At 43.4% G+C, this 288,358-nt stretch overlaps 3 protein-coding genes and 1 pseudogene across 3 annotated transcripts in view; 2 read left to right on the top strand and 2 right to left on the bottom strand.

Annotated features, from left to right (window-relative positions):
* Positions 1-86,830, top strand: part of LOC140455091 (butyrophilin subfamily 1 member A1-like) — a 92,053-nt gene extending 5,223 nt beyond the window's left edge. Inside the window, exons 4-11 of the mRNA XM_072549753.1 lie at positions 7,910-8,257; positions 19,868-20,149; positions 30,560-30,679; positions 32,144-32,204; positions 34,866-34,960; positions 58,815-58,841; positions 61,721-61,747; positions 86,159-86,830. Of these exons, the coding sequence (XP_072405854.1) occupies positions 7,910-8,257; positions 19,868-20,149; positions 30,560-30,679; positions 32,144-32,204; positions 34,866-34,960; positions 58,815-58,841; positions 61,721-61,747; positions 86,159-86,691 (1,493 nt within the window). The 3' untranslated portion in view covers positions 86,692-86,830. The remainder of the gene's footprint in view (positions 1-7,909; positions 8,258-19,867; positions 20,150-30,559; positions 30,680-32,143; positions 32,205-34,865; positions 34,961-58,814; positions 58,842-61,720; positions 61,748-86,158) is intronic.
* A 28,404-nt stretch (positions 86,831-115,234) lies between these two features.
* LOC140455197 (zinc-binding protein A33-like) lies at positions 115,235-124,444 on the bottom strand. Its single transcript, XM_072549912.1, has 6 exons — positions 123,890-124,444; positions 123,527-123,613; positions 123,201-123,434; positions 122,313-122,335; positions 122,106-122,221; positions 115,235-116,039 (listed from the first exon to the last, which is right to left on the bottom strand). The coding sequence occupies exons 1-6, from the start codon at positions 124,301-124,303 to the stop codon at positions 115,495-115,497; spliced, it is 1,419 nt and encodes a 472-aa protein (XP_072406013.1). The 5' UTR covers positions 124,304-124,444; the 3' UTR covers positions 115,235-115,494.
* An 18,607-nt stretch (positions 124,445-143,051) lies between these two features.
* Positions 143,052-258,196, top strand: LOC140455090 (uncharacterized). Its single transcript, XM_072549752.1, has 19 exons — positions 143,052-143,460; positions 151,452-151,547; positions 152,141-152,374; positions 154,213-154,235; positions 154,329-154,444; positions 158,849-159,424; positions 180,390-180,464; positions 183,249-183,319; positions 183,394-183,482; positions 199,333-199,365; positions 200,300-200,465; positions 201,771-201,887; positions 206,620-206,704; positions 222,836-223,183; positions 232,175-232,456; positions 239,162-239,281; positions 242,297-242,329; positions 250,010-250,036; positions 257,537-258,196. Exons 1-19 carry the CDS (start codon positions 143,086-143,088, stop codon positions 258,049-258,051), a joined length of 3,381 nt encoding a protein of 1,126 aa, XP_072405853.1. The 5' UTR covers positions 143,052-143,085; the 3' UTR covers positions 258,052-258,196.
* A 16,967-nt stretch (positions 258,197-275,163) lies between these two features.
* Positions 275,164-287,987, bottom strand: LOC140455196 (nuclear factor 7, ovary-like; annotated as a pseudogene).
* Positions 287,988-288,358: the final 371 nt, after the last annotated feature.

Raw genomic sequence — 288,358 nt, 5'->3', positions numbered from 1 at the left:
TTTATTGGTGCTTTGAGAAATTCATTCTTCAACTTTAGCCATTATCCTGTACAAATTATAAGTGACTTCCTGTTATATATTTTAAAAATATTGTTTCCAGATCTCATTCTGTGTTAAATCAGAAACCTGCTCTAACTTTTGTGTAATCCACATGAAACTAGGTAAGATTTGGTGACAAACCGTTCCCACTGACCTTGACATTCCTTGGTAGGTCTTTTAAGGAGCACAATCTCAATCCATAGTGACTTGGTAATTCCCTGTGCCAAAGGCCCTTTGTTACAGTTTCAGGAGCATTAATAAAAGAAAGTACACCAAACACACTGTGTTTCTATGTCAACACTTCTGTCTCAGGGTTGCTGCAGTGCTGAAGAAAAGTTCAACATAAGCAGGAGTAATACCACCTCATCTTCCGTCCAGCCCTCAGGACTCAACACTGAGTTTAACAATGTCAGATCATGATCACTCTCCTCCATGTTCATTATCTCCTAACCCTCAACTCCGTCTCTGTCTATCTGGTGAAAATTATGGACAAGCTTTCAGTGGGAACAAGAAGGACCCAGTTGTTGTAATCCACATGGGAAAACAAGGAAAGAAGTTCTGTTCAGGGAACATGAACAACAAGGGAATATATTAAAGGATAGAACCGCAAGTATCATAATTTCTGGATTATTGCTAAACCTTGAGCAAATTGGAATGGGATATAGAGATTCAGAAAATTTAATGCATGATGCACATCAATGTGTGAGAAATGAGTTTTGATTCATTTGGCACTGGTACCAGTACTAGAGAAAGAGCTATCATTGGAATTATCTTTACTTGAACCAGGCCTGGACCAGTGACATATGTAAGGTAGAACTCTGGCAAAAAATTGAGCTTTAAGCTAATAGTGAATGGGTGTGATAGTTCACGTGAAGGGTACTTCAAAGGTTAAAGAGAAAACATAAGTCAATAGTGCAGAGTGGCAAGATGGCTAATGATATGAAAGTGTACAAGAATATGAATGCTCCAGCAAACTAAGTTGAGGTAGGGAATGTAGTGATTGGGTCTGTTAACCTGGTCCAATCAGGGAGTCCTGTACTGACAGATATAAATGGGAGTGTCAGGGTTCTGTTCACTCTGAGAGCTGGCTCTGAGGATGCCGGCCAGCGTCAAGTACTATGAACATGTAAAGAAAGGTGACAGACTTGGTGACAGGATACTGACCTCTGTGAAGTTATTTCAGGGAAGTTGGTTTAAAAGCACCTTTTAAGAGTTCTGAATGTACACAGTATTTGTAATGAGATGGATAAATGGATGGTTCAAATCAAAATAAATATGATATGATAGCCAATACAGAAATGCGGTTGCAAGGTGGCCAAGGCTGAGGCCTAACTATTTAAGAATATGTGATATTTTCAAAGGGTAGGAACAAAGGAAAATGAGGTGGAATGGCTGAGTTAAGAAATGCAGAATATTGTACAGTTGTGAGAAATTACTTTGGTTCCAAAGATCAAAATGTAGAATCAGTTTAGCTGGAGGGAAAAAAAACAGACAATAAATTATGAGATGGAGTGGTTTATAGCTGCATTAACAGTAGTTACACCAGAGGACAGATTTTAAATTGAGAAATGATGGGGGCTTGCAAAAAAAAAGGTGCTGCAATAATCTTGAGCAATTTTATTCTTATGTAAATTGGAAGAATAAAATTGATAAATGTATCTGGTAGTTAAACAGGACAGGTGTTCAGGACAATTTCTTTGACCAGTATGTTCTGAAACCAATCACGGAACTGTCATATTTGACCTGGTAATGTATGAATTATTTCATAAATGTCAGTAAGAATGAGGAGCCTTTGAGAAGGAGACACCATCAATGACTAATTATGTATGTGGGTTAAAATTGTTAGAGAGCACAGCTAAAAAGATGAATGGCAGGTAGAGGTTTAGAAGCATGTTAGAAATCAGTAAAATATCACTAAATATTGAGGAGAAATTAAATTGAGAAAAAAAATGGAAGGAATATAAGAACAGAAAAAAATTCTGCAAGTGTAGAAAAGTAGAGGTAAGTAACTAAAATGGATGTTGGTCTATTGAGTGTTGAGGTGAGAGAATTAGTAATGGCAACAAAGGAAATTATACAGACTTTGAACAAGTGTTTTACATCTGTCTTTGAATTGAAAACAAAAACAAAATCCTTCCCAAGAATGCTTTAAAAAATAGAAGAATGGAGAAACTTCAAACTATTATGATGACTAGAGAAAAATGTATTGAGAAAACTAATGGAACTAAAGAACATCAACTTACCAGGATTTGATAGCCCACATCCCAGGATCTTAAAGGAAGCAATTGGAGATGTAGTGAAAACATTTCCTAGGTTTTGGAAAGGCTCTAGTAATTTTAAAAACTAAAGATGCAATAGCATTGTTTCAGAAAGGAGACGGAAGCCAATAATGATTAAACAGCTTGACTATCACCTGCCATTTGGAAAATGGTACAATCCTTAATTAAGAAGGCAGTAGGAGTGCATTTTGAACATTCTAATGCAATCAGACAGAGTCAATATGGTAAAATAAAACAAAGAACTATGCATGCTAGAAATCTGAGATAAAAACTGAAATTGCTGGAGGAACTAAGCAGGTCTGGCAGCATCTGTGGAGAGAAAGCAGAGTTAATGATTCAGATCCAGTGACCCTTCTTCAGAACTGCTTCTGACTTGGAGACTTCAGTGAATCAAGAACAGAGCTGAACCTGACAGAGTGGAAGCAAAGATGCATGGTGACATATTATAATGGGCTACCTTCAACGGGATAGAGGTAAAAACAATGACTGCAGATGCTGGAAAGCAAATACTGGATTAGTGGTGCTGGAAGAGCACAGCAGTTCAGGCAGCATCCAACGAGCAGCGAAATCGACGTTTCGGGCAAAAGCCCTTCATCAGGAATAAAGGCAGTGAGCCTGAAGCATGGAGAGATAAGTTAGAGGAGGGTGGGGGTGGGGAGAGAGTAGCATAGAGTACAATGGGTGAGTGGGGAAGGAGATGAAGGTGATAGGTCAAGGAGAAGAGGGTGGAGTGGATAGGTGGAAAAGGAGATAGGCAGGCCGGACAAGTCAAGGAGACAGTGCTGAGCTGGAAGTTTGAAACTAGGATGAGGTGGGGGAAGGGGAAATGAGGAAGCTGTTGAAGTCCACATTGATGCCCTGGGGTTGAAGTGTTCCGAGGCAGAAGATGAGACGTTCTTCCTCCAGGCGTCTGGTGGTGAGGGAGTGGCGGTGAAGGAGGCCCAGGACCTCCATGTCCTCGGCAGAGTGGGAGGGGGAGTTGAAATGTTGGGCCACGGGGCGGTTTGGTTGATTGGTGCGGGTGTCTCAGAGATGTTCCCTAAAGCGCTCTGCTAGGAGGCACCCAGTCTCCCCAATGTAGAGGAGACCACATCGGGAGCAACGGATACAATAAATGATATTAGTGGATGTGCAGGTAAAACTTTGATGGATGTGGAAGGCTCCTTTAGGGCCTTGGATAGAGGTGAGGGAGGAGGTGTGGGCACAGGTTTTACAGTTCCTGCGGTGGCAGGGGAAAGTGCCAGAATGGGAGGGTGGGTTGTAGAGGGGTGTGGACCTGACCAGGTAGTCGCGGAGGGAACAGTCTTTGCGGAAGGCGGAAAGGGGTGGGGAGGGAAATATATCCCTGGTGGTGGGGTCGTTTTGGAGGTGGCGGAAATGTCGGCGGATGATTTGGTTTATGCGAAGGTTTGTAGGGTGGAAGGTGAGCACCAGGGGCGTCCTGTCCTTGTTACGGTTGGAGGGGTGGGGTTTGAGGGCAGAGGTGCGGAATGTGGACGAGATGCGTTGGAGGGCATCTTTAACCACGTGGGAAGGGAAATTGCGGTCTCTAAAGAAGGAGGCCATCTGGTGTGTTCTATGGTGGAACTGGTCCTCCTGGGAGCAGATACGGCGGAGGCGGAGAAATTGGGAATACGGGATGGCATTTTTGCAAGAGATAGGGTGGGAAGAAGTGTAATCCAGGTAGCTGTGGGAGTCGGTGGGTTTGTAAAAAATGTCAGTGTCAAGTCGGTCGTCACTAATGGAGATGGAGAGGTCCAGGAAGGGGAGCGAGGTGTCAGAGATGGTCCAGGTAAATTTAAGGTCAGGGTGGAATGTGTTGGTGAAGTTGATGAATTGCTCAACCTCCTTGCGGGAGCACGAGGTGGCGCCAATGAAATTCAATGCAGAGAAGTGCAAATTATGCACTTTGATGCAAAGAATACGAAGTAACAGTATAAAATAAAGCTGTTTTTAAAAAGGGTATGCAGAAGCAGAGACATGAATGTTTATGTACATACATCATGAAAGGTGGCAGGACTGAGAGAGCTGTTAATAAAGCATGGTATACTCAGCTTTATTAATGCTTTATTAATAAGACAAAGAGCAAAAGAACAAGTTGGTCATGATGAACTTGTTTTGAACACTTACTTGACCTCTACTGGAAAATATGGCACAGTTCTGAGCACCACATTACAGGAAGCATGTGAATACATTGGAGAGTGTGCAGAAGAGGTTTATGAAAATTAATCCAGGGATGAGGCATTTTGCTTATGAGGACAGAATGGGAATGGCGAGGCTGTTTGCTTGGAGAGAGAAAGGCTAAAAGGGGATTTGAAAGAAGTTTTCAAAATCCTGAGGTGCCTGAACAGAGGACATAAGGAGAAACTACTCCCAGTCATAAATGGATCAAAAACCAGAGGGAACAGTTTAAAATCTGAGTCAAATCTCTTTCACATAGTTAGGTTATGGAATGCACTGCCTGGAACTGTGGTTGAGACAGTTTCAATTGAGGCATTGAAGAGGTATTGATTATTTAAATAGAAACTGTATAGGGTTACAAGAAAATGAAAGAGATTGGAACTGAATTAAAATGCTCAGAAAGGTGGTGCAGATGCGATGTGCCAAATGCATGTCTCCTGCATCATAACAATCTTGTGATTCTGTGAATTGCACAGGCATTGGTCAGACCGCAAGTGAAATTCTTTGCAGTTTTGGACTCCACAATGAAGGAAGATGTGGCTGCATTAAAAGTAGATCGTGGAAGATTCACTAGGCGGATCCATGGGATGAAGGGTTTGTGGATGTAGGTTTGCTCGCTGAGCTTGGAGGTTCATTTCCAGACATTTTGTCACCCTACTAGGTAACATATTCAGTGGACCTCAGGTGAAGCACTGCTGAAAATTCCTGCTTTCTATTTACATGTTTGGATTTCTTTGGATTGGTGATGTCATTTCCTGTGGTGATATGTCCAGAAACCGTAGCCACTCTCTCCTACATCAAAGACATCTCGGAAATGACTGCCAGACTACTCAGACCCCTTGGCATCATGGTAGCCTAGTAGGATGACAAAATGTCTGGAAATGAACCTTCAAGCTCAGTGAGCAAACCTACATCCAAAACCTCAACCTGAGCTACAAAAGAGACCTTGGAGTGCAGGTTCATAGCTCCTTGAAAGTGGAGTCGCAGGTGATAGGATAGCGTAGAAGGCGTTTGGTATGCTTTCCTTTATTGGTCAGAGTATTGAGTACAGAAGTTGGGAGGTCACATTGCAGCTGTACAGGACCCATAGGGTTAGGCCACTGTTGGAATATTGCGTGCAATTCTGGTCTCCTTCCTATTGGAAATATGTTGTGAAACTTGAAAGGGTTCAGAAAAGAATTACAAGGATGTTGCCAGGGTTGGAGGATTTGAGCTGTAGGGAGAGGCTGAACAAGCTGGGGCTGTTTTCCCTGGAGCATCGGAGGCTGAAGGGTGACCTCATAGAGGTTTACAAAATTGAGGGGCATGGATAGGATAAATAGGGAAAGTCTTTTCCCTGGGGTGGGGAAGTCCAGAACTAGAGGACATAGGTTTAGGGCGAGAGGGGAAAAATATAAAAGACACCTAAGGGGCAACTTTTTCACGCAGAGGGTGGTACGTGTATGGAATGAGCTGCCAGAGGATGTGGTTGAGGCTGGTACAATTGCAACATTTAAGAGGCAATTGGATGGGTATATGAATAGGAGGGGTTTGGAGGGATATGGGCCGGGTGCTGGCAGGTGGGACTAGATTGGGTTGGGATATCTGGTCGGCATGGACGGGTTGGACTGAAGGGTCTGTTTCCATGCTGTACACCTCTATGACTCATTGTGAAGGGGTTGTCTTATTCTCAAAGCATGTTGTGCAAACACTCACTCATGTTTAGTGTAACAGGTGATCTTTTGAAATATACAAGTCTTTGGGGTAAATTGACAAAGTAGATGCTGAGAAGATGTTTCCCCTCCTTGGGGAATCCAGAACAGGAGCACAGTTTAAAACTAAGGGGTCACCCATTGAAGACAGGCATGAAGTATTTGTTCCCTCAGTGGATCATTAATGTTTGGAAATCTCATGTTCTGAGGTCAGTGGAAGCCGGGTCAGTGAATATATTCCAGGCTGGGTTATGCCAATTTCTGATCCACCAGAGCATCACAGGTTATGGGAGTGGTGGGTGCCTTAGTTGAGTTAAGTTTACAAACAGATAAGACCATAAGATGAGCAGCAGAAATAGGCCATTCAACCCACTGAGTTTGCGCCAACATGCACTGCATTCATAGCTGATCTGATCATTCTCAGCCCTACTTTCTTTATTTTTACTGAACTTTATTCCCTCACAGATTTAAATACCTGTGTGCCCCAACCTTGAATGTACTTAATGGCACAGTCTCCACAGCTTTCTATGGTAAAGAATGGAACAGATTCCACTTCCCACTGAGAGAAAAAAATCTCTCCTCATCTCTGTCTGAAATGGGTGACTTCCTATTCTGACATTATGGTACAGTCCTCAACACTTCTGCAAGGAGAAATGGCTTTTCGGTATCTGCCCTGTCAAGCTCCCTGAGAAAGTTCTGTGTTTCCAGAAACACATTTTCAGCTCTGATCTCCAGCATCTGCAGTCCTCACTTTCTCCCTCTTCTACTCAATGGCCTATGCCTTCTTTACCACTCTATCTGCTCATGTGGCCACTGTCAGGAACTATGGACTTGGACCCTAAGATCCCTCTGTACATCAATGCTCTAAGGGGTCCTGCCATTAACTGACTACTCTTGTGGAGTGAAATCACATTTTCATATTGCAGATACACTCCATTCTGTATTCTAACACTGCCAGCATCATATATGGATATTCTTCAAAACAAATTAAAACTGAACATCCATAAAGTACCGTGGGCCATCAGCAGAATTGTATTCAACCACAGTCTGTAAACTTATGGTCCAGCATATCCTCACACTGCAGTTCCTATATATTTGGAAGGTAGCTAATGTAAAACTGTTATTTAAAGAAGGGGGTAGAGAGGAAACAGGGAATTATGAACCAGTTAGCCAGCTATTGGCCATGGAGAAAACACTAGAGCCCATTATAAAAGATTTAATGGCAAAGTACTTGTAAAACAGTGATAGGGTCAGACAAATTCAGTGTGAATTTATGAAAGGAACGTTTTGTTTGACAAATCTACCAGAGTATTTCAAGGATGTAGCTGGTAGATTTGATAAGAGGGAGCCAGTAGATGTGGATTACTTAGACTTTCAGAAGACTTTTGTTGAGGTCCCATATAAGCGACTAGCCTGAGTATGAAGTAACATATGAGCCAGACCAGGTAAGAATGGCAGATTTCCTTCCATGAAGGACAATTATTCCTTTAGTCTGGTGGAAATGATGATAATAGGCTGAGAACATTACCATCTTTAAACAGATTGTCTCTGATCGTTGGTCCTATGTCCCTTCAGTGGATCTTCTTATCCAAAAATTCGAGGGCAGCTTTGAGAGTTAATCCCACAGCTTCCAGTTGAGTGATTGGCTAACTTATGTGTATTTTTTGCTCTGTAGTTACATGAATAATCAATGAGATTTGAAATATTATTGGTCACTAGGTGAATTCATCGTAGTTGGACCTGATCACACTCTTGAAGCCATTGCAGGTGAAGATGCTGTGTTGGAATGCCAGCTTGTGCCAGATATATTTCTCAGCAGCATGGTGGTGCAGTGGTTTAAATCGGGTCTCAGTTCACCAGTACACGTGTACAGAAATGGAGAAGATGACATTACTGTTCAACACAAGGATTATCAAGGAAGGACGGAACTGTTTAAAGATGAACTGGCTAAAGGAAATATTTCTTTGAAAATACACAACATAAAACGATCTGATCGAGGAGAATATATATGCTCAATTGATGACAAAACTGATTCCAAAACATTTTCAGTTAGAGTGGAAGTTGTCGGTAAGTCAATCTCTAATTTCATATCAATACATTTGGGGAAGTACTGTCAAAGAAAATCAAAGAACCATTGATACAGAAACTCAGAAACATAAGTTGTTGGGAAAACCCAGCAGTTCTGGCAGGATCTTTGGAGAGAAAAGAGTTAACATTTCTGGTCCAGTGACCCTCCTTCAGAAGTATTTTGTTTGACTCTCTCCCTGATTTTAATTACATATAATTCATAACATAGATTTATTTAACAGTTGGTATAATATTTGTTATATTTGTTAATTTTATATGCCCATAATCCAAATAGAACAATCCCTGTTGATCGGAAGGGAGTAAATATTAGTCCATTATTTAACAACGGAGAAAGAGAGAAAACCAGGAATGACAGACTTATTCGCCTCACATCAGTGATAAGGAAAATATCAGCATGTATTATGAAGGATGTGCCAAATAGGTATTGCTGGAGAAACTCAGCTAGTCTGGCAACATCTATGGACAAAAGGCAGAGTTAACAGTTAGTGTCCAGTGAACTCTGGAAAAGAGTTATTGGACTCAAAACAGATATTGCCAGACTTGCTGAGTTTCTCCAGCAGTTTCTGTTTATGTTTCGGATTTTCAGTATCCGCAGTTCTTGGTTTTATATTATTGTGATGAACAGATAATGATCTGGATGGGTTTAAACTGCTGGTTTTCCAAATGAGAGCCTGTTTGAAATTGTTGGAGTTTACTTAAATATGTAACTACCAAAATTGCCGAAGAGGAATTGATGCTCATCGTATAATATCTACAGGGAGTTGGTGCAGTGGTAATGTTGCTGGATGAATAATCCAGAATCTTTGATGAATGCTCTCAGTGCACTGGTTTCAAACCCTGATCATGGTGAAATTTGAATTCAATAGAAACTGATTAAAATGCTTGTGGTGACCACGTAGCTACTTCTGATTTATTTAAAAACCTGTTTGATTCATTAATGTTCTTCAGGGAAGGAAGCCTGCCATTCTTACTTGGTCTGGCCTGTATGTGACTCCATACCCACAGCAATGTGGCTGATTTTTAACTGCCCCCTGGGAATTTGTGACCGACATTAAATACTGCTCAGCTAATGATACCCATATTGTATAAATGGATTTTTAAAAAGTTAGATTTTTAGAAGTATTCTGATGATGTATCCAACAGAAGGCTGTTGAGAAAAAAATAAAGCACATTGGAAAGGAGGTAATGTAATGGTATGGATTAATGATTGGTGAACCGATAGAAAACAAAGAATCGGAATCTGGGTCACTCTCGCTTTGGCAGGCTTTGACTCATGTGGCACCATAAGGATCAGTCTGTGGGCCCCAGCTGTTTATCAAATATAATACTTCCACAGTTGTAACTGATACAGGGCTAAATGGGAATGTGTGTTGTGAGAAAAGTGTAAAGCAACTTCAGGAGGATTTGGGCAGGTCCATTAAATGGATTAAAACATGGAGGATGAAATATAATGTTGAAAATATGAGGTTATCTATTTTGCAAGTAGATTTTCCTCATTTTGTTTTGAGTGGATTTCTGAAGTCCTTGTGTGGTAGCAACTTCTGGAACTGGAAGTCACTGCAGCGATCTGCATAGTCATGCCAGTTGCTGTATATAGACATGTGCAACTTGGAGTGAACATTGGAGCAGAGTGTTCCCTGAATGGTAAGAGATTGGAAAGTGCAGATGTACAAAGGGACCTGGGTCACTGAAGGCTAACATGCCCAGATGCAGCAAGCTATTAGAAAGGCTAATGGAATGCTAGTCTTTATTGCAAGAAGATTTGAGTACACGATTAGTGAAGTTTTGCTTCAGTTGTGCAGGAGCTTGGTTAGACCACCCTGGAGTACTGTGTGCAGTTTTGTTCTCCTTATCTCAGCAAAGATAATATTGACTTTGAGAAAGTGCACTGAAGGTTTGTGAGACTTATTCAAAAGGATGATGGGTCTGGCCTTCAAAGAGAGAGTGAGCAAATTGGACCTGCAATCGCTACAGCTGCAAAGAATGAGAGGTGATCTCATTCGAACTTAGAACACTTTAAAGCGGTCAACAGGATAGATAAATCATACATTTCCACTGTTTTGGAGTCTAGAACCAGGGGCACAATTTAAAAATATGGGGTATGCCCCTTAGGTTTGAGATTAGAAGAATTTGTTTTGTTCAGAAGTTTGTGAATTTTTAAAAAATATCATTACATCTGATTCCAACTTCTCCCTCTCAAACTGCAAAGTGAATTCTATTGTATTACGGTCACTGCTTCCTTGGGGTTCCTTCACTTAAGCTCCCTACTCAAGTCTGCCTTATTACGTATATCACCAAATCCAGAATTTCATGTTCTCTAGTGGGCTTTATCACAAGCTGTTCCAAAAAGCCACTTTGTAGACACTCCACAAATTCCTTTTCTTGGGATCTGCTATCAATCTGATCTCTCTGGACCATGTTGAAGTCATCCATGATTATTATAATAGTCTGTTCCAAGACTGAGTGGGGAATTGTTTACATTTGTGTAAACATTCCCAAAATTTGATAAGAGGTGCTGAGGCAGTTTTATTCCTTCTGAAAAGACAGGTATGCAGATGAGCTGACCTAACTAAAACTGGATGCTACACATGATACAGTTTGTCAGACAAAAGTCATGAGCTTTTGCTTTGCTTTCTGAGGAGGATTCTATACATTGAGGTGGCAATAAAAGAATGTTCTCAGTGTATATGTATTCATAGATTTATGCAGTGCAGAAAATGCCCTTTGGCCCATCAAGTCTGCACTGGCATAACTACCACTGAAAGTGCAACCAGAACTGTACACTGTACTCCAGGTGTGACCTGACCAATGCTCTGTACAATTCCAACATTAATTCCTTGTACTTGTACTCTGCGCCATGACTGATGAAAGCAAATGCTCCATGTACCTTCTTAACTATCATATTCATATGTTCTGCTGACTTCAGGACTCTGTGAATAATTACCCCAAGATCCCTCTTTTTCTCTAAGACTACCCAGTGTCCTGCCATTCATTAAATACTCCCACATTTTGTTTCTTCTTCCAAAGTGCATTATCTCACACTTATCAAGGTTAAATACTATTGCCATTGGTCTGCCCATCTGACCAACCCACCTATCTTCTTAACCTTCAACTGTTTTCTTCACTATTAACCACTCTACAAAATTTGTTGTCACTTGCAAATTGCTTAACGTTCCTCCCACATTTTCATCTGCATCACTTATCTATATAACAAGAAATAAGGGTCCTAGTACTGACCCTTGTGGTACACTGCTGGGCACCAACCTCCAGTGATTCAAACAGTCTTCAACCACTGCCATTACTAAGCCAGATTTTAATCCATCTTGCCAAGTTTTCCTCAGTTTCATGTTCTTTCAACTTCTGAATCCGTCTCCCATGTGGGACCTTGTCATAAGCTTTGCTAAATCCCATATAAACTAAATTAATTTTCTTCACTCGTCAACACACTTGATCACATTTTCAAAAAGGTCTAACAAATTTGTTCAGCATGACTTCCCTCTGATGAGGCCATATTGACTATTCCTAATTAACCCATGCCTTTCCAGGTGGGTATTAATTTGCTCCTTCAGAATTTTCTTCAATAGTTTCCCGACCGCTGATGTGGGACTCACCAGTCTGTAATTTCCATATTCATCTCCACCACCTTTCTTAAAAAGTGGAACTGTATCTGCCCTCCTCCATTCCTCTGGCACCTCCCTGTGGCCAGAGAGGAATTAAACATTTGTGTCAGAGCCCCTCTAATTTCCTGCCTTCCCTCCCACAGCAGCCTGGGATGCAATTAATCTGGGCCTGGGGATTTGATTGTTTTTTAAGCTCTCCAGAACCTCCAATATCTTCCATTTCCCATGTAACACTGCAAATTGTTTCAGAAAATTTGAAATATCTAGAACTAGGTTGAGTAGTCTTGTATAGTATTCGAGAAGGTAAAGCAAAGAAAATTTGAGCATTTGATGTGAGCATTAAAGGTAGTAACAATGAATGAGGCCTTTAGGTGAGCAATTCTATGCAAAGACTTTTTAAAAATCCTCCTTTCATTGTTATGAACTTGTATAGGAAGTCAGAAATATGGAACAACAGAGCAAGTAGCTGAGATGGCTGGTGATTACGAGCTGGTCCACAAATACAATCACTTTTTCTGTTAGCCCCACAAACCGTGGAAGGATAAAAGGTGAGAGAACAAAAGAAAGTCAAGGAGTATGAGATAAGAATGGACAGCTGAAAATCTTCATGATCCTCAGACTAAAAAGGAAGGTGCTGAAGGTAGAAGTGATATCTAAATATATCCTAAGTATTTCCATACACACACGGTTGGACAGTTTCATGCAGATCACTCAAAGTTACATAGTAAGGTAAATGGGCTCAATGCAGAGATTGGAGCCCTGACTGAGAGTACAAGAGATCATGTTGTAGCCAGCAAATACCCTCATTTTGCTTTTCTTCGACATGGAGCTCCAAGGTCCATGTACAGTAGCAACTCCCAGAACCAGAAGTCAATGCTGCGATCAGCATCAGCATGCTGATTGCCATGTGCAGAATGTCAGAATGTGCAGCTTATTGGTTAGATTGGTTGTAGCTCTGACTGCAGCTGTGAGACCAAAGATAATATTGCTAACGCTGCAGAAAAAGAGAACAAGATACACAACAGTTACAAGGAGCTCTAATCAAAAGAGAAAGTGGCTCTTTGTTCCTCAAATGAGACACATAAACATATTCTTGGCAATACAGAAGACACTCAAATTCCTCTGCTAGGAAAAGCATGATCTTTTCACCAGAACGTTATATTACTGACAAACATTTAGTGAATAGTATCATCAGGGGTATAACGTCCTTATACGTATATTGAGTCCACCTTGAGAGTGACCTAATATCTGGGATTGAACTGTAGGGGTAGTCCATAGTTTATTTGCAAATGGAGTTGACCGAGATAAATATTTAGCAGGAACAAAAATTGTAACTTCTCCAGTTGTCATGGAATGGCCAAGTGAGATCAATAAAACAGAGCAGGGAAAGATTCAGGAAACGTAGATCCAATCAATGGCTAAAGAAAGTCTAGCATCAGAGATTAAGTTAGGATCACAGACAGATATTTGGTATCTGAAAGTTTACAGATTTGTAGAATCTAAAGGAAGTAATCAATAAGTATTTTCTCATCGAGGCTCTGCTCAGTAAAGTCGCCCAATTGGCTCAAACTGAAGTTGAAACTGAGGGAGATCTGGAATGCTATTAAAAGTGCAAATGTGTCCAGAAGTGATGATCTTCTTAGAGACATGTTGATGAAGACTGGATGGAAATTCATTCAAGTGTCGCCAAGTAACAGGGAAGACAAATGAAATGTTAAACATAGAAACATAGGAGCAGGAGTAGGTCATTTCTTATGATAATCAAGCTTAATACCCTGGACCTGCTCTATCCCCTTATCTCTTGATCCCTTCAGCCACAAGAACAACAACTAACTCCTTCCTGAAAGCATTTAATGTTTTGGGCATCAACAACATTCTGTGGTAGTGAATTCCATAGGCTCGTGACTCTCTGGGTGAAGAAATTCCACGTCAACTCAGACCAAAAAGGAATTTACCCCTTTATGTAATACCCTTGATGCTGGACTCTCCACTATCGGGAACATCTTTACTGCATCTAACCTGCCTAGTCCTGTAGAGGATTGTAAGTTTGTATGGGATTCCCAGCTTCCCCACCCACCCCCGCCACCATTCTCCTAAACGCCAATGAATGTTGTCCTAACTGATTCAAATTCTCCTCAAATGTCAGTCCTGCCACCCCAAGAATCAATTTGCAAATGTTTCCTACACATTCTCTGCAGCAAGGACATCATTCATCAGGGAAGGAGACCAATACTACACACAATATTCCAGGTGTGGTCTTACCAGTGTCCTCATAATTGCAGCTGTGGGCCTTTATTTCAAAGGGAATGGAGTATAAACATAGGGAGGATTTGGGAAGTGTATACATGGCACTAGTGGGACCACTCCTGGAATACGGTAAACAGTTTTTATTCCCATATCTAAGGGAAGACATTTTGACTTTGAAGGCAGGTTTATTTGCTTAATTCTGTATACAAAAGGGTTTTCTTGTGAAGAGAAGTTGAGTCAGTAGGCTTGTATTTATTGGAGTTCAGAACAGTGAGACTAAAGTATATAAGATTATTAAGGGCTTGTTGATGTGATTGCAGTTTGTTATTTCCTACAGTGGGAGAGTTGTGGACTGAACATCATAATGTCCGAGCGAGGAATTGCCAATTTAATAAAAGAAGGAATTTCATCTCTGAGGGTAGTGCCTCTGTAGAATTCTTTACCTCAAGGGATGTAATGGCTGGGTCATTAAGTGTATTCAAGGCTGAGATTGACAGTTTTTCTTTTCAGTAATGGGATCAAATGTTACATAAATAAGGTAAATTGAGTTGCATTTTACTGGATCAATGATAATCTCATTGAAAAGCAGGGTAGATTTTATTGGGCTGAATATTCAAAAACTGCTCCTATGTGTCACGATCTGATACAAGAACCACTGGAAGGTTCATATGATAAGTATCAGAAAGAAAGGTTCAATCCTTTTACTCCAGCCATGACCTCTACAGACACAAAGTTTCATCCTTTTCTCCTTTTGAAACTTCCTTGTTTATATAAAGAGTCACCAGACTTGAAATGTTAACTCTACTATTTTTCCATGCATGCTGTTTCTCCAGCAACTTCAGTTTTTGTTCCAAATCGCCAGCATCTGCAACTCTTTTTTTTCACAACTGTAATTGGTTTCATTTCAGCAAATTTCTGCAGTCACCTAACTTTGATTTGTTTCCTGAAATCACTGAACAAGCTGCTAATACAGGTTATATATTACTGGACAAGTGTTCTTTACACTCATGTCTTTAACAGTATTGTAAGATGTCTTTCTTCTGTGACACCTACACAGCTTTCTGCTTCTGAAGTTTTCTTCTAAGGAACAGAGAACTTTTTTTTTCCAAACTCTTACTATTAAGACTACTGATAACAGCGGCTACTTCAATTGAATCAGTTTCTATCTGAATGAATCTGTTGTAGGGCCCTTTCTGTCTCTCGCAGTGTAAACCTCAAGTCACTAAAGACTTTAGCAATTATAAAGTGATCATCTATAGCAATTCAAGCATGTATAAATGTCATGTTGATGTGTGGTTGCTTATGAATTAATGGACACACACATACTTTGAGAAGGGGAGAGGGGTGTGCCTCTAAACTCTGATTAAATGTAACATCAACTTTACTCTCAGCCAGTTACCTCTGAGCCGGGAGGCCCAGATTTAAATCTTCCCCACTTCTGAGGTGGAGAATAAGAGTTGATTGCTCTTAGCAGACCTTGGAACCAGGAAATCTATGTTCAATCCACACTTGCTCCTGATATTATCTTTGTGTGATATTATCTTTGAGCAGGTTTATTAAGAAATAAGGCCAGAAGACCATTAGACATAGGAGCAGAAATTATGCCATTCAGCCCATTGAGTCTGCTCCACCATTCAATTATGGCTGATAATTTTCTCAACCCCATTCTCATACTTTTTCCTTGTAACCCTTGATCCCTTTGACAAGCAAGAACTAATCTACCTCAGTCTTAAATATACTCAATGACCTAGCTTCCACAGCCTTCAGTGGCAGTGTATTCTGTAGATTCACCACACTCGGGCTGAATAACTGTCTCCTTATTTCTGTTCTAAAAGGTCTTCCCTTTAATCTAAGTCTGTGCCCTCCGGTCCTAGCGTCTCATACCAATGGAAACATCTTCCCAACATTTAATCTGTCCAAGCCATTCAGTGTTCTGTAAGGTTTAATTCAATCCCTCCTCATCCTTCTAAATCCAGAGTCCTCAAATGTTCCTCATATGTTAAGCTTTTCATTCTTGTGAACCTGCTCTGAACATGCTCCAGTGACAGTACATCCTTCCTGTGATATGGGGCCCAAAGCTACACACAATATTCCAAATGTGGTCTGACCAGAGTCTCAGAAGTACATCCCTGCTTTTATATTCAAGTTCTCTTAAAATAATTGCCATCATTGCATTTGCCTTCCTAACTACTGACTCAACCTTCAAGTTGACTTTGAGAGAATCCTTGACTAGAACTAACAAGTCCCTTTGCACTTCAGACTTCTGAATTTTCATCCTAGTCCATGCCTCTATTCTTCCTACCAGGTGCATGACCTCACACTTTCCCAAAATACAAACATGTACTCACAATGAGAATCCAAAACAAATCAATTTAACATCCTTGTTGAATGCTTCATGAAATCAAATTATGCCACTAACAGCAGCCGAACTTTCTACAGACATCTTAATTCATTTCTGCAGCATAGATGCAGCAACTTCTTGGGGCATGTGGGGAATTTGATACTGCGTTCCAGCTTTTGTGAGCCTGACGGTAGAGCAGCAAGAATCACGAAACAGTTTGTATCAATTTGCAACTGATGGAGTATCGCTTCCTGACCACAAATTTCTAGATTTTGATATCCCCAAATCACTCTTGTTTCAAAATCATTTTCAAAACCACTGTTTGTTGGCATTACTTCAGCTTTCAAACAAAAACAGAAATTGCTGGAAAATCTCATCAGGTCTGGCAGCATCTGTGGAGAGAAATCAATTAATCTTTCTGGTCCAGTGACCCTTCCTTTGAACTGTTCTGAGGAAATTTTGAGAGTTCTGAAGAAGGGTCACTGGACCTGAAATGGTAACTTTGATTTCTCTCCACAGATGCTGCCAGACGTGCTGAGATTTTCCCGCAGTTTCTGTTTTGTTTCTGATTTCCAGCATCCACAGTTCTTTTGGTTTTTATTTAAGCTGTGTTGGAGTTAGAAACTCCTCCAAGCTAACATAACGTTCAACTGTTCCATTTAAACCTGGCCATTGGAACATTAAATATTGCTGCCTACAAAAACAACAGCATCAAGTGACGGATTTGACTTTTTCACTTTTTCTTAGAAGGTGTCAGATATTCACAGAACTGAAAATTAGAATTTATTTTTCCCTAAAACTTAGAAACTGAGCTCTCCAAAAATAATAATGCATAATGAACCTTCATTACACAGGTGAAAAGAACAGTCTCATTAAATGTCTTAATTGGTTTTCTAATTTATTGTAGTCAACATTTCATTTCTTTGCAAGGGGTGGAAAGATGTTATGAAGATGTTTAGTATTTAATTATTCTGTCTACTTGAGTTTGAATTGATATAAAGATACCTATTTTTTTTTAAAACCGACAATGAAAAGACACATTTGATGATTTTATTTAAAGCAAAGTATTTCTAAGAAATGGTATTGCTCCAGATAATTGCTGGTCTTTGTAGCTTGAACTCACTTTCAGAGGAAAAAGAAACCTGACTACTTTAGAGCTGGGTTTTATGGCTGTTCCATCTGAAACATATTCACAGGCTTGGATATATCCATTCAAGAAAGCTTGCTGTAGAGAAAAAAAGCTGTTTAGGTCATGTCTTCTGTTTCTGAAGTACTTTTTGTGGTGAATTCAGTGTGAAGCATAAATGATTGTTCATATGGAAGAGTGATTGAAAGAATTTCTCAATATTGTATTTCTTGAGCAAGCTGTCTGTCAGGACTGCAGAGAGAGCTGTGGCTATCTTGACTTGTAAAGAATACAAAATTGACAGAATTTGGAACATTCTATGCCTTGAGCTTTTGTCTTTATAAAAATCAGCAATAGCCAGGAAGTGTTTGTATCTTTTTCATTTTTCAACTGAATTTGTGCAGAGAAATACTTTTATCCCCCTTTCCTTGAATGTGTGGGTTACCAGAAACTGAGACGTTCTAGTCATTCTAGTCATTTAAGTACTATGTTTACAACAACAGGTCAGAGGCTGTGGGCAATTCATCATCTAACTCCCAAACCCTGTCCACCATTTACAAGATGTGAGGCAAGAACATTCCCCATTTGCCTGAATGAGTGCAGCTCCAATAGGACTCAAGTGGCAAATTGACTGAAGTAGTTCATGGAGGCATTTTTGCATAGGTATCAAGGGATGGCACTAAATGCTGGGCCAGCCAGCAATTCCCACATTCCTTAAATGAAAAAGACAAAATTGCTCATGTTGGTGAAAAATCAGAACATTGACAGAATCCTAGGAGAAAGTGAGGACTGCAAATGCTGGAGATCAGAGCTTAAAAATGTGTTGCTGGAAAAATGCAGCAGGTCAGGCAGCATCCAAGGAGCAGGAGAATGACGTTTCGGGCATAAGCCCTTCTTCAGGAAACAGCATTCTGTCAACATCACCTAATTAGGACATACCCAATGATCTCCCGTGAGGTCTGTTAATTGGCTAGTGCCTGAACTTAGTATACAAATAACACCAACTATAGAGCTTGAAATTGGGTAATGACAGGGAGAACATGACATGCCGAAGTTTTGAAATCCATTGACATTACTAAAACTATCACTATAGACCCTGGAATGTTTACCTGTCCTTACATGTATGTGTAATTGGTCAGTAAAATATGCTTTTTTTTCGTTTTACCAATTTACGTTTTGTTCCCTTTTTTGCACATGCTTATATCTGACTGGGGACAATTCCATGAGTATCAGGAATCCTAACCTTCTCCTGCATGAAGCCAGTAAATGTTTTCTTTATCCTTCACTCCTCACTGGCTGTGTTTGAATCTGCTGATAGCACCACTTCAGGATCCTCTCTGTGAGCTTCAAACCACAATGGGTCCAAACTATGATTAAACCTCTCCCAGCAAAAATCCAGATAACTGAAACCAGAGAATTCTCTTAAATTCTCCATGAAGGCATAACCAGCTCTGTATAGTTCAAAGCCTGACCTTCTTAAGGCTTGTTGAATGCTTTAAACTAATTTAATTACTAAAACATACAAATGTTGAATATAACAATTCTCTGCAACATAACTACTTGGGGAGTAGGTAATGGCCTAGTGCTATTATCAGTGGGCTGTTAATCCAGAAGCCAAGGTAATGTTCTGGGGACACAGGTTCAAATCCCACCATGGCAGAGGATGGAGTTTCAATTCAATAAATGTCTGGCATTAAGAATTTATTACCATTTGCTAGAAAAATCCTGGTTCAGTTATATCCTTTAGGGAAGGAAGTCTGCTGTCTGTACCTGGCCTACATGTGACATCAGATCCACAATGAAGTGGTTGACTCTTAACTGCCCTCTGGGCAATTTGGGATGGGCAATAAGTGCTGCCTATCCAGCAACACCCTCATCTTGTTAAAGGAAAAAAAACATTGCAGACAGCAACTTGAGAAGAGTACTTTCTGTTTTTATACCTCATCCTTTTAGCAGTTAACCTTTAAATAAACATGACTTCAATCTTTTAAGTGGAATAGGCTTCCATTTTCTTTACTTGTATTTATCCAGTTTTCAGTAGTTAAAATGTAATATCTAAAACTGAAAGTTCACGACTAAAACAAAAACCATTAAGTAGATATTTGCAGCAATATCAATAATGTTAAACAAAGATCTCCCATGGGCTGCAGAGAGTGTTCTCAGGACCTTTTACAATGTCATTTTTCTCATATCAATAAAGATTGTCGTTGCTCCTAACAACTTTCATTTCTGAATCTATTCTCTGTTGATTACAGGTATTGGGTGTGAGCCCTGGATTCAGATGAAGGCAAATCATATAAATGAAATCCAGCTTGTATGTAAATCCACAGGATGGTTCCCTGAACCAAAGATATACTGGGTTAGAGAGGATGAAAGTAATTTAATACAAGCTGAAACAAGATCACGCCTGGACTCTACAGGTCTTGTTGACATCCAAAGCAACATTGTAATAACAAGACAATTGTCAAACAGGTTCACGTGTCATATACAAAATGTACATCTGAAAACAAAACAACAAGTAACAATCAGGATATCAGGTTTGTAAATTAAAACATTTGATCAATAAAGGCAAAAGTGATTTAAACTCTGTCATAAATTAAATCATAAACTTAACTGTCTCCAGTATGCCATGTTATGATAGGTCAAGAGAAGAAAATATAATCCTACCATCCTTATCTCAAATCTGTTCCTGAAGAGATCCCTCTTCAAGATAAATTTAAACAAGAAATCTAACATTTTATGCAGATACTGACAAACTCTGGCCACTTGGAGATAATTTTTTCATGTCACTAGCAATATTAAATTTTTCTGAGTTACTGTTTGTATATCTTACCAGAACCACAAACTTCTTCCCTATTTTGATTGTTGCGTGAAATTTGCAGAAGTTAAAATTGACAACATTTCAATAGTCCCCATGTGTTAACATGAGATGCATTGTTGTTTATACCAATAATAATTAATGTATTATTGATGAAAGCAATATGATTCTCGAATATTGTCTGAAGGGTGATGTGTTGAATTTTCAGGCCAGTGGTGTGATCCAGATCAATCATGCTTCATAAGAAAACTTTTTGGCATAATTTGTTAAGTAAATAACATGTTACAATACTTGAACCCATTGCTTCTATCTCGTTTTACCACCTTGCGCCTGAGGGCATTGTTGCTCAGTTAACAGATGACACAGAGGTAGAGGGACAGGTAGTATTGAAGAAGCTGGGAGGCTGCAGAAAGACTTGCACAGGCTAGGAGAGTGGGCAAAGAAGTGACAGATGGTATACAATGTGGGAAAGTGTGAGGTTATGCACTTTTGTAGGAAGAATAGAGGCATAAACTACTTTTTAAATGGAGAAAGGCTTTGAAAATATGAAGCACAGAAGGACTGAGAAGTTCAAGTTTGTGATTCTCTTAAGGTAACATTTCAGGTTCAGTTGGCAGTGAGAAAGCCACATGCAGTATCAATTCTGAAGTAGGATTACACGACCTGAAATGTTAACTCTGCTTTCTTTCCACAGTTGCTGGCAGACCTGCTAAGCTTTTCCAGAAATTTCTGTTTTTGTTTCTGATTTCCAGCATCTGCAGTTCTTTTTTTTTCTGCAATGTTAGCATTCATTTTAAGATGGCTAGCAGAGACTGTATAAATCAGACCACATATGGAATACTGTGAGCAGTCTCAGGCCCTGTATCTAAAGAAGGATATGCTGGTCTTGGAGAGGGTCAAGAGGAGGTTCCAAAGAATGATCCAGCTAATAAAGGGCTGGATAGACTGGAGAAGATGTTTCCATTAGTAGGAGAGACTAGGATCTGAGGACGCAGTCTCAGGGTGAAGAGGTGACTCTTTAGAACTGAGATGAGGGGGAGATTCTTCAGCAAGAAGGTGATGAATCTGTGGAATTCATTGCAGCAGAGGGTTGTGAAGGCCAAGTTACTCAATGTATCGAAGACTGATAGGTTCTTGATCAGAAAGGAGACCAAAGGCTTTAAGGGAAGGCAAGAGAATGAGTTTGGGAAACATACTGGCCATGATTGAATGATGGAGCAGATGGGAGGGGCCAAATGGCCTAAAGACATTATTGCGAGTCTATTAATCCAGAGACCCCAGGAGTGAACTGGACACTCTGGTTTGAATCCTATCATGGCAGATGGTGGAACTTGGATTCAATTAAAAATCTGGAATGAAATAAGTAATGATGAGTATGAAACCTATGTTGATTGTAAGGAAAAACCCATGTAGCTCAGTAATGTCCTGGAGGGAAGCAAACTGCTATCCTTAGCTGGTCTAGCTTCCATGTGACTGAAGACCCAGACTAATGCGGTTAACTCTTAATTTTCCTCTGGGCAATTAGGTATGGACAATAAATGCTGGTCTAGCCAGCAATGCCCACACCCTGTGAATATATAATTAAAAAAAAAACAATTGTTTTGGAGATTGGGGTGGGTGAGAGCCAAAGGTATGATGGAAGGAATATAGTGAGAGTTTAGTCCATGAGTCTTGGTTGGGCTCATGTGCAGTGACAGAATTAGAGTGGTGTCTCTAAGTGTGAAATAGCAAACCAGAGATCGTGTCACTTAACCTTGTGGAGTGCAGAAGATCATTATCCTTCATCCTGCACTGCTGTTCATTGCATTTCATTCAGGACACTGCACTGAACTGGGCTGTGAATGTTGTGTCAGCGGGCAGACTCTGATAGCATGGTTAGATACAGCATTGTCTTCTCCACCACCTCACCCACCAGTGTCTCCATGCCCCTGTTAGTGACTGAAGAACTAATTTGCCTTCCTGGGCCAATTCAATGGGGAATGTGTTACGAGACTACTGTGTGCATGGTAGCTCTGTCCTGCAGCGTCTGAAGTAATGTGGAAGAAGGGTTTAAATGTGATGCCAATTAAGTGAACGTTGCAACGAGTATCTCTGCCTCTCCTGCTGCACAATTCTGAGAGATGGGTATTGGAGAGGCCAGTTGTATAACCAATGAGCAGAAGAATACTCAAACAAAGTCGACACAAGCCAGAGCGGCAAACCAGTCATGAATCTCATGACTGTTTTAAAGGGATCTCACTTTTTGGTTGGCGATCAGAAGAAGCCTTTTCTCTCAGAGCATTGTGCAAATTTGGAGCCCCCTACATCAGAATGTATTGGGGATGGGAGTCTTCAAATGTATTTAAGATGGACATTGATGTAGTGTGTAAGTTGAATAAAGAGCTGAAATTGGCCTGTCGCAACAGTTGTTGTGGGATTTCAACATGCAGGTAGACTGGGAGAATCAGGATGGTACTGGACCCCAAGAAAGGGAGTTTATGGAGTGCCTCCGAGATGGATTCTTAGAACAGCTTGTATTGGAGCCTACCAGGGAGAAAGCAATTCTGGATCTGGTGTTGTGCAATAAACCGGATTTGATCAGGGACCTCGAAGTAAAGGAGTCATTAGGAGGTAGTGATCACAATACAATGAGCTTTAATCTGCAGTTTGAAAGGGAGAGGGTAGAATTGGAAGTGACAATATTTCAGTGAATAAAGGGAACTATGGAGCTATGAGGAAGGAGCTGGCCAAAGTTCAATGTTACAATACCTTAGCAGGGATGACAGTGGAGGAACAATGGCAGATATTTCTGTGTATAATGCAGAAGATGCAGGATCAGTTCATTCCAAAAAGGAAGAAAGATCCTAAGGGGAGGCAGGGGTTGGCCGTGGCTGACAAGGGAAGTTAAGGACCATATAAAGACAAAAGGGAAAAAGTATAACATAGCAAAGATGAGTGGGAAATCAGAGGACTGGGAAGCTTTTAAAGAACAACAGAGGATAAAAAGGAAATACACAAAGAAAAAATAAGATACGAAGGTAAACTGGCCAAAAATATAAAGGAGGATAGTAAAGGCTTTTTTGTTAGGTATGTGAAAAGAAAAAAAATTGGGCCTTTGAAGACAGAAACAGCTGATTTTATTATGGGGAACAAAGAAATGGCAGAAGAGTTGAATTGGTACTTTAGATCTGTCTTCACTGGGGAAGACATGAGCAATCTCCAAGATGTAATAGTGGCTGAAGGACCTGAACTGAAGGGAATTTATATTAAGCAGGAAATAGTGTTGGAGAGACGGTTAGGTCTGAAGGCTGATAAGACCCCGGGACCTGATGGTCTGCATCCCAGTGTACTGAAGGAGGTGGCTCTAGAAATCGTGGATGCATTGGTGATTATTTTCCAATGTTCTATAGATTCAGGATCAGTTCCTGCAGATTGGAGGGTGGCTAATGTTGTCCCACTTTTTAAGAAAGGAGGGAGAGAGAAAACAGAGAATTATAGACCAATTAGTCTGACCTCAGTGGTGGGAAAAATGCTGGAGTCAATTACAAAGGATGAATTTACGACACATCTGGATAGCAGTAACAGGATAAGTCAGAGTCAGCATGGATTTATGAAGGGGAAATCATGCTTGACGAATCTTCGGAAATTTTTTGAGGATGTAACTCTGAAGATGGACAAGGGAGATCCAGTGGATGTAGTATACCTGTAGAAAGCCTTTGATAAAGTCCCACATAGGAGGTTAGTGAGCAAATTTCGGGCGCATGGTATTGGGGGCAAAGTACTGACATTGATTGAAAATTGTTTGGCTGACAGGAAACAAAGAGTAGTGATAAATGGCTCTCTTTCGGAATGGCAGGCGGTGACCAATGATGTGCTGCAGGGAGCAGTGCTGGGACCGCAGCCTTTTACAATGTACATTAATGAGATAGATGAAGGTATTAAAAGTAATATTAGCAAATTTGCTGATGACACAAAGCTGGGTGGCAGGGTGAAATGTGAGGAGGATGTTAGGAGAATACAGGGTGACCTGGACAGGCTAGGTGAACAGACAGATGCATTGCAGATGCAGTTTAATGTGGATAAATGTGTGGTTATCCACTTTGGTGGCAAGAAGGAAGGCAGATTACTACCTAAATGGAGTCAAGTTAGGTAAAGGGGCAGTACAATGAGATCTAGGTGTTTTTGTACATCAGTCAATGAAAGCAAGCATGCATGAACAGCAGGCAGTGAAGAAGGCTAATAGCATGCTGGCCTTCATAACAAGAGGAATTGAGTATAGAAGCAAAGAGGTCCTTCTACAGCTGTACAGGGTCCTGGTGAGACTGCACCTGGAATATTGTGCGCAGTTTTGGTCTCCAAATTTGAGGAAAGACTTTCTGGCTATTGAGGGAGTGCAGCGTAGGTTCACAAGGTCAATTCCTGGAATGGTGGGACTATTTTACGCTGAAAGATTGGATCAACTAGGCTTGTATACGCTTGAGTTTAGAAGGCTGAAAGGGGATCTGATTGAGATGTATAAGATTATTAAAGGATTGGACACTCTTGAGGCAGGAAGCATGTTTCCGCTGATGGGTGAGTCCTGAATCAGAGGACACAGTTTAAAAATAAGGGGTAGGCCATTTAGAACAGAGTTGAGGAGTAACTTCTTCACCCAGAGAGTGGTGGGTGTGTGGAATGCTCTGCCCCAGAGGGCTGTGGAGGCCAAGTCTCTGGATACTTTCAAGAAAGAGTTGGATAGAGCTCTTAAAGATAGTGGAATCAAGGGTTATGGGGATAAGGCAGGAACAGGATACTGATTAAGGATGATCAGCCATGATCATAATGAATGGTGTACTGGCTCGAAGGGCAGAATGGCCTACTCCTGCACCTATTGTCTATTGTCTATTGATAAATTCTGGTCAGACAGGGGACCAAATGGTTATTGGCCACAGATGGGAATGTGGAATTTGAAACACAAACAGATCAGACAGGATCATAGGGAATGGTGGAACAATCTCAAGGGGCCAAATGGCTGCTTTGTGTTCCTAATTCATGTTTATAATCCCTGTACCAACCATTCTTTTTCCTTTTGTCTTTCTGCTCTCATGCCATTATTCCATGTTTGAGAAATCTAGCCCGCAATTGCATTCCGAAGTGTTCTCAGATAAACTCATGAAGGTCACTGCTTCCTTCCCAGGTACAACCCAACTGCTCACATTCCCCTCTCTTCTCCTCATCAGGACTGAACCATATCTTCCTAGCCTGTTCAATCTGCCCCATTTCTGCCAGTTTACCAACTCCAACTGACTTCAAATCTCACTGTGACAGCTATGAAATTTAAATTGTATCAGTGAAATAAATCTGGAATTAAAGGCTGGTATCACTAATTGTGATGATGTTGGACACAAATTGTCATAAAAACCCACCTGGTTTACTAATATTTCTACTGTCCTTACTGGGTCTGGTTTCTACATGACTCTTGACAAACAGTAATATTCCTCCTTTTGTATCTCAGTTTGCTAGGGAGGGAAAGATTAAACTGGGACTTATACTCCCAGCTTTTAGAGCATACAACAGAGAACATGACAGTGTAGTACAGGCCCTTCAGCCCTTGATGTTGTGCCGACCTGTGAAACTGATCTGAAGCCCATCCTACCCACACTGTTCCATTATCATCCATATGTTTATCCAATGACCATTTAAATTCCCTTAAAGTTGGTGACTCTACTGTTATTGCAGGAAGGGCGTTCCATGCCCTTACTATTCTCTGAATAAAGAAACTACCTCAAACATCTGTTCTATATCTATTGCCTCTCAATTTAAAGCTGTATCCCCTCAAGCTTGCCATCACCGTCCGAGGAAAACATTTTCTGTGTCCACACTATCTAATCCTCTGATCATCTTGTATGTCTATATTAAGTCACCTTTCAACCTCTTTCTCTCTCATGTAAATAGCCTCATGTTCCTCAGCCCTTCCTCATAAGTCCTTCCCTCCATACCAGGCAACATCCTGGTAAGTCTCTTCTGCACCCTTTCCAATGTCTCCACATCTTTCCTATAATGCAGCCAACAGAATTGTATTCAATACTAATTATGGCCACACCAGAGTTTTGTACAGCTGAAACATAATCTCATAGCTCCGAAACTCAATCCCTCTACCAATAAAAGCTAACACACTATATGCCTTCTTAACAACCCGATTAACCTAGGTGGCAAATTGCAGGACCTGTGTACATGGACACTGAGTTGTCTCTGCTCATCCACACTACCAAGAATTTTACAATTAGCCCAGTACTCCGTATTCCTGTTACTCCTTCCAAAGTGAATCACCTCACACTTTTTCACATTAAACTTCATTTGCCACCTCTCAGCCCAGTTCTGTAGCTTATCTAAGTTGCTCTGTAACCTGCAACATCCTTTGGCACTGTCCACAATTCCACCGACCTTAGTGTCATCAGCAAATTTACTAACCCATCCTTCTACGTCTTCATCCAGGTCATTTATAAAAGTGACATATAGCACAGGCCCCAAAACAGACCCTTGTGGTACACCACTAGTAACTGAACTTCAGGAGGAACATTTCCCATCAACCACCACCCTCTGTCTTCTTTCAGCTAGCCAATTGCTGATCCAAACTGTTAAATCACCCTTCATCCCATGCCTCCATATTTTCTGCAATAGCCTACCGTGGTGAAGTTTTTCAACACTTTACTAAAATCTATATACACCTCATCAACCACTTTACCCTCATCTACCTGTTTGGTCACTTTCTCAAAGAAATCAATAAGATTGGTGAGGCACGAGCTACCTTTCACGTAACCATGTTGACTCTCCCTAATCAAATTATTCCTTTCTAGATGATTATAAACTCTGTCTCTTATAATGCTTTCCAACATTTTACTGACAACTGAAGTAAGGCTCACTGGTCTATAATTACCAGGGTTGTCACTATTCCTCTTCTTGAACAAAGGGACAATGTTTGCTGTCCTCCAGTCTTCTGGCACTATTCCAGTAGACAGTGATGACACAAAGATCTAAGCCAAAGGTTCTGAAATCTCCTCCCTAGCTTCCCAGAGAATTGTAGGATAAATCCCATCTGCCCCAGGTGACTTAGCTGTTTTGACACTTTCCATAATTGCTAACACCCATCATTGTGAACCACAATCCCATCCGGTCTAACAGCCTGAAGCTCAGTAGTCTCCTTGACAGCATTGTCATTTTCCAGTGTGAATACTGTTTAAAAATATTCATTTAACGCCTCTTTTATCTCCTCGGACTCCACACACAACTTCCCTCTACTGTCCTTGACTGACCCTTAATCGTACTCTCGTCATTCTTTTATTTCTGACATACCAATAGAAATCCTTAGTGTTTTCCTTGATCCAATCTGCCAAAGACTTCTCATATCCCCTCCTAACTCTTCTAAGCTCTCTCTTCATGTCCTTCCTGGCTAACTTGCAACTCTCAAGCACCCTAACTGAGCCTTGACATTTCATCTTTGTATAAGCCAACTTCTTCCTCTTGACAAGAGATTCAACTTCTTTTGTAAACCACGGTTCCCTCACTCAACCACTTCATCCCTGCCTGACAGGTATATACTGATCAAGCAAATGCAGTAGCTGTTCCTTGAACAAGCTCCACAATTCCATCCATCCTCCTGCAGTTTCTGTTCCCATCCTATGCATCCTAAATCTTGCCTAATCGCATCATAATTGCCTTTTCCCCAGGTATAGCTCTTGCTCTTTGGTATCTACCTATCCCTTTCCATCACTAAAGTAAATGTAACCAAGTTGTGATCACTATCACCAAAGTGTGATACCTTCAAATCTAACAGCTGGCCAGTACCAAATCCAATGTGGCCTCACCTCTTGTTGGCCTATCCACATACTGTGTCAGGAAACCTTCCAGCACACATTTGACAAAAACTGACCAATCTAAAGTACTTGAACTATAGTGTTTCCAGTCAATATTTGGAAAGTTAAAGTCCCTCATAACAACTACCCTGTTACTTTCATTTTTATCCAGAATTATCTTTGCAATCCTTTCCTCTACATCTCTGGAACCTTTTGGAGGCCTATAGAAAACTCCCAACAGGGTGACCTCTCCTTTCCTGTTTCTAACCTCAGCCCATACTACCTCAGTAGACGAGTTCTCATCAAACGTCCTTTCTGCCACCTTACTGTCCCTGACTAACAATGTCACATCTCCCTCTCTTTTACCCTCTTTCCTGTTCTCACTGAAACATCTAAACCCTGGAACCGGCAACAGCATTCCTATCCCTGCTCTATCCATGTATCTGAAATGGCCACAACATTGAAGGGACCAACTCATGCTGCAAGTTCACCCACCTTATCCCGGATGCTCCTGGCGTTGAAGTAGACACGCTTCAAATCACCTTTCTGCTTGCCAGTACACACTTGCAACCCTGAAACCTTATTTGTGATCTCACTACTCTCATCCCCCCGTACGCTGGAGCTACAATTTAGGTCCCCATTCCCCTGCTGAATTAGTTGAAATCCTCCCGAAGAGCATTAACAAATTTCCACCCAAGGATATTGGTACCCCTCTGGTTCAGGTGTAGATCATTCTGTTCGTATTCCAGAATGAGCCCCAATTATCCAGTTATCTGAATCCCTCCCTGCAGCACTATCCATGGAGCCATGTGTTTAACACCCCCTCCCTGTTGATGCCTTGCTACCATGTGGCATGGGTAATAAACCAGAGATAACAACTCTTTGTTCTAGCTCTAATCTTCTACCTAAACTCCCTGAATTTCTGCCTTCCATCCTCAACCCTTTTCCTAACTATGTTTTTGGTACTTATGTTGACCACAACTTTGGGTTGCTCTGCCACCTCCTTAAGGATCCCGAAAATATGACCCAAGACATCATGAACCCAGGCACGTGGCAGTCAATACACCAACAGAATCTCCTATCTGTCCCCCTAACTATGACGTCCCCATTACTAAGACCTCTGCTCCTCTTCCTCCCCCCCCCCCCCCGCCCCCCACTTCCCTTCTGAGCAACAGGGATGGACTCTATGTCAGAGACCTGTACCCCATGGCTTACCCTGGTAAGTCCACCCACCCCCCCTCCCAACAGTATCCAAAATGGTACACTTGTTATTGAAGGGAACGGCCATAGGAGATCCCTGCACTGTCTGCCAGTTCCCTTTCTGTCCCCTGACTGTAACCCATCTGCCTTTTCCCTCTACTACAGGTGTGACTACCTCCCTGTAGCTCCTCTCAATTACCCCCTCAACTTCTCAAATGATCCGAAGTTCACCCAGCTCCAGCTCCAATTCCTTAACGTGGTTTTCGAGGAGCTGGAGTTGGGTGCACTTACTGCAGATCCAGTCAGCAGGGACACTAGTGGTGATTCTCACCTCCCACATTCTACAGGAGGAGCATTCAGCTGCCCTAACCTCCATTCCCACTGTTTTAAAATCCCAAAGAGCCTATTGAAAAATAAAACTAGTAACCTTACTAATCCGATGCACAGAAACCTTTTGTTTGGTTAGAGGTGGAGGATTTGTGGGGGACACTACTTAGGTAGTGTTTTTGGTGAAGCAGCTGCCCAAATATATTCACTTACTCAGCAGTCCTGTGTCCACTCCTGCTCAGTATGCCCTCCACCTATGCACAAGGTGAGTCTTTAAACAATTAATTTACCTTCCTGGCAGCCCCTTGGTCCTCACTCCCACTTAGTTGCAAAACCCACTCAGACAGTGGCCTGAGGCTGTAATCAAACCCAGACTCCTGGTGCTGTGAGGCAACAGTGCTAACCACTGAGTCACTGCACCACCCTGTATGAAATGTCCTGTACTTGAAGATAAGGAATTTCCAGATTTTACATAGCTAACAGTTAAAGAATTAAAAAGATTTAATTATGTATGACACAATAAACAATATAGATTTTTAAGATTCTGTTTGTGGTTGTTGCACAGATTGAGCAGCGACAAGTGTTCTGTGATTAAAATTGTACACTATGTCTCACTGAAGCTTCCTTCCTCCCAGCCATCCTCTGTCTGGCAGCTCCTGTACACACACAATACTTACTCTGGAGTCACACATTCCAACATTAAAATGGGGGCACTCTGATAAGAGAGTTGGAAAATATTGGTATGTGTGGCAGATAATTTCATTGTATAATTCAATGTGTTTACTTCACAGGTGATATCTTCCCTTCTGCTCCTGTCTGGCCAGTGCCATTGCTTGTGACCATTTGTCTTCTACTTGCAGCCATTTCTGCTTTGATTTGTTGGAATGTGAAACAACATCAACGTGTAAAAGGTATGTTCTCAGTGTAACAGTGATGAGGAACAATGTAGTTACAGGCCTGGAATGCTCCTGAGGGTTCTTCTTATCTCCTGCTCTAATCTTGGGAAGTCTGGAGGAACCTTTGGAAAACAGGTTGAAACTTGTTTCAGTGGGGTATCTGCCAGTCTTTCAATAAAGTTTAGTTCCAGATAAGAAGAACCCTGTGGAATTTCAGGATGACAGGGCTATACTAGAAAAGAGATGAGTGTGTCGCAGGTAAGTAGGACAGTGAAGAAAGCATTTGGTATGCTTGCCTTTATTGGTCAGAGCATTGATTATCGAATTTGGGAAGCCATGTTGCAGCTGCACAGGATATTAGTTAGGCCACTACTGTGTGCAGTTCTGGTCTCCCTGTTATAAGAAAGATGTTGTGAAACTTGAAAGGGTTCAGAAACAATTTACAAAGATGTTGCCAGGGTTGAAGGGTTTGAACAAAGCAGAGAGGCTGAATAAACTGGGACTATAATTCCCTGGAGCATTGAAGGCTATGGGGTGACCTTATAGAGATTTATAAAATCATGAGGGGCATGGATAGGCTAAATAGACAAGATATTTTTCCCATGGAAAGGGAGTCAAAAACTAGAGGGCATCGGTTTAAGTGAGAGGGGGAAAATTTTAAAAGGTCTTAAGGGGCATTTCATTTCATGTAGAGGGTGGTGCCTGTATGGAATGAACCACCAGAGGAAGTGGTGGAGGTGGGTACAATTACAACATTTAAAAGAATTCTGGATCGGTATATGAATAGGAAGGGTTTGGAGGGATATGGGCCAAGTGCTGGCAAATGAGACGGGGTTTTTTCAGATATCTGGCTGGCGTGGACGAGTTGGACCAAAGGGTTTGTTTCCATGCTATGAGTGCAGGAGGGTATTTTGATGAGATTGGGAGGAATGGTCTTGTGGATAGATAGGAAAACGCTTGACAAAGAAGTTGTTGAGGTGATCATGGGGAGGGAGCCTCCAAGAGCAGATATCAGAAGAAGGAATTTCCACTTCTCCCCTCATTCATGCAAGCCATTCATCCAAGGTCTGCTGGATCCATAGCCCTGACCTCCAACTACTGATATCGATTAAGGTGAGGGTATTAGGCTGCCATTGCTCTTGTCCACATTTAGTGAAATTGAGGACAGGACAAAGGAAGGGCAACAGAAAGGCCAACTGGGTAATATTGCAACAAAACACCCTTTCCCAACAATACCTCCACCTGTAAACTTGCTGATACATTTCAATATTACTTATTTCGGCTGGTGTTGGAGTTGGGGTGGGCGAACCTCGAAGGAAAAACATAAAGGATTACTTGCAACTCCCAATTGTCTATGGAACAGAAAACTCTTCTAAATTTTCAGAATTTGTGATAAGTCATTCATGTTTCGAGCCCACTGACAAATTCTGAAGAAGGGTCAAAACGTGACTCAAAATTAACTGTGCTTTCACTCCACAGACGCTGCCAGACCTACTGAATATCACCAGCAGTTTGTGTTATGCGTGACTGCTATTTCACTGTTGGCCACTTAAATCTCTTCCAAAACTAGAATTGTAAATGAGATCAAATAAACAGTTGAAATGTACCAGTTTGCATTTTCATTTGACCTGTAGATACATTCAGTATCAATTCACATTATTGGTAGTTACATTTCAATTTAACACTTTGATAGCAGTAATTATGCCCAAATCTTTCACTTGTCAATCATGAAAGCTAAACTTGAGCACTAGTCCACAATAATACAACCTACTGTAAAGGAAAATTTATTAATTTTGCTGTTGCTTCATACTTATTCTGGTCTCCTTCCTATCGGAAGGATGTTGTGAAACTTGAAAGGTTTCAGAAAAGATTTACAAGGAGGTTGCCAGGGTTAGAGGATTTGAGCTACAGGGAGAGGCTGAATAGGCTGGGGCTGTTTTCCCTGGAGCATCAGAGGCTAGGGGTGACCTTATGGAGGTTTATAAAAGCATGAGTGGCATGGATAGGATAAATAGACAAAGTCTTTTCTTTGGGGTGGAGTAGTCCAGAACTAGATGGCATAGGTTTAGGGTGAGAGGGTAAAGATATGAAAGAGACCTAAGGCACAACTTTTTCACTCAAAGGGTGTTACGTGAATGGAATGAGCTGTCAGAAGAAGTGGTGGAGGCTAGTACAAAGGCAACATTTAAAATGCAGTTAGATGGGGATATGATTTGGGAAGGTTTGGAGCGATATGGGCCAAGTGCTGGCAAAAGACACTAGAGTCGGTTAGGATATCTGGTCAGCATGGATGGGTTGGACCAAAGGGTTTGTTTCCATGCTGTACATCTCTATGACTATATGACTCAGCAATTTTGTGATTCCCTCCCGGATATCTGTTATTCTATTTGTAAACACCCTCGATAAGATTCCAGTCTGTAACTCACTCTGGGGTATTTGTTATTCTGTATATAAACTGTCCTAAACTCATTGATTTGATTCCACTTCCTCTCATGTTAAGCTCATGTTCCCAAAAAAATCATGTTGCAATGTAATAATATCCAGTTAGAAACCTGCCCTCCCTCAGGGACAAAACCTCCCTGGGTCTGGAAGTGTGGACTGGGCAGAGAATGGGGATTTTCGTCTGTCACTGAGTTAGTTTGGAAATCTGGGCTGCACATGGACATTTTCCCACATTATATTTAGTTTCTATGTGTGGGTGTGTGTGATGGAGAGAGTTTAAACTGAGTATAACTCTGCATCTCTGATTAGGGATTCCCTGTCCTTCAGATATTCTATGACTTTCACTTTCTATGACTGCAACATCATAGAAAGTGTGAATATCTGCCTGTTTCTCTCCCATCTTTCAGAACACATGGAAACCTTCACGTACAGCAGTTGAATCCTGTCTGGCTCAGCTCATTGTTGAGTTGGTCCATGGTGGGTACTTTCTCCTCTGCTTTCTCTCCTCTCGTATCCCATTGGTCTGTCGATAAATCACCCAATCCCCTCAATTTGACTGCAGTCTGCAGCTCACTCCTGGGTATCTGTTATTCTACACATAATCATCCCGAATTCCCTTGATAAAATTCCAATCTGTAACTGACTTCCAATTTTAAGGAACTCTGTACATCAGCCACCTCAATCCTTTGATTAGATTCCAGTTTGTATCACACTCCTGGGTATCTATTAGTCTGTATATTAACCATCCAATCCAAACCCTGTTAAAATTGCCCAAAGTGTTCAGGGATGTGTAGGTGAGATACATTAGTCAGGGGTAAATGTGGTGAAATATTGGGTTATTCTTCTGAGAGTCAGTATGGTCTTGTTGGGCTGAAGAGCTTGTTCCCCCACTGTCAGGATTACATGAATCACCCGGAATCCCCTCGATTAGATTCCAATGTGTAACTCACTTTCATGTATGTGTGACTCGCATGTTTCAAAAACACCCAAAACCTTCAATTCTATTCCACTTGATGGAGTTTAATTTAGATAAACGCAAGGTGCTGCATTTTGGGAAAGCACATTTTAGCACGACATATACACTTAATGGTAAGGTCCGAGGGAGAGTTGCTGAACAAAGAGACTTGGAAGTGCAGGTTCATAGCTCCTTGAAAGTAGAATGGCAGGTGGATAAGATAATGAAGGCAGGGTTTGGTATGCTTTGCTTTATTGGTCAGAGTTTTAAGCATAGGCATTGAGAGGTCATGTTGCGGCTGGACAGGACATTGGTTAGGCCATTGTTGGAATATTGGATGTAACTCTGGTCTCCTTCCTAACGGAAGGATGTTGTGAAACTTGAAAGGGTTCAGAAAAGATTTACAAGGAGGTTGCCAGGGTTAGAGGATGGTGGAGGCTAGTACAATTGCAACATTTAAAATGCAGTTAGATGGGTATATGAATGGGAAGGTTTGGAGGGATATGGGCCAAGTGCTGGCAAAACACACTAGAATAGATTAGGATATCTGGTCGGCATGGACGGGTTGGACCAAAGCGTCTGTTTGCATGCTGTACATCCCTATGGCTGTCTCTAATATTAAAATCCATTGGATTTTGAAAGCTAATCTTGCGCTCCACACATAACTTGCTATCAGTAATGTGCTAGCATAAAGTACCCTGTACATAGTTTCTGAATAGAGTAAAGAATAGGGAAATAGAATGAACATTTCATAATTCTCACTTATTCATAATATTTAATTATTAATCCTTTCTATCTCTGAAGCTCCCAAAATTCCCAACAAATAGCTCATCATTTTGCTGCTTATTTCCTTATTGATTTCAATGTTGATCACACCTGCTCCATGGATCTGACTCTTTGTATGTGGAATTTGTCCACAGTCTTTCCCTATTGATATTGATCTGGATAATTTACATATCTCACCTACCATTTCCAAGTACTCTATAACATTTACTGAAATATCCTGGAAATGACTTGTCTGTTGTGTCCATCGGGGAGATAGTGACACAAAGGCAATGTCTCGGGCTGGTTACTTGAGAGGCCCAAGTCAATAGTCTTAGGCAATGGGTTCAAATGTCCCCATGGCAACTGGTAGAATTTAAATTTGTTTAAAAAATGGAATTTACTGAAAGTATGTCTCATTATTGAAGATCACAAACTATCACTACATGCTTTAAAAACCCATCTGGTTCATAAAAGAACAGAAAGAAAATGTTAGTGTCGGGGGGGTGGGGTGTGTTGAAGAAGAGAAAAACAAAATGTTCCACTTTAAGATGCTGAGAAATTATGAAACTTTATTGTCAAGAGGTTTCAGCTGATTTTGTACACAAATATCAGAAAGTTAACATGACATAGAACCAACAAGTAAGAGGACAAATGATACATTGCCAGTTATTGCAAGGAGATTGTCTTAAGAACCTGAGGAAGCCTTGCGGTGAATCCCTCTAGATCAGATATTACCTCTCACTGAAGATATTGAAACATAGTCACATGTCATTATATGGACACACTCATTCTGTTACATAAACACATGCACTTGCATTCATCCACTCAACCTTCGTACACCAATTTCAATCACACACACAAACAATAAATGTCACAAAGTTCTGACACACAAACACATTGTCACACCTACAAGCACACTCTGACATGCACTCACATATTCTCACACAAACATACACACAGCCACACAAATATGAGCTCACTTTAAAATATTCTTCTGTGAATCCATATTAGAGAAGAATCCCATCTCTCTTCTTACTCAAACACACACACACATAATTCCATACTCACCCACACACACTGATAGCCACACGCTCACACAAACACAAGCACTCCCTCTCACACACACTGACACATAAATCTATGGAATGCATCATTCCATTGAGGATTTTTTTTTATTGCTGATGCATTTTAAAAATAATTTCAACAGCACACGACTTGAAGTGTGGCATTGGCTAAATTCCTTTTATTGGGATAAAACAAGCCCAAATCCAAGTTAAAACTCTGAGACAATTTCTGAACAAGGCCTTACACTTGCAATAGCATTAGCTGACTGACATGTCACCTTTTGTGTATTTCTATCACTCTGCCTGTTTTAAGTTTGGCAAGTTAGATAGACCCCACTGGAAACATTTAATTATCTTGGCACAGGAACTTTAAACAGATTCCAGAATTTGCATCATAGTGAATTGACACTTGCATCTCCTTTCAAACAAATTCTCCATATTCTGGCTCTGCAAAGCAAACTAACTTTTCATTAATGCAGGAATATATGAATAAAAATGCCTTTTGACACATTTGCCCTTCTCCTGTGCTGATAGAATTCAAGAGTTAATCTGATGACTTCTCTGTCACATTTGTGGGTATGTTCACTGAGCTGGGAAGTTGATTTGCAGAGGTTTTGTCCCCTCGCTAGGTGACCCCTTCAGTGCTTTGGACCCTCCTGTGAAGCACTGCTGTACTGTGTCTTCTGGAATTTATTTGGTTCCATTCCTGCTGGTTCTGATTGCTGGTTCCGATTGTTCGTTGTAGTGGCAGGTATATTAGGTCAAGGTCTATGTTGATAGAGTCCGTGGATGAGTGCTTTACTTCGAGAAATTCTCTGGCTGTCCTCTGTTTAGCTTGTCCTCTGATTATTGTATTGTCCCAGTCAAATTTGTGGTCCTTGTCATCTGTGTGTATGGCTCCTAGGGACAGCTGGTCATGGCGTTCAGTGGCTAGTTGGTGTGCGTGAGTGCCGATTGCTAGTTGTCTGCCTGTTTGTCCCATGTGGATACTAATGGACAACACATGGCAGCACTCCTGATCTACAAAAGGAAGAAAAAGAACATCTCCACAGAGTCTTCGCTCATAACAGGTATCCCCGCAACTTCATCCGCATATACCTGACAAACAATATGACGAGGATATGCCATGGCCTAACTCACTAACCACACCACTTTATGTAAAAATGTCTCGAACTGACAGCCAGACTCCTCTGATTACTCGAATTCATATCATCCCATAAACCAACAGCCACACTCGGACAACAACTCACCAAAACAAAAGATCCTATACCCATAAAGGAGACAGAGATTTCACGGAGGCAGGAATGGTTTCTGGATGTTCCAGCTTTTAGATCTTTTAAAAAGAACATGACAGGGGAGTAGCATTGTTAATTACAGAGTGCATCACAGCTGCAGAAAAGGAGCTTATTGAGGAGGGTTTGCCGACTGAGTCAGTAACAGGAAAGAAGCAGTCTTGGTTGTTTTCAACAGACCCCCAATAGCAGCAGAGAGATGGAAAACCAGATTAGACAGCAGATCTTAGAAAGGTGCGGATGTAACAGAGTTGTTGTTGTGGGTGACTTCAATCTCCCCAATATTGATTGGAACCTCCTGAGTGCAGATAGTCTGGATGGAGCTATTTTTGTCTGGAGTGTCCAGGAAGGATTCCTGACTCAATATGTAGATAGGCCAAATAGGGGGAAAGTGATATTGGAATTGGTGCTAGGCAATAAGCCAGGCCAGGTGTCAGATCTCTTGGTGGGAAAGCATTTCAGTGACAGTGACCACAATTGCTTCACTTTTACCAAAGCCATGGAGAAGGATAGGAACAGATGGTATAGGAAGATATTTAACTGGGGGAGGGAAAATTATACTGCTATTAGACAGGAGCTAGGACTATAAAGTGGGAGCAATTGTTCTACAGGAGATACACAACAGAAATGTGGATACTGTTTAAGGAGCACTGGATGACTTTGTCCCACTGAGACAGGCAAGGAAGGGTAAGCTGAAGGAGCCTTAGATAACAAGAGAAGAGGAGCTTCTCGTCAAGAGGAAGAAGGAAGCTTAGTTAAGGTTGAGGAAGCAAGGATCTGCCACAGCTCTAGCAAATTACTAGGTAGCTAGGAAAGAACTCAACAATGGACTGAGGAGAGCTAGGAGGGGGCATGACAAAGTATTGGTGGGAAATATTAGGAAAAACCCAAAGACATTTACACCTATGTGAGGAATAAGAGAATGATCAGAGAGAGGGTAGGGCTGATCAGGGATAATGGAGGGAACTTGTGCCTGGAGTCTGAAGAGGCAATGGAGGCCCTAAATGAGTTTTTTGCTTCAGTATTCACTAAAGAGAGGGACTTTCTTGATAGTGAGGACACTGTAGACCAGGTTAATAGGCTTAAACAAATTGATATTAAGGAAGTGAATGTGCTGGAAATTCCAGGAAGCATCAAAATAGATAAGTCTCCAGCGCCTGGCCAGATATATCCAAGGTGACAATGGGAAGTGAGGAATGTGATTGCTGCAACTCTGACAATGATTTTTGCATCCTCACTCTATGGAGTAGTACCGGATGACTGGAGGGAAGTGAATGTTGTTCCTCTGTTCAAGAAAGAGAATAGGGAGATCCCTGGGAATAACAGACCAGTCAGTCTTATGCCTGTGGTACGTAAGGTACTGGAAAGGATTATGAGAGATATGACTATTTGGAAAAACATAATTTGCTTAATGATAGTCAGCATGGCTTTGTGATGGGCAGGTCATGCTTCACAAGCCTTATTGAGTTTTTTGAGAATGTGACAATACAAGTTGACAAAGGTCAAGCAGTGGATGTGATGTACAGTAGCGCCTCGACTTATGAACTTAATCTGTTCCGGGACCCGGTTCGCGAACCGAAAAGTTCGCGAACTGAATCAATTTTTCCCATTGTCAGAGAGCGTAAGAATGCTTGGACGTAGCAACGAACGCTGTTCACAGCGCACGCGTCAAAGAAGAACTGAATGAGATCACGCGGGGCCCGAGAGCTTTTGCGTTCAACAAGCGCGTAGCAAAGCAGAACAATGAAACCACGTGGTCACACATGGGCATTTTGCGTTCGTACCTTCATTCGTACCTTGAATTTCATACGTACGTTGAAGCAAAATTTTACGTACAATCCTGTTCGTAAACCGATTTGTTCATGAACAGGGTCGTTCGTATGTTGAGGCGCTACAGTATATGGATTTCAGTCAGGCATTTGATAAGATTCCCCATGCTAGATCATACAGAAAGTTCGGAATTATGGGATACAGGGAAATGTGACTGTCTGGATACAGAATTGGCTGGCCGAAAGAAGACAGCAAGTGGTAGTGGATGGAAAGTATTCTGCCCGGAGGTCAGTGACCAGTGGTGTCCCATAGAGATCTGGTTTTGGGCCTCTACTCTTAGTAGTTCTTTTTATACATGACTTGGATAGAGAAGTGGAATGGTGGGTTTAAAGTTTGCCATTGACACAAAGATATATAGTGTTGTAGGGCTGTTGCAGGCTACAACAAGACATTGACAGGATACAGAGCTGGGCTGAGAAGTGGCAGGTGGCATTCAAGCTGGATAAACATGAAGTGATTCATTTCGGAAATTCAAATTTGAATGTTGAATACAGAGTTAAGACAGAATTGTTGGCCATGTGAAGGAACAGCGGGATCTTGGGCTCCAAGTACATAGATCCCTCAAAGTTACCTCCCACGTTGATAAGTTTGTCATGAAGGGGGATTTCATTAACAGAGGATTGCGTTTAAGAGCTGCGAGATTTTGCTGCAGCTCTAATAAAACCCTGATTAGACCACACTTGGAATATTGTGTCCACTTCTGGTCACTTCATAAAAGAAAGGATGTAGATGCTTCAGAGAGGGTGCAGAAGAAATTTACCAGGATGCTGCTTGGATTGGAGGGCTTGTCTTATGAAGGGAGCTTGAGTAGGCTAGGGCATTTCACATTGGAGAGAAAAAGGAAGAGAGTTGACTTGATAGAGGTGTACAAGGTAATAAGAGGCATAGATAGATAGCCAGAGACTTTTCCCCAGGGCAGAAATGGCTGTCACAAGGGGTCATAATTTTAAGTTGAGTGGACGAAGGTATGGGGAGATGCCAGAGATAGATTCTTTCTGCAGAGAGTGATGGGTGCATGGAATGCACTGCCAGCGGTGGTAGTACTGTCAGAGACATGAGGGACATTTAAGTAACTGCTGGGCAAGGGTATGAGTGGCAGTAAATGGAGGGGTGTGCAGGTTAGGTTGATCTTAACGCTAAGCCCAACATTGTAGGCAAAAGGGCCTGTATTGTGCTGTACTGTTCTATGTTCTATTATATCCAAGACAAACCTAATTTACAAGATTCCATGCAAAGACTGCACGAAACACTATACAGTATTGGACAAATAGGCAGACATCTAGCAATCAGCATCCATGTACACCAACTAGCCACTGAACCCCACGACCAGCTGTCCCTAGTAGCCACACACACACACGACAAGAACTACAAATTTGACTGGGACAGTAAGAGAATTTCTAGACGCGTGGCATTAATCCATGGACTCCGTTAACAAACACAGCGACCTCTACCCAATATACCAGCCACTACAATGACCAACCGGAACTGGCAACTGGAAGCAGCAGGAACGGAACCAAAAAAATTCAAGAAGACACAGTACAACAGTGCTTTACAGGAGGCTCCAAAACACTGAAGATGTCACTTAGAGAGGGAATGAAACATCTGCAAATGAACTTCCCAGCTCAGCGAATGTACCCACAACTAACACAACCAACTCCCGAGCTATAAATCTTTATGCAAACCTTGGAGGCTTCTCTGTTCCTGCACCCAGTGTAGCATTGTATCTTGTTCCTCCTCAGTCTAATATCTGAAAAGCTTCAGTACACATCTGGCTGTATTTCATCTGCAGGAGGCTGAGAGTAGATAACGTACAAAGTGTGAGATGTGTTTTAGCTTGCAAAGTTGGAATGAAAGATTCAGAAGGTGTCAGTCATTCAGTCATTTTTGGTTTGTTCATGGCAACCATTTCTTGTTAGCACAGTACTAACACTGAATTTCTAAACAGACAAAGGCAAGAAAGAGTGGCAAACTGGGAGTCCATGTGTATTTGAGTGCAGTGTAGATTCGCCAGAGTGATGAAGGGAGTAAAATGACGCAAACTCAGGGTAGTATTCCTGAAATTTAGGAGAATCTGTAATGATGGAAGCTTTCAAGAGAATAATGGACATTGTTGAGATAAATACAGAGAAAGGCTTCTTGCTGCTTCTGGATCTACGACTAGGATCATTGCCTTAAAATCTGACAATAGTCTGAACCCTTTCAGAATTTTGATGATCTTGTTATTGTGTTTATATATATAAATTTATAATAATTATATAGAGATATAATTATAATATAGATATTAATATAACAGCTTTATAATAAATAATAAGTATAGTTACAAATCTCATGTATCAAATACTCCCAAGACAGAGAGATCTCTCAATGATATTACAGTCGTATATTTGAAGGACAGGGGTAATCTGAGCAGAGATACAGAATTGGACTCAGTCGAGATTGTCTCCAACACTCACCCACCACACACATGCATGTACGGACATACACACACAAATACACCATACACACACCCCCAACACACACACCCACCACATACACAGTTACTAACATACACATACAAAGACACAATCCTGAATTGTCGACTGTGTGGCACGTGACTCCAAAATTACTGATGTAGTTGACAGCAAAGCACGTTACTTCAGAGAGCTCTTTAATCAGATGGGAAAATGGACCGAGGAGTGGTAGATTGAGTTTAATCGAGATAAATGGGAGGTGCTACATTCTGGTAAGGCAAATCAGGGCAGGGCTTACACACTTAATAGTTGGTTTCAAGATGGCACTAACTCCGAGCAACTCCTTGCAGGCTCCCTATGGTAGATCTAACACTAACATTTCTTATAACCGTTCCACACTTTTAAACTTAAATTCTAAGTATCTTGTCTCGTTCATGTTCCATGCAGTGTAACCTGTATGCCTTACTCTGTCCCTGTTTTTTTAGACCCTATGATCTGGATATAGTTACTTACAATGATCTGCCTGTGCTACTAGCTTTTCACTGTACTTCGGTACATGTGACAATAAATCAAATCAAATCAAGCCAATCACAGCCCTGTTGCTAAAGAAAAATAGCTTGGGGTACAGATTCATAATTTCTTGAAAGTGATGGGGCAGGGAGACAAGCTAATGAAGAAGGCATTTTGTACGCTTACCATTATGGGTCAGTGAGTTGATTATAGGAGTTGGAAGGTCATGTTGTGGCTGTTCAGGTCTTTGGCCAGGCCACTTTTGGAATACTGAATTCAATTTGGGTCTCCTTGCTATAAGAAAGATGTTGTGGAGCTTGAAAGGATTCAGAAAACATTTACAAAGATGTTGCCAGCACTGGAGACTTTGAGCTGTAGGAACAGGCTGAACAGGCTGGGGCTATTTTCCCTGGAGTATTAGTGGCTGAGTGGGGGGGGGGGTGACCTTATAGAAGTTTATAAAATCATGAGGTATATGGATAGAGTAAATAGTCAAGGTCTTTTCCCCAGGCTAAGAGAGTCTAAAACTAGAGGGCATAGCTTTGAAATGAGAGGGGAAAGATTTAAAAAGGACCTTAGGGGCAACGTTTTCACAGAGGGTGGTGCGTGTATGGAACGATCTTCCTGAGGAAGTGGTGGCGTTGGTACAATTATTACATTTAAAAGGCATTGGATGGGTATATGAATAGAAAGGGTTTAGAAATGTATGGACAAAATGCTGGCAAATGGGACTAGATAAATTTAGGATTCCTGGTTGGCATGGATCAGTTGGATTGAAGGGTCTTTTTCTGTGCTGTACATCTCTACAAAAACTGGAAATCAGAAGCAAAAACAGAAATTGCTGGAAAAAGTCAGCAAGTCTGGTAGTTACTTTGGAGAGTAAGCAGCGTTAATTTCTCTGGTTCAGTAATCCTTCTTCAGAACTGATGGCAGCTATGAAAATGTTAGTATTTATACAGAGAATTGGGGTGGGGTGGGGGTGAGTGCAGAAGCAGAAGTAAACAATAGATGGAGATAGAACCAAAAGAGGGAGAAAAACAATTGGACAGACAAAGGTGTAGATAAAGGTGAGCCTGGAGAATGAATTGATACTAATGGGGACTATTACTAGCTAACAGTGGGTTGTGCATGATAGCAGTCCATGTGATGACAAGGCTTGGTGTGAGGGGAAAGCGTCGAGAAGGTGCTCAAGCCCTAAAATTATTGAAACGCTATATTGAGTGCAGAAGGCTGTAGCATTCCTGAGCAGGAAATGAGGTGCTGTTTTTTCCACCTTGCACTAAGCTTCACTGGGCACTGCATCAAACCTGAGACAGAGATGTTGGCCAATATCTTTTCAGGCATGAAATCTGCCCTGCTAACCTGGTCTGGCTTACACATGATCCCAACCCCACAGTAATGCGCTTGATTCAGACCAGTCCTCTCCATTCTGTTCAAGGGGCAATTTGAGATTCGCAGCAATTTCCCTTAGAGAGAGGTAAAGATATTTTCTAAATATCTTTCCTCATTTTATTCTCATCTGTTACTCTCACTTGTAGTTTGTTGTGCCTCCCTTGCCCCTTTACCTTTCTCATATTTCCTTAAAACTTGTTAACTGTCTCTTCGTCCATTTCTGATAAAATGGGATCGACCGTTTTCTCCCTCCACAGTTGCCATCTGACTCGCTGATGTTTCCAGCATCTTTTCCAGAATTATTTTTATTTCAGATATCCAGTATCTACAATATTTTGAGATTGATTAATGAAGTCATGGTTCCTAATACTCAAAGTTAATGTTTATCTTGTATTTTTACAGATCTAAGACTTTGGAAATTTATCATAGAAAATGGTAAGAGCTCAGCACGGAAATATTCACGAATTACAAAGTATATTTGTTTTGGAGTAATTACAAGTTTAATGAATTAAATTTGATTAGACACATTGGATTAAAGCACAGCTGTATGCACAAAGCCTGAATAAACTGATCTCATTAAAAATTTTAGAGTACATTTCTCTGTAAGAGGATAATGGTTAACATTTGACTTGAATATTTTGGCAAAATTTTCCAAGACCTTGTACTGCCTCAGGGGCCATAAGACTATAGGAATTTGGAACAAGTGTAGGCCATTCAGCCCCTTTAGTCTGCTCCACTTTTCAACAGGATCATGGCTAATCCCACATTCGTCACACTCACTTTCTGCCCTCTCATTGTACCCCTTGATTCCCCAACGATCTAATTCAACCTTAGATACATACAAGGCTTCTGAAACTGCAAATAGAAAATTGTGGGTGATTCCAGTTCAACTTCAAAAACCCACCTTGCTACAATTCTCACTCTTGTATTTCCCAGATAATTAGTTCACTCCGATCTCTCATAACAAAGAACAATTCAGCCCTTGAGCCTGCTCCACCATTGAATACAATCATGGCTGATCTCAGCTCCACTTTGCATAGCCCTTCAGCCTGTTACAAATTAAAAATCTATCTATCTCCTTAATTTTACTCAACATCGGGCAGTATGGTGGCTCAGTAGTTAGCATTGCTGCCTCACAGCACCAGGGTCACAGGTTCGATTCCAGTCTCGGGCAATTGTCTGTGTGGAGTTTGCACATTCTCCCCGTGTCTGCGTGGGTTTTCTCCGGGTGCTCCGGTTTCCTCCCACACTCCAAAGATGTGCAGGTTAGGTGAATTGGCCATGCTAAATTGCCCACAGTGTTAGGTGCATTAGTCAGAGGGAAATGGGTCTGAGTGGGTTACTCTTCGGAGGGTTGGTGTGGACTGGTTGGGCCGAAGGGCCTGTTTCCACACTGTAGGGAATCTAATCTAATCATGGCGTGCTCGTTCAGGTAGAAAATTCACAAAATACATTCCTCTGAGAGAACTACTTTCTCCTCATCTCTCTTTTAAACATTCTACCCCTTATCCTAAAACTATTACATCTCACTCCAGATTGTCCAAGAAGATGAAACATCCTCTCTCCATCAACTTTGTCAATCCCGTTTATATGCCTCAATTTGGTGTCTTCTCATTCTTCTAAATTGTTGAGGCTATAGGCCTGAACTGTTCATTGTCTCTTTGTAAGGCAAACTCCTAATCTCTAGATTCAACCTAGTGAACTCTGACTTCCACTGGTGATATAATTTGTGCCAAATGTGGAGACTTCATGTTCTCCACCCTCTGGGAACTGAAAGAAATTTGACCAAAATTATTTCAGTTGAAGCCATGATATCCAGCAGAGGATGGAGACTTGCATCCATTAATCTAGTTGGAGATCACATTCAGATTTAAAAGAGGAATAACCCACTGTACCACCACCTGTTAACAGGCATGCGGATCTTATAAGAGACTAGCATAGACTTTAATTATGATGTGTTTTGATTAAAACTTCCTTACAGCTATACTCTATAGCTGTCTCAAAATAATTTTTAATGACATCATGGAGTCATATAGCACAGAAACAGATCCTTCAGTCCAATTTGTCTATGCTGATCAAGTTTCCCAAATTAAACTAGTCCCACTTACCTGCTTTTTGCCCACATCCCTCTAAACGTTTCCTATTTGTGTGCCCATTCAAATGTCTTTTAAAAATTGTAACTCCCAGCATCTAGCACTTCCTCTGGCTGTTCATATCACATACAAACTGCCATCTGTGAGAAAAAACTTGCATCTCAGGTCCCTTTTTAAGTATTTCTCCTCTCATCTTAAAAATGTGCCCCCTAGTTTTGAATGGCCCCACCCGAAGGAAAAGACTTTTGCTCAATGTTTAGTGAGGTACAGATGCTGGTTATATTTATGCAGCCTCTTTATGCTGCACTTTCCAAAACATTTAGATTGTGAGAGGCAGTTTAAACATGTAAATATGCTCCAAAGAGTCATGAGACAAATGATCAGCTAATCTATTTTTAAGGGTAAAAACTAAAAGAACTACAGATGCTGTAAATCAAAAAAAAAATCAAAAATTGCTGGAAAAACTCAGCAGGTCCGGCAGCATCTGTGGAGAGAAATCAGAGTTAAAGTTTAAGGTCGAGTGACACTACCTCAGTTCTTGACTTGAAACGTTAACTCTGATTTCTCTTCAAACATGCAGCCAGACCTGTTGAGCTTATCCAGAAATCTCTGTTTCTAATTTTAATGGTTATTTGACAGATAAATAGTTTTTGGTCAGAATCAAGAAAACTTCCCTGCTGCACTTCAAATAATACCATACAATTCATCATGTTCACTTGAATAGCTTGATGGAACCTTGGCATAACATCTCATTTGAAAACTGGTGCATCATCCACTATAGAAATTATTTTATTTTGCAGACTCCTCTTTAGATTTTCTTGAGGGTTACTCTTTAATTTTCAGGGTATTTTTTCATTTTCCAAAGAACGTGTGGGTGTATTTCCACAGAATCGCTACAATGTGGAAACAGGCCCTTCGGCACAGTGGGTCCACACTGACCTTCTGAAGACTGTTCCACTTATGCTCACCTTTCTACCCTATCCCTATAATCCTGCATTTCCCATGGCTAATGCACCTAACCGATATATCCCTCAACACTGAGTAATTTAGCATGGCCAATCCACTTAACCAGCACATATTTTTAACTGTGGGAGGAAACCAGAGCACCTGGAAGAAATCCATGCAGCCATAGGGAGGACTTGCAAAATACACACAGACAGTCACCTGAGGTGGAATAAAACCCAGGTCCCTGATTTGATGAGGTAGCTGTGCTAACCACTGAGACACTGTGCCACCCATGAACTAATTCTCATACTAATCTTTTAGGTGACTCCCACAGAAGCAGTATTAGAAGAAATCCTATGTATCATCATTCAGACCCTAAGATATAAGAGCAGGATTAGGCCATTCAGAGTATCGAGTTGGATCTCCCATTCAACTATGGTTGCAATATTTCTCAATCCCGTTCTCCTTCATTCCCCTGTGACATTTGATCCCCTTACTAGTCAAGAAATTATCTATTACTGTCTTAAATACACTCAATTTCTTCTCAACTCAGTTCTGACCTGTTGTCCCTTTATGCTGAGGCTGTACCCTTGGGACCTTATCTCTCTTACTAGCGGAAACATCTTCTCCACATCCACTCTGCCCAGGTCTGTCAGTAATCTGTAAATTTCTATTAGATCCCCCATCATCATTCTAAACTCTTCAACCACTCCTCATATGACAAGTCCTTCATTCCCTGGATAATTATTGAAAACTTCCTCTGGATACCCCTCAACACCAGTACATCCTTCCTTGGGGGCTAGTCTTGGTCAAATGGCCAAGATGTGGGGCCCAAAGCTGCTCACAATCTTCCAAATGCAGTCTGACCAAACATTATACATCCACAGTTGTACATCCCTGGTCTTGCCTTCCAACTCCCTTGAAATGAATGCTAACATTGTGTTTGCCTTCCTAACTGTCAATTGAACCTGCATGTCACCCATAACAGAATCCTGAACAAGGAAGGCATTTGGCATGCTTGCCTTCATTGGTCAGAATATTGAATATAGCAGTTGGGACATCATGTTGTGACTGTACATTGGTGAGGCCACTTTTAAAATACAGTGTACAACTTTGGTTGCCCATCTACAGGAAGTATGTCATTAAACTTGAAAGGGTGTAAAAAAGATTTTCAGGGATGTTTCTAGGTTTGGAGAGTTTGAATTATAGGGAGAGGCTGAATAGGCTTTTTATTTTACCCCTGGAGCATCGAGGACTGTGGGATAACCTTACAGAGGTTTATTAAATCACGAGGGGCATGGATAGGGTACATAGCCAAGGCCTTTTTCCTTGGTTGGGGGAGTCCAAAATTAGAGGGCATAGGTTTAAGATTAGAGGGATTAGTTTAAGATTTAAAAGGGACCAAAGGGGCAACTTTTTCACGCAGAGGATGGTGCATGTATGGAACAAGCTGCCGAAGGAAGTGGAGGAGGCTGGTACAATTACAACATTAAAAAGGCATCTGGATGGATATCTGAATAGGCAGAGTTTAGAGGGAAATGGGCCAAGTGCTGGCAAACAGGACTTGGTCAGATTGGGATATCTGTTTGGTTTGGATGGGTTTGACTGAAGAGCCTGTGCAGTACAACTTTCCGACAAGTCTCAAGTCCATTTGTGTTTCAGATTTCCAAAGCTTTTCCCCATTTAGAAGGTAGTCTATGTGTTTATTCTTCCTACCAAAGTACATAACCTCACACTTTCCCACATTCCATCTGCCACTTCTTTGCCCACTCTTCTAGCCTGTCCAAGTCCTTCTGCAGCCTTCCCATTCCTCAACGTGACCTGTCCCTCCACTTGTCTTTGACTCATCTGCAAACTTTGCAACAATGCCCTCATTTCCCTCAGCCAGATCATTAATAGTTGTGATCCCAATACTGAACCCTGCAGAACTCCACTAGTCACCTGTTGCTATCTTGTAAAAGACCCCTTTATCCCCACTCTCTGCCACTTTCCAGTTAACTACAGGTTTCCCCGCAATCTGAGAGCAGAGTGTTTCTATGAAACCTTTTGTAAGCCGAAATGGCATAAAGTGAATAAGCAATTACCTTTTTTCTAAAAGCGAAAATCCTCTTTGAATTTGTTTCGGTTAGCGAAGACAGATACTAATGTAGGTCTTTCATAAAAGCAAAATGGCGTAAAGTGAACTTTTGAAAAGCAGAGAATGCCTGTAATCCTGTATTGATGCTAGTACCTCGTCTGTAACATCATGGGCTCTTAGTTTACTTAGCAGCATCCTGCTCAGCACTTTTTCAAAGGCCTTCTAGAAATAGATCACATCCACTGGATCTCCCTTTTATAACTTGCTTGTTACCTGCTTGAAGAATTCGATCCGATTTGTCAGGAGCGATCTCTCTTTGATGAAGCCATGCTGACTCATGCATATGACCATGCACTTCCAAGTGCAATCTCACTCTCAATTATGGACTGCAAAATCTTACCAATGACCAAGGTCAGGCTAACTTCTCTATAATTTCCCATCATCTTTGTGAGAAGATTTGTAGCTCGGGTGCTTGTTGTTGTGGTTCTGTTCGCTGAGTTGGGAATTTGTGTTGCAGACATTTCGTCCCCTGTCGAGGTAACATCCTCAGTGCTTGGGAGCCTCCTGTGAAGCGCTTCTGTGATCTTTCCTCCGGCATTTGTAGTGGCTTGAATCTGCTGCTTTGGGTTGTCAGTTCCAGCTGTCCGTTGCAGTGGTTGGTATATTGGGTCCAGATCGATGTGCTTATTGATTGAATCTGTGGATGAGTGCCATACGACCGACTTGACACTGACATTTTTTACAAACCCACCGACTCCCACAGCTACCTGGATTACACCTCTTCCCACCCTACCTCTTGCAAAAGTGCCATCCCATATTCCCAATTCCTCCGCCTCCGCCAGATCTGCTCCCAGGAGGACCAGTTCCACCACAGAACACACCAGATGGCCTCCTTCTTTAGAGACCGCAATTTCCCTTCCCATGTGGTTAAAGATGCCCTCCAACGCATCTCGTCCACATCCCGCACCTCCGCCCTCAGACCCCACCCCTCCAACCGTAACAAGGACAGAACGCCCCTGGTGCTCATCTTCCACCCTACCAACCTTCGCATAAACCAAATCATCCGCCGATATTTCCGCCACCTCCAAACAGACCCCACCACCAGGGTTATATTTCCCTCCCCACCCCTTTCTGCCTTCCGCAAAGACCGTTCCCTCCGTGACTACGTGGTCAGGTCCACGCCCCCAAACAACCCACCCTCCCATTCTGGCACTTTCCCCTGCCACCGCAGGAACTCTAAAACCTGCGCCCACACCTCCTCCCTCACCTCTATCCAAGGCCCTAAAGGAGCCTTCCACATCCATCAAAGTTTTACTTGCACATCCACTAATATCATTTATTGTATCCGTTGCTCCCGATGCGGTCTCCTCTACATTGGGGAGACTGGGCGCCTCCTAGCAGAGCGCTTTAGGGAACATCTCCGGGACACCCGCACCAATCAACCACACTGCCCTATGGCCCAACATTTCAACTTCCCCTCCCACTCTGCCGAGGACATGGAAGTCCTGGGCCTCCTTCACCACCGCTCCCTCACCACCAGACGCCTGGAGGAAGAACGCCTCATCTTCTGCCTCGGAACACTTCAACCCCAGGGCATCAATGTGGACTTCAACAGTTTCCTCATTTCCCCTTCCCCCACCTCACCCTAGTTCCAAACTTCCAGCTCAGCACTGTCCCCATGACTTGTCTGGACTTGTCCTACCTGCCTATCTCCTTTTCCACCTATCCACTTCACCCTCTCCTCCCAGACCTATCACCTTCATCTTCTCCCCCACTCACCCATTGTACTCTATGCTACTTTCTCCCCACCCCCACCCTCCTCTAGCTTATCTCTCCACACTTCAGGCTCACTGCCTTCATTCCTGATGAAGGGCTTTTGCCCAAAACGTCGATTTCGAAGCTCCTTGGATGCTGCCTGAACTCTGTGCTCTTCCAGCTCCACTAATCCAGAATCTGGTTTCCAGCATCTGCAGTCATTGTTTTTACCTCTAGGAATTCCCTGGCTGTTCTCTGTTTGGCTTGTCCTATAATAGTAGTGTTGTCCCAGTCAAATTCATGTTGCTTGTCATCTGCGTGTGTGGCTACTAAGGATAGCTGGTCGTGTCGTTTCGTGGCTAGTTGGTGTTCATGGATGCGGATCGTTAGCTGTCTTCCTGTTTGTCCTATGTAGTGTTTTGCACAGTCCTTGCATGGGATTTTGTACACTACATTGGTTTTGCTCATGCTGGGTATCAGGTCCTTCGTTCTGGTGAGTTGTTGTCTGAGAGTGGCTGTTGGTTTGTGTGCTGTTATGAGTCCTAGTGGTCGCAGTAGTCTGGCTGTCAGTTCAGAAATGCTCTTGATGTATGGTCGTGTGGCTAGTCCTTTAGGTTGTGGCATGTCCTCGTTCTGTTGTCTTTCCCTTAGGCATCTGTTGATGAAATTGCGGGGCTATCCGTTTTTGGCGAATACATTGTATATGTGTTCTTCCTCTTTATGTAGTTCTAGTGTACTGCAGTGTGTTGTGGCTCTTTTGAATAGTGTCTTGATACAACTTCTTTTGTGTGTGTTGGGGTGGTTGCTTTCGTAGTTTAGGACTTGGTCTGTGTGTGTGGCTTTCCTGTAAACCTTTGTGGTGAATTCTCCATTCGGTGTTCTCTGTACCATCACGTCCAGGAATGGGAGTTGGTTGTCCTTTTCTTCCTCTCTAGTGAATCAGATTCCTGTGAGTGTGGTGTTGATGATCCGGTGTGTTTTCTCTATTTCTGTGTTTTTAATGATTACAATGATTTCTCATCATCTCTCTGTCTCCCTTCTTTAACATGGGTGTTACGTTAGCCATTTCCAGTCTTCTGTGCCCTCGCTGACTCCAGTGAGTCCTGAAAGGTCACCACCAATGCTTCCACAGTCTTCTTATGTATCTCCCTCAGAACCCTGATTTATCCACCTTCAGACCTTTCAACTTCCATAGCACCTTCTCCTTAATGATGGTCATTAAACTCATCTCTGTCCCGACTCACTTGAAGTTCTTTTACGCTACTGTTGTCCTCTACTGTGAAGACTGATGCAAAGATTCTATTCAGTTCCTTCACCATTTCTTTGTCCCCATTGCTACTTCTCCAGCTTTATTTTCCAGTGGCCCAGTGTCCATTCTTGCCTCTCTCTTACCCTTTATATATCTAAAAAAAAACTTGCAATTTTCTTTTCCATTACAAGCTAGCTTACTCTCATATTTCATCCTCTCCCTCCTTATTGCACTTTTTTTTTGCTGTTTCTTAACGGTTTTCCAGCACTCTAACATCCCACTAACCTTCACCACATTGTATGTTTCTTTTTTATTTTGCAGTTATGGTGTCAATGACTTCCTTTGTCAGCCATGGTTGTCTCATCCTCCCCTGTCTGCTTATTAATTAGAATTTAGTCACTGTCTATTCAATTTAATGCACAAGACAAAAGGAAAGATTGATCTCCTTGATCACACAACATTTAAATTGAGTCAGAGTCGAGAGTGTGGTGCTGGAAAAGCACAGCGGGTTAGGCAGCATCCGAGGAGCAGGAGAATTTTGGGGCAGCAGGGTGGCTCAGTGGTTAGCACTGCTGCCTCACAGCACCAGAGTCCCAGGTTTGATTCCAGCCTTGGGCGACTGTCTGCGTGGAGTTTGCACATCCTCCCCGTGGGTTTCCTCCGGGTGCTCCGGTTTCCTCCCACAGTCCAAAGATGTGCAGGTCATGAATTGGCCATGTTAAATTGCCCAAAGTGTTAGGTGCGTTAGTCAGAGGGAAATGGCATTGGGTGGGTTACTCTTCAGAGGGTTGGTGTGGACTTGTTGGGTCGAATATCCTGTTTGCACACTGTAGGGGAATCTAATCTAATTAATGTTTCAGGCTTAAGCCCTTTATGACCACACTATTAACTCTCGTCTCCAGCATCTGCTGTCCTCACTCTCTCCTAGTTGATTTTAACCTTACTGCAAAGCCTCTTCCAAGGATGCCTACCCTGAAGAAGTTCTGGCCTCGTTTGTGATGAAGGGCTTAAGCCCAAAACATCAATTCTTCTGTTCTTCAGATGCTGCCTGACCTGCTGTGCTTTTCCAGCACCACAATCAAGACCACAGGCACATGTTTGTGATAAAGTCTTTGAAATAAAGGGAACCATTCTCCACACAAAAAGGCATCACCATAAACACATTTGCCACATTGGTGAAGATACAACTGAAACACTTTAATCAGATATTTATAAAGCAGAAATATTTTCACCGGTATATGTTAGCCTTTTATCTGTGTCTTGAGCCACAATGTCAGACTTAAGTTTAACAATTGATGCAATCTTCATTATAATACCATCTACTAAATTTTACCCACACCTTAGGTCATGAACAAATGCAGTTCTTAAAGTTGACATTTCGAATTTACATCCAAATAAATCATTCGGTTGTGATTTAAAATTTTCCTCACTCCCAGTTAGCTGAGTGTTGACAGGTGTAAAATGGTTCCCTGATTTTTGGAGCCTCTGTCTCCACCCTGGCACACAGCTTGTCTCTCTATCCCATGTACTGCACACACGTCCTCTTCCTCTGGCACTTGCAACCTCCCTGACTCTCTCTTTCACATGCTCCGCAAACTCTCTCTCTCTATCCCCCATTACTTGCGGAATCCAATTTCTTGGATTTTCAGCCCAGTGAAGTTTCAGCCCAGATTCTGTACTCAAGTTCAGGATTGGGGATTGTTGCAGAACCTTTTGATTTGGATCAGAACGATGCTCGACAGGCAATATTACGTTTGTCATAAAACCACAGAATTCCTAGAAAGAAGCTTGCACCAACTGGTCCTGCTGTAGCTGATGTGTAACAGTGTAAATTAGATGTTCCTAGAAAGTCCAGGTTTCAGGTTCATGACTAACAAGTAGAAAGATTGGCAGAGATGGGACAACACAATGTACTCATTCATTAATACTAAGGTCAGTTAACACCATGAATATTATCAAAATTATGAGGTAAATTTAGTGATGTTTTCAGAGTTTTTCCTGCAATTTCTATATTTTCATATGAGAAATAGTCAAACAATTTCTGACATTGTTATTAACATGGCATTTTCATCTTTACTGAAATTCAAACTCTTCTGACGCTTCATATTTAAAAAATGATGCACAGATTAATGTAATTATTATACAGTATTTACTCTCTTCACGTTTTTATATAACTGACCTTCATAAATTGATTACAGGTTCCCCCTGCTATCCAAAAGTAGAGCATTCCTATGAAACCTTTTGTAAGCCAAAATGGCATCAAGTGAAGAAGCAATTTCTTTTTCATAAAAGCGAAAATCCTCTTTGTGTTTCCTTCAGTTAGCAAAAACAGATACTAATGTAGGTATTTTGTGAAAGCGAAGTAGTGTAAAGCAAACCTTCAAAAAGTGGGGGATACCAATATTTACAAGTTTCTTAAATAGTTTGGGAAAATGATTTGTTATGATCTCAGTTATTGGTAGTCAGAGACAGAATGAGACTTGATAAACCATTTATTTTATGTTAACAATTTAATTACTGTGGTGGCCAGTCATTGAGTAAATTTGCATGAGGCTACCAATTTATTTGTAACAAAAGAATGGAAGTTCATTACACAAAAGAAGAGAAGCTATTACATGGCAGTTTGAAAAGATCTTGTCATAAAGGACAAAAACAAAGAATCAGGAATTTTCTTTCCTAGCCATCTTATTTACTTATATTCAATGTCAGTGAAGTATCACAGCCATCTTCACACCCATTTCTTATTCAACTGTTGAGGTGGCAACTGTTTCCTTTTGGTGACTTTCTGCACTTTGAGCAGCTGTGATTCTCTGAGTCTGTCTACAAAACACACATCAGGCAGGCTAACTCACTGACTTCACTAAACCCAAAGAAAAAAATTAGTATTTCTTAAAGCTCTGTCTACTTGACTTACAGCTTGAGACCACTTGCCAGCTCTGAAATCCTGAAGTCTTCCCAAAAAAAAGAGTTGCCCTTCTTCTGAATTGAATTTGCTTCTGGCCTTTGGCCCCTGACCTCTCATCCCATTGGTCACAAAAACTCAGTTTTGTAAGTACATATATCCACATGTAGTTTATTGAGTCCTTTGGAAGCAATTATCTTGCCACGTAGTTTATCTTGTCATTGAGTTGGAAGTTACACATTTCTTGAAAATATATTTTGAACTTATCATTCAAAATTTGTTTTTGTTTTTTTTTAAAACAGGTCACCTCATAGAACTAAAACCAAAAATTAATTTCCCTTACTGTAGAATTGAACTTCCCAAACAACAACATTCTACAAACCTATATCACTATTTCAAGCTGGAAGTATAAAGTCTTGGGTTTGTCTGTATTATTTTAAGGTTAAGTATATTGCAGGTTGTACTGAGTCTTTCTTGACTTATTCCCTTTAAAACATCGATACAAACCCAGGAGAACACACTAATTGGAATATATAAGATATAAATCTCAGAACTTCTTTCAAGTCACATTCCTGAGATAGCTTATAGTTTTATAAAAATAAGTGACATCTCAGGTGTGAGGTTAGAGTGACATTACAGTTTTTTAAAAAATTCATTTGTGGGATTTGAGCATCACTGGCTGGGCCAGCATTGATAGCCCATCCCTATTTGCCGTTGAGAAGGTGGTGGTGAGCTGCTTTCTTGAATCACTGCAGTCCCCTTATGGTGAGTTGACCCACAATGCCGGTAGGAGGGAGTGCCAGGATTTTGATCCAATGATTGTGAAGGAACGGCGATATATTTCCAAGTCAAGGTGGTGAGTGGCTTGGAGGGGAACAAGCAGGTGGTGGTGTTCCTAAGTATCTGCTGCCCTTACCTTCTAGAAGGAAATGGTTCTGGATGTTGCTGTTGAAGGATCTTTGGTGAATTTCTGCAGTTCATCTTGTAGATAGTACACACTGTTGCTACTGAGCACCAGTAGTGGAGAGATTGAAGGTTTGTAGATTTGGTGCCAATCAGGTGGGTTTCTTTGTACTGAATGGTGTCAAACTTCTTGAGTGTTGTTGGAATTGTACCCATCTGGGCAAATGGGGAGGATTCCATCACACCCCTGATTTATGCTTTGTAGATGGTGGAGTGACTTTGGGTGTCAGGAGGTGAGCTACTCGCTGCACTATCACTAGTGTCTGACCTGCTATTGTAGTCACTGTGTTTATGTGGTGAGTCCAGTTGAGTTTCTGGTCAATGGTAACTCCAAAGATGTTGACAGTGGGGGATTCAGTGATGGTAATACTATTGAAGGTCAAGGGACCGTGGTTAGAGTGTCTCTGATTCGTGATAGTCATTGTCTGGTGTTTGTGTGATGCGTAGGTGTGAGGTTAGAGTCTGTACATATTCCAATCCTGAGTCAGGCTTTCATTTCCAAAGTAGGAGTTTATGAAATGTTTTGAGAAGATTTGTAGCTCAGGTTGAGGTTCTGGATGTAGGTTTGCTCACTGAGCTGGGAAGTTCATTTCCAGATGTTTTGTCTGGTAATATCGTCAGTAGGCTTCAGGCAAAGCAGTGTACGTGATTCCTGCTTTCTATTTATATATTTGGATTTCTTTGGGTTGGTGATGTCATTTCCTCTGGTGATGTTATTTCCTGTGGTGATGTCATTTCCTGTTCTTTTTCTCAGGGGCTGGTAGATGAGGTCTAATTTGATGTGTTTGTTGATAGAGTTCCGGTTGGAATGCTGTCTAGGAATTCTCGTGTGTGTCTCTGTTTGGCTTGTCCTAAGATGGACATGTTGTCCCAGTTGAAGTGGTTATCAAATGTCACGTGAACTTTAAAAAATATAGTGTATCTGCGAATACAATTCTACAAATGCAAATTCAACCCCTAGACTTATGTGTGTGTGTACATGTGAGGGAGAGAGAGTGCATGTGTGGGAGAAAGGGAGAGAGTGTGAGCGCACATGTGTATGTGTGTGTGTAAATCTCACACCTTTAATTGTCTGAACTGAGATGTCATCTCTTTAAAATAAAATCTTAAGATATCTCAGAAATGTGATGAGAAGTTCTGGGATTTACATATTAATGAATCAAAACCTGCAACCCATTCTAAAAATGAAAGACTTAGCAGCAATCTAGGTTTGTTCAATATATCACATCAGTTGTATGACACTATGACCGTTAGCTGTAAATTCTGTGCCCTATGATCCTACTCCACTAGCCACCTGATGAAGGAGCAGTGCTCCAAAAGCTTGTACTTCCAAATAAACCTGTTACACTATAACCTGGTGTTGTGATTTTTAACTCAGTAAAATCATGGCTGATTTAATTGTGACGTCAAGTTCACTTACACACCCAATATTATTACTCTCTTGTTCATCAAGACGCTGCATCCACTACTCCAAAGATGCATGATCCTCTGAGAGAAAAACATTTCCCTTTATCTCTGTCTTAAATGGGGGACCCATTATTTTTTAACCATGACCCCGAGCTACTAGTGTATTTGACGAATGCAGCAGTTCAACTTATCACATCAGTGATCCTTATCAATTCAGAATCAAAATATCAAGGTGGTGATGATTTATTTGGAAGTTTCTGCAATGACTAAGGCCTGAATTTTCATTTCTGAGTCAGGAGTGCAAAGACAAGAAAGTTCCCAACCCTGCAAGTCAACTCAGGAGAAAATGCCTCAGATGGTCTAATTTTCATTCTTTGCGGGTAAGGGTGTTACCCATTGTCCCGACTTCCCCAGATTGAGTTCATAAGCAGTTGCAGGGGTTACAATGTGTGGAGGCAGATGAATGAAAGGTCAGGCTCACACTCCAGCACTTTGTCCCAAATGTTAAACACAAGAAATCAGCAAAGACCCTTCTGGTGTTCACCACTTCACCTCCTCACCCCTACACACCTTGTCCCTCCCTGCCATTTCATATTGCATCATGCTTCCGGTAGTGATTGGAATAAGGTCAGCCAGGTGGACCATATAGAATGTGAGTTCCCTGATTGGGGCTGTTAATCTTGTCCAAGGCTGGCTAAGTAGAGAGAAGTGATCAGATCTCCACCAGATCAACAGCTGTTTCTCTCCTCTCTGCAGTCAAAACCCATTTTAAACATGAAGTAAACCAGCTTCTCTTTCTTGCATTAGGCACCATAAGCTGTGATTTTTATTTGATAAGTTAGACAATTTTTATAAGCATACCAGGTATCCTTTGCCTCTTGCAAACTAATGAAAGTAGTCAGAAAGGAAATCTGAGAGAAAAGCTTCTGATCAGCAAGATCCAACTCAAGATATTTTGCGAGTAAAGACTACTGAACAGCTTTTCACAGTTTTCCTCCATCCATAATCTATTTTTCCATGTCTGCTGGTTTTTCTGTGTGCGTATAAGGGGGCGTTCATAAAGGAATTAAGGTTTTAGTTAATTGTATTGTATGATTCAGGTTTCTTTGAGCTAGAGTCTCAATATCTAATAAATTATAAGTTCCATTGCATGTAGAAAGTGGGCCTGTGCTCTCTATCAATTTGGCTTTGAAAGCCAGATAAATTGGGGTATTTTGTGTATTCAGTAAAATGTGGGGCTTGATTTCCAGTATAGTCCCCAGTGATTGATGGCAAATTTGAGAAGAAGTTGAGAATTTCTTCCCACTGATCTGGTTAATATTTGTTCCTCAAACAAGATCACTGAAATATATTATTCATTCCTATTTGTGAATTCTTGCTATGTAGAAATTGGTAGCAAAGAAAATAGAACAAATTGAAGAGCTGAAAACTGCTAACTATGACAGGTCATTTTTGAAATATTTTCATACCAGTTGGAGATAGATTAGATGCAATGCCTGGATTAGTTAAATATTTAGTCCTGCTCCTTAGGCAAGGTGAGAGAATTCCACAAATATTCTGACTCAATATTTATCCAAAGATCCTCAATGGATAATTATTATGTATAGACATTCGGTCACCACAGGATTGGCTGCATATTTCACATTCTGCGCCAGCATTCAACATCTAGACTCATGTGAAATAGCCACTTGAGTTAAATACTGGCTGCTCATAAAAATACACCCAGCAAAAATCAGCAACTTCAGGATGGGAGAGGAAAATGAGAGGAGAAGTTGGGAAGTGTGATGTTGAAAATAGACAGAGGGAGAATTTCCTTTTTGAACATTATTTATTATTTTCCTGGGCTTCTCAGGCACTTTACAATCAATGGATTAGTTCAGTCGGTATGCTTACACATCTTGTATAATTGCTCAGAGCTGATTGTAATTCTAATTGCTTTAAAGTTGTCTGAAGAGAACTTAATGTTCCAACATCTTAAATCTGAGGAATGTGACAATACTTGAATGTTTGATAATCAGGTGAATAAAATGTTTTTATTAAATACGTTTTTATTTTGCAGATCAGTGGAAGCGTCTTGTTGAAGCAGGTATGATATTCCTTTACAGAATCTGTTATTAATTAACAGATTTCCAAGAGATTTGCTTATTGTTATGCAAAACTGTTAAAGGAGCAAGGTGTTCAGTTGAATAATGCCAAATGCATTGATTTATTAGCATGCACAGTATAACTGCATTTTAAGGAGAAAGAATTAGGCAGCACTGGGATGCAGTCTCAGGTCACTGTAATTTAAAGAGGTTCCTGGGAGAGTTCTGAGGTCACAGTGACAGATCCTAGGATAGGGGATGTATCCATCTATCATTCAATCTATCTTAACCTATCTAATAATTTTGGAGAAAGCGAAGTAAGTCTTGCTGCATTCTTTGCTTGGAGACCAGGGATCTGTGAGCACGGGGTGGTAGGCCCAGTATCTGGGAGCTGTGGGAAGGGGAAAGAGAATTCACAGAAAGGGGACTGTGGCATCCAGCACAACTGAGGAGCAGGTTTCAGCATTAGGAGTCATTGTCTGGTAGTGTAAGAGACTCTAGGATCTGTCAATATCGTGGGAACCTGGGTCTGTCTTGTGTGGGATGTCTCAGAAGGATGACACCCACATTGTCTCTCCTATTGACCTATCCCAACCTATTCATAAAACTGATACAAAGAACAGCAGATGCCAAAAATCTGAAACATAAACAGAAATTACTGGAGAAACATGGCAGTACTGGCAAAATATGTGGAGAGAAAACAGAGTGAACGTTTCAAGTCCAGTGACCCTTCAGAACTGATGGTAGTTTGGAGCAGGTGATCGACATGCTGATGGCAGGGTTTGAGTTTGAAAAAGAGTTGAAATGCGGAGATGTGGACCACAGAGAGATAACAACAGGCCAAGAATGTAGATGGTCCTACAAAGAACAGTGCAGTACTGGACCTAACTCGGGTGAATGAAGGTGTTCAAGGTGGTAGTGGGGAGCATTTTAGTGATAGCAACCACAATGCCAAACTTTTTAAGTTTGATATGGAAAAGGAGAAAGATGATCTGCAGAAAGGGGTTTCAGATTGGGGTATGGCAGACTTTCTGAAAATATGGCAGGATCTAGCTAAAGTAGGCTGAAAACAGCTGCTTGAGGGTATATCTACAGTCTTCAAAAAGGAACTAGAGCCTGACCTATTCCCTTTAGGGTGAGGTGTAGGAGCAACAAGACCAGAGAACCCTGGATAGCTAGGAATATTTAGAACTGGATAAGAAGAAATGGGGAGATGAGTAACAAATACAAATGGAGTAGATCAATGGAGGACATAGAGGAATATAGAATCTGCAGAAGACAGCTTAAGAAAGCAATTAGAAAAGCAAAGAAGATTCATGAAAAAGACAGGCAGGTAAGATTAGGGACAATTTCAAATATTCTACAAGTATGTCAAGGGGAAGAGAATATCTAGGGAAAGAGTACGGTCCATGAGGGACCAAGAGGGAAATCTGTGTGCGAAACCATAGTAGATTGATAGGTTGTTAAACAAGTACTTGACTGTGTGACTATCCATGACTCTGTGGCTTTACCCGGGAGAAGGAGAATGCAGGTTGAGAATTTGACAGAATGGACTGTGAGATAATTGAGCAGATTGATATAAGAAGTAGGGAGTTATTGCAGGTTTTGGTGGGTGTAAAACTGGACAAATCCAGAGTACTTGTGTCCAGGCTGCAGTGGGAGATGAGAAAAGGCATCACAGAGGCCCTGACCTATATTTTTAATTCCTCTAAGGCCAGAGGGGAGGTGCCAGAAGACTGGATAATAGTTAATGTGGATCCACTTTTTCAGAAAAGGAGCTAGAGATAGACCATGGAACTATAGATCAGTGAGTCTGTCATCAGTATTTGGGAAACTATTGGAGATGATGTGGAAGAAAAACATGAATTTCCATTTAGAGAGGCAAAGTTTTATCAGCATGGCTTTCACAGAGGCACACTTTTCAGTTGAGGTTCAGGAGGTTTTGAGGGCACCTAAAACACCTAGAGTGTGGGAATCTGGAATTCACTGCCTGGGAGGGTCGTTGAGGCACAGAGAAACGTGACAGCTTTTAAGAATGCATGGATGAGCACTTGAAATGCCTTAATATTCAAGGCTTTCAGCCAAGCACAGAAAGTGGGAGATTTCATGTATGTTTGGCAGCATAGAATCGATAGGCCAAGGGCTTCTTCTGATCCTATGATGTCATTTACACATTAAATCATGGAGGAAGATTTAGAGAAAAGCAAACTTTATGGCATTTAGATAGGATAGTGAAGAAGTCATTTGGTATGCTTTCCTTTATTGGTCAGAGCATTGAGTATAGGAGTTGGGAGGTCATGTTGTAGCTGTACAGGACGTTGGTTAGGCCACTTTTGGAATATTGCATGCAATTCTGGTCTCCTTTCTATCAGAAGGATGTTGTGAACCTTGAAATTGTTCAGAAAGATTACAAGGATGTTGCCAGGGTTGGAGGATTTCAGCTACAGGGAGAGGCTGAATAGGTTAGGGCTATTTTCCCTGGCGCGTCAGAGGTTGAGGAGTCACCCTCAAACTCATAAGGGGTATGGATAGAATAAATAGAGAAGGTCATTTTCTTGGGGTGGAGGAGTCCAGAACTCGAAGGCATAGGTTTAGGGTGAGAGGGGAAACATTGTGTGTATGGAATGAGCTGCTAGAGGAAGTGGTGGAGGCTGGTACAATTACAACATTTTAAAAACATCTGGATTTGTATATGAAGAGGAAAGGTTAAAAGGGATATGGGTCAAGTGCTGGCAAATGGGATGAGATTAGGTTAGGATATCTGGTCGGCTTGGACAAGTTGGACCGAATGGTCTGTTTCTGTGCTGTACATCTCTATGATTCTTTAACTCTATGACACAAAAGAAAGTCATTCAATCTAATCTGTTCCTTCTGTTTTCAGAGTGGAAGCGCATTTGTGAACATAAAGGTATGACCCTAATTTAATGATACAGTGTAAAAAGTATTAATGAACTCCAAAGTTTAGGAAGAGCTTCAAAAGAACTTGCTAACTGACAGAAAAAATCCCACAACGGAAAAAAAAAACCTTTTATAAAAACACATCCCAAAGGATTCAGATTCAGTGCATCCAAACAAGTTAAATTCTGTTTAATTATATTGGCTTTTAAGAATTTTCAATTGTTGCTTTGAAATTTAATTCCATATTTTCGTTTGTATTAGTTCTCTTCCAAAAATAATTATTTTCAATGGGAAAGCAATAGGACTTATTCTGGCTTATGCAATTTCTCTGCTCAATATTATACTTTTTTAAAAAAACACTGAAGTGGATGAAAGTATTGTTTATTCCTGTACTTGATTTAGAAACTTTGAAAGAGAGAAGTGGCACACTGGTACAACATTTATTTTCAGATAGGGTCCAGGAGCCTGTGCCCTGAGGAATTTGTTTCTTTAACACCATTGGCTGCTTTTGCTAACATTTTGAAACATGTTGTGATTCTTCACTTGTCTTGGTTTTTATCAATAATTTTTCATTCTGTTTTCCTGCTGTTGGAAAGTATGTAAAATGGTGCAACGTGACCATTTTTCACACCTGTTTGCTCCAATGCTGCAATTCTTACAATTCAGGTGCAATACCTTGATACTTGAAAAAACCAAAAGGACAGTGGGTGCTGTAAATCTGAAAAATAAAACGGAAATTGCTGGAAAAACAGAGCAGGTCTGGCAGCATCTGTGAAGAGAAGTCAGAGTTAATGATTCAGGTCGAGTGACCCTTCTTCAGAACTGATGGTAGCCAAGAAAATGTTGGTTCTATGCAGAAGGTAGGGAATGGTCCTTTGTCTGCCCTATCGTTCTTTTCTTTCTCTCTATCTAACCTATGGTTTACACCTTACTCCCTACTCCCACCCTATCTTCTGAATATAAACCAATATTTTCCTAAATACCTTCAGATCTGAGGAGGGGTCACTTGACCTGAAGGATTAACTCTGCTTTCTCTCCACAGGAGCTGTCAGACTTGCTGAACTTTTCTAACAATTTCTATTTTTGTTTGCGCCCTTGATATTGAGCTGGTTAAGTTAGAAAGATGAAGACAAACCGAAGCAACGTAGGTCACATTTTCATGTCAGAAATGTCACCAAAGGCAAAGGCAGCTCACAGCTCTGATGAAGCTTGCTGCTGTCTTGTCAAATTCAGCAGGCAGCTCCTTAGAGGATCAGCTTTGTTAATGTGAAGGAAAACATTTTGACTATCGCCTCAAGTTGGTCAATGAAATGTCAGTTCTTGAGAAATAAAAATAAACATTCAGGTGTAAACACAATGGACATATTGGAGTCATACCTAGCATATTGTCGTTCAAGGTCAATCATCTCAGCTATAGGACATCAGTGCATAAGTTCTTCATGTCTCTGCATTAGTCCTAGGCCTAAAACCATCCCCATCTGTTTCCTCAATGAGCTTTCTTCCATCATTGATCAGAAGTGGGAATGTTTGCTGATGATTACAAAACCTTTAATATTATTCTTGACATGGTAGGTACTGAATTCAGCAAGATCTGGACAATATCCAGGCTTGGGCTGATAATAGCAATGGACATTTCACCACACAATTGTCTGGTAATGACCACATCCAACAAGCGAAAATGTAACTATTGTCCTTTGATGTTCAATGGCATTACCATCACTGAATCACCCCACTGCGAATATCTTGGAGAGTTGCCATTGACCAGAAACTGAACTGGACTAGCCATATAAATATTGCAGTTATGAGAGCACATCAGAGGCTCAGAATTCTGTAATAGTTAACTAACCTGCTGTCTCCCCAAAGCATGTCCAAATCATTCAAGGCACAAATCATGAGTGTGATGGAATATTCTCCATTTGCCTGGATTAGTGTACCTCTGACAACATTCAAGAAGCTGAATACTATCCAGGATAAAGTAGCCCCTTCATCTCAACGCTAAGTCCCTTCTCTAGCAACAGCTCTGCATGCCACCTGCAAGATGGACTACAGCGACTCACTCAGGCTATTAGATTAGATTCCCTACAATGTGGAAACAGGTTCTTCAGCCCAACATGTCCACATGGACCTCTGAAGAGTAATCCACCCAGACCCATTTCCTTCTGACTAATGTACCTAACATTATGGGCAATTCAGCATGGCCAATTCACCTAACCTGCACATCTTTGGACTGTGGGAGGAAACCGGAGCACCCAGAGGAAACCCACGCAGACACGGAGAATGTGCAAACTCCACACAGACAGTCACCCAAGGCTGGAATTGAACCTGGGACTCTGATGCTGTGAGGCAGCAGTGCTAACCATTGAGCCACTATGCCACCAGTTCATTCACATTTGCAATACTGTGTAAAGGTTCTATTCCCCACACTATTAGAAGGATGTGGATGCTTTGGAAAGGGTACAAAAATGATTTCCCAGTATATTGCCTGGTTTGCAGAGTAATAACTCCATGAAAGTCAGCATCCCATCGCCAAGTCACCCTTTGTTTACACATGCATATTACATAACACTAACCCTGCTGGCTCTGAGCTAGTTCCCAGAATGAACAGAACCTATGACAGTCCTGTGTATATCTGTCAGTTATGACTTCCTGATTAGACCAGACTAACAGCCCCACTTGGGGAACTCATATTGTATGAGGTCCACCTGGCTTCCCATACCCTCTGAGTCATAGAACATAGAACATAGAAGAATACAGCACAGTACAGGCCCTTCGGCCCTCGATGTTGCGCCGATCAATGCCCACCTAACCTACACTAACCCACTATCCTCCATATACCTATCCAATGCCCGCTTAAATATCCATAAAGAGGGAGAGTCCACCACTGCTACTGGTAGGGCATTCCATGAACTTACAACTTGCTGAGTAAAGAACCTACCCCTAACATCAGTCCTATATCTACCCCCCCTTAATTTAAAGCTATGCCCCCTTGTAATAGCTGACTCCATACGTGGAAAAAGGTTCGCACTGTCAACCCTATCTAACCCCCTAATCATCTTGTACACCTCTATCAAGTCACCCCTAAACCTTCTTTTCTCCAATGAAAACAACCCCAAGTGCCTCAGCCTTTCCTCATAGGATCTTCCTACCATACCAGGCAACATCCTGGTAAACTTCCTCTGCACCCGTTCCAGTGCCTCCACATCCTTCCTATAGTATGGCGACCAAAACTGCACACAATATTCCAGATGCGGCTGCAACAGAGTCCTATACAACTGCAGCATGACCTCAGGACTCCAGAACTCAATTCCTCTACCAATAAAAGCCAGTACGCCATATGCCTTCTTCACTGCACTATTTACCTGGGTGGCAACTTTCAGAGATCTGTGTACATGGACACCAAGATCCCTCTGCTCTTCCACACTACCAAGTATCCGACCATTAGCCCAGTACCCCATCTTTTTGTTACTCTTACCAAAGTGAATCACCTCACACTTAGCTACATTGAACTCCATTTTCCACCTTTCTGCCCAGCTCTGCAGCTTCTCTATATCCCGCTGTAACCTGCCACATCCTTCCTCACTGTCTACAACTCCTCCGACTTTCGTATCATCCGCAAACATGCTCACCCAACCTTCTAACCCTTCCTCCAGGTCATTTATATAAATGACAAACAGCAATGGTCCCAAAACAGATCCTTGCGGAACACCGCTAGTGACGGCACTCCAAGATGAACCTTTGCCATCAACTACTACCCTCTGTCTTCTTCCAGCCAGCCAATTCCTAATCCAAACCTCCAACTCACCCTCAATGCCATATCTCTGTATTTTCTGCAGTAGCCTACCATGGGGGACCTTATCAAACGCCTTACTAAAATCCATTTTTTACCACATCTACCGCTTTCCCCTCATCTACCTCCTTAGTCACCTTCTCAAAGAATTCAATAAGGTTTGTGAGGCACGACCTGCCCTTCACAAAACCATGCTGACTATCCTTGATCACATTATTCCTATCCAGATGTGCATAAATCCTATCCCTTACAATTCTCTCTAAGACTTTGCCCACAACAGAAGTGAGACTCACTGGCCTATAGTTACTAGGATTATCCCTACTCCCCTTCTTGAACAAGGGAACCACGTTTGCTAGCCTCCAGTCCGCTGGCACTACTCCTGTAGATAAAGAGGACACAAAAATCAAGGCCAATGGCTCTGCAATCTCCTCCCTTGCTTCCCAGAGAATCCTAGGATAAATGCCATCAGGCCCAGGGGACTTATCTATTTTCACCCTTGCCAGAATTTCCAACACCTCTTCTCTACATATCTCAAAGCCATTCATTCTACTTATTCGTGCCTCAGTATTCATATCGACAACAATGTCCTGTTCCTGAGTGAATACTGACGAAAAGTATTCATTCAGTGCCTCCCCAATCTCTTCAGCCTCCACACGCAACTTCCCATTACTATCCTTGATTGGACCTATTCCTACCCTAGTCATTCTTTTATTTTAGTCCTGGGACATAGGCTCTTTTTTTTCTCTCATAGATTCTCCTGGGGCATTTTTGCACCAGGTCTGGTTCCTTTGACTCTGCCTCATAAACAAGTGGTGTGTACCAGACCATAGCTTCCATTTTGTGCCTGAAACAGCACAGAAAAAAAGGCGGTAACGGTGTCAAGTCTTTTTCAGACTGGCAGCTGATGACAAATAGTGTCCCGCAGGGTTTACTGTTGGGGACACAGTTGTTCACTTTATATATAAATGATCTGGATGAAGAGACAGGGGCATTCTGGCAAAGTTTGCCTATGATATGAAGTTAGGTAGATTACAGGCAGGTAATTCTGAAGAGGTGGGAGGCTACAGAAAGAATTAGACAGTTTTGGAGAATAGTCCAAGAAATAGCTGATGAAATTCAATGTGAGCAAATGCGAGGTCTTGCATTTTGGAAAAAAGAACACAGGCATGCACTATTTTATAAACGGTCAGAAACTTCATAAAGCCAAAGTACAAAGGGATCTGGGAGTACTAGTCCAGGATTCTCTAAAGTTTACTTGCAAGTTGAATCCATGGTTAAGAAAACAAGTATAATGTTGTCATTTATCTCAAGCGGGTTGGAATGTAAAAGCAGTGATGTACTACTGAGACTTTATAAAGCTCTGGTTAGGCCCCATTTAGAATACTGTGTCCAGTTTTGGGCCCTACACCTCAGGAAGGACATACTGGCACTGGAGCATGTCCAGTGGAGGTTCACACGGAAGATCCCTGGTATGATAGGCCTAACATATGGTGAATGGCTGAGGATTCTGGGATTGTATTCATTAGAGTTTAGAAGGGTGGGGAGATCTAATAGAAACTTACAAGATAATGCATGGCTGAGAAAAGGTGGACGCTGGAAAATTGTTTCTGTCAGGACCGGTGAGCACGGCCTTAGAATTAGAGGGGGGTCAATTTAAAACGGAAATGAAGACATTTCTTCAGTCAGAGGATAGTGAGCCTGTGGAATTCATTACCACGAAGCACTGTGGAGGCTGGGATGTTAACTGTCTTCAAGGCAGAGATTGATAAATTCTTAATCTCTCAAGGAACTAAGGGATACTGGGAGAGTGTGAGTAAGTGGCGTTGACATGCCCATCAGCCATGATTGAATGGCAGAGTGAACTCAAGGGGCTGAATGGCCTTACTTCCACTCCACTTTCTTATGGTCTGCGACATCTGTCACGTCTATCTCGTCCTCAGAGGTTTCTTTGACGTGAGGCTTCAGGTAGAGCTCACAGGTTCTGACAGCGTTGCCAAATGTTCTGAGGGGCCAGGTATGTTTTGCTCCTGCCCCATTTGTGATGTTTCAGCTTTCATTTGGTTTGCGTTTGTTCAGTAATGTCTCTCCTACCATGGGACCTGATTTTGCGTTGACCATGCTGCTTATCCATGCAGCAACATCCCTGTGGTTTTGCCACCAAAGTTTATCCCCTGAAGTAAATTTTTGCTTTGAGGAGACTTGTCTGGCATTGGCGTTCCTGATGCTGTTTCACCTCACTCCCACCCAGGTCCAGGAAGATCAGGGCTAACCTGGTGGGAGTCTTCTCCCCATCAGCAACTTTACTGGAACTGTCCTTGTAGTTACGTGAGAGGTGGCCCTATAATCAAACAGGAACTGGGACAGTTTGGTATTAAGTGAAGCTGTAAGCTATTTCCTTAAGCTTGCCTTCAAAATTTGGACTGCTCTTTTAACCAGACCATTGGATAATAATGTCTTTACATGCTGATTGTTCTTAAATTCCATTCAACTTAAGGAATTCTCTCCTGATAAATGGTATCCCTTTTTTCTTCTTACCAACACCTCCAGGAATCTGTGTATTACAAATGATGCCAGTATCGAGCGGCAACCTTTGCCTGGGACAATCACTCTTGCTCCCCATAATAATATGCCGTCCTCTATGCTGCTGTAGGCTGGCCAGGTGCAGGAAGGTTTCAGTCCTAGTTGTGATGGCCCTTTTGTTTCCCCCATCACTGCCCGCTGTTTTAGTTTTGCCAGGACAGAATCTGTTTGTGTCCACAGTGTGATATGTCAACAGTGATGAAAAGGTGTCCAAAAAGTTTAAAACCAGGACAGTCTCTTTCAGTGACAGCCCAACCAATGGTGTATCAGCCAGTTGGAGGCAGCTCAAGGGATCCACATTTGCCTCTTGGCCTCTCAGAGAGTGTTCCACCTTATAATTGTATGCGTTCAGAAAAGGAGTCCACCATTGAATTTGACCTGAAGCTTTTTTTAATGCATTAATGGGATGAGGGTGTTCCTGACTAGGCTAGCATTTATCGCCCATCCCTTATTGCCCAGAGTTAACCACTTTGTTGTGGGTCTGGAGTCACATGTAGGCCAGACTAAGTAAGGATGGCAGACTTCTTTCCCTAAAAGAAAGTAGTCAACCAGATGTGTTTTTCCCAACAATCAGCAGTGGATTCATGGTCATTCGTTAGACTCTTTATTTCAGATCTTTATTGATTTCAAATTCCAATATCTGTTATTGTGGGATTTAAACCTGGGGATGTCTCTGGGTTAACAGTCCAGTGATAATGCCACTAGTTCATTGCTTCCCCTGTCCCTACTTGCTATGGGTGGTACAGTCCTGTCCTCTTTCAGTAGTCCTAGCAGGGGTTTGTGGCCCCTTATTAAACGTATTGGTGGAACTTCCTCACACCAAAGGTGACATCCAAACCTTCATTCTCTATCTGGGCATATTTTTATTCGGTATCAGCCAAAGTCCATGAAGCATACACTATCAGGCATTCCTTTCTTCTCAACCACCAGTGAGCCAACTCTACTCTGAGGCCAAATGGAGAGGCATTGCATGTCAGCATTGCATTTAGCTTAGGGTTGTACTGTGTCATCAACTTAGACAATATTAACTGCTTCTTCATTTCCCTGAAGGCTACATTTCGGCTGTGTGGCCATTTCCAAAGCTGAATCTTCATCAATAGCAGATGAAAGGGTGCCAGAATGGAACCAAGGTTATGGATGAATTTTCCACAATAATTCACCAACCCAAGGAAAGACTGGAATTCCTGTACAGACATAGAATCTGATGCACCTTTGATCATCCTCGCTTTATCTTCCAATGGTCTTATCAAGAGACTGGAACACACATTTTCCCTCCTAAGGTGTATAACTACCTTGGAAAAACATTTAAGCACTGGGTAGGAGTTCTCTATATGCACTTTATTGGTCTTCCAATGTCATCTAGTTAAATGGCAACTTGGGATAAACCTTGTAAAACGTTCCCCATCTCTGCTGGAAAATGGCACAGGCTGATGATATCTCAAATGGCAAATTTGTATACTGGCATAAATCTTAATGTTTATTAATTGTAGCTTTCTTCTGCGAATCCTTATCTAATCGGAATTGCAGGCACGCATGGCTCATGTCAAACTTTGTGAAGGACAGCCCCCACCCCCCAGCCCCGCCCCGCCAGTTTTATGGTTAAGTCCTATCATGCAAGGGATTGAGTATTTATCCAGCTGTGAAAAGTGGTTTGTTTGAAATCCCCTCCAAGGGGAACTGACCCATTAAGCTTCACAACTGGTATGACTAGTGCTGCCTATTCCATAAACTCTACAGGTTTAATGATTCTTTCACTTTCCAAGCTCCTGATTTCTCCCTCTACTTTTGCATAAGGCACATGGCACTCTGCGGACCTTGAAGAATCACAGAATTGCCTTCTAATCAACATGTAAGGGGGCCTTGGGCCCTTTAATAGTCCCTAAATCTACCTGAAAAACTTTTGGGTATTGAATTAGGACTTCACTCAGCCATAACTAAACAAAAAATGTTGAGCTTAACAATTTGAATATTTTTCAACCATTTTAGCCCATCCCGCTTGGGACAGAGCCTTTTACTATAGTCAGTGTGGTAACTGAACCAGCTGCTTCTCATAACCAACTGGGACCAAAGTTGTACTAATGATCTGTAAAGGATCCCTGGTTTAGATTCTCAGTCTGGCCTAGGTCTTATGCAAATTTAACGGGTGGAATGCAGATAAGACTTCAGTAAAGACAGTTTTTGCAATCATTGACACAGCGATGCTTGCAGCAACCTCCATTAGAACCAAGTGTTCATTTAACCAGACGTTTATTTTGATTGGTTCTGATTTGAATGTTGTTAAGCAATTTAACCGTTCCAAACCAGCTGGAGGTAGACTTTCCAGGGTGTGCATTCTCCTGGGTACTGGTACTGTTACTCAATTCAGGCCTAGTGGGACTCTTTTGTTGTCTTGAGTCTATATAACAGTGGCAACTACAATGGCCGGCCTGGAAACTCAAGAACATTTTAACCATTTGGCTGAGGCTTGGCTTTGTTTTGGGGTTTTGCTGCGGGCAGACCGAGAGTCCCTCTGCTCAGGGTGTGTCCTGAATGAGGCTATGCAATTGACTTTATTCAAGTTGTGTTCCCCAAGCTCAATTGGCCTGGCAAGGATGTTCACTTCTGTTAAAGTGCCCTGTAACTTATAAGCCCCACTTGTGCATTTTCAAATGACAAAGCCAGTTATAGTGCCTGTTTGAAGCCCAGTTGGCCTTCAGCTAGTTGACACTTTTGCATGGTCACATCATCAATCCCACTCTTGTCACCACTGAAATAACTCCTCCAAGGCTAGTATCCGGTCATCAAGTCATCGTTTATTTACACGAGCATAGTACATGTCATTGAACCTGCTAGCTCCAAGCCAGCTCCTCGTGTGACTAGAACCACTGACTCTCTTGTTTTCTTTTCCTATTTTCTTCTTCTTTTTGCCCCCACCACTACCACCTGACAGCGCTAGTGCTTATTTTTCTCCAGCACCCGTGTCATGTTTGTGTGGGTGTTGGACACAGTGAAAAACAACATCTTTATTCGATTTCCACCATCAGAAAAAAGGAAACACCTGAGTGCCCTTCTCAAAGGGCAATGCTGCGTGATCAAACAGTGATGGGGAGGGCAGAGATTAAATCAAAATAGAGTTGGAGGAGGAAATAATACACTCCACTCCCTGCGGTACCCACCTCTCCCTGAACAGCTCAAGAGTGTTGGTGGACACCCCGTGCTCCTTCTCCAGAGACACCCGGCCTCTGAAACTCCTGTTATTTTTTCTTTCGTCACCAAGTCGCCCTTTATTTGCACGTGGAGAGTCCTTGATAATGATGCAGAGCCAGCTCTGAGTGAACAGGATCTCTGATACTCCTGTTCTTTTGCTCCCCCCTTTTTTTTCCCACACTGCCAGCTAACTGCGGTAGTGCTTATTTTTTCCCCAGCACCCACGTTGTGTGTGTGCAGGTGTGAGACACAGTGAAAGACACAAGGTGCACGATTCTTTATTCAGTTTCCACCACCAGGAAGAAAGGAAACACCCAAGTGGCCAATGACAAGCAGTGCCCTTCACCTCAAAGGGTAATGCTGTGTGATCAAACAGTGAAGGGGAGGGCAGAGATTAAATCAAAACAGAGTCAGAGGAAGAAATAATACACTCCACTCCTTGCGGTACCCACCTCTCCCTGAACAGCTCAAGAGTGTTGGTGGACACCACGTGCTCCTTCTCCAGAGGCAGCCAGGCTCTGACGCTCGTGTTTTTTTTTCTATTTATTAAACAATACACAGTTTACAAAATAATTAACATTAGCAGCTATGTACCGAAACAGCAGTTTTACAAGGGAGAGGAGTGGCAAAGACAGGCCCCAAACCCTACTGTTCAACCACTTTACAGGGAAATGAGGACAAACCTCAAATCCCAGTTTCAGTCATTACAACACAGTAACAATAACATTTGTACATATAAGAGAGTCCAATTACATTAAAAACAGTGCATACAATACAGACCCCCAGCAATCCCTTGTCCCTCCTACCTTCCGGCCACACTAAGGCAGCCCTCTCCTACACCCCTTCCAGTTCTTGGTCTGCCCTGACACACCTTCCGACCACCTGTAGGCCAGCCCATCCTGCTTGACACTCCTGTTATTTTTTTTTGTTTGATTTTGTTTTGTTTTCTTTTTCTTTTTTTTACACCCGGGTGGCCAGTGACAAACAGTGCCCTTCACAAAAGGCAATGCTGTGTGATAACCCCTGTTTATTTCTTAAACCCACACACTACTGCCTAACTGCGGTAGTGCTTATTTTTTCCCCAGCACCCATGGTGTGTGTGTGCAGGTGTGAGACACAGTGAGAGACACAAGGTGTACGAATCTTTATTCAATTTCCACCACCAAGAAGATAGGAAAACACCCGAGTGGCCAGTGACAAGCACCGCCCTTCACATCAAAGGGCAATGCTGTGTGATCAAAACAGTGAAGGGGAGGGTAGGGACTAAATCAAAATAGAGTTGTAGTGGGACACACTCCTGTTATTTTCTTTTTTAGTGCTTATTTTATCCCCCGCACCCATGGTGTGGTTATGCAGGTGTGAGACACAGTGAAAAGACACAAAGTGCACGAATCTTTATTCAATTGCCACCACCAGGAAGATAGGGAAAAACACCCGAGTGGCCAGTGACAAGCACTGCCCTTCAAACCACAGGGCAATGCTGTGTGATCAAAACAGTGAAGGGGAGGGTAGGGACTAAATCAAAATAGAGTTGTAGTGGGACACACTCCTGTTATATCTGTCAGCGCGGACTCTCTGATTGGACCAGGTTAACAGTCCTATTCAGGGAACTCAAATTCTCTGAGGGCCACCTGGCTGACCATGTTCCAATCACGACAGAGGGTATTAGCTTTGAGGAAAGATTGAACAAACCTAGTTTGTTTCACCCGAGTGTTGAACGATGAGTGGTGACCTGATAGAAGTTTAAAATTATGAGAGGGACAAATAGAATGAATAGTCAGAGTCTTTGCCCAGAGTAGAAATGTTATTATGAAAGGACATAAGTTTAATGTAAAAGGGGCTAAATTTAAAGATGCGAGAGGCAGGTGGTAAGTGCCTGGAATGTGCTGCCAGGGGAGGTGATGGAGGCAATATAATAGTGATGTTTAAGAAGCATCTTGACAGGTTTGTGAATCATCAGGGAATATGAGCTGTGTGGAGGCAAAAGACATTCATTTAGAAAGGCATCATATGTCGGTGCAATCTTGGTGTGCTGAGGGGCCTATTCCTGTGTTATGCTGGTTTTTGTTTTTTGATATATTCCATATAACTACACCTGCAATGAGTCATTTCCATTTCCATTTGATGTTGTCACTTTTATCTTTTACTCTAAGTGGTACATTCCATTAATTAGCATTCCATCTGATTCAAGAGCTCTGGAGAGACCTGACGGTCCAGGTGATAAAACAACATGTTTTCATTATACATTTAAAACAGGCAAACAGACATCACTGCGTGGTTTCATCGATTTTCAAAATCTATTCTTTCTTATAAGAAGTACATTACTTTCAAAAACAATTTGCTGGATAATGCTTAACAGTTTTTAAAAAGAATTATCCCAAATTCAAATATGGCAACAGTGGACTTGAGGGCTTCTTGTGTGTATAGCTTCAGCTGTGTTGTTATGTTGACAGGTTTTATTAGTGGTCAATTACTTTCTTCCAAAACAAGCTTTCCCATTTTGTTTTGATACACATCAAAACCATCTCAGTTGTTTCCATTGACACTCGTTTTAAACAAATTTTAATTTATTTATCTCCTTGTACTTCAGTTGAATTTCCCATTTTGTGTTTGAACTAGAAACATTTATTAAGTTATTTTATCAATCCCAGTTTCAGAAACAGTTATAAAATTATTGAACCAGACAATAGAGAAGAGGCCCTCTGCCCCATTGAATCTGTACCACCAAAGCTGCAGTTAATCAACACTGATCCCACTTTCCAGCACTCAGTCTATACCCTTGAATGTTATGACTTTTCAAGAGCTCATCCAAGTACCTTTTAAAGATTGTGAGGGTACCTGTCTTAACTACCCTCCCAGGCAATGCATTCCAGAACCCCACCAACATTTGAATGAAAGATACATTCCTTAAATCCCGTATAAACCTCCTGTCATTCTCCTTAAAATTATGCCACCTTGTTATTTTTCCTTCGCTAAGGGAAAAGGCTACTTTCTATTCACCATGTCCATGCCCCTCATAATCTTACATACCTCTGTCAAATTCCCCCTTCAACCTTCTCTACTTCAAAGAAAACAACCTGAGCTTGTCCAGCCTCTCTTCATAGCTAAATTGTCCCATCCCAGGCAATACTCAGGCGAATCTCCTCTGCATCCCTTCCAGTGCAATAACCTCTTTACTGGGGTGATCAGACAGTACTCCACTGTGGCCTAGCCAAAGTTCAGTACAGCATCAACATAACATCCTTGCTGATATAACCTAGGCCTCAACTCATAAAGACGAGTATCTCATCTGCATTGTGAACTACCCTGTTAATCTAAGGCAAGTCATGCCTTGCATGAACTCCTACCTCCTGTGTTGCCTAGTTCTTTTACGGTTTGCACACCATTGCAATAGGTGCACAGCAGATGCCATCTCCCTGGCCTTATATTCATTCCTGAAGTATCTGGAAAGAAAGGATACTTATGTCAGGCTCCCACTTATTGACTACAGTTCCACCTTCAACACAATAACTCCAACCAATCCCATCTCCAAACTCCAAACTCCAAGACATAGTACTTTGTTTCCCTGCTTTGTAACTGGATCAACTTCCTGACCTACAGCCTGCAATCAGTAAGGATAGGTGACAACACCTCCTCCACGATAATCCCCAACACCAATGACCAGCCAGACTGGGTTCTCAGCTCCGTACTATACTCCTTTTGGACTCACAACTGTGTGACCAAATTCTGCACCAACTCCATTTACAAATTTGCTGATGACGCCACTGTAGTGTGTCAGATCTCAAATAACAACCACGTAGAGCACAAGTAAGTAGTAGAGAGCTTAGTGGCATAGTGCAATGACAATAATTTCTCCATCAACATCAGCAAAATGAAGGAGCTGTTCATTGACTTCAGGAAACAGAGTGGAGGACAAGCCCCTGTCTGCATCAATGGAAATGATCAACAGCATCAAGTTCCTTGTTGTAATGATCTCTAACAATCTATCCTGGTCCATGTTGACATGATGATCAATAAACCACTTCTTCATCAGCTTCTATGAATGGAAAACTGATTTGTGAGAGGGACCCCTTGATACTCCTCCAATAGCTGTTCCCCTTTGCCTGCCTGGTGCTTGCCCATTCCCTTCTTTGGTCTGTGGTGGAACACCTTTCTAAAAGTACTATTCTCATCACTCTCAGGCTTGTGGATGTGTCCAGCTGCCGCTCAAGTTCCAAGACACAGAGCTGAGGTTTCTGCAGTTGTGATCACTCCCTGCACACGTGGTCATCTTGGATGCTGGTCGGGTGCATGACATCCCACGGCTGTGTCCAGGCTTGGTGTTTTAAAATAAGACTTTTATATTGAAGATACTCATGATCACAGTCAGTTCATGATTCTGCTGTTCTCAAAGACTGTCTCTGCAAAACTCTCACTGTGCTCCTGTTTAAAAACACAAAAACAATATCCACTATGACTCTGGAAGAAGCTCAATGGATTAATAATATCTAAACATATCTGTAAATTTAGAAGTTCACAGTTTAATCCTGTCCAAAATCACAGATCTTGCCACACAAAGTACATGATGAGATCCAAAAATCTGTCAGCAGAAAGAGTTCACTCTCAACTGTTCTGAGAAGGGGCCAGGGCCCAAATCATGAGGTGATATCATGTCACATCTCATGTACTCTTTTTAAAAAAAACTGTTGATCTTCTGATCACTTCAAACTGACCTTTTTCATTTTTATTTGCCTTAAAGAAAACATTTTTAAGACCTCTTTAAGACCACCTTCAAAAAAAAATTATATGGACAAAATATTTCTCATTACAAATTCTGAGCTCAAATTGGATACCTTCCTGAATGAGGTTTATAACATTTTGAGAACAAGCCAACATTTTGTTTTTGCAACATCTTTAATGCAGTAGTTCAGGAAAGAAAAGACATTTTGTGATGAAACAAGAATCGAAAGGTTTGTACAGATGATGCTTTCAGACTAATCCCAGTTTTAGGACTGATTTTAAACGTCCTGCATTAGAAACAGTGTCCCCAATTTGTCAATCATGTTATCGTGAATTTGTGTTAATGAAACGCACGTTAAAGCAGAACGACCTGTATTACATGCTTCTACCTACCGTCTTGGTGGAGCATACAAGCTGCCACTTTCCTTTTGTAAGTCTGTAACTTGTTCCCTGGGCTCCTTGTATTTTCTATTCAGCTGCAAGGCACACATTTAGCACTGGTCAGCCAGTTTATTCCAGAATAAACTAAAACTTAAAGTGCAAGTTCTGGAAATCTGAAACAAAAACAGAAATTGTTGAAGAAACTCAACAGGTGTGGTAGCATCTGTGCAGAGAAAGCAGAGTTAATACTGAAGTCGAGTTGAAATTCTGAAGAAGGGTTACTGGACTGGAAACACTAACTATGCTTGCTCTGTACAGATACTACTGGAACTGTTGAGTTTCTCCAGAAATTTCTGTTTTTAGTTCAGTTTATTCTGGACTTTTCTAACTCAGTGTTTCCTTGCATTTTCTCTTTTGAAAGCATATTAAGGACACACTCCTCCTTACTTTTCCATATTTCTACAATTTCCTGTACAGATCCCACTGCTGCTGATCCTAACTTTTCCGTTAAACTACCCACATTATCCCAGAGACTTGGTAATCATCCGTACAGGACAAGAAGGCAAAGAAATACATGATGAATGATAGGATCCTGGAAAGCGTCAAGAATCGAAGGGACATGGGTGTGTAGGTGCATTGGTCCCTTAAGGTATCATGACAGATGGATACAGTGGTTAAGTTGGCATGTGGTGTAGTTGCCATTATTAGCCAAGGTACAGAATTCAAGAGTAGGGAGGTGAAGCTGGATCTGTATAAAACATTGGTGAGACTGTGGTAAAACTAATTCTGTGTAATTCTGGAATCTGTATTATAGGAGGGACATGATTGCACTGGAGGGGGTGCAGAAGAGATTTACCAAGATGATGCCAGGGCTGGAGAGTTTTAGTTATGAATAGACATTGGACAGAATGGAATGGTGTTTCCTAGAGGAGAGGAGATTGAGACAGGACATGATTGAGATGTATCAAATTATGAGAGGGTAGTCAGGAAGAAATATTTCCCTTTGATGGAGGGATCAATGACCAGGGAGCATAGATTTAAGGGGCAGAAGGTTTAGAAGGAAAAACCTTTTCCCGCAGTGGGTGGTGGGAATCCAGAGCTCACTGTCTGTTGGGGGTGGTCGAGGCCTGGTCTCTCGGTGGCTCATGGCAGTTACCGGCCTGATCTTTCAGTGGCTCGTGGCGGGCCTTGGTCTAGTCTCTCTGCAGTATGTCGTTTGGTCTGTTAGCGGCTCATAGCGGTGTCTCAGCTCAGTGTGCCAGTGGATACTGCCGATGTCTGTTCGGAAGGCATCGGGGGAGATTAGAGAGGTGAAACTTCCAACAGCACAACAGTATCTCTGGTGGCATCGAGAATAGGCAGCTGAGGTCTCTCAGAGAGCGAGATAAGCAGAGGACTCATCAAAGACTGTTGAACTTTTAACTTATTCCTTTGTTTTCCAAGTTTAAGCTATGGAAGACTTTAATGTTAACTCTCACCTTATTTCTTTACGTTTCTGTGAAGTAATGCTGAACTTTTTAATTCTCAGTTCTCTTACGACTTTGTACCTATGTTTTTTGTCCCTCGGTATCTTGGTACATAAAATGGTGCCATGTGTGGTGACATTATACACTTTTCCGTGTACTTCTGTACTTGAGTACACATGACAATAAAATCTAAATTCTGAAAAATAAGAAAACTTCATCATATATAAGAAGTATTTAGGTGTGTACATGAGATGCCAAGGCATGCAAGGCTATGAGCCAAGTGCTGGAAAATAGGATTTGAATAGTTAGATTGTTGTTTTGACTGGTACAGATGTGATGGGCCCAAGTACATTTTCTGTGCTGTAGATCTCCATGACTGTAATTAAAGACTGCTGCTTCTCACAACTTCTCAACTGTAAAGTCAAATACATCCCAGCTTCTATTTTTCCTACTCCTGACCCAAATTGTTGATCTTAGGGAGTTCACAATAACAGTTGTAACAATAACAGAGGCAGTCAACAATATGTGAATAATTTTGTAATAGTTTAATGTGTTTGTTCAGAAGCAACAGCTTAGAAATGATACATTGTTTAACTGGATATAGAAAATATACAACCGTGACAATTGAGGATGGATCACTGATACAAGAGAACAAACAGGCTGTCAGTGCAAAATGTTTTGGTCTCATTAAAGTCATGGGGACAGCATCCTGCTTCCCAGCTGAAGTGTTAGCAAGTTTTCTCTGCATCTTCCTCCTCTCCTCCTTGTGGTCAGTCTTCTATCTACCTGATGAGGACTGCTTGATGAAGACAGGTTGGGGTGGAGCAGGCACACCCAATAGAACTGCTACCTACCTTAAGACAAAGGAGTAGAATGAGGTCATTCTGTTCATTGAGTTTGCAGTGCCATTTAATCATAGCTAACAACTTTCCCAACTCTGTTCCCATGCCTCCTTCCTATACCTTTTGATCCCCTAACAAATAAAAACCTATCTATCACTGTCTTAAAGACACTCAATGACTTGGTCTGGCAGGCCCTCTGTAGCAATGTGTTCCCCAGATTAACCATCTAGCTGAAGAAATTCTTTCTTATTTCAGTTCTCAAGGACCAACCCTTCTGGCCTTGGGTCTTAACTTCTCCTTTTATTGGAAACATGTTCTCCACATCCACTCTATCCAGACCTCTGTATTCTGTTGGTTTCAGTGAGATATCCCCCCGCTCCCCCCCATCCTTTTAAACACTATTGAGTACAGACTCAGAGTCTTCAATTGCTTCTCATATGACAAACCCTTCATCACCGGGATCACTCTTGTAAACACGCTCTGGACCCCCTCCAATGTCAGCAGATCCTTCCTTAGATCCAGGGCCCAAAACTGCTCATAATATTCCAAATGCGGTCTGACCAGAGCCTTAGACAACCTTGGCAGTCTACCTCTTCTCTTGTAAACCAAATCCCCTGAAAAGAATGACAACATTGCATTTGTCATCTTAACCGCCAAATGAACCTGAATGTTAACCTTAAGAGAATCCTGAACTAGGATTCCTCAGCCCCTTTTGCTGAAGAATTCCTGAAACTTTTCCCCGTTAGTGAATAATGTATCCTCTTCTTCTAACCAAAGTGCATAACTTCATACTTTCTCACTTTGTATTCTGTCTGCCATTTTTTTGCCCATTCTCCTAGCCTGTACAAGTCCCTCTGCAGCCTTCCCACTTCCCACCCCCTCCACTTATCCTTGTGTCAGCTGAAAACTTGGCAACAATGCCCTCCGTTCCTCTATTCAGATCATTAATGTGTAACATGAATAGCTGTGGTCTCAATACTGACCCCTGTGGAACTCCACTGGTCACCGGCAGCCATTCTAGAAAAGACCCCTTTATCCCTATTTTCTGCCTGTGCCAATCAAACAATCCTCTATCCATCACTGTCTTGCCACTAATACCATGGGCTCTTATTTGGCAGCCTCATGTGCAATACCTTGTTAAAGGCTTTCTGGAAATCCAAGTAGATCACATCCGCTACCTCTCCTTTGTCTAACTTGCTTGTTACCTTCTCAAAGAAACCTATTGTTTTTTCAGGCATGACCTCTTGATGAAGTTGTGCTGACTCACCCTTTTTTTGCCATGCACTTTCAAGCACTCCGCAATCTCACCCTCAAAATCTTACCAAAGACCGAGGTCAGGCTAACCTGCCCATAGTTTCCTGTCGTCTGCCTCCCTGCGTCCTTAAAGAGGTGTTAAACTTTTGCCATTTTCCAGTCCTCTAGGCACTCCCTGAATCCAGTCCAGTGATTCCTGAAAGATCACCACCACTGGCCCTCCACAATTTCCTCAGCTATTTCCTTCAGAACTGTGGGGTTAGTCCCTATGGGCCCGTGATGTATGCACTTCTGACCTTTCAACTTTCGCAGCACCTTCTCCTTCATGTTGGCCACCACACTCACCTCTGCCCTTTGACTTTCTTGAAGTTCTGGTGTTGGTGCCTTCCACTATGAAAACTGATGCAAAGTACCTATTCAATTCCTCTGTCATTACTTTGCTCCCCATTAATACTCTTCATTTTCCAGTGGTCCAATGTCAACCCCTGCCTCTCTCTTATTTTTTATTTTTCTAAAACATCTTGCAATCTTCTTCTGTATTATGAGCTAGCTTTCCCTCATATTTCATCTTCTTCCCCCTTATTACCTTTTTTAGTTGTCCTCTCCCTGTTTTTAAAGGCTTCCCAATCCTCTGGCTTCCCACTCATCTTCACTACATTGTCTGTTTATTCTTTTGCGTTTCAGATGTCCCTGACTTCCTCTGTCAGCCATGGTTGCCTCATCCACTTAGTATGTTTCTTCTTCCTTGGGATGAATTTCTGTTGTGCCCCCCAAGTTACCTCCAGAAGCTCTTCCCATTGTTGCTCCATTATCTTCCCTGCTTCCCTTTCATTCATTTCTGGCCAGTTCCTCCCTCATAGCTGCAGGTGGGAGGGTTTCAGGTATGTGGATAATTGGGACACATTCTGGGGAAGGTGGTACCTCTACAAACAGGATAGTCTTCACTTGAACCAGAGGGGTACTAACATCCTGGGTGGTAAATTTGCTCGTGCTATTCGGATGGGTTTAAGCTAGCTCAGCAAGAGGATGGGAATCTGTGGTGTAGTTTCAGTACACAGAAGGATGAGAGTAGGACATAGACAAGTTTTCATGGTCACAGGAATGTGCTGGCAGACAGCAAGCTGGTTTGCAGTGTGTCTATTTCAAAGCCAGGAGTATCTGGAATAAGGTAGGTGAGCTTGCAGCATGGATAGGTACCTGGGACTTCGATGTTGTGACCATTTCAGAGACATAGATAGAGCAGGGTTAGGAATGTATATTGTAGGTTCCAGGGTTTAAATCTTTTATTAAGATCAGGGAAGGTGGTAAAAGAGGGGGAGCTGTGGCTTTGTTAGTCAAGGACAGTAAAACGGTGGCTGAAAGAACTTTTGACGAGGACTTGTCTACTGAGGTGGTATGGGCTGAGGTTAGAACAGGAGAGGAGAGGAGAGGTCACACTGCTGGAAGTTTTTTTTTATAGGCCGCTGCAAAGGACCAGGGATGTGGAGGAGAGGATTGGCAAATGATTCTGGGCAGGAGTGAAAGGAATAGGCTGGTCATTATGGGGGACTTAAACTTCCCCAACATTGACTGGAAATGCTATAACTCTAGTACATCGGATAGATCAGTTTTTGTCCAAAGTGTACAGGAGGGTTTCGTGACGCAATATGTCTGGATCTGGTACTTGGTAATGAACCAGGCCAGGTGTCTGATTTATTTTTGAGAGAGTGACCATAATTCAGTTATGCTTAGTTTAGTGATGGAAGAGGATAGGCAAAATGCCACAGGGCAAGAATTATATATGGGGAAAGGGCAATTATAAAGCGATTAGGCAAGACTTAGGAGGCATAGAATGGAGTAGCAAAATGCAGGTTATGGGGACAATTGAAATGTAGAGCTGGTTTAAGGAACAGATATTGTGTGTCCTTGATAGGTATGTCCCTGTCAGGCAGGGACGAGGAAGTGATAAGGTAAGGTAACCATGGTTTACTCAAGAAATTGTATCTCTTGTTAAGCAGAAGAAGGAGGCTTATGGGATGTTGAGACGAGATATTTCAGATGATACAGATGGAGACTAGCTTGGAAGGATTTAAAGAGAGGGTGAAGAAGAGCAAGGAGGGAACATGAGCAGTCTTAAGGAGGTAGAATAAAGGAGAACCTTAAAGCTTTCTATAGGTATGTGAGGAGTAAAAGGATGACTAGGGTAGGAATTGGGCCAGTCAAAGACAGAAGTGGAAGTGTGTGTGGACCCTGTGGAGATCAGAGAGATGCTAAATGAATATTTCTCATCTGTTTTCACTTAGCAAAAGGAGAATATTGTAGAGGAGAAGACTGAGATAAGGGCTATTAGACTTGAAAGGATTGAGGTAAGTAAGGACGAGGTCTTATCAATTCTAGAAGATGTGAAAGTAGGTAAGTCCCCTGGGCCATATAGGATTTACCTTAGGATTCTTTAGGAAGCTAGGGAGGAGATGATGGAGACTTTGGCCTTGATCTTTGAGTCTTCATTGCCTACAAGTTTAGTACCGGAGGATTACAAATGTTGTGTTCTTGTTCAAGAAGGGCAGTAGAGATGACCCAGGTAATTATAGGCCAGTGAACCTTACGTCTTGTCGGAAATGTTTTCAAAAGAATTATAAGAGATAGGATTTATAATCATTTAGCAAGCAAGAGTTTCATTGGACATAGTCAACATGGTTTCATCAAGGGTAGATCGTGTCTCACAAACCTCACTGAGTTTTTTGAGAAAGTGACCAAGCATGTGGATGAGGGTAGGGCAGTTGATATGGTGAACATGGACTTCAATAAAGCCTTTGATAAAGTTCTACATGGTAGCCTATTGGAGAAAAAGCGGAGACATGGAATTAAAGGTAATTTAGCAGTTTGGATTAGAAAGTGGCTTTCTGTAAGAAGGCAATGAGTGGTGGTTGATGGAAAATATTCAGCATGGAGTCCGGTTACTAGTGGTGTGCCACAAGGATCTGTTTTGGATGCAGGCATAGGTGGATGGGCTAGTAAGTTTGCAGAAGATGCTAAAGTCGGTAGAATGGTGGATATGGAAAATAAAGAACATGGAAGCATGAAGACCACTGGAATCTGTGTTCTGTGGAAGGCAGGATGGGATAACCATAGTGGAACATTCTTACACCAATTATCAGAGAAAGGTTAAGGTTGAAAGGTCACTATGGTGAGATGAGATAACACAAGTAATAAAGCAAGTTTCTCTGTTAAGTGTTATGACAGGATTGGAACTGTAAATATTTGGGACATGACATTAAAATATCTAATTAATAGTTAGTAGAGTCAGCTTGAGACAGGAGACTATTGTAACAGATGCCATAGCTAAATATTTATCATGATAGGTTAGTCTACAATTGAAGATCACTGTAGCACAGTTAGCAATAAATATCTAACCATGACATTAGAATAACATTAAGTAGGATGTACAACTACCGAGATGGGATCTAACATCACTGGTTTCTTGTGTAGCTAGAGTGAGGTACTTTGATTAATATAGTTGGACATGCTGATAAGCTAACAGAAACATGGTAAAAAAAGATATAAAAATCCACGGACCCTGAGGTTTGTGGGCATTCGAGAATCTACTTTCTCGGTGACACAGTATTTTGTTTGCAAATAAAAGACCTGCATCTTGAAGAACTCTCTGCGTCTCCTGGTGGTTCTCTATATTTTCTCCACAACATGGACAGTGTGGAAGAATGTTGCAGGTTGCAGGGGGACTTGGATAACCTGCAGAATTGGACTGAGAAGTGGCAAATGGAGTTCAATGCAAATAAATATGAGATGATTCACTTTGGGAAGAATAACAGGAAGACAGAATATTGGGTCAGTGGAAAGATTCTTAGTAGTGTAGATGTGTACAGGGATCTTGGTGTCCATCTACACAGATGCCAGAAAGTTGCCACCCAGGTTGGTAGTGATGTTAAGGAGGCATACGGTGTGTTAGGTTTTATTGGTAGAGGGATTGAGTTCCGGATCCGTGATGTCATGTTGCAACTGTATAAAACACTAGTAAGGCCTCACTTGGAATATTGTGTACAGTTCTGGTCGCCCCATTACAAGAAGGATGTGGAAGCATTAGAAAAGGTGCAGAGGAGATTTACCGGGATGTTGCCTGGTCTGGAACGAAGGTCTTGTGAGGAAAGGCTGATTGACTTGGATCTCTTCTCATTGGAGAGAAGCTGGCTAAGAGGGGATTTGATAGAGACAAACAAGATGATCAGAGGATTAGAAAGGGTGGACAGAAAGAGTGTTTTTCCTTGGATGATGACGTCGGTTTGTACCAGAGGGCATATCTGCAAATTGAGGGGAGATAGATTTAAGACAGATATCAGAGGCAGGTTCTTACTCAGACAGGGGTAAGGGTGTGGAATGCCCTGCCTGCCAGTGCAGTTAACTCAGCCACATTAGGGACATTTAAACAACCGTTGGATAAGCACATGGATGATGATGGGATAGTGTAGCAGGATGGGCTTAGATTAGTTCACAGATTGGCGCAACATCGAGGGCCAAAGGGCCTATTCTGCATTGTATTGTTCTATGTTCATGTCTTTGTAGTTACCGTTACTCAATTATAATGCCACTACATCTGATTCCAGCTTCTTCCTCTCAAACTGTAGGGGGAATTCTATCATATTATGTGCACTGGTCCTTGGTGCTCCTTCACCTTAAGCTCCCTAATCAAGTCTGTCTCATTACACATCATTAAATAGGATGATGTGTGTATGGAACAAGCTGCCAGAGGAAGTGATGGAGGCTGGTACTATTGCAACATTTAAAAGGCATCTGGATGAGTACATGAATAGGAAGAGTTTAGAGGGATATGGACCAACTGCTGGCAAATTGGACTCGATCATTTCTAGATATCTGGTCGACAGAGAAAAGTTAGACCGAAAGGGGCTGTTTCTGTGCTATATGGATCTGTGACACTATAAAGCCAGAATTCTCTGTTCCCTACTGGGCTCGACCACAAATTGCTCCATAAAACCATGTTGTTTAAATTCCATGAATTCCTTTTCTAGATATCCAAAACGGATTTGATTTTCCCAGTTCACCTGCATATTGTCGTCCCTGTGATTATTGTAATAGTGCCTTTCTTACATGCCTTTTCAATCTCCTTATTTAGTTCCTCCCCCACATTCTGACATCCTGGCCTGTACACAATTCCGCTAGGCAAAAGTGAGGACTGCAGATGCTGGATACCAGAGTCAAGATTGGAGTGGTGCTGGAAAAGCACAGCAGGTCAGGCAGCATCTGAGGAGCAGGAAAATCGGCATTTCGTGCAGGAGCCCTTCATCAGGAATCCAGCTCCTCGGATGCTGCCTGGCACAATTACCATCAGGGTCTTTTTTTCCTTTTGTGTTTCCTGAACCCTACCCACACAGATTCTACACTTTCCAATTCTATATCACTTCTTGGTGTCAGTTTCATTTTATTTCTTACTTATAAGACTACCCTGTTCCTGATCCCCTTACAACTATGTCACTGTGATACCCACAGCATTGTATCCGCCAATTTAAATCTGTGCCTCAAGCTCATTTACCTTGTTTCACAAACTGAATACATTTACTTCTTGTTTTCAGAAACAACTCACCGATAGTTGGGTACATTTAGCATCATAAGAATTGTTGAAGCTTGTTCACTGGGCATTATGACCTCCATGTTATGATAGTACAGACAGACATCAGACACATTCACACTCACACTCTCACACTCATACACATACACACACTCACACACTCCCCTCCCTCTTGGCATATACCCCTTGGCATACATATTTTCCATCCGCACACCCATATCAGTTGCTGCACATGTGCCCCGTCAAAACATATCCACTCACATATCTACCCCACTCATACATACCTTGATTTGTGTGAGCCCACAGCACACACATCCCATCCCACAGACACACTCCTACACACCTCCCGAGACACTCATTCCCCCACATACTGCCGCCCAAAACATCCGTCCCCCTCCACACACATCTCTCCCCCACAGAATCACATTTCCCCACGTGTTCATCCCCCACTGACACATTTATCCTCCCACACATCCGTACCCCCCAGACACACCCTTCATCCACATATTTCCCCTACATTCATATACATATACATTCCCCCACACTCACAACTGCCCCCTCTCTCTACTCTGACACACAGACACATACCCAGGGACTGTCTCTAATTCTCTGTGTTTTTTTCTCCAAGTCTCTGTGACCCTGGATGTGGAAACAGCAAGTCCCCAGCTCGAGTTGGCTGACGATCTGAAGAGTTTGAGGCGGGCCTGGACCCCGAAGACTCTCCCTGAAACTTGGAAGAGGTTTACACACTGGGACTATCCCTGTGCCCTGGGATCAGAGGGATTCACATCGGGGAGACATTACTGGGAGGTGGAGGTGGTAGGGAATCGCGGCTGGAGTCTAGGAGTGGCCTCAGAGTTTGTGGAGAGGAAGCGATGGGTCAAAATAAGTACTAAGAATGGATTCTGGGTCATTGAGCGGGCTGTGGATCAGTTTTACATAAACTCCTCTCCTCCATCCCCTCTCCCTGTTAATCACATCCCCAGGAAGGTGGGAGTTTATCTCAGTTATGAATCTGGGACAGTTTCATTTTACGAAGCAGACACCAAGTCCCATCTCCACACCTTCACGGGAAATAAATTCACTGGGAAACTTTATCCTTTCTTCAGGACGTTTTATGAAAACCAGTTTCTGATAATCAGCTCTGGTTCCGATCTGTGAAAGGGGCGGAGCCTTCGGGCCTCTCGACGTCACTATGACCTGGGGTAGGGATTGGGATCAGAAACATGTCAGTGCATTTTCAGATTATACTTTGTAAAATCATATTCAGACTGTAAATAAAACCAATAAAAATATAAGTGTTGGGGAATTAAAATAAAAAGTAAATTACAAGTAAAACTAAAAGTGTGTGTGTCTCTGCTTCTTTCACTTCCTCCCTGCTTCAGTCAAATTAGTCACCTGCCAGTCCCATCCTCCATCTCTTCACCCGTTTCCCAGCCTGAAGCTGGGATTTCTCTGTGTTTCCATTTCTCACTCTGCACCCAGAACATGAAATCCTGAGGGGGACATCCAACCACTGGAGGGTGACAAAGCTGCATTTCTATAGCCTCAGGTTTTCAGCTCCTCACATCATTGATGACAGGAATTGCATAAATTAGCTCTCTTTAAAGAGGAGGGGAATTTGGAAATCTTGTTTACACAGGGCAAGATTTTCACTTTCAGTTAGGCTTGGAATATAAAGCCATGATTAGTCAGGGGACTCAATACTAACGCTTGTTTTGATCAGACAATTCCAGCAGGAACTTACTTCACAACTGAAAGAGAATTTAAATCAGAGAAAGGAAGTGAAATAAACAGAAGACTGGCCTTCCCACCACCGTGTTCCGGCCACACACAAGTCATAGCATCATAGAGATGTACGATATGGAAACAGATCCTTCAATCCAACTTGTCCATGTCGACCAGATATCCCAACCTAATCTAGTCCGATTTGCCAGCACTTTGGCCCATATCCCTCCAATCCTTTCCTATTCATATACCCATACAGATGCCTTTTAAATGTTGTAATTGTACCAACCTCCACCACTTCCTCTGGCAGCTCATCCCATACACACACCACCCTCTGTATGAAAACCTTGCCCCTTAGGTCCCTTTTACATCTTTCCCCTCTCCCCCTATACCTATGCCCTCTAGTTCTGGACTCCTCTATCCCAAGGAAAATATCTTTCTGTTCACCCCATCCATTCCCCTCATGATTTTTTCAACCTCTGTAAGGTCACCCCTCAGCCTCCAACGCTCCAGGGAAAACAGCCCCAGCCTGCTCAGCCTCTCCCTTTAGCTCAAATCATCCATCTCCGGCAACATCCTTGTAAATCTTTTCTGAACACTTTCAAGTTTCACATCATCCTTCCTGCAGCAGGGATACCAGAATTGAATGCAGTATTCCAAAAAGGGGAAAGTCTGCACTGCAGGTCTAGACTGGAAACATTAACACTATTTCTCTCTCCATAGATGCTGTCAAACCTGCTGAGTTTCTCCAGCATTTTGTGTTTTTAGTCTGGTGTGATTGTGACTTCAAAACAGTCACGTTCCAGGCTGCAGTGTTCATGGTGAAAGCTTCAATTTCATACCCAAGAAGCTGACCATCAGCTTCTGGTAAATGTAAGTAGGATTTGGAAGTTGATCCTCAACCTGTTTGGCCGAGTGAGGAGAAGAAATTCCTTAACTATTAATTCCGCAAGTGCGACTTAAACCAGGCGCAGGGGACACTCCCAATGCTCCACCAGACTGCCACTTCCCCAGGATAGTTCCAGCGACTTCAGTTTCCACTTAAACAGTTTAATCTCTGTTAAGAATAATCTTCTGGCAGTGAGCGGTACTGCAATCAGCAGACGGCACTGGCGTTTCTGAATAGAGATGTTAATCATGGTACAGGACCACCACTAGCTGCACTACCGCCACTGGCGGTACTGCAAGAAAATTTAATTCTATAATGTTAAAAATCACACAACACCAGATTATAGTCCAACAGGGTTAATTGGAAGCACACTAGCTTTCGGAACGCCGCTCCTTCATCAGGTGGTTGTGCAGGCTAGTGTGGAAAACAGAGGAGAACCACCTATACAACGTATTCAAGAAGAACGGATACTCAAAAAATACAGTCCGCAGATTCCTCAAGAACAAACCACGACAAGTAGACCAAAAACAGCCAGAAACCCTAACCACCTTACCATTCATCAAAGAAGTTTCAGAAATGACAGCCAGAATACTAAGACCCCTCGGAATCCTAGTAGCACACAAACCCACCAACACTCTCAAACAAAAACTAACAAACTTAAAAAAAAAGACCTAATACATCCCATGGACAAAATCAACGTCATCTACAAAATTCCATGCAAGGACTGCCACAAACACTACATAGGACAAACAGGAAGAAAGTTCGCCACCAGGATACACGAACACCAGCTAGCCACAAAAAGACACGACCCTCTCTCCCTCGTAGCCCGACACATAGATGAAAAAAAGCCACCATTTCGACTGGGACAACACATCTATCCTGGGACAGGCTAAGCAAAGGCATGCCAGAGAATTCCTAGAGGCCTGGCATTCCAACCACAACGCCATAAACAAACACATAGATCTAGATACCATCTATCAACCCCTCAGAAAACGAACAGGAAATGACATCACCACAAACCCCAGGAACCCCATCCAGGAGAAAGATATAAATAGGAAGCAGGAGCCAACAGCTTTGTTTCACTTGCAGGTCGCCACTGATGATGTTACCTAGCCAGGTAACAAGACGGCTGGATATCAAAGCCTGCAGCTCAGCGAGCAAACCTACACCCCACAATTACAGCATTTAAAAGGCATCTGGATGGGTGTATGAATAGGAAAGGTTTAGAGGCATGTGGGCCAAGGTGCTGGCAAATGGGACTAGATTAGGTTAGGTAATCTGGACGGCATGGATGAGTTGAACCAAAGGTTCTGTTTCTGTATTGTACATCTCTATGGGTTTACGACTCTCATCAATTCAGAAAATAAAACAAAGGCAATAGCACTTCCAAGTGACAGATAGTGATTGTATGGGGAAAAAAATTATGTGTGGAGTCCCAAGGTAACCACCAGGTGGTGGTAAAGGTCCACGAAAAGTATTAAACATTGACACCCAGAGACCCATCATCTGTGAAAAAGTGAATAAGGTCCTGAGATTTGTTATGCTGGAGGAAGTGAATTTAAATGACGTGATGGAATTGAAAACAAGATGGAGGGCCCGAATGGCCTCCTTCTGTTCTGACTAAATATCATCAGAGTTCTCAAATTAAAGGAAATCAGTGAGCAGCTTGTGGTTTGAAGATTATTGTTTCATGTGCAGCAAATGTTTTTATACAGTATTTAACAAACGTCACTGACCCATAGTTTCCTGCTTTCTGTCTCCCTTCAACTTTGAACAGAGGTGTTACAGTAGCGATTTTCCAATCTCTTGGAACCTTTATAGACCCTGATGATTTTTGAGAAGATTCACAAGCACTTCCATCCACTGTCTCTGGAGCCACTTCATTGAAGACAATGGGAGGCAGTTCATCACGTCCAGGGGACTTGAAACAAACTTCAGTTCTTATGGCTTTCACGGCATCTTTACCCCAGTGATTGGGATTGTTATCAGTTCCTCTCTCCCATAAACCTCTTCAAGATTTTCAAATATTCTTGTGATTTCATTTTGCCTTTTCTCCAGTGAAGCCAGACACAGACATTCCTTGCCTCTGCCAGTCCCTTGTTGCTGATGATCTTGTTGTGAAGGTGTAGAGGTGTGCCATACCTTTAAGAGAGTTGAAGGACTTAGCAAGCACACAGAGTACTGGAAAATTTAGAATGAAATAATAAGGGGTAGGCCACTTAGAACAGAGTTGAGGAGAAACTTCTTCACCCAGAGAGTGATGGGTGTGTGGAATGCTCTGCCCCAGAAGGCTGTGGAGGCCCAGTCTTTCAAGAAAGAGTTGGATAGAGCTCTCAAGGATAGTGGAATCAAGGGTTATGGGGATAAGGCAGGAACAGGATACTGATTGAGGATGATCAGCCATGATCATAATGAATGGTGGTGCTGGCTCGAAGGGCAGAATGGCCTACTCCTGCACCTATTGTCTATTGTCTATTAACGTGAATAGCAAAGGAACTACAGACGAGTTGGAAAAACAACTTTCTAACTGGAGGATGTACTAATTGAACATTTGAATCTCTCACATCTTTAATTCCCTTCCTGAGAGTGATCTGGAGACAGATTCAATCGGGGCTTTCCACCGTGAATGGGATCAGCAGCTGAGGTGGAAACAAAGCCCTGGAAGCGGGAAGAGGGTGGAGGGGATGTGGATCCTGTGGGACGAGGGGAGGGCCTCTTTCAGAGAGCAGACCCAGAGACAACCCGCACCTTGTTCCATTCTGTGCTGAACCTTTCTATGGTCACCCCATCGATCACCCAGGAACCTGGTGAGCACTCCCCTCGGTGTTGCATGAAGGTTGGTGTGGGATCGAGGGTTTTGTAAGGATTGAGACATTAGATCAAGCTTGTATTACATAGACACTGTATTTAAAAGACAGATGAATTCATGTCAGCTCCATAACAAGACAATTGCTAGATCCCCATTCTATTTAATAGGGTTCCAGCCTTACCCCGTTGTTGAGATGTTGGTTGACAAACCCAGACATTAAACCCCTGGACATGTCAAGATTTCCAGATGATCTTTCTGTGTCTCCAAGGGAGAGATCCAGGTCCACCCGACCAGGGTCAAGATCCTCCCACTTCAGAGGGGGCAAAGAACCGCATATTGGGCAGCCCACCTTCCGACATGGCTCTGTCGCCCCTCTCATGGGCCGTTTCTTGCAGAATGAGAGAAATGGGGGGGCCATTGAGTGAGGTGCAATTGGATAGCACAGCTTTTAGTGCTGGTGCAGGAGGGATTTACCTGGATGTTGCCTGGACTGGAGAGGTTAGTTTTGAAAAGAGATTGGACAGACTGGGGTTGTTTTCCTTGGAGGAGGGGAGACATGGTTGAATTGTATCAAATTATGAAGAGCAGACAGAGGAGAGACAGAAAGGAACATATCCCCTTGTGTAGAGAATCACTGACCAAGGCACATAAATTTATGGTAAGGAGCAGGAGGTCTAGAGGGATGGAAACTTTATCACCCAGAGTGCGGTGGGAACCTGGAACTCACTGTCTGTAAGAGTATTAGAGGCAGAAACCCTCATAACATTGAAAAAAAACTTAAATGTGCACTTGCAATCCTGAGGTCGACAAGGTGCTTTTTCTTCCTGTGCTGCAGACCTGTATGAATATATGAATCTCAGTGACATCACCAACATTGGAGGAGAGTCCAAATTAGAACATTTTTCACCGACTCTCTAACCAGGAGGTTGACTCCAATTTCTACTCCTGCACCACTGCCTCTGGGGATGGTCTGCACCACTGACAATCTTACAGGAGTTGGGATAGAAATGGCCTTACTGCACTGAAACCATGCAGCTGTCAGCTCTTCCTGGAATCAAACATTGCTGATTCCTGGGCCTTCCAGCTTCATGCCTTTACTGAAACCATTTAGCACTATGACAAAACTTGCTTGGCTATTTCAGAGTAAACCACATTGCTGGAGTCACGTGTAAGCCAGACCATAGAAGAACACCAGTTTTCCTTTCTTAAACACCAATAGCAAACCAGGTAGGTTTTTAAACAACAATTGATTTACAATCATTGTTAACTGCACATATTTGATCCTAGTGGGATTTGAACCAGGGTATCCAGAATACCAGCTGGGAATCTTTGAATTACTAACTCAGTCACTCTATCACCACTGAGATGGGACTTTCACTCTGTCATCTTCATCTGGGATGTGACATGCCCAAATATACTATCAGTTGGAATCATAACAATGTCACAAATAAATAAAGACCACTAAAATACACTGTAATTTTATAGGCAATTAAAGCTGCTTTGGGGAATTTCAAAGTTAACTTGACTTTAGTTCCTAAATATTTGTTCCTTTATTGATGAGCGCAAGTCTGAATCAGCTGATGTTTTACTGGCTTCTGTCTCAGCCGAAGGGGTGTTGCACTTTGCAGGAGGAATGAACTCCTTACTGCATTCCTCAGGGCAAACCTGTGCTGGAGTTTAATTTTAATCAAGTTGTAGCACATGTCGTTGTGGAAGATCCGATATTCATCAGATGAAACCCCCTCAAGACATATCAAGAAGACAGCCTAGACCCCAGCGTTTTCCTATTTTTAAAGGTAAGTGTAAGGCGTTGAGTTCCGGATGCAATTCAATTCATCAAACTACCAGGCCTAAAGCAAAAAAAAACTTTGTTCTAACTCTATCATTACAATACAAACTAAACAAAGAGGAATTAAAGCAAGTTAACTATATTGGGAAACTTAACACAATAATAGATTAGATGACTTACAGTGTGGAAACAGGCCCTTCAGCCCAACAAGTCCACACTGACCCGCCAAAGCGTGGCCCAACCAGACCCATTCTCCTATATTTACCCCTTCACCTAACACTACAGGCAATTTAGCATGGCAAACTCACCCAACCTGCACATTTTTTTTTGGATTGTGGGAGGAAACCGAACCACCCAGAAGAAACTCACACAGACACAGGGAGAATGTGCAAACTCCACACAGAGAGTCACGTGAGGTGGGAATTGAACCCGGGTCTCTGGCGCTGCGAGACAGCAGTGCTAACCACTGTGCCACCATGCCACCCACTATTAAACAGCAACAATACCAATATGGTAACATCCCATAAACACACTCTTGGCAAAGACAAATTTAGAAAAAAGGTTCTTTCCTCCACGATTGGAGAATTGAATGTGAATGGAAGGTTTACCAGACTGATTCTCTCATGACCTTTAGATTCTGGGGCAATATTATTTGAAACAAGTTAACCTTTAATTGTCTTCATGGAACATATACTTAACTTTGAAAATGTTTATGCTGCTGCACTGTCATAAAGTTGTATTTTGTTTAAGGCTTTTCAAACTCAGAACAGGCAGCTTTGAACAGTTACTTCACAGATAGAAGGAAAAGGTGAAGGGCTGTGCCCTCATTACAAATAGAAGGAAAATGTGAAGGCTCCATAGGGTTGCTCTCTCACTAGAGGGAGATAACTGGAGGTGGTAAAACCTGAGCTACACCACACCTCAGCCAAGGGGAGGGTTTGAGAAGGATATCTCTCCATGGTAACAGTGTGGGTTGGGTAGCTCAGGTGGCTGGTTTGTAATACAGGGCTAGAACCAACAGTGTGGGTTGATTGGGTTTGATTAGGTTTTATTCTCATGTGTACTCAAGTACAAAGCTACAGGATAATGTTACCACACAAGGAGCCATCTTAGGTACAAGTACCAAGAACAAGGTTGGGATAAAGAACAAAGTTAAATGTTAAACATTGCATTAATTAAAATTAAGCATAAAACATACAAAATAAGGTCAAAGTTACAGATGATAGACATCCTTAGTTTTAAGTAGAAAACAGAGACAAAGCTGAAAGTTCAAACAGTAAAGTCTCTCCAAGGTACTCAGCTACAGTGGGACAGTGCTTTGAGGAATCACCTTGAGATCCAAACTCCACAATGCGGCCATGCCAATCAGAGAGATCGCCATACTGGGGCTCCAAGAGACTGCCATGCCAGGCCAAGAGATCACTGCACAGAGAGACTGCCATGATGGACCGAGAGATCATTGCACTGGGGCACTGAGAGACTGCCACACCGGGCCGAGAGATCACTGCACTGGGGCACTGAGAGACTGCCATGTTGGGCTGAGAGATCACTGCACTGGGGCACTGAGAGACTGCCATGTTGGGTTGAGAGATCACTGCACTGGGGCACTGAGAGACTGCCATGTTGGGTTGAGAGATCACTGCACTGGGGCACTGAGAGACTGCCACACCGGGCCAAGAGATTACAGTACGGGGGCACGCAGACTGCTGCACTGGGCCGAGAGATCACAGCACTCGGGCACCGAGAGACTGCCACACTGAGCCGAGAGATCACTGCTCTGGGGCACTGAGAAACTGCCACACCGGGCGGAGAGATCACTGCACTGGGGCACTGAGAGGCTGCCACACCGGGCCGAGAGATCACTGTACTGGGCACTGAGAGACTGCCACACTGGGCAGAGAGATCACTGCACTGGGGCACAGAGAGACTGCCATGATGGACCGAGAGATCACTGCACTGGGGCACCGAGAGACTGCCACACTGGGCAGAGAGATCACTGCACTGGGGCACAGAGAGACTGTCACACTGGGCCGAGAGATCATTGCACTGGGGCACCGAGAGACTGCCACACCGGACCAAGAGATTACTGCTCTGGGGCACTGAGAAACTGCCACACCGGGCGGAGAGATCACTGCACTGGGGCTCTGAGAGACGGCCACACCAGGCCGAGAGATTACTGCACTGGGGCTCTGAGAGACTGCCACACTGAGCCGAGAGATCACTGCACTGGGGCACTGAGAGACTGCCATGTTGGGCCGAGGCATCACTGCACTGGGAAACCGAGAGACTGCCACCCCAGACCGAGAGGTCACTGCATTGGGGCACTGAGAGACTGCCACACTGGGCCAAAAGATCACTGCACTGGCGCACTGAGCGACTGCCATACTGGGCCGAGAGGTCACTGCACTGGGACACTGAGAGACTGCCACACTGTGCCGAGAGATCACTACACTGGGGCACTGAGAGACTGCCACACCGGGCTGAGAGATCACTACACTGGGGCACCGAGAGACTGCCATGCCAGGCTGAGAAATCACTGCACTGGGGCACTGAGAGACTGCCACACGGGGCCGAGAGATCACTGCACTGGGGCACTGTGAGACTGCCACACTGGGCCGAAGGATCACTGCAATGGGGCACTGAGAGACTGCCACACCGGGCTGAAAGGTCACTGCACTGGGACATTTAGAGGCTGCCATGTTGGGCCGAGGGATCACTGCACTAGAGTACTGAGAGACTGCCATGGTAGGCCGAGAGATCAGTGTACTTGGGCACTGATAGACTGCCATGTTGGGCCGAAGCATTACTGCACTCGGAAACCGAGAGACTGCAACCCCGGACCAAGAGGTCACTGCATTGGGGCACTGAGAGACTGTCACACTGGGCCGAAAGATCACTGCACTGGGGCACTGAGAGACTGTCACACTGGGCCGAAAGATCACTGCGCTGGGGCACTGAGAGACTGTCACACTGGGCCGAAAGATCACTGCACTGGGGCACTGAGAGACTGTCACACTGGGCCGAAAGATCACTGCGCTGGGGCACTGAGAGACTGTCACACTGGGCCGAAAGATCACTGCACTGGGGCACTGACAGACTGTCACACTGGGCCAAAAGATCACTGAACTGGGGCACTGAGAGACTGCCAAAGCAGGGCTAGAGATCACCACACAAGACTCTGAGAGACCAACGCACTGGCCCAGGAGAGATCACTGCACTCAGAAACTGAGAGACTGCCACACCGGGCCGAGAGATCATTGCACTGGGGCACTGAGAGACTGCCACACCGAGCCGAGAGATCACTGCACTGGGGCACAGAGAGACTGTCACACCGAGCCGAGAGATCACTGCACTGGGGCACTGAGAGACTGCCACACCGGGCCGAGAGATCACTGCACTGGGGCACTGAGAGACTGCCACACCGGGCCGAGAGATCACTGCACTGGGGCACTGAGAGACTGTCACACCCAGCCGAGAGATCACTGCACTGGGGCACTGAGAGACTGTCACACCGGGCCGAGAGATCACTGCACTCAGACACTGAGAGACTGTCACACCGGGCAGAGAGATCACTGCACTCAGACACTGAGAGACTGCCACACTGGGCCAAGGAGAGATCACTGCACTGGGGCACTGAGAGACTGTCACACCGGGCCGAGAGATCACTGCACTCAGACACTGAGAGACTGTCACACCGGGCCGAGAGATCATTGCACTCAGACACTGAGAGACTGTCACACCGAGCCGAGAGATCACTGCACTCAGACACTGAGAGACTGTCACACCGGGCCGAGAGATCATTGCACTCAGACACTGAGAGACTGTCACACCGAGCCAAGAGATCACTGCACTCAGACACTGAGAGACTGTCACACTGGGCCGAGAGATCACTGCACTCAGACACTGAGAGACTGCCACACCGGGCCGAGAGATCACTGCACTCAGACACTGAGAGACTGTCACACCGGGCCAAGAGATCACTGCACTCAGACACTGAGAGACTGCCACACTGGGCCAAGGAGAGATCACTGCACTGGGGCACTGAGAGACTGTCACACCGGGCCGAGAGATCACTGCACTCAGACACTGAGAGACTGTCACACCGGGCCGAGAGATCATTGCACTCAGACACTGAGAGACTGTCACACCGAGCCGAGAGATCACTGCACTCAGACACTGAGAGACTGTCACACCGGGCCGAGAGATCACTGCACTCAGACACTGAGAGACTGTCACACTGGGCCGAGAGATCACTGCACTCAGACACTGAGAGACTGCCACACCGGGCCGAGAGATCACTGCACTCAGACACTGAGAGACTGTCACACCGGGCCAAGAGATCACTGCACTCAGACACTGAGAGACTGTCACACCGGGCCAAGAGATCACTGCACTCAGACACTGAGAGACTGCCACACTGGGCCAAGGAGAGATCACTGCACTGGGGCACTGAGAGACTGTCACACCGGGCCGAGAGATCACTGCACTCAGACACTGAGAGACTGTCACACCGGGCCGAGAGATCATTGCACTCAGACACTGAGAGACTGTCACACCGAGCCGAGAGATCACTGCACTCAGACACTGAGAGACTGTCACACTGGGCCGAGAGATCACTGCACTCAGACACTGAGAGACTGCCACACCGGGCCGAGAGATCACTGCACTCAGACACTGAGAGACTGCCACACTGGGCCGAGAGATCACTGCACTCAGACACTGAGAGACTGTCACACCGAGCCGAGAGATCACTGCACTCAGACACTGAGAGACTGCCACACCAGGCCCAGGGGAGCCAATGGATGCTATCTGCTTGGACTTCAACAAGCCCTTTGACAAGGTGCTGTGTAGCAGTCAGATAAGGGCCCATGGTGTTAGTGACAAGGGACTGGCATGAATGGAATCTTGGCTCTCTGGGAGAAAGCAGAGAGTGGGGATGGAAAGGTCCTTCTTGGAATGACAGCTGCTGACCAGTGGTGATCCACAAGGCTCAATGTTGGGACCACAACTTTTCACTTTATACATTAATAATACAGATGCAGGAACTGAGGGCATTTTGTCTATGTTTGCAGATGATACAAAGATAGGCAGAGGCACAGTAAGCCTTGAGAGGCATGATCCACCCCTCACAAAGCCATGCTAATGACCTTTAATCAAACTATATTTTCCCAAATAGTCATAAATCCTATCTCCCAGAATTCTTTCCAGTATCTTACATACCACAGACATAAGACTGACTGGTCTATAATTCCCAGGGATTTCCCTATTCCCATTCCTGAACAGAAGAACAACATTAGCCTCCCTTCAATCATCTGGTATTACTCCCGTGGAGAGTGAGGATGCAAAGATCATCGCCAGAGGCACAGCAATCTCATTCCTCACTGACCATAGTAATCTTGAATATATCTGGTCTGGCCCTGAGGACTCCACTAACCCTGATCAGCCCTACTCTGTCTCTGATCATTCTCTTCTTCTGCACATAAGTGTAGAACACCTCTGGGTTTTCCCAAATCCTTCCCACAAGGTTTTTCATGCCCCCTTCTAGCTCTCCTCAGTTCATTTTTGAGTTCTTTCCTGGCTACCCAGTAATTCTCTAAAGCTGTGCCAGATCCTTGCTTCCTCCACCTTAAGTAAGCTTCCTGCTTCCTCTTGACGAGAAGCTCCTGTTCCCTTGTCATCCAAGGCTCCATCAGTTTACCGGTCCTTGCCTGTCTCAGTGGGACAACGTTACCCAAGACTCAGGACAAGTTCCCTTTAAACAGCCTCCACATTTCTCTTGTGCATTCCCGTAGAACAATTGTTCACAATTTATACTCCACAACTTCTGTGTAATAGTATCTCAGTATTTAACACCTCAATATCTCCTTTAGCACCATTCTCACTCCCTTTGTCTTTTGCTCTCAGCATCCTCACATTCTGTTCCACTCTCCCCTCCTCCCCTTATGTCATTAATACAAAAGACACACCTTTTCTCAAACACTTCCAGTTTTGAAGAAATCATTTTAGACTTGAGATGTTAATGTTGCTTCTCTCTCCACAGTTACTCACAGTCTTATTGAGTTTCCTAAGCATTTTGTGTGCTTACTCCAGCCACCTGACTGATTTTTGCTTTTACATTCATGTTACAGACTGCAGCTGTAGATAATAATGGTCCAGGCATCAATACACAACCATTTCCCTCATCCACCGTCTGGACACGCCTTGGCGTGCCCATTTGCCACCGGGTGGTGGGGATCCCCAGTGGAGGGCTCTCTACGTGGGAGTCCTCCCCCTTTCTCTCGGGGATCTGGGGTGGAGGGTGCTGCACGCAGCAGTCCCCTGCAACCGCAGATTGCGGTGGTTCACGGACTCCCAGCACAACTGCTTGTTCTGTGGTGCTGTGGAGTCCATGGACCAGGTATATATGGGGTGTTGGTGCTTGCAATCCCTTTTTCATTTTCTTAAAACCTTCTTCTCTGTTTTTGGTTGCACTTCAGTCCCACGCTCCTGATCTTCGGGCACCCGGTACGGAGGAGGGAGGGCAGGTCCGAGGACCTCCTCGCGGGTCTGCTCCTGGGCCTGGCCAAACTGGCCATAAACAGGTCCAGGCAGTGGGCCGTGGAGGGGGTCGTTAGGGCCGACTGCCTGCCCCTCTTCCGTGGTTATGTTAGAGCCTGGTGTCTCTGGAGAAGGAGCACGCGGTGTCCACCAACACCCTGGAGCTATTCAGGGAGAGGTGGGCGCCGCAGGGAGAGGAGTGTATTATTTCCCCGTCCAACTCTATTTTGATTTAATCCCTGGCCTCCCTTCACTGTTTGATCACGCAGCGTTGCCCTTTGAGGTGAAAGGCATTGCTTGTCACTGGCCACTTGGGTGTTTCTTTTCTTCCTGATGTTGGAAACTGAATAAAGACTTGTTCACCTTGTGTCTTTCACTGGGGCTCACACCTGCACACACACAACATGGGTGCTGGGGAAAGTAAACACTACCGCAGTTAGGCGGCAGTGTGGGGGAAATGAACAGAAAAAAACAAAAAGGAAAAGAAAAAAAATACACAACTGTCCAGGAATTTCACCTGCTCTTAATCTGGTAGTTATCGGCAAATGTTGGAAGGATTTCTAAATCGATTCTCAAAACCTTTGTCCCAGTTATCAGCAAAAGTTCCTTCGGCATTAACTCCGTATGTTAGACTTCAAAACAGAGTCAGGGACACAGCCAGCGGGCCACAAGATTTTTGCCCAGGATAATTCCACCGAGTCTCGGTTCCACTTCAGTTTAATCCCAGTTGAAAAGGAATTGGTGCAATATTACCACCTTCTGGCTGTGTGCAGTAATTGCGGAGAACGGAGGGCACTGAGATTTCTGAATGGCGATGTTATACGTGGTGCAGGAGTGCCGCCAAGTGGCGACAACCGGTACTGCAGCCAATAACATACAATCTGGACCGCAGTGGTAATGCTTATTTTCCGCAGCCATTAGGATGGGGTTGACCTTAATCTAAAATACTCCAGATACTGCACATCGAAATAAAATCAGAAAATACAGTAAATCGTCAGACGATCAGGCAGTATCTGTGAACAGAAAGACCGAGCTAACGTTTCAGGTCTGTGCCCTTTTGTCGAAACGTGAAAGATTTAACAGATTTGAAGTAAAAACAGAGGGGGAGAAAGCTGAGAAATAAAAAAAGGAGGATGTCAAAGGGCGGGTTGTGTTCTCTCCCCACGCTTGCATTGACATGGTAATGACAGGGGAAGGGGAGTCAGTTTCTCCTGCTCAGGTTCACATTCTATATTTCAAACATCTGAAAACGTTACTTCCTCCATTTACAATGCCATATAGATAATCTTAAGGTGTTATTCACTGCCACAGACAATAATGCACTTTACAGTAGATATTAAAAATTGTAGATCAGTTGACCGAAAAGAGAAACAACAAACAAAACAACAAGCGATTTGAGGGTGAAATGAAAAAGAAAGAAATAGTTCCACCAGGTGGCCGACGCCGGTAATGCAGGCAGAAATAACATGAGGAGACCTAATAGTAACCATCAGGTGGCAGTGTTGGTCCATGGAAAATAAGAACGATCATTGACACATCCATATAAAATAAAGAACTGCAGATGCTGGAGAACTGAAACAAAAATAAAAGGTGCTAGCGAAACTCAATTAGTCCAGCAGCATCTGTAGGAAGAAAGTAGAGTTAGCGTTCAAGTTCGGTGACTCAGATGAACTGTCACCAGACCCAAAAGGTTAACTCTGCTTTCCCCACACAATTGCTGCCAAACGAGTTAAGTTTTGCCAGTATTTTCTGGTTTTGACACAGATTTAAACAGAAACTCACCAGCAGTGGAACAGTGAATACAGTCTTGAGATTGCATCAGAGGTCATAAATGAACACACACGGTGTAAAAGAACTACAATACAAGGTAGATGGGCCAAACAGCTTCCTCCTGTCCTGACTAAATGTAATCAGGATTCTCAGGTTAAAGTAAATCTGGGGCAGCTTGTGGTTTGAGGTTTGTTGTTCCACAGGCAGGACATGTTGTTGCACCATTCCTGATGACCTTTAGTCTCAGTGGCCTGTAGTTTCCTGCTTTCTGTCTCCCTTCGTCTTTGAGCAGAGAACAAAAAACAAAGAAAATTTACAGCCCAAGAACAGGCCCTTCGGCCCTCCAAATCTGAGCCGATCCAAATGTACTGTCTAAAACTGTCGGTCAATTCCTAAACATCTGTATCCCTCTGCTCCCCACCTACTCAGGCATCTGTCCAGATGCATCCTAAATGAATCTACCGTGCCTACCTCTACCAGTTCTGCTGGCAACACATTCCAAACACCCACCACCCTCTGTGTGAAGTACTTACTGCGTGTATCCCCCTTTCCACCTCTCACCTTGATAGCATGACCTCTCGTTACTGAATCCTTCATCCTGGGAAAAAGCTTGTCTCTATCCACCCTGTCTATACCATTCATAATTTTGTAAACCTTAATTGTTGGGAGGTGTGGACCTGACCAGGTACTGGATTAGTGGTGCTGGAAGAGCACAGCAGTTCAGGCAGCATCCCAGGAGCAGCGAAATTGACATTTCGGGCAAAAGCCCTTCACCAGGAATGGAGAACGGGAGGGTGGGTTGTAGGGGGGTGTGGACCTGACCAGGTTGTCATGGAGAGAACGGTCTTTGCGGAAGGCGGAAAGGGGTGGGGAGGAAAATATATTCCTGGTGGTGGGAATTGCATGCTTTCCGCAAAGACCATTCCCTCCGTGACTACCTGGTCAGGTCCATGCCTCCCAACAACCCACCCTCCCGTCCTGGCACCTTCCCCTGCCACCACAGGAATTGCAAAACCTGCACCCAACCTCCTCCCTCACCTCCATCCAAGGCCCTAAAGGAGCCTTCACATCCATCAAAGTTTTACCTGCACATCCATCAATATCATTTATTGTATCCGTTGCTCCCGATGCAGTCTCCTCTACATTGGGGAGACTGGATGCTTCCTAGCAGAGCACTTTAGGGAACATCTCTAGGACACCCGCACCAATCAACCACACCGTCCTGTGGCCCAACATTTCAACTCCCCCTCCCACTCAGCCGTGGACATGGAGGTCCTGGGCCTCCTTCACCGCCGCTCCCTCACCACCAGACACCTGGAGGAAGAACGCCTCATCTTCCGCCTCAGAACACTTCAACCCCAGGGCATCAATGTGGACTTCAACAGTTTCCTCATTTCCCCTTCCCCCACCTCACCCCAGCTCCAAACTTCCAGCTCAACACTGTCCCCATGACCTGTCCTACCTGCCTATCTTCCTTCCCACCGATCCACTCCACCCTCCTCTCTGACCTATCACCTCCATCCCCACCCCCCATTCACCCATTATACTCTATGCTACTTTCTCCCCACCCCCACTCTCCTCTCATTTATCTCTCCACCCTGCAGGCACTCTGCCTCTATTCCTGATGAAGGGCTTTTGCCTGAAACATCAATTTTCCTGCTCCTCAGATGCTGCCAGAACTGCTGTGCTTTTCCAGCACCACTGTAATCTAGAATCTGGTTTCCAGTATCTGCAGTCATTGTTTTTACCTTGATCAGGTGCCCCCTCAATCTCCTTTTTTCTTGTGAAAATAAACCTAACCTACTCAACCTCTCTTCGTAGCTAGCACCTTCCATACCAGACAACATCCTCGTAAAGTTTCTCTGCACCCTCTCCAAATTGTCCACATCATTTTGGTAATGTGGCGCCCAGAACTGTACACAGTAGAACATAGAACATAGAACAATACAGCACAGAACAGGCCCTTCGGCCCACGATGTTGTGCCAAACATTTGTCCTAGCTATTCTAAATGCGGCTGAACCAATGTCTTGTACATTTTTAACATGAAGTGTTACTTCAGTGATGTTCCAATATACTGAAATCTTTCCAGTCCTGGGAAAGTTTGGGAAGATTCACAATCATTGCATCTACAATCTCTGCAGCCACTGCATTGAAGATCCTGGAAGGCAGGTCATCAGGTGCAGCGGACTTGTCAAACTTCAGTTCTGGGTGGCATGGTGGCTCAATGGTTAGCACTGCTGCCGCACAGCATCAGGGGCTGGGGTTCGGCTGCAGCCTCGGGCAACTATCTGTGGGAAGTTTGCATATTGTCCCCTTGTCTGTGCAGGTTTCCTCCTACAATTCAAAGATGGGCAGGTTATGTGAATTGGTGATGCTAAATTGCCCATAGTGTTCAGGGGTGTGTAGGCTAGGTGCATTAGTCAGGGGTAAATATAGGGTTGGGTCTGGACGGGACACTCTTTGGAGGGTCGGTGTGAACTTGTTGGGACGAAGGGCCTGTTTCCACACCATGACTCATGGTTTTCTTGGTATCTTTTCCCCAGAAATTGGGATTGTTATTGGTTTCTCTTTCCTCCAAACCACTTTGTAGATTTTCAAGTATTCTGAGATTTGTTTTGTATATTCGTCAGTGAAAACACACACAGACATTCTCTGCCAGAGGATGTGGTGGAGGTTAGTACAATTGCAACATTTAACAGGCATTTGGATGGGTATATGAATAGGAAGGGTTTGGAGGGATATGGGCTGGGTGCTGGCAGGTGGGACTAGATTGGGTTGGGATATCTGGTCGGCATGGACCGAAGGGTCTGTTTCCCTGCTATACATCTCTATGACTCTATGACCTCTGCCAATCTCTTGTTGTTGATGATCATTTCACTATCTGAGGGTCTTCAGCTCCTCTCACTGAACAGATTTGGAGGTGCCAGTGTTGGACAAAGTTAAAAATCACACACCAGGTTATAGTCCAACAGGTTTAATTGTAAATCGAGGCGCTTCTCCATCACCAGGTAGTTGTCATTGAAGAGAGAGCGAACAGTTGGCCTTTGGACTAGGACGGTGATACCGCTCCCCCACCCCCACCCCGACTGCAAACACTGCTACTACCCATTCGACAGACTCTGTGGCCCTCCACAGGGAGAGAGAGGTTCTGAAGCCTCCCGCTCAAGCCGCCGCTAACCTGCTGCAAATGCGACCAGCAGAGGCTCTGGAGTGATGACTCAATGCTCATGCGCAACTCTGCGCAAGTGCACTATGTCTCATAGCACAGGAAATAGAGGGTATTCCACACCTCGAGGAATAATGGGTAGAGTGTGAGCCATTGACAGCTGTACGTTAGTTGTGACTACACAGTTGTTGTGATATCGTAAGATAGAAGTTTGTGAATTAATGGAGAAGAGGAATCCCACACATAACAACAATCGTTACAGAAACTACTCCTGCAGTCAGATATTAGCTGAGTTAGATGTTAGCCCAGCAGGTGAAATGATTTAAGGAATCTTTCTGTGAGGGATTGTCAAGATCACATTCTGATCAGTATTCCTAGGCATATATTTTAGTTTTGCTGGTACGTGATGTGGGGTTTCCGGTGTTGATCTGGGGTGGGGGCAGGAGGAAGGTCAGAAGTCACACAACACCAGGTTATAGTCCAACAGGTTTATTTGAAATCGATTGATTGTTTGATGGTCATGTACAGCTATATCGAAAAGCTGTGTTTATGATCAGTGCAGGCAGATCACAGTAAGCAAGGATGCACGGTTCAAAAGACTTAGACAGTGGCATGCAGTTTACATTACTTATTGAAGCGAGAGAACATTTATCAGCCTAATAATGGCCAGAGAGGAGCTGTCTCTGAACCTGCTGGTGCGTGTGTTCAGGCTTCAGTACCTTCTTCCTGCTGGAAGAGTTTTTTAGGAGGTCAATACTGGGATATGATGGGTTTTTGATGATGTTCTGCAGCAGCAAGCTGCGTAACTAGAGTCTATGAATGGAAGATTGGCTTCCGCGATTGTCTGAGCTGTGCATACCACCTTTTGTAGTTTCTTACAATCCTGAGCAGTGCAGTTGCCGTGTCAGGCTGTTATGTCCCCAGACAGTGTGTTTTCAATATTGCGTCTGTAGAAGTTGGTGGGAGGCCTGATGGACATATCACATTTCCTGAGCCACCTGAGAAAGAAGAGGTGTTGTTGTGTTTTCTTGACCATTACATCTACGTGGGAAATCCAGGACAGGTTGTTGGCTATCATCAATTTGAGGAACTTGATGCTCTGCACCTTCTCGACTTCAGTTCCAATGATGTAGATGGTGGGGAAGGGGGGGGTTGATTCTCCTCTTTTCTTTCTGAAATCAATTATCAATTATTAGTTCTTTAGTTTTGCTGATGTTGAGAAAAAAGTTGTTCTCAACGAATCACGTCAACAAGCCTTCAGTTTCTCTTCTGCATTTTGACTCATCATTGTGAGATATCTTTCCTACTACAGTGGTGTTGTCAGCAAACTTGGAGGTGGCATTCGTTTGGAATTTGACAGCATAGTCGTGGGTGTACAGGGAATACGGTAGGGGGTTGAAGATGCATCCTTGGGAGTGTTCTAGTGTTCTGTGTTATTGTGGAGGACATGCAGTTACCTATCTTCACTGATTGCGGTCTGTGGGTAAGAAACCTGAGTATTCAGTTGCACAGGATGGAGTTTAGACTAATGTCATGGAGTCTTGAGGTCAGTCTCGAGGGGAGTCTGAGCTGGAGTCAATGAGCAGGAGTCTGATGTGGGTGTCCTTGTTGCTCAGATGTTCCAGAGATGAGTTCAGGGCTAGGGATAGGCATCCGTGTGGATCTGTTATATTGGTAGGAAAATTGTAAGCAGATTGGGAGAACTGGAGTTGACGTAGGCCATGATCAGCCTCTCAAAGCACTTCATGATTATTGAGGTCAGAGCCATTGGCAGTTGTCATTAAGTTATATTATATGTGCTTTCTTAGGTACGGGGATGATGGTGGTGTTTGTGAAGCAGGTGGGGACTTTGGGCTTTTGGGAAGGAGAGGTTGAAGATGTCAGTGAATACCTTCTCCAGTTGGTCTGCACAGGATCTGAGTGCTCAGTCAGGGATGCTGTCCGAGACCATTGCTTTCCTTAGGTTGACTCCCAGGAAGATTGATCTGCTGTCTGCAGCGGTGACTAAGGCCTTCTTCTCAAACCGAGCACAAAAAGCATTAAGCGCATTGGGGGTGGGAGGGATGTGCTTTGTCTGCTGTCTTGCTCTGCTTCATTTTTTATCCCATAATGTTACTTAGGCCTTGCCACAGACGGCAGCAGTCTGTTTGGTAGGTTTCGGCATTTGACTTGTCTGTTACTACCTCTTGCCATCCCTTATGACTCTGCAGAGTTCATATCTGGATTTCCTGTATTGGTCTGGGTCATCCCACTTGAATGCTGCCCAATAGGTCTTCAGTAGGAAGTGAATTTCCTGGTTCTTCTAAGCTTTACAGTTGGGGAACACCCGAATTGACTTCTTTAGTGTGCAGTCCTCCACACATTTGCTGATGAAGTCCATGATGATGACATACGCATTTATCTTTTCTGTGAGTACTTGAGTACAGTCCAATCCACTGATTCCAAGCAGTCCCAGAAACTACCATCCACAGCCTTGACCAAGCACTGTACTTCCTTTTCTGAAGGGCCCTCCCATTTCAGCTTCTGCTTGTAAGCTGGGAAGAGGAACACTGCACTGTGATCTGATTTTCCAAAGTGTGGGCAGAGGATGGAGCGATAGGCACCTTTGATGGTGGTGTGGCAGTAGTCCAGAATGCTCAGTCCTCTGGTGAGGCAGGACATAAGAACATAAGAACATAACATAAGAACTATGAGCAGGAATAGGCCATGTGGCCCTTTGAGCCTGCTCTACCATTCAATAAGATCATAACCGATCTTTTCATGGCCTCAGCTCCACTTACCTGCCCTCCAGCCGTAACCCTTAATTCCTTCATTGTTCAAAAAAACAATGTTACTTTACTTCACTGGGCAGGGAATTTCTTCGATTCACAACCCTCTGGGTGAAGAAGTTCCTTCTCAATTCAGTCCTAAATCTCCTGTCCCTACTTTTAAGGCAATGCCAGTGGAAATATCCTCTCTACTTTATCTTATCTATTACTTTCACAATTTTATATACTTCTTAAATTACCCCTCATTCTTCTAAATTCCAATGAATATAATGCAAGTCTACCCAGTCTCTCCTCATAAGCCAACCCCCTCAACTCTGGAATCAACCTCGTGAATGTCCTCTGTACTCCCTCCAGTGCAAATAAATCCTTTCTCAAATAAGGAGACTAAAACTGCATGCAGTACTCCAGGTGTGGCCTCAGCAGCACCCTATCCAGCTGTATCATCACCTCCTTGCTTTTAAACTCAATTCCTTGAGCAATGAAGGACAAAACTTAATTTGCCTTCCTAATTACCTGTTGTATCTGCAGACCAACCTCCTATGATTCATGCACAAGGCCACCCAGGTCCCTCTGCATAGCAGCATGCTGCAACCTTTTACCATTCAATTAAAGACATAAGACCATAAGACATAGGAGTGGAAGTAAGGCCATTCGGCCCATCGAGTCCACTCCGCCATTCAATCATGGCTGATGCCCATTTCAGCTCCACTTGCCAGCGTTCTCCCCGTAGCCCTTAATTCCTCTAGACAACAAGAACCTATCAATCTCGGCCTTGAAGACATTTAGCGTCCCGGCTTCCACTGCACTCCGTGGCAATGAATTCCACAGGCCCACCACTCTCTGGCTGAAGAAATGTCTCCGCATTTCCGTTCTGAAATGACCCCCTCTAATTCTAAGGCTGTGTCCACGGGTCCTAGTCTCCTCGCCTAACAGAAACAATTTTCTAGCATCCACCTTTTCAAAGCCATGTATTATTTTGTACGTCTCTATTAGATCTCCCCTTAATCTTCTAAACTCCAACGAATATAATCCCAGTATCCTCAGCCGTTCCTCATATGCTAGACCTGTCATTCCAGGGATCATCCGTGTGAATCTCCGCTGGACACGTTCCAGTGCCAGTATGTCCTTCCTGAGGTGTGGCGACCAAAACTGGACACAGTACTCCAAATGGGGCCTAACCAGAGCTTTATAAAGTCTTAGTAGTACATCTCTGCTTTTATATTCCAACCCTCTTGAGATAAGAGACAACATTGCATTCGCTTTCTTAATCACAGACTCAACCTGCATGTTTACCTTTAGAGAATCCTCGACTAGCACTCCCAGATCCCTTTGTGCTTTGGCTTTATTAAGTTTCTCACCATTTAGAAAGTAGTCCATTCCTATATTCTTTTTGCCAAAGTGCAAGACCTCGCACTTGCTCACGTTAAATTCCATCAGCCATTTCCTGGACCACTCTCCCAACCTGTCTAGATCCTTCTGTAGCCTCCCCACTTCCTCAGTACTACCTGCCTGTCTACCTAACTTTGTATCATCGGCAAACTTCGCTAGAATGCCCCCGGTTCCCTCATCCAAATCATTAATATATAATGCGAACAGCTGTGGCCCCAGCACCGAACCCTGCGGGACACCGCTCGTCACCGGCTGCCATTCTGAAAAAGAACCTTTTATCCCAACTCTCTGCCTTCTGTTAGATAGCCAATCCTCAATCCATCCCAGCAGCTCACCTCGAACACCATGGGCCCTCACCTTGCTCAGCAGTCTCCCGTGTGGCACCTTATCAAAGGCCTTTTGAAAGTCCAGATAGACCACATCCACTGGGTTCCCCTGGTCTAACCTACTTGTTACCTCTTCAAAAAATTCCAACAGTCCGTTCTGAAATGTCCTTTTTTACTGTTACTCTGACCAAAATGGATGACTTTACATTTACTCATATTGTATTCCATCTACCAGACCTTTGCCCATTCACTTTGACACACTACATGTGGTCCCCAACTCCAAATCATCTATGTAAATTGTGGATAGTGTGGTCACAATACTGGTGTCTGAGGCACACCACTAGTTACTGATTGCCAATCAGAACAGCACTCATTTATCCCCACTTCTTGCTTCCTGTTAGTCAACCAATCCTCTATCCAGGCTAATACTTTCCCTGTAACACCATATTTCTTTATCTTATGCAGCAGCATTTTATGTGGCACCTTGTTGAATGCCTTTTGAAAATCTACAATCACTACATCTACTGGGTCCCTGTTGTCCACAGTGCTCATTATATCTTCATATAATTCCAAATGATTAGTTAAGCATGACCTGCCCTTCGTGAACTCATGTTGCATCTGCCCAGTGGGACAATTTCTATCTAGAACCTTGCTATTTCTTCCTTGATAATAGACTCAAGCATCTTCTTCATTACAGACGTTAAGCTGACTGGTCTATAATTCCCCATCTTCTATCTATCACCCTTTTTAAACAGTGGCATCACATTTGTAATTTTCCAATCTGCTGTAACTGTCACAGAGTTCAGTGAATTTCAGAAAATTACCACAAGTGCACTTGCTTTTTCTCCTGCTACCTCTTTTAGTACCCTGGGATGCATTCCATTTAGGCCAGGAGACTTGTCTACCATTAGCTCCATGAGCTTACCCACCCCAATATCTCTTCTGTGATAATGATTGTTTACAGGTCCTCATCTATGGTTGTCTCTTTGTCAATTACTGGCATGTTATTCATGTCCTCCACTGTGAAGACCAATTCAAAATACCTATCCAATGCCTCGGCTATTTCATCAGATCCCATGACTAAATGCCCCTTCTCATCATCTAAAGGACCAAACCCTTTTTCATTTTATATATTTATAGAAACTTTTACTATCTGCTTTTATATTCTGTGCTAGTGTTTTCTCATGTTCAATCATACTTTTCTTTATCATTCTTTTTGTGGCTTTCCATTGACCTTTAAAGTTTTCCCAGTCTTCTAGTTTCCCACTGATCTTGGCCACTTTGTGTGCTTTCTCTTTCACTTTGACAGCTCCCCTTCCCGCCTTTATTTCCTGAGACACCTATGGCAGAGTACCCCTTTTCTGACAGTCCTTCCTTTTCACTGGATTATACCTTTTCTGTGCACTTTGAAAAATTGCTTTGAAAGTCCTCCACTGCTTGTCAACTGTCCCACCATAAAGTCTTTGTTTCCAACTGACTTTAACAGAGTCCTCCCCTCATCCTATTGTTGTCTCCCTTGTGTGGTGGTACTTTGGCAGCACTCTCGTGAGGTTGGCCTGGTTGAAGTCATGTTTGTGGCTATGTAAATCACAGCCATGGCATTCGTCACATCCACATGGGGTGGTATGTAAGCTGCTGTCAGAATGGAAGAGGTGAACTCTCGTGGTAGGTAGTAGGGACCGCGTTTTACTGTAGAGTATTCTGGGTCTGGGGAGCCATGGCTTGCCAGGCTTGTTATGCTTGAGCAGAAGGCAGTGTTGGTCAGGAAGAATATCCCACCACCCTTTGAATGAGGACACCTTGCAGTCCATGCAATGTTGACCAAAACCGTAGGCCACTTAGTCAAATGTTTGTCCAGGCAACACCATGCCTTTCCCATGGAATAGTAAACCTCAAACTTCAAGCTGCCCCAGATTTACTTTAACCCAAGAACTCTGATACAATTTAATTAGAACTGGAGGAGACTCTTCAGCCCATTCAGCTTATTTTGCAACTCTATTGTATCAATTAAATTCATTTATTACATCATTGTCCATCTCTGGACCTTATTCATTATTTCACTGACGATAAATCTCTGGAATTAATCTGTATCATTGTTTGTTGATATTTTCTGTGAACTTTTACTGTTGCCTTGTGGTTGGGATTGGGACTCCAAATTGTATTTCCTTGTGTTATCGATTTCCGACATCTGGTGGTGTTATTGCTTTCTTTCTCATTTTCACATGGAGAACCATAGAAACATTAAAAGGGAAAAGCAGGAGTAAGCCATTCAATCCCTTGAGACTACTCCATCCTTCAATGTGATCATTGCTGATCATCGAGCTTACTATCCTAAACCAGCTTCCCCTCCCCAATATGCATTGGTCCCTTTAGCCACATGAACTATATGTACCTCATTCTTGAAAACACACAATGTTTTGGCCTTAATCACTTTCTGTAGTAATGAATTCCACAAGCTCATCACTCTCTGGGTGAAAATATTTCTCCTCATTCTAGTCCTAAAATGCATCCGTCTTTTCATTAAACTATAACCGCAGTTTCTACCCTTCCCCCATCTCCCCACGCCCCCAAAGCAGGGACATCTTCCTCAATCTCATCTGTCTGGTCCAATTAAATTTTTATAAGTTTCTATGTGATCCTCCTTATTCTTCTAAACTCTGGTGAGTAAAACTCTAACTGACTCAATCACTCCTCATAAGTCAGCCGGGTCATCCCAGGAATCAATTTGGTAAATCCTCATTGCACAAGACGAGGTGGTGGAAAAGGGTCTGTTTCCATGTTGTGTGAATCTATGACACTGTGACTCTATAAATTGTTCATTGGATAGAAAGTGCTAGTAACTGACACCCTGAAATCTCACATTGGGCTCACAATCTTAACTCTGTACCTCTTGAGGAGCATACAAAAGCTTGGGGCAGCTGAAGTTAAATGGGGATACTCCGAGTGCCTGAAATGCATATAACGATAGTCTTATTCAAGTAAAAGATTCCTTTGACTTGTTTGGATAGAGTCAAATTCCAATGTTTGCTTGTTTCCTTGATAAGCTACTGTACAAAACTATACTGCATTTGTGTCTGCGTGTATATTTAAAATTTTTTTATGAACAGAGTATTTTTTGAAATTAAAAAAAACTTGCTGAGTTTCTGCAGCCCCAGTTAACTTCAGCAGGAAGACCTCAGACAGCAGTCTTTCTCCACTGCCCCAAGCTTTAGTGCATCCCTCAGCACATAGTCCTGGACCTTGGAAAGTGCCAGTCTGTAACACTCAGTCAGGATTAACTCCTTGCTCTGGGAAACCACCAAGTTTTGGACAGACCAAAGAGCATCTTGTATGGAGTTGGTGGTCCTCCAGGCGCAGTCAATGTCCATCTTAGGGTGTGTCCTGGGGAACAGACACAGAGCTCAGAATCCCGTGTCACAGAGCCACTCCACAGATGAGCTGGATGAGCCTCAACAAAAAAATGTTACATCTTCCTCCAGACTTCCTTTACAAAGGAACATTCCAGAAGGGGTTGTGTGACAGTCTCTACCCCCAACATGCCCCCACCCCAGTACTTTCGAGGGCAGCATGCGGTGACACTGACTGACCAGGTCCCCAGGAAGGATCTCACAGGTAGTAAGTACCCTTCCCACTACCAACCAAACAATGTCTTGGTGCTGGTTGGAAAATTCTGGCGATGATGTACTCTGGTCCTTCTGTTGAAGTTAAATGGGGGTCCATTCAGTTATTGGACCCTCCTAGTATTTCAAATGCATGTAACTAGAGTCTTGTAAGAGTTGCCTTTGGTTTGTATGTTGGAAAGTCAAACTACAATGTTTGTTTCCTCACATGCTACTGTACAAAACCAAACTGCATATCTTTTGATGAATAAAGTCTACTTGTGAATTTTTTTTTTAAATCCTGCGGAGTTTCCCACCAATTTCTGTTTTTCTTTCAGATCTCCAGCATTCACAGTTCTTTGTTCTCTCATTGGGTGTTATTTGGCCACAGTACCAGTTCCCATCAGCTGACGGCGATCCTGTACCACATCTAACATTTCCTTTCAGAAACCTCAGCGTCGTCTGTTGCCTGCAGTCCCGCTGACTGCCGGGGTGGGGCAGGGACGGAATCATGGTACGAATAATTTTTTAACTGGGATGAGACTGTTGGAATTGGGACTTGCTGTAATTTACTGCTCACAATGTGACCTCATCTATATCGGGAAGATGAAACAGAGTGTATGATGCCTTGAGAACACCTACACTTTGTCTGCAAAAATGACCCCAAACTTCCAGTTACCCACCACTCAGCACATCTGTGTTGTAGTAATTGTAACAAGGCCAGCCAGATGGACCTGACAGAATATGATTCTGACAGGGGCTGTTAATCTGGTCCAATCAGGGAGCCTTGGCTGACAGGAGGGTTGGCCAAACTGGCCATAAACAGGTCCAGGCAGCGGACCGTGGAGGGGGTTGTTAGGGCCGACTGCCTGCCCCTCTTTCGTGGTTACATTAGAGCCTGGGTGTCTCTGGAGAAGGAGCACGCAGCGTCCACCAACACCCTGGAGCTGTTCAGGGAGAGGTGGGTGCCGCAGGGAGTGGAGTGGAAAGGGTGTTTCCTTTCTTCCTGGTGGTGGAAATAAAGATTCCTTCTAAATAAAGATTCGTGCACACACACACAACATAGGTGCTGGGGAAAAAATAAGCACTACCACAGTTAGGTGGTAGTGTGGGGGTAATTTTAAATAAAAAGAAAGAGAAGAAATAGAGAAAAAAATAAACAGGAGGGTTGGCCAAACTGGCCATAAACAGGCAGTGGGCCATGGAGGGGGTTGTTAGGACCGATTGCCTGCCCCTCTTCCACGGTTATGTTAGAGCCCGGGTGTCTCTGGAGAAGGAGCACGCAGTGTCCACCAACACCCTGGAGTTGTTCAGGGAGAGGTGGGCACCACAGGGAGTGGAGTGCATTATTTCCCCCTCCAACTCTATTTTGATTTAATCCCTGCCCTCCCCTTCACTGTTTGATCACACAGCATTACCCTTTGATGTGAAGGGCAGTGCTTGTCACTGGCCACTCGGGTGTTTCTTTTCTTCCTGATGTTGGAAATTGAATAAAGGTTCATACACCTTGTGTCTTTGACTGCGTCTCACATCTGCACACATTTAACATGGGTGCTGTGGAAAAATAAGCACTACTGAGGTTAGACGGCAGTGTGGGGGAAGACAAAAAAAACGAGAGTGTCAGCTGTCCTGCTCACTCTGAGAGCTGTCCCTGAGAGAACTGGATCAGGGGCATTCCCTGCATTAAAAGAGGAGAGGAGACTGATTCTGCGTCCTCATGTTAAGGAGAAGTGTATTTTGAGGTTCTTTGTTTCTTTTCTTTATTGTTTATTGAGATTGTTTGCTTGTTTGTTTTCAGAAAAATAAATAAATAAATAACTAAGAGGGTTGGCCAAACTGTCCATAAACAGGTCCAGGCACCGGGCAGTGGAATGGGTCATTAGGACCCTCTTCCACAGTGATGTAGGAGCCCGGGTGTCTCTGGAGAAGGAGCATGCGGTGTCCACCAACACCCTTGAGCTGTTCAAGGAGAGGTGGGTACCGCAGGGAGTGGAATGTTTCATTTCCCCCTCCAACTCTATTTTGATTCACTTTTTTGATCATGCAGCATTATATCCAAGATATAAGGGGTTTATTCACATGTATGTGGGAGCAGTTCAAAGGTCTTTCACTGAATTACAAACAGTCATGGCGTTTATACACAACATACATTCACAAAACATACAGTTCCACACCTCCATCCGGGAGGACAGCCCACCTGTCACTAACCTCAGTACATATTAAACGGAGTTTTGTTTTTCACATTGCAGGAGTTGGTTGTATTTTTTTTTCAAATGGAAATGGAAGAAATCAAGTTCCTGATATTATGTGTAACATGTATGTAATTTCTCCTTTTCTGATAAGCTGAAGTGAAAGAAAACACATCAGCTTCTTGATGTTCTCATTGAGACATGAACAGAAATTAAATATATCTGTAAAGTCAATATCTGCATAAATGGACATTTACACTAAGCTAGTCCCAGAAGTAAGAAACTTTAATAAATAATACTTTACAGAATAAGTATAGAATCCTTATGGAATTATTGAACACAGCATGAGGCCACTTTGGCAAAGAACCTGTTTCCTTTCTCTCTCTGGAAAACACAGACTCCCAGATTCCGATTTCCATATTGATATCCCTTAGCTGGTAGGACAGTGCCTTGCCCCCTCTCATCGATACAAGTGTCCAGTTGGGACTAACAAATGACCCTCAGTATGAGGCAAGCTAAGAGGTGAGCTCGAGCTGAAATGATGGACAAGGAGAGAGGTGACCACCCTGATATCTGGGGTAGCTGTCCTGTATTCACTGGGGAGAAGGTTCGACCATGTGATGCCGACACCGGGTGACCTCCCAGCCCCTGGAAATAAAGCCCATGAACGGGAGCTCGGAGACAGGGGGCAGTCCTCATCAGGCAGCCGCCTTCTTCAGATTGAAGATGGAGCTGGGAATCATCAGGGGTATCAGATGAAGTCGTGGGTCAGGGGTGAAGTTGGGGTCGGGGGTGAAGTTGGGGTCAGGGGTCAGGTGGGGTAGTTGGGAGGGTCAGGGTTGATGCTGGTCCTGGGGCAGAGTGCAGTTGGTCGGTTGGTCAGTTTTGGTGGGAGATGTTGGTGGAGGATGGGTGTCTCGTGCATATCTTTTGGGAACAGTCCCTCCTCTGACCCTCTGGAGATCGGAAAGTCTGTCCCACTGTGATATTATGGGATGGAGCTGTCAGTGACTTTTAATCCTACAGATTCTCAGCGGTTTTTTATCAAGTCCCGGACGGAATATGGGAACGATTCTCTCAGTGAATGTCTGGGTGAAAGTGTAGAGATGGGACACATCGTCCGCATCGTAAAATGACATCTGTCCACCTTCATAGTCCAGGAACACGCCAATCTTCTGGGGTCTCTCACTCGGGGGAAGGGGTGTCGGTGAGGGGAAGGTACTGACCAAATAACGACCGAGGCGATCTCGATACAGACACCAGAATCCAGTCTCAGGGCTCGGGATGGATACCCGTTTTCTCTCGGCAGACTCGCGGGTCACACCCAGAGCCCATTCCTTCCCGTCTCCCACCTCCACTTCCCAGTAATGTCGCCCTGAGGTGAATCCCTCTGAGCCCCGGACACAGAATGAAGGATCAAACCTCTCCAATTTGTACAGGGATCGGAAGTGAAAGCTGTCGCTGTCTCTGAGTCTCACACTGGTCCGGTCCTCATTCACAATGACATCAGGATGGGCTGTGTCCGGATCCAGGGTCAGAGAGGCTGGAACTGGGAGAAATACAAACAACAGTCAGTCATTGAGTTTCTCACTGAGTTTTATTCAAACCCTTTCCTTTACAAAGAGCTCACTCGGGGCATTCCCGGGAATTCCAGTGTATGTAAATGACTCCAGGTTGTGTTATTGGAATCAGGGTTTACCCTACTGGGATCACTCTGCCTGTCCAACCCAGTGAGAGCTGAGCAGCGATCGGGAACGCACTGTGTTTTATTTTTACCTTTCCTCAGCCCCCTGTCTCCTGCTTCAATCCTGACCCAATACAAGGAATCCTGTGTCCCTCAGAGCCCTGGGCTTCTCAGTGATTGTAGAGTGAGGCCCAGACCTTTACAAATCCCCCAGGAACCGGGGCCAAGAGGCTCTGACACGGCAAAGAGAGACCATCTCAACCCTGGAGGTGTCAGCTCCGATATCCCACATCTCCAATCAGTGTGATCGAGGGGGGATAGGGACAGACTCCACACAGGAGGGGAAGAAGATTCCAGTAGATTGGAAAACAGCATACGTGACACCACTGTTTAAAAAAAGGAAGTAGATGGAGATCAAAGATGGCAGCATTGTTAGAAGTTGAAAATCACACAACACCAGGTTATAGTCCAACAGGTTTAATTGGAAGTGCTGCTCCTTCATCGGTCGGTTGTAATTTTTAACTTTGTACATCCCGGTCCAACACCAGCATCTCCAAATCATGGCATCCTGTTAGAACCGCATTTGCTGGACGCCACGCTGCAACACTGATTGGACAGAGCCAGAACCCATTCAAAACACTTCATTGTGCATAAAAACACAGTAAAGGAGCTGGAAACCTGAAAAAATGTTACTTACCATTGGCCTTGCAGCTGGAGAATGCTGAAGAAAGGAGGAAACTCCCCCCGGGGGCTAGGTCGGGGGTCTTGGCCCAGCCCATTGAAGCAGCAGGCTTGCTTACTCACCAGACCCTGGTCAAGGAGCTGACCAAATCCCGTGAGGTCCTGGGGAGGCAGATCCAGGAACAAATTGAAGAGAAGCTGGCTCTTGTATCTGCTATGTTGCAAGACCTGGGAAAGAGGACCAATGAGCTCGAGCACTGGGCTGCAGGGGTAGAGGCAGAGACTGACTCCTCCAAGAGCCAGATTGAAGCCTTGGAAACACAGATCCGGGGTCTGTTGGGCTGGGCAGACGAGCTCGAAAACAGAAGCAGAAGAAAGAACCTGTACATTGTTGGTATATCGGAGGGGACGGTCAGGTGGAGTTCTTCAAGGAGCGATTCCCAGAATTCATTGGTTTGGAGGCTCAGAGGGGAGGATAACAATTGAAAGAGCCCATCGGATCATGGCACAAAATCCAGGAGCAGATCAGCGCCCACACCCTGTCCTGGTGAGGTTCTATCATGGAAGCCTCTAGAGCCCGGGGAGGGACCTGAAGGCATTGATATGTGATGGCTCCAGGGTCATGTTTTTTAAAGACTTCTGGGCGGCAGTGGTCCAGAAAAGGAAGTCCATCAATGGTGTCAAGAGGAGATTGAGAGAGCTTAGGATCCAATATTCTTTCAGGTATCCAGTGGTGCTTCGGATCAATCATAATGAATCCATCCATTTGTTCGACTCATCAGAGAAAGTGAAGAACTTTGTGGGCATGTTAACTTAAGTCAAACAGCTGAATAGGAGTAGAGGACTGAGCTGCTCAGGTTTGCTCTTCTTTTAAAAGGACTTGGTGGAGTCTCCCTTCTGGTAATAAATTGTGTGAAATGATGTCCAAGATGGATAGAGTATTTATTTCTCATTTCTAAGTTGTTAAGCGATGGCTGACATATTTATTTATTTTTAGTTTACTTGTCTATAGTAACTAACCTTGCTCTTGGGTTTTTTTTTCTCTCTATGGGGTTGTCGATATATGTGTTGTGACCCTAGCAGGTAGGAGTTGAGAGGGCGGTTGGGACGGTTAGTAGAGATTTTGGATGTTTAGGTACCCCCTTCAAATGGGAGGTAAATTTTGCCAATCAGTGCCTTTGGCAATTGTTTTGTTTTTCAGTTTTTGCTATATATAGTTTTTATGAGTTTTGTACATTTGTTGGATGTAATTATTTTAGTCTGTGTAACTTTTGGGTTCTATAGATACTTTTGCATTAAAGCTCAGCGATCTGTAGTTTGGGTTCCTCCTCTCTGGAGTCGAGATGGTGCTGTGGAAGCTTATGGCTAAGGATGTGTTTAAGAGCTGCACTTGGAATATTAAGGGGAGTCACTCACTGTCAAGAGGAAGAAGGCACTTTCCAGCCTTAAAAGGGAGCGGGTGGATGTTGCCCTATTCCAAGAAACACACTTGGATGATGCAGAGCATTTGAAGCTGCAACAGAATGGGTATGACCAGGTTTATGTTTCATCTTTCAATACAAGGAGTAGAGGGGTGGCCATTTTAATCAGAAAGAATCTCCCATTTATGTTATTAGAGTGTATTAAAGACACACACAGGAGATTTGTAATCCTTAAAGCTTTAATACATGGGGAAGAATACGGGTTTTAAATGTTTCCTGTCCCCTGGCCCACCCCCTTAAATTCTCAACAGATGCACTTTCTAGACTGGTTAACCTGGCATCTCAACATATCATCGTAGGAGGGCATTTCAATTGCTTCATCGACCCTACAGTAGACAGATTGCCCGAAGGCCTGCCAATATATTCTTTGCAATCTAAACTATTAAGGGATTTATGAGCTGGATTGGGGTCGGTAGGTGTTTGGAGGCACTTTCACCCTACTGGCAGGGACTTCACATTCTTCTTGAACCCACATCAATGCCATACCAGGATTTATCCTTCTCTGACACCCTGTAGCACATCTGGGCTCAGTGGCGTCATGTACAATTGACAATATCATGATTTCCAATCATGCCCCAGTGTATTTAATGGTGAAGAGTAAGGAATACATTGGTAGGCATGAGGCACTGGCGACTAGACCTCTTCATCTTTAAGGGTAGCAAGTTTATCGAATTCTTTTCTACTGAGGTCAGGGCTTTCTTAGTTATTAATTCAGGCTCCGCCAGTAGCCCATCCATTCTTTGGGAAACAGCTAAGGCCTATGCTAGGGAGTTGGTTAATTCCTATCCAGCCAATAAGAAGCGTCAGACAGGTGAGCAGCAAGGCTTGCTTGAGATGCATCTGAAAGTAGCTGAGAAGGCATACTTTGACAGGCCCTCACTGGTTAAACTGCAGAGGATCGAGACGCCTGGTCTCCACTGAACTCTGTGCTCACACAGACAGCCAAGAAGGAGCTTACATTTGTAAAGCAAAGGCTGTTTGAGCATGGGCAAGTACCCAACATACCTTCCAAGGAAACGGAGTGCCCCCAAGCCATTACCTCGATCAGAGAGGACACTGGAAATTTGACTAATGTAGCATTCCAGAAACTTTCCTCTGATTTATATCAACCTGAAAGCTGTGAGAGTGAGTGGGTTAGGATGGAGTCCTTTTTTCAGAATTTGGACCTTCCTGGAGTGACTCCTGAACAAGAGTCTCTCCTCAATGCCCCTTTGTCAGAGTGAGAGGTGCAGGAGGCTGTAAGGCAGCTCCAGAATGGGAAGGCGCCAGGTCTTGACAGGCTCCCCAGTGAGTTCTATGAGGAATTTGTAAGTACATTGTCAGGACCAAGGCTTAGTATATTTAATGACTCATGTAGTCATGACCTCCTCCCACCATCTCTAAGAGAGGGGAACATCTCTCTCATTCTTAAAAAAGGGAAGGCCCCGGAGGATTGTGCTTCCTGTAGACCCATCTCACTCCTGAATGTTGACTTCAAAATTCTATCCAAGACTCTGGCATGAAGGCAAGAAACTGTACTGCCCTCCGTCATTAAGGAGGACCAGACGGGGTTCATAAAAGGTCGCAGATTGGTGGATAATGTCAGGAGATTACTTAACATGATCCAAGTATGTCAACAGCAATCGCCACAGGGATTGATGCTCTCTTTAGATGTTGAAAGGGCGTTTTTATCACGGTCGAGCGACCATATCTTTTTCATACTTTGAAGCAGTTTGGCCTGGGAGAGACCTTCATCAGGTGGGTGGAGGTTTTGTACAGTGATCCTCTTACCGCGGTCATCACCAATGGTCAAGCAATTTTAATATTTTGTAGGGGCAGTCGACAGGACAGTCCCTTGTCACCATTGCTTTTCATATTGGTAATCGAACCACTGGCGGAGGCATTACATAGGGATCCCAATATAACCCCTCCAGAAATGGGGAAGAAGTCTCATAAGTTCTCACTGTATGCAGATGGCATTCTTGTCTTTTTATCAAACCTACCAGTTTCAATGCCACACCTGATACAATGCATCAACTTATTTGGGGCTTCTCGGATTATAAAATCGATTTTGCGAAGTCAGAGACATGCCCATGGGTGGTCTCCCAAGACTGTCTGATCTTGAGGGCAGATTTCTATTCCCCTTTAGATGGTTGCTGGAGGCTTTCTCTACTTATTCATTTATTAATCCCGTTTTTAATTGGCTATTTAAAGCCAATTTGCCCAATTATTCGACAGAATCAAGCAGGACCTTCGTAGATGGGAGGCACTTCTGATCTCTTGGTTAGGTCGGATAGCCCTCATTAAAATGAACATTCTGCCCCACCTGTTGTATCCTGTGCAAAATTTTCCTCTGCTTTTTTCTGAGCAAATATTTAGAAGACTGAATGGCTGGTTTAGTTCTTTTATCTGGTTTCTCAAGTGGCCCTTAATTAAATTGGCTAAATTGCAGTTCCCTTACAGACTGGGAGGAGTGGGCCTCCCACATATCAGAAACTATCAGCTAAGATTGTTGCTGCCTTATGTGAGTGATTGAGCCCAAGGGGACCCTCACTCATTTTGGTTGGACATCGAAGCATCTCAGGAAGATGCCCTCTTTACTAGCCTGCTGTTCTTAGACAAAATGGGAACAGTTAAGGAATATTGCCATAGCTCAATAGTCATCAATACTGTCAAGGCTTGGAGGGCAATGCGTCAGGGTGAGGGCAATATTGCCAAAACCTCATTTTTGATACCCATAGTTGGTTTGCCAGGCTTTCAGCCAGGGTTGGTGGATTCTGGGTTTAAGCTATGGGCAGCTGGAGGTGTGTCTTGCCTGGATGATTTTTTCAAAGGGGACACACTGATGTCCTTTGAGAAGTTGGCTCAGAAATACGAATTGCCCAGAAGGGACCTCCTTCATTTCTTTCAAATTAGAAACTTCATACAAAAAGAGACTACACTTCTAACTGATCCTTATAGGTTGGATTTGGAGGAGAGGGTGTTGAGTGCTGAGAATACATTACCTGTTGGCAACGCTTATCATCTATTGGGAGAGGGCCCCTTGGATGAGAATGTTTAAAAATCACAGCAGAGGGAATGGGAACATAAACCAATCTGCAGAGGACTAACACCAGCAGCATCTCAATGTGATGTCCCACCACCCCCTCCTCTCTCCTGATACTCTCCCTGCATGGAGAAAAGACATTTGTCAGGGGAGTGGAATATTTCCTCAGTACAATTGAAAATAAACCTTGGGGACACTTTTCGGAATTGGGTTCCAATCCAGAGCTTGCTCCCCATGTCCACAGTGAGCACCAGTTGACTTCCCTCTAGGCACCTCCCCTCCCTCAGCAGGGACAGACAAAGCTTCATTCCCAGGCCTCCTGTCCCCACCTTATTCATGGTCATGAGTGGGACACAAAAGATGGAGCTCCATCAGGGGAATGCTGTATTGTGGAAGGGGAAAGGTCCCATTGGGAAGGAAAGGTGATGGGTTGGTGTGGAGGAGGGGAAGGGTGTCTCTAGCTGAATGTTTCAAAGTATTGCAGGTTTCCAGAGGCAGAGCTTCACCCAGGGCTCCGTGTGCGGCTCAGGTCCAGGGAGCTGACATTTTCAAACGAGGAGGTGAAGGTGATGGTTTTTGGAAGGGGGTCTTGTGTCTGAGCAGCACTTTAATTCCATTCATGATCACTTTTAACTGGGATCCTCGGCAACAACTCAGTCCGACCAATACTTTGCTAGATATAATCTAACTTAATTATCAAATGCAATAATTAAAAAACAGGAAATAAAAATATCTGCTATTTACCAGGTTTAATGGCATCAATTATTTCTCTCCACACCGTGTACTGGAAAAAGCTGTTGAAATTTTCATCAGACAAGGTGCTATCTGCTAATGGCAGTTTATTATAATCATCACTAATCCTGCAAATATAAAACAATGGGTTATAAATTGACTAAATTGGCATCTCTAAGTTACTTCAATAAATTGTGCAGAATAAAGAGTATGTCCTACCTCCTTGTCCGAGATGTTTCATCCTGAAATAAATCAAACACAAATCTAAGTTGAGAGAGACTGATTGTCTCTCGCCAGGCGGCAGCAACGATACAGACTGGTTGTTACAAGCTGCTGAGAACCTCCCTTTCACTCTACAGCTGACATACAGGGAGAACTGTACTGTTATTAAACCGACAGATACATTGGAGATGGTTCAAGACTTTGAAGAAGGATCCCAGAACTGACTGGATGCAACCATTAGAAAGACTGAAACAAATGATTGGTTCATCAGACACTAGACATTTCCGTCAATGCTACTCCCACACACAATGGACTGGACTGGGGAGAGGGAGTAAGGTTGGGAATGGGGCCAGGAGACTCCTGAATTTAACAGAGGGACCTGACTTATTTTCATTTTCCATTTCCGGACAATGCCAGTCACACTGGGAGGCCTTGGGATGGGGAGAGTTTCAGCAGCAGCTTTTAGCTGATTTGGAGATGCCGGTGTTGGACTGAGGTGTACAAAGTTAAAAATCACACAACAGGTATATTTGGAAGCACTAGTTTTCAGAGCCCTGCTCCTTCATCAGGTGATTGTTGAGTATAAGAGTGTAAGACATGGAGTTTATAGCAAACGCTTACAGTGTGATGTAATTGAAATTATATATTGAAAAAGACCTGGATTGTTTCTTAAGTCTTTCTTCTTTTAGAATGACCCATGTTGGTTTCAGTTCTTTCATATGTAAATGCCTTCAGTGGTATTAACTGATCCGAAGGGACAAAATAATCAATTATATTAAACCAGTTCTGAATTATTCAGAAAATGCTACACATATTTCATAATCCTGGCCCATCATATTGTCCTTGTGAATTTTCGCTGACCTAAACTGAAATATAATGTCTCACCTTCAGAAATAAAATTTCATCTTCATATTCCATTTGTTCCTGTAACTTCGAGAGTTTTTTCTGAATAAAATTTAACTTCTCCTGAATTTCTAGAAGATTTTTCTCTATTGGTTCTACAATCTTCTCTTCTTGTTCCCTGAGATCTTGGATTAAACGCTGCTCTTTCTCGGTGAGGAACTGGTGCATTTTAGCGAACGAGGATGTGATGTGGCTCTGCAGATCGCTCCCTTTTTCCTATAAAATGAAAGGTGAGACATAAATAATGTTGCATTATTAAGGAAGAAAACTAACCCAGATCTCCGACAATCATTTCAAGTAACGTTTACCCTAATTTCAGAAATCTTCTGTTTCCGTTTCTGTTCAGTTTCTCGAACGGCTGCTTCCTTCTCTGTAAGAGAGCATTTCACCTTCTCCTGGAGTTGGGAGAGAAGTAGATTCATAAACGTTTCACAAGTTATCGTGATCAGAAGAAAAGTAACAACAGAATACAAATAGACGAAAGTGAGGACTGCAGATGCTGGAGATTAGAGTCGAAACGAGGGCTTTTGCCCGAAACGTCGACTCTCCTGCTCCTCGGATGCTGCCTGACCTGCTGTGCTTTTCCAGCACCACACTCTCGAAACACAATACAAATGTCAGACCATGAAATGTGATGAAATAACCAGGAGATGAAATTTGTTTCGTTTTACCTTGTAGATTCCAACAGCTTCTTTAATCGAGATGAAATGGTGCTCTCTATGTTCTTGTGAATCTACACAATTCACACAGATCAATTTCTTGTCAGTTTCACAAAACAGCTTCAGCGCTTCCTGATGTTCCTCACAGTGATGTTTCCTTGCCATCTCTTGTGGATTCTGATTGAATTTTCGAGCTTTCTCGGCCAGATTCGCTAAGACACAATTTACCCTGAGATTTCTTTCCCGAAACTCCTCTCTGCATAATGGGCAGGAGTTTATCTTATTTTTCCAACTCTGGGTGATACAGGTGTGGCAGAAGTTATGTTCACAATTCAGTGCTACTGGTTTCGTGAAGAAATCCTGACAAATGGGACAAATTAAATCCTCGATGAAACTCTGGAATTGTTGTCTGGAATCCATGTTCATACTCAGCACTTCCTGATACAAGCTGTTTCCAGTTTGTATACTCCAGTGCAGCTAAACAGCGGTAAGTCAGCAACTTCACATCGTAGTTTATTGCAAAATGGAAGAAATTATTACTGGAACTCGCCTTGGTTCCAGCGACTATTTTAAAAATAAAACGACAAAACTGAAAGCAAAGGAGAGGAAAAATCGGCAGAGAATAAGTGAACGACAGTGAATAACTGAACCCAGGTGAAAGTCCATGGAGAGCTGGGAGGTTTGGGGCAGGGCTCGAGTGAGTGGATCGGACAGAGGAAGGGAGAAGCTGAGGTAGGTGGGGACTGAGATTCCAGACTGAACCTACTGACATGTACATATTCACTGGCGAAACAATATGTGCGACATCGATTCAGAATCTAAACTGTTGATTCCAGCCGTGAAATTAATTGCTCAGATGCAGAGATTTTGCATACAATATGATGCTGTGAAAAGTCCCATTACTGTCATCACATCCAACATTGATGAGATTTTAGTGTTTATGAACATTCAGGAAGAACCTGATAAATAATACAATCTCCTGCATTGTGTTCTCCAGCATCCTGTCAGCAACTGTTCACACTGATTGAGAGTAATGGGGAGATTTAGAAATATGTGGGTCAAGCAACATTTTCAGGCTCAGTGGTCGGGCAGCTATAGAAACCCTTCCCGTTCCCCATCACTTCCTCTTGTAACGTAAGACATTGTCTTGTGGGACATGGGTGTCACTCGCTGCCGGCATTTATTGCCTAACCCTTGAGAAGGTGGTGGTGTGCTGCCTTCTTGAACCAATGCATGTACTGTAGGGAGACTTACCATGCCCTTATGGGGGTAATTCCAGGATTTTTACTCTGCAATGCTGAAGGAATGGTGTTATACTTCCAAGTCAGGATGGTGAGTGGCTTGGAGGGGAACTGTCAAATAGAGGTGTTCCCATGTATCTGATGCCCTTTCCCTTCTATATGGAATGTTTTCTGCTTGAGGAGATTTCTCTGGATACTACATAATACTACTACTGCATTTTGGTGATGGAGGGAGCAGATGCTTGTGGCTGTGGTGCCACTCAAGTGAACTGCTTTGTCCTTGGTGGTGTCAAGCACCTTGACCATTGTTGGAACTGCACGCATCAAAGCAAGTGGAGAGTATTCCATCACACTCCTAACTTGTCCTTTGTAGATGGTGGAAAGGTGTTGGGGAGCCAAGATGTGAGTTACTCACTGCAGTATTCATAGCCTCTGACTTGTTGTTGTAACTGCAGTATTTAAATGGCAAGGCAAATCCAGTTAAATTTTTGGTTGATGATAATCCCAGGATGTTGAAAGTAGGGGTACTCAGTGATGGCAATGCCAATACTATCTAGGGGCAATGGTTAATTTGTCTTTATTGAAGATGGCATTGCCTGGTATTTTAGTGGTGTGCATGTTGCTTGCCACTTGTCAGCCTGGATATTATCCAGGTCTTGTTGCATTTGAACATGGACTGCTTCAGTATTTGAGGAGTCATGAATCATGCTGAAACTTTAATATAATGTATTTTGAGTTTGGATCTTTTAATTTTGAACCAGTGTCAGATGGGTTCTCTGTATATATATCTGATGGCATTTAATGATTAACATTTTGAATATTTCTGCAGTAACTCTGATTTATTTTACAATACACTGTGAGAAAGAGACTTCCTCATGATTCACCATCTTGGTTTGCTTAGAGAATTTTATGACTGAAAAATAAAACAGTGGTGCATTGCATTTTTCGGGATAAAGGATGATGGCCTGATTTTTATTTCTCCATTTGGGGAAGCATGCAGTGTTTTGGAAGAAATAAATTAGCTTCAGTTTGGCAGTTCTTCAGAAATCTTGCTACTCTGAATGTGTAAAGTAATTGTTCTTGTACAATTGACTGTTACAGAAAGTGGTTGAGGCCAAAGCATTGCATATTTTCAAGAAGGATAGCTATAGCTTTTGTATTTGTGGAGGTGTGGGAGAGGGGGGGTGGGGGGGGCGGTGGGGGGTTGGTGGAGAATGTGAGGGCTGGATCAAGGTATAGAGCTTGATGATCAGCCATGATCACTTTGAATGGTGTAGTAAGCTCAAGGCGATGAATGGCCTACTCTGCTGCTATCTTATATGCTTTTATGTTTCCTGAGAAAAGGAGTGTCATGGACTCAGCTAAACCCCCTCAAAAGCTTATCAAGGAGTTGCTTAGTCTCTATCATTTTATTTTGTTTAAAGGGAAGTGTAAGGCACCATATTCCAAAAGTGATTTTGTTGGTACATGACTAGGCTTTAAGCAAAACACATTGTACTCTTACAACACAGTTACAGTAGAACCAAAAAAAAGGCATACTTTAATTCTATCGAAATATTTAATAATATGTCATATTATTTAACAATTTATCATCAGTTGTTTCAATATAGCAACATTCCATAAGCATACCCTTGGCAAACAGAAATTCAGCAATATAGATTTTCCTCACATGATATTCCAATCCAGGAAAACAGAACACCAAAAAAAAACTATCAGCAGAGTCAGAACTCAAGCTTTTTGCTGCAGCAGAGAGGGAGAGCTGTATCTGTCATCTTCAAAAGCCAACTCCAAATATGAACGGAAAGCAAAACTAAAATCTTGGGTCTCTGTAAGTCAACTCCACCCACTTGTGCTTCTTTTGTCTAATTTTTAAAAATATCTCGGGAGCTCAAAATATCCATCAATTAAATATCCATTAATATTTGAAGTTTTTTTTTATCTCAAAGCCCCATACGGCAGAAAATGCCTTTTGAGAATTATTATATGAGAGTTTCTAATCCTACTGAAATTTCATTGGAATTGAATTTTTTTAAATGATATATTGTCTCCTCTTGCTTTGCAAATACAGGTGTCAAATTCCCATGTAGATCTTTCCAACTTTTATGTGATGCTGTATTGTGCCTTAATTATTTGTTGAAGATGACTCATTCGTGATGTTTACGAGCTTTCATCAAGCCAAATCTTTTATACTCCTTTCATCTCTTCCTTATTCTTTCAATTTTAATGGAGAATTCTTTTAATGTTTATTAGTAAAGATATTTTATTTTTCTGTCTCTTGGTACTGGCTTTTTTCTGTTTTCTAATGGCCTTCCTTTGATAAGGATCTTCATTATTCTTATCACTTGGATGCCTCCAGTACTTCTGTAATTAATGCTTTACAAAGAACAAAGGAGAATACAGCACAGGAATATATCCTTCGGCCCTGCATGCCTGCTTTATTTTCACACAAAGGTGCTATATTGTTATGAGTCTTTTCAGGCTCCTTTGAAGTGATTCAACGACTGTGTATTTTTAAAACATGGGGTTAAACCCCTCTGTTAATTTAAACTAGCAACACAGAAACAATTCACCCCGTGCTGTAATCAGTTAAAATTTGAGAGGCACAGAATGATTTCAAAAGTCACTATTTAAAGCAAAAACTGACAACTTTATTTTCAGTCTAACAGAGAATAATTAACTAACAGCTACTTAATTCCTTTCCCTAAACCTATGTTTTACCTTCCCTTCGACAATACTGTTCCAATGAACAATCCTGATTACAATTTACAAAAAATATTATTACGTTTCAAAACCAGTCAGTTTTGCCGCGTGTCCTTTGTAGATCTTTCTTTGTCTTCTTTTCTTTTTCTTAGGCATTATGCTTCACAGCGTTTTGATAGATAAAGGTACCTTTAAGAGAGCAGATCTTTCTGCAAGCAGTCTCTCTAATTGTTGGTGCTGGCTGCTCTTTGCCACTCTGCGTAACTGTTCAAAATATCTGATATTTATACCTCAAAGTATAGGATCACTTTGTTAGCTTACTGTTGTCAAAAAATTATTTTTTCAAATTTGATCGGATTTTGGCAACTTGAGGCATAATTTAAACTGATTGACCAAAATCAAATTTGTTTTTGTATCCTGGCAACACATCTCTTAGCTGTTTTAGCCAAATGTTACATTGTTACCTTGTTCTGGACTCTCCATGCTTCTCTCAGTCCTTGCTAGTTTTTCAACTCTCTTAAAGATACAGTACGTCTACATCTTCATAACACCTCCCCTTTAAGAAAAAATGAACCATCATAATGAAACGATCGCTTCATTCTTTTTCTATTCTTTAAACATATTACCAACATACTGATAACTTTAACCTAAGTTCAGCTTAACTTCTTCCCATATATATCTGTATGTATATATGTATAAAACTTTGGATAAATACAAATCTTATCTGAAGTTTATTGGTTAAATCCGTGAATGTGCAACCGCAATTGCATTCTTACAACCCACAACATGTACGATTTTTAAATTAAAAGGCTATAACATAAGACTCCAACAAAATACCAAATTCAATAGTTCATTTTTGCTCGTGCAGTATTTCCTCTGGTAGATGTTGAGTTTCTTTGAAAAGTAACCAACTAGCAGTTCAATCCCAACTTCTTCTGCCTGGAGCAGTACAGCTCCAACTCCTATGTCACTAGCATTGATTGCAACTTTAAAAGGTTTTGAAAAGTTTGGTGCAGCTAAAACTTGTGCGGTGGGTAATATTGCTTTCAAATGGTCGAATGTCTCCTGGCATTGTTCTGTCCACAAACCTATGTGTCCTTTTTTAGATTAGATACCTTACAGTGTGGAAACAAGCCCTTCAGCCCAACCAGTCCACAGCGACCCTCCGAAGAGTAACCCACCCAGACCTATTTCCCTCTGACTAATGCACCTAACACTGTGGGCAATTTAGCACAGCCAATTCACCTGACTGGCACATCTTTGGACTGTGGGAGGAAACCCACGCAGACACAAGGAGAATGTGCAAACTTCATACAGGCCCGAGGCTGCAATTGAACCTGGGGCCCTGGTGCTGTGAGGCAGCAGTGCTAACCACTGAGCCACCGTGCCGTCCGTCTTTAGCAAGTTGGTTAATAGTGACACTACACTGCTAAAATTTGGAACAAACTTCCAATAGAATCTGCTGAGTCTTAAGAATTGAAGCACCTCTTTCTTTGAGGTTAGTCATGGAAATTCCTTGATGGCCTTCATCTTTGCATTCTGTGGTGTCAACCTTCCATGACTGATGTTATGTACCAAGAACACCACCTCTGCTTCCGTGAATTCAGTTTTGTTTAAGTTTATTACCAGTTTTGCTTCTCATACTCATTCAAAGAGCTCTTCCAAATGTACCATGCGATTCTTCCAGGACTTACTAAAGATCACTACATTGTTCAAATACACTTCACAATTTGTTAACCTAGCCACAACTCTGTTCATAGTCTTTGGAATGTGGCGAGTGCATCCTACATTCCAAAGGGCATCACTTTAAACTGATATTGCCCATCTAGGGTTACAAACACAGAAATTTATTTTGCCACCTCTGATAAAAGTACCTGCCAATAACCACGCAATCAGTCCAACTTGGTGGTGTAACTGTGTTGTCCAACTTTCTTGATACAGTCCCTATCTAGGAATTGGATATGAGTCCAATTTTGTAACGGCGTTTACCCTGTGATAAACTATGCAAAATCGCTGAGTCCCAACCAGTTTGGGAGCTAAGACAATCGGCAAACTCCACTCGCTGTGGCTCGGTTCAATGATACCCTTGTCAAACATGACCTACCACCTCCTTCTGGACCTATCTGGCTTTGAAATGATTATGGTGATAGGGATGTTGTTTTATTGGAACAATATTCCCTGCATCAACTTTAAGCACAATAACATTAATCTTCCCCATCTAATTTTACACATGTCCTTACACTGCAGTAGCAAACCTTTCAACTGCATTTTTTGCTCATGAGACAGATAGTTTACTAACTTATTCCACTCCTTAAGGACTTCCTCATTCTAAAATCTATTTTGAGTCACATCAAAATCCACATCATCTGGATTTGATTCCTCACTCTGTGAAGCTGTGACTATCACTTATTTCTCCAGTTCTTTCTCTCTGGTATAATACGGTTTCAACATGTTCACATGACGTACCTGATCCATTTTTCCTATCTGGCATCTTTACTAGATAGTTCACCTGACTCAACTTTTTTCTCAGTGTGATAGGGACCACTAAACCTGGCTTTGAAAGGATCTCCTATCACTGGTGACCAGTATTGACATGTCAGCCCCTCGTGAAAACATCCGAGTTTCAGAGTTTTTACCTACCATCTACTTCATTCTATGCTGTACCCTCTTTAGGAGCTGTTTAGCTAAATCACCCACTAATTTAATCTCTCTCTCACCTTCAATACATAATCTAAGGGTGATATCTCCAACTTTGGTCCTGTTAATTTTTCTTTAATTAATTTCAAATGGCGTCTTACTTCATGCCTGAATATTAATTCAAAGGGAGTGAACTGAGTAGATTCATTTAAGGCATCTCTAATGGCAAACAATATGAATGGGATACCTTTATCCCAATCATTTGTGTAATCCTGACAGTATGCTCTCAACATGGTCTTCAAGGTCTGATGAAACCTGGGATTCAGGATGATAGGTTGTATAAAGTTTAAAGTTTAAATGTCTAAAGTGCTGTATATCTAATCTATCCATAACCTCTTTAAACAGCCTAGCAGTAAACATTGACCCTTGGTCCGACTGAATCTCTCTGCCCATACCGTACAAAGAAAACAACTAACTTCTCTACCACCCCTTTTTGCCTTGATCCTCCATAATGGAATTGCCGCCAGAAATCTGGTGGACACATCCATTATGGTTAACAAATTCTGTTAGTTACTCTTAGTTCTCAGCAGGGGACCTACATTATCAATTATAACCAACGTGAAAAGTTCTTCAAATGTGGGAATTGGCAACAAAGGTGCTAGTTTGATTACTACCTGTCGCTTACCTACCATTTGGCATGAATGACATGTGAGGTAAAGTTGATCACATCCTTGTGCATTCCAGGTCAATAAAACAATTTTTGTACCGAAGCCTGAGTCTTTCATATCCCTAGGTGACCTCCTACAGTTAATGCATATGCTACCCATAACACTTCGTCTGTGTGTTACTGGCAACACAATCTGGTGCACTGCGGCCCATTTCTCCTCTGCACTAACCTGCCGTGGTCTCTATTTCCATCTTCGGATTCTATCTTTCAGATAATAACCGTCAGGAATATTCTTTGCCTTCTTTTCAGTGTACATTCCATATCTTTTACCACCTTATCTGGCTGTTTCAAATCCCTTAGCCTTTCAGGACTAAACGCTTCTGTCTGATCCTCTGGCTGTTCAGGTTTTTCCGACACCATTATGTCAAACAGGGTGTCCACTAATTGAACCTCAACTCCTGCATCTTTCTCTTTACTTTTTGTTTTCTGTTGCGAATTATGATAGTTGAATCTGGTTGCTAAACAGACTGGGAAAATACCAGGATATTTCTGATTTAACTTCTCAGTTTCTTGGTCTTCCTTGGGCTTCTCCAGAATAAAGGGTGTCACTCCCACCTTGGACCCTGCTAAATCATTCCCAAGAACAAAACTGAATTCCTGGAACTGACACTCTGTAGATCACTCCCACTGTAACTTCCCCAGTCTTGAGTTGGCACTCCAACTTGATCTTACATAGGGAATGCTAAATTTCTGTCCATCTATCCCACAAATTACAGGTAACAGATCAGAAAGAATGCAAATTTGTTAATCTCTTACTGTTAGCTGGTTAGATCTTGTGTCTCTCAACATTATAACTTCTTGTTCTTCTTCCCCTGTTCTTTCTGAGTAAACTTTACCCACAGAAGCAAATTCTTTGTAGAGATCAGGTACTCGCTCCATACCTAGCCCCTGTCTAGGCTGTGCACTCTCCTTCAGCTCCTCAGCTTTTCTTGGGTTCTCCTTTACTACCTTCACTAATGCCATTGGCTTAGCTTCTTTAACAACCAGCACTGTGACTTTTTGTGTCCCACTTTCTGGCAGTGAAAACACCTCTTTCCAGTTGACTTCTGAAACCATCGTCACTGTAATTTTCTGTGTCCCACTCCATTACAGTGGAAACACCTGAGGCCGTTCACCTCCTTTTCACCCTGTTGGGCTTCTTCTACCTGTGGTAAACTCTTACCAATGTTCTCTATTGCTTGTTTCATAGCGTAAAATCTCCCCTTCTCCTAACTTCTATCTCTCACAGGACGAAATTCTGGCCGGAAGCATCTGCTAATTCTGCTGCTCTTCTCACTTCCTGAACATTCTGTTCCTCCATGTGAATTCTTGCCATTTCTGGAATGAATTTTTAAACTCCTCCATCAGAATAATCTCTCTTAGAGCCTCAAAGGTCATATCTATCTTTAAAGCATGCAATCATCTATCAAAATTATTATGTTCAATTCTATCAAACTCAACAGAAAACTGACCTGGTTCCTTCTTTGTGTTTCTGAACCATTGTTGATATGCCGCTGCCTCCCATTCATAAGCACTTAAAACAGCCTATTTGACCTCTCCATAGTGGGTGGCACGGTGGCACAGTGGTTAGCACTGCTACCTCACAGCGCCAGAGACCAGGGTTCAATTCCCACCTTGGGCGACTGTCTGTGTGGAGTTTGCACATTCTTTCTGTGTCTGTATGGGTTTCCTCCCACAGTCCAAATAGATGTGCAGGTTAGGTGAATTGGCTATGCTAAATTGCCCGTGGTGTTGGGGTCTGGGTGGGTGGCTCTTCAGAGGTCAGTGTGGACTTGTTGGGCCGAAGGGCCAGTTTCCATACAGGTACTAAGCTAACTGGCCTATAGTACCTACTTTATGTCTCCTTCCCTTTTAAACAGAGGTGTCATGTTGCCAGTTTTCCAAACCTCTGAGACCTTCCAGAATTTGTTTTTTTGGAAGGTTACTAGCTGTTTATCCATTATCCTGATAGTTGCTACCTTTAATATCCTAGGAAATGTCCCGTCAACTCCAGGGAACTAATCGTCTTTACGTCAGACCATAAAAGGTCTCGACAGAATGGATTTCGAGACGATGTTTTTCCATGTGAGAGAACCGGTGCAAGGAGTCAATGCTCAAAATAAGGATTTGTCCATTTAATATAGAGATGAGGTGTTTTTTTAATCTCTCAAAAGATTGTAACTCTTTGGAGCTCTTTTTCTGCGAAGGCAATGTAAGCAGAGATTTTGAATACTTTTCAGAAAGATGTAGATACATTCTTGACAAATCAATGGGTGAAAGGTTATCAGGGGTTAGTGTGAATCTGGAATAATCAGATCAGCCATGATCATATTAATTGGCAGAGCTGGCTTGAGGGTCAGATGGTCTCCTTCTCTTTATAACTCATTTATTCATAGAAGCAATATAGATGTTGTCAAGATCTGGTTTGAAAAACAGTGAATAAAGTCTGGAATGTGAATGGTGATGTATAACAAAACAGTGGCTGATTGATTTATCAGTAAAAAGGCAAAATTAGCTTTTCTGATTCACAATGCAATTAAGAATATTTCAAGGAATGATATTGGGCGTGGAACTGTGATGCATATTGGAAACTGGGTTCTCCTTTAAAACTGTGTTCTCTTAATATGCCCCATTTAACATTTCCAGTCGAGCATAGGAATTCGTTTCACTATTACAATAGTATCTACCCTTCTACATGCGCAAACAAAAGATTTGTTGGGTGCCAAATTGCCCTCTTATGAGAGCATTGATTGGAAAAGTAAGTTTTCATTTTTAGATGGAGATGGGCAAGAGGATAATGGTAATTTTGGCATTATGAATAGCTGCCTGTGGTTATTAGCTGACAGAGTTTAGACAAGTGAGTGACACAACAGAGATGCCCAGCCCTCAAAATAAGATCGATCAAAAAGATTATGTGGGGAGAGGATGGGAGAGAGAGGATCTGGGGGAATGAGTCACCAACTTCTTGGGAGTGGTCCTCCCTCAGTCTGAGGGAACAACAAAACCTGTTACGACCAAAGACTGCACCAAGTCATGGACAATGACATCCACTTTAAAACCACTGCCCTTGCTCCTCCATTCTACAGAAAAGCTTCGGGATTGGTGAATCTTTCTTATTTGTCATAATATACTTTATTAGTCTAAATAACATATTTATCATAATTAAACTGCTGCTTCTTAACAAACTCAACAAATTATCAAAAAATTGTTGAAATTTCTCAAATGCCTGGGATCATGAATCTTAAAGTTAACATGCATGATAAGTCCTTATCTAGTCCTGTTGAGGCAGGTAACATGCAAACCTCCTGCCGTCTAACCATTTACCTGACTGCAGCATGCAGCTCAGTGTAAACAGCAGTGATAAATGACTGTACACTGAATAAGCGGTCAAGGATCCTGGGTGGGCAGCATGACACAGAACTCACCTAGAACTCGTCAACCATCCTGTCCCTTTCAAAGTAAAGGTGCATTCCACATGCAGGAGAAATGGCTGCCCCAGACTGGATCCAGGCAATAGAATCATTAATTCTGCTTCTGGTTTCCTCTGTAGTGTTGCTCGTGGCTAGCATGTTTCCCATCACAGGTGTTCAGGTTTCCCGTAGTCAGGTTGAGAAGGAGAATCATAAACCTCCTCTAATTTTAGATTGACCCCTTCCCTTCATTCTAGAGGCTGTGTGGTCATTTTCAATAATTAGTTAACACAACATAGATCAAGAATCACTCCTCAAAATTTCCTATTCTGCATTCGGCATTATGACACCAAATATACATTTGAAAGCTATGAATATCTTTTGGGTAGTAAGGGCAAGGGAGAAACTCACATCGCTGCTGCTGGTATGTTAAATGAACACAATTCAAGAATTGCTTTCTCTTTAGCAATTCTGTCCTCAGATTTTGCAATTTGGTGCCTTAAACATCCTTAAGTATAAGCTGGACACTATAAGCTTACCCCTCTCACAATTTTGTCCCTCAGTTCTCAACGTAGGGGCAGGAAATAAAGTGCTGGCCAGCCAACAATATCCAAGTCTCATTCATGAATGAAAAGAAACTGATACAACAGGCTACATATAACCTGAGAGAGAGGAATTCTCAATTGGGAAGGTTTCTGACATCTCGGTATTGCGCCCTACCATCAGTGCTGCTCAGCTCGATTTTGATGCTTTGCAGTTGGAAACAGACTGGAGTTGAGCCAACTGTCACTGGAAACTGGCCTGTGACAGAGTCAGAAGCGAACCGACACTGAAGCAGCTAACTTCTGCAGGATGAGGGGGGGGATCCAGTCAACAACTTATGGGAAAAGTAAAATGGATAAAGATAATTTTCATGGAAGGTAGATGTAGCAGGCAAGTGCCATATTCCAATAAGGTGAAAGGCAGGGAATTGAAAGCCAGGGCTTCTGGATGATTAGGGCAATAAAGGACATGATGCAAAACAAAAAAAGATGCATGATGCGTGTTCGATGAATTCTTCAAGGAATGTCAAAGCCAATATGATGAGCAAAATGTGACTGATGAAGAAAGAGTATGAGATAATAGGGAAGCCTTCATTAAATCTTCCACTGGGATGAGCCTGAGTTTAAGTTGGATTTAAGGGTGGCACGGTGGTTCAATTCCCGCCTCAGGTGACTGACTGTGTGAAGTTTGCACATTCTCGCCGTGTCTGCGTGGGTTTCCTCCCACAGTCCAAAAATGTGCAGGTTAGGTGAATTGGTCATGCTAAATTGCCTGTAGTGTTAGGTGTAGGGGAATGGGTCTGGGTGGGTCTCGGTGGGTCAGTGTGGACTTGTTGTGCCGAAGGGCCCATTTCCACGCTGTAAGTAATCTAATCTAAAAAAAGTTATCACATGTACCAATACAGTGTAAAATGCCATTTTGTATGCGACACAGACATATTGTACCTTATAAAGTGCATCAGGGTAGCAGGAGACAGTGCAGAATACAGTGTTATAGCCACAGAGAAAGTGCACAGACAAAGATCAGAAGTAACATTTGAGAGTTCCATTCAAAAGTGGGGATAATAACAGAGAAGAAGCTGTTCTTGAATCTGTCCATTCAAATTCTTGTCTCTTCTACCGGGTGGAAGAGAATATAACCGGAGTGAGAGAGGTCACGGAAAGTATAGATGAAGTCAATCAGTGGAAGGCTGGTTTGATTAATTGATTGATTTATTTATTGTTACATGTACCAAAGTATATTGAAAAGCTTTGTTTATGAGCAGTACAGGCAGATCATAGTAAGCAAGGATGAACAAATCAAAAAAGACTTAGACAGAGGCATACAGGTTACATAGCACAAGGTATGCAATAGGCAAGATCAACATTAACAAGATCAACATTATTTGAGGCTCAAGATTCCATTCATCCGTCTAATAATGGCTGAGAAGAAGCTGTTCCTGCATTCATGACTCTGCAGTTTTTTTGAAGTCTTGGGAAGAATAACTATCATACCACACCGAGATGCATCCAGACAGGGTGTTTTCAATGGTGCATTTATTTAAAAAAGATAAGAGTCCTTGTGGATATGCTGAATTTCCTTAGCATCCTAAGGAAATAGAGATGTTGGTATACTTTCTTGGCTATCGCGTCAATGTGGGTGGACTACAACAGATTGTTGGTGAACATCACTCCTAAGAATGTGACATTCTCAACCATTTCCATCTCAGCACCATTGATATACTTAGAATTGTGCTCTCTACTTTACTTTCTCAAGTCAATGAACAGCTTGTTTGTTTTGCTGATAGTTGATGGAGAGATTGTTGTCTTTAGATCACATTGCAAAGCACTCAATCTCTTTTCTGTATGTTAGCAGTTGTCAGGGAAAAGGAGGTGAGGCTGGATCCTCTTGGAAACAAGGACAGTGATATAACCAGGCTGGGAGGGGTCTCAGGACATGACAAGGACACTTGTTGGATTTGGAGCTGGATTTCTTCTCTTCACACTTGGAGGCTTTCTGGAGGGAGGCACGTAACCTGAAACTTCTGACTATGAGGAAGGGAGACTTCCACAAAATCAACATTCAATAGATCTGAATGAGCTTGCTTAACCCAGCAGAAATTCATTGCACCTTCTTCACTGATACTCTCACGTTTGGTGCAAAGAAAGATATCTCTGTACATTAACTGTGTTAGTTTATCTTCATTGTACCCTCAGTGCTCGTAGTTTCCATTTAAGTAGGAGTTTCATCCCAGTCACCTTGCAAGATATTCTGAGCCTTTTGACCAGCTGTGACCTTCACATTTTATCTATTTTCAGTGAAGGACTGAAGGAACACAACATCAATACAGGTGTCATTTTCAAATGGAATGTTAAGACAACAGATGACCACGAGTGTTGATGGGGGAAACACATTTGATGTGGTCTACATGGATGTTATTAAGGGTTTTGATAAGGTACTTCATGGCAGGCTGATCAAGAAAGTAAGAGCTCATGGCATCCAAGGCAAAGTGGCATTCTGAATCTAAAATTGGTTAAGAGGCTCAAAGCAAAGGGTGATGCAGAGGAGTGTTTCTGCAACTGGATATCTGTTTCCAATAGAATTCCAGGAGTCACTACTGGGACTTTTGCTGTTGAGGTGTACGTTAATGACTTGGACTTTAATATAGGGGTATGATCAAGAACTTCTCAGATAGCGTGAGAATTAGTAGAGTAGTAAACAATGAGGAAAATAACTATGAACTGCAGGATAACATCTATAGACTGGTCAATGTGCACCGTAGAGAAAATAGAATTCAACCTGGAAAATGTGATGTAATGCAGTTAAATACATCAGAAGAGGGATCAATAACTGGGAGCATAGTTTTAGAGGTTAGAGGTTAGAGGTAAAAGGCTGAGAGGAATGTAGAGGATAAATCTTTTTCACTCAGAGAATGATCAGAGTCTGGAATTCATTGCTTGAAAGTGTAGCTGAGTCAGAAACTCTCATAATGTTTAAGCAGAATTTAGATATTCACTTGTGTTGCATTACCTGTAGGATTATAGCCAAAAACTGAAAAAATGGGCTTAGTGCAGTCAGAGCTCTGTTGACCAGCACAAACACAATGGACAGAATGGTCTCCTGTGCTGAAAAGTGTCTGAGTCGATGAGACTCATTCGATGAATCTGTGAGTTATTTCTGTAAACATTGTTATGACTATCTCTAATCCTGGTACTTCATGGTTCCCAACACCAACTTGAAAGTTTTAACCAGATCATGGCAAAGCCAAACTTGTTCTTTCTCGATAATAGACATCAATCAATTTTTTTTTAGTAAATATTTTTTAAAATTATTGCAAAACAAATATGTAAATCTGATGCAAAACATTTTTTAATGTGAAAATAAAAATCTTTACCTATTAAATAAAAACACATACACACACTTTAGAAGCCATGAAAACATATTTGCTTTTGCAGACATTCACTTGTATACAAAAAAAATTGCTCAATATTGGCTGATCCTTGAAGGAAAAAAGGTGGAATGTTCAAATGTCTGTAGATCTATCATTCAGGTACACATACACAGGTCATAAGATATGTGCAGTTGACTTTGGAAACTTGACAGACACAGCTTGATCAGGAGACATGGCACGTAAAGTCTTCCAGACACTCCTTAAGCGGACACTCAGGTTCCATGCTGAGCACATGACAAGAGTATTCAGAAAAATGGAGAGATGTTCTGTGTCACTGTTCCTCAGCATGCTTTTTCCCAATTGAAAATCAAATTAACTCCAAGCACATGGAGTACACTATTCAGAATAGATAACCATAAAATCCAGTCATGTTTTCTCCTGCAAAGTAGGCCAGTAATTAGCTGAAACTTTCTGATTTTCCAATAAATGCCTTGTTAAAACAAATTCTAATGTTCAAAGTGACTTACCAGTTATACACCTTTGAAACAAAAAAACAGTTAGCCAATAGAACCTGAAATAAATTGATTTTACACAGTCCTTTAAAACTCAAATCCTCAAAAAGTTAAACATGAATCCTTCATGACATTTTAAATCAATAAAGGACTTTGAAATGTCCAGCCTCATTGTTGTAAGTTTCTGTTTTTCTTTCTAATAAATGGGATCAAAGGGGCCATTGATTCTTCAGTTCAAATCATGTTCACAAACACTTCCATCAGTATCAAAGTATTAATGAAAAGTAGTACATAAACATTTGTGTATTAACATCCTAGAAATTCCTACAAATTGTCACATGTATGATTCAAGATTTAATACAATTTCCCATTCCAGCTGATTGCCACAGATTCAGCCACACCTAGTTGCACTTATCACCAGAATCACTGGTTTGAACTTTGAACCCATCCATAGTGTGTTCAGCTATCCCATAATTCTCATCCCATCTGTTGGAAAACCAATCTAGCCTTCCTTTGAATTCTATTCATCTTAGCTTAACATTGAAAACTTTAACACAGACACCACCATGTTAAATGTTTTCATGCAAGGAATAACAGTGCAAAAGTTCTTTAATAAGCTACAAAAGTACAATCAGATTGCATTGTTTGCATCAAATCTGACTCCAAATACATGTCCCCAATAAAGGAACTTTAACCTTAGATAACAATGTTAATCATTGTGTTAGCTCCATGTTGAACTGGGGAAAGTTGCTTCACAATTGATAACAGATGCCCACTGGAGAGTTTCAGTTAAATGTAAATAGTAAGTTCTCTACTTGACCACAATCAGTTATTGAAATGAGAATGAGGCCAAGCAAAACCTATGTGGCGTTTTGGATCAAAGTTTAATTCAATGATGTTATATTTGTGAGGGGAGGAATGTGCTGAGAATCCAACTCCACTCCTCCACTATTCACACCATTCGTGTTAATGTATTGGTTCCATTAACAAAATAGCCAATTGCTTCCTTGTGCTACTATCCAAATTAAAAGAAACATCCACCAAACTTATTAAATGAACTCAAAATAGTCAATTTATTATGAACTAAACTAATTCATGAGGCAAGCTACAAACTCTGGTTAACACATAAACTATGATCCAGAATTCCTTAATGAGACACGTGCGCGTACACACACACACAAAACAAAAAGACAAGCATCTGCAGCAAAGATGGCTATAAATGAACACCATTCTAAAAAAACACTGTTTGGTCATGGGTATATAAACAAAGAAGAATATTCATTTTTCTCATGTTCATTTTTTTCTCTTGGCAATGCCAGATTGTTGCCATATTGTCATTGTCAACTACTTTAGAATTTCCCAGTTAGATTGAAATGCTGCGATTTGTAAAATCTATCAAATTCCCAGGAACTTTTACAAAAGCAGTGACTTCAGGAGAGAGACTTGCAATTTCCTAATTCTGAATGCTGGATATGCAGACAAGTCCAGAGAGAGTTACCGAGAAAACATAGGGCCACTGAGTCCATTCAAAGTGATGTTTTCGTATTAATTAATTAATCTTATCTCTTATCTGCTTGAAGTTTTTGCTTAGCTATTTTCTCCAAAATTAATCAATTTCCCAAAAACCTGGTAAACCACGGTTTATTTTAAAATGACAAGTTATTTTCCATTAATAAATTTGATTGATTGTTTTAATTAATTGTCAAGTGAACCTAGTACAGTGAAAAGCTTTGTTTGTGAGCAGTGCAAGCAGATCATAGTAAGCAAGGACTTATAAATCGCAGGGTGAAAAAGAAACTTAGACAGAGTAAGGCATACAAGTTGGACTACACAGGAAGTGCATTACACAAGATCAACGTTCACAAAATCAGCATTGTTTGAAGTTAGACAGCCCATTTATCAGTCTAATAACTGCAGGGGAGAAGCTGTTCTTCATCATGTTGGTGTATGTGTTCACGCTTCTGTATCTTCTGCCTGAAGGAAGAGATTGTAGGAGACCATTAGATGGGTCTTTGATAATATTGGCAGACTTTTTGTGTCAACGAGACATGCAAATGGATGGGAGGTTGGTTTCTGTGATAGTTTGGGCTGTGCACCCAACCTTCTGAAGTTTGTTATGGTCCTGGGCAGAGCAGTCACCTACCAAACTGTTATGAAGGAGGGCAGCTTGCTTTCTATGGTGCATTTGTAAACGTTAATGACAATCATTTTGGACAGGCCTGAGCTGCCTGAGGAAGAAGAGGTGTGTTGTGCCTTCTTGACTTGCCTTCATCTCTATGGGAAGTCCAGGATAGCTTGTCTGCTATCGCTCCTAGGAACTTGATATTTTGTTATGAAGGTGTAGAAGTGTACTGTACCTTTAAGAAAGCTAGCAGAACTACCTGACAGAACCAAGTGTTCTGAGCAAGATACAATGTAATCTTTCGGTTCATCAGCTAGTGTAGTTAGTTACCTGAGACAAAAACAAATTTGAATTAGGTCAATCACTTTAAATTATACCCCAAAAAATACCAAATTGCAATCACGTTTAAAATTAGTATATTAACAATATTAAAAACCAATGACACAATCCAATGCTTTGGGGGTATACGACTGCGAAAACGTGAACAGTTGAGAGAGAACAGCCAAAAGACCAACAAATGTAGATTGCTAGCGAGAACTCGATTGGTCGCACTCTCCCAGTTCCTCAGCATCCATCATATTTCTTCATTGCCTGCTCCAGTTATGTATTGTACAACATGGAAGGTTTGTAAGGCACATCCTGTTTGGAGTATACTGAAGTACCCACCAGACCTGTCCAAGCAGTGGGACCATATTTCAGGATCCATAGTGTCTGCTTCCTCCATGGCCCTGTTTGAAGAATGGGCTGCATTGTACCTATTCTCTGCCTCAGTCAGGGGGAACAATTCCATTTCTGCATTTCAATAATTTTGTTAATTTGTGTGTTAGTAACTCCATAAATGCCAGATGGGAATTGAAACACAGTTGGTTCACTCAGAGAACATTTCCTGGCTAAATGTCTGGGTGAGGCAGGGATGCTGTGAGCATCCAGGGAGGTGCAGAATGAGTGTGCACTGAGAGAGCTGGGAAACAGCCCTGAGGGAGCCTGGTTCAAACCACGAGCTGCGTGCCTGTCTCCGTGAGCAAAGTATCCTGGCAGCAGTATTCCAATGATAGTTACTGGTGTGACCCAAAACACGTACTGTAAGTGGATGGGAGCTGTGCCATAATGTTGTAGAGAGGCTGGCACATATTGAATGTCAATGTCTGTAGAAGTGGGGTGTGTGCAGCTGCTGCCTGAGAGTATGCCCTGAGATATTGGTGCCCAGGATGGCGGTCTGGAGGAGCGAGTAGTGAGCGAGAGTTCCCAAGAATCCACTCTGATTTTCATGTCAGGAATTCTTAGTGCCTGGTTTAGTAGAAGAATATGAAAGTGCATTTTAATAAGGCAGGGTTCACATTTAATGAGGACAATAACAAACAATAATTAACAGACATCTTGCCACTCCTGAGCGAGATTCTCAACTCAAAGTCTGGAACACAGATGGAAAATGTGATTTCTTGACATTGGGAAAGGCCTCACTGCACTTTTCACATGATTTCCCCAGATTTCCTATCACAGCAGACTTCACTCAGACCCCTCCAATATTCCTCTTATCACGTTTACAGACTGACATCACACTGTGCAGTAAAGACTTTGATACTCTGCTCTACAGTTAAAGGAAACTGTTGTCTTATTTAAACTGTAATAATTCCCCTCAATTGCACTCACGCCTGCTGTGACCAGAAGCCTGTGAGAACGCAGTTAAATTAATACTGAACACTTTAGCTGCTCTGTCTTTGTCCTCCCTAAGAAAAACATGTTAATTTCTTTACAGAACAGAAACAAAGTCAGACCAGTGAGGCAGACAGATTCACTGATTAAAAATTAACAAACTGATTTGTTTATCTTCCTAAATTGCCCTGCCTTTTTCTGAAATCTGTTTTGTAATGTTGCTGCAGGAATCAGGAAATGAAACTGAAAGTATTTCACTGAACACTGATCCCCATTTTACTTCGAGCACAGAGTACAGCGATTAATCGTTCATAATGGAAGATGATCTTTCCTGTGCTGTCTGCCATGATCTGTATAAAGATCCCGTCTTACTCGACTGTGATCACAGCTTCTGTCGATCCTGTGTGACCCAGTACTGGGAGAAAGCTGACACTGCCTGCTGTCCTGTCTGTAGAAAGGAGACTTCCTCCAGGACCCTGAGATCCCACCGCATTCTCTCCAACATCGTGGAGACATTTGTGAAAAGCGGTGGAGGTGGTGAAACGCAGCAGGAATGCAGCCGACACAAGGAGAAGTTGAAAATTTTCTGTAAAACTGATAATGAGCTCATCTGTGTGATTTGTCGGATTTCAAAAAGTCATCAAAACCACGAGATGCTACCAATAGAAGAAGCTGCTGAAGAGTTTAAGGTGAGGAGACACTGAGTAAAATAATATACAGAAACAGAGAATGGAATTCTGAACAGGGAACGTTCAGAGATTCAGGTTTGAGCATTATGGAAAACAAAGAACATGAAAGCATGAGAAGAGTTAAAGCATGAAGACCATGGGCAATCTGTGATCTGTGAAAGGCAGGATGGGATAACCATAGTGGAATTTTCTTACATCAATTAGCAGAGTAAGGTTAAGGCTGATAGGTCACTATGGCATGGTGAGATAACACAATTAATAAAGCAAGTTTCTCTGTTAAATGTTATTATGACAGGATTGGGACAATAAGTATTTGGGACATGATATTAAAATATCTAATTAATAGTTAGTAGAGTCAGCTGGAGACAGGAGACTATTTTAACAGATGGAATAGCTAAATATCTATCGTGACAGGTTAGTCAGGAATGGAAAGATCACTGTCGCAGAGTTAGCAATAAATCTCTCACCGTGACATTAGAATAACATTAAGTAGAATGTACAACTAAAGATATAATGGGAACCAACATCACTGGTTTATTGTGTAGCTAGAGTGAGGTACTTTGATTAATATAGTTGGACATGCTGATAAGCTAACAGAATCATGATAAAAAGAATATAAAAATCGACGGACCCTGAGTTTCAGGGGCATTCGAGAATCTGCTTTCCCAGTGTCACGGTATTTTGTTTGCAAATAAAACACCTACTCTCTGCATCTCCTGGTGGTTCTCTATATTTTCTCCACAACTACATCTTTCAATAATTACTCAATCTTTCAATGGATGCTTTCTTTCCTCGAAACCAGGGACCAAGGGTGAAAGATTCCCTTCATCTAAGCATCATCTCAGACCAACAACGAAAACTTATATTTAACCAGTGACTTTAATAAAATATCCTAACATCAATCATGATGTGAATATTATAATGTAAAATGAGACACAGTCAAATCAGGTGATATTAGAACATAGAACATTTGAGCACAGTACAGGCCCTTCAGCCTTTGATGTTGCACCGACCTTTGGAATAACCTGAAGCCCATCTCTCCTCCACTATTCTGTATATCTTTCCAATGACCATTTAAATGCCCTTAAATTTGGTAAGTCTACTACTGTTGCAGGCAGTGTGCTCCGTGCCCCGATCACTCTCTGAGTAAAGAAACTACCTCTGACATCTGTCTGAAATCTATCACTCCACATTTAAAAGTTATGTCTTCTCATGATAGCCATCACCATCTGAGGAAAATGGCTCTCACTGTCCACCTTATCTAACCCTCTGGTAAGCTTATATGTCTCAATTAAGTCACCTCTCAACCTTCTTCTCTCTAACAAAAACAGCCTCATGTCCCTCAGCCTTTCCTCATAAGGCCTTCACTCCATAGCAGGCAATATCCTAGTAAATTTCCTCTGGACCCTTTCCAAAGCTTCTACATCCTTCCGATAATGCAGCGATCAGAACTATAGTGCGGCCATACCAGATTTTTGGTCAGCTGCAACATGACCTCATGGCACTGAAACTCAGTCCCTCAACTAATAAGTGCTATATGCCTTCTTGACAACTCTATCAACCTGGGTGGCAACGTTCAGGGATCTATGTACATGGGCACCAAGATCTCTGCTCATCTGCACTACCAAGAATCTTACCTTTAGCCCAGAACTCTTTATTCCTGTTGCTCCTTCCAAAGTGAATCAGCACACATTTTTCCACATTAAACTCCATTTGCCACCTCTCAGCCCAGATCTGCAGTGTATCTATGTCCCCCTGTAACCTGCAATGTCCTTCAGCACTGCCGCAATTTCATGACTTCAGTGTCATCCGCAGATTTACTAAACCATTCTTCTACACCCTCATCCAGGCCATTTATACAAATGATAAATAGTGGTGGCCCCAAAACCAATCCTTGCGGTATAGCACTAGTAACTGAAGTCCAGGATGAACATTTCCGATCAACCACCACCCTGTCTTTTTCCAGCCAGCCAATTTCTGATCCAAACAGCTAATTACCCTCAATCCCATGCCTCTGTACTTTGTGCAAAAGCCTACCATGGGGAACCTTATCAAACACTTTATTGAAATCCATATATACCATATCAACCACTTTAACCTCACCCACCTGTTTAGTCATCATCTCAAAGAACTCAATAAAACTTGTGAGGCATAATCTACCCCTCAGAAAACTGTATTGACTATCTCTAATCAACTTATCCCTCTCTAGATGATTACAAATCCTATCTCTTATAATCCTTTCCAACACTTTACCCATAACCAAAGTCAGGCTCACTGACCTATAATTACCAGGGTTGTCTCTACTCCCCTTATTGAACAAGGGGACAACATTTGCGATCCTCCAGTCTTCTAGCACTATTCCTGTAGATAATAATGACTCAAAGATCAAAGCCAAGGGCTCTGCAATAGCCTCCCTGACTTCCCACAGAATCCTAGGATGAATCCCATCTGGCCCAGGGGACTTATCTTTTTTCACACTTTCCAGAATTGCTAACACCTCCTCCTTGCAATGCTAACCCTATCTAAGTCTGGTTACATTGATCTCAATATTCTCCTCGACAGCAATATCTTTTTCCAGAGTGAATATCGATGAAACATATTCATTTAGTGTATCCCCTATCTCTCTGATTCCATTCACAGCTTCCCACTACTATCACTGATTGGCCCTAATCTCTCTCCAGTCATTCCTTTATTCCTAATATACCTGCAGGAGGACAAAGGCCTGAAGCTTGATCAAAGAGGGTTAGGTTGATCTTCCTGAAAGAGAGGTGAAGAGGTTTAAGGAAAACATTCCAGGGCTTGGGAAGTGGACAGTTAAAGGCACTACCCATGATGGGAGAACAATTAAAGTTAGAGCAGTTCAAGAGGACAAAATTCAATGAGAAGAGGTGTCTGATAAGATTATGAGGCTGAGGGAAATTCTAGAAAAATGGGAAAGCAAGGCCACACAGAGGTTTTAAAATTAGGATGTAGAAGGTTTAACAATCAGGAGGCTCAGATTATCCAAAGGAAGATTATCACATTAAGTTTCTTACGCTTATTAAGAGACAACAGCTCAGAAATCATACATGATCTCAATAGTCAGATAGTCACATGCCGTGTTCTAGGTGAGAACAGTTTCCTGGTCCCAGATCAGACAGACGGATTGGGGAAGCAGGAGGAAGCTGGTCTCCATGGCTGATAGTGCAGCCTCCTCAGTACAGTTGACCTCAGCACCCTAACCTTTGGGACATTCTCAGGCTGCTCACATGGTGAGTGAGAGCCTGCCCTGCCCCCTCCTCAACATGGAGCGGCCCATCCTGCAGACTCCACGACTGCTTCTCCTCTTCCTCACTCTGCCATGTGAAAGGAGGTTGTAACCTTGACCATGAGAGTGCATTCCATGTATGTGGCACGTAGCTCAGTCTGACTCTCACTGTCCCAGTGACCCAGCCCTGTAACCTGGGAAAGAGCAACATGTATAAGGGATCCATCTCCATCTCCTCCTGATCCAGAGTCCCAGGGCAGTGTAGGCTCCTGCATGGCTTCACATGCAAGCACTGCCAAGCCTCCTCCTCCCTCCCTCCATCCACCCAAAGCTGCTGCATGGGAGTTACCCTCTCAGAGGGAGCTCACTGCATTGAGAGACCTGGTTGGGAGTTCAGTGTTCTGACAGTCTTTCTCATGGCAGTGTTTAGTGAGCACTTCAGTTGATAGCTTATTATTGACAAAATATCCAGCATACCTTCAGTTTGAGATGTTGTATTACTGAGCTCCAGAGCTCAGGCCTCTCCCCCTTCACCCCATGCATTCTCTGTGATGGACATTATCTTGAATTTACAGAGAAAATGGCAAATCTTCAATTCTCGCAGTAACCTTCACCATGATCGTCCCCCTCTAACCGATATTTCTCCCCAGTAACACTTGATGATCTGATCCTTTCCTCTGTTCCCCACCCTCTGCCATGCTTCTCTCTCCCTGTAGCCTATTTCAAAGTTTCCATTGACCTCCCTGAGCATCACCATCCTGAGCCCAGACCCATCCAGCTCCCCATTCCAGCCTAACCCTGACACTGCCCCTTGTCCAACTCCTGCATTCCCTCACCCTCACCAACACCCCATCATCCCATTCAGTTCCTCACTCTGAACATGTAGCTCCCACCTTTCCTTGTTCACTGTGTCCCCATCACTGTCAAACTCCTCTCTGCTTCTTCCATTCCACTACAAACACATCCTCATGTCTTCTTCCCTGTCCCTGCCTTTCCCCCTTCCCACCATCATCTGGCCCTTTTCACTTCACACTCCTATTGTGTTAACCCCCTCCTGTCTGTCTCAGACCACGTCTGTGCCTTTAGCCAGCCTGGCTGCCTCACTTGGACCTACTGCCTCCCTTTACTGCTCCTTAACCCATTGGAGAAGTCTGCTGTGACAGTGACTACTCCCAGGCAGGAGTCCCACTGTCCTCCTGGGAGTGTCCTTTTTTTAGATTAGATTAGATTAGATTACTTACAGTGTGGAAACAGGCCCTTCGGCCCAACAAGTCCACACCGACCCGCCGAAGCGCCCACCCATACCCCTACATTTACCCCTTACCTAACACTAGGGGCAATTTAGCATGGCCAATTCACCTGACCTGCACATCTTTGGAGTGTGGGAGGAAACCGGAGCACCCGGAGGAAACCCACGCAGACACGGGGAGAATGTGCAAACTCCACACAGTTAGTCGCCTGAGGCGGGAATTGAACCCGGGTCTCTGGCGCTGTGAGGCAGCAGTGCTAACCACTGTGCCACCGTGCCGCCCCTGTTGTGACCGAGTTTCAAGCAGAGCTGTTAGTGCAGGGAACCTGGTGTCAGGCACATGAGGGAAATGTGGGAACTAAATTCAAAAGAAACCCCATGAATCAGGGACAGAGGACACCCAACAACAACTACAGAAACACAGAAATTTACAGCACAGAGGGAGACCATTCAGATGGTGATGAATCTTTGGAATTCTTCGCCCTAGAGACCTGTGGAAGCTCATTCACTGAGTGTATTCAAGACAGAGATCCAGAGATATCGCGATAATGATGACATCAAGGGGATATGGGATAATGCAGGAAAATAGCACTGATGTAGATGATCAGCCCTGATCTAGAATAGCACAGCCGGCTCAAGGGGCTGAATGGCCTACTTCTTCTCCAATGTGTCTGACCAGTCTATTGTATCTGCACTGGCTGATACAGAACTATCTGTCCTGATCCCACTTTCCAGTTTTTGTTCTCGAGCATTTGAATACTTTTTAAAATGTGATGATGGTTTTTGTCTCTCCCACACGTATGGATAGTGAATTCCAAACCCTCAACTTTCTGTGTCATAGAGTCATAAAGATTTACTGCATGGAAACAGGCCCTTTGGCCCAACTTGTCCATGCTGCCCAGTTTTCACAATTAATCTAGTCCCATTTGTCTGTGTTTGGTCCATATCCCTCCATATCTATCCCATCCATGTAACTGCCCAAATGATTCTTAAATGACAACATTTTATTCATCTCCACCACTACCTCTGGCAGCCCATTCCAGACATTCATCATCCTTTGTGTGAAAAGGTGGCTCCTCTGGACCCTTTGTATCTCTCCCCTCTCACTTTAAACCTATACACTCTAGTTTTAGACTCCCCCGCCATGGGAAAGGCTGTGGACTATCTACTTTATCTACTTTCCTCTTATTTTATAGATCTCTATCAGGTCAGCCCCAGTCTCCTTTGTTCCAGGGAAAAAAAAAATTCCAGCCTATCTAGCCTCACCTTCTAACTCAAACCTTCCACACCAGATGGCATCCTAATAAATATTTTCTGCATCTTTCCAGTTTAATCATGTCAAAGAACAAAGAACATTTACAGCCCAGGAACAGGCCCTTCGGCCCTCCAAGCCTGAGCCAATCTAAATGTACTGTCTAAACCTGTCGCCCCATTCCTAAGCATCTGTATCCCTCTGCTCCCCACCTACTCATGCATCTGTCCAGAAGTATCTTAAATGAATCTCCCGAGCCTGCCTCTACCACCTCTGCCGGAAACGCGTACCAAACACCCACCACCCTCTGTGTGAAGTACTTGCCACATGTATCCCCCTTAAACTTTCCACCTCTCACCTTGAAAGCATGACCTCTCTTATTGAATCCTTCACCCTGGGAAAAAGCTTGTCTCTATCCACCCTGTCTATTCCCTTCATGATTTTGTAAACGTCAATCAGGTCCCCCCTCAATCTCCTTTTTTCTAGCAAAAATAAACCTAACCTACTCAACCTCTCTTCATAGCTAACACTTTCCATACCAGGCAACATCCTTGTAAACCTTCTCTGCACTCTCTCCAAAGTGTCCATATCCTTTTGGTAATGTGGCGCCCAGAACTGTACACAGTATTCTAAATGCAGTCGAACCAATGTCTTGTACAATGTTAACATGACTTGCCAGCTCTTAGATTCAATACCCCGTCTGATGAAGGAAAGCATACTATATGTCTTCTTGACCACTCTATCCACCTGTGCAGCAACCTTCAGGGTACAATGGACCTGCACTCCCAGATCTCTGCCCATCAACGTATCCCAAGGCTCTTCCATTCATTGTATAATTCGCTCTAGAATTAGACTTGCCTAAATGCATCACCTCACATTTGTCTGGATTGAAAGCCATCTGCCACTTTTCTGCCCAACTCTCCAGTCTATCTATATCCTCCTGTATTCTCTGATAGTCCCTAATGCTTTCTGCTACTCCACCCATCTTTGTGTCATCTGCAAACCTGCTGATCATACCAACTCCTTTCTATGGTTGAGGGACTGGAACTGCACACAGTACTCCAAATGTGCCTCACCAACATCCTATACAGCTGTAACAAGATATTCCAATTCCTGTACTGAGTGATCTGACCGATGAAAGGAAGCATTCTGAAAGTCTTCTTCAAGACTCTGTCTGCCTGTGACTTCACTGTTTCAATGAGCGATGAACCTGTACCCCGTGATTTGTTCTATAACACCCCCCAAGGTCTAAGCAATGACTGTGTAAGTCCTGGTTTGTCCTACCAAAACGCAATACCTTGCTTTGATCTAAATTAAGTTCCCTCTGCCATTCCTCAGCCCAAAGGCCCATCTAATCAAAGTCTAATTTTACTCTGAGATAATCTTCTTCACTGTCCACACACCACCTAGTTTGATGTCATCTGCAAAATTACTAACTATTCCTCCTAAATTCTCATTCAAATCATTTATATAAATAACAAATAACAGTGGACCTGGCACCAATCCCTGTGGCTAGTCACAGGCCTCCAGTTTGGAAAACAACTCTCTATCACCACCCTCTGTCTTCTACCTTCAAGCCAATTTTGTATCCAAATGGCTGGCTCCCACATTTGTGAAAATCTTTCTCAATTCCCCTCAAATACTTTCATCAATTCCACTAAGTCAAATAATGAATTCTCTGCTCAGGGAGTTATGTGCTCTCCTAAGGCCCCCCTAATTTTGTACAGCTTACTTTGATTTCCTCAATCTCCCTCATCCCAAAGGGAACAATCCTGGTTTATCTATTCTTGCCTGAGTGTAAATTCTCGATGGTAACATGGACAAATGCCACTAATTGACTGAACATTTTTCTCATACTTAATCTAATCCCTCTCCCAATTATCCCAAATCTGTGCAATGCCTCCCCACCCTACTAAATGAACCCTCATTGAAGGTAAACATGTCTTTCTTGGCCAGTCTATCAAATTACCAACAGTGCTATCAAGCAGTGAAATATGCTCACTGACAATCCATATGTGTCACTCAGTTCCTCGACAATATCTTTGAAAAACAGGGCTATTACCATCTGGATGGACAAGTGCATAGATAAAATGCCAGTTTTACACCAGCCAGCGCACTGAACATTTATCTCAGAAACTGCGAACTCTGAGGCAGAAGTTTTTCCAGAAAAAAAATGTTCAGATGATTAATTTGGGGAGAACATGTTTCTGCAATTGTACTAAATAATTGACATTTTTGTTTAGAATGAGCTGCAAACTTCCCTGAAGCCAGTTCAGGACAAGAAGAAGGAATGTGAAGCTGCAAAAAGTGATTATGAGAGAACATTGTCCCACATTCAGGTAGCTTTTTTTCTTACTTTGTTCTATGTTTTGTGCATAATTGCAGCCATTCAGAATTGTGTTGTGGAGAGATCCAGTCTCCATATTATAAATTGCATGAATTAAACAGGATCTGAGAATTTCTCGCTTTTCAGAATGATTGAACGGGTTGTAAGTCATTTCTCTGCAAAAGGGAAAATAGGCTCACCTGATTGAATTCTGTAAAATTATAACAGGATTTGAAAATGTCGATATAGAGACAATGTTTCCATTTGACAAGGAGCTCAAAACTCAGGGTTTGAAAAACAAGATAATCACCAACAAATCCAATGGGGAATTCAGGAACTTGAGTTAGAGTTCCCTCTTTTAAATAAATTATCACCTGATATTCTAACTTCGATTAAATCCATTTTATTATTTGGATCTCACTGCCTGATGGAATAAATCACTTCGCAAGACTGTTATATGTATATCTACACATTATCAGGATTGTGAATGAACCAGATTGGGAATATTGTTATTCAATAATTCATTGCTATGAACAGAACTGCTCAGGTTGAACAACATTTTCAATCTCCTCATTTGTTTTTGTTCAATCTGATTATTTCCCAAAGGACCAAGGTGTAAAGTTGGCAAAACAGATTAAAACTGAATTTGAAAAACTTCACCAGCTTCTTCATGAGGAAGAGAGGATTGTGTTGGAAAGTCTGAAACTGGAGAAAGAGAGAAATAGTCAGGAGATGAAAGAAAGGATTGAGAAGACAATGGAGGAAATCTCATCACTTTCAGCCATTGTTCAGGATATTGAACAACAACTGAGGGAACAGGACAGCATCATATTTTTAACAGTAACTATTTTTTCCCTCCTTTCCTTTATTTTGAGATTGTCTTGAAGAGTTTGTGGATTCTATCATTGAAATTTAGAATATAAGCCTCACCATGTAACAGCACACAAATGACCCGTGACATTACGTTTTCTCTGTGTCATGCTCAAGAACACAAATGGCTATCTTTAACATAGAAATGACACAATCTGGAGTGTGTCCACTGCAGAGAAATATTACAAGGGAATATTTTAATAAACAATGAGGAAAATAAGCTTCATAAAGAGTGAGAAACCCTCAGGATGGTCAGACCATTCTCCTCTGAGGGTACATTTCCAGTCCAGCTGCTGGTCAGACACTAGGAACCTCAGCCAGGCTGTACCATGTTTACAGTGTCCCTGGCTGCAACAGGAATGATTCTGTCCAGGAGAGAAAACTCTTCACAGGGTCAGATACACAGACAGATCAAGCTTTCTCCCAGCAGGTAAATAGTTACATCTTCAGAGATTGGGAACTACAGTCCAGTTTCCAACCAGGCTGTATCATGTTTACAATGCTAGACTCCTTCCTCATTGGAACTGTAATAATTCTGTCCAGCAGAGAGAGTTCTCCACAGGTTCTGATATACAGACAGGTAGAGCTCTCTCCCAGCAATTAGAGCATTAAATGTTCAGACAATGGGAGGGGTGTGTCTCCACATGACAACTATTTATATCAGAGTCAATTTGATTTTACACAATTCCCACTAAATTCAGTGAGCCCTGAGAAGTTGATTTTGTTAATTCTGTCTTGTGTTTTGAAATGCTGACTAATCTGTGTTAACAGTGTTGGTTGAGTTGATCAGGAAACTGGGAGAACTCCAGGACACCTCTTGGAAATGTGTCTTGGGATCTTTTCACTTCATCTTTTTCTTAATATTTTGGAAATACACTTTATTAATGAAAACCCTTTCTATATATACATTGTCAATAAAGCAGTTTGGTTCTTCGCATATTGAGAATAAACAAATGTTGGAGACTTACTCTCCCAACAGTTCCAACAGACAGAGAAACCTCTTTTCTTTATTTCAAAAATATACTTTATTCATAGAAATAGTCGTTAGTCTGTTGAAACTTGTTGGTTTTCCAGAGCAAGGAAGTAACACTTGCCAGGAGTTGCAGACAGGTACGTTCTAAGATCCAGGACTACAGACTGAGGGATGTACTAAAGTTTGGGGAAACTGCCACCAAGGAGCAGTGAAGAAAAACCACCATCTAAGCTCTTCCTGCTGATGTTGTTGTATTCCACCTTTCCCCCACTCCATGCCTCAGATACAGATAGATATAGTCTTGTACAAGTAGGAAATGCCTTCGGTTTGTTTGCTGGATAAAGTGACACTCCAATGCTTGTTTGTTTCGCCATATGCTACTGTACAGAACTGAAATGCTTCAGTAACATTGTACGTACATTAAGATATATATAAAAAGATGCTGACAAAGTTTCAAAGACAGTTTGTAGAGTCTAAATGCTGAACATAAAACTAACAATGATGCTTCACCCTCTTTCGGGAGAGACAATTATTTCTATTGGACAACCTTGGTGTAGATTCCCAGAAACATTTGCCTCCAGGACATATACAGATTACAACTCTTGTAAGTAATAACTAATTCCAGCAATTTGACATCCATGTCGATTTACCATGAGTTGTTCTGTGCAGTAAGGTTGAGTTATTTGTAATATTGTGGAGTAACTCAGTCCAGTGATGTCAGGAACAAACAGTTCAATAACTTCCTGAATTTAATGTTTTGGGGAATCCAGGCTGGGACTTTTTGTGATAAAATGTTCTCTAAACACAAACAATTTAAATTGTTCTTGTTCCACAGAAATTTCCAGAAACACAGCAAAGGTAAAGTTTATATCCTTGATTTGATTTTTATTTGAAACATATTCCTCTCCCACCCTGGAATGACCCAACACTGACCTTTATCTCCTGTTTCAGAGTGAAGCAAACTCTCCCGGAGCCACAGAATGTTTACCCTTTAATAAATGTGGGCAAGTACATTGGCTCCCTGCAGTACAGAGTGTGGAAAAAGATGCTGACAGTGATTAATACAGGTGGGTGTGAGCTTCCTGACACTAGCTTTTCAACAACTTTCACAATAAAGAGTAGAACTGAGCTAATAAATATTTAATTGTATTTGTAACTGATGAGATTTCATTGCAGTTAATTTTCTGGGAAAAAACAGAATTGACTGATCACAGAGTCACAGTCACCTGCTCCACCTACTGGACACTTCTAGTATTGGGAACGGCGGTTGCTTCTTCAATCTCCCTTTGTGGATCATTGATCCAACATTTTATGTTTGTCTTTATCCATCTTCCACAAAACTATAGCCACCAACATAAATATGTCATGTCTCAGGGCAGGTTCTGTCCTGAATCCTACCTCAGTTTCACAGTCACCCTGTATTTGTCAAATGTGATGATCTCCTGGATAGTTGAGATTAGCTGTGAGTTTAGGATCATCTATTGTTTATCTTAATGTTTCTCCCACTTAGCGATAAAGTCCATCTGGTTATTCTGACACAAGATCTTGTTCTTTCTTTGATTGTTTTGTCTAACAATAGTCAGATTGGATTGTGATGGTCAGTAATATCAGAGACTGAGAAAACAATGAAATATTTCACAGTCTAACAGGTCCCTCACTGATGGAAAATCCCTTCTCCATGTTTGTTTGGACTCTGGACACAAGGGTTACTGGTCACAAATGAATGTTTGTTTCCTACAGAAGGACTTCCCTTAAAATGATGTCAGTGGCTACAGCTTCCAAATAAAAGGCCTTGTTGGGGTGGACAGCTTCCAGAGCTGGGCCAGTCGGCAAGTTCCTCTCTCTGTCACACACGTCATCTCTCCCTGTCACACACATCCACTCCTTCCCTCACATACAGCGTCTCTCTCTGTCTGCGTCACACACACCATTTCTCGCTCTCTTTGCCTTACTCGCTGTCTGTCTGTCACACCCACACCGTGTCTCCCTGTCACACACACCCACTCCTTTTCTCACACACATCATCTTCTCTCTCTCTCTTTCTCTGTGTCACACACACTGTCTCTCCCTCTCTTTCTTTTTGTCACACACACCGTCTCTCTTTCTCTTCTCTCTCTGTCATATGCAGTCTCTCTCGCTGTCCATTATGCACAATCTCTCTCCCTCTGTCTCTCTCTCTCTTTCTCTCCCTGCCAATCAATCACTTACTCTCTGCCTCCCATTCCCTTTTCTCTATCTCTCATTTCTCTCTGTCACATTCGTACTCTCACACGCTCTTTATCACATCCTCTCTCTGTCACAGGTTATCAATCCAACTCTCTCCCTGTCTCAGTTGCACTCTTTCTGTCTTTCTGTCACACCCCCACTTTTTTTGTCACTCCCTCTCTTTATGGCACAACTTTCTGTCACAATCTATATCTCCCTCTCTCTCTGTTACTCTCTTTATCTGTCACTTTCTCTCCCTCTCTGACTCTCTCACACTGTTACTTTCTCTCATAACGTCACTCTCTGTCACACACTTTCTCTGTCACTCTCTCTCTCTTTCTCTCTCTGCTCCTCTCTTTCTCTGTAATTTTCTCTTTCCTGGTCACTGCATCTTTTGGTCACTTTCTTTCTATACAGCTTGCTTCCTTTCTTTCTCTGTCATGCATTCTCTACTCTTCTCTTTGTCAAACATTCTGTCACACAGTCTGTCACTCCCTCTATTTCTGACGCATCCTCTATGTGAAACTCTGTCACAATCTATCGAGCCATAGAGTCATTGAGTCCTACAGGCCCTTGAGTCCAAACTGTTCCATGCTGACCAAAACGTCCTTCTATGGTAACCTCATTTCCCTGCACTTGGCCCATATCCTTCTAAACATTTCCTATCCATATATTTGACCAAGTGCCTTTCAAATGTTGTTAAGGTACCTTCCCCGACCACATCTGCTGGTAGTTCATTCCTTATGCATGCCATCTTCCAAGTAAAAAAGTTACCCCTCAGGTTCCCTTATATACTTACCCATCTAACCTTAAACAGATGTCCTTTCATCTTCAATTTCTCAATCCTGGGAAAAAGACTCAGTGCATTCACCTTATCCATGCCATTTCATGTTCTTATACCCTTCTATTAGTCACCTATGCTCTAAAGCAAAAAATTCTTCACTTGTCCAACCTCTCCCTATAACTCAGGCCATTCAGCCCTGGCAACATCCTTGTAAATTTCTTCTGTATTCTTTCCAGTTTAATAACATGCTTCATACAGCAAAGTGACCAAAGTATAAAAGGGAACCTGAGGGGCAACATTTTTACATAGAGGGTGGTACGCATATGGTATGAGCTGTCAGCAGAAGTGGTTGAGGCAGGTACGTTAACAACATTTGAAAGGCATTTGGACAAAGTGCCCCTCACCAAGTGCAGCCTCACTAAAAGCCTTCTTCAAGGCCCTGTCTACCTAAGACTCCATTTTCATAGAGCTGTGCACCTGAACTCCAAGGTGCCTCTGATTCACTACACTTCTTAAAGCCCTATCATTCACCATGAATCTCCTACCTTGATTTGACGTTCCAAAATACAATACCTCATGCTTATCTATATTTACTCCATTTGCTATTTCTCGGTCCACCTCCCCAGCTGATCGAGGTCCTGCTACAATTTCTGATATACTTCCTCACTGTCCACAATACCACCTATTTTAGTCAGCAGCAAACTTACTGCCTTGTATCTTTTCATCCAAATCATTGATATAGATAACAAACAGCAATGGGCCTAGCACCGACCCTGAGGCACTCCACTAGTCACAGGCCTCCAGTCCTATAAGTATCCATCCACTATTACCCTCTGCTTCCCACCACCTAGCAAATTGTGTATCCAATTTGCCAGCTCCCTCTGGATCCCATGCAATCTAACGTTCCAGAACATACCACGTGGAACATTATCAGATGCTTTCAGCAATCCACATAGACTAGGCCTACCGCCCTGTCCTCATTAACCTTACTAATCACTTCATCAAAGAACTCTAACAAATTTGTGAGGCATGATCCCCCATGCACAAAGCCATGTTGTCTATTCCTAATCAAACTCTGTCTTTCCAAATGCATGCATATATTAGTTCTCAGAATCTTCTCAAGTAACTTATCTAACTCAGATGTTAAGCTTAATGCTCCATAGTTCCCAAGTTTTTCTTCACAGCCTTTCTTGAATAAGGGTAAAAACATTTGCTACCCTCCAGTCTTCTGGGACCTCACCCATGGCTAACAATGATGCAAAAATATCAGCCAGGGCCCCCACAATTTCTTCTCTAGCCTCTTGCAGTGTTCTTGGATATGGTTGGTCAGGACCAGGAGATTTATCCATCTTCAAGCATTCCAATAAATCTAACACTTCCTCAACTGTAATATGGACTGTCCCCAAGATATGACCACTAACTTCCCTAAGTTCCCAAGTTGTCTTGTCTTTCTCCATGGTAAACATAGGGGAGAAATATTCATTGAGGAGCCTTACTCATCTCCTGCAGTTCTACACATACATGCCTATTTTGGTCCTTGAGGTGTCCTATTCTGTCTCTAGTTATCCTTTTTCCTTCAATATACTTAAAGTACCTCTTTGGATTCACCCTAATCTTCTCAGCCAAGGCTACCTCATACCCTCTTTTTACCCTCTTGTTTTCCTTCTTCAGTAAACTCCTGTATCCCCTCTATACCTCCAAGGATTCCCTTGATCCAAGCCTTCTGTACCTGAGCCATGTCACCTTTTTTTTCTGGTCAAATCTACAATATCTCTTGTTTCCCGGTTCCCTATTCCTGTCAAACTTTCCTTCCCCCCTCACAGGATCATATAGACCTTGACCTCTAGCTATCTCACTTCTAAAGGCCTCCCACTTGCCAGATGTTCCTTTGCCTCAATCAAGTTACTCCAATCAACTCCTGCAAGCTTTTTTCAAATTCCGTCAAAATTCACTTTAGAATTCAATTTACAACTTGAGCTTGTAGACCAGTTTTGTCCCTCTCCATAACCATTTAAAAATTAATAGAACTATGGTCCCAAAATGCTCCCTCACAGCCACATCAGTCACCTGTCCTGCCCTATTTCCTGCCCTATCTCTCTCTGTCGTTCTGTCTTTTTCTTTCTGTCACACACTCACAAAGCCACGCTCTCTTTCTGTTACACTCCTTCACATTCTCTTGCTGTCACTGTCACTATTTCTCCCTCTCTACAACTTTCCTTCTCTTTCTCTGTTGCATGCCCTCTCTTTTTCTCTCTGCCGCACTCTCTATGTAACAGAGTTTCCTCAGCCTCATTGCAGGGTCTATTCCCTTGGCTAATACCTTCCCCTGTGTATCTTTTCCCATTTCCCCGAGTGCTGTTTGACCCTTTCCCCAGGGATGAATTTCTAATTCTGGGTTATTGTTGATGTTCCCAGTCACTAAGCAGCTGTGAGAGTTACAGTGAATGTGATTAACATTTTATCAGTGTCCTTCTGTTCCCAGCTCCAGTCACCTTGGACCCTAATACAGCAGCTCCTGCCCTTCTCCTGTCTGAGGACCTGAGCACCGTGAAGTACACTGGGAATCAGCAGCAACTTCCTGACAATCTGGAGAGATTTGATTTCCTTGTCTTTGTCCTGGGATCAGAGGGATTTATGTCAGGGAAACATTCCTGGGAGGTGGAGGTGGGGAATAAGACTCGATGGAATTTGGGAGTGGCCAAGGAATCCATCAACAGGAAGGGGGATGTCTACCTGAATCCAGGTAATGGATACTGGTCACTGATTCTGAGAGAAGGGAATAAATACTGGGCTGGTGAGGAACCATGGAAAAGCTTAGAGCTGAGTGTGAGTCCGAGAAAGATCCGAATCTATCTGGATTATGATGGAGGGGAGGTGTCTTTTTATAACTCAGAGAACAAGACCCATATCTACACTTTCACTGGGACATTCACTGAGAAACTCTATCCTTACTTCAGTCCGGGTCTCATTGATGGGGGTAAAAACACAGAGCCTCTGAAAATCTGTCCCCGGAGAGTAACAATCCAGGAGGATGAGGGATTCATCGCTTCATCCAAATAAAGACCCTCGCTTTGGGAGAAAGGGGAAGGTCCTACACACAGGGTCACTGGTGGGAGAATGGGAAGATTCCACACACTGGGTGACTGGGTGGGGGAATGGAAAGATCCCACACACTGGATCATTGGATGGGGGAATGGGAAGATCACACAGACTGGGTGACTGGGTGAGGGAATGGGAAGATCCCACACACTGGATCACTGTGTGGGGGGAGGGGAAGATCTCACACACAGGGTCACTTCGTGGGGGGGAGGGGGAGGCCCCCATTCTCTGTCTGTGATTTTGGTTCCAGGGATGGGTGTGGGGGGATAGGATCTCATTCTAGGGGTGGGGCTTTTCCCTGAGTCACCGTGTGAGCAGGTGCCTGAGGGAAGCGGGGCCCTGAATCAGATTGGGCCTGAACCCTCATGGGCCTGGCCAAAGTGACCCTCAACAGGGTGCAGGCAGTGGGCAGTTAAGGGGGATGTTGGTTCTGACTGTCTGACTCTCTTCCTTGGCTGGGTCAGTACCCAGGTGTCCCTGGAGATCGGGCACATGATGTCCATGGGTATACATCAGGCCTTCAGTGACTGGTGGGCAAAGGGGGAACCGGACCATCTCATTAATCCTGGAAACGCCATTTTGCTGAGATACAAATTTTCTTTAAAGTCCTCTTTTGTTTTTTTGATGCAGTGGGTCAGTACTGTCCCTTTTAAAGTGAATTTTATTCTTTCTGGTATTTTCTCAAAATGTATATATGGACACAAACTGAAACTAGAACTTTTGTGTCAGGAAGTGTGTGTATAATTTTGCAAATAAATTGCTATAAAATTGTTCAAGTATTGGTTCTATTCCTATCCTTCAGCAAGTGATTCTCTGGAATCTCACACTTTGGAGGAGCCTGTAAGGATCTAGATAATGAAGTCAGCGTAAATAAGGGAAAGAGTAGGCAGGAAGCAGAGGATGAATGCAGAGAGACTGGTGGTCTGAGGTGCATTTGTTTTCGTGCACAAAGTATAGTAGGTAAGGCAGTTGGACTTAGGGCTTGGATTAGACCTGGGAGTATGATGCTATTGCTATCACTGAGACTTGGTTGAGGGAAGAGCATGATTGGCAACTCAATATCCCAGGATATCGATTCTTCAGGCGGGACAGAGAGGGACATAGAAGAGGTGGAGGAGTTGCATTACTGGTCAGAGAGGATATCACCTGTGCTGAAGGAGGGCACGATGGAAGACTTGAGCAGTGAGGCAATATGGGCACAGCTCAGAAATAGGAAGGGTGCGGTAACAATGTTGGGATTACACTAGAGGCCTCCCAACAGTGAACATGAGATAGAGGTACCAATACATGGAGAGATCATAGAAATGTAGGAGTAACAGAGTGTTAGTGATAGGAGATTTTAATTTTCCCAACATTAGTGTCAGAGGTCTAGGTGGAGCAGAATTTGTAAGGAGCATCCAGGAGGGTTTTCTAGAGCAGTATGCAAATAGTACAACTCGGGAAAGGGGCCATACTGGACCTGGTGTTGGGAAATGAGCCCAGCCAGATGGTTAAAGTTTCAGTACAGGATTACTTTGGGAATAGTGATCACAATTATATAAGTTTGAGAATACTCATGGACAAAGACAAGAGTGGTCCTAAAGGAAGTGTGCTAAATTGGGGGAAGGCCAACTATACCAAAATTCAGCAGCTGGGGAGCCTAGACTGGGAGCAGCCGGTTGAAGAGAAATCCACATTGGATATGTAGATTTTCGCTTTTAAAGAGAGGTTAATTAAAGTTCAGGAGAGATATGTTCCTGTGAAAATGAGGGATAGAAATGGCAAGATTTGGGAACCATGGATGACAGGTGAAATTGTGAGACTAGCTAAGAGACAACAGGATGCATACATAAGGTCTAGGCGACTAAAGACAGACAAAGCTTTGGAAGAATATCAGGAATGTAGGATCAATCTGAGGAATTAAGAGGGCCAAAAGGGGTCATGAGATATCCTGAGTGAGCAGGGTTAAGGAAAATCCCAAAGCCTTTTATTCATCTTTAAGGAGCAAGAGGGTAACGAGGGTAAGGGTTGGCCCACTCAAGGACAAAGGATGAAAGACATGCGTGGAATCAGAGAAAATGGGTGAGATTCTTAATGAGTACTTTGCATCGGTATTCACAGAGGAGAGGGACATGGCAGATGTTGAGGTTAGGGATAGCTCTTTAATTAGCCTTGGTCAAATTGACGTAAGGAGGAAGGAAGTGTTGTGTATTCTAAAAGGCATTAAGGTGGACAAGTCCCCAGGTCCAGATAGGATCTAGACCAGGTTTCTGACGCAAGTGAGAGAGGAAATTGTTGCAGCTTTAACAGATTTCTTTGAGTCCAGGGGAGGTCCTGGAGGACTGGAGAATTGCTAATGTTGTCCCCTTGTTTGAGAAGAGTAGCAGGGATAATCCAGGTAATTACAGACCTGTGAGCCTGACGTCAGTGGTAGAGAAGCTACTGGAGAACATATTAAGGGATAGGATATATACACATTTGGAAGAAAATGGGTTTATCAGTGATTGGCAGCATGGCTTTGTGCAGGGAATGTTATGTCTTTCAAACCTAATAGAATTCTTTGAAGAGGTGACAAAGTTGATTGATGAGGGAAGGGATGTAAATGTCATATACATGGTCTTCAATAAAGCATTTGATAAGGTTCCCTGATAAGGGTAGGCTGATGAAGAAGGTGAAGTTGCATGTGGTCCAGGATGTTCTAGCTAAATGGGTAGAGAACTGGTTGGGCAACTGGAGACAGAGAGTAGTAGTGGAAGGGAGCTTCTCATAATGGAAACTTGTGATCAGTCGTGTCCCACGGGATTCATGCTGGGACCACTGTTGTTTATGATATACATAAATTATTTAGAGGAAGGTGTAGGTTGCCTCATTAGCAAGTTTGCAGATGACACTAAGATCAGTGGAATAGCAGATAGTGAAGGGGACTGTCAGAAAAACAGCAGAATATAGATAGATTAGAGAGTTGGGCAGAGAAATGGTGGAGTTCAATCTGGACAAGTGCAAAGTGATGCATTTTGGAAGATGCAATTCAAGAGTGAACTATACAGTAAATGGAAAAGTCCTGGGGAAAATTGATGTACAGTGAGATCTGTGTGTTCAGGTCCATTTTTCCCAAAAGGTGGCAACGCAGGTTAGTCGAGTAGTCAAGAAAGCATATGGCATGTGTTCCTTAATGAGATGGGGTATTGAGTACAAGAGTTGGCAGGTCATGTTACAGTTGTATAAGATTTTGGTTAGGCCATATTTGGAATATTGTGAACCATTCTGGTCACCACATTACCAAAAGGATGTGGATGCTTTGGAGATGGTGCAGAGGAGGTTCATCAGGATGTTGCCTGGTATGGAGGGTCCTAGATATGAGGGGAGGTTGAGTCGATTAGCATTATTTTCCTTGGAAAGAAGAAGGTTGAGGGGAGACCTGATTGAGGCCGACAAAATCATGAGAGGTGGAGACAGTGTGGATAGCATGAAACTTTTTCCCAGCGTGGAGGACTCATTTACTAGGGGGCATGAGGTCAAAGTGAGAGAGGAAAAGTTTAGAGGAGATATATGTGGAAAGTTCTTCACGCAGAAGAACAGGTGGGGGCCTGGAATGCATTGCCAGCAGAAGTAGTAGAGGCAGGAACAATTGCATTGAAGGATCTGAGCTACAGGGAGAGGCTGAACAGGCTGGGGCTGTTTTCCCTGGAGCGTCGGAGGCTGAGGGGTGACTTTATAGGGGTTTATAAAATTATGAGGGGCATAGACAGGATAAATAGACAAAGTCTTTTCCCTGGGGTCGGGGAGTCCAGAATTAGAGGACATAGATGTAGGATGAGAGGGGAAAGATATAAAAGATATAAAAGAGACCTAAGGGACAACTTTTTCACGCAGAGGGTGGTACATGTATGGAATAAGCTGCCAGAGGATGTGGTGGAGGCTGGTACAATTGCAACATTTAAGAGGCATTTGGATGGGTATATGAATAGCAAGGGTTTGGAGGGATGTGGGCCGGGTGCTGGCAGGTGGAACTAGATTGGGTTGAGATAACTGGTCAGCATGGACAGGTTGGACCAAAGGGTCTGTTTCCATGCTATACATCTCTATGACTCTATATGTCAAGACAGATACATGAATGAGCAGGGTGCAAAGAGAAATAGTTCCTTAGAAAATAGGCGGCAGGTTTAGATAGAGGATCTGGATCAGTGCAGGCTTGGAATGTCGAAGGACCTCTTCCTGTGCTGTAATTTTCTTTGTTCTTTGAGATTGCAGTGAGCCTGCACAGAAGAACCCTTGGTTAGTGTAGTTCCCAGGACAGAGACAGTCATTGTGATCACTGTACCCGAAAGGTAAGACTGTCTCAGAGAGGGAGCGTTGTACAATGTCCTCTTCCTGCTGTGACATGTTGCTGAGTATGTTTCAAGTGTGTCACAAATTAAGTTTACATTGATTTTATTGACACTGTGTAGGTGTGTCTGGTTTAAGGGCCTTGACCTCAGATTGACTGTGTTCCTGAATACAATCATTTCACTACCAGCTGCAATGAGCTCCTCTCTTATCCATTCTTACCCATCCAATCAGAGCCAGAGATTCACCTGCAGTTGATTCTCTTCCCACTCCCACACTGTTCCCTCGGGAATCCCCCAAAGATCTGTCCTTGGCCCCTTGCTATTTCACAGCCACACGCTGCCTCTCAGTCACCTCATTAGAAAACATGTCAAATTCCACATGTCTGGTGTTGACACCCAGCTCGATCTCACCCCCATTCAGATAATGACAGAGGGAGTGCACCCTCTCATACTCTGTGTACAGATGATACACAGACTCCTCCACTTGAGAGTGTAATTCACAATATTGATCCTATCCAACTTGTCCCATTCCAAATTCATTCTTGTGATCGGGGCATCACTGACAAGGACAGTGTTTATTGTCCATCCCTCCTTGTCCCTGATTGGATGGTTCTTTCAGTGAACTGGGACAGGTGTGATGGGCTGAATGGCCTCTCCTATGCTGTCTGATACCATGATCAATCACAGTTTATTCATAATGAGACTCACATTCGACATACCCATCAGGAACCACTTCTCAATGTTACCCACAGACAGCAGAGGTACTTTGTAAACCTGCAGAGAGAACATGTCCAGCAGATACTGACCACACATTGAGTTCACTCCTGTCCAGTTAGGAGGGTGGAGAAATATTCCAGACACCAAACTCTGGAGAGATTTCCCTGGATTCTTATTAGACAGGAGACATCAGCAGACAAAGCAACAAGAACAGATCACAAACAAGATCAGGAAATCCTGGGAACATGCATCAGCTCAGACAGCAACTGTAGAGAGAGAACAGGCAGCTCGATATCTGAATAGTGAAGCCTTTGTCAGAACACCATCAGATCTTGCTGTTTGTTGGTGTTGTTTAATTCACTGTCACTTCTCCAGGGATGTCCATCTCCAGAAAGTTCTGCTCTTGTGTTTGACGTGACCTCCCTGTGTCTCTGCTCCATGCTCTTTCTCTTCCTCCTTGTGTTTGATTGGGATTGCGTGGATCGATCTGAGATCCAGCCAATCCAATAAGAACTTTAACTAGGAAATGGGATAAACTCTTGAGAAGTTACAAGGGAATGGGTGGGGGAGTGAGATAGTTAAACAGTAGTTTCCAAAAGGCTTGCACAAGTATGAGTTTTTTTCCTGTCTGGGAGCATTGGAGACAGAGCAGAGGTGACTATGAAGACCACGAGGTTGCCGGGAAGGTAAAAGAACTGTATAAAATCTTACCCTCGAAGCCAGCAGCCTTTTTCCTGTGAGGGAGCAGTGGAAAACAGAGCGGAGGTGACGTTGGAGACCAGGAGATTGATGGGAAGGCAAGGATTCGTATAAATTTGGGCAGCAGCTAAACCCAAGATACTACACGTGTAGTATCTCCCTCCTGCACACACCCCCGCCCCCGCCCCCGCGCCCACACCCCCGCCCTCAACCAGAAGAAAGAGACTCTGTAAGGTAAGGTAAGGTAAGGTCTTTCTTTCATATGTTTAAGTGCACTGTTTGGGTTTTAGTTACTTGATATAAAGCTAAGGCTTTCAATGGTAGAGGACCGCAGACCCCATGGCATATGGCTCTTGCTTGATGTGGGAGCCCAGGGACATTTCTGACTCTTACACTTGCAAGAAGTGTGTCCAGCTGCAGCTCTTGTTTGACCACATGACGGCTCTGGAGCTGCGGATGGACTCACTGTGAAGCATCTACGATGCTGAGGAGGTTGTGGATAGCACGTTTAGTGAATTGGTCACACCGCAGGTAAGGGAGACAGTGAATGGATAACCAAAAGGCAGAGAAAGAGTAGAAAGGCAGTGCAGGTGCCCTCTGCGGTCATGTCCCTCCAAAACAGGTATACGTTTTGTGTGCTGTTGGAGGAGATGGCTCACGGTGGCACAGTGGTTAGCACTGCTGCCTCACAGCGCCAGAGACCTGGGTTCAATTCCCGACCTCAGGCGACTGACTGTGTGGAGTTTGCACGTTCTCCCCGTGTCTGCGTGGGTTTCCTCCGGTTGCTCCAGTTTCCTCCCACAGTCCAAAAATGTGCAGGTCAGGTGAATTGGCCATACTAAATTGCCCATTGTGTTAGGTAAGGGGTAGATGTAGATGTAGGGGTATGGGTGGGTTACGCTTCAGCGGGGCAGTGTGGACTTGTTGGGCCGAAGGGCCTGTTTCCACACTGTAAGTAATCTAATCTAATCTAATCACCAGGGGAGGGCAGCAGTTGCCAGGATCATGGCACGATGGTGGGCACTGCTATTCAGAAGGGCGGGAAAATGACTCGTAGGGCCATAGTTATAGGGGATTCTATTGTAAGGGGAGTAGATCGGCAGTTCTGTGGCCAAACATTAGACTCCCGATGGTATGTTGCCTCCCAGGTGCTTGGGTCCGAGATGTCACCGATTGGCTGCAGAGCACTCTCAAAGGGGAGGGTAAACAGTCAGTTGTTTTGGTGCATATAGGCACTAACGATATAAGTAAAAAATGAGATGAGGTCCTGAAAGCAGAATTCAGGGAACTAGGAGAGAAGTTAAAGAGGAGGACCTCAAAGGTAATCTTGGGATTGCTACCAGTGCCACATGCTAGCCAGGGTAAAAATAAAAGAATAGGCAGGATAAACACGAGGCTTGAGGGATGGTGTAGGAGGGAGGGGTTCAGATTTGTGGGACATTGGGACCAGGTCTGGGGAAGGTGGGACCTATTACAAAATGCACAATCTATACCTGAACCAGACTGGAACTAATGTCCTTGGGGGGAGTTTTTGCTATTGCCATTGGGGAGATTTTACACTAATGTGGCAGTGGGCTGGGGACCAGAAGAGAAGACTAGTAGACAATGAGGCAGAAACTAGAGACTGTAAGGATCATGAAGTTAGCATTACCAAGGGGAAGAGTAGGCAGAGAGCAGATGAACGCAAAAGAACTGGTGGCCTGAGGTACATATACTTTGATGCAAGGAGTATAGTGGGTAAGGCAGATGAACTTAGGGCTTGGATTGGTGCCTGGGAGTATAACATTATTGTGATCACAGAGGATTGGTTGAAAGAAGGGTATGATTGGCAATTAAATGTTTCAGGATAGAGGCAGGACAGTAAAAAGGGGGGGGGGGGTGGGAGGGGAGTGGAGTTGCTGGTCAGGATGATATCACGGCTGTGCTAAAGGAGGACACTATGCAGGGCTTGAGTAGTGAGGCATTATGAGTGGAGCTGAGAAACAGGAAGGGTGTAGTTACATTGTTGGGGCTGTATTACAGGCCTTCCAACAGTGAATGTGAGGTAGGAGAACAAATAGGTAAACAGATTCTGGAAAGATGTAGAGGCAACAGGGTGGGTGGTGATGGGAGATTTTAATTTTCCCAACATTGACTGGGAGACACTTTGTGTCAGAGGTCTGAATGGGGCAGAATTTGTAAGGAGCGTCCAGGAAGGTTTTCTAGAGCAGTATGTCAATAGTCTGACAAGGGAAGGGGTCATATTGGGCGTGCTGCTGGGGAATGAGTCAGGCCAGAAGTTGAAGTGGGGGATTTCCTTGAGAATAGTAATCACAATTCTGTAAGTTTTGGAATACTCATAGACAAAGATGAGAATAGTCCCAAGGGAAGAGTGCTAAACTGGGCCAAGGCCAATTATATCAAAATTAGTCAGGAGCTGGGAAATGTGGATTGGACACATTGAAGGGAAGTCCACATTTGAAGTGTGGGAGACTTTCAAAGGTAGTACAGTGCAAGGTTTGTAGTACAGTATAGGCATGTCCCATTGAAAACAAGGGATAGGAAAGACAAGATTCGTGAAATGTAGCTGACGGGAGAAATCGTGTGACTAGCCAAGAGGAAAAGGGAAGTGTACATAAGGTCCAGGCAGCTAAGAACAGAACAGGCCTTGAGGAATATCGGGAGAGTAGAAATAGTCTTAAACGAGGTATCAAGTGGGTTAAAAGGGGTCATGAAATAACTTTAACGAGCAGAATTAAGGAGAATCCCAAGGCCTTTTATTCGTATGTACGAAGCAAGAAGGTAACGAGAGAAAGGATTGGTCCACTAAAGGATAAGGAAGGAAGATTGTGTGTCAAACCTGTGAAAATGGGTGAGATTCTCAATAATTACTTTGCATCAGTGTTCACTGATGAGAGGGATATGATGACTGTTGAGATTAGATACAGAAGTTTGTTTAATCCAGATCACATTGACATAAGGAGGGAAGATGTGTTGGGTAGGCTAAAGAATATTAAGGTGGACAAATTCCCAGGACTGGATGGGATCTATCCCAGATTGCTGAGGGAGGGCAGATAGTAATTGGCTGGGGCCCTGACAGATACCTTTGTAGCATCTCTAAACACAGGTGAGGTGCCGGAAGACTAGAGGGTTAATCATGTTGACCCCTGTACAAGGATAGTCAGGATAGTCCAGGTAACTACAACCAGCCTGACATCAGTGGTGGTAAAGTTGCTGGAGAAGGTACTGAGGGATAAAATCTATTTAAATTTGGAAAAGGATGGGGTTATCAGTGATGGACAACATGGTTTTGTATGGGGGAGATCGTGCCTTACCAACTTAATAGAGTTCCTTGAGGAAGTGACCAAGTTGATAGATGAAGGAAGGGCTGTAGATGTCATATACATGGACGTTTGATAAGGTTCCCCATGGTAAACTAATGGAGAAAGTGAAGTTACATGGTGTGCAGGGTGGTCTAGCTAAGTGGATAAAGAACTGGTTGAGCAACAGGAGATAGAAAGTAGTAGTTGAAGGGAGTTTCTCGAAATGGAGAAAGGAGACCAGTGGTGTTCCACAGGGATCAGTGCTGGGGCCACTATTGTTTGTGATATACATAAATAATCTGGAATAGGACATTGTTGATATGATCAGAAAATTTACAGCTGACATGAAGATTGGTGGAGTAGCAAAAAGCATAGAGGGCTATCAAAGAATACAGGAGAATATAGAGAGACTGGAGAGTTGGGCGGAGAAGTGGCAGATGGAGATCAATCCAGGCAAATGTGAGGTGATGCATTTTGGGAAGTCTAATTCTAGAGCGAATTATACAATGAACGGAAGAGCCTTGGGAAAAGTTAATGAGCAGAGAAATCTGGGAGTTCACTGTACCCTGAAGGTGGCTGCACAGGTGGATAGAGTGGTCAAGAGGGCATATGGTATGGTTGCCTTCATCGGACAGGATATTGAATATAAGAACTGTCAGGTCATGTTAAAGTTGGAGAAGACTTTAGTTCAGCCACATTTAGAATACTGTGTACAGTTCTGGTCACCACATTACCAAAAGGATGTGGAAGCTTTGGAGAGAAAGTTTACAAGGATGTTACGAGGAAGGTGCTAGCTATGAGTAGGTTAGGATTGTTTTCATTAGAAAAAAGGGATTGAGGGGGGACCTGATTGAAAATCATGAAGGGTATAGACTTGGTGGTTGGAGATAAGCTTTATCCCAGGGTGAGGGATTCAGTAATGAGAGGTGATGCATTCAAGGTGAGAGGTGAAAAGTTTAAGAGGGATAAATGCAGCAAGGTGGTAGGTGCCTGGAACGCATTGCCAGCAGAAGTAGTAGAGGCAGGAACGGTAGATTCATTTAAGGTGTGTCAGAATAAATGCATGAGTAGGTGGGGAGCAGAGGGATACAGATGCTTAGGAATTCGGTGACAGGTTTAGTTAGTGGATTTGGATCAGCTCAGGCTTGGAGGGCCAAAAGGCCTGTTCTTTGCCTGTAAATTTGCTTTTTCTTTTGTTCTATGATGGGCCAAATGATCTCCTTCTGTGCTGTAAGACTGTCTGAATCTGTAACTGGGGTGGGTTACTCATGTCCAATTACTGAGAAGGACCTGACACCCAGCATGAGCAAAACCAATGTAGTGTACAAAATCCCATGCAAGGATTGCACAAAACACTACATAGGACAAATAGGAAAACAGCTAACAATGAACACCAACTAGCCACGAAACGACACGACCAGCTATCCTTAGTAGCCACACACGCAGATGACAAGCAACATGAGTTCGACTGGGACAACACTACTATTATAGGAAAAGCTAAACAGAGAACAGCCAGGGAATTCCTAGAAGCATGGCACTCATCCACAGATTCGATTAATAAGCACATTGACCTGGACCCAATATACTGTCCACTGCAACGGACAGCTGGAACTGACAACCGGAAGCGGCAGAGACAAACCACTACAAATGCTGGAGGAAATATCACAGAAGCACTTCACAGGAGGCTCCCAAGCACTGAGGATGTCACCTAGACAGGGGACGAAACGTCTGCAACACAAATTCCCAGCTCGGCGAACAGAACCACAACAACGAGCACCCGAGCTACAAATCTTCTCACAAACTTTGAAGATAGTAGAGCACTTTGTGAGCGTACTCTTTTCCTGTCAGATTAGGGCCACTTCTCTGTTGTGGATCCGTGACTTTTCTCTCACTCTTCCCTCCTCATGGAGCAACAATGGGTTTGTAATCTGTGTGTGCAGTGGGTGGAGGGGAGGAGGAGTGGGATTTCCAGTGTCCTGCTCCAATGGGCTGTAACAGGAAGGAGACCGAAACTGAGCACAATACTCCAGCTGTAGTCTTTCCAAGGTTGGATACAATTACAGCAAGGTTTAATTCTTTCTGGACTCAAATAATCTTGTCATGAACTCCAGCATCCCATTTTCCTTCCTAATTGTTTACTGCACCAGTGTGTTAGCTTTCAGTGACTCATGAACATGGATATCCAGGTCCCTTTGACATAGATTGGGAGGAGCTGGGGTCTGAGCAAGATCCTTGGGGTAGCCCACTAGACGCAGCACACTCACCTGAGAATGACCCAATTATTTCTCCTCCTCCTCCTCTCTTATTTCTGTCCATTAGCCAATTGTCAATCCATCTCAACCTGCCCACGACCCTTTTTCTGGAATCTTAATGAAAGCCTTCTCAAAATCCAAATACTCCAAAGGCACAAGGTCCCCATCCCACATTCTCCCACTAAGTTGCTGAAAAACTCTAAGATGGTGTTTCAAACATGGTTTCTTTTTCATAAATCCATACTGAATCTTCTCAATCTTGCTGCTATTGTTAAGTGTCATGTCATAACATCCTTTATAATAGAATTTAGGCTTTTCCTTTTGAGTGATGTCAGGGTAACTGGTCTGTAGTTCCTCATTTTCTCTCACCCTCATCTTTTAAAGAGTGGTCACTTGCTACCTTTGAATTTGCAAGGGCTATCTCAAAACAAATCTAATTTTGGAAGATGACCTCCATTGAATTCATTATCTCTGCAGCCACCTCTTCTAACTCTCTGGAATGAAGATCATCCAGTCTAGGAGATTATTAACTAGCAGTCCCACTCATTTCTCCAGTGTTGCTGCTACAGCTCTAACTATTCCTGCCTGGAGATCTGCTGTCCTCTCTTGTAGCTCTTGTCCCATCCTCATGCATCCACTGTAGCTCCTCTGCAACTGTTCTGGGACTTCCAGGCCCCAACTCCCCCTCTCTCTGCTTCCCTCTACTTTGCCTTCTTGTAAAAACAGTTTCTGTCATTTTTCAACTCTGATCCATTAAACTGATAAAAATCTCCATTTACTTTTTATTCCTTCATGGTATCGCTGGATAGGCAGCATTTATTGCCCATCCATAATTGCCCAGGGGGCAGTTAAGAGTCAATCACATTGCTGTGGGTCTGGAGTCACATGTCAGCCAGACCCAGTAAGAATGGCAGCTGCCTTCCCGACAGGGCAATAGTGAACCAGGCGGATTTTTCTGTCAATCAACAATGGATTCAGTGTCATTATTAGATTCTTAATTCCAGATTTCTTTTTTACTGAATTCAAATTACAGCATCTACCATTGCAGGGTTTGAAGCCGGATCCCCAGAACATTATCTAGGTCTCTGCATTAACAATGCAGTGACAACACCATTCGACCATTAGCCCCTCGCCTGGGAAAAGCCAGGAGAACAGAAATTGGAGGGGAAGGCAGGCCAGAGGGTCTTCTCGTGGGTCTGCTCCTGGGCCTGGCCTGGCTGGCCATTATCAGGCCCAGGCAGCGGGCCATGGAGGGTGTTGTTATGGCTGATTGCCTGCCCCTTTTCCGTGGTTACGTATGGGCCTGGGTGTCCCTGGAGAAGGACCATGCAGTGTCCACCAACACCCTCAAGATTTTCAGGGAGAGATGGGCACCACAAGGTGTGGAGTGTTTTATACGCCCCTCAAATTCCATTTTAATTTAGTCCCTTTCCCTCCCCTTCACTTTTTCGATCACATAGGCGTTGCCTTTGAAGAGAAGGGAACTGCTGGCCCTGACCACTCAGGTGTTGAAAAAAAGGTACAAAACACTACAGGACTCCTTGCATTACTGAGTTTTGTCAAATAGTGGTGCTAGTGCCCTCTTGTTCATTTTCTTCAGATCATTTGTTGGGGAGAAAGTACTGGAGACTGACTCACCCTGATTAATCATATCAGACTCTGGTTCTGTCTTCACAGATGCTGCCAGGTCTGATGCAGAGTTTCTCCAGCATTTTCTATTTGGCTTGAGGTTTTTCCAGCATGATACCGAAAGATATTGGAGCAGAATTATGCTATTTGGCCCATTGAATCTGCTGACCATTCGATCATGGCTGATGTATTTCTCAACCTCGTTCTCTGCCTTCTCCCTGTAATCCTTGATCCCCTTAACTATCCAAGAATCTATCTATCTCTGTCTTAAATACACTCAATGATTTGGCCTCCACTGCCTCTGTGGCAATGAATTCCACAGATTCACCACCATCTGGCTGAAACTCCTCTGCTTCTCAGTTATAGAGGGTTGTCCCTTCACTCTGAGCCTGTTCCTTCAGATCCTAGTCTCTCATTCTAGTGGGAACATCTTCTCCATGCCCGCTCTATCCCGGCCTCTGAATATTGTTCAAGTTTCAATCAGATCCCATAATTTACAAAGCATAAGTCAAGGCTGTATTGGAATACACCCCACTTTCCTGGGTGAGTGAAGTTCCAACAACATTCAAGAAGTTTGACACGATATTGGAAAAAAGCCAGCCTGCTTGATTGGCACTGCATTCACTACATCCACCAACGACACTCAATAGTGTGTACAGGTCGATCTGCTATAATTCGTGTTTCATCAATGTGAATGTGATGAATTGGGGACACTCCATAATGCAAACTTTTAAAGAGCATATTGGTTTTTACATGATTCCAGTCCCATTATTTTAAAATGGTGCTGCTATTATGCAATTTTCTTATAAATGGGGTTGCAAGAGAATAGAACGACTGCGTTATAGCAGAACCAACTGTACCACCTACAAGATGCACTGCAGAAATTATACAAAGATCTTTAGACAGTGCATTTTAAACCCAAAATGACTTACACCTAGAAGTACCAAGGCAGCAGATACCAGCCCTTGCAAATTCTCCTCCAATGCCATTCACCCTCCTGGCTTAGAAATATATCACCATTCCTTCAGTTTGACTGGGTCAGATTCCTGGAATTCCCTCCCTACAGGCATTGTGGGTCAACCCGCAGCACATGGATAACGACGGTTCAAGAATGCAGCTCATCCCCACCACTGGGCAACTGGGGATGGGCAATAAATGCTGGTCCAGCCAGACACCAACATCCAAGGAGTGACATTTTAATGTAAAAATGATATGATCGCAGAAAAGGAAGAGGACAACCCGAGTGAGACTGGAGCTCATGGTGGATTGATGATTAAAGATAGAAATGTGATGAAGAGGATGTGGTGCCTTACAACCTGGCTGATAATGTTTCAACCGGGTAGTCCCATTACTGCAGTGTCTTCTTTCTCACAGACTCTCTTCTTGTGGCTACTAAATGGATAGGTGTCCATCTTAGTGTCTCAAAGCTAGTCCTTTTTTTCTAAAAGCTGTTCCTTGGCTCAAAGAGACTCTGACCTTGATTTCTTTCAGAGGGGCAATAAACCAGGCTGGGCTCCGATCAGTCTGGTTTGGTACAATGATTAAAGGGTATTGAGAGGCCTTTTCATTATATGTAAGCAGATGAGACTTCAGGCCTCTGTGGTCATGTTTTAGAAGTGACCTGTATAATGAAAGGGGAGTGGTCAGCTCTCTAGCTGAGCTAAGCAGTTTAGTTCAGTCTTGAGCTGGTGAGAAGTTCAACAGGGAGCTGTGTGGAAACTCTCTGTCTCTCTCTCTCTCTCTTTCTGCTCTTCACTTCAACCTTTAAACATGTGTTCCATTTCTACTGGGTTTTAAAGGGAGTTTGCTTATTGGGACTGTTGTGTATATTCAGAGCAGCATAATTAAATCTAGTTGGATAGACTGAGTTCTGTAGGGGTTCTTTATTCTGTTCTTTGTGTTTCATTGCGTATTTTTGTGAATAATTTTTTGTCTGTTTCAAAATCTAGTAGTCAACCTACCGACCTTACTCTGGGTAACTTTCACTGTACACTTACTGAAACAAATTGCAAAGTTATGGGGGTCTGGGGCTACCTGCTTAAGAATGTTTTGAATTGTCTGGCCTAGTCCATAACATCAGCACCCTCCTTGCTTGTTCTGTACGACCCAAGGAGCTAGAAGCCCAGCAGTGCAGATTGTCCCACTTCAGCAGAACCTGCTGTGTGTTTAGATAAGGCATCACCTGGTGGGGAATTTGTTCAAAGCGAATGGATTATCAAAAAGGAGAGGTCTGGCTCAAACTGGAATACAGAGGAACCTCGAACACCCGAACGAGGTGGGAGGGCACTATTTTGATCAGATAATTGATTCAATGTCTTTCCTCTGGGGGTCAGAGTTTTCCATTAAGTCTGCTCCCCATTCAGGAGACTGCAGCACACTGTGCACGAGGCACAACCAGTTCCGATTGCCCAATTACAGGAAGGATATTACTAAGCTAGCAAGGGTTCAAATGAGATTTACCAAGATGTTGCCAGGTCCAAAAGGTTTGAGTTATAAAGAAAAGTTGGATAGGCTGAGACTTCCTGCACTGGAGTGTAGGAGGTTGAGAGATGACCTGATAGAAATTATAGGATGGGTGATTTCACGACTAGGGGCGCATTTTTAAGATGAGAGGAGAAAGATTGGAAAAAAAGATGAGGGGCAAATACTTTTAAACAGTGGATGGTTCACATGTGGAATGAACTTCCTGAGGAAGTCGTGGATATGGGTACAGTTACAATATTTAAAAGGTTTTTGGATAAGCACATGAATAGGAAAGGTGTGGAGGAAATATGACCAGGATCAGGCAGGGGGGACAAGTTTAGTTTGGGATTATACTTGGCATGGATTGTTTGGAGCAAAGGATTGCTGTGTGATTCTATGGCTATGACTCTAGGAAAGACATACTGGCATTGGAATCAGTCCAGAGAAGGTTCACTAGCCTGGTCCTGTACTCAATGCAGTTCAATAGACTGAGAAGCGACTTTGTTGAAACATGTAAGATTCTTTGAAAGCCTGACAGGATAAATGCAGAGAGGCTGTTTCCTTGTGTGAGATTCTAGGACCAGAGAGCATAATCTCAGAGTAAGGAATTGTTTATTAACAGATGGATATGAGGAGGAATTTCTCTCAAAGTGTAATGAATCTGTGAATATCTGAGCTGAAAGGTGGCAGATGAACAAAGCGACCTTGGAGTGCAGGTTCATAGCTCCTTGAAAGTGGAGTTGCAGGTAGATAGGATAGTGAAGAAGGTGTTTGGTATGCTATCCTTTATTGGTCAGAGTATTGAGTACAGGACATTGGTTAGGCCGCTGTTGGAGTATCGCATGCAATTCTGTTCTCCTTCCTATCAGAAAGATGTTGTGAAACTTGAAAGAGTTCAGAAAAAAATTACAAGGATGTTGCCAGAGTTGGAGGATTTGAGCTACAGGGAGAGGCTGAACAGGCTGGAGCTGTTTTCCCTGGAGCATCGGATGCTGAGGGGTGACCTTATAGAGGCTTACAAAATTATGAGGGGCATGGATAGGATAAAAGACAAGGTCTTTTCCCTGGGGTCAGGGAGTCCAGAACTAGAGGGCATAGGTTTAGGGTGAGAGGGAAAAGATATAAAACAGACCTAAGGGGCAACTTTTTCTCAGAGTGTGGTACGTTTATGGAATGAGCTGCCAGAGGATGTGGTGGAGACTGGTACAATTGCAACATTTAAGATGCATTTGGATGGGTATACGAATAGGAAGGGTTTGGAGGGCTATGGGCCGGTTGCTGGCAGGTGGGACTGGATTGGGTTGGGATATCTGGTCGGCATGGACGGGTTGGACCGAAGGGTCTGTTTCCATGCAGTACATCTCTTTGACTCTATGACTCTATAACTCAAAAGACTGTCCGGGAAATACTGAAGTCTGACAGACATCATTTTAATCAGTAGGGAATCACTTTGTTGAGGAAAAGACATAATGATATGATCACATTTGATCTCATCAAATGGCACTGCAAACTTGATGTACTGAAATCTCCCCTCGTCTCCTACATCTTATAGTCTTGTAGTCTGATGGTCACGGCCCTGATGTGAAAGAAAAGATGCCAAAAGTGTTGCAGTCTCCTGTGTTAATTTGTGATGGCCATCTCCAGGCAGCTCCTTCACTGGCAGGGAATCCCATATTGATCCCATATTCTACAAGATGTAGAAGCAGGTGTCAGCCATTCAGCAGTAGTTTCCCCATTCAGGGCGTTAGCTCTGTTTTCTTTCAATCCTGCTTCCAGCTCTGTCCTCCTGATACACTGGAAAGTCTCCTTTCTGTGGAGGATGTTGCTTTTCATCACCACAGTGGCCAATTATCAGAGAGTCAGACTCCTATTGCCAACTGAAGCCTAACCGCTGGTTAAATCTCTGTCCCATCATCCTATCATGATCCATTGAGATCAGACAGGATTCTGATCTCTCCCTCCCTCACCCTGGTGAAGATTGACTAGTACAGCATCAAGCAGCAGTATATTCAAACCCTGCTGCCCTCTGTTGTCGTGGGATCTGAAAGCTCAATATTTTGATTCCGGAGCAGAAATTAATTCTTCAATCACCCCTGTCCCCACAAGATGGGTTCAGAATCAGATGAGTTTTGTACAAGGGCAGGGAACGCAGGGTGGAAATCCCACCACCTTCCCAGCTCTCACCAGCTGAGTTCAGGGTGAGATAGTTCATGACTTCCTTCCCATACACAGGCTAATTGAATCCCTTGACACTGGTATTCAATAAGAGAAGGATGGAGTTTCACAAGCTGTGCAGGTCAATATAGTGTCGAATCCCTTTACTCAACAGCCTGAGCCCAATTCAGAGGACCAATGTGAACAAAACAGGAGCCTCCCCTGCCCTTCGTGTTGACTTTCCCTCTGATTCACCAACTGCAGGCACCACACACACACATCTCCAAAGGTTCCATTGCTGACCCTCTGGACCTGCCCTTCTGCAACACCAGCAGTGGCCATTCCTCTTGGTGGTCCTGACTGTCATGCACTGCTGACAACCTCTGATTGGCTGGCAGTTCTTGACGGGTAGGGTTGTCTCACAGTGGAAAGTGCAGTGATTTAATTATCCTGGGGGAGCCAAAACCCTAGTGCAAGGGGACTTACTACCGATAGGAACTTTATTCCATCAGGACTCCTGGAGATTGGGTTAGCAGGGCTCTCTGAGGTTTCACTGAGAATAATAGCTTTGTCCCAAACACATTAAATTTCAGCTACTAATTTGATTTTTGTTTCAGCTCTTCAAACAGACACAGCTGCACATGCTTAGATTAAAATTGATTTCCGTTTTATTTGTGACACAGATGAACATCACCAAAGCAACAAGACGACCCAGCAGTTTGGCACATCAGACAAAATTTCTGCTGTTAAACAGGGGATAGTAATCTTAACAATGATCAGTATCTACAAATTATACCAACCACACCTTTTTCAGTGGAGGATTCACTGTAACTCACCTCTGGAGTATTATGCGCCAAACAGCCAGGTGGAGAGTGATAGAACTAGGGTCAACCTTTATACACGTTTATACCCATTTCATTACAGAATGGCACAGCCCAAAATCTAGCATCTGCAGTTTCAGTCTGTGTCAATTTATACCTTTTATGAATAATCCAAAAACAATGAAGAATCCATTTGAAAGGGCCATCCTAACTGATGTAAACAACAAATCAACACTTCAATGGAAAATCAAATTAAAATTACTTCCTGTAGTTAACAATTAAGTCCATTATTCCCATACTCACTGGTGGTGCAATACTTCAAATGTTCCTATGGCCACTGCATGATCCATTTCCAAGAAGCTATGGGAACTGACATAGCCATCTTCAGGCAGCTCCTGCTGACCCTGATCATGGACAATTTGGCCAAGCCAATGAGCTGGCCTACAAGGAAGTCACTCAATCTGTTTGGCCATTTCCACATGGGTGGGCTAAAGGCCAGAAGAAAAGACTGAAGTATCACCAGAAATTGTTATTATTTTCAATAACAGATGAAGGGCTGCCCCTCATAGCTTCTACAAAAATATTAAACACAGACTTCACCAAGTTGTAGAAATAACAGTTAACATGAGAGTCAGTGAGGCAACTTAATACTCTATTTCACAGGATTGTAGAGTGTACAATCTCCTTGTCAAATCTCTAATGCATGAAAGGCATAACAGGAGACATCAGCAGACAAAGCAACAAGAACAGATCAGGAAATCCTGGGAACACACAGCAGCTCAGACAGTAACTATGTGGAGAGAGAGCAGGCAGCTCGACATCTGAACAGTGAAGCCTTTGTCAGAACACCATCAGATCTTGCTGTTTGTTGGTGTTGTTTAATTCACTGTCACTTCTCCAGGAATGTCCACCTCCAGGAAGTTCTGCTCCTGTGTTTGACATGACCTCCTTGTGTCTCTGTTCCCTGCCCTCTCTCTCCCTCCTTGTGTTTGATTGGGATTATGTGGATCAATCTTAGATCCAGCCAATCCAACAGAAACTTTTTCTGGGAAATGGGATAAATTCTTGAGATGTTACAAGGGAAACTGCAGGATGAATGAGAAAATTGGATAGATCTTTCTAAACAGCTCGCACATACACGATGGGCCAAATGGCTTCCTTCTGTGCTGTAAGACTGTCTGAATTAAAAACTGGAACATGTGGGGGCAGGTTCTGGGAATCATTAATTAATGTGTCAGTGGAGAGCTTGCACAGTCCAGGGGTTTAATGTCTGGGTTTGTCAAGCAGCATCTCAACAACAGGGTAAGGCTGGAACCCCATTAAACAGAATGGGATCTAGTGATTGACTTGGTATGGAGCTGACATGAATTCATCAGCCTTTTAAATACAGTGTGTGTCTGATACAAACTTGGTCTAATGTCTCCCTTCTTACAAAACACTCGCTCCCACACCAACTTTGATCCAACACCAAGGGGAGTGCTCACCAGGTTTCTGGGTTATCTATGGGGTGACCATAGAAAGGTTCAGCACAGAATGGAACAAGGTGTGTGGTTTGTCTCTGGGTCTGCTCTCTGCAAGACGCCCTCACCTGATCCCACAAGATCCATATCCCCTTCCTCCTGCCCCTGTTTCCAGAAGGTTTATTTCCACCTCAGCTGCTGATCACATTCACAGTAGAAAGCCCTGATTGAATCTACATCTGTGGAGAGAAATCAGAGCTAACGTTTCTGATCGAGTGACCAGTTCTGAATGAACTCAGTTCTGAAGAAGGCTCACCTGACCTGAAACATTAACTCTGATTTCTCTTCCCAAATGCTGCCAAACCTGCTGAGCTTTTGCAGCAATTTCTGGTTTTGTTTCTGATTTACAGCATCCACAGTTCTTTCAGTTTTTATCCAACATTTGTATCCTCCTTTGCAGCTGCACAGAACCGAACTGCTTTAGTGCCGATGTATATTTGTGAAGATATTTTTGTGAATAAAGTATATTTTTGAAATAAAAATAATTCAAGTACAGGGATATAGGATTACAGTGAAAAATGGACAATGTTGGGACAAAGATACTCAGGTACAAAACATGAGGGACAAAGTAGAAAGTTAGGAAATCTGGTTAAAAGTTCAACATTAAAGCCATTCTTAATTGTAAAGCAGAAAAATAAAGAAATGAAGCTCAAATTTCAGCGTTACAATCCTTAAATGTTTAGCCAAGCTCCTCACAAGATCTCCATCTACCCCGGTTCTGGGCTCGCTCTCTCCACAAAGGAATGAACAGATAGGGAATACAGGGAGACAGACCATGTGCAGGAAGATGGGAGTAGTTTAGAATGGCATCCTGGTCAGCACAGACACGATGGGCTGAAGGGCCTGTTCCTGTGCTGTCCTGTTCTATGGAAGTAGATTAAAGTAAGAAAACAAAAGCTGAGAAGGAAGGAAACAAGGCAAAGGGGACGGAGCAGATGGTCTCCGGGCAGGAGCCCGCTCGCTACGCTGCTCCTCCGCCACCATCCTGATCTCTGTTTCTCTCTCCACTGATCGTGCAAAACCCACTGAGTTTCCCCAGCAATTTCTGTTTTTGTTTCAGATCTTTGTTTTCTGTCATTGAATGATATTTGGCTGCAGTACCGATCCCCACCAGCCGGTGGCGGTGCTGTAACAGGTATAACATCAGCAATTCCACCTTGTGTCTTTCACTGTGTCTCACATCTGCACACACACGACATGGGTACTGGGGAAAAATAAGCACTACCGCAGTTAGGCGGTAGTGTGGGGTTAAAGAAAATAGGAGTATCAAAAGCAAACAAAAATACCATCAGCAACCTCCGCGCCCTCTGTTCCCCGCAGTACCGCTCACTGCCAGAAGGTGGTAATATTGCACCGATTATTCTTCAACTGGGATGAGACTGTTGGAGAAATTTCCTGCTGACAATGTGGCCCCTATCTATGCTAGGCAGATGAAACACAGACTGGGTGACCGTTTGTAGAACACCAAAGTTAGGTTAGGTGAATTGGCCACGCTAAATTGCCCGTAGTGTTAGGTGCAGGGGTAAATGTAGGGGAATGGGTCTGGGTGGGTGCGCTTCGGCGGGTCGGTGTGGACTTGTTGGGCCAAAGGGCCTGTTTCCACACTGTAAGTAATCTAATCGAATCTAAAATTCCGTCCCTGACCTTCCAGTTGCCTGCCACTTCAACACAGCCCCGTGTTCCCTGGCCAACATCTCTGTCTGGGGCCTGTTGCAGTACTCCAGCCAGGCTCAGTGTAAACTGGAGGAACAGCACCTCATCTTCCGCTTGGGGACATTACAGCCTCAGGCCTCAATATGAAATCCAATCATTTTTAGAGCCTGTACCCTTCTTTCGATGTACTTTACGTAACCCCATGCCATGGGTTGTTTGCAGCACAGCCAACTCATTTTCACCTGCCTTATTATCAGCTTTTCTCCTTCCCTGTCTTGCTATTCAACATCCTTTGGTCTGCTTCACTTTCTCTCGCTGTATCTCTGGGCTCCGTCTGCGCCTATCTGCTCACTCCACCCATCCCCCTGTTATCAGCATAAGGACCACCATTTCCCAGCTGCTATTAGTTCTGAAGAAGAGTGACTGGACTGAAAAGGTTATCTCTGTTTCTCTCTCCAGATGCTGCCAGGGCTGCTGAGTTTCTATTTTTCATTCAAATTTCCAACAGCAGCAGTTCTTCATTTTATTTTATTGCTGGAACTATCCCAGGGAAGGAGGGAATCTAGTGGACAGTTGGTAATGTCCCTGCCTCTGGTTCATGTAACACTTGGGGAATTGATGGCTCCTTGATGTGGAATTAGTCACTGTCTGGTCCCCGCTTGAATTCTCTTTTCTCAGCGATCTGCACAGCTCTGTTCAGGATATTTGTTGTCAGCGATGCAATTCTTTATGTTGGTCTCTCCCGAGACTGAACCTGTTACTTACGACTGATATCAATTATGTTATCAAAGAAATCACATCAAGATCACTGTTTCACCCTAACGTTTACCTTTATCCTCTTGTTGATCCGTTGGTACTTTGATTCCTAGGAACCTGACACCTCCTGGGATAGGACTGAGTTGGATTCCGTGTGAATAAACCAATATTCACACAGCGACTTGTCCCAATTCCCCCTCTGTCTCCTGTGTCATTTACGTCCTGTTCATGACAACATTTGAAAGGCCCAGTGGACAGTGTTAAATAACAGAACCAACGATTAACAGCTCAAGTCTAAGATATAAACGGTTTATTCACATGTTTATGGGGAGCAGCTCAAAGGCCCTCCACTGAATTACAAACAGTCACAGCCTTTAAATACAACCTTCAGTCACACAACATACAGTTACAATCTACCTGTCACTAACCTTGGTACATGTCATATGTGCTAACTGCTCATTGAATATCTAAACATGGATGCTCAAGATCCCAAACAGCTTGAAAAATATAACCTTGCTACAGTTAAGTGGGATCACCTTATTCAAAGATAGAGATGCGCTTCTCGAAAACAGTAGAAAGTTAAAATAATTCTCTTATAAAACTGCATTGTTGCTGAAATGCCTAAGTTCTAATTAGCAATAATAAAATAACAATGACACATTTATTCATATAACTGAGATGATGGAATAAATGGCAGGAAAAGCATTCCTGATGTTATTCAATGACATTACTCTGTGCGAAGTGTATGTGATACTTCTCTGTGTAAAGTGTATGTAAGACTTCCTTTTCTGATAAGTTCAAATCGGAGAAAATACATCATCTCCTTGATACTCTCACTGAGACATTGCTAGGAATAAAATACACCTGTAAAGGCAATATTTATACGAAGCTAGTCCCTGTGTAAAAGAAAATGTAGGATTGTTAACAAATAAGACTTTCCCAGAATGAATATTCAATTCTCATGGAATTACTGGACACGGCATGAGGCCACTTTGGCAGAGAAACTGTTTCCTTTCTCTCTCTGGAAAGTACACACTCTCCCGAGAAGTACACACTCCCTGATTCTGATTTCCATATTGACATCCCTAAGTTGGTAGGACAGTGCATTGTCCCCTTGGGACTAACAAATGACCCTCAGCATGCGGTAAGCTCAGAGGCAAGATTGACCTGAAATGATGGACAAGGAGAGAGGTGACCACCCTGACATCTGAGGTAGCTGTCCTGTATTCACTGGGGAGAAGGTTCCACCAAGTGATGCCGACACCGGGTGACCTCCCAGCCCCTGGAAATAAAGCCCATGAACGGGAGCTCGGAGACAGGGGGCAGTCCTCATCAGGAGGAGCAGAGTGATCCCAGGAGGGTAAACCCTGATTCCATTAACACAACCTGGAGTCATTTGCATACACCGGAATTCCTGGGAATACCCCAAGTGAGCTCTTTATAAAGGAAAGGATTTGAATAAAACTCAGTGGGAAACTCAGTTACTGACTGTTGTTTGTATTTCTCCCAGTTGCAGCTTCTCTGACCCTGGATCAGGACACAGTCCATCCCGAGTTCATCGTGAATGAGGACCGGACCAGTGTGAGACTCAGAGACAGTGCCTGTTCCCACATCAGAGACCACTATATGTTTGAGAGGTTTGATTCCTCTCTGTGTGGGGCTCAGAGGGATTCACCTCAGGGAAACATTACTGGGAGGTGGAGGTGGGAGAAGGGAGGGATTGGGCTCTGGGAGTGACCCGAGAGTCTGCGAAGAGAAAACCGGGAACCATCCCGGATCCTGAGCCTGGTTTCTGGTGTTTATGGAAAGGTCTTTCCGGTCGTTATTTTGCTGGTTCCTCCCCCTCATAGATCCTGTTCCCCCTGCCAATGCATCCCCAGAAGATCGGGGTTTTCCTGGACTGTGAGGTTGGACAGGTGTCATTTTACAATGTGGACAACATGTCCCATCTCCGCACTGTCACCCAGACTTTCACTGAGAAAATATTTCCTGTTTTCAGTCCAGGATTGATGGTGAATCACTGAGAATCTGTGGGATTGAAAATCACTGAAACATCCATCCCATAATTTCACAGCAGTACAGACCTTCCAGTCTCCAGAGAGTCAGAGGCTCGACTTATCCGAAAGATACACACTATACATCCCACCAAGACGGCCCCCCCCCCTCTCCCCCCCCCCCCCGAGTAAAACCCCAGTCTCTTGACCATCCAACTGCACCCACTGACACAGGACCAGCATCACCCCGACACCCTACACATAACCCACCCGACCCCTGATCTTCAACAGGACCTGATCACACCCCCCAACATTGGCTTCACCCCCCGACCCTGACTTTACCCCTTGGCCCTGACTTCACCCACTGATCTTGACTTCATCCCCGACCTTGACTTCACCCCTGACCTTGAATTCACCCCTGACCTTGACTTCACCCTGGCGTTCGACAAGGTTCCCCATGGGAGACTGATTAGCAAGGTTAGATCTCATGGAATACAGGAGGAACTCGCCATTTGGATATAGAACTGGTTCGAAGGTAGAAGACAGAGGGTGGTGATGGAGGGTTGTTTTTCAGACTGGAGGCCTGTGACCAGTGGAGTGCCACAAGGACCGGTGCTGGGCCCTGTACTTTTTGTCATTTACATAAATGATTTGGATGTGAGCATAAGAGGTACAGTTAGTAAGTTTGCAGATGACACCAAAATTGGAGGTGTAGTGGACAGCAAAGAGGGCTACCTCAGATTACAACAGGATCTGGACCAGATGGGCCAATGGGCTGAGAAGTGGCAGATGGGGTTTAATTAAGATAAATACAAGGTGCTGCATTTTGGGAAAGCAAATCTTAGCAGGACTTACTCACTTAATGGTAAGGTCCTAGGGAGTGTTGCTGAACCTTGGAGTGCAGGTTCCTAGCTCCTTGAAAGTGGAGTCGCAGGTAGATAGGATAGTGAAGAAGGCGTTTGGTATGCTTTCCTTTATTGGTCAGAGTACTGAGTACAGGAGTTGGGAGGTCATGTTGTGGTTGTACAGGACATTGGTTAGGCCACTGTTGGAATATTGCATGCAATTCTGTTCTCCTTCCGATCGGAAAGATGTTATGAAACCTGAAAGGGTTCAGAGAAGATTTACAAGGATGTTGCCAGGGTTGGAGGATCTGAGCTACAGGGAGAGCTGAACAGGCTAGGGCTGATTTCTCTGGAGCGTCGGAGGCAGAGGGGTGACCATATAGAGGTTTACAAAATTATGAGGGGCATAGATAGGATAAATAGGCAAAATCTTTTCCCTGGGATGGGGGAGTCCAGAACTAGATGGCATAGGTTGAGGGTGAGAGGGCAAAGATATAAAAAGACCTAAGGGGCCACTTTTTCACACAGAGGGTGGTACGTGCATGGAATGAGCTGCCAGAGGAAGTGGTGGAAGCTGGTACAATTGCAACATTCAAAAGGCATTTGGATGGGTACATGAATAGGAAGGCTTTGAAGGGGTATGGGCCTGTGACTAGATTGGTTGGGATATCTGGTCGGTATGGGCGAGTTGGACTGAAGTGTCTGTTTCCATGCTGTACATGTCTATGAGTCTATGACTTTATTTTGAGGTCATGACAGGTCGGGTTTCGATCCCGGAAAGGGAGGGCTCAGGCAGAAAGGCAGTGGGTCCTGTTACACAGACAAACTAACAGTAACATGCCATGCAGATGATTGAAACAGTGTCAAACTATTTTAATCAGACATATTAACCAATGAAAACCTACATCCCTTTTCTCAGTAATTAAAGACTTAACAGTAATCTAGGCTTGTTCAATGCATCACATCAGTTGTATGACACTTCTGCTACACTTTCTGTGTCCTATGTATCTTGTTCCACTAGCTTCCTGCAGAAGGACAGGTACTCTGAAAGCTTGTATTTTCAAATAAACCTGTCGGACTATAACCTCGTGTTGTGTGTGATTTTCAACTTTCTCCACCTCAGTCCAACACCTTTTGGGGGCGGCCTGGTGACTCAGTAGTTAGCACTGCTGCTTCACTGTCAGAAACCTGGGTTCAATTCCAGCCTTGGGGTTTGCACATTCTCCGTGTCTGCATGGATTTCTTTCGCTTGCTCCAGTTTCCTCGCACAATCCAAAGATGTGCAGGTTAGGTGAATTGGCCATTCTAAATTGCCCATAGTGTTCAGGGATGTGTAGGTTAGGTGCATTACTCAGGGGTAAATGTAGAGGAATGAGTTTGTGTGGGATACTCTTCGGAGGGATAGTATGGACCTGTTGGTCCAAGGACCTGTTTCCACATAGCAGGGATTCTATGGAACACCGGCACCTCCAAGTCAAACTATTAGGTGAGTTTCCCTGATTGGAAATTTCTCCAGTTCTGGCCAGACAACCATCTAAATGACCATGAGACGTGGAGCAGCAGTGGGTCATTCAGCCCTTTGGGACACCTCAGCATTCAGGGAGATGATGGCTGATCTGATCATCCTGAACTTCACTTTCCTGCGTTTGGCCCATGACCCCTGATTCCCTCACCGATTAATAATCTGTCTGTCTCGGCCTTGAATATCCTGAATGACCAGCCTGAAGAGCCTTCTCTGGGTGGTACAGCTCAATGGTTAGCAGTGCTGCCTCACAGTGTCAGGGAACTGGATTTGATTCGACCCTTGGGTGACCGTCTTTGTGGAGTTTGCATGTTCTCCCCGTGTTTGTGTGGGTTTCTTCGGAGTGCTCATGCTGAAAAGGCTAGGGATATTCAGGCTGGGTGGGTTAGCCACGGGAAATGCAGGGTTACAGGGATAGGGTAGGGGGATGGGTCTGGGTGGGATACTCTTTGGAAGGTCAGTGTGGACTCGAAGGTCTGTTCCCATGGTGTAGGGATTCTAGAATTCACAAATGAACACACAAAGGCCCATTTATGTCTATTCTGTGGTTTCTGTTGCTGAGTAAATCTTTTATTGTTGCTGAGATAAACCCCCTACACCAGGAGTTTCTCTTTTATGCAACACCCTTTGACATACTACCGTACTAAATGTCTTCCAGAAAGCTCAGTCTTCTATATACACTCATCCCTCTTTAGTTACAGCATGAGGCCTCTTCAAAAACTCCAACAAATTGGATAAACAGGTTTTCCCTTTCACATGATTACCTTCAATTTTTCTAAGTCCACTTTGAAAGCTATTATTGAAAATGTTACAATAATATCCCCTGAATAACTGTTCAGTAGGCTGACTTGGAGTTTTCTGCTTTCTGCCTCCCTTCTTTTGAAGAATTTACTGTTTTCCAACCTCATGGAACCTTCTCTGAAAGAAGGGAATCATAGTAAATGTATTGGAGTTTCAATTTCCTATCTCACTCAGCCCTTCTTTTCACACCTAAGGGTAAAGTCTACCAGGGCCTCAGGACTGTATCAATGATGCTGAGGTGGAGATGGTTGACAGCGTTAGGTTTCTGGGAGTAATAATCACCAATAATCTGTCCTGCTCCACCTACATCAACACCGCAGTGAAGAAAGGACAACAACATCTCTACTTCCTTGGATGCTGAAGAAGTTAAGCATGTCCACATGGGGTGAATAAGTCTTACCAGGTTTTACAGATGCACCACAGAAAACATCTAATCTGGATGCATCACAGTGTGATATGGCAACTGCTGTTCCCAAGAACACAAGAAGCTGCCGAGAGTCGTGAACACAGCCCAGTCCATCACATAAGCCAGGCTTCCATCCATTGACTCCATCGATACTTCATGCTGCCTTGGCAAAGCAACCACCAGCAAAGACCCCTCGATCCCCAGTTACACTCTCTTCCACCCTCTTCCAGCAGACAGAAGGTATAAACAATTAAATGCATGTATGAGTAGATTCAAGAACAATTTCTTCCCTGCTGTTAACAGACTTTTTGAAATTCTGATCTCTCTGCACCTTCTCTGTGGTAATAACAGTGTATTCTGCACTCTGTTCTGCTAACCTGGAGCACTTTATATGGTGTGATCTGCCTGTGCAGCATGGAAAACAACTGTATCTGTGTACATGTAATAACAATAAATTAAACTTAAACTTCTCAGTCTGCAGCTCCAAATCTTTGCCGAGTACATGTTCCCTGGTTGCAATTGCAATTTTCCTGAATTACTGTCTTCAATCCATTTCCTGATTTACAGCTTTATAGCCGCTGTATGTTGGCCCAGCCAGCACTGCCATATCCTCTGAATAAATAAAAAAGTCTATTTCTGGGATGTTCCTTACAGCTTCTCGACCAGAAGAAAGATACAAAACACTTGTTTAATTCATTTGCCGCCACCTCATTTTCCATTATTAGTTCCGCAGACTCAAATTCCTAAAGACAGACACTCACTTTGTTTCTCTTTTCTTTTTAAGTATCTACAGAAACTCTTACGATCTGCTTTTATATTTGTAAGCAGAATTCCCTCATATTCTATTTTTTCCTCTTCATTAATCTTTTAGTCACAGTGGCAAAATCCTGTCGAGCAATTGCAAAGACTGAGGACCCTGTGCTTCCATTCACTGGGTCAGCTTTGTTGGCTCACTTATAGCAATACCCTCCTTTTTGTGATCACTAATCAACTAAAAAGACACTGCCCTGAGGGGTGTGATTGCATCCTCAAACAAAGAATTCATTGCCCAAGCTTGATGTACATTTGTATGTACTAAATAGGAGTGGAAGTAAACAATTTGTTCCCTCGGGCCTGCTCCACCATTTAGTGAGATCATGGCAAATCTGTTTGCGTTTTAATGTCACAGTCCCATCTACCCCCAACCAGCCTTCACACTCTACCTAACAAGAATCTATCCACCTCTGTCTTCGAGATATTTAATAACCGCACCTCCACAGCTTTCTGAGGCAGAGTTCTAGAGTCATACGACCCTGAGACAAAAGCATTCCCTTCATCTCTGTCCTCATAGGGTGAGCCCTAATGTTAATGCAGTGCCCTCTCATTCTGGATTGGCTGAGAAGTGGAAACATCCTCGTCAGCTTCACCTTGTCAAGATCATTCAGAGTCTGATATGCTTCAACGAATTCAGCCCTCACTCTTCTCATCTCCAGTGAAAACAAGCTCAGTCTGTCTAATCTTTTCTCAAAATTCATTCAGTCCAGGTATCATTCCAGTAAACCTCCTCTGTACTGTCTCTAATATATTTAAATTTTCTTTAAACAAAGAACCAAAAAGTTACACACAACGCTGAATCTCATTGTATTTTGGCAAATTGTTATTCTCAGTGGGTTTTCTTGGAGGGATTCACTTACTGTGTATCCCACACAATGACGACCATTGTCGATTGGTGGAAAAACCCATCTGGTTCACAAATGCCCTTTAGGAAAGGAAACTGCCATCCTTACCTGGTCTGGCCTACCAATGAGACTCTAGCCCCACAGCAATGTAGTTGACTCTTTACTGTGCTCTAGGGATGGGCAATAAATGCTGGCCCATGAATGAATAAGAAAAACACTGCGCTGCCTGTGTGGCACTGCTCTTGTCCAGTGTAAACTGAACTCTACCACTCGCTGTAACCAGACGAATAGTGTGTCCCAGAATAGTGTGCATCATTGATGGTCGTACCATCTTGATACCCCAAAGAATGCCATCTTGTGTCATTCCGTGGCCCTCCTTGTCAGAATGAGACCTTTTGGACTCAAAAGAATTAATATTGCTTCTTCATCCACAGTTACTTGTTACAGTCAGGGGGAGGAAAGTGAACCGACGGTCAGAGCAGGGATCCCCTGTGGCCATTCCCCTCAGCAATAATTATACCGTTTTGGATACTGCTGGTGGAAACGGCCTACCAGGGGAAAGCCATAGTTGTCAGGTCTCTGGCACTGTGGCTCAAGGACTGCATCAAACATTACATTGGACAATCTGGCAGGAAACTAGCCACCAGGATACACGAGCACCAACTAGTCACCAAAGAACATGACCAACTATCACTGGCATCCATACACACAGACGAAGAGGGATACCAGTTCAACTGGGACATGCCAAACAGAGACGTGCACGGGAATTCCTAGGGGAATTTGGACTCAATTTGGAATCCATTTGCCAACCTCTCAGAAACAGAACCGGAAATGATGTCACCCACCACAACAATCTGGGACACATAAACAACAAGTGAGTCAGAACTCACGGTGGGCGGCACGGTGGCACAGTGGTTAGCACTGCTGCCTCACAGCGCCTGAGACCCGGGTTCAATTCCCGCCTCAGGCGACTGACTGTGTGGAGTTTGTACGTTCTCCCCGTGTCTGCGTGGGTTTCCTCCGGGTGCTCCGGTTTCCTCCCACAGTCCAAAGATGTGCAGGCCAGGTGAATTGGCCATGATAAATTGCCCATAGTGTTAGGTAAGGGGTAAATGTAGATGTAGGGGTATGGGTGGGTTACGCTTCGGCGGGGCGGTGTGGGCTTGTTGGGCCGAAGGGCCTGTTTCCACACTGTAAGTAATCTAATCTAATCTAAAAAAAAAACTCCAACTCTTCACGAGAGGCTCACTGATGTTACCTATTACAGCGACAAAATGTCTGAGACCAAACCCATTAGCTCAGTGAGCAAACAGACAACCTGATCCACAACCGGAGCTACAAACCTTCAAGATCTGACGACTTTATTGTATTTACTGCTCACAACGTGGTCTCCTTTACATTGGAGAGACTGATCACACGGTGCTTTGTGGAACATCTCGCTCTGTTTGAACCGATAAGCCTGAGCTTCCAGTTGCTTGCCATTTCAATAACACACTGTGGGAAATCCAACATGAGTGAGAGAGGATTTTTCCCAATGGGACCCCTGCAGATAGTGGGTCGGATCAGGGCAGATCCATCACAGGCTAGGGGGATGCAGCCCAGTTTGAAATGATTAAGGATTGAGGGAAAAATGGCAGGTTGCTCACAATGTCCCCCCATCCCATTCTCTAGGTGTTGGGGAAAACAGGAACCGTATCCTCAAAACTCCTCTGTGGAAAGATCTTCCCAGTCAGGAGCTGGAGGTAGGATGAGGTCTTTCCATTGAGACTCAGGGGGCTCTGAGCGACAGAATCCAGAGGAATGGGCTGTTCCCCTCAGGAGCTGGTCACTGGGCAACAGAGGAGAATGCTAGTGTGGATATGGTGGAATATTACACTGGGGAACTCACTGGAAATTGTCAAATAAAGTGCATTATCACTGCCCTGAAAGGCCAAGAGGACAGTGTTTAATTAACAAAAACTGACACCGAGTCCAGGATATCAGGGGTTTATTCACATTCATGTGGACAGCAGCTCAAAGGCTTTCCACCCAGTTACAAATAGTTGTGCCTTTTGTACAGAAACCATAGCCAGAAGTCCCCGCTCTGGGCACCACCCCCATCACAGCCGAGTCCAGCCTCCGGGTCAACCACAGTCAGAAGTCACTGCTCCAGGCAACAGCACAGAGAACCGCCTAATTCCAGGTCTACCATAACCAGGAGTCACCGCTCCGTGCACAGTCACTGCAAAGAGTCCAGGCTCCGGGCCTACTGCTGCATCACCAGAAGTCTCGATCCATATTAATGACACTGCAGCTGCCACCCCATCAACCCTCCTCTGGCCTTAAAGATGAAGAAAGAAATGAAAAAGAAAATGAAAAAAACATGACAGAGAGAGAGAGAGAGAGAGAGAGAGAGAGAGAGAATGAAATGCCCTCCCTTTTGTCTGATCATCCTCATCCAGAAGGATTTTTATGACTGTCCTAGAACTATCCTTCCCTTCTTGGTTCATTCCAAGGAAGCATGGTTCTTTGCACAACTGCTTCAGCTTTATTACAGATTCTAATGCCTCCTTTTCTGTTGATCTCTTAGACCATTCCTATTACTGAAATCAGTATCCCATGTGACATCCAGCAATAGGGTTTCAATAACTGATCTTATTACCATGAGCACATCTTCTTTCTATCACTTTCTGGCTTTAGTCTTTCTCCTTTATTATTTCGGTAACCTTCGGTTCCTTCCCTGAAACAAGGATTACTTCCATCTGCAGATAGTTTATTCCTCCAGTTTCCTCCTGGAATCCCATAATACCATGCCCCCATCTATCCCTGTCTCTGAGACATCATAGGGATCTGCCAGAGTTGCTGCTCTTCTGACACTCACCTAAATATTACCAGAATACCATTTATGTATTCTTCCATAAACATAATTTTCTTTACATCTGCAAAATCTTTCTCTACCTTTGGTGATCAAAAGCACAAAATATTTTTTCCCTTGTGAATTGTACATAGGTGTGATTATGTTTCCACAGGATGGTCATTATGGGAGACTAAGGGAAATGCTATAAAACTCTAGTACGTCGGATGGATCATTTTTCATCCAAAGTGTGCAGGAAGGTTTCCTGACACAGTCGTAAATATTAATTGATAAGCTTCAAGGACAAGCTCATAAACATGAAGTACAGTATTACCTTTTTAACAGTTCTATAAACTGCAGATTGATCTGACAAAGTCGAGTATACAGTCAAAGCTAAACTTGTCAAAACCCTCTGGAATGTTACACTCGATACACTATTCAGTCACTTCATCTGTCCAGCTTCCTTCTCACGGGAGATAAAATATTATTTGACTCCATTCTCAAAAAATTTAGCACGCAGCATAAATCGATAGTTAAATCAAATTCAACATTGAAATCAGAATCATTCTCTGACCTACGATCTTTTCTACCCCACACATATCAGAACCTCTGGCTTTTACAATCCCTCTTCAAAAATAACCAGGGACAACATAACCTTGTGAAAGGAGCAGCATTGTCACAAATGTGAACTCTGTATCTCTTTTCACAGATGCTTCTAGATCCACAGTCTCTCTTGCATTTTCTGCTTTTATTTTAGACTCCCAACATCCACACTATTTTGCTTCCACTTACCCATTATCCACATGACTATTGAACTATATTGCCTTCCAGGTAAACAATACTTTAATTTTAAACTGAGAGTTGATACTGGATGGGGAGATCCAATGGATAGGACTTACATGGACTTTCAGAAGACTTTTGATATGGTTTCTCGTAAGATATAAGCTTGCAAAAAGTGAACTGCATAGATTGTCTGTTATATACTTACATGGATAAAGAACTGGCCGGCATACAGGAAATGTTGCTGTGGGTCTGGAGTCACGTGTAGGCCAGTTTCCTTCCCTTATGGGCATTCCCGAGCCCTATGGTTTCTTCCAACAAATGGCAATGGATTCAGGGTTATCATTGGACTCCGCATTCCTGATGTTTATTGAATTCAAATTCTACCATGGTAGGATTTGAACATGGGTGCCAGAATATTACCTGGGTCACTGGGTAATACCACTAGACCATCACCTTCCCAATGGATGAATTTTAAGAGAAAAAAAATGATGTTGCACAAGATCCAGCTGATACTCACCCATTGTTCAGAGCAGGCAGTGCACATCCAAACCAGCTGTAGTGAAATCAGGACCTTGAGCAGGGTTGGAATGTTTACCCACTGGGTTTCACTGTGCTGACTGAATCATTTCCTCATTGGATGGTTGAGAATGTGGAATTGACCTCATTCCTCCATCACATTCATGGTGCTCCTACTGATGTCTTACTCAGCTTTCATTATGAAGTTCGTCACAGGCAGATGCAGCAGAGAGACAAACTTCAGATTCAACGAGCGCTCAGTCCTTTGGGGAGGGAAGCATGTGGCGTGCTTCCGGCAGGAAACCCGCATCATTCTGAGAGACTAACCGTGGATCCTGAAGGGAGAAGGAGGCTTTATATGGATGACCTTGTCCTGAACTTGTCAAACAGCAGGTTACTATACAGTTCCAGTATTTTGCTATGAACCAGACCAAATACCCACAAAATATTTCAAGGAGTTAGCCTGGACTCTACCCTTTTCTAATTTGAAGACAAGTTTAAGGCATTGCATTCAGGATATGATTCAATTGGTCAAACCACTAGGCTTTAAGCAAAACTTACTTTATTCTTACACTACAGTTAAAACACAAAGTATACTGAAGAGGGAAATCAGGAGGGCAAAGGGGACATGAGATAACTTTGGCAAATAGAATTAAGGAGAATCCAAAGGGTTTTTACAAATAAATTAAGGACAAAAGAGTAACTAGGGAAAGAATAGGGCCCCTCAAAGATCAGCAAGGCAGCCTTTGTGTGGAGCCACAGAAAATGGGGGAGATACTAAATTAATATTTTGCATCAGTATTTACTGTGGAAAAGGATATGGGAGATATAGACTGTAGGGAAAGAGATGGTGACATCTTGCAAAATGTCCAGATTACAGAGGAGGAAGTGCTGAATGTCTTGAACCGGTAAAGGTGGATAAATCCCCAGGACCTGACCCGGTATACCTCAGAACTCTGTGGGAAGCCAGAGAAGTGATTGCTGGGCCCCTTGCTGAGATATTTGTATCATCGATAGTCACAGGTGAGGTGCCGGAAGACTGGAGGTTGGCAAACATGGCGCCACTGTTTAAGAAGGGCGGTAAAGACAAGCCAGGGAATTACAGACCAGTGAGCCTGACCTCGGTAGTAGGCAAGTTGTTGGAGGGAATCCTGAGGGACAGAGATGTACATGTATTTGGAAAGGCAAGGACTGATTAGGGATAGTCAGCATGGCTTTGTGCGTGGGAAATCATGTCTCATGAACTTGATTGAGTTTTTTGAAGAAAATGTGGTGGAGGCTCGTACAATTGCAACATTTAAGAGGCATTTGGATGGGTATATGAATAGGAAGGGTTTGGAGGGATATGGGCCGGGTGCTGGCAGGTGGGTCTAGATTGGGTTGGGATATCTAGTTGGCATGGACAGGTTGGACCGAAGGGTCTGTTTCCCTGCTGTATATCTCTATGACTCTATGACAAACAAACAAAAAAATGCTTAACTGTAACCTCATCAAAATATTTGACAAAATAATATGTATTTGATGACTACTCACTGACTATTTCAATATAGCAGCATCCTATAAATACTCCTGGCAAAGGCAAATGCAGCAAAATAGATCTGCCCCACTTGATAGCTCCAGTCCAGGAGAAAGGAAAAACTGGAAAACACAATCCCATAAGCAAAGAGAGTACTCAAGCTTTGTCGCAGCAAAGAGAGCTTTGTCCTCCTCCAAAATCCCAGCTTCACCAACTGAAAGCAGCTCTAAAAAACTCAAACTCCTGGGTCAGTGTCAGCCTGATTCTACCCATTCATGCTTCTTTTGTCTCCTTTTTAAAAAAAAATCAGAACTGGTTACCCTGTTCCTCATGGAACAGACAGCCTGGTGCCAAGCTTACAACTTCTGCTTTCAAGAGAAACAGGATGGAACAAATCCCTCTTAAAGACACACCTCATTGCAATGTTCAGGCAGACAGCTTAAGGGTCAGGTGACAGATTCATTGATCACCGCTTTGCTGTTCAAATAGCTCACCTGTTCAATTCCTGATCAATGCTTATCAAACAACGTCTCCCACAAAAGTATTCATTTTCCACTATTCCTTGAAATTATCAAATGCATCATCCATGGAAAATGTGGGAAAAGAATAATACATTGACCTGCATCCTGAAGGCATGCAGCACTCCAATTTCTTGAAGAATTTGTCATCAGTGAAGAAGCTAAGGGGCCTAATCCACTCTCTCACATTGATGGATGTCTGCCAAAATCTTCATACCACACCATCTTCTTCTGAAGGAAGACAAACAAGAATTGACCACTGATAGATTTCCTGGCTCTCACTTCTATTATTCTCAGTTTCCATTCAGCCTGTACCATGATTGGACACTGTCTGGGGATGGAGCATGTTCTACTCCACAGGGAGCAGGCCTTGTAATGTTTGAACAGCTGCAGCTGGAGAAGGAACAGTTCTGGGACTCACTGCTTCACTTTACTTGGGCCCACTGAGAAAGGAAAAGGAAAGGCTTCTCTTCATTGAGGCTGCAGTGAGTGTAAGGGGTGTGTCTTTGTATTTCTGCATTTTTATAAAAGGAGAAAGCATGGTGGCTCAGTGGTGAATGCTGCTGCCTCACAGTAGCAGGGGCCTGGGTTCAATTTCAGCCTCAGACAACTGTGTGGAGTTTGCACTTTCTCCCTGTGTCTGCATGGATTTCCTACGGGTGCTCTGGTTACTTTTCACAATCCAAAGATGTGCTGGTTAGGTGAATTGGCCATGCTAAATTGCCCATTGTGTGTTCAGGGATGTGTAGGTGAGGTGCCTTAGTCAGGGGAAAATAGAGAGTAATAGGGGAATGGGTCTGTGCTCTACTGTCAGTTCCCCAGAACGCCCATTGAAACACATCGAGTGTGCCTGGAGGACCATCAACTCAGTGAAAGACGTTCTTTGGTCTGCCTGAAACCTGTTGGTCTTCCAGAACAAGGAGTTGACCCTGACTGAGTATTGCAGACTGGCCCATTCCAAGCTCCAGGACTACATGCTGAGGGACGCACTAAAGCTAGGTGCAGCTTGGCACAGCAGGGAAAGTCCACTGTCTGAAGGGCTTTTGCCCGAAACGTTGATTTCGCTGCTCGTTGGATGCTGCCTGAACTGCTGTGCTCTTCCAGCACCACTAATCCAGTATTTGGTTTTCAGCATCTGCAGTCATTGTTTTTACCCTAAAGGAAATGGAGGCCTGTTCACTTATCGGACTGTCCCGATGTACATATTCATGTAAATATTAATATTGTATGTATAAGAGTGGTCTTTGGTTTATTGGATCACGTCAAAATCCAATGTTTTGTTTATTTACTTGATATGCAACTGCACAGAGCCCCACAGTATTTGTGACAACACATATATACAAAAAAAGTTTTTATGAACAATGCATATTTTTAAAATAAAAGGAAATGTCCTGAAAGCTTTCCTGAATAAGTCTAATGTATCCATCAACTTGTGTTCAAACAAAATGGAAAAGTATCATTCAGGAAGGCACTGAATGCATTGAGAGACTTCATCGAAAATATGCAGAGCTGAGGTTGGAGGACCTCACAAACATCTAAATAAGTCATTTTCCTGGCCTTCAAGCACCATCTATCTCACACGTGGCAGGGTCTGCAGATGACACATTGAGCTCATTAGGTTGTCAGGTCTAAAACCAGACTGGAAATAAGTCTCCTTAAATATGAGGGACTATCTGAGAGAGAAGGAAGAGAATACACACTCTCCCCATATCCCTTAATTCCTTGTATGATTAAGAATTTATCAATCTCTGCCTTGAAGACATTTAACGTCCCAGCCTCCATTGTGCTCCATGGCCGTGAACTCCACAGGCCCACCACTCTCTGGCTGAAGAAATATCTCCTCATTTCTGTTTTAAATTGACCCCCTCTAATTTGAAGGCTGTGCCCATGAGTCCTAGTATCCCTGCATGATGGAAACAATTTCCCAGCGTCCACCCTTTTTAAGCCATGCATTGTCTTGTAAGTTTCTATTAGATCTCCCTTCAACCTTCTGAATTCTCATGAATACAATCCCAGGATCCTCAGCTGTTCATCATATGTTAGACCTACCATTCAATAGATCATCCTTATGAATCTGGGCTGGACACGCTCCAGCACCAGTACATCCTTCCTGAGGTGTGGCGCCCAAAACTGGACACAGTATTCTAAATGGGGCCAAACCAGAACTTTGTGAGCGGCATAGTGGCAGTGGGCAGCACGGTGGCACAGTGGTTAGCACTGCTGCTTCACAGCGCCAGAGACCCGGGTTCAATTCCCGTCTCAGGCGACTCTGTGTAGAGTTTGCACATTCTCCCCATATCTGCAAGTGTGCAGGGTGGGTGAATTGGCCATGCTAAATTGACTGTAGTGTTAGGTGAAGGGGTAAATGCTGGGGAATGGGTCTGGGTGGGTTGCGCTTCGGCAGGTCGGTGTGGACTTGTTGGGCCAAAGGGCCTGTGTCCACACTGTAAGTAATCTAATCTTATAACGTCTCAGGAGCACACCACTGCTTTTACATTCCAACCCTCTTAAAATAAATGACAACATTACATTTGCTTTCTTAACCACAGGCTCAACCTGCAAGTCAACCTTTAGAGAATCCTATATACTAGCACTCCCAGATCCCTTTGTATTTTGGCTTTATGAATTTTCTCACCATTTATAAAATAGCCCATGCCTGTGTTCTTTTTTCCAAATTGCAAGACCATGCATTTGCTTACATTGTATTTCATCAGCCATTTCTTGGACCATTCTTCTCAAAATGTCTAAATTTTTCTGTAGGGGAAAATGAGGACTGCAGATGCTGGAGATCAGAGCTAAAAATGTGTTGCTGGAAAAGCGCAGCAGGTCAGGCAGCATCCAAGGAGCAGGAGAATCGACGTTTCAGGCATGAGCCCTTCTTCAGAAATGAGAAAAGTGTGTCCAGCAGGCTAAGATAAAAGGTAGGGAGGAGGGACTTGGGGGAGGGGCGTTGGAAATGCGATAGGTGGAAGGAGGTCAAGGTGAGGGTGATAGGCCGGAGTGGGAGTGGGGGTGGGGGTGGGGGCGGAGAGATCAGGAAGAAGATTGCGGGTTAGGAAGGCTGAGTTCGAGGGATTTGACTGAGACAAGGTGGGGGGAGGGGAAAATGAGGAAACTGGAGAAATCCGACTTGATCCCTTGTGGTTGGAGGGTTCCTAGGCGGAAGATGAGGCGCTCTTCCTCCAACCGTCGTGTTGCTATGGTCTGGCGATGGAGAAGTCCAAGGACCTGCATGTCCTTGGTGGAGTGGGAGGGGGAGTTGAAGTGTTGAGCCGCAAGGTGGTTGGGTTGGTTGGTCCGGGTGTCCCAGAGGTGTTCTCTGAAACGTTCCGCAAGTAGGTGGCTTGTCTCCCCAATATAGAGGAGGCCATATCGGGTGCAGCGGATGCAGTAAACGATGTGTATGGAGGTGCAGGTGAATTTGTGACGGATATGGAAGGATCCCTTGGGGCCTTGGAGGGAAGTAAGGGGGGGGGGGGGGGGAATTTGTGGGCGCAAGTTTTGCATTTCTTGCAGTTGCAGGGGAAGGTGCCAGGAGTGGAGGTTGGATTGGTGGGGGGGTGTGGACCTGACGAGGGAGTCACGGAGGGAGTGATCTTTTCAGAACGCTGATAGGGGAGGGGAGGGAAATATATCCCTGGTGGTGGGGTCCGTTTGGAGGTGGCGGAAATGGCGACGGATGATACGGGAAATATATCCCTGGTGGTGGGGTCTGTTTGGAGGTGGCGGAAATGGCGACGGATGATACGGTGTATATGGAGGTTGGTGGGGTGGTAGGTGAGGACCAGTGGGGTTATGTCCTGGTGGCAATTGGATGTCGCGGAGAAAAAGGTTGGGGGTGGTGCCAGCGTAGCTGCGGAAGATGGACTGTTCCACATATCTTACGAAAAGGCAGGCATTGCTGGGGCCCATGTGGGTGCCCATGGCTACTTCTTTGGTTTGGAGGAAGTGGAAGGATTGGAAAGAGAAGATGTTCAGGGTGAGGACCAGTTCAGTCAGTCGAAGGAGGGTGTCAGTGGAAGGATACTGGTTCGTACGGCGGGAAAGGGAGAGGCTGAGGGCTTTGAGTCCTTCGTGATGGGGGAAATCGAGGTGTACAGGGACTGGATGTCCATGGTGAAGATAGGGCGTTGGGGACCGGGGAAGCGAAAATCATGGAGGAGGTGGAGAGCGTGGGTGGTGCCCCGAATGTAGGTGGGGAGTTCTTGGACTAAGAGGGACATGACCGTGTCGAGGTATGCAGAGATAAGTTCGGTGGGGCAGGAGCAGGCTGAGACAATGGGTCGGCCGGGGCAGTCAGGTTTGTGGATTTTGGGCAGGAGGTAGAAACAGGAGGTGCGGGGTTGTGGGACTATGAGGTTGGAGGCAATGGATGGGAGATCCCCTGAGGTGATGAGGTTATGGATGGTCTGGGAGATGATGGTTTGGTGGTGGAAGGTGGGGTCATGGTCAAGGGGGCAGTAGGAGGAGGTGTCTGCGAGCTGGCGTTCAGCGTCAGCGGAGTAAAGGTCAGTGCGCCAAACTACAACCGCGCCTCCCTTGTCTGCCGATTTAATACTGAGGTTGGGGTTAGAACAGAGGGCTGCACGTTCTGACGGTGAGGTTGGAGTGGGTGAAAGGGGTGGAGACGTTGAGGCGGTTAATGTTGCAGCGGCAGTTGGCTATGAAGAGATTGTGGCGGGTAAGAGGCCAGCACGGGGTGTCCAGGTGGATGGAGTGTGTTGGAGGCGGGAGAAGGGGTCGTCAGAAGGTGGGCGAGAGTCCTGGTTGAAGAAGTAGGCGCAGAGGCGAAGGCGGCGGAATAATTGTTCGACGTCTCGCCGTGTGTTGAACTCGTTAACCTGAGAGCGTAGGGGAATGAAGGTGAGGCCCCTGCTGAGGACTGATCTTTCATCCTCAGAGAGGGGTAGTTCTGGAGGGATGGTGAAAACACGGAAGGGCTGTGAGCTAGGACCTCGTGTGGGGCTGGAGCTGGGAGTCCAAGCAGGGTCGGGCGTGGGGGCGGGGCTACGCGTGGGGGCGGAGATCGGTTTGGGGGCGGGGTTAGGCGTGGTGAGGGTGCCGGCGTGGTGACGGTTCAGCGTGGGGGCGGGGTTAGGCGTGGTGAGGGTGTCGGCTTGGGCGCGGAGTTTGACGTGGTGACGCACCACGGCGTGGGGGCGGGGTTAGGCGTGGTGACGGAGACGCTGGCGGCGGGCTGATTGCGCAGGTTAGTGATGGCACTGGGGGCGGAAGTGGCTGCGGCGACGACAGTAGAAACGGTGTTATTCCCGATAGCCGTGCACCCCGCCAATCTGTCGGCGATGGTCTTCTTAGCGATCGTGGAGGCTGCGAAGTCGGTGGGGGCGGAAGTTGCTGTAGCCTCCCCACCTCCTCAGAACTCCCCGCCTGTCCACCTAACTTAATATCATTGGTAAACTTTGCCAGAATGCCCCCAGTCTCTTTATCCAGTGATGTTAGCAGAATGTATGTCTGCTATTTCTTTTCTGACTAATAACTATTACAATTTCAATGATAAAAGGCATGTCAAAGATGCTCAACTTTGTGAGACAATGTCATGCATGCTGAGCTGTTTTTAGATGAAATTTCTCATCAGGCTCTTCATAACTTCCAGTCACTAGGAAATTTTCTCCAAACCATTTTGCACAGCGGAATTTCCTGTGCAAGGCGTTCCTCCACTCTGCACAACCCTGGAACAGCATATTATTTAGAGTCGGAGGCAGGTCATAGCAGTTAAGAGAAAAGCAGCTTAGAGTTGTGAATAGTTGTTGTTTAGAGTTAAAGAATAAATTGATATTATTGCCTTTTAAACAGTGGAATTTGGGAGTTCGAAGTCACTCATATTTTAACAGATTACGAGGAGAGGTGAGCTTTTCTGGGTGTTTGATTTAATTAACAGAAGCGTTCACCGCCATGGCCTAACATGGACATGTTATTTTGCTGTCTTCCTGAGGCCAGAATCCCCAATAACAGGCTCTCTAGAAGGGATTCTCTTTATCCTTGGCTACCTGGTGGTGGGCTGAATACAAAGAGCCTTCTCATGGGCGATTGATGGATCAAGGATGCACAGGCCGGTAGCTAAGGTCACTCAGCCTGCCTGCCTGTTTTTAATGGTGTGGTCATTGAAGATGGGACACATGGTGTCTGCTTGAGACCTTAAATAACTTAAGTGACCTTCAGTTACTCAGGACCTAATTTGCAGCGCCAGTACTGTAAAGGTTATTATGATTAATTTATAGACATTTTTGGGGCTTCATTGGTTTTCTTAGATGTGCACTCTGACAAAGGGGAGATTTTTGTTCAATTTTCCTTGGGTTATTGGCACATGATAACGTTTCTCTTTAAGGATTAATTTAGAAAGAAAATATTGACATCACTCAGGAAAGAGTGATGATTGTTCCTTATAATTTTAAGCAATACATACATACAAAAAGATTTTCTGAATTAACATTGAAGGACAAGAGCAGCAGATGCACCCGCAAGTTCCCTTCAAAGTCACTCACCATTTCGATTTGAAAATATATCATAATTCCTTCAGGGTCACTGGATACAAATCCCAGAACTTCCTTCCAGCACTGTGGGTATCCTACACCAAACAGTGCAGTGGTTTCAGAAGACGGCTTACTACCACCTCCTTTAGAGAAAGGCAATAACGATCCAGCCAATGAGTGATCAGAATTCATTGAAAACGAAACTGAAAGTTTTCGTGCAGTTGCTGCTGCGGAAGTTTCTCGTCTTCAAAGATCTTCTGGAAAAGGTAAAAAATATCTTCGATCAGACTGTCGAAAGCAGTGAACTTGAAAGATTCTTTATTTTCAGGGGTAGGTTTTATTTCCAGTGGAGTTGGAATGTTCTTCTTCTCGATGAAAGATCCCAATTAAACATAAGGAGCCAATCGGGGCCTCGATGGAAACTGTTCGGTGAAATATTTAAAACTTTTAAAAAGTATCTTTAATCACTCATCACAGTGTGGAACCGGGCCGTGTCAGTATAAAGGAACAGGAGCGGGGGAAATTTTTTTACACATTAAAGCCTTCCGCGTTAAATTCAGCAACCAGCAAGAGACACGGAAGTAAAAGTCAGTATTTGAAACTTTGTTGCTGACTGTTTATATTTCAAATGAAATAATTCAGCCCCAGAGGACGATCACCTCTAGAAATAAGTTGTTAATCCTCTGATTTTAATTAAATGAGCTTTACTCGACCGTGAGTGCGGGTTGTTACTTTGCTGAGGAATTCTGGATTAGTGGTGCTGGAAGAGCACAGCAGTTCCGGCAGCATCCGAGGAGCAGTAAAATCGACGTTTCGGGCAAAAGCCCTTCATCAGGAATAAAGGCAGAGAACCTGAAGGGTGGAGAGATAAGTGAGAGGAGGGTGGGGGTGGGGGTGGGGAGAAAGTAGCATAGAGGACAATGGGTGAGTGGGGGAGGGGATGAAGGTGATAGGTCAGGGAGGAGAGGGTGGAGTGGATCGGTGGAAAAGGAGATAGGCAGGTAGGACAAGTCATGGGGACAGTGCTGAGCTGGAAGTTTAGAACTGGGGTGAGGGGAAATGAGGAAACTGTTGAAGTCCACATTGATGCCCTGGGGTTGAAGTGTTCTGAGGCGGAAGATGAGGCGTTCTTCCTCCAGGCGTCTGGTGGTGAGGGAGCGGCGGTGAAGGAGGCCCAGGACCTCCATGTCCTCGGCAGAGTGGGAATGGGAGTTGAAATGTTGGGCCACAGGGCGGTGTGGTTGATTGGTGCGGGTGTCCCAGAGATGTTCCCTAAAGCGCTCTGCTAGGAGGCGTCCAGTCTCCCCAATGTAGAGGAGAACGCATCGGGAGTAACGGATACAATAAATGATATTATTGGATGTGCAGATAAACTTTGATGGATGTGGAAGTCTCCTTTAGGGCCTTGGATGGAGGTGAGGGAGGAGGTGTGGGCACAGGTTTTGCAATTCTTGCGGTGGCAGGGGAAGGTGCCTAGTTTTTACCTACTTTGCTGAGGAAGTTAACACTGAAGACTGGGAAATGTAATGTGAGCCGACCCCACCCTCAACTCTTTTGAGACAACACACAACCGCACCGTCAAGATTAACTTTAAATCGTACAGGCGGTGGTATTCTGACCCCCCCAAAAAAAACATATAAACACGGAAATGCAGAGTTGACCAGAAAATATACAAAGCAAGAGAAATCTGTATTTTTATTGTTTATAACCTTAAAACTGAAGAAGGAAAATTTCCTGAGTATAAAAGCGAACATTCTGCGATTCTTTGCGAACAAATCGGAGTATTTACATGTGTAGACAGAAAAAGAAATGTGACTGAAAGTGAGTAAAAACTGAATGTGAGGCCCACACGATGAAAACTCCAGGTACAGTGTATTTGTTTGATAGGAGAAAGTGAGGACTGCTGGAAAAGCGCAGCAGGTCAGGCAGCATCCAGGGAGCAGGAGAATCCACGTTTCAGGCATACGCCCTTCATTAGGAAACCTGATTCCTGAAATGGGGATTCTTCTGGTCCTTGGCTGCTGCCTGACCTACTGCGCTTTTCCAGCATCGCACTGTGTTTGTTTGGTGCCTGATGAACTGAAAGGGGCGATCTCATGGTGTCGCCTCTGTTCCCTCTTCACTGTTAACCTGTCAGTAAAACCTTACCTTTTATCCGTATCCAGTTATCGTTGTGGATTGTTCTATGGCTCCATTTAGAGAGAGAGTTCAGGTCACAAGAAATGTGAGATCATCAGACATAGGAGTGGAAGTAAGGCAGTTCGGCCCATCAAAAATGAACAGGTGGAGGCCTTCAACCTGTTCTGCCATTCAGTTGGATCGCGGTTAATCCCACATTCCTGATATCCACTTTCCTACGTTTCTGTATAAACTTTTGATTTCACAACTGATCAAAAATTTCTCTATCTAGCCTAAATATACACAGGGACTCCATCCCTGCCAGCCTTTTTTGCCTTTGCTCAAAAGGTAATCCCTCCATAACCAGAAATCATCCTTGTGAAGTTTCTCTGAACTACCTGGAATAAAGTGATACCCTACCTTTAAATAAGGGACCAAAGCTGCTCACTGTAATGAGGAAGTTAGCCACAAAAGAATAAGTTCTGTTTTTACTTGCTTCTCATGATATATTGGGAACTGAAGGGTTAAAGATCCACTATTAAAAGGACTCAGTGCAGTATCGATTTCTTGCCTGTCCTCTTACAGAATGACAGTAGGGGGAGTTGGCCGACTCCAAGAGGGCAGAATCCTCTGGAGCCATACATGTGGATTTCGCTTCTAGCCTGAGGCAAAGGTGTTTGTCCTCCCTGGACAAGAATGATAGCTTTGGTCATAACCTTATTAACTGCATCATGTTCGTATTATCGTCCTTCCCCTAACTATTAACATAGGCTTGTGAAACCAACAATAAGAACAAGCAAAATCCTTCTGACTAAACCCTTATCTATTAACATATAATTGTGAAGAATACAATAACCACTTCCTGTAAACCATTCGCTATTTGTCACAGGAAGTCAGCAATCACTGGTCATTGTAAAATTGTAATTACCTGTCTTAGGCAATGTAACAGCAATCAGCCATGTGACTTGTAGACCTTTATTATTCCTATAAGATATACTGTTTTTGTGTATAGAGCAAAGATTCATTGGGAGAGGCCACCACAAGAGGCCACCACCTGACTCCTTTGGTGTCACTGAGAATATCTTGGTTATCTGGTGGCAACGCATCTCCCTTTGCATTGAAACTTGTGTCGTCCAGATTTGTGAGGCACACTTCCACAGGACTACAGATGTCTCGCCAGCACCTTATATAGTTGCAAGAAGACCTCCCTCCTCTTTTACGGCAACCCCCTTGAAATTCGGTCCAACATTTTATTAGCATTGCTAATTATGTGTTGGCTTTCTGTGTTGCATGCACAAGTACCTCCGAATTGCCTTTGTGTCCTAGTTCAGGATTCTCATAAGGTTAACATGCAGGTTCACCAAAACAAAGAGTGGCACTCCGAAAGCTCGTGTGCTTCCAATTAAACCTGTTGGACTATAACCTGGTGTTGTGTAATTTTTAACTTGGTTCACCCCAGTCCAACACCGGCATCTCCAAATCATCACCAAATACAAGAGCAGGAATGTACTACAGAGGCTATATAAGGCTTTGGTGAAATCGCATTTGGAATATTGGAAGCATGTTTGGGCCCCGTATCGAAGGAAGGATAAGCTGGCTTTGGAGCATGCCCAGAGGAGGTTCACAAGAATAATCTCTGGAATGAATGGCTTATCATATGAGGAGTATTTGAAAACATTAGGTCTGTTTTTGATAGAGTTTAGAACGGTGAGGAGAGATCTCATTGAAACTTCGAGAGTACTGAGAGGTATAGATAGCATGGACACAGGGAAGGTATTTCCACTAGTAGGAGAGACAAGGATCTGAGGACAAATGAAGGGTAACACTTCAGAGTTGAGATGAGGAGGAATTTCTTCAGCCAGAGGTTAGTTAAACTGTTGAACCCATTACTACAGAACGCTCTGGAGGCCAAGGCATTGATTAGTAAGGGGATCAAAGATACAGGCAGGAGAGTTGGGCTGAGAAACATTTCATCTGTGATCAAATGGCAGAAAATATTGAATAGATCAAACATCCTAATTGTGCTCCTATTTCTTACAGTTTTATGAAAACAAAAAGTGCAGGACTATGACAGAAAAGATGGGGAGTGGCAGCAAATAAATTACTCCTTCAGAGGCCCAGCAAAGATGGAAAAGGCCAAGTGGGCTCCTTCTATTCTCTAATTATTCAACTTTTGCATGCTCTCTCCCAAGATCCTGTGATACTGTCACAAAGAACAGAGCAGTTATCATGGCATTATAGAATGTTCACTGCACAGAAATTAACCATTTGGCCTGTCATGTCTGTGCCTCAGCCAGTCCCAAAGGCTCTGCTTTCTCCTCAGATATGTGCAAATATCCTCTTCAGGTGCCTGTCTAAATCCCTTTTGAATCTGCCTCTCCCATGCCTTGAGGCAGTGCATTTCAGTCTGAAAAAATATGCTGGTATGAACACTATTTTCCTCATGTCTACTTCAGCTAATTTACCATTTACTTGAATGAGTCATCTATGGTTATCCAAGTGTTTGAGAAGGGAACTGACCTCCTCCTTTTCAATGACAATTAGGGATCAGCAATAAATGCTAGCTTGCAGTGAACGTCAAATCCCCCAGGAAAATAAAAAGAAAATAGCCTGACTGATTTTAATTTAAGAATGTCTTCAGATTAACATTATTGTAATTGAAGATTCCAGATCCACAGAATGACACACAAGTTTAAAATAAACTCTGTAAATGTTTATATGTCCAAGGTCTTCAGGTCCACAGAGTCCTATATTTTACCAAAACTTTACAATTAGCACAACACAACATGTTTAACATTGAAATTTGAAACCGTACTTGGAATTTGAATGACAAATAACTTATAATAAATGATGCAACTATTACTTCTCTCTGTTTCTCAGATGATGGTTGTGGAAATGAGATCTCAAATGATTGAGAGTCACCGCATTGTGTTGTTGCTACTTGTGATTCTGGCCTCAGTGTATGGTAAGGAATATCATAATTTGTTTAAGATAATTCCACCTTCATTAAAAATAATACTGTATGATTATTTTTATTGGTACGTTGAGAAATTCCTTTCTCATCTCCTGTCACAAAGCTGGTTCCTTCTTTCTAAAAGCTGTTTATTTTCTCAAGCATACTATGTCGTTGGTTTTTCCAGAGGGGTCATAAACAGCTCCCGGTGCCAGTTAGACTGGTTTGGTACAGAGATTAAAGGGTATTGAGAGGCCTTTCTGTTTATATGTAAACAAATGAGACTTCAGACCAAAGTGGTCATGTTTTTAGAAGTGACCTGTGTAATGAAAGGGGAGTGGTCAGCTCTCTAGCTGTTCAGTTCAGTCCAGAAATAGTTAAGAGTTCAACAGTGAGCTGTGTGTAAACGAACTCACTCTCTCCTTCTGCCCTTCTAACTGCAACCTGTAACATTTGTTCATGTTTTTTTTTAGCAACTTTTTTTTAACGAGGTTTGCTTAATGGGACTGTTGTGTATAGCATAAATAAGATAGTTTGGATAGACTGAATTCTGTAGTAGTTCTTTATTCTGTTCTTCATTAGATTAGATTCGATTACTTACAGTGTGGAAACAGGCCCTTCGGCCCAACAAGTCCACACCGCCCCGCCGAAGCGTAACCCACCCATACCCCTACATCTACATCTACATCTACATCTACATCTACCCCTTACCTAACACTACGCAGACACAGGGAGAACGTGCAAACTCATGTTTCATTGTGTAATTTTGTGAATAAATTTTGTCTGTTTTAAAACCTGGTAGTCAACCTCGCTAATGTACTCCGGGTAACTTTTACTGTACACTTACCAAAACAAATTGCAAAGTTATCGTCTGGACTGCCTGCTTAAGAATGTTTGAATGGTCTGGCCTAGTCCATAACATCTCCTACCATTATTCTGTGAAAACTAAGAATGACTTCCCCTGTGTGTACACTATTCATATATTACTAATGTTTTTCCTAGGTTTCATAGTTATTCTGTCAGATCCCTGCTATAGTGTTAATCCAACCTAGAGAAAATGAATGAATTTTTGTAAAAAGTGGCTAGGCCTTATTATGAGCATAAACTCATTCCACCAGTGGCAATGGAAATTCCCTGTGCCAGCGATTCCTTACTGCTCTTTCAGGAGAATTAGATTACTTACAGTGTGGAAACAAGCCCTTCGACCCAACAAGTCCACACTGACCCGCAACCACCCAGACTCATTCCCCTACATTTACCCCTTCACCTAACACTACGGGCAATTTAGCATGGCCAATTCACCTAACCTGCACATTTTGGATTATGGGAGAAATCCGGAGCACCCGAAGGAAAACCGTGCAGACACAGGGAGAATGTGCAAACTCCACACAGAGAGTTGCCTGAGACGGGAATTGAACCCGGGTCTCTGGCGCTGTGAGGCAGCATTGCTAACCACTGTGACACCATGCCGCCCATTTACTGGTATTTACTGGTAGCCAGGACATTGAGCATGTAGATGCTGGGGATTCTGTGGCAGGTGACTTATCCTCTGACTCGAAATCCTATCTGCCCTCTTCAGGACACAAGTTCAGACTGTGATACAATATTGTCCACTTGCCTGGATGGAGCAGCTCCATCAATGTTTGAGAATTAAACAGAATCCAGAACAAAGCAGCTCACTTGATTTTATACCCCATTCATGACCTTCCGGGTTCACCCCCTCTGCCTGCCACACACAGTGGCAGCCATGTGCACAATCTAAAAGATGCACAGCCAGTACCAAACCAAGACCAATTCAAAAGGACCTTTGCGAGTTACAACCTGGAAGGACAGAGGCAGATAATGCATGGAATGCCTCCAGCAGCAAGTATCTCTCCTAGACACAGCATCCTGACTTGTAGCTGGATCACCATTTAGAGAGTCATAGTCATAGAGATGTACAGCACGGAAACCGACTCTTCGGTCCAACTCGCCCATACCGACCAGATATCCCAACCAACCTCGTCCCAGGCCCATATCCCTCCAAACCCTTCCTATTCATATAACCAGATGCATTTCAAATGTTGCAATTGTACCAGCCTCCACCACTTCCTCTGGCAGCTCATTCCATACACGTACCACCCTCTGCATGAAAAAATTGCCCTTTAGGTCTCTTTTATATCTTACTCTCTCACCCTAAACCTCTGCCCTCTAATTATGGATTCTCCCACCACAGGGAAAAGACTTTGTCTACTTATCCTATCCATGCCCCTCATGATTTTATAAGGTCACCCCTCCCTCGCTCTACCTCGCCACTGTTTCTCTAGATCCCTGAATTGTCTTTGTAAAGTTAGGTAGGAAAGTAAGCAGTGAGAAGGATGCAAGAAGACTGCAATAAGGATGTACAGTCGACAGGTTTCCTGAATGAGCAAGCATATACAAAACAGAATACAATGTGATGCCATATGAAAATATTTTCTTAGTAGTAAATATGTTAAAAAAAAGTAAAACATTTTTTAATGGCGACAAACAGAAATGCGTGCATTCACATGAACCTGAGTGTCCCTGTACATGAATCCCAGGAAGTTAACATGCAGTTATAACAAGAAATTAGGCAAAAAAAAGATATGTTAGCTTTTGTTACTCAGGTATTAGTACAGAAATCTTGGTACAATGGCACTAAGCATTCATGATCGCATAACAGAAGTACTCTATCTTTAGGTAAGAAACTATGTAGTTGCCCTGCAGAGAATGCAACAAAGATTCATTACAGGGTGAAAGGTCAATGAACTAAAATATCAAATCTGGCTGGGATTGTATAGAATGACAAAAACTGAGGCAACCTCAGCCTTGGATAATCATGGAAGTCTCAAGTGGATTCATGTTCAGCAGGAAGGCTTGCAGTTTTTAGTTCCAGCAACACCATTGGGAGTGACTGGCCAATGCTCAGGACCTGATGCCTTTCTACCAAAATTAGCATTTTGCAGGCAGGGGAATAGGTGGGAGGTGAATTGCCCTTCAGTCAGGTCAAATGTAATGGAAGATTCCCCAGATATGTCAGATTGGAATTTCCAGGGCCAATCAAGCGCAACCTGATAAATGGGCATGTTTCAGCCGGAAAGGGACATCCACGTGCCACTGTGTGTCTGTTTGAAAGGGCCCTTTACCAAGTCCACAGGAAAACTGCCAAAGTATTCTTAGTGGTCTCCCAATTTGGTGAATATACTTGTATACCAGCAGCAGGGGTATGAGGCACTCCAACAGTCCTTATTTGGCCACCTGTGGATCTCATATTATCCAAAGCAAGTTTCAGCTTGGGCCTCTGCTTTTTGTAGTTTTTATAAATGACTTGGATGAAGAAGTGGAAGGGTGGGTGAGTAAGTTTGCCGATGACACAAGGGTCAGTAGTGTTGTAGGTAGTGTCAAGGGCTGTTATAGGCTACAACAAGACATTGACAAGATGCAGAGCTGGGCTGAGAAGTGGCAGTGGAGTTCAACCTGGGTAAATGTGAAATGATTCATTTTGGAAGGTCAAATTTGAATGTCAAATACAGGGTTAAAGACAGGATTCTTGGCAGTGTGGAGGAAAATGGGATCTTGGGGTCCATATACATAGATCCCTCAAAGTTGTTACCCAAGTTGCGAGGGTTGTTAAAAAGGTAATGGTGTTTTGGTTTTCATTAACAGGGGATTGAGTTTAAAAGCCACAAGGTTTTGCTGTAGTTCTATAAAATCCTGGTTAGAGCAGACTTAGAATATTGTGTGCAGTTCTGGTCACCTCATTATAGGAAGGTTGTAAATGCATCAGACAGGGTGCAGTGTAGATTTACCAGGATGCTGTCTGGATTGGAGGGCTTGTATTATGAAGAGAGGTTGGTAAGCTCGGGCTTTTCATACCAGGGAGGAGGAGGAGGAGGAGGAAGAGGAAGAGAGGTGACTTGTTAGAGGTGTACCAGATAATGAGAGGATAGATAGAGTAGATAGCCAGAGACTTTTCATGGCTGTCATGAAGTGTCATAATTTTAAGGTTATTGGAGGAAGGTATAGGGGAGATGTCAGAGGTAGGATTTTTTTGCATAGAGTAGTGGGTGCGTGGAATGCACCGCCAGCAATAATGATAGAGTCGGAGACATTAGGGACAAGCACATGGACGACAATAAATTGAGGGGTGTGTAGGTGACACTGATCTTAGATTAAGATAAATGCTAGGCACAATATCGCAGGCTGAAGGGCCTGTACTGCGCTGAACTGTTCTATGTACACTCTGCTGACCTCAGAGCATGTCCCCAAGAGCCCTATAAAATCCTGGCTGGTTTCCTTCTCTAGTTACTACAGGAAGTGCTGATTATTTCCAGCCTTTTCTGTTTTTTCTGAATGCATTTCCAGCATTTGCAGTATTTTGCTTTAGTGTTCACTAGACTATTGCCTGTGATAAGGGAATTGCCCAACTACAGTTTGGGCTATATTCCCAAAATTTAGAAGAAATGAAAGTAATGCAGTTGAAACTACAAACTTGTAAAAAGGTTTTGAAATAACTCCACAAAGGGCAGTATCCTGGCACCAAGTCACCCTTTATTTATAGGTGTATAAACCCTATCTCTCACTGGGTCAAAATCTTGGAACAACATTGAGGGTATCCATATGCCACATGAACTGCAACAAGGAGGAAGTTCAGTACCACCTTCTCCAGGACAATTTGGGATGGTCAATAAACCTGACCCAGCCAATGATGCCATATTCTGTGAACAAATTGGGAAAAAAAATCAACCGTTCCCTGTTTTTAGATGGGTGTAAGTGAATCCTGGTGGAGATCCTAATATTTTGTACATGTCTGCGTGCATCTTCAGACTGTGTGCAAATCAAATCGATGAAAATGTGAGAAAGAAAGGAAAAAAAGGGCCTTGAGATTAAATAAACAGAAACTCTGGAAATAATCAGCAGGTCAAGCACGTCTGTGTTAAAAGAAAATAAAGTTTAATGTTTCAGCTCTGTGATCTCCTGAGGAAGTTTGTAAAGGTAATAGGTTTTGAACAAGTGAAAGGTGTTGGGAGTCCAGAAGAACAAAAGGCCAGGGATGGGTTTGTGTTAGGATGGAGGGCAGGAATTAAAGTGACAAAAGAATTCAGCATGGAAAGGCAAAGGGAGCGTTGATGGAAGAAGTGAAGAATCAAAAGGTGTGTCCAGAGGAAGTGTACATGATTGGATAGCATCCATATGAATTCAAGATACAGAGGTGCCAGTGTTGGACTGGGATGGACAAAGTTAGAAGTCGGTTGACACCAGATTATAGTCCAATGAATTTATTTGAAATCACAAGCTTTCAGACTGGTGCTCCTTCATCAGATGAAGTGACATCACAAGCACTTCACCTGACAAATTAGCAGCGCTCCGAAAGCTTGTGGTTTCCAATAAACCTGCTGGACTGTAACTAAAGTGTCATGTGACTTACAACTTTAAAAATAATTGGTTAGGTCACAGATAGAACACTGTGTGCTGTTCTGGTTGCTGCATGGTCAAAAGGACACCATTATGGTGGAGAGGATATAGAGGAAATTTACCCAGGATGATGCATGGGATGGAAAGTCTCATTTATGTGGAGAGACTGGTTCAGCTGGAGTAGAGGATGCTGAAGGGGGATCTGATTGAGGTACAAAAGTATGAGAGGCATTGACAGAGTAGACTATGAGAATTTCTCTTTTTCTGAAAAAAAATCTTAAAATGGTCAAAATGTCAGAGCAGAGAAGGCTTTGGAACAAGGTTGATGGGATTAGTGTCGTCTGATGTTTACTAGTTTGCATGGACATGGTCTGCATGGGCTAAAAGGCCTGTTCCTATGCTGTTTGACTCTGACTAAAGGTGAACTCGCAAAAATCAAACACCCAAAACAAGATGTGTGCAGAGCTTATGTTCAAACATTATGCAGGAATTTGCAATGATATGAGAAGGATCTGCTTATTGTGCTCCACATGGGTATCAGCAACTTGGTGATGTGGAAATATGTTCTGCTGAGAGAGATGGGCAGCTGTGGGGTACATTTCAAAAGCAGAACCACAAATTGAATAATTTCTGGATTAGTATTTGAGTCATGAGCAAATTGGCACACAGTAAGTAAGTAAGGTCAGAGAATTGTGTGCGACTCAGATGTGATTTGGGAGAAAGAGATTTCTGTTCATGGGGCACTGGCTTCAGTACAAGAGAAAGAGGGAGCTAGGGCATTGGGATGGCTTTCAAATGAACTATGCTTGGACCAGGTAGAACTCGGACTGAATAGAGGGCTTTAAACTAGATCATGAATGGGGTAAAGGGTTCACACGAAGAACAATTTGGAAGGTTACAAGAAAGATCAAAGCAATAGCACACAGTGGCAAAATGAGGAACGATACAACTGTGACAGAAAGTGTCAGAGCATATAGGCATTAATGCACTAATAAATAGTAACAGATCAGGAAAAATGATGAAAGAGAGACAGAATTAAAAGTTCTTTATCTGAATGCACATAGTGTTCTTAACATGATGGATTAACTGGTAGCACAAATAGAAATGAATTGGTATACGATAAACATCATCGAGGATACAATTCCAAGATGACCAAGACTGGGACCTGAATGTTCAAGAATATTTGAAATTTCAGACAGTCAGACTGTCAGAAAGTGAAAAAAGCAGGGCAGCTGCGTTAACACGTGATGAGATCAGTAAAGATGTGAGAAATGCTAGTTTTGATTTATTGTTATCACGTACCGAGATACAGTGAAAAGTGCTGTTTCACGTGCTATACACATAGATCGACCACGCAAATTACCTCAGGTTGGCAGAGCAGAGTGCAGAATACAATATTACAGCCACAGAGAAAGTATAGGGAGATCAACATTATAATTTGAGAGGTCTGTTCAGAAATCTAACAACAGGAGACGGTGTTCTTGACTTTTGTTTCAAAATTCTGCATCTTCTGCCCAATGGAAGAGGGTGGAAGAGAATATAACCAGTGTGGGAGGAGTCTTTGATTATGTTGGTTGCTTTCCTGAGGCAGCAGGAAGTATAGATGGAGTCAATGGATAGAAAGTGATGGCTGGGTTGTGTTCATGACTCGTTTCTAGATTAGATTAGATGACTTACAGTGTGGAAACAGGCCCTTCGGCCCAACAAGTCCATACCGCCCCGCCGAAGCGCAACCCACCCATACCTCCACATCTACTCCTTACCTAACACTACAGGCAATTTAGCATGCCCAACTCACCTGACCTGCACATTTTTGTTCTGTGGGAGGAAACCGGAGCACCCGGAGGAAACCCACGCAGACACAGGGAGAATGTGCAAACTCCACACAGTCAGTCGCCTGAGGTGGGAATCGAACCCGGGTCTCTGGCGCTGTGAGGCAGCAGTGCTAACTGCTGTGCCATTGTGCCGCCCACTCATGTTGTCTTGGGAGCAGCAGTTACCATACCAGGCTGTGATGCATCCAGATAAGTTGCTTTCTATAGTGAACATGCTGAATATCCTTTAACCTTCTGAAGAAGTAGAGGCATCCTTGTGCTTTCTTGATATCGATTTGGAAGATCAAACATATGAAATAAGAGCAGGAGCAGGCCATCTGGCCCCTCCAGCCTTCTCCACCTTTAAATAAGATCACGGCAGATCTTTTTGTGGGCTCAGCTCCACTTACCCACCCTCTAACAATATACTGCTCAAAAATCTGTATATGCTTACCTTAAAAACTTTAAATGAGGTAACCTCAACTGCTTCACAGGGCAGGGATCTCCACAGATTCACAAACTCTTGGGTGAAGAAGTTCATCCTCAGCTCAGTCCTAAATCTGCTCCCCCTTATTTTGAGGCTATGCCCCCTCATTCTAATTTGACCCGCCAATGAAAACAACCTCCCTGCATCTGTCTTATCTACTCCCTTTATAATTTTATGTTTCTTTAAGATCACACCTCATTCTTCTAAATTCCAATGAGTTCAGTTCCAGTCTACCCAATCTCTCCTCATAAGCCATACCTCTCAATGCTGGATCCAACCACGTGCACCTCCTGTGCACCCTCTCCAGTGCAAGTACATCCTATCTTAAGTAAGTACACAGTACTCCAGGTGTGACCTCATAGTACCCTATATACATGTGACCTAACCTCCCTGTTTTTAAACTCCATCCCTGTAACAATGAACAACCATATTCCATTTGCCTTCTTAATTACCTGCTGCACCTGCAAGCCAACTTTGTAAGTCATACTGTTATGAACATGGCCAGAACGCTCAAAACAATTCAAGAAGGTAGCCCAGACCCTACTTTTGCCAATTGTTTTATGCAGGTGTAAGGTGGATGTTCCAGGAGAAAGGTAGCTGGTCAAACCACTTAGTTTTAAACAAAACAGAATTTGTTCACAAATTACCAAATGAAACACAAACAAAAGAGAACAGAATACATAATAACAACCTATCTGAAAACCCAACAGATTATCCCAACTTAATGATGCTGTTTTCAGTGCTGGCAACGATCCCTATAAACACCCCTCGGCACAAAAGGTAAAATCAAACCCAGGCTCTTAGAAGAGAGAAATCTGCATGGACCTGCTTGGAAGGTTCCAGCAGCTTTTTTCACATTCTGCTAAAACCAAACCAGAGTAAAGCTGAGGCTGGGAGAATTGGACACTCCCCTTTCATTGTACAAGTGTTTCTTTTTGTAAAACTTAAAACCATTTTGTCTGAGATAGTATCTTTTAGCTATAATGAAAATTGGCCTTAAAAACCCTTCAGCTTAAACTTTTTGGTGTCTGTGTCTTTTACAACCTCTAGGGGGGGAACACATGGACAACAAAACCTTGTTAAAGGAGCAACATCATCACACCTCCCCCTTTAAAAAGAAAATGAACCATCCATATCCAAAGATGGCTTCGTATTAAAACACCTTGATCATACATTCTTAGTACTCTGCAACACAAATATATATCACATTGAATATAAATGTGCAAACACACACAACTACATTCTGTTTCAGCCTGTTGTATTCTGCTACCGAACACCTCTGTGGCAATCATGACACGGCCCAGGAAGGTGACTTGCGCTTTGGCAAAATCACTTTTAATCAGGTTTATCACCAATCCTGCTTTCCGAAGTCAATCAAACAAGTCTGATAAATATTGCCAATGTTCCTTCCTTGTGTGACTAGAAATCACCAGATCATCTATGTATATGACACCATTGGGTAATCCAGCAATGACTTCATTGGTTAGTCTCTGAGCTGTGGCTGGTGCATTTTTCATACCAAACGACATGACTTTAAACTGATATAGTCCATTTGGTGTTTCAAAAACTGAAATTGCCTTCACTCTTTCTGACAAAGGTACCTGCCAGTATTCTCTGAGCAAGTCCAATTTAAAAGTATAAGTTATTTGTCCTACCTTCTCAACACTGTCTTCCAAATGTGGAATCAGAGAGGCATCAGTCTTTGTAACTGCATTGACTTTGCGATTGTCCACACATAATAATTGGGTACAAGCTGGTTTTGGCACCATAACTATGGGTGAGCACCAGTCACTCACTATAACTCACTCCAATTATGTCATCTTGGAGCATGTGTTCAAACTCCTTTTGAACCTGTGCCAACTTGAGAGGATAATGCCTGTAAGGATGTTGCTTAATCAGAACAGCATCGCCTAGATCTACATCTTGCACAATTAGATTGGTGCTTCCCAGTTTATTTCCACATGTCTCCCCATGTGATGATAATAACTCTTTCAGGTCATTTCGATTTTCCTTGGGAAGGTAAAACAATAATTTATCCCAATTTGTGACAATTTCCTCATTGTCCAGTTTAATCTGAGGAATGTCCAATTCAGAATTCTCTGAACTTGGTTCTTCCCTCTGTGTTGTAAACAATAATACGGTCTCTTTTGGCTTTCCTTCCCTGTCAAAATACCTTTTGAGCATATTTGTATGACACTCTGTGTGGGATTTCTTTCTGTCTGGAGTCCTTATTAAAGAGTTCACCTCACTTCATTTTCTTTTGATTTTATAAGGTCCACTAAACCTTGCTTTTTAAGGTTCACCTGCTACTGGAAGGTAACTCTAACACTTTATTTCCGAGAGCAAAATTGCAAGTTTTTGATTCTTGTCTGCTTCCTGTTTCATTGTATGCCGTGATACTTTTAAATGCTGTCTACCCAACCGCCCAGCTCTATTTAATCATTCCCAAAAATTTGATATGTAGTCCAAAATCTCTGAATTCTGACTTATCAATTTCTCCTTAATAACTTGTAGTGGTCCTCTCACTTCATGGCCAAAAACTTGTTCAAATGGTCTGAATTTGGTCAATTCATTTGACGCATCTCTGATTGGAATAAACACAAATGGAATTCCCTTATTCCAATCACGTGGTTAGTCTTGACGAGAAGCCCTCAAAATAGTCTTTAATGTCTGGCACCACCTTCCTGGTGTTCCCTGTGACTCTGGATGGTATGCAGTAAATATGAATTGATTTATTCCTAGGCTGTCCATAACTTGCTTGAATAGTTTTGCGGTGAAGTTTGACCCTTGATCAGATTGTATATCTGTGAGTAAACCATATCTAGTGAAAAATTTAAATAATCATTTTAGCTGTGATATTGCATAATGGAATAACCTCTGAAAATCTAGTCGACACATCTATTATTGTTCACAAATACTGATTCCCACATTTTTGCTTTGGGTAGGGATCCTACGCAATTAATTAAGATTCCTGTGAAAGGTTCCTCAAATGCAGGAATAGATATTAAAGGTGCGGGTTTTATTACTGTCTGTGGTTTTTTCAATTACCTGACATGTATAACATGTCTGGCAAATTTCAACTACATTCTTGTGCAATCCAGGCCAGTAAAAATGCTTTTGTATTTTAGTTTGAGTTTTTCTAACTCCTAAATGACCCTCTCGTGATAGCTCATGTGCCACTCACAACAACTCCTTCCTGTACCCCACTGGCAATACGATTTGATGAACATCTACCCATTTCTCAACTGCCTGAATACGTGATGGTCTCCATTTCCTATTAAGAAATCAATTTTAAGATAATGACATTCAGGGATACATTTTGGATTTTTTTTTTCTGTGTATGGCTTTGGATACAATTGCTTTAAATTTTCATCTTTCTGCTGTAACTCAGTTAATTTATCTGAGCTAAAGGTGTCTATCTGCTTCTGGTTTGTGTCAAACATCTGATCAAACAGGGTCTCTGCTAATTCCTATTGAACTTTCTTGTCTGTACTCTTTTTCATATCTCTTGTTTCAACTGTGTGACCCTGTTACCACACAGTCAGGAAAAATCTCGATGTGTGTCCTGCAATAATTCAGTTGCCTGAGTTTCCATTGGTTTTTCGCCCACAGTAGGCAGTATTCCTACTGGTGAACCAACTATATCATTAGCAAGGACATTTTGTAATCCTGGAGCTGAGAGTTTGTCCAGTGCACCGACCACAACTTCTCCATTCTTCACTGGACACTGTAATCTCACTCAACATAATTGAGTGCTTCATGTCTTATTGTGAATTCCTGTTACTTGTAATAGTCCTTCAGAGAGATATATCTCCTCATCTTTCAACATCACAGCTTCAGAGGATCGTGTATCTCTTCGTATTGCAACCTCTTTGCCTGTGTGAATAAACTTTACTTTTGCAAGTATTTGGTTTAGGAACACCTGGCACTTCCTCCTTAACCAACCTCCGACCAGCTTGTCCATTCTGGTGCAGCTTTCTAGCCTCCACTGTGCTTTCTGTTACCACTCCAACAAAATACACTGCCTCATCCTGTTTTCCTACGTCTGGCATCGAGGGCTTTTCCAAAACCACCAATACTATGATTTTATGTGGACTGCTTTATTGCAGTGAAAACACTCAAGCTTCTTTTTAACTTCACTTTTGTTGCCTTTTTATCCTATGGTAAGTTATCCTTATGATCTTCACTGAGATTTATCTTTCCACGTGAGGATTTCTCTTTTCCCCAATTTCTATCCCTCACAGGTTGAATTGATTTTGGAAGCCAAACTTTGATTTCTGGACCAACTCATAATCATTGACCATTGCAGCTGCTAATCTTGCCGTTCTAACCCTCTGCTCTTCCACATGAGTTCTCACCATTTCAGGAAGCGAATTTTTGAATTCCTCCAAAATAATTGTCTCTCTAGAGCATCACAGGTGTTTCTGTATTTTTAATGCCCTTATCTATCTGTCAAAATAACTTGTTTGAGCCTTTCAGACTCGATGAAGGTTTGACCAGGGTCCCTCCTTGGATTCCCGAAATGTTGTCTGGAGGTTTCAAGCACAAGCTCTCATGCACTTAAAGTGGCTTTCTTCATCATTTTAAATGTCCCAGATACCTCCCCTGATAGTGATGCAAAAACCTCATGAACTCTACCTACAAGTTTTGTTTGGATTGACAAAACCCACATTGGCACTGGTCCATGTATTTGTTTAGCCACCGTTTCAAATGAGATGAACAAGACTTCCATATTCTTCTCATCAAATTTAGGCAATGCTTGAATATATTTAATCAATTTCTCACCAGGCCTTTGGCACCATCCTCATCCTCCCCCTCCTCCTCATGAACCTTACCTTCAGCCTTCATCTCCATCTTTTTAAGCTGACTTTGCTGTCTGATTGCCAATTTATGAAGCTCTGATTCCCTCTCTTTCTTTCTTCCCCTCTCTCTCTTTTTCTCTCTGCTGTAATCATAATCAAACCGTTTCATTTCTGTTGCCCTTTGCCTGTATCTCAAGCTGTTTCATTTTCCACTGAACTTGAGCCATCTCCAAATATTCTGATAGCTCAGCATTTAGCTTTGCTGCAAATGCTGTTACTGCAATATCTCTCCTTTTCTCATGGAAGGAGGCAGCTCCAACTCCAAGCAGACTGCTAAAACCAAACCAAAGAAAAGCTGAGCAAGGGGATCTGGCCACTCCCTGTTCATTGCACAAGTTTTTTTTTGAAGCTTGAAAGCCTTTTGCGTGAGGCAGTATCCGTTAGTAATAATCGAATTGGCCCTAAAACCCTCCAAATCCAGACCTTTCAGAATCGCTGCTTTTATGACCTCTCCAGAAAAAGAAAAGCCAAGGACAGCATAACCTTTTTAAAGGAGCAGCATTTCAACACTTCCTATTCCTATACCCATCCGGATGCCTTTTTAAATATTGTAATTGTACCAGCCTCCACCACTTTCTCTGGCCACTCATTTCAGACATGCCCCACTCTCTGCATGAAATAGTTGTCCATTAGGTCCCTTTTAAATCCTTCCCTACTCACCATAAACATGCTACAGTCAAGACAAACCAGTTCTCTTTAGGGTCACAGTTCTAAATTGTGACTGTAGAAAAGGAGACTGCTCCTGAGCTGGGGAGGATCTGTCCACTTGTCCCTCTGTAACTTTTATTATGATTTGTGGGATGTGAATGTTGCTGGGTGACCAGCATTTATTGCCTGTCCCTAGTTGCCCTTGAGAAGGTGGTAGTGAGCTGTCTTCTTGCTGCAGTCCACCTGCTGCAGTGTGAACCATGATCCTGTGAGGAACAGAATTCCCAGATTTTGACCCAGCTCCATCCTGTTCATAGAGTCATAGAGATATATACGGCAAGGAAACAGATCCTTTGGTCCAACTTGTCCATGCTGACCAGATAGTCTAACCTAATCTAGTCCCATTTGCCAGCACTTGGCCCATATCCCTCCAAACCCTTCCTATTCATGTATCCATCCAGATGCCTTTTAAAAGTTGTAATTTTACCAGCCTCCACCAATTCCTCTGGCAGCTCATTCCATACATGGACCAACCTCTGCATGATAAAGTTGCCCCTTATTTACCTTTTATATCTTTTCCCCCTCACCCTAAACCTATGCCCTCTGGTTGTGGACTCCCCCCCCACCCCAGGAAAATGACTTTGTCTATTCTTTCCACGCCCCTCATGCTTTTATAAACCTCTGTAAGGTTTATATCCCTCAGCCTCCATTACTCCAGGAGAAAGAGCCCTAGCCTGTTCCACCTCTCCTTATAGCTGAACTCTTCCAAACCTAGCAACATCCTTGTAAATCTTTTCTGAACCCTTTCGAGTTTCACAAAATCCTTCCGATGGGAGGGAGACCAGAACTGCATGCAATATTCCAAAAGTGGCCTAACCAATGTCCTGTACAGCCGCAACATGACCTCCCAACTCCTGTACTCAACACTCTGACCAATAAAGGAAAGTATACCAAATGCCGCCTTCATTATCTTATTAGCCTGCAATTTTGTTTTCAAGGAGCTGTGATCTTGCACTCTAAGGTCTCCTTGTTCAGTTACACTCCCTAGAACCTTACCATTAAGTGTAGAACCTTACCATTACCTGCTCTGATTTGCTTTTCCAAAATGCAGCACCTTGAACTCATCTGAATTAAACTCCATCTGCCACTTCTCAGCCCATTGGCCCATCTGATCAAGATCCTGTTGTAATCTGAGGTAACCTTCTTCACTATCCATGACACCTCCAATTTTGGTGTCATCTTCAGACTTACTAACCATACCCCTTATGCTCACATTTATATAAATGACAAAAAGTAGTGGACCCAGCACCAATCCTTGTGGCACTCCACTGATCACAGGCCTCCAGTTTGAAAAGCCACCACCCACCACCAGTTCCCTGAGAATAAATCTCTCCGTGATGGCATGCAAAAAACAAAATCTGTCACCGATAACTGGTCAGTAATCCATAGACTGATCAACACCTTGTTAAAAATCACAAAACAACAGGCTATAGTCCAACAGGATAATTTGGAAGCACTAGCTGAAGGAGCAGCTTTGTGAATGCTCGTGCTTCCAAATAAACCTGTCGGACTATAAACCGATGTTGTGTAATTTCTAACTTTGTCCATCCCAATCCAACACCGGCACCTCCAAATCACAACCACTTCTTGCCAACAAGACGTGCGTCAGTATATCCGCCTCAGCTCTAGTCATCAGCAACCTGAACTTCACTTCCTGTTAGTTCAAACAGTTGTTTACATGATGCTTGACATGGGTGTTATGTTGCTGGCTTTTGAAAACTGTGGCCATCCTTATGGGTCTTTTTCATTTCAAACTCTCATTTTAAAAAATACGAAGTAAAATGATACGGTCATCGTAATCCAAAAATACTATGTAGTGATCACTGCTTTCCGTTTTGTGACACACGTATCTTCATGTTTTTTTAACCACCTGCTCAACCCAATGTAGCAGTTATGTCCGTTTGGACTCAGACAACTTAGTCAGTAGTGGTGCTACTGAGCCATGCTTAATGGTAGAGATTGAAGTCTCCCATCCAGTGTACATTGTGTGCCCATTCCATCTTCAGTTCTTCCTCCAGGTGGAATGTGGAGCATCAATTCATTAGCTGATGCTGGACAGTAGGTAGTAATCAGGAGCAACTTCTCCTGTTAATGTTTGCCCTGATACCATGAAATTTCATAAGGTGTGGAGTCTATGTTGACGACTCAGCTCAACATCACTCTGCCTGTGTACACCACTGTGCTGCTACCTCTGTTGGGTCTGTCCTGCTGATGAGACCATATATACCCAGGAATTGGGATGGTCTTGTCTGAGACATTGTCAGCTAGGTATGATTCCATGGATAAGACTATGAAGGGGTGTTGCTTGACTAGTCTGACTTCTTTTGGCACTAGACCCCAAATGTTATGAAGGGCAACTTTGTAGTGTCAACACGGCTGTGTTTGCCATTGTCTGTCATTTCCATTTAGTTAATTGATGTTCGATGGTCTGTCGGTTTCATTCCTTTGTAGATGGCTTGCTCAGTCATTTCAGAATGAACTATGTTGCTCGGGGCCTGGAGTCACTGTAGGACAGTACAGGTAAGGAGACCATTTTACCTTCCTGAAAGGGCGTAGGTGAACTAGATTGTCTTTTGGGACAATGGTCTCTCAGTCAGCATTAGACGTTTAATTCCATCTTTTATTGGAATAAAAGTCCACCCTGTGCTTTCGTGGGATTTGAACCTGTGACCCTGGGATATTATCAGGGTCTCTGTAGTCTTAGCCCCGTAACATATCGCTATGCCATTAGCTCCAGGAATGTCTGTGAGAGTTGATCCCAGGAGTCTCGGTTGAGTGATTTGCTACTTCACATATATTTTTCCTTCTGTCGATTACATGAACAATCGGTGTGATTTGAAATGTTATTGTTCACTAGGTAACTTTATCGTGGTTGGACCTCATGACCCTGTTCAAGTCATTGCAGGTGAAGATGCTGTGTTGGAATGCCAGCTCGTGCCAGATAAATTTCTCAGCAACATGGTGGTGCAGTGGTTTAAATCAGGTGTCGATTCACCAGTACACGTGTACAGAAATGGAGAAGATGACATTGCTATTCAACATGAGGATTACAGAGGAAGGACAGAACTGTTTAAGGATGAACTGCCCAAAGGAAATATTTCTCTGAGGATAAAGCAGACAATACGATCTGATCAAGGAGAATATGTATGTTCAGTTGATGACAAAACTGATTCAAAATCATTTTCAGTTGGACTGGAAGTTGTCAGTGAGTAAATCTGTACTTTAATATTAAATACACTTGTAGAATTATAAACTCTTGATTAAATTACAGATAGCTGAGAAAATAGACTTATTTAACAGTTGGTGTAATATTTGATATGCTTTCTAGATAACATAACATTCGTTGTTCGGGATTCTTTAGAGTCTATTATGAAGAATATAATAGCAGAGCTTTAAAAGCATATAATCAAGCAGAGTTAACATGGTTACTTGAAGGGGAAATCATGTCTGACAAATTTAGTCCAGTTCTTTGAGGAAGTAACAATGGGTTAGGTAATGGGAATCAGTAAATGCAATATGTTTGGATTTCAGAAAAGCACCAGACATAAATAGGCTTAGAGCCCACAGTATTACAGGTAGTTTCCTAGAATGGATAGAAGACAGTGTGATAAAAAGGACATTTTGAGATGGCAACCTATAACCAGTGGAGTTCCAGAGGAATCAGTGCGAGGGTCACAATTATTTAGAACACATATTGCTGATTTGAATGACAGAAGATTTGTTACCAGATTTGTTGATGACTGAAGAATAAGTGGGAAGACAAATTGTGAGGATGACATAAGGAATTTGCAGAGGGATATACAGTAGATAGGTTAAGTGAATGGGCAAAACCTTGGCATTTGGAATATAACATGGAAATTGTGAGGTTATGCACTTGGCAGGAAGAGTAGAGGAGCTGATTATCAATTTAATGGGAAAGATTCCAGAAAGGTACCTCAGAGAAGGATTTGGGGATCCTCATGCATTAGTCACAAAATGCTCATACCGCAGAGTGCAGTGGAGGCCGGGACGCTAAATGTCTTCAAGGCAGAGATTGATAGATTCTTGTTGTCTCGAGGAATTAAGGTCTACGGGGAGAATGCGGGTAAGTGGAGTTGAAATGCCCATCAGCCATGATTGAATAGCGGAGTGGACTCGATGGGCCGAATGGCCTTACTTCCACTCCTATGTCTTATGGTCTCATGGGACCTGAGGGTATAATCTCAGAACAAAGATTAGATTCTCTATAGTATGGAAACAGGCCATTTGGCCCAACAACCCACACCGACACTCCGAATATATTTACCCCTGACTCTAATGCACCTAATACTATGGGCAATTTGGCATGGCCAATTCACCTAACCTGCACATCTTTGGATTGTAGGAGGAAACCAGAGCACCCAGAGGAAACCCACGCAGACACAGGGAGAATGTGTAAACTCCATACAGACAGTCACCTGAGGCTGGAATCAAACACTGGTCCCTGACATTGTGAGGCAGCAATGCTTACCATTGAGGCAGTGTGCTGCGCCACTGCAAAGGGTTGCACCTTTAAAACAGAGTTGATAGGAATTTATTTCTCTGAGGGTAGTGAATGTGTGGAACGCTTTCCTGCAAAGGACTGTCAAGGTTCATCATTTACTATATTCAAAACTGCGATACACAGATTTCTGCGCAGAATGGAAAACAGAGTGGCCATGATCTCATTAAATAGCAGTGTAGACATAATGGGCAGAATAGACAACTTCTCCTACGGATATATTCTGTTGAAGAGACATGAAGTCACAGAGATATGTCCTTCAGACCATGTGCCTGCACCAGTCAAAAACAAGCACCTAACTATTTACTTCTCATTTTCCAGCATGGCATTGGCCCATAGCCTCGTGTGCCTTGGCATCACAAATGCATCGATGTACTTAAAAGTTATGAGGTCTCTACCTCTATCTCCGTTATGGGCTGTGATTTCTAGATTCCCACTGCCCTGTGGATGAAAGTGTTTCTCCTCACATCTTGTGTAAACCATCTGCCCCTGACCTTAAATTGATGCCTCAATCACTGATCCTTCCAACAAAGGGAAAGGTCTCTCTCTGTCTATTTTATCTATGCCTGTCACAATTTTATACATTTCAATCATGCCCCCTCTCAATCTCCTCTTCTCTAAGGAAAACAATCCTAGCTTGTTTGATATCTCTTCATAACCGAAACCGATCCAATCCATGCACCATCCTCGTAAATCTCCTCAACACCCTCCAGCGCAATCTATCCCTCCTGTTGATTCCAGAACTGCACACACTGCCCTGGGTGTATCTTAACCAATGTTTTATATAGTTCTGGCATTACATCCCTGCTCTTAATATCTGTCTTGGCTAATAAAGCAAGAATACCAATATGCTGCCTTAACTACATTATCCATCTGTATTGATACCTTAATGGATCAATGTATGTGCACCACAAAGGTCCATCTGACCCTCAGTGCTTCCCAGGGTCTGAATATTCATGATGTATTCTCTTGCTATGTTTGTCCTGCTGAGGTGCATCATTTCACATTTATTTGGATTGAATTCCATTTGCCACTGATCAGCCCATCCAAATCCTCCTGTAATCTAATGCTATCCTCTTCACTGCAGTATTTACCATCCCACTAAATTTTTTTATGATTTGCAAACTTCCTGATCAAGCCTCCTGCGTTCAATCTTACGTCTGTTATTTAAATCACAATAACAAGAACTCCAACACTGACCCCAGTGGAACTCTATTGGGCAAAGGCTTTCAGTTTTAAAAAGACCTATCAACCATCGTCCACTGCTTCTGCCATAAATCCAATTGTGAATTCAATTTGCCAAATTCTCTTGCATCGATTGGGCCCTTACCTTTGCTATCAGTCTTCCACACAGGACTTTTTCATCAACCTTGCTGAAGTTCAAGTAGCACTCGATGACATGTCTGGTTATCTCTTCAAAATAATTCATCCAAGTTGATCAGATAAGCTCCCACTTATTTGTCCCCTTATGAGCTTCCATACGTCCAGCCTATCAACCCTCTCCCTTCAGACATTTATTGCCAATAAAAGACTGTTGTCAGTGTACATGAATTGTTCCAGAAATTTTGAAATATCTTGAATTAAGGTGAGTAGACTGCGTAGAATTTGAGAAGGTAAAGCAAAGTAACTTTGAGCATTTGTCTCCACTTTCATAAGCAATATATGAGGCCTTTAGGGAATCAATTCAGAAGGAAGAATTTTTAAAAAATCCTCCTTCCATAACTTTGAACTCACATAGAAAGCTAGAAATTTGCAACAACAGGACAGCATCGGCATGCCAATCGCCATGCGCAGAATGTCAAAGTGAGTAGCTTAGAGGATATGTTGGTTGTGGCTGTGAGACCAAACATAATGACTGTTGATTGTGGGAAAGATGAACAAGATACTCAGGAGTTACAGGGATTTCTAATCAAAGGAGAAAATAAATCTTCATTCCTGAAACTAGATATATAAACCTATACTCAACAATACAGGAGGCACTGAAATTCATTTCCTGGGGAAAGGTATGACCTTTCCACCAGAAAGTGGTATCTGTGCCAAACCATTAATGAATAGTATCAGTAGGGGTGTATGTCATTATTTTTATGTTGAGTGCACCTAGAGAGGGACCTAAATCTGGGATTTGGACCATAGCGGTTGTTCCATCGTTTAACTACAGATGATTACCTAGATGATTATTAAGCAGGCCCAAAAGTTACAGCTTTTCCAGTGATAATGGAAAGGCCAAGTGAGATCAATAAAACAGAGCAGTCACAGGAAAAGATTCCAGGAACACTTCCTTCCTGTGTAATGACCCAAGCAATAGTTGAACAAAGTCCAGCATAGAGATTAAGTTGGGATCACAGACAGATATTTGCTATCTGAAACTTTAGAGATTTGTATAATCTGAAACAAGTGATCAATAAATCTTCCCTCATCAAAGCTCTGCATGCTATTCCATAAAGTCACCCAAAGGCTCAGACTGAAATTGAAACTGAGGGAGATCCAGAATGCTACATTTTAAAAATGAGAATATGTTGAGGTAATCGAGAGCTTCTCAGAAACCTGATGATGGAGGTTCACTGAAAAATAGTCAAGTAGTTGGGAAGGCAAATGAAACGTGAATCATAGTAACATAGAAGATAGGAGCAGAAGTAGGCCATTCAACCTGCTCCATTCATGATTATGATCATGACTGATCATACAGTTTAATACCCTTTCCCAATACCCCTTGATCACTTCAGCCACAACAGCAATGTGTAACTCCTTCTTGAAAACATGTAACATTTTAGCCTCAACCACCTTCTGTTGCAATGGATTCCATAGCCTTACCATTCTCTAGGTAAAGAAATTCCTCAGCAAATCAGTCCTGAAAGGTTTACTTGGTCTGCTTAAACAATGAACCTTGATCCTGGAATCTCCACCATCAGAAACATTCTTTCTGTATCTAATCTGTGTAGCTTTGTAGAATTTTAGAGGTTATGAGACTCTTCTTCTTCTTTCTCCCCCCACCAATTCATTAAAACTCCATTGAATATAGTCCTAACTGACTCAAATTCGCCACATACATCAGTCCTGCCATCCCAAGAATCAATTTGGTAAATGTTCCATGCACACTCTATGGCAAGAACATCCTTCCTCAGAACAGGAGACTAAAAGTACACACAATATCACAATATTCCAGGTGTGTATATCATCAATGTCCTGTTTTGTATTTGTATAGTTGTATTTGTCCACTTTTTGTATAATGGTAACTGTTGACATTTATTTCAGAGAGAGTGGGGTATAAATGTAGGGCGATTTTACTAAACGTATATATGGCACTAGTAAGACCACTCCTGGGATACTGCAAACAGTTTTGGTTCCCTTATGTTTTGGTTCCCTTATTCTGAAGGAAGTCCGTAGAAGGTTCACTAGGTTGATTCCGGGAACGGAGAGATTTTCTTCTGAAGACAAGCTGAGTATGTGGACTTGTACTAAGTGGAGTTTAAAAGAGTGAGAGTTGGTCTGACTGAAACAATTCAGATTCTTTGAGGGTTTGACAGTGTGATTGCAGATTGTTATTTCCCGTTGTGGGAGAGTCAAGGACCAAATGACGTAATCTCAGATCAAGGGATTACCAATTTAAGACCGAATGAAGGAAAATTTTCTTCCCTGAGGATAGTGCATCTGTGAAATTCCGTGAGGGCTGTCATGAAGAGCCACCAGACTCGAAGTGCTAACGCTGTTTTCTTTAAACAAATGCTACCAGAATGGCCGAGTTTCTCCAGCAACTTCTGTTTTTGTTTCAGATCGTCGACATCCACAGTTCTTTGTTTTACAATTGTAATTGGTTTCATTTCAGCAAATTCCTGCATTCACCTGACTCTAATTTGTTTGGTTAATATCTCTTCCTGAAACCTTTAAACAAGCTGCTAATACAGGCCATGTATTACTGGACAAGGTGTTCTTTATACTTTCCTCTGTGACACTTTTATAGCTTTCTGCTCCTGAGGTTTTCTTAAGAACAGAGGACTTTTTTTTTCCCCAAGTTGTTACTTAGGACTCCTGATAACAGCACTGCTTTGTGGATCTCATTTGAAGTGAATCAAGTTTCTGTCTGAATGAATCTGCTGTGGGTCCCTTTGTGTCTCTGTCATTCAAATTACTAATGATTTTAACAATAGTAAAGGGATCAATTGTAGCAAATCAAAGCTTGCGTAATCAGCATGTTGAGGTTTGGTTGCTTACTAATTAATGGACACACATATTTCGAGAAGGGGGCGGGGAGTTGCCTCTGAACTCTGGCAAGTTGAAATAAATTTTGCATCAACTTTATTCTCAGCCAGTTACCTTTGAGCCAGGTGATCTGGATTTAAATCTTACCCATCCCAGAAGTGTGTAATAACATCTCTGGACAGATTGATTTGAAAGTGTCTACTCAGGTTCAAGCTCCACTTTCTGTAGTGTTGTATGATATTATCTCTTGAGCAGGTTTCTAAAGAAATAACTATTCTTAGAAAGGGCTTTTGCCTGAAACGTCGATTTCGCTGCTTGTTGGATGCTGCCTGTGCTCTTCCAGCACCACTAATCCAGTATTTGGTTTTCAGCATCTGCAGTCATTTTTTTTACCTTATTCTCAGAAAGACTCTACCATCAAGCAACTTAAAATTCTTGTTGAATACTTCGTGTGTCACGGCACGTGCAAAATAATTATCATTGAATTCTTGACTAGTTTCAATTTGAAGGCCAATGAAAACAAATTATGCCACTAATAGAAGCCTAACTTTCTACAGACGACTTAATTCATTTTTACAGCATAAATGCAGCAACTTCTTGAGAGTTAGGTCAAATTTGACGTTGTGTTCCAGTTGTTGTGAGCCTGATGACAAAGCAGCAAAATCACCAAACAATTCATATCAATTTGCAACCAATGGCATATCTCTTCCTCACCAATCATTTCTAGATTTTTGATATCCCAAAATCACTATTACTTCAACACTATATTCACGCTCACTATGGTATTGCTTCAGCTTTGTTCAACTTAGAAATTTCTTCAAGCTAATGGAGCTTTCAACTGTTCCATTTAAACCTGGCCATTATGTAAGCAGAATTAAATATTGCTGCCTACAAAAACAGGGTCAAGTGTTGCACTTGACTTTTTGACCTTTTTTTTAAAAAGATCAAAACTTCATGGAACTGAAAATTTGAATGATTATTCCCTAAAAGTTAGAAACTAAGTTCTCCAAAAATAATAATGCATTCTAAACCTTTATCACAGAGGTGAAATGAATGTGTCAATAAATGACTGAATTGTTTTTCTAGTTTTAATTTTGTTAACACTTTTTGTTTTCAAATGCATTTGAAAATGACATTTCATTTCATATGGGAAGGGAGAGATGTTTAGAACTGGGTTTTATGGCTGTTCCATGTGAAAGGTGTTCACAAGCTTGGAAATTCTGCTACAAAAGAAAAACTGTAGCACATGTCTTCTGTTTCAGAAGCAGTTTTTATGGTGAATTCAGTGTGAAACATAATTGATTATCCCTATGGAAGATTGACTGAAAGAACTTCTCAATATTGTATTTCCTGAGCAAGCTGTGCCTGTCAGGACTGCAGAGACAGCTGTGACTATCTTGACCACTCTTAAAAACACCAGACTTTGGAACATTCCACGCCTTTGTCCTTTTGCCTTCATAAATAACCAGCAATCGCCACAAGGGTTTATTTGTTTCTTTTCCAAGTGAATTTCCGCAGAGAAATATTTTATTTCCCCTTGCCTTGAATGTGCAGTGGGTTACCATTGAACAGAAGCTGAGCTGGTCTTATTATTTAAGTACTATGGTTACAACAGCAGGTCAGAGGTGCAGAATCCGGCTGTGGGTAACTCATCGCTCTAACTCCCAAAAGCCGGCCCATCATTTACAATGCATGAGGCAAGACTGTGGTGGAATGTTCCCTATTTGCCTGAATGAGTGCAGCTCCAATTGAGTGAAGTGATTCATGAAGGCATTTTCACTGTGTTATCTAGGGATGAGCAGTAAATGCTGAGCCAGTCAGCGATTTCCACATTCCTTGAATGAGAAAGACAACATTGCTCATGTTATTGAAAAATTAAGAGTATTGATGGCACATTATCTACACAAACTGGTTAGAATGTAGTCAATGATCTCCTTAGATGTCTGCTAGTTGGCTAGTGCCTGACCCTTATATATAAATAACCCCATCCTTCGAGGTTAGAATAGGGTTATCACAGGGAGAACATGACATGCAGAAGTTTTAAAACGATTAACATTATCAGAACTATTACTCTAGATCCTGAAATGTATCGAATCTTTCCCGACGTAAATGTATAAAATATGTATATGTGTAATATATGCGTATTATTTTTGTTTCCTCAATTTACTCTTTGTTCCTCCCTTTTTGAATGTGTTCATATCTGACTGGGGAACAATTCCATGACTATCAGGAATCCTGACCTTCTCCTGCATGAAGCCAGTAATTGTTTTTTCTTTGTCCTCCACTCCTGACTGACTGCGGCTGTTAGGCCAATGTTAGAATATTGCATGTAATTCTGGTCTCCTTCCTATCGGAAAGATGTTGTGAAACTTGAAAGGGTTCAGAAAAGATTTACAAGGATGTTGCCAGGATTGGAGGATTTGAGCTATAAGGAGAGGTTGAATAGTCCCGGGCTGTTTTCCCTGGAGTGTGGGAGGCAGAGGGGTGACCTTATAGAGGTTTATAAAATTCTGAGGGGCATGGATAGGATAAATAGACAAAGTCTTTTTCCTGGGGTCGGGGAGTCCGGAGCTAGAGGGCATAGGTTTAGGGTGAGAGGGGAAAGATAAAAGAAGGGGCAGCTTTTTCATGCAGAAGGTGGTACGTGTATGGAATGAGCTGCCAGAGATGTGGTGGAGGCTGGTACAATTGTAACATTTAAAAGGCATTTTGATGGGTTTCTGAAAAGGAAGGGTTTGGAGGGATGTGAGCTGGGTGCTGGCAGGTGGGACTAGATTGGGTCAGGATATCTGGTCAGCATGGCTAGGTTGGACTGAAGGTCTGTTTCCATGCTGTACATGACTATGACTCTATGACTGCCTGAATCTGCTCATACCAGCACTTCAGGAGCCTCTCTGTGAGCTTCAAACCACACAAGGTCTAAACTATAATTACAGCTCTCCCAGTAAAATCCCAGATAATTGAAAGCAGAGAACTTAAATTTCCACTCTTCTCAATGATGGGGTACCCACTCTGTATAGTTCAAAACCTAACCTGATTAAGGCATGTTGAATGCTTTAAAGTATCTCTTTTATCTCTTAACTTCCAAAATAAACATTTCTCACCAACATAATTACATCAGTCATCATAGACAGCAACTTGACAAGTCTACTTTGTGTTTTTATAGCTCTTATCCTTTTAGCAGTTAACCCTTTAATTCAACATGACCTCAATCTTTTAAGTGTAATACACTTCAAATTGCTTGACTTGTATTTAACCAGATTTCTAGAATTCTAAAATGGAATACCTAAACATTTACTACTGAACCACAAGTCATTAGGTAGATATATGCATCTAAATCCATCATGTTAAAAGAGGATTTCTCAAAGGCCACAGGAAGTGTTCTCAGGACTTCTTGCTATATCATTTGTCTCATATCAATAAACGTTGTCATTGCTCCTAACAATTGGTATTTCTGAATTTATTCTCTATTGATTACAGGTATTGGGTGTCAGCCCTGGATTCAGATGGAGGCAGCTAATATCAATGAAATCCAGCTTGTGTGTAAATCCACAGGATGGTTCCCTGAACCAAAAATCTCATGGTTTAGGGAGGATGAAAATAATTTAATACAAGCTGAAACAAGATCGCATCTGGACTCTGTAGGTCGTCTTGACATCCAAAGCAACATTGTAATAACAAGACAATCGTCAAACAGGTTTACGTGTCGTGTACAAAATGAACATCTGAAAACCGAACAACAAGTAACAATCAGGATATCAGGTTTGTAAATTAAAACATTTCAGTAATGAAGGCAAAGGTGATTTAAACTCTATTATAAATTAAATCATAAACTTAACTGTCTCTATGCCATGTTATGCGAGGTCAGGAGATGACAATATAATCCCACCATTCTTATCTCTAACCTGTTTCTGTTGTGATCCTCATTCCAAATAAGTTTAAACAAGAAATTTAACATTTTATGCTGATAATGACAAACTTTGGACACTCAGGAAGATAATTTTTTTTAATGTCACTAACAATATTAAAGTTTTATATAATTTATCACTCATATTAATACTCTACCGGAACCACAAACTCCTTCCCTATTTTGATTGTTGCTTTCAATTTGCAGAAGTCAAAATTGACAACATTTAATAGTCCCCCAAGTATTGACATAGATAAGTGATAATGTATTGCCAATGACACCAATAATGATCACTGTTGCTGCTGAAGGCGGGATGCTTCTGGAAAACTGCCTGAAGAATGGTGTGTTGAACTTTCCGGCCAATAGTGTGACCCAGTCCAAACATGCCCCATATCTCAGAAAAACATTCAGGCAGAATTTGTATAGTATGTGGCAAGAGCCCATTGCTTCTTTCTCTTGTTTTTATCCCTTTGCATCTTAGGGCATTGTTGCTGAGTTAGCAGATGATGCAGAGAATCTATAAGATCTTAAGACATAGAAACAGAAGTTAGGTCATTCAGCCCATCGAGTCAGCTCTGCATAATCCGGTGATGTTTCTTAACCCCATTCTCCCATTTTCTCCCGTTAACACTTGTTCCCCTTGACAATTAAGAACCTCTCTATCTCTATCTCTAAATATACTCAATGACCTAGCTTCCATAGTCTTTTGTGACAGTGTCTTTCATAGATTCACCACATTCTCTTTGAAAAGCTCTTCCCTTTACTCGAAGGCTATGCCCTCGGGTCCTGGTCTCTCTTACCAGTGGAAGCATCTTCCCAATATCCACTCTGTCCAGGCCATTCAGTATTCTGTGGCAAGAGAGGTAGCGCAAAGGAACTTTGAAATCCTGGTTTGTGATTCTCTTGAGGTTGACCTGCAAGTTCAGTTGGCAGTGAGGAAGGCAAATGCAATATCAGTTCTGAAGTAGGGTCATTGGACCTGAAATGTTAATTCTGCTTTCTTTGCACAGATGCTGTCAAACCTCTTGAGCTTTTCCAGCAATTTCTGTTTTTATTTCTAATGTCCAACACCGGTAGTTCTTTGGTTTTTCTGCAATGTTCGCATTCATTTTGAGAGGGCTAGCATACAAGATTAGGGATGAAGTGCTGAATCTATATTAGTCATGATGAGGTGCTAGTGTTGTACCAGAGTGGACAAGGTCAGACATCAGACAACACCAGGTTATAGTCCAACAGGTTTATGTGAAATCACAAGCTATCGGAGCACTGCCTCTTCGTTATGTAAAGCGAAAGAGAAGTACTCAGGCTCTGAATTTATAATCACAGAGATCAAAAGAGCATACAAATGGTGTGCATGACGTTTCGACAGGCCGAATAATATGTCTTTGCAGGTGATCAAGAGTGTCACACGGTGTGAGTAAAGTGTCAACAGCTGAATAGCAAGTGAAGGGATGAACTATAATCTGATTAATTGAGGCAGAGAGATAATTACAAAAAGTTAAAAATAAGGTGGTGCTAGAGACAAACTAAATGACTGAAATAACATGTGGTAGGAATAGGTTGCATGCTGAGGGTCAAGCAAAGTAACAGGTAATGTAAAACTGTACAACCTAATTAAGGTGGAGATAGCATAACAAGTTATCAAGGTGATGGTGTCAAAACAGGACAATAAGGAAGATTTGACAGATTCAGAGCAGTGTGACGGGGTTACACGTTAGTGTGACATGAATGATGGGTTGAGGCCATCTTCATGGGTATGGAACTTGGCTGTCAGTTTTTGCTTGGCGATTCTGTGTTGATGAATATCTCAAAGGCCACCTTGGAGGATGCTTACCAGAAGATCGGAAGCTGAATACCCTTGATCCTGACCATGGACTAGGAGGGAACGTGCAGTCTGACGATTGTTGCATGGTGTCCATTCAAACATTGTCATAGTCTCTGCATGGTTTTGCCAATATAACATGCCTTGGGCACCTTTGCCTGCAGCGTATGTGGTGGCCAACATTAGCTGAGTCACATGAGTATCTGCTGGGTACGTGGTGGGTGGTTTTCTCACGCGTGATGGTAATATCCATGTCAATGGGTAGTGTGCTGTGAGAGTGATGGTCTGTTTTAGGTAGGCAGTTGGTTGAAAGTGAGAAGTGGAGACATAAGGATGATCTTGGCAAGACGTCATTGCCATTGATGACAAGTTGAAGGCAGCAAAGAACATGGCACAGTCTGTCCACTCCGGGGAGGTACTGGATGACGAAGAGTACTCTATCGGTTGTATCCTGTGTCTCTCCTCTGAGGAGGTTGTTGTGGTTTTTCACTATGGCACTGCAGAATTGGCGATCCATCAGTCGAGCATCGTATCCCATTCTTATGAAGGCTTCTTTCATAATCTTTGGTGTCCATTGTGTTCCTCCTCATCTGAGCAGATCCTGTGTATGCACAAGGGTTTATCCATATGGTGTGGCTTCTTTAACATGTTTTGTGGGGAAACTAAAGAAATGCAGCATCGTGAGGTTATTCATGGGCTTGTGGTAGAGTGAGGTACTGAGGTGACCGTTCTTGATGGAGATGCGTGAGAGACTGAGAATGAGACTGATTCCAAAGAGTAGTCCGTGGTAAGTCTGATGGTGGGATGAAACTTGTTGATATCTCGGTGCGTGTTTCAGTAATTCCTTGTCATGAGTCCAAAGGAAGAAAATGTTGTCAAAGTATCTGGTGCATCGCATTGGTTGGAGGTCCTGCACAGCAAAGAAATCTTGCTTAAACTTGTACATGAAAATATTGACATATTGAGGTGCAAATTCTCCAGCACCATCTTATTTTTTAATGTTTTGTAATTATCTCTCTGCCTCAATTAATCAGGTTATAGGTTATCCCTTCATTTATTATTCAACTGTCAACACTTTACCCACACTGTCTGACATTCTTGATCACTTGTAGAGACCTATTATTTGGCCTGTCAATACTCCACTATCTCAATTGAAGCGCTTCTGTGATGTTTCCTCTGGCATTTATATTGGTTTGTTTCTACCGCTTCCGGTTGTCAGTTCCAGCTGTCCACTGCAGTGGCTGGTATATTGGGTCCAGGTCAATGTGCTTATTGATTGAATCTGTGGATGAGTGCCATGCCTCTAGGAATTCCCTGGCTATTCTCTGTTTGGCTTGTCCTATAATAGTAGTGTTGTCCCAGTCAAACTCATGTTGCTTGTCATCTGCGTGTGTGGCTACTAAGGATACCTGGCCGTGTCGTTTCGTGGCTAGTTGGTGTTCATGGATGCGGATTGTTAGCTGTCTTCCTGTTTGTCCTATGTAGTGTTTGAAGAGTGTATGAATAAAATTATGTAGAAGTGGGTACTGCAGATGCTGGAGATGAGAGTCAAAATTAGAATAGTGCTGGAAAAGCACAGCAAGTCAAGCAGTATCTGAGGAGCAGGAAAATCACATTTTGGGTGAAAGCACTTCTTTCGGGATGATTCCTGATGAATGGCTTTTGCCAGAAATGTCGATTTTCCTGCTCCTCGGATGCTGGCCTGACCTGCTGTGCTTTTCCAGCACTACTCTGATCTTGACTATGAATAAAATTGTGCTTTGCCTCAAGACTGGTAGCCTGAGCAGTCAAATGTATTGGGTACACAATGCCTGGCACTTGGTTTTAAAATAAGAAAAGTCAAAGTCTTGACTATCTTCATATTTTTTGATGGGTGTGGTCTAGCCCGTAACAACCTTGACTTCCCCGTCACTGTATTCTATCTAGAATGTCCATTTAATCGATAATACCTCTCCCTATCTGTTCTGGTAAAATGTATCGCTTCACATTTCCTTACATTGAATTCTGATTGCCCATTATTTCTCATTCTGCTGGCCAATAAATGCCCTTTTGTAGATAATTTGTAGTATCATCACTATCAGACAAACCTTCTGGGTTTGATGATATTAGGAAATTTAAAAATTTTATTCTATATTCTATATCCACATTACAAATACATAGGGGTCGAAGTATTGATCTTTTGGGAAAACAGCTGTCTCCACACTCTAGTCTGAAAACTATTCATTTCCCACAAGTCTGTCTTTTCTGCCCTGAGGCTACTGTTTTATCCAAGCTGACAGTGACCCTTCTATTCCATGAGCTTAACTGTGCTAACTGTATTACCTCAGCAACTTGGGGTGCAAGCCATCAGGACATTGGGGTGGCATGGTAGCTCAGTGGTTAGTACTGCTGCCTCACAGCAACAGGGATCCAGGTTTGATTCCAGCCTGTGGCGATTGTGTGGAATTTGTATATTCTCCCTGTGTCTTAGTTGGTTTGCTCCAGGTGCTTCCTTCCCACACTCCATAGATGTGCAGATTAGGTGGATTACAGGGATAGGATAAGAAAGTGAGTCTGGTAGAATGCTCTTTGAAGAGTTAGTATGGACATGTTGGACCAAATGGCCTGTTCCCCCACTATAGAGATTCTATGACCAGGTGACTTATTAACTCTGAGCTTCCTTTCTGGGGCATCCACCCTATCAGTTTGCACTCCATCTGTGAGTTTGACCCTCTCCGTTCTGCTGATATTTATCAGCATCCTTCCTTTAGTAAAAATCAAAACAAAGTACTCGTTAAGTATTTGAACCTTGTCCTACATCTGTAAGCATACATAACCGTCTTATCCCGAATCAGCCCTGCCCCATTTTTTACTGCCTGGTTGAGATTTATGTATCAATAGAAGAATTTTAGATTCTCTTTTATGTGAAAAGAACAGAATGTCACATAACCTCTTGCCAATTTCTTCTTCACTTTTACTCAACTTCCTTATTCTTGTGTGAGGTGTTCATTATGTTATGAGCATTTGTTGCCTATCCTTAGTTGCCCTTGACCTGATTGATTCTTTATTGCTGTTTGAAATGGCCTAGACCTGCAGTCTGGAGTAATCTTACTTTCTTCCCTTATCCATTGATCACTTTTTAGTCCTAAGAACTATATCTACAATTTCTCTAATCTTCCATGTTTTGGACTCAACCATTGTCTGTGGAAGAGAATTCCACAGGCTCACCATTCTGTGGGTGAGGAAATTTCCCTTCATATCTGTTCTAAAAGACCTGCCTTTTATCCTTAGACTGTATCCCAGAACAATTGGTTTCCTCCACTTAAGATGTTAGTGAACCAGATGGGTTTTTACAACATATTGCTGGTTAAATGTCACCCTTAGGCAAGCTTTTAGCATCACATTTTAATGATTTAAAATTTCACCATCTGCCATGGTGTTGAACATTAGCTTGGGTCCCTCAATTCGTAGTCAGTGACAATACTATCACATCATTGCCTCCCCCATTTACCACGTTTGACCTGTCCCATACTTAGATAATTCACTTTATATCCATTATACATTCTCTTTAATTTTGTTTTGTTAACTTCCCTCATTCCCTCCCATTCATGGAAGTCCTAGCTGTGCTTTCCTAACCTTTTATCCTTGTTCCAATGTCCACCGCCTGCACTTAAAGCATTTCTTAAAGATCCTCCATTGTCCAGATCAGATTTTCATATCAACGGTTGGTTCAATTTGACTTTGGCAAGATCTGACCATTCGAAATAACTTTTTTCATGGAAGTTCTGCTTCAATCCGTTTCTTGCTCTCCTCCATTGCAAACCAAAACCTCATAGACACATGGTCCACCTGGCCTGCCTCATTTCCTAGGCTAGATCCAGAAGTTCCTCTTTCCTGATTGGACAGAGGGCATACACTTCCTGAACATGTTTTAGGAATCCCTCCCATTTTTTATGTTAACATTATTGTAATTGATGAATAAAACCCAACTCCTATTATTTAGTCTCTGTTTTTATCATCCTTCATAATTATCTTGGTTGGTTTTGAGTGTAATTTAAGTCATGTATATTAAATCAGAGAATTCCTAATATGTGGTAGCAGACCACTCAGCCCATCAAGTTACATCCAGCTTCCAAACAGCTTCCCACTCAAACCCACACCCCATTCTATCCCCGTTACACCAAATTTGCCATGACTGATCCACCTAACCTGCATACCATGGGCGGTTTAGCATGGTCAGTCCACCGAACCTGTACATTTTTGGATTGTGAGAGGATACCAGAGCACCTAGAAGAAAGCCCTAGGGAAAACGTGCAAACTCCACACAGACAGTTGCCCGATGCTGGAATTGAACCCAGGGCCCTGGAGCTGTGAGGCAGCAGTGCTAACCAGTGAGCCACCATGCTGCCCGAAATGTCCCGTACTTGCAGATGTAGAATTTCCATGTTTTATGTAGCTATTAGAGAGTTAAAAAGACTTAATATAACACAATGCAGATTTTACGATATATCATATTGTAGTTATTATTGTTGCAATGATTGAGCTACTTCAAGTGCTCTGCACAATTAAAATTGCACACGATATCTCCCTGAAGCCTCTTTCCAACCACCTGCTAACTGATGGCTCAAGTACACACAAAATTTTCATTCTGGTGTAAGACATTCTGACATTAAACTGGGGTCATTCCGATAAGGTTGGGAAATGCTGGTGTGTGTTGCAGATAATTTCATTGTGTAACTCCCTACTATCTACTTCACAGGTGATATCTTCCCTTCTATTCCTGTCTGGGTGGCACCATTACTTGTGACCATTTGTCTTCTAATTGGAGCCATTTCTGCTTTGATTTATTGGCATGTGAAACAACAACTACACATGAAAGGTATGTTCTCAATGTAATGGTGACAAAGAACAACATAGTCATCATTGTATGTATTCCTGTGAGGGTTCTCCATGTTTCCTGCTGTAATCTCAGGAAATGTGGAGGAATCTCTGGGAAACAGCTTAAAACCATGCTTCAGTGGGGTTTCTATCAATCTTTTAGCAAAGAGAAGCTCCCGGTAAGAAGAACCCTGTCAAATTTCAGAATGACAGGGTGACATGAGAACAATGTTGAAATCCAAGAAGTGTTGGCTGCTGCTCAAATTACAAGCTATTCCACAAATTGAAGTCCCAGGGCTAGGAGGGAAATCGTGATGGCATTGGGAAGGATAGCCTTGTGGATAAGTAAGAAGGCTCTTGACAGAAGCTATTGAAGTGGTCATGGGGAGGGAGCACCCGGGTCAGATATCAGAAATGGGAGTTTCCACCCCTCCTCTCATTCATGCCATCCAACCATTCTTTGAGATCTTAAGGACTGAAGATGCTGAAAGTCAGAGTAGATAAAATGTGGAGCGGGAAAGGCACAGCAGGTCAGATGACAACAGAGGAGCAGGAAAGTCAATGTTTTGGATCAGGGACTCTTCATCAGGACTGAGGAGGGGGAAGGGAGCCCAGAAATAAGTTGAAGGGTGGTGATGTCCGGGAATGGTGGGGCCAGGAGAAAGGTAGGTAGGTTGACGCTGGTAGGGTTCTTGGATTGATCAGTGGGAAGGGTGAAAGGAAAATGGACAAGTTAGGTCTGGTCCAGGAGGCAGGGAGGAGAGGAAGGCTGGGCCATTGTTTGAGGTTGGGGGTATGGGAGGATTTTGAAGGTGGTGAAGTCAATATTAAAGCCTTTGGGCTGTAAACCCCTGAGGTGGAATAAGAGATGTTGTTCTTTCAGTTTGCACATGGCCTTAATTTGGCAGTGGAGGAGGAACAGGATGGACCTATTGTCATGGGAGGGGTGTTGAAATGGTTAGCAACTGGAAGGTGGTGTTGATTGGAGTATACAGGGCACTGGTGCTCTGCGAGATTCATCCAAGGTGTGTTGCTTCAGAGCCCTGCTTGCCTACTACTGACTTCAATTGAGGTGAGGGTACTCGGCTGCCATAGGCCTTGTTCACACTTAGTGAAATTGTGGACAGGTCAAAGGGAGGACAACAGAAAGGTCAACTTGGTAATATTGAAACAAAACGTTCCCACCCCACCTCCCCATCAGCACCCACTTGGAAAACCACTTCTTCCATTGGTGTATTTCAACCCTACTTGTTTGGGCTGGTCTTGGAGGTTGGAGGAGGAGGTATCTCAGTGAAAAGTAAATTAATGGTTGCAAATTCCAACTTTTTTGTGGAATAGAAAACTCTTCTGAATTTTCGGGATTTGTGATAAACCCCCTGACCAGTTCTGAAGACGGTCAAACAAATTACTGAACATTAATTCTGCTTCCACTTCAAAGGTGCTGCCAGACCTGCTGAATTTCTCCAGTAGTTTGTGTTTTATGTGATTCTGATTCACTATTGGCCATTTAAATCTCTCTTTCAAAATTAGAATTGTAAATGAGACCAAATGAACAGCTGAATTGCATTTTCAGTTAACCTGTAGATACATTCAATATATTGATTCATATTATTGGTAACTACATTTCAATTCAGCACTTTGATAATTGTAATTATGTCCAAATCTTTCACTTGTCAACCATTAAAAGTAAGCTTTGACCTATTCATGTCATTCTAAACTAGCTCACAATGAGACAATCTACTGTAAAAGAGGATCTATTCATTTTCCTCTTGCTTCATATTTTCCTTTGCATTGATCAACATTAAAATCCATCAGACTTTAAAAGCTAGTTTTGCACTCCACACTGGTATCAAAAATGTGATACATAAACTGCCCTATGTCATCATTTCTGAACAGTGTAAAGAATGGGGGAACAGAATGAACCATTCATAATTCTCACTTCCCCCAACCCAAAGGAGAAAGTGCTGGAAAATCTCAGCAGGTCTGGCAGCATCTATGAGGAGAGAAAAGAGCTTACGTTTTGAGTCTTAACTGACCCTTTGTCAAAGCTAAAAGTTTGCTTTTATCCATAATTCTCACTTCTTCATATTGCTGTTGCATTTTTAACCCTTTCTATCCATGTCATTCCCAAAACTACCAACAAACAGCTCATCATTTTGCTGCTTATTTCCTTATTGATTTCAAAAGTGATCACATCTGCTCCATGGATCGGACTCTTTTTATCTGGAATTTGTCCACAGTCCTTCCCAACAGATATTGATCTGGATAATTTATGTATCACAGATGCCATTTCCAGGTACTCCATAACATCTATTGAACAATACTGGAAATGTCTGATGTGTCTATCAGGGGAAATAGAGGCAAGGTCACGGGATGTCAAGAGGACCAGGTTAATAGTCATATGGATACTATGACTATGGATAGTAGTCATAGTATGGATGTAATATGGATACTTTTACTTGGATATTGAGTCCGGAAGGCGTCAGAGTTCCTGACCTGAAAATGAGGTGCAGTCCCTCCAGCTTGCATGAAGCTTCACTGGAGCATTGCAGCAAGCCTGAGATAGAGATGTCAGTCAATGTCTTTTTGGGCATGAAATCTGCCCTCCTAACCTGTTCTGGCTTACAGCTGACCCCAGTCGGACAGTAATGTGCAAAAATTCAGAACGATCTTCTCCATTCAGTTCAAAGGGCAATTTGAGATTGGCAGCAACTTCACTTGGAGAGAGGTAAAGACATTTTCTAAATATCTTTACGCAGTTTATTCCCATCTGTTATCCTCATTTGTATTTTGTTGAGCCCTCCTTCCCCCTTTTCCTTCCTCATAGTTGCTGAAAACCTTTTATCCGTCTATTTTCCCGTTTCTGATAAAAGGGCACCAACCTGTTTCTCCCTCCACAGATGTCACCCGACTTGCTGATTTTTCTGGCATTGTTTTTATTTCCGATTTCTATCGCCTACAATATTTTTCAACTGATTAATATTCAAAACCATGTTTTTCTTGTATTTTCTTTCAGATCTCGAACTTTGGAAATTTATCATCAAACATGGTAAGAGTTCAACACTGAGCTATTTACAAATGGCAAAGATCATTTGTTTGGAGTAATTAGAAGTTTAATGAATTTGATTATACACATTGTGACATGACTGTGTGCTTTAATCCAGAGGCTTAATAAACTGATGTCATTAAACATTTTAAAGTACATTCCTCGGTAATAGGATAATGGAATAATGGTCAGCATTTCATTTGAATACATTGACAAAATTTTCCAAGACTTTGTACTGCCTCAGGGGCCATAAGACCATAAGAAATGGGAAAAGGAGTAGGCCGTTCAGCCCATTAAATCTGCTCTACCATTCAACTGTGGCTGAAATGTTTCAACCCCGTTCTCCTGTCTTCCTTCTATGATTTATTTCCCCCATTACTTGTCAAGAACTTATCTATATCTGTCTTAAATACACTCAGTTCTTCCTGATCTCATTTCTAAAGGTTTGTCCCTTCACTGTGAGGCTGTGCCTTCAGGTTAGAGTCTCTCCAACCAGTGGAAACATTGTCTCCACTCTATCCAGGATATCCACTGTATCCAGGCCTCTCAGTAAACTATAAATTTCTATCAGAATCCCCCCATATCCTTCGAAACTTCATTGAATGCAGACCAAAACTCCTCAACTGCTCCTCGTATGTGAAGTCCTTCATTCCCAAGATTATTCTTGGAAATTTCCTCTGCACACCCCTTAATACCAGCATATCCTTCCTTAGATATGGGCCCTAAACTGCTCCCAAAATTCCAAATGTGGTCTGACCAGAGCGTTATGCATCCTCAATTGTACATCCTTTGTCTTCTACTCCAGCCAACTTGAAGTGAATGTTTGCATTGCATTTGCTTTCTTAATTGCCAAGAGCACTGAGAACAGGAATTGGGACATCATGTTGTAACTGTGCAGGGCATTGGAGAGGCCACAATTGGAAAACTGTGTGCAATTCAGGTCTTCCTGCTAAAAAGAAAGATGTTCTTAAACTTGAAAGGGGTAGAAATGATTTACAAAGATGTTGCCAGGGTTGGATGATTTGAGCTATCGGGAGACGCTCAATAGACTGGGGTTATTTTCCCTGGAGCATTGCAGACTGAAGGAAATGTATAAAGTCATGTTGAGCAGGGATAAGGTGAAAGCAAAGGCTTTTTTTTCCTAGGTGAGGGGGAAACCCAACACTAGAGGGCATAGGTTTAAGATGAGATGGGAAAGATTTAAAAGGGACCTGAGGAGTAACTTCTTCACACAGAGGGTAGTGCGTGTATGGGACATGCTGCCAGAGGAAACAAGTATGATTACAGCAGGTAAAAGGTTTCTGGAAGGTACATGAACAGGAAGGGTTTAGAAAGATATGGGCCAAATGCTGGCGGACAGGCCTAAATCAGATTGGGATGTCTGCTCAGCATGGATGAGTTGGATCAAAGAGCCTGTTTCCATTCTGTACGACTTTATGACAAGTTTCAAGTCCCTTTGTCCTTCAGATTTCCAAAGATTTTCCCCATTCAGAAAATAGTGTATGTGCCTATTCTTTCTACCAAAGTGCATAACCTCATGCTTTTCCACGTTGTATTCCATCTGCCACTTCTTTTCCCACTTTTCTAGCTTATATATGTCCTTGTACAGCCTCTTCAACAATACCTGTCCCTCCACCTGCCTTTGTTTCATCTGCAAAATTAGTAATAATGCACTTCGTTTCCTCATACAGATTGTTAATGCATAATGGGAATAATTATGATCCCTGTGGAACTCTGCTCGGCACCGAGAAAAACAGAAATTGCTGGAAAAGCTCAGCAGATCCAGCAGCATTTGTAGAAATAAATCAAAGCTAAGAATTCTGAGGAAAGGTCACTGGACCTGAAACATTAACTTTGATTTCTTTACACAGAAGCTGCCAGACCTGGCAATTTTTCAGCAATTTCTGGGTTTTTATTTCTGATTTACAGTGTGCACATTTGATTTTTATCTACTAGGCACTTGCAGCTCTCCTGGAAAGACCCCTTTATCCCCACTCAGTCTTCAATCCTATCCTCTGTCGATGCCAGTACCTTGCCCTCATGCTGTTGGCTCTGATCTTTCTTTGCAGTCTCGTGTGTAGCATCTTGCAACAGGCATTCAGGAAATCCAAATAGATCATGTCCACTGGATCTCCTTTGTCGAATTTTCTCATTACCTCCTCAAGGAATTCTAGTAGAATTCTCAGGCATGACCTCCCCTTGATGAAGCAGTGCTGGCTCAGCCCAATATCACCATGCACTTACAAGTACTCCACAGTCCCATCCTTAATAATGGACTCTAAATTCTTACCAATGACTGAGGTCAGGCTGACCAGCCCATAATTTCTCATCGTCTTCCTTCCGAGAAAGAGATGTTACGTTTGCCAGTTCCAGTCGTCATGGACTCTCCCAGACTCCAGTGATTTCTGAAAGATCAACACCAATGTCTCCTCAATCTCTTCAGCTATCTCCTTCAGAACCATGAGATACAGTCCGTCTGATATATCCACTTTCAGAGACCTTTCAACTTCCCCAGCACCTTCTCCTTAATGATGGTTATTTCACCCACCTCTGCCCTCGACTTATTTGAAGTGCTCGAATACTACCATTGTCTTTGACCATGAAGACTGATGCAAAGTACCTATTCAGTTCCTCCAGCATTTCTTTGTTCCCCCCACCTTGCTACTTCTCCAGCCTCATTTTCCAGCAGTCCATTTTCCATTCTTGCCTCCCTCCTAACTGTTATATATTAAAAACAACTTGCAATTTTATTTTCGATTGAGCTAACTTAGTCTCTTCTTGCACCTTCTCCCCCCAATTACTTTTTTTTGCTGGTTTTTTAAGTCTAGCATCCCACGAATTTTCACCACATTGTATGTTGTTGTTTCCTTTTGCTGTTATGCTGTCTCTGACTTCACTTGTCAGCCATGATTGCCACAGCTTCTCCTTAGTATGGATATTAATCAGTATTTACTCACTGTCCATTGAATTTAAATGCACGATACAAAATGAAAAATTGATCTCCTGGATGCCCACAAAATTTAAACTGGCTTAAGACAGTAGGCACAAGTTAGTGACACAGTTTTAAAAATAAAGGACAGGTTTAGGCATCACCGAAACACATCTTCCAGATTGGTGAGGCTAGTAGTAAAGCACTTTGATCAGTTATTTATAAAAGACAGAAACATTTTTGCCTGTATATATTAACCTTTATACTGCATCATGAGTCTCAATATCAGATTTAACTTTAATAGCTAATACAATGTTTATTATAATACTATCCTCTAAATTTTCCCCATACAGCAGGTCATAACCATACTCAGTTCTGAAAGTTGACATTTCAAATTTACATCCAAGTAATTCATTCACCTGTGATTTCTAAATTTCCTGGCTCCCAGTTAGCCGAGTGTTGATAGGTGTAAAGTAGTTCCCTCAAATTGGAGTCTCTGTCTCCACCCTGGCAGACAGCTTGTCTCTTGAGCCCATGTACCCTACAACTTCCTCTCTCTTCAGCACTTGCAGTCTCTCCCTCTCTATCTCTTCCAAATGCAAACTCTCACTCTATCCCCCAGCACTCGCAGGTGCCAACCTCTTGCAGCCACTTCTCCAGTGTACTTTGGTCTCTCAATACAGCAGTTAAGTTTCAGCCCAGATTATGTGCACAAGTTCTGGATTGGAGATTGTTGCAGAACCTTTTAATTTGGGTCAGAATGCTGCTAGACAGGCAATATTACTTCTGTTGTAAAACAACAGAAATTCTAGAAAGACATTTGCACCGACTGGTCCTGTTGTGCCTGACATGTAATAGTATAAAATAAGTGTTAGTGGAGAGCCCAGATTTCAGGTTCGTGAGTAACAAGTTCGAAGGATGGCACAGATGGACAACACGATGCAGCCATTCCTTCACCTGATAGCTAAAAGTAACAATGATTGTCAGTGTGATTGTAGTTAAGGAACATTAATATTAAAGTGTAGTTTGTAAACACCATGAATATTATCAGAATTATGTAGAAAATAGAGGCTTGAGTATGCTATTTGGCCCTTTGATTTAGCACCACTTATTACAAGGTAAATTTCATGTGTTTTCAGAGTTTTTCCTCCAATTTCTACACATGAGAAATATACAATTTCTGAAACATTAAGTATTAACAGACCATTTCCATTTTTAATTAAATTCAAAACTCTTCCTGAACTTCATGTTCAAAAATGATGGACGGATTAATGTAATTATTATACACTCTTTATTATCTTCACATTTTAATAAATAATCAAAATGTTTAAATAACTGCTCCTCATAAATTGATTATTTATAAGTTTTATAAATCCTCTGAGAGAATGATTTTTTAGGATCTCAGCTAATGGTAGTCAGACAGATAAAATATGTAGTTAAACAAGTTTAATTCTATGTTTGCAATTTGGTAACTGTGATGGTCAGTTATTGAGTAAGTTCACATGAGGCTCGCGATTTACTTAATTCAAAAGAACAGAAATTCATGACAAAAAGAAGAAAAGGTATTGTATGACAATTCAGAAAGATCTGGTCATAAAAAACAAAAACAAAGAGCACTTTTTTCCCCTGGCAATCCCTGATTTACAGATAGTCAATGTTAGTGGAAGTATCACAGCCACCTTGACTCTCTCGTCTTGTTTAACTGTTGAGGTGGCAACTGTTTCCTTTTGGTGACTTTCTGCACTTTGAGCAGATGCTATTCTCTATATCTCTCTCCAAAACATAAATCAGGCAGACTAACTCACTGACTTTCTCTCACTAAACTCAAAGAAAAAATTTGTGTTTCTTTTACTCTTGTTTACTTGAATTGCTAAAACAGCCTAAGACCACTTTCTAGCACTGAAATCCTGAAAAGTTCCCCAAAACAAACTGCCCTTCTATTGTTATGGAACTTTTCTTTTGAATTGAACTTGCTTCTGGCCTTTGGCCTCTGACCTGCCAACCCATTGATCACAAGAACTCAGTTTTGTATTCACATTTTATCTCCATATAGTTCATTTAAGACATTGGAAGCAATTATCTTCCTGGGTAGTTTATCTCATTGAGTTTAAGTCACTCATTGTCTTGGAAGTGCGTTTTGAACTCATTTAAAATTGCTGTTTGACGTTTTTTTCTTTTTAAAAAAAAAGTTTACTTCACAGAACTATGACCAAAAAATCCATTTCTCTTATTTTAGAGAAGATAACTACCTTTGGAAGGCACTAAGGAGAAAGAATTAGACAATACTGGGATGCAGTCTCAGGATGCTGTAATTTAAAGAGATTTCAGAGAGAGTTCTGAGGGCACAGTGACAGGCCGTAAGACAGGGGATGTATCCATCCATCTGTCTTTCAATCGATCTCATTTACCTTGATCTATCTAATGATGTTGGAGAACAGGAAAGAAACTCTCGCTGCATTCTTTGCCTGGAAACTAGGGATCTGTGATCTCAAAGAGAAAGGCCCAGAATCTGGGAGTTTGTGGGAAGGGAAAGAGAATTCACACAAAGGGGACGATGCCATCCAACAGGACTGAGGAGCAGGTTTCAGCATTAGGAGTCATTGTCTGATGGTGTAAGAGATTGCTAGGAATTGTCAATATTGTGCGAACCTGGGGCCATCTTGTGTGGAACATCTTAGGAGAATGACACCCACGTTGTCTCTCCTAACACATTCTTACCTATTGACCATTCCCAACTCATTCATTAAACTGAAACAAAGAACTGCAGATGTCAGAAATCTGAAACATAAATGGAAATTACTGGACAAACTCGGCAGTCCTGGCAGCATCTGTGGAAAGAAAACCAAGCTAACATTTCAAGTCCAATGACCCTTCAGAACTGATTGCAGTTAGGAAAAGGTGAAGGCAGGGTTTGAGTATGAAAAGAAATAGAAATGTGGAGATGTGGACAACAGAGAATTACAGGCAGACATCTGCCAGGGAGAAAGAAAAGCAGATAATGTGGACTGTGAGAAGGTGAAAATAGGTTAGCTGTGCTGAAAGCAGCCCATGTCATGGCACAGCCTGGGATATAGGGAGTTGGTAAAGAATATAGAAGAAGGTGGACAGTTAGTAAAGTTATTGAACTTGAAATGGAGTCCTGAGGGCTAAAGGATCATGAAATGGAAAATGACATGCTCTTCTTCCGCCTATCACTGACCCTCACTAGAGCAGTGCAGCAGGCCTGAGACAGAAATCTTGGCCAGGGAACACAGTCGTGTGTTGAAGTGGCAGGCAACTGGAAGCTTGGGGACATTTTTCCAAACAGAATGTAGGTGTTCCACAGACTGGTTACCCAGTCTGTGTTTTGTCTCCCCAGTGTAGAGGAGACCACATTGTGAATCGTGAATACAGTAGATTAGATTGAATAAAGTGCTGGTAAATCACGGTTTCACCGGGAAGGTGTGTTTGGATCCTTGGATTGTGAGGAGAGAGGAAGTAAACATGCAAATGGTGCACCTTCTGCGATTGTATAGGAAGGTGGTGTAGGGGTTTGAGGAGGTCTAAGGAGTGGACTAGGGTGTTCTGCAGGGTTCAGGGTTGAACAAACATTAGTAGGTAAAATTAGGACGAACCTAACGATATTCTACAAATGTATCAAGGGGAAGAGAATATCCAGGGAAAGAGAAGGGCCCATTAGGATCCAAGGGGGAAATTGGTGTGTGAAGGTGGAGAAGATTGGTAGATTGTTAAACAAGTACTTCACTATGTGACTATCTATGATTGTGTTTGTATTTTTATTTGAGAGAAGGAGGATGCAAGTTCAAAATTTGAGAGGATGGACCGTGAGGTTGTTGAGAAGATTGATGTAAGAAGTGAGGAGTTAGTGAAGGTTTTGGTGGATGTAAAAACTAGACAAATCCCAGAGGATTTGTATTTAAGCTGCTGTGGGAGATGAGACAAAACATCATAGAGGCCTCACATACATCTTTAATTCCTCTCTGGCTGGAGGGGAGGTGCCAGAGGACTGGAGGATAGCTAATGTGGTTCCACTTTTTCAGGAAGGGAAATTAAGAAAGACCAAGGAACTACAGCTCAGTGAGTCTGTCATCAGTATTTGGGTAACTAGTGGAGAAAGGCATCAGATGGTATTCAAAAAATGTGGAAGAAGAAAATGAATTTAGAGAGGCAAAAGTTTATCGGCATAGCTTTGTCAGAGTGAAGCCATGCCGAAGAAAAGTTGTTGATTTTTTTGGAGGTGATCAAGCCTGTAGATGAGGATGTGGCAGTTGATGCAGTTTGAGTTTCAGTGAGGCTTTTGACAAGACCCCTCGTGGGAGACTGAAAATAAAGGTAAAAGCAAATGGGATCCAGGGTAACTTGACAAGGTGGATCCAAATCTGGCTCAGCATCTATTCCCCTTAGGTCAGTGACAAGGGGGCACACTTTTCAGGTGAGGTTCAGGAGGTTGAGAGGGTATTTCAGGAAAACAGAAAGTGTGGAAATTTGAAATGCATTCCCTGGGAGGGTAGTTGAGGCACAAGGATACCTCACAACCTTTTAAAAATGCAGAGATGAGCTCTTGAAGTGTCATAATATTCAAGACTATGAGCCACGCAGGGAAAGTGGGAGATTTCATGTATTTTGGCAGCACAGACTCAATAGGCCAAAAAGCTTCTCATGCACTTTAAATAATGGAAAAAGTAATTAGAGAAAAAGTACTTTATGGCATGCAAGACAGTCATTCTAATCTAATCTGTTCCTTCTGCTTTCAGAGTGGAAGAGAATTTGTGAGTGTAAAGGTAAGTCTTTCTTTTACAACATAGAATAAAAATGACATTATTAAAACAAAAGTTTATGAACAGCTTCAAAAAACTTGCCACCTGAAGAATAGTCTTCAATAAAAATCCATCCCAAAGATTGCTGCTTCAGTCCATCTAAACAAGTTACATTCCTTTGAATTACATTGAATTTAAGGATTTTCAATTGCTGTTTTGAGATCTGATTCAAACATTTTAGTTTGTATTAACTTTCTTCCAAATTTAATTATTTCCAGTGGGAATGCAGTAGGCCATGAACTTGTTTTGACTCATGCAGTTCGTCTGCTGAATGTTGTACTTTTGAGGAAAACATGAAAATGGACGAAGTATTGTTTATTCTTCTCCTTGATTTAGAAACTTTAAAAGAGCAAAGTAATACATTGGTGCAAGTTTTATTTTCTGATGGTGTCCAGAAGTCTGTACCTTGGTGTCCAGAAGTCTGAATGTGTTTCCTGAACACCATCGTTTCCCAACGTTTGGAAGCATGTTGTGATTCTTCACTTTCTTGGATGTTATTGATAGTTTTTAATTCTGTTTTCCTGCTGTTGGAAAATAAGTCAAATGGTGTAACTTAATGACCTTTCACACGCATTCACTCCAACGCTGAAATTATAAAGTCATAGAGATGTCCATCACAGAAACAGACCTTTCAGTCCAACTCATCCATCCCAGCCCGATTATCATAACCTCATCTCATCTCATTTGCCAGCACTTGGCCCATATCCCTCCAAACCCTTCCTATTCATATACCCATCCAGATGCTTTTTAAATGCTGTAATTGTACCAGCCTCCAACACTTCCTCTGGCAGCTCATTCCATACACACACTACCCGCTACATAAAAAAGTTGCTCCTTAATTCCCTTTTATATCATTCCCCTCTCATCCTAAACCTATGCCCTCGAGTTCTGGATTCCCCCACCCCAGGAAAAAGACATTGTCTATTTATCCTATCCGTACCTCTCATGATTTTATAAACCTCTTTCAGGTCACCCCTCAGCCTTCGATGTTCCAAAGAAACCAGCTCCAGCCTGTTCAGCCTCTCACTGTAGCTCAAACCATCCAACCCTGGCAACATCCTTGCAAATCGTTTCTGAACCCTTCAAGTTTCATAAAATCCTTCTGATCGAAAGGAGACCAGAACTACAAGCAATATTATAGTCGCCTAACCAATGCCTTGTACAGCTGCAACATAACCTCCCAACTCCTGAGTTTAATGCTCTGACCAATAAAGGAAAGCATTTGAAACACCTCATTCATTATTCTATCCACCTGGGACTCTACTTTTAAGGAACTATGAACCTGCACTCCAAAGTCTCTTTGTTCAGCAACACTCACCAGGAATTTACCATTAAGTATGTTGGTCCTGCTCTGATTTGCTTTTCCAAAATACAGCCTGTCGCATTTATCTGAACTAAACTCCATCTGCCACTCTTCAGTCCATTTGCCCAACTGATCAAAATCCTGTTGTACTCTGAGGTAGCCTTCTTTGGTATTATCTACAAATGTACTAACTATATCTCCTATGTTCACATCCAAAACATTTATATGAATGACGAAAAGTAGTAGACTCAGCACCGATCCTTGTGGCACTCCACTGGTCACATGCCTCCAGTCTGAAAAACAACCCTCCTCCACTACTACCATTTGTCTTTTACCTTTGAGCCAGTTCTGTATCCAAATGGCTAGTTCCTCCTGTATTCCATGATATCTAACCTTGCTAACTAGTCTCCCATGAGGAATCTTGTTGAACACCTTCATGAAGTGCATGTAGATCATGTCTACCACTCTGCCCTCATCAATCCACTTTGTTACTTCTTCAAAAAACTCAATCAAGTTCATGAGGCATGATTTCCCACACACAAAACCATGTTGACTATCCCTAATCAGTCCTTGCCATTCCAAATATATGTACATCCTGTCCCTCAGGACTCCTTCCAATGATTTGCCCACCACCGACGTCAGGCTCACTGGTCTGTAGTTCCCTGACTTTTACTTACTACCTTTCTTGTATAGTGGCACCACGTTAGCCAACCTCCAGTCTTCCTGCACCTCTCCTGTGACTATCAATGATACAATCATCTCAGAAAAGGGCCCAGCAAACACTTCCCTGGCTTCCCACAGAGTTCTAGGGTACACCTGATCAGGTCCTGGGGATTTATCCACTTTTATCCATTTCAAGACATCTAGCACCTTCTTCTCCTCTGTAATATGGACATTTTTCAAGATGTCACAATCTATTTACCACATTCTGTATCTTCCATGTTCTTCTGCACAGTAAAAACTGATGCAAAATACTCATTTATTATCTCCCCCATCTCCTGCGGCTCCACACAGAAGCTTCCTTGCTGATCTTTGAGGGACCCTATTCTCTCTCTACTTACCCTTCTTTAACCCTATTTTCCAAAGCTATCTCATGTCCCCTTTTTAACCCTCTGATTTACCTCTTAAGGATACTCCTCCTGCCTTTATGCTGTTCTGGGGATTCACTCCATCTCTCCTGACTGTACCTGATCTCTGCTTCCTTTTTTTTCTTAACCTACCAGCCTTCCTTTCACCATAACAGGAATATACTGTCTCTGGACTCTCATTATCTCATTTCTGAAGGCTTCCCATTTTCCAGCTGTCCCTTTACCTGCGAACATCTGCCCCAATCAGCTTTCAAAAGGTCTTGCCTAATACCATCAAAATTAGCCTTCCTCCAATTTAAAACTTCAACTTTTAGGTCTGGTTTATCCTTTTCCATCACTATTTTAAAACTAATAGAATTATGGTCGCTGGCCCCAAAGTGCTCCCCCACTGACACCTCCGTCACCTGCCCTGCCTTATTTCCCAAGAGTAGGTCCAATTTGTACCTTCTCTAGTAGGTACATCCACATACTGAATCAGAAAACTTTTCTGGACACGCTTAACAAATTCCTCTCCATGTAAACCCTTAACACTATGGCAGACCCAGTCAATGTTTGGAAAGTTAAAATCCCCTACCAATAACCAACCTATTATTCTTGTAGGTTAGAGTCTGTCTGCATTCCAATCTTGAGTCAGACTGGTTGTATTTCCAAAGCAGGAATTTATGAAATGTCACATTGACTGACCACCGACAAGTTGTATGCGTTTTGAACAAATTGAATGTATCTGCAAATGCAAATTCACCCCGTAGACTTGTCGGTCTGTCTGTGTGGGGGGTCGGGGAGGGGGGAGGGGGGGAACAGAAAGAGAGAGAGAGAAAGAGTGTGTGTGTGTGTGTGTGTGTGTGAGAGAAACACAGGATGTTGGGGAGTGAGAGAGGGAGTGTGACTTGAAAGAAGTTCTGGGATTTACATATTAATCAATCAATCAAAACCTGTACCCCCCCCCTTCTCAGTGATTAAAGACTCAACAGCGATCTAGCTTTGTTCAATATGTCAACATCTTTTACTATAAATGAAGTTTCCTTTGATCCTGTCCCACTAGCTTCCTGACAAAGGAGCAGCACTCTGAAAGCGAGTGTTATCAAATAAACCTGTTGGACTATAACCTGATGTTGTAGGACATTTATGAAGAGCAAAGAATTATACATGAATGAAGATTCTCCAGCTCAGTATTCACCTGTCCCCATCTTGTGGGATTCCATCCAAATTTGTGGAATTCCTACCGTGTGGAAGCAGGCCGTTTGGCATATCGGGTCCACACCGCCTCACTGAAGAGCATCCCACTCACTTTATCCCTGTAACCCTGCATATCCCAAGGCTTATCCACCTAGCCTGTACATCTTTGGACACTATGGGGCAATTTAGAATGACCAATCCACCTAACCTGCACCGCTTTGTACTGTTGGAGGAAGCTGAAGCACCCAGAAGAAACGCATGCAGACACGGGGAGAACATACAAACACCACACAGTCACCTGATGGTGGAATCAAACCTCGATCCTGGCACTGTGAGGCAGCTAACCACTAAACTCAAAATTCACTATCCCTTTATTCTTACCCCCTGTCACCAATAGGTGTTTGAAATAAATTCCGTTTCTTCATTGATTACGTATCAGCACCTTATCATTTTGTGCTTTTCTAGGCCATAACAAGTAGGTGTACATTCTGAGACCTATTCTTCAATGCATTTTCTTCATAACATTTCTCATGTTAGTTACTTCTGATATACCAAACACTGCGCACAGCTATACTGATATCCCAAAACCATGCCATGTATTCTTGACTTTCGGTGATTTTTTATTTGGGAAGATCAGAAGTTGGAGCAAGCAAGCATATCCTCCCCTCTGGTCCCAGTATTCCAGGTCATAGAGTCATAGGGATATATAGCATGAAAACAGGCACTCCAGTCCAACTTGTCCATGTAGAGTAGATACCCTAAATAAATCTCATCCCATTGGACAGTATTTTGCCCTTACTCCTGTAAAGCCTTCCTACTTATGTACACATCCACATGCCTGTTAAATGTTGTGCAAAGAACAAAGAAAATTTACACCCCAGGAACAGGCCCTTCAGTCCTCCAAGCCTGAGCCGATCCAAATGTACTATCTAAACCTGTCGCCCAATTTCTAAGCATCTGTATCCCTCTGCTCCCCACCCAATCATGACACGCGCGTGCTCTCTCACACACTACCCTTCCAGACACACACGTGCTCTCACACACGCTACCCTTCCAGACATGCGCGCGCTCATGCGAGCGCACTCTCACATGCGCTAGCCGTCCACACATGCGCGTGTGCGCTCTCTCACACGCTACCCTTCCAGACACACGTACACTCGCATGCTCACACGCTACCCTTTCAGATCCACACACACGTGCGCACTCACACATTACCCTTCCAGACACGCACGTGCTCTCTCTCACACATTACTCTCCCAGACACACACGTGCTCTCTCTCGCACACTACCCTCCCAGACACACACATGCGCGCATGCTCTCTCACACGCTACCCTTCCAGACACGCACATGCTCTTACACGCTACCCTTCCAGACACGCACATGCTCTTACACGCTCCCCTTCCAGACACCCACATGCTTTCGCACACGCTACCCTTCCAGACACGCACATGCTCTTACACGCTACCCTTCCAGACACCCACATGCTTTCGCACACGCTACCCTTCCAGACACCCACATGCTTTCGCACACGCTACCCTTCCAGACACCCACATGCTTTCGCACACGCTACCCTTCCAGACACGCACATGCTCTTACACGCTACCCTTCCAGACACCCACATGCTTTCGCACACGCTACCCTTCCAGACACCCACATGCTTTCGCACACGCTACCCTTCCAGACACGCACATGCTCTTACACGCTACCCTTCCAGACACCCACATGCTTTCGCACACGCTACCCTTCCAGACACCCACATGCTCTCTCACACGCAACCCTTCCAGACACACACATGCTCTCTCACACGCTACCCTTCCAGACACACACATGCTCTCACACGCTACCCTTCCAGACACACACATGCTCTCACACGCTACCCTTCCAGACACGCAAATGCTCTCTCACACGTTACCCTTCCAGACACACACATGCTCTCACACGCTACCCTTCCAGACACGCACATGCTCTCTCTCACACGCTACCCTTCCAGACACGCACATGCTCTCTCTCACACGCTACCCTTCCAGACACCCACATGCTCTCTCACACGCTACCCTTCCAGACACCCACATGCTCTCTCACACGCTACCCTTCCAGACACGCACATGCTCTCTCTCACACGCTACCCTTCCAGACACCCACATGCTCTCACCGCTTCCATTCCAGACATTCACGCGCACTCTCACACACACACCACCCTGACAATTGCACATTTCTCTCGTGCACACGCACACATCTCACACACACCAAACCCATGCACAAACATGTCACCTTCACGTGTACATCATCCAGACAGGCACACATCCACCCTCCCCCCACGCAGACATCACTCACACCCACCCCACCCTCGTATATGGATCGCACTCATGCACGTACAAGTCACCCTCACATGCACATCACCCTAACATACACACACGCGCGCACTCATTCATCACTCTCTCTCTCTCACACACCACCCTCTATTTTTCATCACTTTCACACAAACCCATCTATCATTCTCACACACCCACGTCATTCTCTCTCTCTCTCTCTCACACACACACACACACACACACACACACACACACACACACACACCCCTTACAGTTGCGCATCTCTATTACACCTGCACACAACTTACACACACACCAAACCCATGCACAAACATGTCACCCTCACACATACATATCAAATGCACCTCTCACACATTCAATTCCAGCCTCGGCCGACTGACTGTGTGGAGTTTGTACATTCTCTCTGTGTCTGCGTGGGTTCCCTCCAGGTGCTCCAGTTTCCTCCCACAGTCCAAAGATGTGCAGGTTAGGTGAATTGGCCATGATAAATTGCCCATAGCGTTAGGTGCATTAGTCAGAGGGAAATGGCTCTGGGTGGGTTACTCTTCAGAGGGTTGGTGTGGACTCATTGGGCCAAAGGGCCTGTTCCCACACTGTACACACAACCATCTCTCTCTATCTCACACACACACACACCATCCTCATACACACCCACTTACACATCACCCTCAGACACACACACACACACACATCACCCTGATATACAAACCATCCTGTCATGTACATCACTCTCATACCCACTCATCATTCTCTCCCTCTCATGCATACATCTATCTCTCAGACACACACCCACCTTATATACATATCACTCACACACAGACACAAACATTGCCACACAGATATCACTCACACCCACACATCACCATCACACACACACACATGCATATCACTGTCATTCTCGCACAGATCACCCACATGTGCACATTACCTGACAACCCCTCAATCCCCGCACATATCCCCAGCCACACACTTATCCTCCGCTGACAAACACACTTACCTTCCAACACATCCATACCCACTTCAGACACATCCTTCATTGATTCTGGATTAGTGGTGCTGGAAGAGCACAGCAGTTCAGGCAGCATCCAAGTAGCTTCGAAATCGACGTTTCGGGCAAAAGCCCTTCATCCGGAATAAAGGCAGTGAGCCTGAAGCGTGGAGAATGAAGGGCTTTTGCCCGAAACATCGATTTCGAAGCTACTTGGATGCTGCCTGAACTGCTGTGCTCTTCCAGCACCACTAATCCAGAATCTGGTTTCCAGCATCTGCAGTCATTGTTTTTACATCCCTCATTGACATAACTCCTCCAATATTCACCCAGCACCTCCCTACACACTCACCCTCCCACACACACATTCCCCTGCACTCTCATCTCTGATACACATCAACACCCTCCACAAACACTTACCTGTAGTCACAGACATTTCCCCTAAGTACACACACACTCTCCACTGCCCCCCGCCCCTTTCCACACAAATATCCCCCTCCTTACACACATTAGCCCCTCCACCCCATAGATACATACCCAGGGACTGTCTCTAATTCTCTGTGTTTCTCTCCCAGTCTCTGTGACCCTGGATGTGGAAACAGTGAGTCATTGGCTCGTGGTCTCTGAGGATCTGAAGAGTTTGAAATGGACCGGGACCTGGAGGAGTCGCCCTGACACCGAGAAGAGGTTTACAGATCGTTCCTGTGCCCTGGGATCAGAGGGATTCACATCGGGGAGACATTACTGGGAGGTGGAGGTGGGGGATAGTTGGGGCTGGAGTCTGGGAGTAGCCTCAGAGACTGTGGAGAGGAAGAAACCGGTCAATCTGATCCCGGAGAATGGATTCTGGATCTTGGGATGGGATAAGGGTCAGTTTTATATAAACTACTCTCCTCAATCCCCTCTCCCTATCGATCTGATCCCCAGGAAGGTGGGAGTTTTTCTCAGTTATGAATCTGGGACAGTTTCATTTTACAACGTGGACACCATGTCCAATCTCTACACCTTCACTGGGAATAAATTCACTGGGAAACTTTATCCTTTCTTCAGGACCTGGGATTTACACAAATTTCTGAGAATCAGCTGTTAAAGGGGCGGGGCCTCCCTGACGTCACAATGACCCCGGGGTTTAGGGTCTGGGTCAGGGATTGGGGTCAGAAAAGTGTCATTTCATTTCCAGATTATACTTTGTAAAATCACAATCAGACTGTAAATAAAACCAATACCAGTGTAAATGTTGGAGAGTGATGATGAAAAGTACATTAATTCTGAATGGAGATACTAAATGTGGTAGAGGACTGCCACCAGCTGGTGACAAATGGGACTGCGACAAAATATCATTGTGCGACGATCATCAGCTCTCGATTAAAAACAGTGCTGATGCTGGCCAGAGGAGAAAGTGAGGGGACCGCAGATGAAGGGCTTATGCCTGAAACGTCGATTCCCCTGCTCCTCGGATGTTGCCTGACCTGCGCTGCTCTTCCAGCACCACACTGTCGACTCTGACGCTGGACTCCTAAACCAAATCAGAAAAAGCTGCAAATTGCTGAGCAGGTCAGGCAGCATCTGTGGAGGCAGAAATAGAATTGCCATTTCAAGTCTGAAATGAGACTCGGGATGCGTCAGTCTCCAGCACTTTTTAACAAAAACCGAAAGACCTGTGGATACTGTAAACCAGGAACAAAAACAGAAAGGTCACTCGATCCGAAACGTTAACTCTGATTTCTCTGCACAGATGCTGCCTGACCTGCTGAGCTTTTCCAGCAACACATTTTCAGCTCTGATCTCCAGCATCTGCAGTCCTCACTTTCTCCACGGAAAATAATGACCAGCATTGGCACCCATTTACCCAGAGACCAATCAACAGTGCAATAGTGAATAAGGTCCTGAGATCCGTTATGCTGGAGGAAGTGAATTTATATGACATGATGGAATAGAAAACAAGCTGGAGGGCCCAAATGGCTCCTCCTATTCTGATTAAATAACATCAGGGTTCTCAGGTTGAGGTAAATCAGTGGGCAGGTTGTGGTTTGAGGTTTCCTGTTCTACAGGAATGGCACGGACAGGGCACGCTTTCACACAAACTTTAGGCTCAATGGACTATAGTTTCCTGCTTTCTGTCTCCCTTCTTCCTTTGATAGAGACAAAAAGAACTGCCGCTGTTGGAATTTGAAGTAGACAGGCGGATGGAAGAGCACCGCAAGCCAGACAACATCAGGAGGTAGACAAGTTGACAAGTTTCGGGGGTAACCCTTCTTCAGGACTGGGGGTGGGTGTTGGGGGAGTTCCAGATAAAGGGGGTAGTGGGGTCAGGGTGGTGAAGTGGGAGTAGATAAAGACAGACTCCCTTCTTCCTTGAACAAGTTGCTGATGGTCAATTCTCCACCCTCTGAGGGACTTTTAGTCCATCTCTCTGAAGAGAGAACAGTTGCAGGTTGAACTTATGACCACACTTGCAGGTGGCATAAACTTGGAAATATTGTGAACTATGAGAGGAATAGCGAGATACTTCAAGATGACTGGGGCAAATTTCTCTGACACTTAGGTTAGGGATCACAAAACACAGCTCCAAGTGAAATTGACCAACAGTTTATTAGTAAGGTGATATCGTGGAAAAGAAACTGACTAAGCTGAAACAGTACAGACAGTCTGCCCAGGCAGTCAAGGATTCTCATCCCAGAGCTGATGATGACACCAGTTTTTATAATAATGCTGCACAATAAGGCCGATTAAGAATGGGGAAAACACAATGTATCTGGAAGTGGAGTAATCCAGTTACAAAGATGCTAATTGGAAAACAGTTATCGGATGAATGTCCAGTTCCTTCACACAATGCAACATCCTGACAGTGTCGCCGGTTCCATTCCTCTTCACAGGTAGGTGTTAATGTCTCCTCTGAAGTGGTGAGGTGCTTCCATTGTCTAGTTTCTGGATTATGTCCTTGCTGGTGCCTCTCTGTCTGACCTGCTCTTTGTGTGGCTTTGGTATTGCTGGGTTGTGAAACTGCCTTTGGGGCTTTGAGATATCTGTGGTGCTCTGTCATTGTTAGTGAGCTTTAAGTGTATTCCTTGTCTGTGTGGGCTGTCTGGTTTGGCTTGTGAGCCTGCATGGGAATTCTGGGTGTTTTTGGTACAGTTTGGCCAATTTTGCTTTTGTTGGCCTATCGTGGGTTGGCAGGGTGGCAGATCTTTTCCCACAATTATCCCCTTTTGTTTTGCTTAGGGGAGGGGCGAGAAGGGGGCAATGTAGCCGGAGCCGGGGGTTTGTCGAGTGGGGGGGGCTCCATATCGGACAGATAGCTCTCAGTGTCCGAGTCTGGTCCAGCAAAAGCTATCCCAGGAGCAGGGATGTTCTCCCAGTGGATCTGTGCTAGCTGAGTGGTGAGGGAGGAGGGGGGGAGGGGGGGGGGGGGGGGGGGCAGAGGGTAACAGGATTGCACACAGGGGTGAACAGCACAGTCGGATGGCCATGGCTAACGTGAAAAGGCCGGCAATGAGAGCTATCCGTCCCTGTAGTAGGGATGTGCCCCATGACCCCAGCCAGGAGGTTGCCCAGTCCCATAAGTCCCAGTGGGAGTTCTGATCATGCAGGACAAAGCTGCCTGCCGGATATGTTGGGCTAGGTCTGTGATGTTTTCACTGGAGTCAGGAATGTAAGTGCAGCAGTCAGCACCAATGAGGGCACATACGCCCCCTTTCACAGTGAGCAGGTAGTCCAGGGCTATCCTGTCCTGCAGAGCCTCTGCATTCAGCTGGGTGAGTGCGTCTGCTGTGGAGTTTGCCACCTCCTCTAGTGTGGCTGCGAGTTTGTGGGCTTCTACCTGTAACTGCAGGGTTGCAGAGTGGGGTGACATCAGGTAGAGAGCTGCTTCAGTGGCAGCGAGGCCTTGTCTGCTGTGTGTCATGGGCTTTGGGAAGGGAGGGGACTGGGAGTGATACACGAATGGTACGGCGTACCCAACATAACAGGCTCCCAGTCCAGGATACTGGCAACCAGGGGAAGGCTTTGCAGCCACAGATAAAATAGGTGCCATTGTAGGTCCTCTGAGTCCCTCTCCACATGGTGAGGAAGGTGGTGTTCTGGCTGGTCCTGTTGAGGACCTGTCGGTTTAAAATGCTGCCTTCTGCAGCAGATTAACATGCTGCGGGAGTTAGGAGCAGGGAGTCAGTGCACCGGCTCCAGCCAGTCACCCACCTGGATGGCTGTGTGCATTTCAAACAGATGGATCCTGCAGGTGGCCCGTGTGTGTCAGTGTCAGCAATGGTCAGGGCTAGAGGCTCATGGGAGAGGTTGTAGGCCGGGTAAAACCACCTGTTAAATTAGTCCAGGTGGTAACCCGCAGACCTCCAGCAGGCTGGGCTGCTGTCCCCCTAGTAGGGCCTAGCCAATGTGGTAAAGTCAGGGTAACCGTATTCCTGATGAAGGACTTTTGCCCGAAACGTCGATTTTGCTGATCCTCGGATGCTGCCTGAACCACTCTAATCTAGAATCTGGTAACGTCAGGGGACCTGTCTGGGTCTAGCCATCACTTTGCCATGTCTGAGATATTTAAGGAGATTGAGGCTAAGGGAATGACCCTGTGAGGGTGGATAGGGGCCTTAATGCAGACCCTGCAGCGGGTCTGATTAAATCACTGAGCATACCCATGGGCCATTTTGAGAAAGATGTTGACCCAGAAGTTACGGTGGGTTATGAAATGTGCTGCCCTTGTCCCTTTTTTCCAGCAAGCCCCAGTGTGATGGTCAGACAGATCAGGCCGAAGGTGCTGATGGTGATGGTTGCCACAAGCAGCTGGATCCATCCTCGGTGGTCGGAGTGGTGTCTTCCTCTGTATGGTCCCTGATCATTGGTTGTGGAGCCCCCTTTGCAGCGGGTGGCATATGTCTATTCAGGCCATCCTTCCAGTTTCACAATAGTCTGAGTCGTCATCAGGATCAGGTCTTTCCACCGAGGGGAGAGAGAAACCTTTTCTAGTGATTTTATCATGACATAGTCCCTGGGTCAGGATGAATGAATGGGCACTGATTGGGATGTGGGCAACGCAGCCCTGACCTGGTTGTGTGTAAGGGCCTGGACATACTCTAGCAGGGCCTCTTGGGTCAGAAGCAGGGCTGTGTCTGTGGTGATTTTTAGGGGTCTGGTCACAGTGGGTATAGGCCACCCCATAAGTATTTCAAAAGGGGTGAGTCCAGTCATACAGTTTGCCTGCACACGTATAGTGTAGAGGGCAAATGGCAAGGGGCCTGGCCAGGTCAGTCCTGTATCCTGGGTGATCTTGGTCAGTAGGGCCTTCGGGGTGCCATTCATCCACTCGATCACGCCTGACGACTGGGGTTGGTAGGGGATGTGGTGTCGCCATGGTATCCCCAGTGCTTCACTAATGCCAGTCATAAGTGTGGGCAGCACAGTAACATTTTCCCTGTGTCTGCGTGGGTTTCCTCCGGGTGCTCTGGTTTCCTCCCAAAATCCAAAGATGTGCAGGTCAGGTGAATTGCCTGTAGTGTTAGGTGCATTAGGCAAGGGTGAATATAAGGTCAGGGTTGGTTACTCTTTGGAGGGTCAGTGTGGATTTGTTGGACCAAAGGGCCTGCTTCCATACTGTAGGGAATCTAATCTAAGCCGAGTCGTGAAGTAAGTCCCCCTGTCCATCTCTATGCTATCGGGAACTCCAAATCTGGGGATGACATCCTTTAGGAGGCATTTAAACACCATATGTGCATCATCCTTCCTCGTGGGAAATGCCACTACCATTTGGAGAATATGTCTATGATGACCAGGATGTACTTATGACCCTGTAAGTGGCTAAAAGTCTCCTCAGGAACTGGCAGGTGGTCATATTTGGCAACAGGTTTCCCTACATTGTTCTGCAGGCAGATGAGGAGCTGTGACAGCAGGGCATGGGCAGCAGCAGCAAATCCTGGTGCATACCAGGACTGATTCACAGTGTGTATCATGCCCCTCTTGCCCATGTGGCCAATGCTGTGGGCTGCTTGGGCCAGTGTGTGTAGGTGGGCTTTTGAGCAAATGAGGCAGCCATCAAGGTGTACTAGCAGGTTGAGGGAAGGAGATTGTGTGGCCCTAGTGTGGGCCCAACTGTCCTTTTCCTGCTGTGGAGCAGCTTGTTGGGTAGCTCGCACTGCCTCCATGGGCTCAGGGAATACTGGGGCCTTCGCTATTCTGGGGGCCTGCAGGACGTAGGTGGTGGGGTGCATTGCGGCTTCTCGGGTTGCAGTGTCAGCTGAGGCATTCCCGAGGGTGACCGGGTCAGTGGCAGAAGTGTGGGCTGTGCATTTGATAATTGCTAGGGCCGAGAGTAACAGGACTGCTTCCAGGAGGTTAGAAATCAGCCCAGTGTGTTTGTAGTGGCCTCCTGCTGACGTGATGAAGCCTCTCTGTTTCCAGAGTGCACCAGAATCATGGACAACAGTCAGTATAAATGTTTGCTGTGTGTCCTTTAGCAATGATACAAGCCCTAACAAGGGCAAACAGCTCTGCAGCTTGTTCAGATGTGCCATCTGTAAGGGGAGCAGATGGCATGCGCAACCGGTTCCGATTGCCCAATTACAGGAAGGATATTACTAAGCTAGCGAGGGTTCAAGTGAGATTTACCAGGATGTTGCCAGGTCCAAAAGGTTTGAGTTATAAAGAAAAGCTGGATAGGCTGAGACTTCCTGCACTGGAATGTAGGAGGTTGAGAGATTGACCTGATAGAAATTATAGGATGGGTGATTTCACGACTAGGGGCGCATTTTTAAGATGAGAGGAGAAAGATTTGAAAAAAGACATGAGGGGCAAATACTTTTAAACAGTGGATGGTTCACATGTGGAATGAACTTCCTGAGGAAGTAGTGGTTGTGGGTACAGTTACAATATTTAAAAGGTTTTTGGATAAGCACATGAATAGGAAAGGTGTGGAGGAAATATGACCAGGATCAGGCAGGGGGGACAAGTTTAGTTTGGGATTATACTTGGCATGGATTGTTTGGAGCAAAGGATTGCTGTGTGATTCTATGGCTATGACTCTAGGAAAGACACACTGGCATTGGAATCAGTCCAGAGAAGGTTCACTAGCCTGGTCCTGTACTCAATGCAGTTCAATAGACTGAGAAGCGACTTTGTTGAAACATGTACGATTCTTTGAAAACCTCACAGGATAAATGCAGAGAGGCCGTTTCCTTGTGTGAGATTCTAGGACCAGAGAGCATAATAAACAATTCCCTACTCTGAGATTAACAGATGGATATGAGGAGGAATTTCTCTCAAAGTGTAATAAATCTGAATATCTGAGCTGAGAGGTGGCAGATGAACAAAGAGACCTTGGAGTGCAGGTTCATAGCTCCTTGAAAGTGGAGTTGCAGGTAGATAGGATAGTGAAGGTGGTGTTTGGTATGCTTTCCTTTATTGGTCAGAGTATTGAGTACAGGAGTTGCAGCAGTACAGGACATTGGTTAGGCCGCTGTTGGAGTATCGCGTGCAATTCTGTTCTCCTTCCTATCGGAAAGGTGTTGTGAAGCTTGAAAGGGTTCAGAAAAGATTTACAAGGATGTTGCCAGGGTTGGAGGAGTTGAGCTACAGGGAGAGGCTGAACAGGCTGGGGCTGTTTTCCCTGGAGCATCGGATGCTGAGGGGTGACCTTATAGAGGTTTACAAAATTATGAGGGGCATGGATAGGATAAAGAGGCAAAGTCTTTTCCCTGGGGTCAGGGAGTCCAGAACTAGGTTTCGGGTGAGAGGGAAAAGATATAAAAGAAACTTAAGGGGCAACTTTTTCACACAGAGTGTGTACGTGTATGGAATAAGCTGCCAGAAGATGTGGTGGAGACTGGTACAATTGCAACATTTAAGATGCATTTGGATGAGTATATGAATAGGAAGGGTTTGGAGGGCTATGGGCCGGTTGCTGGCAGGTGGGACTGGATTGGGTTGGGATATCTGGTCGGCACGGACGGGTTGGACCAAAGGGTCTGTTTCCATGCAGTACATCTCTTTGACTCTATGACTCTATAACACAAAGGACTGCCTGGGAAATACTGAAGTCTGACATAGACATCATTTTAATCAGTAGGGAATCACTGTGTTGGGGAAAAGACATAATGATATGATCACATTTGATCTCATCAAATGCCACAGCAAACTTGATGTACTGAAATCTCCCCTCGTCTCCTACATCTTATAGTCTTGTAGTCGGATGGTCACGGCACTGATGTGAAAGAAAAGATGCCAAAAGTGTTGCAGTCTCCTGTGTTAATTTGTGATGGCCATCTCCTTCACTGGCAGGGAATCCCATATTCTACAAGATGTAGAAGCAGGTGTCAGCCATTCAGCAGTAGTTTCCACATTCAGGGCGTTAGCTCTGTTTTCTTTCTACCCTGGTTCCAGCTCCTGTCCTCCTTATACACTGGAAAGTCTCCTTTCTGTGGAGGATGTTGATTTTCATCACCACGGTGGCCAATTATCTGAATGTCAGACTCCTATTGCCAACTGAAGCCTAACCGCTGGTTAAATCTCTGTCCCATCATCCTATCATGATCCATTGAGATCAGACAGGATTCTGATCTCTCCCTCCCTCACCCTGGTGAAGATTGACTAGTACAGCATCAAGCAGCAGTATATTCAAACCCTGCTGCCCTCTGTTGTAGTGGGATCTGAAAGCTCAATATTTTGATTCCAGAGCAGAAAGTAATTCCTCAATCACCCCTTCCCCACAAGATGGGTTCAGAATCAGATGAGTTTTGTACAAGGGCAGGGAACGCAGGGTGGAAATCCCACCACCTTCCCGGCTCTCACCAACTGAGTTCAGGGTGAGATAGTTCATGACTTCCTTCCCATACACAGGCTAATTGAATCCCTTGACACTGGTATTCAATAAGAGAAGGATGGAGTTTCACAAGCTGTGCAGGTCAATATAGTGTCGAATCCCTTTACTCAACAGCCTGAGCCCAATTCAGAGGACCAATGTGAACAAAACAGGAGTCTCCCCTGCCCTTCCTGTTGACTTTCCCTCTGATTCACCAACTGCAGGCACCACACACACACATCTCCAAAAGGTTCCATTGCTGACCCTCTGGACCTGCCCTTCTGCAACACCAGCAGTGGCCATTCCTCTTGGTGGTCCTGACTGTCATGCACTGCTGACAACCTCTGATTGGCTGGCAGTTCTTGACGGGTAGGGTTCTCTCACAGTGGAAAGTGCAGTGATTTAATTATCCTGGGGGAGCCAAAACCCTAGTGCAAGGAGACTTACTACCGATAGGAACTTTATTCCATCAGGACTCCTGGAGATTGGGTTAGCAGGGCTCTCTGAGGTTTCACTGAGAATAATAGCTTTGTCCCAAACACATTAAATTTCAGATACTAATTTGATTTTTGTTTCAGCTCTTCAAATAGACACAGCTGCACATGCTTAGATTAAAATTGATTTCCGTTTTATTTGTGACACAGATGAACATCACCAAAGCAAAAAGACGACCCAGCAGTTTGGCACATCAGACAAAATCTCTGCTGTTAAACAGGGGATCGTAATCTTAACAATGATCAGTATCTACAAATTATACCAACTACACCTTTTTCAGTGGAGGATTCACTGTAACTCACCTCTGGAGTATTATGCGCCAAACAGCCAGGTGGAGAGTGATAGAACTAGGGTCAATCTTTATACACGTTTATACCCATTTCGTTACAGAATGACAGCCCAAAATCTAGCATCTGCAGTTTCAGTCTGTGTCAATTTATACCTTTTATCAATAATCCAAAAACAATGAAGAATCCATTTGAAAGGGCCATCCTAACTGATGTAAACAACAAATCAAAACTTCAATGGAAAATTAAATCAAATTAAAATTACTTCCTAGAGTTAACAATGAAGACCACTATTCCCATACTCACTGGTGGTGCAATACTTCAAATGTTCCTATCGCCACTGCATGATCCATTTCCAAGAAGCTATGGGAACTGACATAGCCATCTTCAGGCAGCTCCTGCTGACCCTGATCATGGGCAATTTGGCCAAGCCAATGAGCTGGCCTACAAGGAAGTCACTCAATCTGTTTGGCCATTTCCACATGGGTGGGCTAAAGGCCAGAAGAAAGGACTGAAGTATCACCAGAAATTGTTATTATTTTCAATAACAGATGAAGGGCTGCCCCTCATACCTTCTACAAAAATATTAAACACAGACTTCACCAAGTTGTAGAAATAACAGTTAACATGAGAGTCAGTGAGGCAACTTAATACTCTATTTCACAGGATTGTAGAGTGTACAATCTCCTTGTCAAATCTCTAATGCATGAAAGGCATAACAGGAGACATCAGCAGACAAAGCAACAAGAACAGATCAGGAAATCCTGGGAACACACAGCAGCTCAGACAGTAACTATGTGGAGAGAGAGCAGGCAGCTCGACATCTGAACAGTGAAGGCTTTGTCAGAACACCATCAGAACTTGCTGTTTGTTGGTGTTGTTTAATTCACTGTCACTTCTCCAGGAATGTCCACCTCCAGGAAGTTCTGCTCCTGTGTTTGACATGACCTCCTTGTGTCTCTGTTCCCTGCCCTCTCTCTCCCTCCTTGTGTTTGATTGGGATTATGTGGATCAATCTTAGATCCAGCCAATCCAACAGAAACTTTTTTCTGGGAAATGGGATAAATTCTTGAGAGGTTACAAGGGAAACTGCAGGATGAATGAGAAAATTGGATAGATTTTTCTAAACAGCTCGCACATACACGATGGGCCAAATGGCCTCCTTCTGTGCTGGAAGACTGTCTGAATTAAAACTGGAACATGTGGGGGGAGGTTCTGGGAATCATTAATTAATGTGTCAGTAGAGAGCTTGCACAGTCCAGGGGTTTAATGTCTGGGTTTGGCAAGCAGCATCTCAACAACAGGGTAAGGCTGGAACCCCATTAAACAGGATGGGATCTAGTGATTGACTTGGTATGGAGCTGACATGAATTCATCAGCCTTTTAAATACAGTGTGTGTCTGATACAAACTTGGTCTAATGTCTCCCTTCTTACAAAACACTCGCTCCCACAACAACTTTGATCCAACACCAAGGGGAGTGCTCACCAGGTTTCTGGGTTATCTATGGGGTGAAAATAGAAAGGTTCAGCACAGAATGGAACAAGGTGTGTGGTTTGTCTCTGGGTCTGCTCTCTGCAAGACGCCCTCAAATGATCCATATCCCCTTCCTCCTGCCCCTGTTTCCAGAAGGTTTATTTCCACCTCAGCTGCTGATCACATTCACAGTAGAAAGCCCTGACTGAATCTACATCTGTGGAGAGAAATCAGAGCTAACGTTTCTGATCGAGTGACCAGTTCTGAATGAACTCAGTTCTGAAGAAGGCTCACCTGACCTGAAACATTAACTCTGATTTCTCTTCCCAAATGCTGCCAAACCTGCTGAGCTTTTGCAGCAATTTCTGGTTTTGTTTCTGATTTACAGCATCCACAGTTCTTTGTTTTTATCCAACATTTGTATCCTCCTTTGCAGCTGCACAGAACCGAACTGCTTTAGTGCCGATGTATATTTGTGAAGATATTTTTGTGAATAAAGTATATTTTTGAAATAAAAATAATTCAAGTACAGGGATATAGGATTACAGTGAAAAATGGACAATGTTGGGACAAAGATACTCAGGTACAAAACATTAGGGACAAAGTAGAAAATTAGGAAATCTGGTTAAACGTTCAACATTAAAGCCATTCTTAATTGTAAAGCAGAAAAAGAAAGAAATGAAGCTCAAATTTCAGCGTTACAAATCAATAGACAATAGATGCAGGAGTAGGCCGTTCAGCCCTTCGAGCCTGCACCGCCATTCAATATGATCATGGCTGATCATTCCCAATCAGTATCCTGTTCCAGCCTTATCTCCATAACCCTTGACTCACTATCTTTAAGAGCTCTATCCAATTCTTTCTTAAATGAATCCAGAGACTGGGCCTCCACTGCCCTCTGGGGCAGAGCATTTCACACAGCCACCACTCTCTGGGTGAAGTAGTTTCTCCTCATCTCCGTCCTAAATGGTCTACCCCGTATTTTTAAGTTGTGTCCTCTGGTTCGGCACTCCCCCATCAGCGGAAATATGTTTCCTCCTGCCAGAGTGTCCAATCCTTTCATAATCGTATACGTTTCACTCAGATTCCCTCTCAGTCTCCTAAACTCAAGGGTGTACAAGCCCAGTCGCTTCAGTCTTTCCGTGTAAGGCAATCCTGCCATTCCAGGAATTGACCTCGTGAACCTACGCTGCACTCCCTCAATAGCCAGAATGTCTTTCCTCAAATTTGGAGACCAGAACTGTACACAGTACTCCAGGTGTGGTCTCACCAGGGCCCTGTACAGCTGCAGAAGCACCTCTTTGCTTCTATACTCAATTCCTCTTGTTATGAAGGCCAGCATGCTATTAGCCTTCTTCACGACCTGCTGTACCTGCATGCTTGCCTTCATTGACTGGTGGACAGGAACACCCAGATCTCTCTGAACAGCCCCTTTACCTAATTTGATACCATTGAGGTAGTAATCTGCCTTCCTGTTCTTGCCACCAAAGTGGATAACCAGACATTTATCCACATTAAACTGCATCTGCCATGCATCTGCCCACTCACCTAATTTGTCCAGGTCACCCTGTAACCTCCTAACATCCTCATCACATTTCACCCTACCACCCAGCTTTGTATCATCAGCAAATCTGCTGATGTTATTGCTGATACCATCTTCTAGATCATTCACATATATTGTAAAAAGCTGCGGTCCCAGCACGGATCCCTGCGGTACCCCACTGGTCACTGCCTGCCATTCCGAAATGGAGCCGTTAATCACTACCCTTTGTTTCCTATTAGCCAACCAATTCTCTATCCAATCTAGTACTTTGCCCCCAATACCGTGTGCCCTAATTTTACTCACTAACCTCTTGTGTGGGACTTTATCAAAAGCTTTCTGAAAGTCCAGGTACACTACATCCACTAGATCTCCCTCGTCCATCTTCCGAGTTACATCCTCAAAACATTCCAGAAGATTAGTCAAGCATGATTTCCCCTTCATAAATCCATGCTGACTCTGTCCTATCCTGTTACTATTATCCAGATGTGCCGTAATTTCATCCTTTATAATAGACTCCAGCATCTTTCCCACCACTGAGGTCAGACTAACTGGTCTATAATTTCCTGCTTTCTCCCGCCCACCCTTCTTAAAAAGTGGCACAACATTAGCCGCCCTCCAATCCTCAGGAACCGACCCAGATTCTATTGAACTCTGGAAAATAATCACCAGCGCATCCACGATTTCCCGAGCCAACTCCTTCAGTACCCTGGGATGCAGGCCATCAGGTCACGGAGACTTATCAACCTCCAGACCTAACAGTCTCTCCAACACCAAATCCTGGCAAATATAAATTCCCTTAAATTCAGGTCCTTCAGCCACTGTTCCCTCAGGGAGATTGCTTGTATCTTCCCCAGTGAACACAGATCTGAAGTACCCATTTAATTCCTCTGCCATTTCTTCGTTCCCAGTAATATATTCCCCTGTTTCTGTCTTCAAGGGCCCAATTTTTGTCCTAACCATTTTTTTGCCTTGGACATACCTAAAAAGCTTTTACTATCCTCCTTTATATTCTTGGCCAGTTTACCTTCGTACCTCATTTTTTCTCTGCGTATTTCCTTCTTACTAATCCTCTGTTGTTCTTTAAAAGCTTCCCAGTCCTCAGTTTTCCCACTTATCTTCGCTAAGTTATACTTTTTCTCTTTTAACCTTATATGTTTCTTTACTTCCCTCGTCAGCCACGGCTGCCCATGTCTCCTCCTGGGATCTTTCTTCCTTTTAGGAATGAACTGATCCTGCAAATTCTGCATTATACACAGAAATATCCACCATTGTTCCTCCACGGTCTTCCCTGTTAAAGGTATTGCACCATTGAACTTTGGCCAGTTGCTCCCTCATAGCTCCATATTTCCCTTTATTCAACTGAAATATTGTCACTTCCGATTGTACCCACTCCCTCTCAAATTGCAGATTGAAGCTTATTGTATTATGGTCACTACTTCCCAATGGCTCCTTCACTTCGAGGTCACTGACCAATTCTGGTTCGTTACACAATACCAGATCCAGAATCGCCTTATCCCTGGTCGGCTCCAGCACCAGCTGCTCTAAAAATCCATCTCTGAGGCACTCCACAAAGTCTCTTTCTTGAGGCCCGATACCATCCTGACTCTCCCAGTCTACCTGCATGTTAAAATCCCCCATAACAACTGTAGTAACATCTTTGCGACAAGCCAATTTCAGCTCCTGATTCAACTTACATCCAACATCCAGACTACTGTTTGGGGGCCTGTAGATGACTCCCATGAGGGTCTTTTTACCCTTAGTGTTTCGAAGCTCTATCCACACTGACTCTACATCCCCCGACACTAGGTCCCCCCGCGCAAGGGACTGAATATCCTCCCTTACCAACAAGGCCACCCCACCTCCTCTGCCCATCAGTCTGTCCTTACGATAGCACGTGTAGCCTTGAATATTCATTTCCCAGGCCCTGTCCCCATGAAGCCACGTCTCAGTTATCCCCACAATATCATATCTGCCAATTTCCAAAAGAGCCTCAAGCTCATCCACCTTGTGTCTAATGCTTTGTGCATTCATATATAGAATTATTAATTTGTTACTGCTCTCACCCTTCCCCTCAACCCTTATTTCACTCAACTTTACAGCATGATGCCTTTTCCAGTTTTCTGCCTCCTTGATACAGTTGTCTTTCTTTACTTCTCTTGTTCTAACTACCCCTTCAATTTCCTTTTTAAACAGCCAGCTTGTCCTCTCCCCCCCGCTACTTAGTTTAAATGTAGCGGTGTTGCAGCAGAAAACCTGCCTGCCAGAATGCTGATCCCTGATCTATTAAGGTGCAATCCGTCTCTCTTGTAGAATTTATGGTTACCATAAAATATACCCCAGTGATCCAAGAACTTGAAACCTTGCTTCCTGCACCAGTTCCCCAACCACACGTTCAAGTCCATTATCTCCTGGTTTCTGGCCACACGAGCCCGAGGAACTGGAAGCAAACTGGAGATAACCACCTTGGACGTCCTGCTTTTTAGCCTTCTTCCTAGTTCTCCGAAGTCTTGCTGTAGTATGTTCCTCCTCTTCTTCCCGACATCATTTGTGCCGACGTGTACCACCACCTCGGGCTCTTCACCCTCGTCCTTCAGGATGTCCTGCACTCTGTCCGCGATGTCTTTCACTCTAGCACCAGGAAGGCAACACCATCCTTAAATCCCATCTGCTGCCACAAAAACCCAGGTCAGTTTCTCTCACGATGGAGTCCCCTATTACCACGGCTCTGTGCGATGTCCGACTCTTCCGCTCTGCTTCTGCGGCAACTTTTGATTGACAAACATGGCCGCCTTGCGAACTGGCAGTGTCATCAGACTCTACTGTGTCCAAAAGCTTCAACTTGTTCCTGACAGGTACTTCTCCCGGCGTCTCTTGCACCTGTCTCCTCTCTGCCTTCCTCATCGTCTGCACTCTTCTGCTCTCTTCTGGCATGATTGGTGTAATATCATCACTGAAGGTCTTGTCCAGAAAGATCTCGTTCTCTCGGATGAGCCTAAGGTCTTCGAGTTCTTTCGTCAGTGCTGCAATATGCTCAGTCAATTGCTGAATGTGCGCACACTTTCCACACATATACGAGCCAGACACACCAGAGTCATTGACCTGCCACATCAAACACGTAGCGCACTGAACCAGCTGAGCAGTCACGTCTTCACCCTCTTCAACTGTGGCGTAATCTCTTTACTCAACCTCCTTATCAAGATTCCTGAGTTGAAGCCTCACTCTTCAATCTAAACTTCCTTAGACCCTCTTCCTATGGCAAGTCTGTGGACTCTTAATTAAGGTTAGAGGAGGAGGGAGGGAGACCCTACTTTGTAGGACCTGGGGTTTAGAACACACCCACTCTAATAACAATCACTTACCTTCCCGACCGGCTTTGCGCTCCGTCTGAACTTCCGCCCAGCTCCCGCCGCTCTCCGCTGCTACTTCCGACTGATATCAATTATGTTATCACAGAAATCACATCAAGATCACTGTTTCACCCTAACGTTTACCTTTATCCTCTTGTTGATCCGTTGGTACTTTGATTCCCAGGAGCCTGACACCTCCTGGGATAGGACCGAGTTGGATTCCGGATTATAAAACAATACTCACACAGCGACTTGTCCCAATTCCCCCTCTGTCTCCTGTGTCCTTTAGATCCTGTTCATGACAACATTTGAAAGGCCCAGTGGACAGTGTTAAATAACAGAACCAACGATTAACAGCTCAAGTCTAAGATATAAATGGTTTATTCACATGTTTGTGGGGAGCAGCTCAAAGGCCCTCCACTGAATTACAAACAGTCACAGCCTTTAAATACAACCTTCAGTCACACAACATACAGTTACAATCTACCTGTCACTAACCTTGGTACATGTCATATGTGCTAACTGCTCATTGAATATCTAAACATGGATGCTCAAGATCCCAAACAGCTTGAAAAATATAACCTTGCTACAGTTAAGTGGGATCGCCTTATTCAAAGATAGAGATGCGCTTCTCGAAAACAGTAGAAAGTTAACATAATTCTCTTATAAAACTGCATTGTTGTTGAAATGCCTAAGTTTCTAATTCGCAATAATAAAATAACAATGACACATTTATTCATATAACTGAGATGATGTAATAAATGGCAGGAAAAGCATTCCTGATGTTATTCAATGACATTACTCTGTGCGAAGTGTATGTGATACTTCTCTGTGTAAAGTGTATGTAAGACTTCCTTTTCTGATAAGTTAAAATCAGAGAAAATACATCATCTCCTTGATACTCTCACTGAGACATTGCTAGGAATAAAATACATCTGTAAAGGCAATATTTATATGAAGCTAGTCACTGTGTAAAAGAAAATGTAGGATCGTTAACAAATAAGACTTTCCCAGAATGAATATTTATTTCTCATGGAATTACTGGACACGGCATGAGGCCACTTTGGCAGAGAAACTGTTTCCTTTCTCTCTCTGGAAAGTACACACTCTCCCGAGAAATACACACTCCCTGATTCCGATTTCCATATTGACATCCCTAAGTCGGTAGGACAGTGCATTGTCCCCTTGGGACTAACAAATGACCCTCAGCATGCGGTAAGCTCAGAGGCAAGATCGACCTGAAATGATGGACAAGGAGAGAGGTGACCACCCTGACATCTGAGGTAGCTGTCCTGTATTCACTGGGGAGAAGGTTCCACCAAGTGATGCCGACACCGGGCGACCTCCCAGCCCCTGGAAATAAAGCCCATGAACGGGAGCTCGGAGACAGGGGGCAGTCCTCATCAGGCAGCCGCCTTCTTCAGATTGAAGATGGAGCTGGGAAGATGGAGGGAGACTGAGGGAAGAGCTCACGAACACTTCATCTCATCATCAGGGATCGGGGGTGAAGTCAGGGTCCAGGGATGAAATTGGGGTCGGGGTTGAAGCCCGGGTCGGGGGGGGGGGGGGGTGATGCTGGGGTCAGGAGTGAAGTCAGGCTCAAGGGAGAAGGTGCGGTTAGGGGGTGAAGCCGGGGGTCGGGGTGTGAAGCACGGGTCGGTGGGTGATGTCAGTGTCTGGGGATGAAGTCAGTGTCGGGAGGATGAAGTCAAGTTCGGGGGGTGAAGTCAGGGTTGTGAGGGTGAAGTCAGGGTCGGGAGGTGAAGTCAGGGTCGGGGGTGAAGCCAGGGTCGGGGGTGAAGTCAACTTCACGGAGTGAATTCAAGGTCAGGGGTGAAGTCAGGTTTGGGGGTGAAGCCAAGGTCAGAGGACGAAGTCAAGGTCAGTGGGTGCAGTCAGGGTCAGGGGGTAAAGTCAGGGTTGGGAAGGGTGAAGTCAGGGTCGGGAATGAAGTCAGGGTCAAGGGGTGAAATTGGGGTCGGGGGTGAAGCCAATGTTGGGGGGTGTGATCAGGTCCTGTTGAAGATCAGGGGTCAGGTGGGGTATGTGTAGGGTGTCGGGATGATGCTGGTCCTGTGTCAGTGGGTGCAGTTGGATGGTCAAGAGACTGGGGTTTTACTCGGGCGGGCGGGGGGGGGGGGAGAGGGGGATGGGCCGTCTTGGTGGGATGTATAGTGTGTATCTTTTGGATAAGTCCAGTCTCTGACTCTCTGGAGACTGGAAGGTCTGTTCTGCTGTGAAATTATGGGATGGATGTTTCAGTGATTTTCAATCCCACAGATTCTCAGCGATTCACCATCAAATCCTGGACTGAAAACAGGAAATATTTTCTCAGTGAAAGTCTGGGTGACAGTGCGGAGATGGGACATGTTGTCCACATTGTAAAATGACACTTGTCCAACCTCACAGTTCAGGAAAACCCCGATCTTCTGGGGATGCATTGGCAGTGGGAGCAGGATCCATGAGGGGAAGGAACCAGCAAAATAACGACCGGAAAGACCTTTCCATAAACACCAGAAACCAGGCTCAGGATCCGGGATGATTCCCAGTTTTCTCTTCGCAGACTCTCGGGTCACTCCCAGAGCCCAATCCCTCCCTTCTCCCACCTCCACCTCCCAGTAATGTTTCCCTGAGGTGAATTCCTCTGAGCCCCAGACATAGAGAGAGGGATCAAACCTCTCAAACATATAGTGGTCTCTGATGTGGGAACAGGCACTGTCTCTGAGTCTCACACTAGTCCGGTCCTCATTCACGATGAACTCGGGATGGACTGTGTCCTGATCCAGGGTCAGAGAAGCTGCAACTGGGAGAAATACAAACAACAGTCAGTAACTGCGTTTCTCACTGAGTTTTATTCAAATCCTTTCCTTTATAAAGAGCTCACTTGGGGTATTCCCAGGAATTCCGATGTATGCAAATGACTCCAGGTTGTGTTAATGGAATCAGGGTTTACCCTCCTGGGATCACTCTGCTTATCCGACCCGGTGACAGCTGAACAGGGACCGGGAGCACACTGTGTTTTATTTTTACCTTTCCCCAGCCCCCTGGGAAGGTAAGTGATTATTATTAGAGTGGGTGTGTTCAGCCCCCTGGTCTCCTGCTTCAATCCTGACCCAATACAAGGAATCCTGTGTCCCTCAGAGCCCTGGGCTTCTTCATGATTGTCGAGTGAGGCCCAGACCGTTACAAATCCCCCAGGAACTGGGGTCAGGAGGCTCTGATAAGGCAAAGAGAGACCATCTCAACCCTGGAGGTGTCAGCTCCGATATCCCACATCTCCAGTCAGTGTGATAGAAGGAGGAGAGGGGGATAGGGAAAGACTCCACACGGGAAGGAGAAAGAGAGGAAGAAGGATTTTAAAAAGCAGGGAACTACTGCAGAGAGGGATAGAGAAACATGAGAGAGGAGAGAAAATAAATATTTCAAACTCTCAGCAGAGGGAATGGGAACATGAACAAATCTTATGAGGAATAACACCAGCAGCATCTCAATGTGATGTCCCACTGTCCTCCCCTCTCTCCTGATACTGTCCCTGCATGGAGAAAAGACATTTGTCCAGGGGAGTGGAATATTTCCTCAGGACAATTGAGAATAAATCTTGGGAACACTCTCAGGAATTGGGTTCCAATCCAGAGCTTTCTCCCCATGTCTACAGTGAGCACCAGCTGACTCCATATTCCCCAGCACCTCCCCTCCCTCAGCAGGGACAGACAAAGCTTCATTCCCAGGCCTCCTGTCCCCACCTTATTCATGGTCATGAGTGGGACACAAAAGATGGAGCTCCATCAGGGGAATGCTGTATTGTGGAAGGGGAAAGGTCCCATTGGGAAGGAAAGGTGATGGGTTGGTGTGGGGGGGGGGGGGGCTGGGGGAGGGGGACGGAGTGCCTCTTGCTGAATGCTGCGAAGTATTGCAGGTTTCCAGAGGCAGAGCTTCACTCAGGGCTCCGTGTGCGGCTCAGGTCCAGGGAGCTGACATTTTCAGCTGAGGAGGTGAAGGTGATGGTTTTTGGAAGGGGATCTGGTGTCTGAGCAACACCTTCATTCTATTCAGGGTTAGTTTTAACTGGGATCTGAGGCAACAATTCAGCCCAACAGGACAGTCTCTCTCGGAAATACAACCTAATTCACTTGGCAAATCAACTAATTATTCATCAGGACAAGGAAAGCAATCTCAGGTTGACCAGGTTTAATGACATCAATCATTTCTCTCCACACCGTGTACTGGAAAAGGCCAGTGAAGTTTCCGATAGACAGGGCACCATCTGCTCATGACAGCACGTTACCTCCATCGCTAATGCTGCAAATATCAAACAGCAGTTCAGAAACTGAGCAAACAGGGCCACTGTGTTACTTTTATAAACCGTGCAGAGTTTCAGAAAAGAGCATGTCCTACCTCCTCTTCCGAGATGTTTCCTCCTGAGATAAATCAAACACAAATCTGAGTTGAGAGGAACTGACTGTTTCCATCCAGACAGTAACAATGAGTGTTACAAGCTGCTGAGAATGGCCCATTCTCCCTACTGCTGGCACACAGGCAGAATGATGCTGTGACTAAAATGACAGGGAGACTGGAGGTGGTGCAAAAACTATTACAAGGATGATCCCAGAACTGACTGGGTGGAACCATCTGGAAAGACTGAAACTTCTGATTGGTTTGCCAAACACTGAATATTCCCATAAATCTCAGTGAGACACACAATGGGCTGGAACTTTCTTGGGAATGGGGCTGGGGAGGCATTGGGACTGGGAATGGGGACAGGGGATTGGATTATGGTCAGGAATCCCAGCAGAATAGGTTTAATTCTGACACTGCTGAATGTCACAGGGGGGACCTGCCTTATTTTCGGTCCCTGTTTCTGAGCACTGCCAGGCACATTGGGAGGCTGTGGGGCGGAGAGAGTTTCAGCAACAGCTTATAGCTGGGCAAGGGATAGCAGGGTGGGAGAAATCAAAGGAGTGACAGTCAGATCAGATGCCTGAGGGATCAGAGGCTGGGATTAATGGGGAAGGAAAGGCGAGACTGGAAGGATCAGAGGGAATGTGGTTTGAGACTCACTTTTGGGGAGGGGGTGGGTGCTGGGATGTGGAGACCAGAGTTTGGGTCAGGTGAGTTTGTGGTTGGAGGGATGTTCAGATGTCGGGATTAGGGCGAAATTAGACCACTGAAGTCTGAATCCTGGAAAATGAAACTCTCAGCTGGAAAGCTAATGTGGCAGGATATGGATGAGATTTGGGGGTCAGAGGGGCTGAGACACTGGATTGAGTCAGAGATTGGAAAGAATGGCAGACATTTTATTCCCCACCTTTCACCACCAGCAGACACCTCAAAGCACTTTGAAGCTAATGAGATGCTACTTGAAGTGTACCCATTGCTAGAATGTGGAAAATACAGAAATACAGAGTCAATTGTGCACAGGAAACTCCCATAAATAGCAGTCCAAACAAAGAGTATCGTTGTCATTGTGAGGTTTACAGAGAAATAAGTATGGGTCAGAATAAGGGGATAAATCCTCTCCCTTCCTGAAAAAGTGACAGGAAATCTTCAACATCAACTTTACCAGGAAATTGGGAAGTCAGTCTTATGTTGCATTTGAAAGACTAGATCTCTGGAAAGCAGCACTCACTCAGTACAGAGCCTCCAACAGTGCAGCACTCCCTCTGTAAGGACCCTCCAAACAGTGCAGCACTTCCTCAATACAGACCTTCCAACAGTGCGGGAGTCTTTCAGTATGGACCATCCAATAGTGCAGCACTCCCTCGATACGGACCCTTCAACAGTGCAGCTCTCCCTCAGTATGTACCCTCCAACAATGCAGCATTCACTCAATACAGACCTTCCAACAGTGCGGCACTCACTCAGTATGGACCATCCAACAGTGCAGCACTCCCTCAGCACTGACCCTCTGACAGTGCAGCACTCCCTCAGCACTGACCCTCTGACAGTGCAGCACTCCCTCAGCACTGACCCTCTGACAGTTCAGCACTGCCTCAGTACTGACCCTCCGACAGTGCAGCACTTCCTCAGTACTGACCCTCTGACAGTGCAGCACTCCCTCCGTACTGACTCTCTGACAGTGCAGCACTCCCTCCGTACTGACTCTCTGACAGTGCAGCACTCCCTCAGTACTGACCCTCTGACAGTGCAGCACTCCCTCAGCACTGACCCTCTGACAGTGCAGCACTCCCTCAGCACTGACCCTCTGACAGTTCAGCACTGCCTCAGTACTGACCCTCCGACAGTGCAGCACTTCCTCAGTACTGACCCTCTGACAGTGCAGCACTCCCTCCGTACTGACTCTCTGACAGTGCAGCACTCCCTCCGTACTGACCCTCTGACAGTGCGGCACTCCCTCAGCACTGACTCTCTGACAGTGCAGCACTCCCTCTGTACTGACTCTCTGACAGTGCAGCACTCCCTCAGTACTGACCCTCTGACAGTGCGGCACTCCCTCAGCACTGACTCTCTGACAGTGCAGCACTCCCTCAGTACTGACCCTCTGACAGTGCAGCACTCCCTCCGTACTGACTCTCTGACAGTGCAGCACTCCCTCTGTACTGACCCTCTGACAGTGCAGCACTCCCTTTGTACTACTAACCAAACTAGAATATGAGGGAACAGGGAAAAAAATTGTTTTTACAGAGATGTGGGAGATAAATAGGATTATCCTTGTGGGTTATTTCCAGGTTGCTGACATTAACTGGGATTGCCTGAGTGTGAAAGGATTAGATAGCGTGGATTTTTTAAAAGTGCACACTGGAGAGTTTTTGTGCCAGTATGTAAATCATCCAACTAATGATTGGGCAGTGCCAGAGCTAATCCAAGAGACTAGATTCAAAATTTTAACCCTTTAATTTCCCAACCTACACAAACCCACTCATTTGGATGTTAAAATCCCCTCAAAGTCTCTCACACCTACTCCATCAGACACACTCAGACACTCACTGCAGGGAACTGTGCCTGGTCTGCAAAGTGAATTTCAGGAGAATATTAAACTGGGGCAGAACTGAAATCATGACAAACACAGTCTCAAGATCACACTAACCCATCCCAGGGGAATGCAGATATTCCTGCTAATCTGTTGATATTGCAAGAGGCTGATTCATTCAGTAAAATCAGCTGAACTGCCTCAGGAAAGACAAAACATTTGATTCTATTCACTCAGTTCGGAATTACTGGGAAAATGCTGCATTCATTTCCCAATCCAGGCCCATCATGCAGTGACGGGGAACTTTGAATCAAACTAAACTGACCTTCAGAAATAACACTTCATCTGTCTGTTCCACCTGTTTCTGCAACTTTGAGAGATTCTCCTGAATAGAATTTACATTCGCTTGAAGCTTTTGAAGATTTTTTTCCATAGGTTCGAGAACCTTCCCCTCTTCTCTGAGATCTTGGAGTAAACGCTGCTCTTTCTCAGTGAGAAACTGGTGCATTTTAGCAAACTCAGACGTGATGTGGGCCTGCAGACTGCCCACCTGTTTCTGTAAAATGACATGGGGAACATAAATAATGTCCCACGGTTAATGAACAGAACTAACCCAGATCCCGGAGAACCAACACAGGAAAACCTTACCCTAATTTCAGAAATCTTCTGTTCTTGTTTCTGTTCAGTTTCTAGAACAGCTGCTTTCTTGTTTGTGAGAGAATCAAAGGAACATTTCACCTTCTCCTGGAGTTGGGAGAGAAATGAAAATAATAGAAGTTTAATAAAAAGTTATTGTGATTATAATAAAAGTTACAGCAGAATGGATGTGTTAGAGCATGAAAATGTGATAAAATAATCAGGGGGTGAAACCTGTTTCCTTTTACCTTGTAGATTCCAACAGCTTCTTCCATTGAAATGAAGTGATGTTCTGTGTGTTCCCGGGAATCTCTACAAATCACACAGATCAATTTCTTGTCAGTTTCACAAAACAGCTTCAGTTCTTCCTGATGTTGTTCACAGAGACATTTACTTTCTTTCTCTTGCGGCTTCTCACTTAATTTTCGAACTTTCTCGACCAGATTCGCAAAGGCCCGATTTACCCTGAGGTTTCTGTCTGGAAACTGCTCTCTACATTCCGGGCAGGAGTTTCTCTCCCGCTTTTCCCAACTCTGGGTGATACAGGAGCGGCAGAAGTTGTGTCCACAATCCAGTGTGACGGGATCGGTGAAAAAATCCACACAAACTTTATACTTTAATGCCAGAAGTTCTCGACCCCAGGTCCTACTTTCGTAGGGCTCCCTCCCACCCTCCTCCTCTAACCTAACTTTAAAGTCCACAGGTTATTGACTCAGTGTTCTTGTTTTTGGAGACAGTATACAGTCATGGCAGCGCAGGCGGTGGAATGTTCCTCCTGCAGGATGTTTGAGGTAGGGGTGACCACCAATACTCCTGCCAACTTCGTGTGCAGGAAATGCAGTCAGATCCTGATCCTCACCGAGCGAGTTAGGGAACTGGAACTGGAGCTGGATGAGCTGAGGATTATTCGAGAGGCTGAGAGGGTGATCGATAGAAGCTACAGGGACATAGTTACGCCGGAGAACAGGGGTAGCTGGGTAACAGTTAGAGGTGGGAAGGGGAAGAAGCAGGCAGTGCAGGGTTCCCCTGTGGTCGTTCCCCTAAAAAATAGGTATACAGCTTTGGAAACTGTTGGGGGGGACAGCCTTGTAGGTGTAAGCTGCAGTGAAGGGGTCTGTGGCTCTGAGATTCAGAAGGGAAAGGGGGAGAAGAGGAGAGCGCTAGTTATAGGGGACTCTCTACTTAGAGGGATGGACAGGCGGTTCTGTGGACATGGGCGAGACTCTCGGATGGTTTGTTGCCTCCCGGGTGCTAGGGTCCGTGACATCTCGGACCGTGTCTTCAGAATCCTTAAGGGGGAGGGTGTGCAGCCAGAAGTCGTGGTACACATTGGCACCAACGACATAGGTAGGAAGAGGGGTGGGGAGGTCATTCAAGAGCTCAAGGAGTTAGGCTGGAAGCTAAAAGCTAGGACAGACAGAGTCGTCATCTCTGGGTTGTTGCCGGTGCCACGTGACAGAGAGGCAAAGAATAGGGAGAGAGTGCAGTTGAACACGTGGCTGCAAGGATGGTGTAGGAGGGGGTGCTTCAGATATTTGGACAATTGGACTGCATTCTGGGGAAGGTGGGACCTGTATAAACAGGATGGGTTGCACCTGAACCAGAAGGGCACCAATATTCTGGGGGGTAGGTTTGCTAGCACTCTTCGGGGGGGTTTAAACTAATTTGGCAGGGGGATGGGATCCGGACTTGTAGTCCAGCAAGTAAGCTAGCTGTGTGTCAGGATGTCCAAGACTGTAGGGAGGCTGTGGAGAAGGTAGCACTGACAGGGACTACTTGCGGACATAGAAATGGGCTCAAGTGCGTATACTTCAATGCAAGGAGTATCAGAACTAAGGTGGGTGAACTTAAGGCGTGGATCGGTACCTGGGACTACGATGTTGTGGCCATCACGGAAACATGGATAGATGAGGGACAGGAATGGCTGTTGGAGGTTCCTGGTTACAGATGTTTCAGTAAGATTAGGGAGGGTGGTAAAAAAAGGAGGGGGGGTGGCATTGCTAATTAGAAATGGTATAACGGCTGCAGAAAGGGAGTTTGAGGGGGATCTGCCTCTGGAGGTAGTATGGGCTGAAGTCAGAAATAGGAAAGGTGCAGTCACCTTGTTGGGTGTTTATTATAGGCCCCCCAATAGCAGCAGAGATGTGGAGAAACAGATTGGGAAACAGATTCTGGAAAGGTGCAGAAGCCACAGGGTCGTAGTCATGGGCGACTTCAACTTCCCAAATATTGATTGGAAGCTCTTTAGATCAAGTAAATTGGATGGGGCGGTGTTTGTGCAGTGTGTCCAGGAAGCTTTTCTAACGCAGTATGTAGATTGTCCAACCAGAGGGGAGGCCATATTGGATTTGGTACTCGGTAATGAACCGGGACAAGTGGTGGGCTTGTTAGTGGGTGAACATTTTGGTGATGGTGACCACAATTCTGTGACTTTCACCTTGGTTATGGAGAGAGATAGGTGCGCACAACAAGGAAGTTTTTATAATTGGGGGAAGGGAAATTACGATGCTGTAAGACAGGATTTGAGGAGCATACGTTGGAGCATAGGCTGTCAGGGAAGGATGTGGTGGAAATGTGGAACTTTTTCAAGGAGCAGATACGACGTGTCCTTGATATGTATGTACCTATCAGGCAGGAAAGAGATGGTCGTGTGAGGGGGCCTTGGTTGACGAGGGAGGTTGAATGTCTAGTAAAGAGGAAGAAGGAGGCTTACATAAGGTTGAGGAAACAGGGTTCAGACAGAGCAGTGGAGGGATACAGGATAGCCAGAAGGGACCTGAAGAAAGGGATTAGGAGAGCTAAGAGAGGGCATGAAAAATCCTTGGCGGATAGGATCAAGGATAACCCCAAGGCATTCTATGCGTATGTGAGAAACCTGAGAATGACGAGAACGAAGGTAGGTCCGATCAAGGACAGTGGTGGGAGACTGTGTATTGAGTCGGAAGAGATAGGAGAGGTCTTGAACAAGTACTTCTCTTCAGTATTTACGAACGAGAGGGACCGTATTGTTGAAGAGGAGAGTGTGAAACGGACTGATAAGCTAGAAGAGATACCTGTTAGGAAGGAAGATGTGTTGGACATTTTGAACAACTTGAGGATAGACAAGTCCCCCGGGCCTGACGGGATATATCCTAGGATTATGTGGGAAGCAAGAGAGGAAATTGCAGTACCGTTGGCAATGATCTTCTCGTCTTCACTGGCAACGGGGGTGGTACCAGGGGACTGGAGAGTAGCGAATGTTGTGCCCCTGTTCAAAAAAGGGAATAGAGATAACCCCGGGAATTACAGGCCAGTTAGTCTTACTTCTGTGGTAGGCAAAGTAATGGAAAGGGTACTGAGGGATAGGATTTACGAGTATCTGGAAAGACACTGCTTGATTAGGGACAGCCAGCACGGATTTGTGAAGGGTAGGTCTTGCCTTACAAGTCTTATTGAATTCTTCGAGGAGGTGACCAAGCATGTGGATGAGGGTAGAGCAGTGGATGTAGTGTACATGGATTTTAGTAAGGCATTTGATAAGGTTCCCCATGGTAGGCTTATGCGGAAAGTCAGGAGGCATGGGATAGAGGGAAATTTGGCCAATTGGATAGAAAACTGGCTAACCGGTCGAAGGCAGAGAGTGGTGGTAGATGGTAAATATTCAGCCTGGAGCCCAGTTACAAGTGGAGTTCCGCAGGGATCAGTTCTGGGTCCTCTGCTGTTTGTAATTTTTATTAATGACTTAGATGAGGGAGTCGAAGGGTGGGTCAGTAAATTTGCAGATGATACGAAGATAGGTGGAGTTGTGGACAGTGAGGAGGGCTGTTGTCGGCTGCAGAGGGACTTAGATATGATGCAGAGCTGGGCTGAGGAGTGGCAGATGGAGTTCAACCCTGCCAAGTGTGAGGTTGTCCATTTTGGAAGAACAAATAAGAATGCGGAATACAGGGTTAATGGTAGGGTTCTTAGTCAGGTGGAGGAACAGAGGGATCTTGGGGTCTATGTACATAGATCTTTGAAGGTTGCCACTCAGGTGGATAGAGTTTGTAAGAAGGCCTATGGAGTATTATCGTTCATTAGCAGAGGGATTGAATTCAAGAGTCGTGAAGTGATGTTGCAGCTGTACAGGACTTTGGTTAGGCCACAGTTGGAGTACTGTGTGCAGTTCTGGTCGCCTCACTTTAGGAAAGATGTGGAAGCTTTGGAGAGGGTGCAGAGAAGATTTACCAGGATGTTGCCTGGAATGGAGAGTAGGTCGTACGAGGATAGGTTGAGAGTTCTCGGCCTTTTCTCGTTGGAACGGCGGAGGATGAGGGGTTACTTGATAGAGGTTTATAAGATGATCAGAGGAATAGATAGAGTAGACAGTCAGAAACTTTTTCCCCGGGTACAACAGAGTGTTACAAGGGGACATAAATTTAAGGTGAAGGGTGGAAGGTATAGGGGAGATGTCAGGGGTGGGTTCTTTACCCAGAGAGTGGTGGGGGCATGGAATGCGCTGCCCGTGGGAGTGGTAGAGTCAGAATCATTGGCGACCTTTAAGCGGCATTTGGATAGGTACATGGATGGGTGCTTAATCTAGGATAGAAGTTCGGCACAACATCGTGGACCGAAGGGCCTGTTCTGTGCTGTATTGTTCTATGTTCTATGTTCTATGTTCTAAGTATACGAAATAAGGTAGGTGAACTTGCAGCATGGGTTGGTACCTGGGACTTCGATGTTGTGGCTATTACGGAGACATGGCTAGATCAGGGACAGGATTGGCTGTTGCAGGTTCCAGGGTTTAAATGTTTTAGTCGGGTCAGAGGTGGGGATAAAAGAGGGGGGGTGTGGCTTTGCTTGTCAAAGATAGTATTACAGCGGTGGAAAGGAAGATGGACGAAGATTTGCCATCTGAGGTAGTTTGGGCTGAGGTTAGGAATAGGAGAGGTGAGGTCACCCTGTTAGGAGTCTTTTACAGACCTCCTAATAGTCCTAGAATCGTTGAAGAAAGGATTGCGAAGATGATTCAGGAGAAGAGTGACAGTAATAGGGTGGTTGTTATGGGGGACTTTAACTTTCCTGATATTGATTGGGAAAGCTATAGCTCAAGTTCGTTAGATGGGTCAGTGTTTGTGCAATGTGTGCAGGAGAGTTTCCTGACACAATATGTAGATAAGCCAACAAAAGGTGAGGCCATACTGGATTTGGTTCTGGGTAACGAACCAGGCCAGGTATTAGAACTAGAGGTAGGTGAGCACTTTGGGGACAGTGACCACAATTCGGTGATTTTTACTCTAGTGATGGAGAGGGATAAGTGTGTACTACAGGGCAAGAGTTATAGCTGGGGGCAGGGAAATTATGATGCGGTGAGGCATGACTTAGGATGTGTGGATTGGAAAAGTAGATTCCAAGGCAAGAGCGTAATTGATATGTGGAACTTGTTCAAGGAGCAACTATTGAGTGTCCTTGATAAGTGCGTACCTATCAGGCAGGGAGAAAAGGGTTGTGTGAGGGAGCCGTGGTTTAATAAGGAATTGGAATCCCTTGTTAAATGGAAGAGGGCGGCCTTTGTAAAGATGAGGCGTGAAGGTTCAATAGGGGCGATTGAGAGTTATAAGGTAGCCCGGAAGGACCTGAAGAGAGAGCTAAGAGCAGCAAGGAGGGTACATGAAAGGTCCTTAGTTGGTAGGATTAGGGAAAACCCTAAGGCTTTCTATAGGTATGTTAGGAATAAAAGAATGACTAGGGTAGGAATAGGTCCAGTCAAGGATAGTAATGGGAAGTTGCGTGTGGAGGCTAAAGAGATTGGGGAGGCGCTGAATGAATACTTTTCGTCAGTATTCACTCAGGAACAGGACATTGTTGTCGATATGAATACTGAGGCACGAATAAGTAGAATGGATGGCTTTGAGATATGTAGAGAAGAGGTGTTGGAAATTCTGGCAAGGGTGAAAATAGATAAGTCCCCTGGGCCTGATGGCATTTATCCTAGGATTCTCTGGGAAGCAAGGGAGGAGATTGCAGAGCCATTGGCCTTGATTTTTGTGTCCTCTTTGTCTACAGGAGTAGTGCCAGAGGACTGGAGGCTAGCAAACGTAGTTCCCTTGTTCAAGAAGGGGAGTAGGGATAATCCTAGTAACTATAGGCCAGTGAGTCTCACTTCTGTTGTGAGCAAAGTCTTAGAGAGAATTGTAAGGGATAGGATTTCTGCACATCTGGATAAGAATAATGTGATCAAGGATAGTCAGCATGGTTTTGTGAAGGGCAGGTCGTGCCTCACAAACCTTATTGAATTCTTTGAGAAGGTGACTAAGGAGGTAGATGAGGGGAAAGCGGTAGATGTGGTATATATGGATTTTAGTAAGGCGTTTGATAAGGTCCCCCATGGTAGGCTACTGCAGAAAATACAGAGATATGGCATTGAGGGTGAGTTGGAGGTTTGGATTAGGAATTGGCTGGCTGGAAGAAGACAGAGGGTAGTAGTTGATGGCAAAGTGCCATCTTGGAGTGCCGTCACTAGCGGTGTTCCGCAAGGATCTGTTTTGGGACCATTGCTGTTTGTCATTTTTATAAATGACCTGGAGGAAGGGTTAGAAGGTTGGGTGAGCAAGTTTGCGGATGATACAAAAGTCGGAGGAGTTGTAGACAGTGAGGAAGGATGTGGCAGGTTACAGCGGGATATAGAGAAGCTGTAGAGCTGGGCAGAAAGGTGGCAAATGGAGTTCAATGTAGCTAAGTGTGAGGTGATTCACTTAGGTAAGAGTAACAAAAAGATGGGGTACTGGGCTAATGGTAGACTACTTGGTAGTGTGGAAGAGCAGAGGGATCTTGGTGTCCATGTACACAGATCTCTGAAAGTTGCCACCCAGGTAAATAGTGCAGTGAAGAAGGCATATGGCGTACTGGCTTTTATTGGTAGAGGAATTGAGTTCCGGAGTCCTGAGGTCATGCTGCAGTTGTATAAGACTCTGGTGCGTCCACATCTGGAATATTGTGTGCAGTTTTGGTCGCCATACTATAGGAAGGATGTGGAGGCACTGGAACGGGTGCAGAGGAAGTTTACCAGGATGTTGCCTGGTATGGTAGGAAGATCCTATGAGGAAAGGCTGAGGCACTTGGGGTTGTTTTCATTGGAGAAAAGAAGGTTTAGGAGTGACTTGATAGAGGTGTACAAGATGATTAGGGGGTTAGATAGGGTTGACAGTGAGAACCTTTTTCCACGTATGGAGTCAGCTATTACAAGGGGGCATAGCTTTAAATTAAGGGGGGGTAGATATAGGACTGATGTTAGGGGTAGGTTCTTCACTCAGCGAGTGGTAAGTTCATGGAATGTCCTGCCAGTTGCAGTGGTGGACTCTCCCTCTTTATGGGTATTTAAGCGGGCATTGGATAGGTATATGGAGGATAGTGGGTTAATGTAGGTTAGGTGGGCTTTGATCGGCGCAACATCGAGGGCCGAAGGGCCTGTACTGCGCTGTATTCTTCTATGTTCTATGTTCTATAAATGGGACAAATTAAGTCCTCGGTTAAACTCTGGGCCGGACGTTTGTAAGCCATGTTCACCCTCAGCACTTCCTGATTCAAATCCCTTTCAGTTTCAATGTTTCTGCACAGCTGAACACCCGGAGTTCAGTTCCTTCACAATGTGGTTTCTGCAACACTCAAGACATTGTGAACGCCTCAGTTTCATTGATTTTTACATAAACAACAAAACAGACAGCGACATGATGAACAAACAGGTTTAGAGAATTGAGGGTGGTGAAGGAGGGCCTCTGAACCCAAGATGAGACCTCTTTCTCTCCACAGATGATGTCAGAACTGCTGAGCTTTTTGCAATAATTCCTGTTTTTGTTTGTGAATGACTGTACCCAGGCGAGGAAATTGGAGGTACCTGAAGGGTGAGCATATTTAGGGCAGGTCTAAAGGGA

Source organism: Chiloscyllium punctatum, chromosome 30 (genome assembly GCF_047496795.1).
Source record: "Chiloscyllium punctatum isolate Juve2018m chromosome 30, sChiPun1.3, whole genome shotgun sequence".
NCBI classification, from domain to species: domain Eukaryota; kingdom Metazoa; phylum Chordata; class Chondrichthyes; order Orectolobiformes; family Hemiscylliidae; genus Chiloscyllium; species Chiloscyllium punctatum.
The sequence above is the reverse complement of the archived record's forward strand: the minus strand, read 5'-3'. Positions and strand labels throughout refer to the sequence as shown.

What these genes read in the sequence shown, in the direction of transcription:
- LOC140455197 (XM_072549912.1), bottom strand. Translation starts at nt 124,303, where the DNA reads ATGAACATGGATTCCAGACAACAATTCCAGAGTTTCATCGAGGATTTA. An exon ending in AAGCTGTTGGAATCTACAAG is followed by an intron (nt 123,614 to 123,889) that starts GTAAAACGAAAC and finishes TCCCAACTCCAG; the next exon opens with GAGAAGGTGAAATGCTCTCT. An exon ending in AGAAGATTTCTGAAATTAGG is followed by an intron (nt 123,435 to 123,526) that starts GTAAACGTTACT and finishes TTCATTTTATAG; the next exon opens with GAAAAAGGGAGCGATCTGCA.
- LOC140455090 (XM_072549752.1), top strand. Translation starts at nt 143,086, where the DNA reads ATGGAAGATGATCTTTCCTGTGCTGTCTGCCATGATCTGTATAAAGAT. An exon ending in TGAATGAGGACCGGACCAGT is followed by an intron (nt 183,320 to 183,393) that starts GTGAGACTCAGA and finishes TTCCTCTCTGTG; the next exon opens with TGGGGCTCAGAGGGATTCAC. An exon ending in GAAATTTATCATCAAACATG is followed by an intron (nt 242,330 to 250,009) that starts GTAAGAGTTCAA and finishes TTCTGCTTTCAG; the next exon opens with AGTGGAAGAGAATTTGTGAG.